At 37.3% G+C, this 257,887-nt stretch overlaps 4 protein-coding genes, 1 non-coding gene and 1 pseudogene across 10 annotated transcripts; 4 read left to right on the top strand and 2 right to left on the bottom strand.

The window, feature by feature from the left end:
• Positions 1–15,716: 15,716 nt before the first annotated feature.
• Positions 15,717–16,115, bottom strand: LOC143645757 (ADP-ribosylation factor-like protein 5A pseudogene; annotated as a pseudogene).
• Positions 16,116–38,525: 22,410 nt separating this feature from the next.
• Positions 38,526–90,761, top strand: PAIP1 (poly(A) binding protein interacting protein 1). Of its 5 annotated transcripts, none has more exons than XM_077117106.1 (12): positions 38,526–38,668; positions 40,004–40,173; positions 55,203–55,388; positions 59,227–59,339; positions 63,132–63,243; positions 65,027–65,152; positions 74,397–74,503; positions 75,058–75,175; positions 75,906–75,960; positions 84,057–84,150; positions 84,543–84,653; positions 90,479–90,761. In XM_077117106.1, exons 2-12 carry the CDS (start codon positions 40,075–40,077, stop codon positions 90,570–90,572), a joined length of 1,215 nt encoding a protein of 404 aa, XP_076973221.1. In that variant the 5' UTR covers positions 38,526–38,668; positions 40,004–40,074; the 3' UTR covers positions 90,573–90,761. The 5 variants fall into 5 exon arrangements, with proteins under 5 accessions (XP_076973221.1, XP_076973219.1, XP_076973220.1 ...); XM_077117105.1 differs by lacking the exon at positions 38,526–38,668 and adding an exon at positions 38,916–39,174; XM_077117108.1 differs by lacking the exon at positions 38,526–38,668 and adding an exon at positions 39,620–39,802.
• Positions 90,762–93,766: 3,005 nt separating this feature from the next.
• C9H5orf34 (chromosome 9 C5orf34 homolog) lies at positions 93,767–130,313 on the top strand. Its single transcript, XM_077117101.1, has 14 exons — positions 93,767–93,925; positions 101,104–101,277; positions 103,624–103,854; positions 104,024–104,113; positions 105,032–105,678; positions 108,702–108,803; positions 109,972–110,095; positions 119,658–119,749; positions 120,666–120,735; positions 121,732–121,899; positions 124,010–124,104; positions 125,371–125,469; positions 129,271–129,311; positions 130,123–130,313. The coding sequence occupies exons 2-14, from the start codon at positions 101,152–101,154 to the stop codon at positions 130,311–130,313; spliced, it is 2,076 nt and encodes a 691-aa protein (XP_076973216.1). The 5' UTR covers positions 93,767–93,925; positions 101,104–101,151.
• Positions 130,314–142,570: 12,257 nt separating this feature from the next.
• Positions 142,571–162,632, top strand: TMEM267 (transmembrane protein 267). The gene is made up of 2 exons (XM_077117102.1): positions 142,571–142,882; positions 161,394–162,632. The coding sequence occupies exons 1-2, from the start codon at positions 142,571–142,573 to the stop codon at positions 161,727–161,729; spliced, it is 648 nt and encodes a 215-aa protein (XP_076973217.1). The 3' UTR covers positions 161,730–162,632.
• A 15,179-nt stretch (positions 162,633–177,811) lies between these two features.
• Positions 177,812–227,510, top strand: CCL28 (C-C motif chemokine ligand 28). Of its 2 annotated transcripts, none has more exons than XM_077115157.1 (3): positions 177,812–178,048; positions 216,619–216,745; positions 225,545–227,510. In XM_077115157.1, the coding sequence occupies exons 1-3, from the start codon at positions 177,985–177,987 to the stop codon at positions 225,735–225,737; spliced, it is 384 nt and encodes a 127-aa protein (XP_076971272.1). In that variant the 5' UTR covers positions 177,812–177,984; the 3' UTR covers positions 225,738–227,510. The 2 variants fall into 2 exon arrangements, with proteins under 2 accessions (XP_076971272.1, XP_076971273.1); XM_077115158.1 differs by lacking the exon at positions 177,812–178,048 and adding an exon at positions 191,151–191,271.
• LOC143647492 (U2 spliceosomal RNA) lies at positions 205,362–205,552 on the bottom strand. The gene has a single exon (XR_013158115.1). It is a non-coding gene; the product is annotated as a U2 spliceosomal RNA (small nuclear RNA).
• Positions 227,511–257,887: the final 30,377 nt, after the last annotated feature.

Below are 257,887 nucleotides of genomic sequence, written 5' to 3'. Positions count from 1 at the left end.
ATATGGTTATCGCTGTGATTGGATGACTTGCTTATAAGACCCTGTTCTAGTTTGCTAGCTGCCAGAATGCAATATACCAGAAACAGAATGGCTTTTTAAAGGAGGAATTTAAAAGTTACTAGTTTAAGGTTCTAAGGCCAAGAAAATGTCCCAATTAAAACAAGTCTGTAGAAATGTCCAATCTAAGGTATCCAGGGAAAGATACCTTGGTTCAAGAAGGCCAATGAAGTCCAGGGTTTCTCTCTCAAGTGGAAGGGCACATGGTGAACATGGTGTCATCTGCTAGTTTCTTCTCCTGGCTTCCTGTTTCATGAAGTTTCCTGGAAGACATTTTCCTTCTTCATCTCTAAAGGTCGCTGGTGGACTCTGCTTCTCATGGCTATGTCATTCTGCTCTGCTCTCTCTGAATCTCTCATTCTCCAAAATGTTTCCTCTTTTATAGGACTCCAGAAGCTTATCAGGACCCACCAAAATGGGTGTAGACATGTCATCACCTAATCCAGCTTAACAACCACTCTTGATTAAATCACATCTCCAGAGAGATGATCTAACTACAGATTCAAACATATAGTATTGAATACGAATTATTCTGCATTTACGAAATGATATTAGATTAAAATATGGCTTTTCTAGGGGACATATACCCCTTCAAACCAGCACAGATCCTTAATCACAAGTAAAATTTTTTACATTATTTAACTTCTGAGATATTGCATTTGATAAAATAAAATCCTAGTTCAAATATTCCTTCTAAATAAGCTAATGAAACATCATCTCTGTGTAGATTATTTTTTTTTCTGGTCTACATATATATTCAGTAATTCTCAATATCATCACATAGTTGCATATTCATCATTTCTTAGAACATTTGCATCAACTCAGAAAAAGAAATAAAAAGACAACAGAAAAATAAATAAAACAATAACAGAAAAAAAAGACCATACATACCATACCCCTTACCCCTCACTTTCATTTATCACTAGCATTTCAAACTAAATTTATTTTAGCACTTGTTCCCCCTATTATTTATTTTTATTCTATATGTTCTACTCCTTTGTTGACAAGGTAGATAAAAGGAGCATCAGACACAAGATTTTCACAATCACACAGTCACATTGTGAAAGCTATATCATTATTCAATCATCCTCAAGACACATGGCTACTGGAACACAGCTCTACATTTTCAGGCAGTTCCCTCCAGGCTCTCCATTACATTTTGAATCAAGATGATATCTACTTAATGCATAAGAATAACCACTTGACTCTGTTTGGAATCTCTCAGCCATTGACACTTTGTCTCATTTCACTCTTCCCCCTTTGGTCGAGAAGGTTTTCTCAATACCTTAATCCTGAGTCTCAGCTCATTCTAGGATTTCTGTCCCACGTTGCCAGGAAGGTCCACTCCCCTGGGAGTCATGTCCCACGTAGACAGGGGGAGGGTGGTGAGATTGCTTGTTGTGTTGGCTGGAGAGAGAGGCCACATCTGAGCAACAAAAGAGGCTCTCTTGGGGGTGACTCTTAGGCCTAAATTTTAAGTAGACCTGACCTATCCTTTGTGGGGTTAAGTTTCATATGAACAAACCCCAAGACTGGGGGCTCAGCCTATAGCTTTGGTTGTCCACACTGCCTGTGAGAATATCAAGGATTTGACTTGGAGAAGTTGCATTTCTCCCCGTTCTCACCATTTCCGGAAGGGGGCCTTGCAAATACTTTTCCACTCACTGATTAAATCACTCTGGGAATCATCGGGACATCACTGTGGACAAACCAACAAAATCTCATGTCCTACCCAAGGTTCCAAGTACTTATGGTGTTCAATCAAACTGTCTACATAAGTTATATTAGGAAATACACTAGTCAGAATATAAATTTTGTAACAAATAAATATTTTTTGCTTTAGTCTCACACATAAGGTGACATTTCAAGATATTAATTACCATCTATTTTCAGCACCCTGCAATAATGACATTTCTTTGTTCTTCCTCATGCAAAAACATTTTTAAAAACTGTACATTTAGTCACTATTATTATACACTGTAGGCATTCCTAGATTGTACCATCTCAATCTTTAACATCTATCTTTCTTTCTGATTTCATTTTCCCCAGCCCTCCTCCCTCTATCATTCTCACATGCAGCTTCATTCAGTGTTTTAACATAATTGTATTACAGTTAGGTAGTATTGTGCTGTCCATTTCTGAGTTTTTGAATTCAGTCCTGTTGCATAGTCTGTATCCTTTCAGCTCCAATTACCCAATATCTTACCCTATTTCTATCTCCTGATAATCTCTGTTACCATCGAAATATTCCAAGTTTATTCACTAATGTCAGTTCATATCAGTGAGACCATACAGTATTTGTCCTTTAGTTTTTGGCTAGTCTCACTCAGCATAATGTTCTCAAGGTCCATCCATGTTGTTACATACTTCATAAGTTTATTCTGTCTTACAGCTGCATAATATTCCATTGTATATATATACCACAGTTTGTTTAGCCACTAGTCTGTTGATGGACATTTTGGCTGTTTCCATCTCCTTGCAATTGTAAATAATGCTGCTATAAACATTGGTGTGCAAATGTCCATTTGTGTCTTTGCCCTTATGTCCTCTGAGTAGATACCTAGCAATGGTATTGCTGGGTCATATGGCAATTCTATATTCAGCTTTTTGAGGAACCACCAAACCGCCTTCCACAGTGGTTGCATCATTTGACATTCCCACCAACGGTGAATAAGTGTACCTCTTTCTCCACATCCTCTCTAGCACTTGTCATTTTCTGTTTTGTTGATAATGGCCATTCTGGTGGGTGTGAGATGATATCTCATTATGGTTTTGATTTGCATTTCTCTAATGGCCAGGGATGTTGAGCATCTCTTCATGTGCCTTTTGGCCATTTGTATTTCCTCTTCTGAGAGATGTCTGTTCAAGTCTTTTTCCCATTTTGTAATTGGATTGGTTGTCTTTTTGTTGTTGAGTTGAACAATCTCTTTATAAATTCTGGATACTAGATCTTTATCTGATATGTCATTTCCAAATATTGTCTCCCATTGTGTAGGCTGTCTTTCTACTTTCTTGACGAAGTTCTTTGATGCACAAAAGTATTTAATTTTGAGGCATTCCCATTTCTTTCTCTCTTTCTTCAGTGCTCTTGCTTTAGGTGTAAGGTCTATAAAACTGCCTCCAATTATAAGATTTATAAGATATTTCCCTACATTTTCCTCTAACTGTTTTATGGTCTTAGACCTAATGTTTAGAGCTCTGATCCATTTTGAGTTAACTTTTGTATAGGGTGTGAGATACAGGTCCTCTTTCATTCTTTTGCATATGGATAGCCAGTTCTCTAGGCACCATTTATTGAAGAGACTGTTCTGTCCCAGGTGAGTTGGCTTGACTGCCTTGTCAAAGATCAAATGTCCATAGATGAGAGGGTCACTGGGCACTCTATTCGATTCCATTGGCCAATATATCTATCTTTATGCCAGTACCATACTGTTTTGATCACTGTGGCTTCATAATATGCCTTAAAGTCAGGCAGCATGAGACCTCAGCTTCGTTTTTTTTTCCTCAAGATACTTTTAGCAATTTGGCGCACCCTGCCCTTCCAGATAAATTTGCTTATTGGTTTTTCTATTTCTGAAAAGTAAGTTGTTGAGATTTTGATTGGTATTGCATTGAATCTGTAAATCAATTTAGGTAGAATTGACATCTTAACTATATTTAGTCTTCTAATCCATGAACATGGTATGCCCTTCCATCTATTTAGGTCTTCTGTGATTTCTTTTAACAGTTTCTTGTAGTTTTCTTTGTATAGGTCTTTTGTCTCTTTAGTTAAATTTATTCCTAAGTATTTTATTCTTTTAGTTGCAATTGTAAATGGAATTTTTTTCTTGATTTCCCCCTCAGATTGTTCATTACTAGTGTATAGAAACACTACAGATTTTTGAATGTTGATCTTGTAACCTGCCACTTTGCTGTACTCATTTATTCGCTCTAGTAGTTTTGCTGTGCATTTTTCAGGGTTTTCGACATATGGTATCACATCATCTGCAAACAGTGAGAGTTTTACTTCTTCCTTTCCAATTTTGATGCCTTGTATTTCTTTTTCTTGTCTAATTGCTCTGACTAGAACTTCCATGTGTAGATCATTTTTATGCTAGATGTTATCCATGACAGAAAACAAAACCCAGAATTTCACACCTTAATTGATTTTTTGCCATACCACTAGCCTGTCTCCTCCTACTTATTTGACTATTCATTCTCTGTTCTTCTACCACCAGCTTCTTAAATGTTGAAATGTTCCAAATATTCCTTTGGCCTTCTTTCCTCCTAGCCCTAATACTTTCTCCTTGGCAGTCCAATGTCACCTTTGCTATGACAACTCCCAAAGCTCATATGCAGCCAGACCCTTCTCCTGATCTCCAGGCTTAGACAGCCAACTACCTGCTGGACAGTTCTATTGAGATGTCCAGACTTACCTCAAACCCAACATATGAAAACTCTTTAACTGTTACCCACCTGTTAGAAATGCCAAAATAATTACTGTTTTCTGAATGTATGTTGCTGTTTCAGACCTCCCAGCTTTTTTGCATGCTTTTTCTTTGGTCTGGAATGCTTTCTCTGTTCTCCCCATTCTTTACTGATTTGTGTTCATCCTTCAAGTTCTGACTTTTGTCTCTTCCTTTATGAGGCATTTCAGGAAGTTTTGTTCACATTTCATTTCCCTGAACTTAACACAGTGTTTGACCTGTAACAAGTGCAAAATAAATGTTGGGAAGATAAGAAGTAGCTGTTACAGAAGAAAGACAGAAAGATAGGACTGAATCCTAACTCTGGCTGAGTGCCAGAGTTATTCAGTGGAGACCATAATAACTGTTGTCAGTCACTATGAAGAAGATGAAAAAAAATTGTGTAAAGAATGGAGCTCAAAGTCTGTCACATAGCAGATTATCAAAAGTGTTAATTGTTTTGATTGTACTATGAAGAGTAAAATCAAAACTACAATACCATTTAAATTGCTTTTGTGGAAAATAAAGAAAGAAAAGAAATACTTAGGTGTAAGTCTAACAAAACATGTACAGGACACCCATGTTAAAACTGCAAAATACTTGTTCTAGTTTGCTAGCTACTGTAATGCAACACACCAGAAATGGATTGGCTTTCAATAAAACGGGGTTTATTTAGTTATAGTTCTTCAGAAGAAAGGCATCTAACTTTCAACTGAGGTTCTTTCTTACATGGGAAGGCACAGGGCGATCTCTGCTGGCCTTTTCTCCAGACCTCTGGGTTCCAACACCTTTCCCCAGGGTGATTCCTTTCTGCATCTCCAAAGGCCTGGGCTGAGCTGTGAGTGCTGAGATGTGCTATGTTGAGCTCTCTCATTTAAGCACCAGCCAAGCAAGTCAAACATCATTCATGACAGCAGGCACACCTCCTAGCCGACTGCAGATGTAATCAGCAACAGATGAGGTTCACATGCCATTGGCTCATGTCCACAGCAATAGAACTAGGCATCTTCACCTAGCCAAATTGACACCTGAACCTAACTACCACAAAATTGATGAAAGAAATCTAAGTTCTAAAACATGGAGAGGCATATTATGTTTATGGATTGGAAGACTCAACATAGTAAATTGTCAATTCTCCCTAAAATTATATTCAAGCTTTAAAAAATTCCTGTCAAAATCCTAGCAAGATTTTTTGTTGGTGTAGACAAGATTATTCTAATATTTATCTGGAAAGGCAAAGGAACTAGTATAGCAAAACAGTTTTGGAAAAGAAGAATAAAGGGTGAAGAATCAGTCTACCTGATTCAAGGCTTATTATGTAGCTACAGTAATCAAGACTGAGTGGTATTAGTGGAAAAACAGATACATGGGTCAATGAAAAAGAATAGAAAATCCAGAACTAGACACACACAAATAGACCCAACTGATGTTTTTCTCTTTTTTTATTAAAAAAGTTGTAGGTTTACTGCAAAATCATGCAGAAAGTACAAAGTTCCCATATACCCCCATGCACACCCAATTTTCCCTCCTATTAACATTTTGTATTACTGCAGTAACTTTGTTACAATTGGTGAAATGATATTATTATAATTTATACTATTTACTATAGTCCATAGGTTTCATTAGGTTCCACTTTTTGTATTTTACATTTTTATGGGTTTTTAAATTTTTTATTCTGGTTACATGTATATAACCTAAAATTTCCCATTTTTGCCAGTTTCAAATACACAATTCAGTGATATTAATTATTTTCACAATGCTGGGCCACCATCACCACCATCCATTACAAAACTTTTCCATCACCCCAAACAGAGTCTCTTTACCAATTAACCATTAACTCTGCATTCCTCACCCTACCCCTGCCCCTGGTAACTTGTATTCTAGTTTCTGACTCCAGTAATTTTCATATTCTAATTATTTCACATAAATGAGATCATACAATATTTGCCCTTTTATGGCAAGCTTATTTCACTCAACATGATTTCTGCAAGGCTCATCCATATTGTTGCATGTATCAGAGCTTCATTCCTTTTTACGGTTTTTATGGTTGAATAATAGACCACCATATATATATTCCATGTTTTGCTTATCTATTCATCTTTTGATGGACACTTGGGTTGCTTCCATCTTCTGGGAATTGTGAATAATGCTGTTATGAACATGAATGTGCAAATATCTGTTCGCATCCCTGCCCTTAATTTTTTCAACCTACCTGATTTTTGAGAAAGGTGCCAATGCATGGAAGGAAGATGGCACCATTTTCAAAAAAACTGCTTCTAGAAAGTCCCATTAGGGGAATGGGGAGAAAGGGGAAAAAATTCAACTTCCCCATTTGGAGAATTCCTGATATTCTCACAAGCAGTGGGACAACCAAATCTATAGGCCAAGCCCTCAATCTTAGGGTTTGCCCCTATGAAACTTATCCCTGCAAAGGATAGGCTAAGCCTACTTAAAATTAGGCCAAAGAGTCACTCCCAGAGAACCTCTTTTGTTGCTCAGATATGGCCTCTCTCTCTGTCAACCAACTCGGCAAGCAAACTCACTGCCCTCCTCCCTGTACGTGGGATATAAACCTCCTTGGCAATTTGGGATGCAAACCTCCCTGGCAACATGGGACACAAATCCTAGAATGAGCTGAGAATCAGCATCAAGGAATTGAGAAAACCCTGCTCTACCAAAAGGAGGAAGAGAGAAATGAAACAAAGTAAAGTGTCAGTGGCTGAGAGATTTCAAACAGAGTTGAGAGGGTATCCTGGAGGTTATTCTTACCTATTATATAGATATCTCTTTTTAGTTTATGGTGTATTAGAGTGGATAGAGGGAGTACCCGAAACTGTAGAGCTGTGTTCCAGTAGTCATGTTTCTTGAAGATGATTGTATAATGATATAGGTTTTGCAATGTGACTGTGTGATTGTGAAAACCTTGTGTCTGATGCTCCTTTATCTATGGTATGGACAGTTAAGTAAAAAATATGGATAAGAAATAAACAAATAAGAGGGGGAACAAAGGTTAAAATCTATTGAGTAGATGGAAATACTAGTGGTCAATAAGAGGCAGGGTTAAGGGGTATGGCATGTATGAGTTTTTTCTTTTTTACTTTTTGATTTCTTTTGCTATAGAGATGTAAATGTTTCAAAAAATAATCATGGTGATGAATACACAACTATGTGATGATACTGTGAGCTACTGATTGCAACCATGTCAAGAATGTTTGTATGTCATGAATGTTTGTATGTTGTTTACAATAAAAATATTGTTTTAAATGCTGCTAGAAAAATTAGATGCCAAAAGGGGGAAATAAATGGACCTAGGTCTGAGTTTCACAGTGTATATGGTACATGGACTTAAATGTAAAACTATAAAACTTTTAGGAAAACAAAAAGGGACAAAAAACTTCTTGACACACTGCTAGACAAAGAGTTTTTAGTTAGACCAGATGCCCAAATCATGATTTATAAAAGGAAAAATTGATATATTGGAGTTCATCAAAATTTAAAACTTTAGCACTATGAAAGACTTGATTGAGAGGATGAAAAGACAAGTTACAAACTGGAAGAAAGCATTTGCCATCCATATATCTGACAAAAGTTTCATAGCAAGAATATACAAAGAACTTTCAAAACTCAACCATTGGGGTGAGAGTGGGGAGAAATTCAACTTCCCCAAGTTGAATTCTTGATATTCTCACAAGCAGTGTGGACAACCAAAGCTATAGGCTGAGCCCCCAGTCTTGGGGTTTGTTCACATGAAACTTAACCCCACAAAGGATAGGTCAAGTCTACTTAAAATTTAGGCCTAAGAGTCACCCCCAAGAGAGCCTCTTTTGTTGCTCAGATGTGGCCTTTCTCTCCAGCCAATATGATGAGCAGTCTCACCACCCTCCCCTCTCTGCGTGGGACATGACTCCCAGGGGTGTGAACCTTCCTGGCAACGTGGGACAAAGATCCTGGAATGAGCTGAGACTCAGCATCTAAGGACTGAGAAAAACCCTAGAATGAGCTGAGAATTAACATCGAGGGATTGAGAGAACCTTCTCGACCAAAAGGGGGAAGAGTAAAATGAGACAAAGTGTCAATGGCTGAGAGATTCCAAACAGAGTCGAGAGGTTATCCGGAAGGTTATTCTTACGCATTAAGTAGATATCACCTCGTTGTTCAAGATGTGGTGGAGAGGATGGAGGGAATTGCCTGAAAATATGGTGCTGTGTTCCAGTGGCCATGTTTCTTGATGATGATTGAACAATGATACAGCTTTCACAATGAGACTCTGTGAATGTGAAAACCTTATGTCTGATGCTCCTTTTAGCTACCATATCAACAGAAGAGTAGAACATATGGAATAAAAATAAATAATAGAGGGAACAAATGTTAAAATAAATTCAGTTTGAAATAGTGGTAAATGAAAGTGAGGGGTAAAGGGTATGGTACGTATAGTTTTTTTTTCTCTATTATCATTTTATTTCTTTTTCTAAATCGATGCAAATGTACTAAGAAATGATGAATATGCAACTATGTGATGATATTAAGAATTACTGATTGTATATGTAGAATGGAATGATATCTAAATATTTTGTTTGTTAATTTTTTTTTAATTAATAAAAAAAGTTAAAAAAAAAAAAAAAAAAAAAAAAAACTCAACCATTGGGCAGGCAATGGTAGCTCAGTGGCAGAGTTCTTGCCTACCATGCCGGAGACCCAGGTTTGATACCTGATGCCTGCCCATGTAAAAAAAAAAAAAAAAAAGAGCTCAACCATTTAAAAAAAATCTAAATAGAAAATGGGCAAAAGCATGATGTGACATTTCACCAAACAGGAAAATAAGCACATGAAAAAATGTTCAACATCATTAGCCATTAGGGAAATAAAAATTAAAACTACCCTGAGGTTTCACTAAGCACTTATTAGAATCTCTCAAATAAAAAATAGTTGCTAGTGATCAATGAAAGGGAGGGACAAGGGGTATGGTATGTATAAAATTTTTTTCTGTTTTCGTTTTACTTCTTTTTCTGAATAGATGCACATGTCCCAAGAAGTGATCATTGATGATGAATATGCAACTATGTGATGATATTGTGAATTGCTGCTTACATATGTAGAACAGAATGATCAAAATAGGAATGTTTGTGTTTGTTATGTGTTTTTTGGTATTTAAAAAAATAAAATAAAATAAATTGAAAAAAAAAATAATGACAGCACAGAATGCCTTCAAGGATGCAAAGAAACTGTACCATTCATACATTGCTGGTGGGAATGTAGAGCAGTACTCTGGAAAACAGTTCAGATTCTTAAAATTCTAAACATGCTACTACCCCACAGTTACACTACTGATGACTTATCCAGAAAAGATGAAAACTTATGTTTATACAAAACCTGTACACAAGTGTTCATAGCAGCTTTATTTATAATAACCAAAAAAACTGAAAACAACCCAGATGTGCTTCAACAAGGAATAGCTTAACAGATTGTTGTACATCGTAACCATGAAGCACTACTTGACCATAAAAAGAAACAAATTATTGACACAAACAACACCTTGGATGCATCTCCAGAGAATTACACTGAGAGAAAAAAAGGCACTCTTATTAGATAACCTACTATGATTTCATTTATATAATGCTTGTAAAATAATAAAAATTATAGAATGGAGAAAGATTAGTGGTTTCCAGGGTTTAAAGAGGGAGTGGGAAAGGGAAAAATAAGTATGACTTTAAAAAGGCAATAGGAGGGATCCTTGTGATGATGGAAATGTCCTGTATCTTGAAGGTATCAATATCAATCCTTGTCTGATACTGTACTCTAGTTTTGCAAGACATTACCTTCGGAGACAGCCCACTATAGGGTACGGGGGATCTCTTTCGTATTATTTCTTACAACTGCATGTGAATCTACAGTTATCTCAAAATAAAATGTTTAGTTAAAAAAATAAGTCTGGCAGGCATAGTAAAATATTAATGTAGAATCTAGTTGATGGATATATAGAGTAGTATATAAAATTATTTCAAGTTAGCTGCATTTTTACATTTTTTCTTAATAAAATTAGAAAAAAATTTAATTATTGTAATTATACTGAGACAAAGTCTCCAGACTCCCACAATCTAAAGGATAAAGTAACAAAGATTCAACTCATTAGTATTCCTTAGAGCCTCTCTGTCTATGTCATATGTCTGTCAAATGGGCTTGCCCATTGAACAAGAAAGTAATTCCATAAAATGATTTCTCATCAGTGGGGCTTTTCTGCAATAGAGGAAACAAATGTTTATGGTTCAAGTCTGAGAGCTTTTTCATCTCCTCCCTCCCAATGTCACTTTTATTCGATGTTTCAAATAATTATTTGGCCTTCTTATTTGCAAAGCTCCTTTTTAGCTGATCTTTTTATCTAAAGAATGGCAATGCCATATCCCCTTTTAGTGGCTTTTGAGTAGAGGACGGATTATATCAATTTATGGCATTAACTCAATGTTAAGTCACTTCAGGGAACAATTAATTTTACTGCTTAAACTTGGCAGTCCTGAAAAGTATCTATAAATCCTTACCAATGATTAGGAATTCTTTGTTTCTTGATCTCTGTTATGGGCTCAAGAGTACAAAGCATGAAGTATGTAAGATTAGATAATAGCCATATAACATTTTACAATTAATACTGCACTTTTATGTGTTATTATCTTGTTTGACCAGTTCATTAACTCTGAAGTAGGTGTTGTTATTCCAGCTAGATATACCAACAGAAACAATTCAGATAGAGAGACAGGCCTCTATGAATCTCAAGACCCCCTCCCCTTCACCTTACCTCTCTCTGCCCATCATTTACCTGGAAAATACCTACTAATCTTTCATTTCTGCTAAGAGGGGACTTCTGGCAGAAGCCTTCCTTGACTACCCATGAGTTAGATCCCTCACATAGCACCCAAAGCTTAACATAATTATAATATTTATCACTCATTGTTATTATTATAGCCTACCTGTATGATTCCTACATTTAAGTGTAAGTATCTTGAGGACAGGTATTTTGTCATTGATATGTCACCAACACCTGACCAGATGCCTGGCTTTATTAGCCAGTCAAAAATACTTGTTAAAAGGAGTAAAAACATTATGAGTGTCCTGAAGGAGTTGAAATGGAAAGAAAGATGCTGGCTTTTGGCCAAGTGGCAACAAAAAAGGTGGTGAACAAACTGAGCCAGTAAGATAGGGAAGCAAAATGGCTGTGCAAAAGACCTCATACTTCACATTTATACATTAAACATTGACACTGCTGTCTTCTGTATCCCAAATTTGGACTCTGTACATAGTCTGATTAATGAAAATTTCCAGCTGTCACATTGCCTCACGGCTGGTCAACAAGCACTTCAGTTCAATCAGCCAAATTATACAATTAGTAGAACTTTGCATGTTGTAATTATTCACCCAGAGCAATCTCTAAAATCACCAACTCCCATATCTCATGCTTTGACCACCATTTTCTATCCTTCCAACTCACTCCCTTACTTCTCTCTCTTAACCCCCTTTTTCATTCCAATCTATCACCCATCTTTTGTCTTGAACCTTTTCTCTTTTTTTTCACATCTTTTATTATAAAATATAAACATATATGCAAAAAAGCAATAAATTTCAAAGTACATTGTAACAAGTAGTTACAGAACAGATATCAGAGTTTGATATGGGTTACAGTTTCACAGTTTAAGGTTTTTCTTTCTAGCTGCTTCCGAGACACTGGAGACTTATAGAAATATCAATATAATGATTTAGCAATCATACTCATTTGTTAAATCCTGTCTTTTCTTTTATAACTCTTCCTCCTCCTTTGATCCTTTTCCCAAAGAGCTATGCCCTCCCTAAGTTTTTCATGTTGGAAAGGGCTGTTGATAATATGGGATAGGGGGTGGAACTAGTTGATGTTCTTGGAGACGCTGGCCCCTCTGGTACAACCCCTTCTTTATCTAGCCTGGATGAGATTCTCAGTCACTTCTGTATCCTTCTGCCTTAACTCCATGATGAAAAGACACTCCAACTAATGGGCTGCTCAATTAATACACAGGTTGTCAAGAGTTTGTTAGCGAAAAATCACAGAATTACCCAAAATGTTGCCCCTACAAATAAATCCCTGGTCTCCGGCCTCAGCGGGATCTTCTATACCACCCAGCAGTTTTCTATGAACGAATTGACTCCCAATCAATTTTCTATTTCAGAGTAGCTTTTGCAACCTTTGCCACTTTCCTCAAGCTTCCTCTTTTACATCCCCCACCCTCATTCTCAGTAAAAACATTTCCTCCTTTTTTTCATAGAGAACATGGACACAGTGTTAAGTTCCGAGGCCTCTCCCCCTTGTGTGACTTATTTGTCCACTTCTAGTTCTTAGTAAAATAGCTCTTCTTTCACCAGTTATTCCCTCCACCTATACTTAGAATCTAGGAACTTCTACCTCCTTTGACCCTTGACTTCATCAATTTTTCTTTTCTCTGATAGTCATTCCTTGGCCACATAGTCTTTAGCTATTGTACTCGTGTTTCTCCCTTCTTTAAAAGAAAAAATACCAGCCAAACCTTCTTTAATATGCTTGTCTTGCAAACTAGTCCCATATCTTTCTCATCACTTCACACTCAAGCTTAGACAGAGCTATCCATAACTCACTGACTATACCTCCTAAACATCCAGTATTCCTCAAGCAATCATAAGCTATCCTAATGTATCACCACTCCAATACTGACAAATGTTTGCATCAAATTCACCGGCAAATCTAGGTTCTTCTAATCACTAATATAATTGGCATGCCCACTTATTAATTTGTAGTAAGAAATGTAATTCAAGGAGTGTTGGCATCAGCATGACCCGCTTATTCTTAAAACTAAGTGCAGCACGTTAGTTAAACTTGTGGACTCTGGACTTAACTGGGTTTGCCCATGAACTAATTATGTGATCTTAGGAAAGCTAGACTCTCGGAACCTCAGTATTTTTATCTATAAAATGGGGTAAATAATAGCTCCTACTTCGTAGGGTTGTTTTGAGGATTAAATAAGATAAGTAAATGAGATTAACCGTGTATTTATTTGGAATATAGTAAGTGTTAAATATTAGCTATTTTTTGTTATTCCTTTCAACATGAAAATTTAGATAGATTATAAGTAAGATTATTTGGTGAACCTGGTCTTGGTTTCAAGAGGCAGTTTTTCTCAGTTGTTTAATGATCACAGGAAGGACTTATGTGCAGCAGTAACTGTAGAGCTCAGAGGCAAGGCACCCACAACCTCAAACCTTAAACACCCTGTCCACTGCCACCTCGTGGCGGCTGTTTCTCTCTTGAAACGCTGCCCAGGCAGCTTTTTTTCTCCCTGAAATAAAGCCTTTGCCTGAACTCCTCGGCCCGCCTCATTCCTGGTGAGTTTACTTTTCAGTCTCTATACATTTTTCCCAAGTAATATTTCCTCCTGTGGCCTCAGCTATTCAATCTCTGTCTCCAGCCATCATTCTGAGCTTCAATCCCATAAACTTAAGTGTCCACTGAAAAACTCCACTTGCATGCTTCATGGGCCACTGAAATATCCAAAATGAAATAGGTGAGCGTTCCCTCTTTTCCTAAATCTGCTCTTGTTGTTATATCTACTCTTAAAGGCTCAGGTGTCTAGCCAGAATCCTGAGAGTCATCCTCATCTCCAGCCTCTCATTAATTCCTCACATACAATCTGTCAACAACTTCTTCCTAAACATCTCTTGAATTTGGCTCTTCTCTTCATCCTCATTACACCACCTTAATAGCATCATCTTTTCTCACTGGAATTTCTGCAACAACCACAAAATAGGTCTTCCTGCTTCTAGTCTCATATATCGCACACCTATTAATCTCAGACTCACACATATCCTAAGCATCTAGAAGAGTATCTAGCATATAGTAATAGTAATCAAGAAATATTTGCTGAATGAATGAATGAATGAATGAACGAACAATCTCTACCCTCTTAGTTCACAGTCCATCTAACAGAACATTAAACAATTAGGTGCACTAGATGTTGGGTAGGACACAGAAGATTCCAAGCAGCATCCCTGGCTATCCCTGACTCTAAAATGAGTTGGAGCCCTGATCAAGATGGAAAGCTCAAGTGCTGACTGTTTTGGAGCCTCATTTCATAGTGCCCAAGAGTCGAGAGAAAGATAGTCTACACAGATGAGACCCATGAGAACAAATGCATAAGCTAATTTCCCCTCTCTCAATGATTCCCCGCTAATTTATAATGATATGTAAAAGTTCATAATAATTTGGGCAGGAAGCAGTGAACCGAACTAGCTAGGGAAAAGTTGGGAGGATGGAATAGATTTATTTCTATATTTTCGTTGTTTTTTTTTCAGCAGGTCAATAATTTATTCAGTAATATAGATGGCATACAGGCCTGTACAGAGAATGATCTGATCATTATTTGCTGTCTAATTCTGCACATTACTATTACTTAAGCTAAGAATTTGATATATATTTGATTCAGTTGCAATATATGTTTCTGTATGATTTGATCGACAACAAAAAATACATGCATAATGTCAACCTTTTTCCTCTTTCTTTTCTTTTTTTTTTTTTTTTAAGAACAGTTCGATAATTTGGAAGTTGGTTAGTACAATACAGAGAACCTAAGGGGAAAAGTACAAATGACACTTAACACCAATGCCAGTATTCATCTTATATGATTACAACTAAGGATGTTATTAATATTTGTGTTACTTTTTTTAGAACATAAATCAAAGCCATTAACGAACCTGGCTTTATACACAATACGTACACAACCTTATGCAAAATGCTTTTCAGAAGTAATGTTACATTTTAAAATATTGGAAACAATATCTGTGCTGATTTATATTTTGACTTAATAGAACAAGAAGAGAACATTTAAGTAAGGAGGTTTATACTGATGATAAAGCTCTTGAAGTTAGCAACGACTTCCTCTCCCTTTATACTTATCACAGGCTACACAATGTCCTAACAGAGGTCATTATGAGAAAAACGTCAATCACATTTTTAAGACCTTACTTCGGAAGAAACCAAGGAGAAAGCAAATTGGAAGGTGCAACTTCATCTTTGTTTTCAAGTAAATAGTCTTAATTTTTCTTCTTATATAAAAAGTTTATATCAGTTTATTATAAATATATCTAAATCATTAATTTTTGCAGTTTTCAGGTAAAGTCCAGCACTTTGTTTATACAAAGTCTATGAGAAGAGGTCAGAAAAGACATCTTCTATTCAAATTCTTGGCACAATCCCTTGCTTCTAAGAGCACAGCATGTCTGGACATGCCACCAGTATCTGTAATGGAAGTTAGTTTCAAAAATCGGGAGATTTTGCCTGCAGTCATATATTCTTTAAATCTTGTTTATTAGTAAAAATCGGCAATCCAGTTTTTCTTAGTTCCTTAAGCACTAGCATTTTATCCAGTTCTTCTCTAGTTACAGGAATCCTTCCTCTGTCTGTACTGTCCACAACAACTACTACAAATTCAATGTTAGTCTAATAAGTATTCCAGGAAGAAAGAAGAGATTGCTGGCCACCAATATCCCACATTAGGAAATGTATATATTAACAGGTATATCTTTTACCTTACTTCCTATTGCAGGGGATGTTTGTACAATTTCATTCATAGAAAATTAGTAAGGATGGTCATTTTCCTTGCATTATCCAGCCCAATAATGATTACTTTGTGCTCCTGTTGATTAAACAATCTCCATATCCTGGTGAATATGCAGCCGACCTCCCGGCCTGGCTGCTCCAGGCTCAGGCTGAGGGGCAGGAGACAGATCAGACAAAGCCCCTGCCTCTGCTTCTACTGCTTGCCTGCTTGCAGGGCCGCTTCCCCCAAACGGGAGAGAGATCAAAGACCGGGCTGCCTGCCACCACGAGGCCCTGCGGCCGCCTACGCGGCACTAGCCTGGCTTGCAGACAGCGCGGCCAGTTGTCTACTATATTTTTGGGTTTTTTTAAAAAACTTATTTAGCGGTAATTATAGTCTCACATGCGTTTCTGAAAAATAATGCAGAGAGACATTGTACAGCCTTCACCTAGTTTCCCCCAATGGTAGTATCTTGCATAACTAGAATACCATATCACAACCAGGAAATTAAAATGCGTACAACCCACCAGCCTTAGTTTGTAATGCACTCGGTTGTGTGGGTGCATGTGTGTACTAGTTTTATGCAGCTTTATTTTATTCATGAGACCACCACTACAGTCACAGTATAGAAGACTTGTATCACAATCCTCATGCCACACTTCCATAGCCATACCTACTTCCCTCTTATGGTGGCCCAGGGCCCAGGCCCCCTCCTAACCAGCAAGTAACAAACCTGCTTTAGCCAAGAACAAAGGTGAAGAAAGTAAACAATCTTCCCGGAGAGGGAGGAATGTAACCATGGATGTGAAAATGGCATTTATTGTATCTTAGTCTTAAACACTCATCGTAGTCAACATCAGGTTTTAGGCCCTTTAGTGGTTATACTGGAGACCCGATATCCTCATACTATATGGACTGTCCTTGTTCTAAAATCACATATTATCCTCCCAGGTCTCCTATTCCTCATGGAATGCTAATCCTCTCCTGTTCATAAGCCTTAATAAATCTATATCTCCTTCTGTGCCTGGTGTGTTTTTGGTCTAGCAACACATCTGTCTATGCTCTGTACAAACTTGTTCTGGACCCCAAACAACTCTTAATCCCACCCTCTCCTTAACCTTTGGCAACCATTAATTTGTCTGCCATTTTTAAAATTTTTTCATTTCAAGAATGTTACATCAATAGAATAAGTATATATTTTTGAGATTTTTTTTTTTTCACTTAGCATTCCTTTGAGATACATCCAAGCTTTAGTATCAGTAATGTTCCTTTTTACTGCTAGATAGTATTCCGTGGTATGGATCTACCACAGTTCAACCATTTACATGTTGAAAGATATCTGGATTGTTTCCAGTTTGGGGCTATAACACACAAAGCTACTATAAACATTCATGTACAGTTTTTGTGTGAACAGAAGTTTTCATTTTTCTGGATAAGTGCCAGAAGTGCAGTTGTTGGGTCATATGGCAGTTACATGCTGAGTTTTTTCCCTTAACTTTTTTTTTTTTTAACATTTTTTATTGTGAACTATAACACATATACAAAAAAAGCAATAAATTTCAAAGTACATTGTGACAGGAGTTATAGAACAGATTTCAGAGTTTGGTATATGTCACAGTTCCACAATTTTAGGTTTTTTCCTTCTAGCTTCTCCAAGACACTGGAGACTGAAAGAAATATCAATATAATGATACAGCAGTCATACTTACTTGTTAAATCCTTTCTTCTCCTTTATAACTCCTTCTTCTCCTTTGATCCTTTTTCCAATCTTTAGGGGTATTTGGGCTATGCCCATTATAATTTTGTCATGTTGGAAAGGTATAGATAATATGGGATAGGGGGCTGGAATTAGTTGATGTTCTTGGAGAGGCTGGCACCTCTGGATTTCAGGATTTATCTGGCCTAGAAACTTATCTGGAGGTTGTAGGTTTCTGGAAAATAATCTCAATGTGTGAAAGCTTTGTAGAATCTCAGATAAGGCCCTACATATTCTTTAGGGTTAAGAGGAATGGTTTTGATTGGGGTTTGGAAAAACATGGTAATTAGCAATATCTAGCTGCAGCTAGCATAAAGTAGCCTCCTTAAATCTATTTGAACTCTCTTAGCCACTGTTATCTTATTTTGTTACATTTTCCCCCTTTTTGGTCAGGAAGACATTGTTTACCCCACATGCCAGAGTATTACCAGACAAAAACTGTAGATTATTTTGCCCGACGTGCTCAATAACCAATTCCTGAGACACTGGGGTTTCAAAAAGAGAAAGAATTTATTACTACGCATGCAGTAGGAGAGCAGATGGCCCAGAGGCCCAAAATCTGCCTCCCCAAACTGCAGTAATTCAGATGGTTTTATTAGAGAAAAGATGGGCAGTGTTTAGGATAATGAGCACAGTGGCCCTAGCTGAAAGAATTAGAAGTAATCTGATTATTGAGCATGTGCAGATTGACTACATGCTTAGTCACAGAATGTATGAAAGAAAATGGCAGAATGAGGTATAGGTGACTTTGTTAAGGTCTAATCTACTATATATGTCCAGTGGGCCCACTTTGGTTAGATCCAGTCTTGGTCATCAAGATAACTTTCGATTTGGGGTGGGTTAGTTATGGGTTGACCCAAGACCATTCATTAACAAACATTAGGGTCTATCTTCAGTGATTACAAGACTCTAAAGTTGAAAAACTGGATAACTGGGTACGAATGAAGATTAGTCACAAGGTTTTTACAATCACAGGGGCAGAAGATAAGGGCTATACAATCATTATCAGAGATCAAGACAGCTGGATTACAATTTAGAGACTTCAGGAATTTCCCTCTGTCTACTCCAATATACCAGAAAGCAAAAAGGAATATCTACATAATGATTCAGTAATCAAAATCATCCCTGATTTCTCAGTTACAAGAGCCATGCTCATCCCTGGGACTTAGTCCCAGGTTGCCAGGGAGACTTTTGTCCCTGGATGTCATGTCCCACATGGCGGGGGGGGGGGGGGGTAAGGTAAGAGTTGGACATAGAGAGAGAGAGATCACATCTGAGCTACAGAAGAGGTTTTCTGGAAGTAACTCTTAGGCATACCTATAGGTAGGCTTAGCTTCTCTGCTATAGAAACAGGCTTCATAAGAGCAAGCCTCAAGATCAAGGGCTTGGCCTATTGACTTGGGAGTCCCTAATGTTTGAGAACAGTATCAGGGTTTTCCCCAGTGATAAAGCTTAATAGTTCTGTATTTATTCTCCCTTCCCTCAAGGGACATTGCCACTTTTTAATTATCTGCTCAACATACTCTGGGTATATCCAGGTATTACATTAAGCTATACAGAATTACAAGCCCTCATTCCCATTCTGGGCTCCATGTGTCTGGGTTGTTTAAACGAACTATTCGGACAGGCTGAGTTAGATTATGTGCTACAGAAAATTTGGGTTTTGGACAACCTAAACATCTTTTCCTTTGGTCTCATAACAGTAGGTGAAATTCTAAAATACTGACAGTGTCATCTTTACCCCTGTGTTCTCATTTACCTTAGTCCCAATCCGATCAGCTTCGTTCTTCTCTCTAATTGAAGCTTGACCTCTTTTTTTTTTTTAGTTTCTTTAACTGTTGTTGTATGTCAGAAATGCTGACTTTCAAAGCCGCAGAACTCCAACTCTGAGTCTTAGGTGTCACACAGGTAGCCAAAGTTCTAGGGAGATACTAGGTTATACTAATAATATGTAGCACAGCATCTTAAAATCTAGAAATAACATTAACAGCTCTGGACTAAATGTGACTGCTATAAGAGCTTACAATCTAGACCCCAATTTTCTTATACGTGTTTTTAAAAAAAAGATCATACAACATTTGTTCTTTTGTTTCTGGCTTATTTTGTACCACATAATATCCCCAGGGTTCATCCACCTTGATGCATGCCTGACAACTTTACTCCCTTCTATAGCCATGCAAAATTCCATCATAGGTGTGCTGGTTTGAAAGGAAGTATGCCCCCTAAGAAAAGTCATGTTTTAATATAAATCCCATTTCATAATGGTAGAATAATCCCTATTCAATACCGTATATTTGAAACTGTAATGAGATCATCTCCCTGGTTGATGTGATTTAGTTAAGAATGGTTGTTAAACCGGATTAGGGGATGACATGTCTCCACCCATTTGAGTAGGTCTTGATTAGTTTCTGAAGTCCTATAAAAGAGGAAATATTTTGGAGAATGAGATTCAGAGAGAGCAACACTACAAAGCAGAGAGTCCACCAGCCAGCGACCTTTGGAGATGAAGAAGGAAGATGCCTCCCGGGGAGCTTCATGAAACAGGAAGCCAAGAGGGAAAGCTAGCAGATGACACCGTGTTCGCCATGTGCCCTTCCAGCTGAGAGAAGCCCTGACTGTGTTCGTCATGTGCCTTCTCACTTGAGAGAGAAACCCTGAACTTCATCGGTCTTCTTGAACCAAGGTATCTTTCCCTAGATGCCTTTGATAGGACATTTCTATAGACTTGTTTAAATAGGGACATTTTCTCAGCCTTAGAACTGTAAACTAGCAACTCATTAAATTCTCCCTTTTAAAAGCCATTCCATTTCTGGTATATTGCATTCCAGCAGCTAGCAAACCAGAACAGATTTACATGTGTTAGTTAGAGTCAGTTGTCAACTTGGCCAGGTGAGCATATCTAGTCTCGTTGCTGCGGACACAAGCCAATGGCACGTGAACCTCATCTGTTGCTAATTAATCTGCAGTCGGCTAGGAGGCGTGTTTGCTGCAATGAGTGACGTTTGACTTAATTGGCTGGTGCTTAAATAAGAGAACGCAATGTAGCACAGTCTAGCAGCTCGGCATTACTCATCTCAGCACTCGCAGCCCAGCCCAGGCCTTTGGAGATGCAGAAAGAAGTCACCCTGGGGAAAGTTATTGGAACCCAGGGTCCTAGAGAGAAGACCAGCAGAGACCATCCTGTGCCTTCCACGTAAGAAAGAACCTCAGTGGAAAGTTAGCTGCCTTTCCTCTGAAGAACCAACAAAATAAATCCGCTTTTATTAAAAGCCAATCCGTCTCTGGTGTGTTGCATTCCGGCAGCTAGCAAACTGGAACAATAGGTATATACCACAGTTCTCCATTCTACTTCTTAATCAATGTATCCTTTAGCCACCTCTTTCCATTGGGCATTATGTATAATGTCCACAGTCAACAATTGATGTCTCACATCCTCACTTAGTTATACAATCTTCAACACTGTCAATTTTAGATGATTTTCATTGTTCCCAAGAGAAATATAAATGGTAAACACACCCTCACCAAATAAAAAATCCAAACATGCCCTTAACTCTTGTCCTTTCCCCCTAATTATTTTCCCCTGGCATTGCCATGGTACTGTTGATGTCTTCCTGGTAAATATAGACCATAGCAGAAGGGCCATGGTGGCTCAGCAGGCAGAGTTCTCACATGCCATGCCAGAGAGTGGGGTTCAATTCCTGGTGCCTGTCCATGTAAAAAAAAGATTATATATATATATCATAGCCTGCAATAGTACTTTCCCCCCATATCCTGATATTATCTACACTTTGTACAAGATTCATACCTTTGATGTAATCCGTGCAAGAATTTATTTATATTTGTCATGTTAATTGGTAGAACACGTGAGTCTATACAACTCCTTTCAATCATGTTCACCTTCAATATGGCAATATTAATTATGGACCCACTAATGAATCGCCTTCACTTCTGTCCATTTCCTTACATTTAATTTCAATCTCATTAGCTAACCATTCACCCATCTAGCTTCTATATATTTCTAAGTTCCCTATATTCGATATTAGAAGCCACTGAGTTTAACTTAACCAAGGTCATAAAAGCAAAATCATACAGTATCTACCCATTTGTGCCTGACTTATTTCATTCAGCATTATTTCCTCAAGGTTCATCCATTTGTCATATGCTTCAGGACCTCATTTTGCCTTACTGCTGCATAATATTTCATCATATGTACGTACCACATTTTGTTTACCCACTCTCTCTTGATGGGCGCTTGGATTGTTTCCACCTTTTGGTAATTGTGAATAATGCTGCTATGAACATCAGTGTGCAAATGTCTGTTTGTGTCAGTGCTGTCAGATGTTCTGGGTATATACCAAGTAGTGGTATTGCTGGGTCATAGGGCAACTCAATATTGCCCTATTAGACAGTTTTCTAAGGAACTGTCAAAATGTCTTCCACAGTGGTTATACCATTATACATTCCCACCAGCAAGGCATAAGTGTTCCAATTTCTCCACATCCTCTCCAATATTTGTAAGTTCCTGTTTGTTTGATAACAGCCGTTCATATAGTTATGAGGTAATTCTCATTGAGGTCTTGATCTGCATTTCCCTTATAGCTAATGAAGATAAGCATCTCTTCATGTGCCTTTTTAGCCATTTGAATGTGCTCTTTGGACAAATGCCCATTCACATATTTAGCCCATTTTGTAATTGAGTTGTTTGTTCTCTTATTGTTAAGTTGTATGCTTTATGTATCAGGATGTCAAATCTTTACCTGATATGTGATTTCCAAATATTTTCTCCCATTGAGTTGGCTGTGTCTGCACCTTTTTGACAAAGTCTTTTGAGGCACAGAAACATTTGATTTTGAGAAGTTCCCATTTATCTATTGTTCTGGTTTGCTAGCTGCCGGAATGCAACATACCAGAGATGGATTGGCTTTTAATAAAAGGGGATTTATTTTGTTGGTTCTTCAGAGGAAAGGCAGCTAACTTTCCACCGAGGTTCTTTCTTACATGGAAGGCACAAGATGGTCTCTGCTGGTCTTCTCTCCAGGCCCCTGGGTTCCAACAACTTTCCTCAGGGTGACTTCTTTCTGCATCTTCAAAGGCCTGGGCTGAGCTGCAAGTGCTGAGATGAGGAATGCCCGAGCTGCTTTGGCTGTGCTACATTGCATTCTCTCATTTAAGCACCAGCCAATTAAGTCAAACGTCACTCATTGCAGCAGACACGCCTCCTAGCTGACTGCAGATGTAATTGGCAACAGATGAGGTTCACGTACAGTTGGCTTGTGTCCGCAGCAACGAGACTAGATATGCTCACCTGGCCAAGTTGACAACTGAGTCTAACTAACACATCTATTTTTCTTTCATTGCTTGCCCTTTGGGTGTAAACCTTAGGAAGCTATCTTCTATTACTGTCTTGAAGTTTATCTTTACTTCTTGGAGTTTTATGATACTGGTTCTTATATTTAGGGCTTTGATCCACTTTGTGTTAATTTTTGTATAGGATGTAAGGTAAGGGTTTTCTTTCATTTTTTTGGCTATCGGTATCCAGTTTGTTCTCCCATGCCCATATATTGAACAGACTATTCTGTCCCAGTTCAGCAGATTTGGGGGCTGTTCTAGTTTGCTAGCTACCAGAATGCAATATACCAGAAATGGAATGGCTTTTAAAAGGGGAATTTTTTTTAAACTTTTTTTATTAATTAAAAAAAATTAACAAACAAAACGCTTAGATATCATTCCATTCTACATATACAATCAGTAATTCTTAATATCATCACATAGTTGCATATTCATCATTTCTTAGTACATTTGCATCGATTTAGAAAAAGAAATAAAAAGACAACAGAAAAAGAAATAAAATGATAATAGAGAAAAAAAAGACTATACATACCGTACCCCTTACCCCTCGCTTTCATTTACCACTATTTCAAACTGAATTTATTTTAACATTTGTTCCCCCTATTATTTATTTTTATTCCATATGTTCTACTCTTCTGTTGATATGGTAGCTAAAGGGAGCATCAGACATAAGGTTTTCACATTCACAGAGTCTCATTGTGAAAGCTATATCATTGTTCAATCATCATCAAGAAACATGGCCACTGGAACACAGCACTACATTTTCAGGCAATTCCCTAGAGCCTCTCCACTACATCTTGAACAACGAGGTGATATCTACTTAATGCATAAGAATAACCTCCAGGATAACCTCTCGACTCTGTTTGGAATCTCTCAGCCATTGATACTTTGTCTCATTTTACTCTTCCCCCTAAAAGGGGAATTTAATCAGTTGCTAGTTTATAGTTCCAAGGCCAAGAAAATGTCCCAATTAAAACAAGTCTACAGAAATGTCCAATCTAAGGCATCCAGGGAAAGATACTTTGGTTCAAGAAGGCTGATGAAGTTCAGGGTTTCTCTCTCAAGTGAGAAGGCACATGGCAAACACAGTCAGAGTTTCTGTCTCATTTGGAAAGGCACATGGTGAACATGGTTAGGGTTCCTCTCTCAATCTGGCACATGGCAAACATGGTGTCATCTGCTACCTTCTTCTTCTGGCTTCCTATTTCATGAAGTTTCCCAGGAGACATTTTCCTTCTTCATCTCCAAAGGTCGCTGGCTGGTGGACTCTGCTTCTCATGGTTATGTCGTTCTGCTCTGCTCTCTCTGAATCACTCATTCTCCAAAATGTTTCCTCCTTCATAGGACTTCAGAAACTAATCAAGACCCACCTAAATGGGTGGAGACATGCCTCTACCTAATCCAGTTTAACCACCACTCTTGATTAAATCACATCTCTAGGGAGATGATCTAATTACAGTTTCAAACATATGATACTGAATAGGGATTAGGATTAAAACATGGCTTTTCTAGGGTGTGTACACCACTTCAAACCAGCACAGGGGCTTTGTTGAAGGTCAGTTAAACATGAATTTGGTGGTCTATCTCTGCACTCTCGATTTGATTTCATTCGTCAATACTTCTATCTTTATGCCAGTACCATGCTGTTTTTTTTTTGTACCAAATAAACACTTTTTGCTTTAGTCTCACATATAAGTTAAAATTTTTAAATATTAGTTAACATCTATTTTCAATACCCTTCAGTAATGACATTTCTTTGATCTTTCTTCCTCATGCAAAAGCATTTTTTAATTTGTACTTTAGTCACTGTCATTATACACTCTAGGCATACCTAGATTATACCATCTCAGTCTTTATCATCTATCTTTCTTTCTGATTTCATTTGTGCCACCAGCCCACCTCCCTCTATCATTCTCACATTAAGCCTCATTCAGTGTTCTAACATAAATTAGGTAGTATTGTGTTATCCATTTCTAAGTTTTTACAGTCAGTCCTGTTGCACAATCTGTATCTCTTCAGCTCCAATTACCCAATATCTTACCCTATTTCTACCTCCTGATGGTCTCTGTTACCACTGAAATTCTCCAAGTTTATTCACTAATGTCAGTTTAGATCAGTGAGACCACACAGGATTTTTTCTTTTCTTTCTGACTAATCTCACTCAGCATAATGTCCTGAAGGTCCATCCATGTTGTTATATACTTCATAACTTTATTCTGTCTTACAGCTGCATAATATTCCATTGTATGTATACGCCACAGCTTGTTTAGCCACTCATCTCTTGATGGACATTTTGGCTGTTTCTATCTCTTCACAAATGTAAATAATGCTGCTATAAACATTGGTGTGCAAATGTCCATCTGTGTCCTTACCCTCATGTCCTCTGAGTAGATACATAGCAATGGTATTGCCGGGCCATGTGGCAATTCTATATTTAGCTTTTTGAGGAACCGCCAAACTGCCTACCACAGCAGTTGTACCATTTCACATTCCCACCAACAGTGGATAAATGTGCCTCTTTCTCCACATCCTCTCCAGCACTTGTTGTTTTCTGTCTTATTGATAATGACAATTCTAGTGGGTGTGAGATGATATCTCATTGTGGTTTTGATTTGCATTTCCCTAACAGCCAGGGAAGTTGAGCATCTTTTCATATGCCTTTTGGCCATTTGTATTTCCTCTTCTGAGGTGTCTGTTCAAGTCTTTGCCTATTTTTTAATTGGGTTGTCTGTCTTTTTGTTGCTGAGTTGAACAATCTCTTTATATATTCTGGATACTAGACCTTTATCTAATATATCATTTCCAAATATTGTCTCTCATTGTGTAGGCTGCCTTTTTACTTTCTTGACGAAGTTCTTTGATGCACAAAAGTGTTTAATTTTGAGGAGTTCCCATTTCTTTCTTTCTTTCTTCAATGCTTGTGCTTTTAGTGTAAAGTCTAGGAAACCACCTCCTATTATAAGATTTACAAGATATTTCCCTACATTTTCTTCTAAAAGTTTTATGGTCTTAGATCTAATATTTAGGTTTTTGATCCATTTTGAGTTAATTTTTTGTATAGGGAGTGAGATATGGATCCTCTTTCATTCTTTTGTATATGGATATCCAGTTCTCTAGGCACCATTTACTGAAGAGACTGTTCTGTCCCAGGTGAGTTGGTTTGACTGCTTTATCAAGGATCAATTGTCCATAGATGAGAGGGTCTATATCTGAACACTCCATTTTATTCCATTGGTCAGTATATTTATCTTTATGCCAGCACCATGCTGTTTTGAACACTGTAGCTTTGTAATACGCCTTAAAGTCAGGTAGCATGAGACCTCTGACTTCATTTTTTGTTCTCAGGATACTTTAGGTATGCGGGGCATCCTGCTCTTCCAGATAAATTTGGTTATTGGTTTTTCTATTTCCAAAAAGTAAGATTTTGGGATTTTAATTGGTATTGCATTGAATCTGTAAATCAATTTAGGTAGAATTGACATCTTAACTGTATTTAGTCTTCCAGTCCATGAACATGGTATGCCCTTCCATTTATTTAGGCCTTCTGTGATTTTTTTTTTAACAATTTCTTGTAGTTTTCTTTGTATAGGTCTTCTGTTTCTTTAGTTAAATTTATTCCTAGATATTTTATTCTTTTGGTTGCAAATGTAAATGGAATTTTTTTTCATGATTTCCCCCTCAGATTGTTCATTACTGGTGTGTAGAAACACTACAGATTTTTGAGTGTTGATCTTGTAACCTGCCAATTTGCTGTACTCGTTTATTAGCTCTAGTAGTTTTGCTTGGGAATTTTTGGGGTTTTCGACATATAGTGTCATATCATCTGCAAACAGTGAGAGTTTTATTTCTTCCTTTCCAATTCTGATGCCTTGTATTTCTTTTTCTTGTCTAATTGCTCTGGCTAGAACTTCCAACACAATGTTGAATAACAGTGGTGATAGTGGACATCTATGTCTTGATCCTGATCTTAGGGGGAAAGTTTTCAGTTTTTCCCCATTGAGGATGTTGTTAGCTGTGGATTTTTCATATATTCCCTTTATCATGTTGAGGACATCCCCTTCTATTCCAATCCTTTGAAGTGTTTTCAATAGGAAAAGATGTTGAATTTTGTCAAATGCTTTTTCTTCTTCAATCGAGATGATCATGTGGTTTCTCTGTTTTGATTTGTTGATATGATGTATTACATTAATTGATTTTCTTATGTTGAACCATCCTTGCATACCTGGGATGAATTTTACTTGGTCATGGTATAATTATTTTAATATGCTGCTGTATTTGATTTGCTAGAATTTTGTTGAGGATTTTTGCATCTATATTCATCAGAGAGATTGGTCTGTAGTTTTCTTTCTTTGTGATTTCTTTGTCTGGCTTTGGTATGAAGGTGACATTGGCTTCATAGAATGAGTTAGTTAGCTTTCCCTCCTCTTCAATTTTTTTGAAGAGTTTGAGCAGGATTAGTTCTAATTCTTTTTGGAATGTTTGGTAGAATTCATATGTGGCGACATCTGGTCCTGGACTTTTCTTTTTGGGGAGCTTCTTAATGACTGATTCAATTTCTTTACTTGTGATTGGTTTATCGAGATCTTCTATTTCTTCTTGAGTCAATGTTGGTTGTTCATGCTTTTCTAGAAAGTTGTCCATTTCATCTACATTGTCAAGTTTATTAGCATAAAGTTGTTCATAGTATCTGCTCATTACTTCCTTTATTTCTGTGGGGTCAGTGGTTATGTCTCCTCTTCCATTTCTGATTTTATTTATTTGCATCCTCTCTTCTTCTTTTTGTCAAGCTCACTAAGGATCCATCAATCTTATTGATTTTTTTCATAGAGCCAACTTCTGGTTTTGTTGATTTTCTCAATTGTTTTCATGTTCTCAATTTCATTTATTTCTGCTCTAATCTTTGTTATTTCTTTCCTTTTGCTTGCTTTGGGGTTAGTTTGCTGTTCTTTCTCCAGTTTTTCCAAGTGGACAGTTAATTCCTGTATTTTTGCTCTTTCTTCTTTTTTGATATAGGCATTTAGGGCAATAAATTTCCCTCAGCACTGCCTTTGCTGCATCCCATAAGTTTTTATATGTTGTATTTTCATCTTCATTTGCTTCAAGATATTTACTGATTTCTCTTGTAATATCTTCCTTGACCCACTGGTTGCTTAAGAGTGTGTTGTTGAGCCCCCATATATTTGTGAGTTTTCTGGCCCTCTGCCTATTATTGATTTCCAACTTCATTCCTTTATGATCTGAGAAAGTGTTCTGGATGATTTCAATCTTTTTAAATTTATTGAGACTTGCTTTGTGACCCAGCATATGGTCTATCCTTGAGAATGATCCATGCGCACTTGAGGAAAAGGTATATTCTGCGGTTGTGGGGTATAACACATGTTCTATAAATGTCTGTTAAGTCTAGCTCATTTATTGTATTATTCAAATTCTCTGTTTTTTTATTGATCCTCTGTCTAGATGTTCTGTCCATTGATGATAGTGGGGAATTGAAATCTCCAACTATTATGGTAGATGTGTCTATTTCTTTTTTCAGTGTTTGCCTCATGTATTTTGGAGCACTGGCTCATTGCATGAATATTTATGATTGTTATGTCTTCTTGTTGAGTTATTCCTTTTATTAATACATAATGTCCTTCTTTGTCTCTTTTAACTGTTTTACATTTGAAGTCTAATTTGATGGATATTAGTATAGCTACTCCTGCTCTTTTCTGATTGTTATTTGCATGAAATATCTTTTCTCAACCTTTCACTTTTAACCTATGTTTATCCTTGGGTTAAGATATGTTTCCTGTAGACAGCATATAGATGGGTCCTGTTTTTTAATCCATTCTGCCAGTCTATGCCTTTTGATTGGGGAGTTTAATCCATTAACATTTAGTGTTATTACTGTACTGGTAGTACTTTCTTCTACCATTTTGCCTTTTGGATTTTATATGTCATATCTAATTTTTCCTCTTTTTACCGTTACTGATAGTCTTCATTTCTACACACCTCTCTCTCTTGCCTTTTTGTATCTGCCTCTAATGCTCCCCTTAGTATTTCTTGCAGAGCCAGTCTCTTGGTCACAAATTCTCTCAGTGATTTTTTTGTCTGAAAATGTTTTAATTTCTCCCTCATTTTTGAGGGACAATATTGCCGGATATAGAATTCTTGGTTGGCAATTTTTCTCTTTTAGTAGTTTAAATATATCATCCCACTGTTTTCTCACCTCCATGGTTTCTGCTGAGAAATCTACACATAGTCTTACTGGGTTTCCTTTGTATGTGATTGATTGCTTTTCTCTTGCTGCTTTCAAGATTCTCTCTTTCTCTTTGACATCTGACATTCTGATTAGTAAGTGTCTTGGAGTACGTCTATTTGGATCTATTCTGTTTGTGCAGGTACACTGCACTTCTTGGATCTTTAATTTTAAGTCTTTAGGAGTTGGGAAATTTTCAGTGATAATTTCCTCCATTAGTTTTTCCCCTCCTTTTCCCTTCTCTTCTCCCACAACATGTATATTCATACACTTCATATTGTCATTCAATTCCCTGAGTCCCTGCTCATATTTTTCCATTCTTTTCCTTATATTTTCTTTTGCTTGTTGGATTTCAGATGTTCTGTCCTCCAGTTCACTAATCCTATCTTCTGCCTCTTGAAATCTGACATTGTAGGTTTCCATTGCTTTTTTTCATCTCTTCTATGTGCTTTTCATTTCCATAAATTCTGTGATCTGTTTTTTCAGACTTTCAATTTCTTCTTTTTGTTCATTCCTTGCCTTCTTTATATCCTTCCTCAATTCATTGATTTGATTTTTGATGAGGTTTTCCATGTCTGTTCAAACATTCTGAATAATTGTCTCAACTCCTGTATCTCATTTGAATTATTGGTTTGTTCCTTTGACTGGGCCATATCTTCAATTTCTGTAGTGTGACTGTTATTTTTTGCAGGCACCTAGGCATTTAATTACCTTAATTAGTTTATTCTGGAGACTGTTTTCACCTCTTTTACCTAGGATTTTCTTGCTGGATGACTTTGTTGTCTAGCTGTTCTTTGACATTCAGTTCAGCTTGTTCTGGACCACTAGCTGAGGTTTTATTTAACAGAGCAGAATTTTTCGGTTCTTGTTTTCTTGTTTCTTCCCCTGCCTGCATGGTGCCTTTTTCCCTCCACCCTTAGGAGGGTCCACTTTGGTATTATAGACCCCAGCCAGATTTTCCCAGACCAAACTGGCCTCCTGTTAGGAGGGAAGAGTCACCTGCATCAGTTTTACCTGAGGGTGAGACCCAGCAGGTTGAAAGATTTTCCTATGAAGTCTCTGGACTCTGTGTTTTTCCTATCCTGCCCAGTATGTGGCACTTTTCTGCCTGTGGGTCCCTCCAGCATAAGGTGATGTGGTATGTGGTACCTTTAACTTCAGCAGACTTGCCCTGCTGGGTGTGTGGTGGAGACAGAGGAGAGGTTGTAGGCTGGCTTTAATCACTTCAATTTTCCAAACCCTGGGGTCTGAATTCCTTGATGGAGGAAATCCATCTGAGCTGAGCCCTACCCCTCTCCTGGGGAAGGCACAGGCTCCAGACAAACTCTCAAACAAACTTGTTTCTGCCTGTGCCTGGGGCAGTTGCAGCCTGAGAAGCCCTGCAGCTGTATCCAAAGACATCCCACCTTTGTGAAAACAGCCACAAAAAAGAAAGAGAAAAATCCTTCTCAGAGCAGGACCCCCATTCCTCGGGTTTGCCAATCAAGAGCATAAGTTGGTATGTTGCTTTGTGTACCTTCAGATCCTATATGCCCCCTCTTTTTCTTCAGGGCCCAGGCCCTTTCAAGTATTATGTGCTATCCAATCCAAGAAACCTGTTTCTTTTTTTCTTTTTTCTTTTTCTGTCAGTGCTGCCCCCTTGACACTGGGGCAAAAATCAGCAACCTCCGCTTTGACAAGGTTCAGCTTAGCTGGGGACCTATTTTTAGTAGTCAGAATTTGTGAATTAATTCCACAATTGGAGCTTAGTTGAGCTCAGCCCCTGCTGCTAGTAAAGTCCTTTTTCTTTCCCCTCTGGGAAGCAGCCCGTGGGGGAGGGGCACCGACCGCCACAGCTTGGGGCACTCATGGTTCTGGGAGGGTTCACAGCCAGTCCAGCTGGTCCAGACTGGTGTACATTGTGTGTCTGGCCACTGACATGGCCCCCGCAGTTGTTCTATACTGTTCCTGGCTATTTAGTAACTGCTCTGGAGGATGAACTAAATCCCACACCTCGCTAAGCTGCCATCTTTTACCATGCTGTTTTGACCACTGTGGTTTTGTAATAAGGTTTAAAACCAGGATGTTTTAATCCTCCCACTTTGCTCTTCTTTTGTAGGATATTTTTAGCTATTCAAGGTCTATTTCCCTTCCAAATGAATTTGATAACTAGCTTTTCCAAGTCTTTAAAGTAGTTGCTGGAGTTTTTATTGGAATTGCACTGAATCTGCAGATCAATCTGTAGAACTGGCATCCTAACTACATTTAACTTTTCTATCCATGAGAAAGGGAATGTCTTTCCACCTTTTAAATCTTCTTTGATTTCTTTTGGCAATGTTATGTAGTTTTCTCTGTACAGGTCTGTGATGGTTTGAAACTATTATGCACCCTTGAAAGACCATGTTTTAATATTAATCTAACTGATGGAGGCAGCCATTTCTTTCAATCTCTATTCAGTACTATAGGTTGGAAACTTGATTAAATTATCTCCACGGAGCTGTGATGCTCCCAGTTGTGGGTATTAACCTTTGATTAGAGGGAGATGTGACTGCACCCATTCCAGGTGGGTCTTGATTAGTTTACTGGAATCCTTTAAACAGGCAGTATTTTTGAAGAGCCATGACAGAGCCACAAGAACCACAGAGCCCACGCAGACAGAAACTGTTAGAGATGAAGAAGGTATATGCCTCTGGGGGAGCTTCATGAAACAAAAAGCCCGGAGAAAAAGCTAGCAGATGTCATCATATTTGCCATGTACCTTTCCAGTTGTGAGCGATACCCTGAATTTCATCAGCCTTTCTCAACTGAAGGTAACCTCTTGTTGGTGCCTAATTTAGACATTTTTATAGATTTGCTTTAATTGGGACATTTTCATGGCCTTAGAACTGTAAAGTTGCAACTTAATAAATTCACGCTTTTTAAAAGCCATTCTGTTTCTGATACATTACATTCTGACAGCTAGCAAATTAGAACAAGTTTCTTTACATTCTGGTTAAGTTTATTCCTAGATACTTGATTCTTTTAGTTGCTATTTTGAATGAACTTTTTTCTTTAATTGTCTCCTCAGTTAGGTCATTGCTTGTGTATAGAAACATTATTGATTTTTTGACATTAATCTTGTATCCTTCCACTTTGCTGAATATGTTTATTAGATCAAGAAGCTTTGTCATATACTCAGGAGGTGTAACTATTATTACTGAATTCTGAGATACTGAGCTGTTTGAATATAACATGGTCATTTCCAAAAACTTTGGGAATCTATGTGACACATGAGACTCAGAGTTAAAGCTCTGAAGCTGTGAAAGTCAGCAGTACTCCATACAGGAACTGTTTAAAAAGTTCAAAAAATGATCAGACTTCAACTAGAGATATGAATGAAACTGATTTGGATAGGACTAAGGTATATCAGAATACAGGATAAAGGATGATATCATCTATGTTTTGAAACTTTAACTTCTGTGTGAGACTAAAGGGACAGATGTTCATTGGATGCAAAATTCATATTTTGGGTAGTGCATTTCCTAGTTTAACTTGTATGGTCAGTTTAGTTGAACATGATAAGTACATGGAATCTTGAATAGGGCATGAGATTTTGTTGGTTTGTACACGTTCGTGTGATGCCCTCATATAAGCCAGAATAATTTGGGCAGTGAATAAAAAAGTATTTGCAAAGTCCCCTTGGGGGACTGGGAAGAAAGGAGGAAATATTCAGCCTCACCATTTGGAGAATTTCTGATATTCTCACAAGCAGTAGGGAAACCAAATCAATAGGCTAAGCCCTTGATCTTGGGGTTCACCCCTATGAAGCTTATTCCCACAAAGGATAGGCTAAGCCTACTTAAAATTAAGCCTAAGAGTCACCCACAGAAAACCTCTTTTGTTATTCAGATGTGGTCTCTCTCTCTCTCTCTCTCTCTCTCTCTCTCTCTCTCCCTCCTTCCCTCCCTGCCTCCCTCCCTCCCTCTCTCTCTCTCTCTCTCTCTCTCTCTCTCTCTCTCTCTCTCTCTTTCTCTCTCTCTCTCTCCCAACTCAGCAGGTGAACTTACTGCCCTCCCCTCCACATGACTTCTAGGGATGTAAATCTTCCTGCAAGTGGGACAGACAACTCAGGATGAGCCAGGACCTGGCATCAGGGGATTGAGAAAGGCTTCTTGACCAAAAGGAGGAACAGAGAAATGAGATAAAATAAACTTTCAATGGCTGAGAGGTTTCAAATAGAGTTGAGAGATTATTCTGGAGGTTATTCTTATGCATTATATAGATATCCCTCTTTAGTTTATGGTGTAATGGAATGGCTGGAGGGAATTATTTCAAACTATTGAGCTGTATTCCAGTAGTCTTGATTGTTGAAGACAACTGTATAAAGATATGTTTACAATGTGACTGTGTGATTGTGAAAACCTTGTGTCTGATGCTGCTTATATCCAGGGTATGGACAGATGAGTAAAAAAATATGGATAAAAAATAAATAAAATGGGGACAAAGGGTAAAATAAATTGGATAGATGGAAATACTAGTGTCAATGAGAGGGAGGGGTAAGGTGTATGGTATGTACGAGCTATCTCTTTTTTCTTTTTTTTTTTGGGAGTGATGCAAATGTTCTAAAACATTATCATGGTGACGAACATGCAACTACGTGATGATATTGTGAGCCATTGATTGTATACCATGTATGGAATGTATGTGTATGAAAATTTCTCAAGAAAAATATTCTTTTAAATGCTAAATAAAAAAGCTTTGTCATAGACTTCTCAGAATTCTCCAAGTATAGTATCATGTCATCTGTGAATAATGAAAGTTTTACTTTGTCCTTTCTGATTTGAACCTCTTTCATTTTTTATTATTGTTATTATTTTGTGTGTGTGTGTGTCTGATTGCTCTAGTTAGAACTCCTAGTACAATGTTGAATAATAGTGTTGATTGAGGGATTCATCTCTCACTCCTGATCTTAGGGGGAATGTTTTCATTCATGCTGACTTGTTAAAAAAATTGCCAAACTGTTTTCCAGTGTGACAAGGTACCAGTGTGGCAAGGTACCAGTGTGACAAGGTATTGGTAATCTAGTTTTTCTGCATCCTTTACAGAATGTATCAGTAAACAATTTTTTCCTGCATCCTTTATAGAATTTCACTTTTTTTTTTTTAATTTTAGACATTCTAATAGGTGTATAGTGAAACCTCATCATGATTTTAATTTTCATTTCCCTAGTGGCTAACAATATTGAATATTTTATCATGGACCTAAATACCATCTGTCTGTCCTGTTCAATAAAATGTCTGTCCATGTGTTTTTCCTATTTTCTAATTGGATTGTTTGAAATTTTTTGTTGAATTTTGAGATTTCTTTATATATTCTAAATACAATCCCCTCGTCAAATATGTGGTTTTCAAATATTTTCTCTTCCATATTTATTTTATGAAAACTTTCTCCTATTAGTTGAACTTTCAAAGCTGCACTGTCTATCCCCATAAGTCTTCTTTTTACTTCCACTATACTAATGACCCAAGGAAAGTTAGAACTATTGCAGGTGAGTACTATTAATGTTAAGAGCCTATCATGTACCAAGTATTGGGCTAAGATCTAAAGATAGAGAGATTAAAAGGTATCTTCTGCCTTCAGGTGAGTTCAGTGGAGTTGTTTGCTTAATAAACCAATTATTAACAACCCAGCATGTTAGGAGCTAAGACAGAGTTTGCCCAAGATGCTAATATCACAAAGGAGGAAATCTAAGATTGGATAGATTGGGGAAAGTTCCAGGAGGATACTTAAGCAGACCCTCATAGGTTAAGAGGCATTAACAGACAGGTAAAGGAATGCAGAGATGCTTTAGTAAAATCATGAAGGTACGAAGTAGCTTGGGATATTAGGGTAAATTAGTATTGCTAAAAGGGTGCAGGGAAGTGGGGTGGGGGTAGAACATGTGGGGGAATAACACAAGATGAAGTTGGGGAGTGTGATGGTTGGAAAGGATGTCTGTACCCTAGAAAAGCCATGTTTTAATCCTAATCCCATTTTGTAAAGGCAGCCATTTCTTCTAATCCCTATTCAGTACTGTATGTTTGAAACTTTAATTAGATCATCTCCCTGGAGATGTGACTCAATCAAGAGTGGTTGTTAAACTGGATTAGTTGGAGATATGTCTTCACCCATTCTAGGTGGGTCTTGACTACTTTACTGGAATTCTATGAAAAAGAGATTCTGAACAAGCAGAGAATGAAAGAAGCAGAGAGTCCACCAGCCAGCGACCTTTGGAGATGAAGAAGGAAAAAGCCTCCCGGGGAGTTTTATGAAACAGGAAACCAGGAGAGAAAGCTAGCAGATGACACCATGTTCACCACGTGCCTTTCCAGATGAGAGAGAAACCCTGACTATATATGCCATGTGCCTTCTCATTTAAGAAAGAAACCCTGAACTTCATCAGCCTTCTTGAACCAAGGTATCTTTCCCTGGATACCTTAGATTGGACATTTCTATAGACTTGTTTTAATTGGGACATTTTCTCAGCCTTAGAACTTTAAACTTACAATTTATTAAATTCCCCCTTTTAAAAAGCCATTCCATTTCTGGTATATTGCATGCTGGCAGCTAGCAAATTAAAACAGAGAGGAAAGCAAAAAGGTCTTGTTCTGAGCTGAGGGGTTTGACTTCATTACAAAAGCTACAGGGAAGATTTCTAGCAGTGGACTAACATGATCAGACATGGTTTTAGAAGGATTACCTGGCAGCTAAATGGAGGATAGGCTGGAGGCAAGGAGACTAGTAAAGATAATTACTACTTTCAGTTCTCCTCTTAAAGCCAAGGCCTCCAGGGTGGTCATGGTAGAGATAAGTCTAGGAATCTTGAATTTTATAGACCTCCTCACAGGAATAGGCAGAACAATTTTTAATCTAGCTTAAAGAAACAAATCTTCCCCATAGTTCACAGCAGGTTCTTTTCTCATATTTTACAACCTCTAAAAATTTGTTCTTCTACTCTCCTTTCACCATAAATAAGAAAGGAATGAAGTTGGGGCAGGAGATCTTTTGGTGATTCTCTTCACTTCCCCTTTATGGTGCTCATGTTTTTTTTGTGTGTGTGTATGTGTGTGGTCTCTTGGCATTATGCAATTCCTAGCATCTACCAGTTGCCCTTTAAGCCTCTAGATGAATCTGAGCCTTGTGATATCTTAACATCAAGTTACTTTTCTGTAAAATGAAGATAATGTAAATGTCTACTTGACAGAGTGTGAAGATGAAATGAAATACAAGATTTTGGAACAGCTGTTGATCTTCCAACAACTTGGAACAGTTGACATATAATAAATGTATAAAAATATTAGCTATCGTTATCGTAAATCCACTCATGTTATCCCCTAGTCCAACATTCATACATCACAAGATGACTAGGACTAAAGTTACATAATAGGGAATGGAGGGAAGAAGAAGGATAACATCTCAATTGTCTAACTTGACCCTAATCACAAATGGAGGCTGTATAAGGATGCCCTGATGCCACCATGGACACAGAACGGCCTAATCTTCAAGAAAGTGACAGATGCTAGAAAAGGTGCTAAACATCATAAAATTTTAAGAGGAAAAAAAGGGTGAAAAATGCAAATGAAGGTCTGGGATAAGATTAGGGCATCTAATAAATACCCCTTCCCTGGGACATCCAGCATAACTCATCTTCATTCTTTGCTTAGGCACGAAGTGACTGACTACATAAAAAAAAGATTTTAAAGAGCTTTGCACATCACCTCATGTAATTTTTAAATCGTAATTTGGTCTCTCAAGCATTTATTTGTAATATTTGTCCAGCGCCTCAAGATAGTCTCTTTTTTTTTGTATGCTGTGTGGTGAAGATCACATTTCATTCTTTTTCCATGTATCCCATTATTGCAGCACCAGTTAATTTTTTTTTTGGAAGTGCATGGGCTGGGAATTGAACCTTGGTCTCCCGCATGGCAGATAAGAATTCTACCACTTAACTACTCTTGCACCCACAGTCATTTTGTAAATGAGGAAAATGAGAGGTAAATCCCTTGCCCATGATCAGTCAGTAATGTTCAAGGGTGGAATTCAACCAGACTTCGAATCCTGCATTCTTTCCCTACACCAAGGAACTATACTTCGTGCTGGCTTCCTTCTCTGACTTCAATAGTTTTGCCTAATATAAGCAGCATAAATAATGTATTCATGGTTGTTCTCATTAAAGCCATTTTCTCATTTAGATGAAGACTTTAATGTTTTCATTATTAGCAAAAAAAGTAAGTTTCATTATTAGCAAAAAGAGTAAGTAAATGGTTTTCTTAATTGAAATGACTCTCAAGATGAAAAATCACTGAAAGACAGTATTTCAAGTCCTTCTATTTCTCTTCATAAGTCTCTCCCTTCTGTAAAGAGTGTTAGCTGATGATTAAAATAAAAGATTTTGTGAAGTTGGTTCACTCCAACAGTAAAGAAAAGGTATATGTTTGCCCTTTGTTTTCATTACCTATATTAATCCATTCGGCTTCAGCACCATCAGGCTGACTGAAACATTTTACACATAAATGTCCAGAACTACCTTGTCCAGTGTAGTAGCCACTAGTCACGTGCAGCTATTGAGTTCTTCAAACATGGCTAGCCTGAATTAAGCCTGCTGCAAGTGTAAAATACACATTGAATTTCAACCAATACAACAAAAATTGTGAAGTATCCCACTAATATTTTTATATAAATTAAAGGTTGAAATATTTTGGATATATTGGTTTAAATAAAATCTATTATTAAAATTAATTTCATCTGTGTGTGTTTACTTGTTCAATGTGGCTTCTACAAAATTTAAAACTAGTTAAGTGGCTCATGTTACAATTGGGCAGCACTGGTAGAAGATGAAAAAGGGGAAAGTATCATAGAAAACGTAATAAAATTCTCTCAACATTTTAGAAGCGGAAGAAAAAAAAGGAAGAGATTCAAGTTTAGTGATAGGTTTGGTCTACAGTGATAAAGACCCGGTTGTGAATTAAAGAGGGGGGCGTATTTTGGAACTATTTCTACTCCTCTCCTCCACTGCTAGCCGAGCCGGAGGAAGAATCCCTCCCAAAGGCCCCTTCGCGTCGCGGCCTCGCGTCGCGGCGGGAGCCGGGTCAGTGCACACACCTGCGCGCCCTCTGAGGTGCGCGTCCGCGAACCCTGGCGCCGGGTCCACGCCCCCTCCCCCCGTATTTTTATTTTCCTGGCATCAACCGTCAGTCTCGCACTTCTCTCCAGAGAACCATCGAGCAGCTTGGGCCTCGCAGGGGTAAGTGGCCCCTCAACTCCCATCCCGGCTTCAGGAGCCGAGATGTTCTCGTTCAGCACCCGCTGCCCACAGGGTCGTCCAGCGGCCGAGACGCCGCTCGCCTGCCGGCCTAGTGGGCAGCCGCCGCCGCCCCGCCGCCCCGCCGTCCCGCCGCCGACGAGAGGAGTCGCGGCTGGCGCGCCGGGAGCCTCCGGGCCGCGGGGGGCCGCTGTGACCCGCCTTCGCCCCCGCCGCGCTGAAGGGAAGGGTGCCGGGTTTTGGGGGAGAATCGGAAAGAGCTGGGTAGCCGTGAGGGGCGGGCGCTCTGGAGCGGCGGGTGTTCAGGCTGCCGTCCGCCCCTCCTGAAGCGCGGAGGAGCCTAAGCCGGGGCCCGCCGCCCTCCTCCTCCATGAGGCCCGAGTGAGGCACAGCGACGAGAGCCGGTCTCCCCACCGCGCCCTCTCCCGAGCTCAGCGGCGGCGGCTCCCGGAGGAGGAGCATGTCGGACGGTTTCGATCGGGCCCCAGGTGCTGGTCGGGGCCGGAGCCGGGGCCTGGGCCGCGGAGGGGGCGGGCCTGAGGGCGGCGGTTTCCCGAACGGAGCGGGGCCTGCTGAGCGGTCGCGGCATCAGCCGCCGCCTCAGCCCAAAGCCCCGGGCTACCTGCAGCCGCCGCCGCTGCGCCAGCCCAGAACGGCCCCGCCGCCCGGGGCCCAGTGCGAGGTCCCCGCCGGCCCCCAGCGGCCTCCCCGGCCCGGGGCTCTCCCAGGTACTGAGCAGCGCTTGGGGACCCCCTCGGGCCAACGCCTCCCCACGGCCTTTGGCGCGCGCCGGAATGCGGGCGCGCTCTCTTCTCTCTCTCCACGGTTCCCCGAAAGCATTCCGCTAGGGGCCGGGTGGCTCCGGGGTGGGGAGCCGCGCGGAACCGGGTTTGGAAGGTGGCTGTTGGAATCCTTTGTGCTCCCCGGCGGGGGGAGGGGCCGTCTGCGCGGTCTCCGAGTTCTGCCGAGGGGGGAGTAAAAAGCTCCCCTTCCCCAGCGCTCTTAACGGATACACTAGTCCAAGCAACCACCTTTTTTTTTTTTTTTTAACTGACTCCTTAAAAAAAGGGAAGGGGGGAAAAACAAAAGCCCTCACAGTCACCCATTTGAAGGCAGGTATGTTTATAAATGAGCTAAAGCAAATCTATTGTTCCTTTTTACAGGCTCTTTGTACAGTTCCTGACGATGACCTTAAATTTCGTTATGGTTCTTGTTTAGCTCCTAAAACCAAGCCTTACTCGGATAGCTTTTCAATATATAGTAAATTATTATACAAGGGAATGAAGGAACCTAACACCCCTATTTTTTTTTCTTCAGAACAAACGAGGTCCTTGAGAGCTCCGCCTAGTTCACAGGATAAAATCCCGCAGCAGAACTCGAATTCTGCAATGGCTAAACCCCAGGTGGTTGTAGCTCCTGTATTAATATCTAAGCTGTCTGTGAACGCTCCTGAATTTTACCCATCAGGTTATTCTTCTAATTATACAGTAAGTACTCCGTTTTACTACAGCTCTTGGTTGGTGTTACTGGGATAATGTGACTATAACTTATTAACCATAGTATGCTGGTGCTTTTTGTCCTACTCACAAAAGCATTTTATTATGAACTCATTGAACTCCTGAGGAAATACAATTGATTCAAGAATATATTTGGTAGATATTGTCAAGGTATGAGAATGCCAACTGAAAGTAGGAATTTTTGTATTTAGTTGTCTTCTGTATTCCCAGCACTTATTATAGTTATCAATAAGCAAATAAACTTTATGTTGTTAAGGACATCTTCAATGTATAAAACTAAAATCTTTTTTCAGATTTTATGGGCAACCTGTGGAATAGTAGCCTGGCAAAATTGAGTTTTAATTTGATTTTAGCAAGATAACTGAATATTCACTAATGGCTTAAGGATAAATAAATAGTAGTTTTGCTGTAAACAAATTATGAGGTAGTTGAGAAGTACAGATCTGCACTTTTGTTTGTAGTGATCATTGTTCCGGATTATAGATTATAGAAAATAGAAGTTTTTCTAGATCTAGATACCTACTGTATGTAGATATGTCAAAGGGGATTTTGATAAAGTATTTTGGTGTAAAGAATTTTTAAACTTTCAGAGTCATCTTTGTCAGTAATATAAGAACTTTAAAAGTTGGTCAAACAAATTACAGGAGAAAGCACAAAACGCAGTAGGGTTGCATAGAAAAGAATGTATCATGCTAGGTAAAACAAGATGAGTAAAATGCACAGGAATTGAAGAGAGGTAGAACAGGAACCATGCTACTAAATTAAAGAAATGATTAATAAAACATATCATGAAGTCTGACTTTCACATTTTCCTAATTTTATTGAGATTTAACATATAAAAGGGTGTACAGAAAAATATAACTCAATTTCACAAAGTGAGTACTCAGGTAACCAGCATCTAAATCAAGAAAAAGAACATTATCAATCCCTAAAACCCACCTCTGTCCCCTTCTAATCACTACCAATCACAAGGGTGACCACTATTTTGATTTAACAGATTAGAATAGTTTTGTTTCTCACTTTCATTCTGCAATATTAATCCATGTTGTGTAGCCTGTAATTGGAGGTGGGTTTATCGTCATAGTATAGTATTCCATAGTGATATAGTATAAATAGTATAGTTTTGTTTTTTTTTTTGTGGGCAAATGTACCATGATCTGTTTATCCGTTGATATGTTGATGAACACGTTGATGATATTTGGGTAGTTTCCACTCTGGGGCTCTTTTGAAAACTGCTCGGCCAGTCCATTTCTGGTGGATATATGCCCTTTATCAGTTTGAGGTATACCTAGGAGTGTAATTGCAAGGGTATAGAGTAGTCGTATGTTTAGTTTTGGTAGAGACTGCCATGTAGTTTTCTAAAGAGATTGTTCCAATGTGTTCTCTAAGCAGTATGTGGTTTCTAGTTGTTCTGCTTCCTTATCAGTGGGCTTTTTTTTTTTTTAAGTTTAGCCATTTTGGTGGGTATCTTGTATCTGTTTCCGGTTTTAATTTATATTTTCCTGTTGGTTAATGTTGGCACACCATTTTGTCAAATTCATTGGCTCTTCCATATTTGATAGAAAAAGTCATGTTAACTTTGTATTCTACATTTTAAATATTGCATGCGTTTTAGGCTGCATAGGAAAAAGCTCTGGGGTTGGAAAAGTATAGACATAGCAGGAAGAGCAGTTGATTTGGGGTGGAAGGAGTCATCTATCATGTAAAATAGAAATGCTAATACCTTGGGCTCTTTCCAGAAACTTATCTGGCTCAGAGAGGAAAAGAAACCACTGGAGAGCTATGAGTAGTTGAATATAACTCTTAAGGGTACTTGACATTCTAACAGCCACAATCAGCTCCCAGTTTGTTTCTCTTCCTATTGACGGGCTTTTTTTGATGGAGAGCATGCAATTTTTTTTCACAGTCCTATACCAATTATTTTTCAAGTGACTTCTGGGCTGTAGAACAGTGTACTGAATATGTTAGTCCATTTATTTTAAGACGTGGTCATCTTCCAGACATTCTCTGCTGTCCTCTAATAGATCAACTCCTGTGCTTAATTTGCTATAACATTGCAAAATTGAAGCCCATGGCTCACATATGGCCTGGAGGTGTATTAGTCCTCAACGTTATTGTTGTTGTTTTTTTAAGTTTTTAAAATTTATCAATGTTTAAATTAGATACTACAAATCTGAATTGTCCTGTTTCTCTTGAAATCAGAAAATTTGGTCCCACTGGTCTGACAATTTGTAGATCAAAAATTGGTTAGAGTTGAACAGAAGCTTTGGATGGAGCATGTGAGCTCTAAATTTGTTCACTGGTTTGTTTCATTCTTTTGTAACCCACCTGGATTCTACAGGCATTTAGACTTTCTACCCCTGTTCGACTGCATTTTGTAACCTTACTAAAGTACCCTAATTTACCTTGGTCAAGACTAAATTTTTCTCAGTCACTTAGTCACAGAACAGAATTCTTGTTTTATCCCTGGTTCTTTTTTTTTTTTTAATAATTAATAGCAGTTTTAATGAACAGTGATATATATACTTTAAAACTTTGCTAAAATAAGAAAGCATAAGGTAAGTGTTCTTTGGAAAAAATGAAAAAGTCAATTATACCCTATGATTAGAACAATTTTAAAACATGGATACTATTTCTAGAATTTAAGATTTTTAAAAAGAAATTAGGGCAGCGCAGTGGTGACTGAGTGGTGCAACAGTGGCTTAGTGGCAGAATTCTCCTCTGCCATGCCAGAGACCTGGGTTCTATTTGCCCATGCCAAAAAAATAAAGAAATTAAAGTTTTGCCTTTCCCTCATTTTTCAAATGGAACACGTCTTTCAGTGTATGCTGCTTCAATATAACATCTGCTCATTCCATGAAAATCATTAATATCAACATACCATTCTTGCCTGTGTACCTAGGTTTTATCCCACAGGACACTGCCCATTACTGGAAACTGCTTTTGCCCCTAATCACTCCTGTACCATCTCTTCCTCCTCAGATTAGACAGAAAACATTTTCTACTTAAATTCTACCACATCTATATTCTTAGCTCCAACTTTCAACTCAATATTCCCATCATGCCTTCCCTTATGAAAATGTATTTTATGGAAATTACTTATGACCACATTCTGTCTTCCCTCTTAAGCTGTCAATTTCTGAATAGCTTGTTCATGTCCTTTTAGTCCCTCAAACCAAGAATAACAATACTATCACAGAACCTGTGGTGCTTATTTGGCACTGTTCAAAAACAGTCTACATATATGAATTAATTAAATCCTTTTCAGGTAAGTATTACTTTAATCACAGTTTTGCAGACGAGGAAAATTAATACAAGTTGCCGAAGGTAAGTTAGCAAGTGGTGCAGTTGCAGTTCAAACACCAGCAGTCTGGTCCTTATACTCTATACTCTATTGCTTCTCATGCAGGATGTTGGAGGATACTGGGCACTGTCTTCCTGTCACATCCTTTGCAACCATCCAGGGCTCCTTCCCCTGCTCCAATAAAGAGATCACGTCTGGCTTAGAAATGGAACATCCCAGGTTGCTGTAGTTCTGTAACATCTTTCTATACAAATCCTTCTGAGTAGAGTCCAGGCATTCCCAAGTCAATGGCCACATTCTATAGCCACATCCTTGAATGTCACCAACCCAGAGGCCATGGCTTTTTGAGTTCCATCATCTAATAAGCAGCCCTCATCTGGATTCTTCTCTTAGAGAAGCAGAGTCCTGAGAAGGTAGACATGCTCTTAAATGTCCTTTGGGCTGAAGACACATCATTAAAACGTGGGGACTTTTTACTTCGGGCTATTCTTATAGCTTACAGCTCACCACGATTTTTTTTACTCGTCCTCTCGGCACCTTTCCCCAACTTGCCACGAGTCTGTGGCCAAACCTGCCAGTCCCAAACTGCTGCAGGGGAGTTCTCACGGCTGCTGGGATAAACACGCCTGGGCAAAAAACTTGAACTGAGAGGATCCTCTGGTGCAGAGACCTCTGAAAAATGTAGCCCGAAGCCAAGAAAGCCTGGACAGCTCCAAGCTGGGTCGTGGATTCAGGCATCAGATGCTTAACCAATCTTCAGGCCAGTCATTCATGGCACCAGAAATTTAACCACAGCACGAATTTGAACATGTAGTCTGGAGGTGGGAGTGTCCTCTCCCTGACTATGAAGATAAAGTCTTCTGAGGGAAACTTTTCCTTATAGTAGACATAATCCAGGGTCAAGCTACACTCACTACATTGGTTGAATACCAAGTACTGGGGATACAGCAGCAAACAAAATACAAATTCCTTCCTTCAAGGAGCCTATATTGTGGTCTCATGGGTTCAGTTTTCAGCAATTCTTTGAATCTACTTTTGTTCTACACATTAGAATCCATTGCTTGGGGAGCTGTGTCTGCCCTCAGGAATGCTTTCTTTTTCTAACAGCCTTTATGATTGTCTTTTGTTTTGCTTCCTAAACTCTTTCAAAGCTCCCAAGCCCCTTTATCTTCAGTCCTTCCTCTAACCCTACTACTAGACTTTTCTTACTTTTCCATGCGTTTTTGCCAGTGAGTTGCTGTATCCATTTATTTCTGGCCAATGCTTCTTCTCAGGCAAACCATTATATCTTGAATATTTAACCACAGTTAAATTACCAGAACAAAAAATTCCCATAGTTCATAAAGCATTTATTAAGAAACAAAATTTCCCCAGCTCCCCCCCTCCCGAAAAAAAAAAAGCTGGCTTTTTTCTAAGAGCATTCCCTTTCAAGTTACTGCCCAGATTTTCTTTTTTCTTCTCCAAAATATAGAATTATTCTCTCTTGGTGCTACTTTACCTCCCATTGACTGACTATTCAGCCTTTGCAACCTGATTCCCCTGGTAGTGTTGATACTGTTTTTTCCACACTACTGATATCTTCTGATTTTTAAATCTGTTATTTGTTGAACTCTCATCTTAGACTTTGTTGACATCAGTGTGACTTGTTCAGTTTAACAAGTATGAGTGAAAATACCAGTATGTAAGGTGTTGTACTATGTGCCAGGGGTAACATCTTGATCTTTCAAAAGCTTCTCTTATTTTTATATGGATTAAATATTCAAGATACCAATTGTTTTCTGATTTTTTCCTCTTCATAGTCTCCTTCACTTTTAAAACTTGGCAACCATCATTCTCTTTCAAATTTTAACCTAATGAATTTTTTCTAGAGCATGCGGTATTATCAGTAACTTTTCTTATTTATGCTTTCCTTAGCTAGTACTCTTTCTTTATCCTTCCAACTTGCTAGTCATTTTCTCTCCCCTCATGACACAGTCCCTGAGATTTTACCTTCTTTCCATTTTATTACTTCCCCTGGCAACCTCACCTCTCCCCTAGAATCCTCTATGCCTAATTCTTCCTCTAAATTTCAGGCTTGAGTTTACATTTGTTTGATCTCTTCATGAGGATCTCACATTTAAATTCAATTCTGAAACGTTTTAACTTCCGTAAATCTCTTATGTTCTTTGTAACTAGCTACACATGCTAAACTCTTGGTGGTATGTTGACAAACTTCTCTGCTATATACCCTGGCCCCAATTCTATCCATTAACTAAAAAATAGTCTTGACTGTTTACTGCCATGGATTAGGTTCTCATCTCTTAACAATGTATACAGAGTAACTAACATAAAAAGTACATTATTTAATCCATGTCCCTCCTAATCTCTCTGTCACAGAATTCTAAGAAAAATAAATAAAACTTGAAAATATTCCTCAGCCTGGAAGCTGTTTGACTCCACATTGAAGACTGAAGAAATTTGTACTTCATAAAACCTAGTTACTAGAAAATCAACTATCACAGGCTTTGATTCAAACACATTGGAGTGCTTATCTCTTCAGAATTGCTTTTTTTTTTGCTAAAATGGCAGGCTTTTAGATCTCCTATTCTGTTAAATTCAGAGCATCTCTACTTTCCTTTTTTACTTATCAAACTTCATATTTTTTTAAATAGAGTTCTAATGTTTTTGAAACATTATTATTGTGAAATACAATATATATATATATACATACACAAAGAAGCAATAGTAACAAGTACATTGTAACACGTAGTTATAGAACAGATTTCAGTGTCCTATGGGTTACAGTTCCACTGTTACAGGTTTTTCCTTCTAGCTGCTTCAAGACACTGGCCATTGAAAGAAATATTAATATAATGATTCAGCAGTCATACTCATTTATCTTATCTTTTCTGTTATAACTTCTCCTTCTCCTTTGATCCTTCTCCCAATCTTTGGGGGTATTTGGGCTATGTCCATTCTAACTTTTTCATGTTGGAAAAAAGGGGTGTTGAGAGTATGGGATAGGGAAATGTAATTAGTTGATGTTCTTAGGCTGAGCATTTTTTTTTTTAGCTATATATGTTTATATATATATATATATAATATATTCACTTATCATGTAATCATCCAAAGTGTACAGTGGTTCATGATATCATATAGCTGTGCATTTATTATCACAATAGACTTTTGTGTGTGTGTTTGTGAGAAATAACATATATGTAAATAAATTTCAAAGCACAACTGAGCAATTAGTTATAGAACAGATTTCAGAGTTTGGTGTGGATTACAATTCCAAAATTTGAGGTTTTTATTTCTAGCTGCTCTAAGATACTGGAGACTAAAAGAAAAATCAATAAAATAATTCAGTAATCATACTCATTGGTTAAACCCTGACTTCTCCGTGTAACTCCACCATGACCTTTGATCTTTCTCCCACTCTTTAGGGAGTATTTGGGCCATGCCCATCCTAACTGTTTCATGTTGGAAGGGGCTGGCAATAATTGTGGATAGGGGATGAAACTAGTTTATGTTCTTGGAGAGGCTGGCACCTCTGGATTTCAGAACTTTTCTGGCCTAGGAACCCTTCTGGAGGTTGTAGGTTTCTGGAAAGTAATCTTGGTGTGTGAAAGTGTTGAAGAATCTCAGATAAAGCCCTAGGTCTATAGGACTAGTTTTGGTTAGGGTTTGGAAAACCATGGTAATTAATGATATCTCGCTGAAGGTAGCTTAAGAGTGACCTCCAGAGTAGCCTCTCCACTCTATTTGAACTCTCTCAGCCACTGGTACCTTATTTGTTAGACTTCTTTTCCCCCTTTTGGTTAGGATGGCATTGTTGATCCCGGGGTGCTAGGACCAGGCTCATCCCTGGGAGTCATGCCTGAGGTTGCCAGGGAGACTTTCGCCTCTAGATGTCATGCTCCACATAGCGGGGAGGGCAATATTTCACTTGCAGTGTTGGACTTAGAGAGAGAGAGAGAGGCCATATCTGAGCAAACAAAAGAGGTTCTCTGGAAGTAACTTGTAGGCATACCTATAAGTAGGCTAAGCTTCTCCACCACACAGTAAGCCTCACAAGAGCAAGCCTCAATATCAAAGGCTTGGCCTATTGATTTGGGTGTCCTTAATGTTTGACACAGCATCAGGGGTTTCCCCAGTGATAAAGTGTAATAGTTCCATAATTTTTTCCCATCTCTTATTGACTTTGCCAATACTTTTTGATTATCTGCTTAATATACTCTGGGGTGTTTCCAGGTATTACATTAAACTATACAGGATTAAACACCCTCATTCTTATTCTGGGCTCCCTGTGTTTCAGTTGTTCAAATGAGCTTTCCAGACAGCTGGAGTTATGTGCTACAGAAAATTTAGGTTCTGGACAAATAAACCTTTCTTCCTTTGTTCTCGATAAGTAGATGAGGATCAAGAGTACAGATGTCTTCCTTGCCCCTGTATTCTAAATTACCTTAATCTAGACCTGATTGGCTTAGATCTTATCTCTAAATATCAGGTTATACACATATAAAACAGCCTCTCGGAGTCCAGAAATGACAAATACTGCTCCAGACCAAATGTGACTGCTTTAAGAGCTTACAGTCTCGGCCCCTTTTTTTCTTATAAGTATTTTCTAAATGAAACTTTACAGTATTTGCTTGTTTCTGGCTTATTTTGCCTCACCAAATGTCCCACAGGTTCATTCACAATGTTGCATGCTTCACAACTTCATTCTTTTTTTGTAGCAGCACGATACTCAATCATATGTATATACCATCGTTTGCCAATCTGCTTCTCAGTCAGTGGGCATCATGTATAATGTCCAAAGTCAACAGTCCATCAACATTTTCAATATTAGATAATTTTATTGTTCCCAAGAGAAAACCAATAAACACCCTCACCAAGTGGAAAATTTAGACCTCTGCTTAGCTCTTGTCTCTACCCCCATTATTTACCTCTGATGTTGCTATGGTACTGCTGATGTTTTCCTCTAAACATAGCCCATAGCATGCAAAAGCAATTTCCCCCCTATACCCTGATCTTATACACTCTTTGTACAAGATTCATACTTTTGCAGTAGTTCATGAAAGAACTTATTTATATTTGTAGTGTTAATCAATGGGAAACATGGGTCTATACAACCCCTTTCAATCCTGCTCACCTTCAATATACTAATATTACTTATAGACCCACTAGTGAACGACCTTCACATCTATCTGTTCCCTTACATTTAAGTACAACCTCATTAGCTAACTGTTCACCCATCCCTAGCTTTGTATCTCTCTAGGTCCCCTATATTTTGTATTATAAGCCTCTGATTTTATCTTTACCATGGTCATAAAAGTGGAATCATACAGTATCTATCCTTTTGTGTCTGACTTATTTCACTCAGCGTTATGTCCTCAAGGCTTATCCATTTTTTCGTGTGCTTCAGGATATCAATTCATCTTACTGCTGCATAATATTCCATTGTATTTATATACCACATTTTGTTAATCTGCACGTCTGTTAATGGGAACTTGGGTTGTTTCCATCTTTTGGTGATTGTGAATAATGCTACTATGAACATCAGTGTGCATTTACTGAGTTTCGAAAGAAAGAAAAGACTGGAAATCAGTGTCTGAAACTCTATTTTTGCCACAATGAATATGAATACTTGATAGAAGTAGGAAATTCATACCTTTAGTTGGGACCTGTAGACTTCCATTTTCCATTATCATTAATAGTGATGGGATGTTACAATCTATAAAACTCTGAACTGTATTTTAAAATTTAAGATTAGTGTTTAATTGTAAAATCTCATGTATATGTGGTTAACATTTATTGTGCTTAACTACTTTTACAATTTCCAGTAGAAAGTCAATATTTGTAATATGAACATTTCTTCATTCTCCCAAGGATAACCACTATTGTCTCTCTTTTTTTTTAATTTATTTTTTATTGTCAAACCAAAACAACATACAAATGTGGACATTCTTAACATACAAATGTTCCGTGCATGGTGTACAATCAGTGGCTCACAATATCATCACATAGTATATTCATCACCATGGTCATTTTTTTAGAGCATTTGCATCACTCCAGAAAAAAGAGATAAAAAGAAAAAAGAAAATACTCATATATACCATACCCCTTATCACTCCCTCTCATTGACCACTAATATTTCCATCTATTCAATATATTTTAACCTTTGTTCCCCCTATTTTTTTCCATACCCCTTACCACTCCCTTTCATTGTTCACTAGTACTTCAGTCTACTCAATTTATTATAATATTTGTTCCCCCTATTATTTATTTTTAATCCATATTTTTTAGTTATCTGTCAGTATCGTAAATAAAAGGAGCATCAGACAGAAGGTTTTTACACTCATATAGCCACATTGCAAAGCTGTATCATCATACATTCATCTTCAAGAAACGTGACCACTGGAACGCAGCTCTTCAATTTCAGGTACTTCCCTCTAGCCTCTCTAATACACCTTAAACTAAAAAGGGAATATGTATAAAATGCAGAAGAATAACCTCCAGGAAAACCTCTCAACTCTTTGAAATCTCTCAGCTGCTGACACTTTATTTTGTCTCATTTCTCTCTTCCCCCTTTTGGTTGAGAAGGTTTTCTCAATCCCTTGATGCTGAGTCAAAGCTCATTGTAGGATTTCTGCCCCACATTGCCAGGAAGGTTTACAACCCTGGGAGTCATGTCTCATGTAGAGAGAGGGAGGGCTGTGAGTTAGCTTGCTGTGTTGGCTCAGAGAGTGGCCACATCGGAGCAACAAAAGAGGTTCCCTGGGGGGTGACTCTTAGGCCTAATTTTTTTTTATTGTAATACAGTATAACATATATACAAAGCAAAGAAATAAGAAAGCAGTAGTTTTCAAAACACTCTTCAAAAAGTGGTTATAGCAGTGAATAAAAAAGTATTTGCATTCCCTTGGGGGAATGGTGAGAAAGGGGAAAATTCAACTTCCCTAAGTGGAGAATTCTTGATATTCTCACAAGCAGTGGGGACAACCAAAGCAGTAGGTTGAGCCCCCATCTTGTGGTTTGTTCATATGAAACTTAACCCCGAAAAGGATAGATTAGGCCTACTTAAAATTAGGCCTAAGAGTCACCCCCAAGAGAACCTCTTGTTGCTCAGATGTGGTCTTTCTCCAGCCAACACAACAAACAAACTCACTGCCCTCCACTTGTACGTGGGACATGACTCCCAGGGGTGTGGACCTTCCTGGCAACGTGAGACAAAAATCCTAGAATGAGCTGGGGCTCGGCACCAAGAGATTGAGAAAACCTTCTCGACCAAAAGGGGGAAGAGAGAAATGAGACAAAATAAAATGTCAATGGCTGAGAGATTCCAGAGTCGAGAGGTTATCTTGGAGGTTATTCTTATGCATTAAATAGATATCACCTTTTTAGTTAAGGTATATTGGAGAGGCTGGAGGGAAGTGCCTGAAAATGTAGAGCTGTGTTCCAGTAGCCATGTTTCTTGAAGATGATTATATGTAAGGCTTTTGCAATGTGACTGTGTGATTGTGACAACCTTGTGTCTGATGCTTCTTTTATCTACCTTATGGACAGATGAGTAAAACATATGCATTAAAAATAAATAAATAATAGGGATAACAAATGTTAAAATAAATTTAGTAGATTGAAATGCTAATGATCAGTGAAAGCGAGGGGTAAGGGGTATGGTATGTATAAGTTTTTTTTCTGTTTTCTTTTTATTTTTCTGAATTGATGCAAATTTGTGAGAAATGATCATGATGACGGATATACAATTATATGATGATATTGTGAATTACTGATTATATATGTAGAATGGAATGATCATATGGTAAGAATGTTTGTGTTTGTATGTGGGTACATTTAATAAATAAAATAAATTTAAAAAAAAAAAGGAAAAGTGGTTACAGGATAGATCCAGGAGTTTGTCATGGACTATGATACGATCCTATCATATTTTTCCTTCTAGCTGCTCCAGAATATAGGAGGCTGGTGGGCTTAAATACTTTTTTATCATCACAAACAACTTTTTTTTTCCTTGTGAACAATATCATATGTGCAAAACAGCTATAAATTTCCAAGCACAGCACCATAATTAGTTGTAGAACATATTTCAGACTTTGACATGGGTTACAATTTCACAATTTTAGGTTTTTACTTCTAGCTGCTCTAAAATACTGCAGACTAAAAGAGATAATCAATTTAGTAATTCAGCATTAATATTAATTTGTTAATTGTATCTTCTATGTATAATTCCACCATCACCTTTGATCTTTCCATACCTCTCATTGGGGTTGTTTGGGCTATGGCAATTCTAAATTTTTGATATTGGAAGGGTCTGTCACTAATATAGGGTAGGGAGATGAAACTCTCTGATGTTCTGGAGAGGCTGGGCTAGGTATCAGGACTTATCTGAACCAGGTACCCATCTGGAGGTTGTAGGTTTCTTGCAAGTTACTCTAGTGCCAGGAACCCTTGTGGAATCTTATAAATTACCTTAGGTGTTCTTTAGGGTTGGCTGGAATGGTCCTGATTGGGTGTTGGCAGGTTATGATAAGTAGCAAGGTCTACCTGAAGCTTGCATAAGAGCAACCTCCAGAGTACCTCTGGACTCATTTGAGCTCTCTCTGCCACTGATACTTTATTTGGTTAGGCCTGGTTTTAAGCAGGCTTAGTCTGTCCTTTGCAGACATAAATTTCATCTGAACAAACCCCAAGATTAAGGGCTTGACCTATTGATTTGGTTATCCCCACTGCTTGTGAGAATATCAGGAATTCTTCATGTGGTGAAGTTGAATTTTCCCTCTTTCTTGCAGCTTAGAAGGAAAATGTCCCTCCCAAGGGGACTTTACAAATACTTCTTAATTCACTGTTCAAATCAGTCGCCCATCTTTCCTGCTGGTTTCATTTGTTCTCCCAGCCCTCCTGCCTCTAACATTCTCACATTCAGCTTCATTGAACCACTATTGTCTCTTGTCTAACTTTCCAGAAACTTTATTTGCCTTACAAGTAAATCTTTTTTTTTAAATCAGATTGTACTAAAATATGGTTCTGTACTCTTTATTCCAACTAACACTCTCTTTTGGAGATTATATATATTTATATATAACCTTTTTTTCTTAAATGACTGAACGGTATTCCAGTATATGGATATATTTAGTATATTTAAGCAATTTCTTGTTAATGGATTGTTAGGTTGATTTTTTTGTATGAACATCCACATGTCTAAGTTGGATTTTAATCTTTTTTCAGTTTTAGGAATATAGAATAGAGGTTAAAAGCACAGGCTTTTTCCTGTGCTGAATTCTTGTATTCTAACTAGCTCTGTGACCACATGCAAGTTACTTAAGTTGTTACGTGATCCTTCTTTGTCAGCTGTACCCCACCACCACCCCACACCCCACTTGACTTTTCTACTCCCTTAAAGCCTTTTTCCTCCCAGAGGCCATACAGGATCTGCTCCATCTGCCTTATTGTCATTCTTAGCTATTGTCCCATCCTCAGTTTCTGTGTTCTGTCCATACCAGGTCTTCTCTTTCTCCTTGAGGCGTGTTAGCTTCTTGTGCACACTGCATGGAATATTCTTTCTTCAGGTATTTTTTATGGCTGGCTCTTTTTTTCCCCTCTGTTTCAGTTTAGATATTAACTCTTCGGGATCCTTCCCTGCTTTTTTTTTTGGTGGTGGTAGTATATTTCAGCATCTCAGTATGTCTTCCTAAACTCCATGAGAGGAGGACTTTGTCCAGTTTATTCCTGTAGCAAGTGTACCTCCAGTGCCTAGACTGGAGGCCCTCAGTACTCAAATAGTTTTGAATGCATAACTGAAGCAGCTTAACCACAAACTACTGTTTCTTCATCTGTGCAAGGTGGATAATAATAATACTTAGGATTAAATGTGATAAAGTATGTTAAGCCCTCCCAGTGTCTGTCACATATTATACATGCAGTTGGTGGCTATTGGCTTATCAATTAATTAGAGTGCCATCTTAGGTGCTCAGAAGCATAGTTTTATCATTTTACTTTTTGTTTGCATTTAATATGTATACGGCTGTTTCATTTGGAATACATTTCAGTATTCTAGAAATTTAAAGATGAAATTTGTTAAAATTTGTTAGTGCTTTACTATCTACCAGTCACAGTTCCAGGGGCTTAAAAACATTAACTCATTTAATCCTTAGAACAGTCCTCTGTGGTAGGTCCTATTATCTCCATTTTACAAGTAAGGAAGAGAAACATTAATTCATTTATGTAATCCTTGGACCAATCCTCTGAGCAAGGTACTATTATCCCCATTTTACAAGTAAGGAAAAGGAACCACAGTAGTTACTCATTCAGTCACACAGCTGGTAACATTTATGACTAATGAATGTGACTTTTGTCAATATCACTATTTAATGACTTGTTTATTTTACAGTAGAGTCATTTAACTTAGATTCAACTGTTTTATCAGACAAAAATTTAATGTGCAGAAATTTACTTGCTATTCTGCTTTAAGCACACCATATGAGCATGATATGAACCCATGAATCTGCTATTCCTGCACCTGGTCTTATTTCCCCAGTGTCTCTCATAATACATGCAACTTGTCATGTTAAATTTCACTTTGTATCTAAAAATATATAAAAACTGTGCAACATGGCCTCTAAATGATAGTGGTCAGTTGAAGAAATAGCATTCAGTACCAACACTGGAGCAGTACCTGTCCGTGTTAGTCTTTCTATTAAAATTGCATGTCTGTTTCCCACATGGAGTTTTTCTGAGGGTATTTTTGACTATGTATGATTTTTTTTTTTCCTTTGTGCACTCACTGACTTTAGAACTCAACCCCTTTATAAGATCCTTCTATACATATGGTTTCCCATTTGACTCTTTGAAGAAGGATAAGTTTCATCAGGCATTAAAGTTATTGTTAAATCATAACTGTTAAGTAAACTTTAAAATGCTTTGGATGGTATTTCAAGCATTGAGAATATAAGAAATTGCTATTCTAGTTTTATACCTTTGCACAGCTCACCCTGCTTATCCTTCTGTCAGTAATTAAAGGGGTGGGAATTACTAAAGGTGACAATAGGGAGAACATTAGCTTGCAATTACTGTTACTATCAAGATTGGTTAGAAACCTGGATATAGCAGCCAAAAAGTTTCCTACCACTGTATCCGTGAAAATTTGAGCAGCTGCATGCTTTACCCTGTCTTTGAGGATTAACAGATAGATAATAGACCTTACTAGGTTTTCTTTTCTGACCTTCTTGATCAAACATTTGTAAGAGGATAGAGAATGGTATAGTGAATCCTTATGGCCTTAAGTTAGCCACATGTAACGATTCTTGTTTCTATATTCTTGGTCCTGCTTTTCCCCTCCCATTTTGAAGCAAATCCTAGATCTCATTTCATCCATAAATATATGAGACACTGATTTTTGATATGGTATTGTAGTGAAATTTTGTTTAAACTTCATTTATCAGCCATCTTATACATCTAAAGGGATGAGAAGATACTTCCCTACCCAACTAAATACAGTCTTAAAACTTTGGCTCTTAGGCAAGGAAGAAGGATATCTCAGTAGACTTTTTAAAATTGGTTATTTTCTTTAATACAGTTATGTGAATTATCCTTTAAAAAATATTTGCACTGGAAACTTTCCAACCTAGAGTCACCTCATGTTAGTTTTAGCCAGTTGCATGTACTATAATCTTTTTTTTTAATTTTAATTTTTAATCTACAGGAATCTTATGAGGATGGTTGTGAGGATTATCCCACTCTATCAGAATATGTTCAGGACTTTTTGAATCATCTTACAGAGCAACCTGGCAGTTTTGAAACTGATATCGAACAGTTTGCAGAGACCCTGAATGGCTGGGTTACAACAGATGATGCTTTGCAAGAACTTGTGGAACTCATATATCAACAGGTTGGTTGGCTGATAGTACTTGATTCTTTGCATAACTTCCTTGAATCCCAAGGATGGTGACTACTTCTCTTTGGGGGAGGGCAGGTTTACATTCTCCTGCCTCCACAACTATTAACTCACTTGTGTCAAATTCTTGACTTAGAAAGCTAGGCTGGTCTGCACATTCACTGTGTAGTTTAGGCACTGTGTAGGCTTTTGGAAGGAGCTTTGCGCATTCATGAGGAAGACTACATAAGCATTACAGTTTTTTGGGGGGGGCTCTGTTCTATAGTTTCTGAAATTAACAATGTATTAAAAAGTCTTGTGATTCTTTTCTCCTAGTTATTAGTCTGTAGTGTTTTTGGGATAGAGGAGAAAAGCATCATGGGAAAATGTTAGTCTGTTTTAAAAAGACTAACAGGGGTTTAAAAACACCCTGTCTTGAGTCTTAACATTTGTACTTCTCTTACTTTCCTTTTAAAAATTTCAAGGATTTATACATCTTAATTTTTAAATAGCCTGAATGCCTTGTCAGTCCAGACATGTTTCTGCACAGTTAAAAGTTGTGTTTTGATCCATCATTAATAATGTCATTTTAAGGGAAAAGTGCAGTAGATACACTAGATTTAGAAAGGAAAATGTTCTAATGGTAAATTATGTGCAAGACTGGCCAAAAATAGAGCAAGAAGTAAGTAGAAATATAAACTGTATGTTCTTTGTCATTGCTAAAATAGTACCTCAAATTTAGAATATGAAAGGGTGATTGTGATAACAAGTTGATGATTTTATCCTACTCAGTGTTTCATTTGGCTACTTTTCCAAGTTGTTTTGAATTGTTGCTAGACTCCAAGATTACCTAACCAACTCTCAGGTTTCAGGAAATACCTTACATTTTAGGACCATATGACTGCTCTGTCCTGATTCCTGCTTTCAATTTCCCAGTGAATTGAAATGGAATAATAGATAGGAAAATGGAAGAATTGTACTTATTTTTTATTATTTTTCTGGTTTCTCCTTTATTTGGTCTTGACTTTTCAATATGCTGCATGATTATAACTCTTCAGGGCTAGGTGGAGAGGTATGACCTGACAAAACTGCAACTATTTCTGTAATTGTTTGAAAGCCAGTTCTGTATTATGTAGTCAGTATTATTTAAAGTTTTAACATTCTGTGGTCATATTTAACAATAGCCTTTAAATTTCATTGAGGGAATTTATGGAAACCTACTTTTAACCACTAACAAAAGATGGTACAAGATGGTAGATTAAACATATATATTCAGTTTTGATCCCTATCCCTACCCCCTCCAAATACCACTGAAATGACAGTATGGGGATTTTTAAAAGGCAGAGATTGACAAGGACAAGAGGAAAGGAAATATATGCACCAAGTTTGGAGACTAGAAAGCATGTGAGTGAGTGGCAACTGACTAGGCAGATTAAGAAAAAAAAACTTGAATTCCAGTCTAGTAGTAGGGAAAGCAGAGAATCGCCCTACTTTACAATGCAAAATCTTCAAAAGCCTCTAGAATAAGGATGGTATAAGGCTAAAAAAGATTGCTTGAAGTTTTAAAAAATTACACCCCCTTGATCCTTTGTTCTGAGTAGCCAGTTGGAAGTTTTATTTAGAGTGTGGAATCCGTCTGGATTAGGCCCAGTTGAGCTTAGGAGTCATAATAGTGAAAAGAGAATTTAAGTGAAATTTTACATATATTAAATGTGTAGATCTTTAGCCTTTTTATACCATGTGACTTTAATTCTGATAGCTAGAAGATCAGAGAACATTTCTCTGGGATCTTACAGAGAGGACAATGTTATCGACATCAGGGGCTTCTCAAGGAAATGAAGTTTATTATAGATTACACTATAATAAAGTCTCATAGTTAACATTCCATACATCCATGGATCCACATCTCTAAAAGGCTTTTTAGTGTCCTACTCTTACGTATGAATGAAGAACCTTTGGACATTTGAAGAAAGTGTAAAATATGGAAGACAAAACTGAAATAGAGCAACTTGAAGACACATATTACTATAATATTACTATGTATGGAGCAGGGGAATTATTAATAACCCATGAAATTAGAATTGGATACTTTTTTTTTTTAAGTACCACAACAAAACATTCTTGGGACCTAGAAATGATAAAACTGAAACAACCAAGAGAGATTTTTTGAGGTATTCTTTCAGAAAGTAGAAATGGCAAGACACAGAAATGTAGAATAAGAAAAAGGAAAGTTAGAGGACTAGCTCAATATTTAAATAGCTTTAATGGAAGCACAAACTAATAAGTAAAATTTGGAGGGTGTGAGAAATATGTAGAATAGGATGGATGAAAGCAGGGTGAAAACTAAATGTTCATCGTCTGTGGTGGGGAAAGAATAAGAAAATCCTGTAGCATGGAGAGGTTAAAAACCTTTTTAGCTGAAAGAATTGAATGCGGGTTGCCTAGGAGAGTAAAATGAGGGTGGGATGGATGGGTAGGTAGGGTAGTAAGAAACTGTTTAATAAGCCTCATAGAACTTCTTAATTCCTTAAACCATATGTGTGATAATTTTTAAAGTAAACTAAAGGAAAGCAGGCAATGCCAGTAATGGGAAAAAGTATAATTTTTAGATTTCAGGATTTGTAGTATCAGCTAATTGTTGATGTCAGGCGAAATTGGTGGTTTCTCCCTTGATGAGAAACAAGATCCCATTTGAGTAAGGAAATAATTAGAAATTAAAAGTTTTTACAAACGTATTGTTTGAGAAAACCCCTGGATTAATTTGGGGGGGGACTTTATGTGATTTTGAGCAAAATGATATGCCAGTCTTTCAGTGAAATACCAAATGGAAATAAGAAGATATTGGTCATGAGTGTGAGTACTTTTCTATGTAGGCTGGATTACATCATGGAAAATAAAGGTACATTCAGTTGGAAAAAAGAAAAAAGTTCTTACAGTATGTTAGGCACTGCTAGACATTTGACATGTAGTTAACTCATTTAATTCTCAGTGATTATGGAATATTACTGTTATCTCCATTTTTATTCAAAAGGAAATTGGTACAGAGTGGTGGGTTAAGTAACTTGTATACGGTTACCACAGCTAGTAAGTACAGCCAAGTGGAGATAGGAGGGCACTAGGCCATTTGTTAAATCTCAATTCTTTGTAACGTTGGGCAAGTGCGTTAACCTCCTAATGTGTGTTTTTTTTACATACCATTCATTAGGTGATAAGTCATATTCCTATTATTTTTCTTTGAAAATTCAATGAAAGCTAAACTTTCTGAGTACTACTTTGAGTATATCAAACAGTTTTTGATATATGTTTTTTCTCTGTCCTATTTTTTAAAATAGCTTATTGATTTTGATTTACTTTCTTCTAAAAGTTTAAGTTAGTTTCTCATGCCCGGGTATCAAGTATCAAGAAAATGAGGATCAGTGAGGATTAGTGATCCCTGAGTCACGAAGTATGGGGCCTGGGAATCTTATTCTAGACTGCTAGTGCCAGATTATTTGCTGCCTTGTCCCTAAGAAGCACCAATAGTAATTTGGCAAAATATTCTTCTCATTCATAATAGTCATTATGCAGACAGCTGTGGGTACATATTTGATATAAAAATAGCTTAGCCTAGACAGGCATCATTTGCATTCTGATAATCTCAGGTGAATGAGGAAAGAATTTGCCTTAAACATTTTTCTTTGTACTTATCATGGTTCTCGGTGTAAGATTGGGAGGGATATATTGTACTTTTTCCGTACAATATCATCAGTAGTGTGGGTAGCATAAATGTTTTCCTTTTAGAGAATGTTGTTGTTAAGTGTTTGCATTAGTGACTTGGTATCTGTGTCATATAAAACTTCTTTCTTTTTAAAAGGCCACATCTATCCCAAATTTCTCTTACATGGGAGCTCGCCTGTGTAATTACCTGTCTCATCATCTGACAATTAGCCCACAGAGTGGCAACTTTCGCCAATTGCTACTTCAGAGGTCAGTGTGAATATATTAAATATAAGAAAATTACTTCTAAACATGCTAGAATTTGACTGTTCCTCTTTTCTGAAGATAGTACATTATAGAAAGTGGTGGGGATAGATAAGATGGATCATTCTTACTTGTATAGTATTAAAAATATATGGTTAAATTACATCATTTTTTTTTTAGTAACGGTCTTTGCACCTTTGGCTTTGGGCTTTCTTTTTCCAAGATTTAAAAAATGGTTCCTTTTATGTCCTAGTGCTTTTATAGTTTTGGTTTGAGTTAGTATCTAATTTTATTTCTTGCCACACATTTAACTAGTTTTTCTTCATTCTACTTTTAAAAAAAATCCATTCTTTTCCTGTTGATTTGAACTGCTAACTTTATCACACAGTATCCTTGTATTTGGGTTTGATTCAGCATTTTCATTATATTCTATTGATTGTTTGTTTCATTATTTTACTTTAGCTCGAATTTTTTTTATATCTAGTCTGGTTAGTTACCCATTCATTTCTTTTGTAGAACCTTCTTTTTGCTATTCTTCCTTGCTTGTTTTATTTAGTAACAAGATTGTCTTCAAGTTTATTGATTTCATTCATTAGTTCTTTGAAGTTATTTTTAGTGGTTGCAAAGTGTTACATCCTATGGTTAAACTGCAGTGAAGCAGAATAGAATCCAAAAGTAGACCCCAGATAATCCTTGAAAATTAAGCTTTTAATGATTATAGTACTTCAAATGCATATGTGAAAAATAAATTGTGTTCGTGGCACAACTGGCTATCCATTTGAGAAAAAACAAATATGGATTCCTGCTTCAGTACTTAAAACAGTGAATACTAGGGAGAAATTTGGGAAGCAAAAGTCTTGGATTGGTAAAGCCTTTTTAAAGCAAGGTATGATCCAGAGGCTCTAAACTAAAACAAGAAATAAATTTAATTGCATAGACCAAAGAATAGTATTTTTGAGGGGCGAGCTTAAGTTTATATGAAGTAAAGTAAAATTAGGGATATTTATAATGCATGATAATGAGCTTATTTACTATGAAGAAAGGGGGCCTCCTGAAAATGAGTAAGAAAAAGACCAATATTTCAAGAGAAATATTTGGTATGGCTCTGAATAGGTACAGTTCAGAAAAGTATAAATGAAAAATTTATAAAAAGATATATTTACTCAAATGTTAATAAAGAAATGCAAATTATAACTTCTGGAAAGATGTGGTAGGATGGCAGAAAGTCTTGCTTATATTCCCCAGCACTTCTCACCCCTGGCTTAGAATCACTTAAAGACTTAAAATAGAGCTGAGACTGCACCTCCACTCTTGGAAATTCAGGTGTAACTGGACTGAGATGGAGCCTGGGTATGTTTTTTTAAAGCTCCCCAAACTGATTTTGCTGTGCAGCCATGGGTTGGGAACCACCCTTCTGATTCTATTTGACTCTTTACCCCTGCATGTGTTTCTATAATACTATAATGCTGTTCAAGATACTGATGTAGAGAAATGTTAATAATATTACAAGTGACAAGAAGCACATAATTCTCCTACCTCATTTAGAAATATATATATATACTTTGAAAAAGACAGAAAGGAAGTTAACTTCACAGCAGTTATCTCTGGGTTACGGTGGTCTTATAAGTGACTTTTTTCTTTCATTTTTTTGTATTTTAATCTTTCTGAAATAAATATATATTGTTTTTATGACTAAAAATTTTTTAACTTAAGCTTAGGGTTTTTTCTCTAAATAATCAACCATGTATGGGGGTAGAGATTTACTTTTGCATGTACATTGATATCTTAGTGTAAAATCTAATAGCCATAGCATTTATAAAACAAAATGAGGTCATTTCATCAAGCGCTTACTCTGCAATGCGTAAGAGAAAGGAGAACAATCAACTTGGGTAACTACTGAGTTAGCATTAATTAACTGATAGTTTCCATTATTAACTAGAGTATGCTATTAATAGATAGCTCAAATTTTTTTTGCTGATGAAGAATTAATTTAATGTTTGTGAAAAGTTACAAAATCGTACCATATCTGACTTGAAAAGAAGAGTTTACTAATTTAACATAGCTCTGTAAATATTGGAATTGGCCACATGGGTATAATAAGCTATGTCAGTTTATGGTTGGTTCACAGATTGCTGCAAAATAAATTCTTGGGCAAGAGATGTTTTGTTTTTCTCTTCTCTTCCTCTTCTTCCTCTCTTTATTTTTTTACAAAGCTAACTTAAACTGGGACCCTGATATAAGGAAGCCATTAGTCTCCATAAGTTTCTTTTCTTAAAAAAAAAACCATCAAAATTGGTTCTATAAGACAAATGATTTTCCCAGAGTTGTCTCACCAATTTATCAATAAAAAAAAGAAAATGCTTCATACTGTAATGATACATTTAAAAAAAATTTTATTAGAGAAGTTGTAGATTTATAGAACAATTATGCATAAAATACAGGTTTCCCATATATCACCCCACCATCCTCTTGCATTGGTGTGGAACATTAGTTAAAATTGATAAAACATTTTTATAATTGTACTATTAATTGAAGTCCATAGTTTAACTTAGGGTTAATTGTTTGTGTAGTACAGTCCCATGGATTTTAAAAAAATTTTAGATCTTTTACCAAAAGTACAATCTAGCATTTCCCCTTTTAATCATGTACAGATATATTTTAATGTTCTTAATTGCATTCACAATTTTGTGCTACTATCGCTACCATCCATCCATTAGTAAAACATTTCCATCATCCACATAGGAACTTTCTATATTTTAAGACTTAACTTCTCGATCCCCACCCTGTCCCTTAATAACCTATATTCTATATTCTGACTCTGAAGAAGTTTTAAAAATATCTGTTTTTCTATGATAAACTTTTTTTTGCATAAATAAGCAGGCTGTAGGAATCAAACCCAGGTCTCCGGTATGGCAGGCGAGAACTCTGCCACTGAGCCACCATTGCCTGCCCTCTATGATAAACTTTTCAAGTTCATTTTAAAAATCCATTTCAGTACTGATAGCTGACACCATAATTCATTGATGCAGGCAATGCCAAGTTTATTGATTTTTTTTTTTTTTAAGATACTTGTAGGAACTATGTCTGTAAACTTTGAGAAGAGGATTTCTTTTTATCATCTATGTGGGGCACATAGGCCTAGTCACTGAAAACAGAGCAAGGGAAAATTAAGTTATTTGAAACCTTCCATCTCCATTGGAAATAGAAGCCAAATTAATTGCTTTCAATATTATTTCAGTTCATGTATTTTTCTTTACTATAATACTTTCTGCTTTGTATAGTAGAAATTGATAATGAACTTGACTTAAAAAGAATCACTTTATTTTAAGCTTAGTTGGAGATCATCTATATATTTATTCTTTTAGAGATCTTTTTGAAATTTCTTATATTCCGAAAGAGTAGAAAATTTCACAGTTGACAATTTTAGTAAAAACAGTACATTCTTAACGAAAAGTCTATAAAAAATAAATAATATGAGGTGATGCTTTTTTTTTAATATTTTGTTTTGGTGCCAGTGTGCTGTGACCATATTATAGACTTGATCTATAGTTTTACTTTCAACTAACTATTTCTATCATTTTCCTAAAACTGTTAGTCTTAGTAATAAAAGATAATATATAGTCTGGTCTCTACAACAGATAGGAACATGTTTTTCTTTATTATAGAAAGTCAGGGTATTGGGACTGTTGTGCTTGCCTCTGAATTGCTTGCACACAACCAAACTGAGAAGTGGTCACCTTGTTTGATTATTTGAAAAACAAATTGGTATGAGTTTATAAAAGTTATGTCTTTTATTAGATGTCGGACTGAATATGAAGTTAAAGACCAAGCTGCAAAAGGGGATGAAATGACTCGAAAACGATTTCATGCGTTTGTCCTCTTTCTAGGAGAACTTTATCTTAACCTGGAGGTGAGTAGAAATTTTTCTTTTAAGTCCTGATAAAGCCTGAGAACATAAATTGATTTCAATAAGGAGTTTGTGTTCACATTATACTTCTGTCACATTAAGAGTGGAATGGAAGAGGAGAAATGGGAGAGAAACTAAGGCTTCAGTACCTATTGGTGGTAATGTCTGTACTCAAAGGGAACATGAGGAACATTTGCTTATCCTATTAATGGTCAAAATGTTAGGAAGTAGTTACTGAGCTTTTTAAAGTCTTTACTTTTGGGAAATTGGACTGCCTGCAAGTTTAAGCTTTTGAAGTTTAGCCAATTATAACTTTTTGAGTCTTTGCATCATAAATATTTAGTATATTTAGAAATATTGACTTTCAAATGGTGCCTGAAGCAACTAACCTTTTGAACACAAGTTTTGAGTGAGTGAAGAAGAAAGAGACTAGAATTTCTGGCTTTTCACCCTAATTTACCAGAAGATTACTTCTTTATCTTATTTTATAAATCATCCACATAAAATGCAGTTGTACACATGATTCTCAATGTAGAAAATGATTGTAACTTGAATGATTTTATTGGACCATATCCGCAGCTTCTTTTTGCCCACAGTAATGTCTGTACATGTGTGCATGAGGTTGCACATGAGGGGAAGGAGGTGGAAAATCTCCCTGTCATAGGGTATCCCAGTTGGAAGGACTCTTCTTGTTCTCCTAGTCCAGCCCTCCAGTTGTTAAGTGTTTAGCAGAGTCTGTTAACAATTTGCATGGTGTTCTGAGTGTTGATTTTCTTTTTTGTAATTATTGTTTGGTTTGATTTATGTACATGCTGCTTGACTAATCCAGATTTTTGAAAATTAAAAAAAATTTTGAAGTGTATAAAATTTTGGTTTATATTTTATGTCTGTTTTATTAAAATAACTTGAGCATTAAAAAAAATGCAGTTGTACAAAATCTTCACCTAAATGTGTTTGTGAAATGTGAATATTTGAGTATGTTTGTTAGTAGGCAGCATAAGAGGCTGACCATTACTGTGTAATGTTCTTTTTGTTGGCTAGTGAATTCTGGGTATAGGTTTATACCTTCTTAAGCTCTGATTTGAAGATTTAATATCATAAACACCACTACAAAGACACATGGATACCCCATCAATTGTGATCTCAGTCAGTACATGTAAAAGGTCTTTATCTAAACCACAGGTAACCCTTTTACCACAAGTAAACTGAATTAAAAAAAAAATCTCGTGGCTTATCATTTTTCAGTCTAATTTTATGAAAACCAAAATAAGACCAATAAATTAAAATGTTGTGTTAAATGAGTTCTTTTCAGAATGCTGTTGAGCATTTCCTGTGGGGAAGTAACAATACTAAGTCTCTGGGGAGTGTAAAGATAATGACTCCCAAACCTAAAATTCCTTTCGCAGGAGAGCTAAGATAGGAACAATACTCTAATACAAGATCGAATATTTTAAAATACTATAAGAAGTATAAATAAAATGCTCTGAGTTCAAAGGTAGTAACTTTTAATTATGAAATAACTTATGAAGCAATAAGTTTAAACTGGACTTAAATCATCCTGACTATATTTTATACGATGAATGAAATAAATTTTATCTCTTGTTTAGTAGTTTTATTAGAAGTCTTAGTTACATATAAACTAATTCTAAGTTCTGTCATACCAGAGTATGTTCCTGATTTTTCTACTTTTTTAACTAAAACTTATTTTGCCTATACCTTATTAGACCATTTTATATCTGTTTTATATTTTGGCATACTTGTTTTTAATTTTCTTTTGTCCTGAAAGATCAAGGGAACAAATGGACAGGTTACAAGAGCAGATATTCTTCAGGTTGGTCTTCGGGAGTTGCTAAATGCCCTCTTTTCTAATCCTGTGGATGATAACTTAATTTGTGCGGTAAAATTATTGAAGGTAGGTTTTACTTACTTTTTTTTTTAAATTTAACTGTTTTGCCCCTTCCATGTATAATTTAGAAGAAGAAAAGTATATATAATGAACAAATGAATTCAAGATTGTGTTACTTTAAGTTAAATATTAACATTTTACCTTGCCCTTATTTAGATATTGGAAAACCAGTTATATATTTGTTGTTTAATATAAATCACAAAATTCAGAAGTTAAAAAAAAGGCCTTCACCCTACCACCATTTGTATATTCCTGTTTTCTTCCCTTCCTTTGTTGGTATGTGTACTCTGGTAAATGGGATCTTATTCTGTTGTGGCTTTTTTTTCTACCAACGGAAAGATTTTGGATCTTTCCATAGCAACACACACACAACTCTACCTCTCTCTTTCATAGTTTCTTAGTATTCCATTGTGTGCATGTGCATTATTTATCCACTCTTTTCAGTCAGCATTTGGGTTATTTTCACTTTAGCCACTGTGCTGTGCTTAGTAATTTTTTATCATGTCTTCATATGTACATATATTTCTGTAGGCCAAATTCATATACACAGATTTGGTCGGTCAACAAGCATGTGTACTTTAAATTGGTAAATAATGTCAGATTTCTTTTCCAAAGACTGAACCATAGTATATTCCCAGCAATAGTGAACGAATATACCTCTTTCCCCATTTCTTTCTCAGTGATGGTTGTAATCAGTCTTGGGTTTTGCGATAGGTAATGAATAAAATCAAAACCTCACTTTGATTTTTGTTTTCTTGAATACTAATGAATTCAAGAATTTTTCAGGTTTATTAGTTTTTTGTTTTTTAATTTTTTTTTTTAATATGGGCAGGCACCGGGATTCGAACCCAGGTCCTCTGGCATCACAGGCAAGCATTCCTGCCTGCTGAGCCACCATGGCCCCAGTTTATTAGTTTTTAATGAATTAACTTTATATCCTTAATTCATTTCTCCCCCCAGTGGAGGTAGTGGTTGTGTTTTAATTCAGAGCTTCTGTATTTGCTGCCTGTTGCATAATCCTTTTTGTGGTCAGTTGTTTAACCCTTTAACTTTAGCCAAAATACCTTTTACCCTAGAGCTTCCTTACATTTTTATGTAGTCAGATCCCCCTGCCCCTTTTTTTTATTTTAGGGCTGATACCTATGATTTTGCTAAGGATAGAGTCTCTTAAACTTGGATCCCTTTACTGTCACCAACGAGCTTTGTTTTTTACCATCTTAAATAAGGACCCCAGTGATCTTTTGTTTTTGCAAGTTTTATCTATCAATAAATGTTTACTGTATTTGACATTAAAATTGAGACATTAAAATTCACTGACTGATTTTAATATAATCTCATATTATGAAACATAACTTTTACAAAATAGTGGGAAAAGGAACATTGTTTTACAAATCTCTAATTTCTGACTTAATAGACAGCTTCAGGTCTAATATGCTTCTGCACTATTGCAATATGTTATTTTGGTTGAATGATGTAAAGAAAATCTGGCCTCATGCAGATTTTGTAGTTGGAAAAGAGAGGAGTATTTTAATATCCTCTTCAGATACTTATGGATAGTCTTTATTGATATCACACCAAAACTCAGATAGCTATTTCCTAAAGGTTAGCTGTGTTTGGAATCTTAAATATCATAGAGCTTTTCATACTCTGTTACATTAAAATCCATTGGCCTGTCTTGTACTTAAAATGGATCTTTTACTTACGCATGACCAGTCTTGCATTGGTTATTTGGAAAATACTGGGCCATTAATTTAGGTAGATCTTCCAAATGTTGGCGCATTATACAATATCCACAAAATGATGTTCACTAGTATCACCAATCTCAAAAAAACTAAGTATTAAGATAGATGTCAAGCTCACAGTAGTAGATAGAAATTTTCCAAAATTTTAATTTGTGCTTAAAGGCTTGAATTTTATCACTGCCAGCAAGCACATACTTTCATTTGCTTTTCCTAAAGTGACAGATTCACTTCTTTTTGTTTGAGAAATGTCTGGCATTTACCCAAGTCTGAGTAAGCATAGTTTACATTTGAGTCATTTTTTTTCCAAGTAAAAATAGTGTTCCATGACAAAACATCCAGATCAATTTGTAACTCTTAAAGTAGCACAAATGCTTTTTCTTGAAATAACTTTGCAGCAGAAGTGCTTTATGCATGCTTCCATTTCTCACAAAGAAGGACATGTACTAAAGGGTTAAAGATTAATAAAACTAATCATTTTTACTTCAAGTGTATGGTTATGAGGAATACAATGACTACTAGTGTACTGTGGTGCTAATGCCTTGCTTTATTCTAAGGCATTAGCAATTATACCCACTATTGCTTTTGTACCATCAGTGCAAATGTAAGTACTGTGAAAAAAGGCAATTAATATCTTAATATCATGAAGATAATTTTGACCTCCCCGAAAAGGACGCAGGACCCCTGACGTCCACAAACTATACTTTGATACCTACCCATCAAAGGTCTTCCCTCCTTCCAAATTACAAAATTAACAGGAAATATAAAAGAATAATTTTAGAATTTGAGTTTTTTAAAGATTTAATTAAACTAAAACAACATACAAACATGAACATTCTTAACATACAAACATTCTGTGTATGGTGTACAATCATTGGCTCACAATATCATCACATAGTAGTATATTCATTACCATGATCATTTTTTAGAACGTTTCCATCACTCCAGAAAAAGAAATAAAAAGCAAAAAGAAAAAACACACATCCATACCTCTTACTCTTCCATCTCATTGACCATTAGTATTTCTTCTACTCAATAGATTTTAGCCTTTGTTCCCCCTATTTTTTTCCTATACCTGTTACCACTCCCTTTCATTGTTCACTAGTATTTCAGTCTACTCAATTTATTTTAACATTTCTTCTCCCTATTATTTATTTACTTATAATCCATATTTTTTAGTCATCTGTCCATACCGTAGATAAAAGCATCAGACACAAGGTTTTCGCAATCACACAGTCACATTGCAAAAGCTATATCATTATACATTTGTCTTCAAGAAACATGGCAACTGGAACACAGCTTTATACTTTCAGACACTTCACTCTAGCCTCTCTAATACACCTTAAACTAAAAAGAGGATATCTATAAAATGCATAAGAATAACCTCTATGATAACCTTTCAACTCTTATTTGAAATCTCTCAGCCACTGACACTTTATTTTATCTCATTTCTCTCTTCCCCCTCTCAGTCATGAAGGTTTTCTTAATCCCTTCATGCTGAGTCCCAGCTCATTCTAGGATTTCTGTCCCACATTGCCAGGAAGGTTTACACCCCTGAGAGTCATGTCCCATGTAGAGAGAGGGAGGGCAGTGAGTTAGCTTGCCATGTTGGCTGAGAGAGAGAGAGGTTACACCTGAGCAACAAGAGGTTCCTTGGAGGTGACTCTTAGGCCTAATTTTTTTTTTTTTTTTAACTTTTTTTATTGTATAGTATAACATATATACAAAACAAAGAAATAAAAAAGTGATAGTTTTCAAAGCACTCTTCAAAAAGTGGTTACAGGATAGATCTCAGAGTTTGTCATGGGCTGCCATATGATCCTCTCATATTTTTCCTTCTAGCTGCTCCAGAATATAGGAGGCTGGCAGGCTTAAATACTTATCATCACAGTTGACTTTTTTTTCCTTCTTTTTTTGTGAACAATAACATATATACAAAACAGCTATAAATTTCCAAGCACAGCACCACAATTAGTTGTAGAACATATTTCAGACTTTGACATGGGTTACAATTTCACAATTTTAGGTTTTTACTTCTAGCTGCTCTAAAATACTGCAGACTAAAAGAGATAATCAATTTAATAATTCAGCATTCATATTCATTTGTTAATTGTATCTTCTGTGTATAATTCTACCATCACCTTTGATCTTTCCATACCTCTCATTGGGGTTGTTTGGTATGGCAATTCTAAATTTTTGATATTGGAAGGGTCTGTCGCTAATAGGGGATAGGAAGATGGAACTCTCTGATGTTCTGGAGAGGCTCGGCTAGGTTTCAGGACTTATCTGAAGCAGGTGCCCATCCAGAGGTTGTAGGTTTCTGGTAAGTTGCTCTAGTGCCAGGAACCCTTGTGGAATCATAAATTGCCCTGGGTCTTCCTTTGGATTGGCTGGAAATGGTCCTGATTAGGTGTTGGCAGGTTATGATAGGTAGCAAGGTCTACCTGAAGCTTGCATAAGAGCAACCTCCAGAGTAGCCTCTCAACTCTATTTGAACTCTCTCTGCCACTGATGCTTTATTAATTACACTTCTTTCCCCCCATTTGGTTTAGGCCTAATTTTCAGTAGACTTAATCTGTCCTTTGCAGAAATAAGTTTCATCTGAACAAACCCCAAGATTGAGGACTCGTCTTATTGATTTGGTTGTCCCCACTGCTTGTGAGAATATCAGGGATTCTCCAAATGGGGAGGTTGAATTTTTACCCCTTTTCACTATTCCCCCAAGGGGACTTTGCAAATGTTTTTTTATTCACTGTTCAAATCATTCTGGGATTTATTGGGGCATCACTCTGGATAAACCTACAAAATCTCATGCCCTATTCAAGGTTCCATGCATTTATGGTGTTCAGTTAAACTGTCCATATAAATTATATTAGGAAATGCACTAGTCAAAATGTAAATTTTGTACCAAATAAACATTTCTTGCTTTAGTCTCACACATAAGCTTAAGTTTTAAAGTATGAATTACCATCTATTTTCAACACTCTACAATATTGACATTCCTTTGTTCTTCCTCATGCAAAAACATTTTTTAATTTGTACATTTAGTGACTATCATTGTACACTCTAGGTGTAATTCCTAGATTATACCATTTCAGTCTTTGTCGTCTAGCTTTCCTTCAGGTTTCTTTTTGTACCCCCAGCCCGCCCCCCTCTATCATAGAATTTGAGTTTTGACATTCAGTTCTTAGTCATCTGGAAGTAATTTTTCTGACATAAGCAATATAATGTCATCTGCCTTGTCCTCCCCCCAATATTTAACTAGTTGTTCCAACAGCATTTGTTATGTAGTCTGTTTCTTAATTTATTTGAAGTCCTTTGGCAGTTTGGTACTGTATTGAAGAATATGGACTCCAGAAACAAAACTACTTGGGTTTGAATACTGTTTCTGCTATTTACTGAAGATACACAGCAAATAAATTATTTAACTTTTCTCTGTTTCTATATCCTAATCTGAAAATGGAGCAGAATTGTTGGGAGAATTAAATGAGTTAATATATCCTTAGAACAATCCCTATTTTAAGTGTTTTTATTTAAAGTCTCATTGGCAAATGAAAACCTGTGTTGCCACTTTTTCCTTAAACTTAAGCATCAGATTCTTTGGGTATTTTGAAAGTTAGATACATTTCACTTTTCCATGCCTACATATTAAGGAAGTTTGTCTGAAAGCATTGAGTAACCTGGAATAGTTTAAAAGTGGTTTAGTTTAACATTCTTTTCATCATAATTTAAAAACTTATGTTTATTTTAATCTTTCATGAATATAAAAATATAAAATTATTTAATTCCACATATAGGAAACAGAGGAGCATAATTTATGTTTGTCAAGAATCTACAGGTATATCTATGTAAAGAAAAATACCTTTAGCCTAAAGATAAAATGAGGTTTTGTTAAATGTTGAAATTTATGCACATATATAGACATTCTTACCATGAAATTCTCACCTCACGCACATTCCACAAACTCAGTTACTTCCCTGCTGGCTCTTAAGGACTACCAAACAACCACCAAACCTTTCCAGCAACCAGTGTGTGGTAAACCTGTCACTCTTTACCATCATCTTTCCATCATTTCCCTTCCTTTAATCAAGGATCACTGATACATATGTAAACCCTACTTCTTTCTTCAGAGCCCTACGTGTCTGTCTTATCATCAATCCATTTTCTGAACATTTTGAGTGTAGATGTGTACATCATGCTCCTTGAACTTTTATACTGTATTGTACATTTCCTAAGAACAAAGATACTCACTTAGGTAGCTTCCTAAGTGCAGTTATCAACTTTAAGAAATTTCACATTGATATAGTTTATAGACTGTTCCAATTTTTGTTCATAACCTAATAATGCTCTTTTGAACCTTTTTTCCTCCCTTTTTAGATCCCATCCAGGATCACATATTGCATTTAATTGTCATTGTCTCTTTAGCTGTTCTTTGTGTTTTCTTTTTTTTTTTCCTTTAATTTGTGGAAACATATATGCAATATTAACTTTCCCATCTCATCCTCTCCCAAGCATACCATTGAGTGGGGTTAATCACTTTGACAATGTTACATTGCTAAGACTTATAATTTCCCCTTACATTGCTGAAACTTTCCCATTATCCCAAACAGAAACCCTACACCCATTACACATTAATTTTCCATTCCCTTGACCCCTGGCAACCTGTACTCTACTTTCTGTTTCTGTGAGCTTGCATATTCTTTGACATTTTCATTGTAGTTACCATAGGGCTTAAATTTAATATCTTAAATCTATACAATCCCATTTGCTTTGAAACCAACTTAACTTTAATAGTAAATACAAACTATGCTCCTGTACTCCTCCATCCCCCCACCTTTATGAAGTTCTGGTCACAGATTTCATGTTTATACATTATGAATCCCAAACCACTGATGTATCATTACATTTTATGCATTAGCCTTTTAGATTCCCTAGGAATTAAAGAGTGTAGTTAACAAAGCAAAAATACAGTCACAGTGGGCTTTATATTTATTTACATTGTTATCTTCATTGGAGATCTTTATTTCTTTATGCAGCATCCATCTATTATCTGTCATCCTTTCTTTTAACTTGTGGAATTTCCTTTAGCATCTCTTGTAGGGCTGATATAGTGTGATGAACTCCTTTAGCTTGTATTTATCTAGAAATGTCTTAATGCCTCTCTTATTTTTGAAAGACAGTTTTGCCAGATGTAGTACTCTTGGCTAGCAATTTTTTTGCTTTCAGCACTTTAAATATGTCATCCAACTGTCTTCTTGCTCCATGGTTTTTGATGAGGAATCAGCACTTACATTATTGAGATTCCCTTGTACGTGACATGTTGCTTCTCTTTTGTGGCCTTCAGAATTCTCTCTTGATTTTGGCATTTGATGGTTTCATTATAATGTGCCACAGAATGAGTCTGTTTGGGTTTGTCCTTATGGAGTTTGTTGAGCATCTTGGATGTATATATTCATGTTTTTACTTAAATTTTCATCCACTATTTCTTTTGAGTATTCCTCTGCCCCTTTCTTTCTTCTTCTTCTGGGACTCCCATAATGCATATATTGAAACACTTGATGGTGTCCCACAGATGGTCTCTTAGGCTCAGTTCACATTTCTATATCCTTTCTACTTTATGCTCCTCAGAATAGATTATTTCAATTGTCTTATTTTCAAGTTCATTGTTTCTTTCTTCTGACATCTCCAGTCTGCTATTGCATCCCTCTAAAGAATTTTAAATTTTTATTACTATCATCTCCAGTTCTGTTTGGTTACTTTTCCTAATTTTCATCTCTCTATTGATAGTCTCTTTGTGTTCATCTATCATTTTCCTGATTTCCTTTATTTTTTTGTCCATGTTTTCCTTTAGCTTTTTGAACATATTTAGGACCTTCTTTTTTTTTTAGTCTTTTTCTACTGTGTGCCAGGCCTGGTCCTCCTTGCTGATGGTTTCTAACACTTTAATCTTCTCATTTGCATGGGCTGTCACTTTTGTATGTTTTGTAATTTTCACTGAAACTGGGCATTTTGATATTTTAATGTGTTATTGCTGGTATTTAGACTCTGAGGCATCTGTTCCTTAAACTTGTATCCAGCTAGTGTTATGACAGTTTTCCTGGAATGCCAGGAGCTAATCAAAAAAACGAAAGAAAATAAAACACCTTTCCTATCTTTGCAGATTGACCTTTATGAGTCAATACAATGAGATAGAGTAATTAGTTGTAAAAGGATAGGGGCCTTCCTCATCTTTTCTGCTCGTGTGTGGCTCTACAAATTCCCCCTTTACACAGATCCTAATGCCCCTTCTTCCCTGAGAAATGTTTCCTCATGACCTCAGACATTGTACTGCATGTCCTACAATCAGCAAACCTTTGCCCCAGGAGCTGTGATTTGACTATTTTTCAGTAGTATCCTATGTGTTCTATAAGAGAGCTCTGTGAGCTGCTTTCTACACTCGGGCAAGTTTTGGGACAGTGAGCCTGCAGTGAATATCTTGGTTCAGTCCTTCATATTTGCTTCCAGAGAGGTTGGGCCAGACTCTCATGTTCCCAGTAAGTGGCCGAGGATTTCTCTGCTCCCTCTGGAAGTGGGCCAGCCAGGGTACTTCAGGATCCTACTGATTTTTAAGTTACGCATTTCTTATTTTCACCACTCGCTTACAGAGACATTTTGCAGAGACTTTTGGAATATAATTTTAAGTAGACTCCATTTTATAAACTTATAATCTTTCTGAAGTGTTTTGGTCTTGACAGTAAACTGCATTCTCTAAATATTTAATAGTTAGTTTATGATAATTGCATTTGACTATATAAAGATGCTTAAAAGAAAGAATAAATATGCTTCCTTGGTATACAAAGTCATGTTTCTGTTTCCACAAATGATAGTAGATGATAGGAAGAATTAATAATCTGTGATTTTCACCTTCTTACCAAAGAAAACATTTTTCACCTATATTTAAAAGTTTTTTATTCAAAATGCTTCATTCCTGAAGCATTTGGTTACTTATGTTAACATAGGATATTTGAAAGTTACTTGATTTTTTTTTATGAATGTTTTAAGTTGAATGAAATTTGTTCCATGTAGAATAAAAATCCCAAAAGAAACAAATACAAGTGAAATCTATGTAATTCATTTGTTTCCTGAATCCAGTTCTGATTAAAGGTTTTTAGCCATTGTTGACCATTTTCAGATTCACAGGGCGTTGAATTTTGGCAAGAAGTTGCTGGGGGGAATAGGGAGCAGGTTTAGAAAGTGTTATATTGATTAAAAAACTATAGCCTATTTTGGTCATACAGTAAATATAACGATTCATTGACAAGTTATGAAATTCATACTTAATGTTATATTTCATTCCTTTAGGTAGTATAGAGATCCTTAAATATTAGATAGTAGAAAATAACTGGAAATATCTCTTTTGACGTGTTAAATTCATCTTGTTCAAAGAATCCTTCAAGTGCTACTAATATCTTACTTTTTAGAATTCCTCTACTCTGTTGAGTTCCTTATTCTACTAACAACTGCTGTCTTAGTTGACAGGGTCAGTTTTGGAAGATGCCTGGAAGGAAAAAGGAAAGACTGATATGGAAGAAATTATTCAGAGAATTGAAAATGTTGTCCTAGATGCAAATTGCAGCAGGTGGGAAAAGAAGTAACATAAATAGCTACTAGATCTAAGTGTTTTGGTTTGGGAGTAATTTTTAATTCTTCTGTATTCATCAAAATAATCAAAATCATAATAGATTTATTTAATGGAATATTTTCTTAAAGATATATTTTACCTTGGCTTCTGCTCACTGGTCATTTCTGTTCAATTCTTTTTATATATAGATACAGTTAAGACTTTTCTGTACTAAGATATAACATCAATCTCTGGACAAATGAAATGCTCCAGACTTTAACTTGTTCAGTATATATTTTGGGTCAAATGTTAGCTGAAATACAGTGAAAGATATAAAAATGTTTGAAGGATAGCCACTGCCTTTAAAGACCACATGGTCTACAATTATGTGAAACAAATTTCAAGTCTGAAAAAAAATAATAAATTTATGTCATCACAAAATTTCTGGAAAATCAGAACATTGAAAGTGTATGTTAGAGCCAGGAATAAAATTTTAGGTCTATTTTGTATTTTATGGTCTAACAACATTTATGAGGGATGCATTATAACTCTTTTTTGACTTTTGCCTGCAGAGATGTAAAACAGATGCTCTTGAAACTTGTAGAACTGCGATCAAGTAACTGGGGTAGAGTCCATGCAACCTCAACATACAGAGAAGCGACCCCTGAAAATGATCCAAACTATTTTATGGTATGCCATTGTTCACATTATAAGTTTTGGTTTGTTGCTTGAATTTAATTTGGAAATGCATAGATGAGTTATATAAAGCTATTCTCAGAATTTAATGCTTAATAACTCTTCACTGGCTTAGGGTTATATGGCAACCAGCAGACAAGGTAAATTACGAGGAGAAAAGACTTATAACCCTCCAGTGAAAGGGTGAGCTAGAGAAAGATCAGTCCTATGGCAAGGGAGATAAGGCTTGGACCTAGGTGAGCATAAGGGTACCAGAAAGCGGAATTTCCAGAGATTTCATAATCAATGGCCTGCATCTCAAAATTACTTTGCATGTTGTAGTGAAGTAAATTTAATAAAATAAAAATGCCTACCTGGCCAATGATGCCCTGAAGCACCTGTTATGACCAAACACAAAGCAACTACTGGGGAATGCTCCTACACCCTGAATCATAGGAATTCTTCCTAGAAAGTGGGTGTGGAGAGCGCATATAAAAATGAACTGATATTAAATCACAACGTACAACAGAATAGTTCACTGTGAGTGTAACAGACAGTAGACAGGAGAGTTAAAACCACAAGAACTTGAGAGAATAGAATGAAATAAAAATGGCTGCTTGAAACAGTTTGTTCATGCATTATCTCCTGCAGACAAGTTACATCAGCCATGCTTCATTAGGTAATGTGCTTTCAAAAAATCAGTTCTGGAATGATTATATATTTTGATCACTTTGATTCATCCTAGAATGAACCAACATTTTATACGTCTGATGGTGTTCCTTTCACTGCAGCTGATCCAGGTATGTTGTATCAGTCCCCATCCCCTGTTTTTCTGTAAGGGAGCAAGTTACAGAAAAAAAATGTCTCCACCAGCAGAAACCTGTTCCCCACATTCTGAAATGTTAGGGTAAAGGTTTGTCTCATGTAGAATATTGTTTACAGTGACCATTTAAACCATACCATATGGAAGGTCTATTATATATATATATAATCTTGTCACTTAACAATTATGGATTGGAAAATTCCCTCAAATCCCTCAAATCCCTCAATCACTTTTAAATTTCCTATAATCCTTTGTTTTTATACTTTTAAACTTCCAGATAGTTAGAGTGGAGGGGGAAAGATGGTTATAATTCACTATATAGACAGCAACTTCCATTAATAAGTGTTTACTTATAAATACTTGTAGGTACTAAAAATTATGGATTTCATTAATAGTCAAAGTTAATTTAAAACTTAAATTTCTACGCAGTTCTCTTTACGGAAAAGGACAATATATAGAAAGATCACGTTTAATTGTTATAGGTGAGACTGCATAATGAGTAAGAGAATTTTTTCCCATTAATAGTAAAATGGTATAGGATTTATTTTTCATTATTTTAAATGCTCTTGGAACAAAATAAAACCATCTTATCATTGTAAGTTTCTTACTTGCTTCCTCAGGGCAGTGGGCACTAACTATCCTATCCCCCTAATACAAAGGAGGTAGCAGGACTGCATAACTTTCCATTTTAAATTATGAAACATTAAAAACACTAAATAACTGACCTGTATATATACTATAAAGATCAAACCAAGACATTTTGCCCTGTTAATATATATTTCAGATCTTTTTTTAGAGAAATAAAACTCATATAGATTCTGCTAACTCATTCTGTTCTCTAATTGTGTCCTCTCCTCATTTTCCTCTCAAAGATTATTAGTACTCTTGGTTTGCATCATTGTGATGTGTTTTTTTACATTATATATGTATCTATAAATAATTATGATCACAAAGTGGTATTCATGATACTAAATGGTATCATATTGTGCATATTTTTGAATGTGTGTGCATATTCTTTTGCAGGTTTTTATTCACTATTGGCTTTGGTATTTATCCATATTGAGATATATAAAAATGAATTCATTTTTAAATTCCAAATAATACTCTAATCTGATTAAGCCAGAGTTTATATATCCCCCTGTTTATGGATAGTTGTGTGGTTTAGACTTATTTGTTTTTATGTACAGTGCTGTAGTGTGCATCCTCTGCACACGTGGGAGTTCCATAGGGTAAAGAAGTAAAATTGTTGAGTTATAATCTATTTACACTTTCAACTTTGCTAAACATTGCTAAATTGCTTTCCAGCATGGTTGCATTTCTTAATATTTCCATCAGGAGCAAATGAGGATTCCTACTCCACACTTTTCACAAACATTTATTATTATCCACCTAATTTCTGTCAGACTGATTATAGGAAAATTTTTTTTATTTTAGTTATTTATTTTTAATTGACAAACCAAAACAACATACAAATATGAACATTCTTAACAAACATTGCATGCATGGTATACAATCAGTAGCTCACAATATTATCACATAATCGTATATTCATCACCATGATCATTGTTTAGAACATTTGCATTACTCCAGAAAAAGAAATAAAAAGAAAAAAGAAAAAACTCATATATACCATACCCCTTATCCCTCCCTCTCATTGACCACTGGTATTTCCATCTACCCAATATATTTTAACCTTTGTTCCCCCTATTTTTTTTCTGTACCCCTTATTACTCCCTTTCATTATTCACTAGTGTTTCAGTCTGTGCAATTTGTTTTAACATTTGTTTCCCCATTATTTATTTATTTTTGATCCATATTTTTTACTTATCTGCCCATACCATAGCTAAAAGGAGCATCAAAAAGAGCATCAGACACAAGGTTTTCACAATCACATAGTCACATTGCGAAAATATCATTGTACATTCATCTTCAAGAAACAAGGCTACTAGATCACAGCTCTTACAGTTTCAGGCACTTCCCTCTAGCCTCTTAATACATCTTAAACTAAAAAGGGGATATCTATGTAATGTGTAAGAATAACCTCCAGGATAACCTCTCAACTCGGTTTGAAATAGCTCAGCTGCTGACACTTTATTTTGTCTCATTTCTCTCTTCCCTGTTTCAGTCAAGAAGTTTTCTCAATCCCTTGATGCTGAGTTCCAGCTCATTCTAGGATTTCTGTTCCACATTGCCAGCGAGGTTTAAACCCCTGGGAGTCATGTCCCACATAGAGAGGGGAAGGGCAGTGAATTTGCTTGCAGTGTTGGTTGAGAGAGAGATAGGCCACATCTGAGCAACAAAAGTGGTTCCTGACTCTTGGGCCTAATTTTAAGTAGGCTTAGCCTGTCCTTTGCAGGGATAAGTTTCATATGAACAAACCCCAAAACTGAGGGCTTGGCCTATTGATTTGGTTGTCCCCACTGCTTGCAAGAATATCAGGAATTCACCAAATGGGAAAGTTGAATTTTTCCCCTTTCTTGCCATTCCCCCAAGGGGATTTTGCAAATTCTTCTTTATTCACTGTTCATTATTATAGGAAATTTTATCTTCTGTTATTTTAAATTTTATTTCCTTGACTGCTGGTGATAATGGAATTTTTCATGTTTCTGTTGGCCTTTTGATTTCTTTTTTTGAAAATTTTTAGTTCACTTTTCCCGTTTTTCTACTGGGTTTTTTTTTTTTTGGTCTCTTATTGATTTGTAATTCCTTATGCATTCTAGACATTATCCCCTAATCAGCTGAGTGTTTCACTTATCTTCTCCCAGTATGTAGCTATCTTTCCATTTTGCTTATAGTTTCTTGTCATACAGAAACTTTGAGTTTTTTTGTTTTTTTTATTCAGATTTTATTAATAGGGTAAACCCAGCTCTAGGGCGATTTAGTGACCTGCCTAAGGGTACAACTAGTCAGGAATGATACCAGAATTTGTCTTCTGATCTCTCTGATTCCAAAGACTAACTTTAGATGGAATATAATTTGAGGGCTTCTGGGAAGCTCTCTCCAAAGTATCTCTTGCTGTTGCCTTAAGTCCTACCAGTGGTATATCATTATTTTGAGTTGTTGTTAGAGGAAGGGTTTGTTGTGATTTAGTTCATCAAGACTTTTCTTTGTCAATCCCAGGTTGGCCTAAGAGCACAAGCTGTGTAGGCTTGAAGTTTGGAGGATGCTCTCTGACTGAGGGTGTAAAAAGAATTGCTAAGTCCGAGGACAGTCTGCCAACTTCTTGGGGTTCTGTCAGTTTCTCGCAATGGAGCTGCAGATGTGGGAGAGAAGGTGTGACACCTTCAAATCCTTATTGCCTTGGAGTCCAGACATCACTCACCACAAAGGTTATACTGAGAACAGCTGTGGTACAGGGAAAAACTGCAGTGATTTTGAGCCAAGAAGGTCACATTCTCAGTTCAGTTTCTGGTACTTAGAAAGTTTCATCGTAGTGTGGGCTACTTTCTTCCCAAGTTCTGTTTTCTTTGGTTTGGAGGATGGAGTCCTTCAATCCTTCATTGCTAAACGTTGAGATTTTTCCAGATTGTTGTATATATTCTTCTCTTACCTTTTGTATATATTCTTCTCTTACCTTTTCCAAGTCTCTTGTCAGTTTTTGTCCTCCTGCAGATTCATGAGTTAGTTTGAGGCCGCGAGAATGTCCAAATCAAGGCATCATCAAGATAATGCTTTCCTCATGAAGCCTACTCTTGATTCTTGGTTCCTCAGCCCCATGGGAATGCACATGGCAGCATCTTCTGGTCTCTCCCTTCTCTTAATGGATTTCTTTGCTTTCAGCTTCTTGCTTCCATGGCTTTTCTCAGCTTTGAGTTATTTTTTTTAACATGGGCAGGTTCTGGGAATTGAATCTGGGTCTCCAGCGCAGCAGGCAAGAATTCTCCCACTGAGCCACCAGTGTACCTCCCTCTCAGCTTTGTTTTGTTTTTTTAAGTATATCTTTATTTATTAATTTAATTATTATTAATTTTTTAAATTTTTTAAAAATATAACAAACACAAACATTCTTAACTTATGATCATTCCGTTCTACATATATAATTAGTAATTCACAATATCATCACATAGTTGCACGTTCATCATGATCATTTCTTAGAACATTTGCATCAATTCAAAAGAAGAAATAAAAAGAAAACAGAAAAAAATTCATACATACCATACCCTTTACCCCTCCCTTTCATTGATCACTAGCATTTCAATCTACTAAGTTGATTTTAACATTTGTTCCCCCTATTATTTATTTTTATTCCATATGTTTTATTCATGTGTTGATAAGGTAGATAAAAGGAGCATCAGACACAATCACAATCACACAGTCACATTGTGAAAGCTATATATATCAATATACAATCATCTTCAAGAAACATGGCTTCTGAAACACAGCTCTATATTTTCGGGTAGTTCCCTCCAGCCTCTTTACATCTTGACTAACAAGGTGTTATCTATTTAATGCATAAGAATAACCTCCAGGGTAACCTCTCGACTCTGTTTATATCAGCTTTGAGTGTTAATATAAGCAAATGTATCAGTCTTATTTGTGCTTTTGTGATTTAAAAAATCTTCCTTACCAATTTAAGAGTCCCTTTTCTTCGAAAAATCTTACTTTGTTGCTTTTCATATTTAGAATAGCCTTTAATCCATCTGGCTGATTTTGTTTAAAGGATATAGAAAAGATTAAATATTTTTTCCTTAGCCTATTCTTTTAGTAACAGGTAAGAGTCATTTTCCTCTTTTAGTTATAATGTCCCTCCTTTGTGTACCAAAATAATATAAGCTTTATGTGTTATTAGCTGTCTTTGTGATTATGGATCTTTCTTCCTTTAGTCTGTCTCTACATCAACACCACACTTTTAAATATTCTTACCTTAGTGTAAATCTTGGTTTATCTGATAAGGCAAATCTTCCCTTATTCTTCAAAGTTAGTTTGATTCATTCTGGTTCTTTGTTCTTCATCTGTGTCTAACCTGTCTGACTTTTTATCTCTAGTGACTCTTGTTGGTAGAAAATCAGCTTGATATTTAAAGTCTGTCTTTTGTTCAAATCTGTTTTTTACTCAGTTTCAAATCCTTTTGTCTTACCATTCCAAATGGTTATTTTTTTCATATTTTAATTCTAATCCTGCTGTTATTTCTTATAATTATACATAGAAACATGGAAAATTGTTTGTGTGTTCTACAACCATAACCTCTATCTTCACCCCTCAAACTCCATAGCCATTAATCAGTTACTCCCATTCCCCTCTCCCTTCTGACTTCCAATCTGCTTTCTGTCTTAATGGATTTACCTATTCTGAGTATTTCATATAAACAGAATCATAATACGTGACTTGGCTTCTTTCACTTAGCATAATGTTTTTGAAGTTCATATGTTGTAGCCTATGTCAGTACTTCATTCTTTTTTATGACGAACATTCCATTGTATGGATATACCACATTTTTGTTTATCCAGTCCTCCATTGATGGATGTTTGGATTGTTTCCACCTTTTTGCTATTGTGAATAATGCTCCTTTGAACATTTGTGTACAAGTACTTGTTTGAGTCTCTGTTCTCAACTCTTGGGTATACACCTGGGAGTAAAATTACTGGGTCACTGGGTCATATGGTAATTCTATGTTTACCTTTTTGGAAAACCACCAAACTGTTTTCTACAGCACCTGCACTATTTGTTCCCATTAGCAATGTGCAAGCATTCCAATTTCTCCACATCCTTGCCAACCTTCCCCCCACTTTTTATTATAGCCATTCTAGTGAGTGTGACATAGTACTCATTGTGATTTTGAGTTGCATTTCCATACTTGATGTGTTTTTTTTTTAAAAAGCTTTTATTTGGAAATGATTTCAAACTTACAGAAAAGTTAAAAATAATAAAAATAATACCATTTATGGACAGATGAGTTAAAAAAATTAAGTATAAAAAATAAATAATGGGGGAGATAAAAGGTAAAAATTGGATAGATTGAAAAGCTGTTGGTCAATGAGAGGGAGGAATAAGGAGTATGGGATGTATGAGTTCTTTTTTTTTGTTGTTTCTTTTTATTTCTTTTTCTGGAATGATGCAAATGTTCTAAAAATGATCATGGGGAAGAATATGTGATGAAATTGTACATTACTGGTTGTATAATATGGTTGGACTATACGTGTGTGGATATTTTTCAATACAAATATTTAAAAAAATAAAAAGTAAAAAATAGTCCCGTAAACATTCTTATACCCTTTACCTCGATGTGCCTTTTGTTAATAGTTTACTCCATTTGCCTTGTCGTTGTGCTATTTCCACACAGTTGTTGCATTTTCTTTTCCCTAAACCATTTGAGGGTAAGTTTCATTATTATAACCCCTGTTTTAACTCCTTTTTTTTTCATGGAAACCCCCTTATAGCTTGGATTATAGGAACATCTGTCCAACATGGATTTTATATTTTCTCTTGCCAGGAGTTACTGCTTGGAACAAATTTTTATTTTCTTGTCATATGGGATTTTTATGTGGGTAGTAGATAATTGAATTGGAGGACAGTCATTAGGAGTTATCTAGGAACACTATTTCTCCAGAGTACTTCTGTCTCCACTCCAAACCCGGGCAAAGACAGTCATGCTCCCTTGCTGTCTACCTTTGTCATTGAGTCATCTCCCCCTGTCTTCTCCACACCTCTCAGTGCCCACCCTTTGCTTTAGATAGCAGCTCTTTGAGGGTCCCAGGTTAATGTAGGGTGAAATGTGAGTAGGGTCCAAATTCCATCTCCCTAATGTATGTGGGCCCAAAGACTTGTTTTATGACCTACCATCTGTTTTTCATTATTCTTATTTCTATTTTTTTTAATTAGATAGTGTGCTATCAAAAATATATATTGTGGGGTGGGCCACAGTGGCTCAGCAGGTAAGAATGCTTGCCTGCCATGCCCTCTGAATTAAGAACTATGTCAATTTCACAGGGTTTCCTAATGCAGGTTAATTATCAGTATGCTCTCGATTTTGATTCTCCAAGTTTGTATATTATAGTTTGTCCATATGAGTGAGACATAATAATATTTGCCTTTTTGTTTCTGTCATCTGGTGTCTTTATTTTCTTTTTTTGTGAGCTCAGTTCTATATTTAAAAGAAGTTTTTCTTATCTAGTATTTCTTAAGTATTTTTAGGTGAAAGTTTATTTGTTTAAATAGTTCTCCAGATTGTCAAAATTGGAAGTTAAAAATATCACCAACTCTTTAAATTGGAGTTCTATTTTTATAGAGACTGACATGATCTTTGCCTAGCTAAGGTAAACTATATTATCCTTTCAAAATATGAGATGGCTTCTGTTCATAAGAAGCTAATTGTAAGGTACTAGTTTTAGTATGCATTAATCCATTTTGTTATTCAGAAGCAATGACTCCACACAGACATACTAATCTTAAAAGCAATCCAATAAATAACACCCTTCTTCTCTGCCTAAGATAATTGGGGAACTATAATACTATCTGTATTACCTCAGAAGAGCCTGACACAGGGAAAGTTTGGGTCTGTCAGAGATGAAACATTTACCAGGTGACTCCCAGTCAGTGGTCTCTAATGAAACTGAAAGGGAAAAAAAAAATTGTCTGCTCAGAACTTTTGATAAGATTAACCTCCTCTAACTGACAAACATGAATCTCAGTGGCCATTATTTGCTAGCCAAATAGCTTACTTTACCTCTTTAACAAAGAGTGATGGAAACCAGAGATATTAATTAAAATCCTTACTTGTGGAATATAGAAAGAATGTATGCTTCCCCCGTAAGTCGTATAGCTAATTTTTTGTCTGATGGAAAGAAGCAGTAGAAATGTAATCAGCATACACATTGGCTGTGAAGTGTACTGTGGTATATTCACAGCAGCTTTTTCTCTCCAACTTACATTTAGAGGAATATTATGTATAATTTTAAGGCTTATGAGCATACGGGGGGAGGAGCAAGCCAACTAGAATTTTAATTTTGTGACATGTAAACATTAAATCTGCTTAAATGAAATGTCTTAAGATTAAAAATGAGAATTTTTAGGGGTAACTGGTCATTTCACATAATTGTTTTCAGAAGTATAATTTTTTTCTGTCTTGTCCTATAGATTACCAAGAGAAATATCAAGAGTTACTTGAAAGAGAAGACTTTTTTCCAGATTATGAAGAAAATGGAACAGATTTATCAGGGGCTGGTGATCCGTAAGTTATCTTTAGCTACAAACTTTCTTTGTGAAATTTCTATGGCCACAGTTCATAGATGGAGTTTAGAGTAGGAAAAAAGTAGATGATGAAAGAATGTTTTTTTTTAAATTGAGAACTCTTCACACACACACACAGTCCATAACATGGTATATAATCAGTGGCTCACAGTATCATCAAATAGTTGTGTATTCATCCCCATGATCATTTTTTAGAACATGTGCATTGCTCCAGAAAAAAAATAAATTCTTAACATCCCATACCCTTTACCTCTCCTTATTCATCATTAGTATTTTAAATCTACCCAATTTTTTACCCTTTATCCCCCCCCATTATTTGTTTATTTTTTTATCCTTATTTTTTTTACTCTTTGTCCATACCCTGGATAAAAGGAGCATCAGACGTATGGTTTTCACAATCACATGGTCGTATTGTAAATGCTATATAGTTATACGGTCGTCTTCAAGAATCAAGACTATTGGAATACAGTTCAACAGTTTCAGGTACTTCCCTCTAACCATTCTAATACAACATAAACTAAAAAGGAATATCTGTATAATGCGTAAGAATAACCTCTTGGATAACCTCTCACTTCTGAAATCTCTCAGCCACTGAAACTTTGTTTTATCTCATTTCTCTCTTCCCCCTTTTGGTCAAGAAGACTTTCTCATTCCCATGATGCTGGGTCCCAGCTTATTTTGGGTTCTGTCCCATGTTGCCAGGGAGATTTACACCCCTGGGAGTCATATCCCACATAGTGGGAGGGCAGTGAGTTTACCTGCTGAGTTTGCTTAGAGAGAGCAGCCACATTTTTTTAAAAAATTATTTATTTATTTAAAAAAATAAAGAAACAAAGTAAAACAACATACATAATCAGTAATTCACAATATCATCACTTAGTTGCATACTTATCATTTCTTAGAACATTTGCATTAATTGAGAAAAAGAAATAAAAAGACAATAGAAAAAGAAAACAACACAGGAAAGAAAAAAAAGATTATACCTACCATACCCCTTATCCCTTGCTTTCATTGATCACTAGCCTTTAAACTAAATTTATTTTAGTATTTGTTCCCCCTGTTATTTATTTTTATTCCGAATGTTCTACTCCTTTGTTGACAAGGTAGATAAAAGGAGCATCAGACACAAGGTTTTCACAATCACACAGTCACATTGTGACAGCTGTATCATTATTCAATCATCCTCAAGAAACATGGCTACTGGAACACAGCTCTACATTTTCGGGCAGTTCCCTCCAGCCTCTCCATTACATTTTGAATAACAAGATGATATCTACTTGATGCATAAGAATAACCTCTCGACTCTGTTTGGAATCTTTCAGCCATTGACACTTTGTCTCATTTCCCTCTTCCCCCTTTTGGTCGAGAAGGTTTTCTCAATCCCATGATGCTAAGTCTCAGCTCATTCTAGGGTTTTTCTCAATCCCTTGATGCTGAGTCTCCGTTCATTCCAAGATCTCTGTCCCACATTGCCAGGAAGGTCCACACCCCTGGGAGTTGTGTCCCACGTAGAGAGGGGTAGGGTGGTGAGACTGCTCGTTGTGTTGGCTGGAGAGAGGGGCGACATCTGAGTAACAAAAGAGGCTCTCTTGGGGGTGACTCTTAGACCGAAATTTTAAGTAGACTTGACCTATCCTTCTCGGGGTTAAGTTTCATATGAACAAACCCCAAGACTGGGGGCTCTGCCTATAGCTTTGGTTGTTTACACTGCTTGTGAGAATATCAAGAATTCAACTTGGGGAAGTTGAATTTCTCCCCATTCTCACCACTCCCTGAAGGGGGCTTTGCAGATACTTTTCCACTCACTGATCAAATCACTCTGGGATTCATTGGGGCATCACTCTGGACAAACCAGCAAAATCTCATGTCCTACCTGAGATTCCAGGTACTTATAGCATTCAACCAAACTATCTACATAAGTTATATTAGGAAATGCACTAGTCAAAATATAAATTTTGTAACTAATAAACATTTTTTGCTTTAGTCTCACACAGAAGGTGACATTTTAAAATATTAATTACCATCTATTTTTAGCACCCTGAAATAATGACATTCCTTTGTTCTTCCTTATGTAAAAACATTTTAAAAATTGTACCTTGTACATTTCGCTATTATTATGTACTCTAGGCATTCCTAGATTATACCATCTCAGTCTTTAACATCTGTCTTTCTTTCTGATTTCATTTATGTCCCCAGCCCTCCTCCCTCTATCATTCTCACATGCAGCTTCATTCAGTGTTTTAACATAATTATATTAACAGTTAGGTAGTATTGTGCTGTCCATTTCTGAGTTTTTGTATCCAGTCCTGTTGTACAGTCTATATCCCTTCAGCTCCAATTAACCAATATCTTACCCTATTTCTATCTCCTGATGGTCTCTGTTATGAACAAAATATTCCAAGTTTATTCACGAATGTCAGTTCATATCAATGAGACCATACAGTATTTGTCCTTTAGTTTTTGGCTAGTCTCACTCAGCATAATGTTCTCAAGGTCCATCCATGTTGTTACATACTTCATAAGTTTATTCTGTCTTAAAGTTGCATAGTATTCCATCGTAAGTATATACCACAGTTTGTTTAGCCACTCGTCTGTTGATGGACATTTTGGCTGTTTCCATCTCCTTGCAATTGTAAATAATGCTGCTATAAACATTGGTGTGCAAATGTCCATTTGTGTCTTTGCCCTTATGTCCTCTGAGTAGATACCTAGCAATGGTATTGCTGGGTCATATGGCAATTCTATATTCAGCTTTTTGAGGAACCCCAAACTGCCTTCCACAGTGGTTGCACCATTTGACATTCCCACCAACAGTGAATAAGTGGAGCAGCCACATTTGAGTAATAAAAGAGACTCTCTGGGGGTGATTCTTAGGCATAAGTATAAGTAAGCTTAGCTTCTCCTTTGCAGGAATAAGTTTCATAGAGGCAAACCCCAAAATCGAGGGCTCAGCCTGTTAATTTGGTTGTCTCCACTGCTTGCGAGAATATCAGGAATTCTCCAAATGGGGAAATTGAGTATTTCTTCCTTTCTACCCAGTCCCCCAAGGGGACTTTGCAAATACTTCTTTATTCACTGCCCAAATTACTCCGGGACATATCAAGGCATCACACTAACCTGGACAAACCATCAAGATCTCACACCCTATTTAAGATTCCATGTACTTATGGTGTTCAACTACATTGACCATACAAGTTAAATTAGGTGATGCATTACCCAAAATGTAAATTTTGCCCCAAATAAACATCTCTTCCTTTGGTCTCAGGCAGAAGTTAGTTTTAAAGTATGGACGACATCCCTTACCCTCTTTTCTGATCTACCTTAGTTCCATCCAGATCAGCTTCATTTATATCTCTAGTTGAAGTCTGAGCCCATTTTCAACTTTTTAAACAGTTCCTGTATGGGGTAATACTAACTTTCATAGCTTCATAGCTCTAACTCTGAGCCTAAGGTGTCAGATAAAAATACCCGAAGTTTCTGGGAACTACCAGGTTATATACAAACAGCTCGGTATCTCAGAATTCATAAATAACAGTTATAAGTCCTGAACATATGTGAGTGCTGTAAGAGCTTACAATCTAGACCCTTTAAGTAGGCCCCAGCCTGATAACCCATGCTCCCAACTTCAATTCTGAGTTTGTACACTGTAATTAGTCCATATGAGTGAGGCATGATAATATTTGTCTTTTTGTTTCTGCCATTTCACTCAACATACTGTCCTTACGGTTCATTCACCTGGTTGCATGCCTCACAATTTCATTCCTTCTTGCAGCTGTTCTTCTCTCAGTCTTTGTACCCTTAGGCTACCTTCTTCCATTGTGAATCAGGAACATTGCCACCATAGATACCAGTGTGCAAATGTTCATTCATGTCCCCACTCTCAGTTCCTCCACGTATATACCTAGTAACAAGGTTGCAGGATCATACGGCAATCCCACCCCTGGCCTCCTGTGGAATCAAAGAATGTTCAATTTGATGTGATGGTTTTATAGTGGTGGTTTAGTTTTTTAAATGCTATATACTAGATCTGGAATGGCTTTTAAAAAGGGGAATTTAATAAGTTAAAGTTTACAGTTCAAAGGAAGTGAAAGTGTCCAAATTAAGGCACTAACAAGATGTTACCTTCTCTCAAGAAAGGCCAGTGGGTCAGGAACACTTCTGTCAGCTTACGTGGCTGGCAACTGTTGGTCCCTTGCCCCTAGGCTTTATTGCCTTCAGCCTCTGTTCCTGTGGGGATTCCTCATTTTGCTTCTCTGGGGCTGGCTTTCTCCCTTGGCTCTCTCCAGGTTCATGGCAATGTCTACTGGACTCCAAGCATCTCCAAACTTCCGTGTCTCTATTCTCCACATGTCAGCATCTGTATCAGCTCTGCTGTGAAGTTTTTGTTGGCTCTGAGGCTTCTGTTGTTTCTGTCAACTCTGCTCTGAAGTTTCTGTGGGCTATGTCAGTTCTGTCATTCTCCAAAATGTTTCCTCTTTTAAAGGATTCCAGTAAACTGATAATCAAGACCCACCTGGAATGTGTGGAGTCATATCTCCATCTACTCAAAGTCACACTCACAGTTGGGTGCATCACGTCCTCCTGGAGATAATCTAATCAAGTTTCCAACCTACATTGCTGAATAGGGATTAAAAGAAATGGCTGCCTCCACAGATTGAATCAGGATTAAAACATGGCTTTTACTATTTTCAAACCAGCTCAAGTGGTATACGTATTACTACTTACCAAAAATTTTCAAAAACTCAGTTAAAAAACTCACAGGGACTATGATTCTGAAATTGCAAATTTAGTTGGAGGGGGAAAAATGATGTTAAAATGCAGTATACTTTAGCATAATTTTTTAAAAAACTGATCCTATTGTTATAGCTAAGATTTAACAATAAGTATTTCTAATACTTTCTGTAAGATCTTGGGTAAGTTCTGTGCCTGTTTCTCATCTCAGATTTTTATGAAAATAAAAAATACTTAGAACAGCTTCTGGCACATAGTAAAATGCTCAAATCTTACTGTTAAGGTCTAAATTAAAATTAAAGAAAACACAAATGAACGTTTAGAAATATTTGGACTGATAGAAAAAATTGAGTTGTTGTCTATTAATATATCAATTCTTTACCTGCCATTCTTGGTAGTAAAAGAAATTTAATATGATACTTATTTAGCATCATATTGCACTATGATTTGCTATAGAAGTACCAGCAACTAGTGAGGTATAGTCCCAATTCTGTTAACAAACTGCATGAATTTGGACAGGCTGTGTAGTTTCTTTTCCTGTGTAGAGGAAGCAGAATAAATTAAGTCTGTGGCTTCAATTTTTCTTATATCCCTTCTCTCCTGTGTGTTGTAGGTTTCAAAAAAATAATAAGGCTCACCTTTATTTCCTCTCCTATCTAGTGATATTTTAATTAGGCGTCATTTAAGGATCTAGTAAGATAATATTGCTATACTCTTTTATATGCTATTTCCGTAGAAAAAAATACAGGGAAATAACTATGCAGGCCGAGTGAGAAGGGATCAACCCTGCTGGATATACCACTGAAGTTAAAATTGTGCTTGATGTGAACTTCAGTTCATTTCAATACATGGCCTCATACTGGAAATGGGGGAGGAACAAAAGAAAAAGACCCATCAACAATTTGTAGGATTGGCAAGATAGTTTTCTCACTCTTATATGTAGAAGTGAATATTGGAGGGAATTAAGAACGGCATCATGTTGTGAGAAAAGTGTAAAAAAGGTGGCATCATGTTATGAGAAAGTGTGAAAAAGGTGAAAGATTTGGAGTCTAATTCTTGAGTCTGCCACATTCTTTTCCCAAAATTTTACATTGCACATTTAACCTCCACAAATCTCATTTTCTTCAGCTCTAAAATGTAAATGGTAGTTGAACCTATCTTTTTAAGATGTTTGTGGCCTTCAGGAAGAATGTGTATATATGAAATCCTTAACTGGCATTTTAAATGTACCTTTTCCTCCACCTGGAAAGCCTGGCTTTCCACCATTTTAAACTGCCTAGTAGTGGGAAAATATCTGAATGGATGATCTTGAATGTATCTTCCTGTTACGAATGTTTGAGTCTAGATAAACAGGAATGTGACATAATTGTCATTGCAGGAATAAACTTGTTTGATTTCTGATGTTAAATAGATAAAAAGTAACACTTACGCAATTCTAAACAGTTAGTGCTTAGGTTTCGTTTTAACTCAGTCTAGGAAAGTTACATCATATACATTAGTTTTTTGTGATTTATCATCATAAATATTTTATGAATTGAAAATATTAAGCTTATGACTCATCTTTGTTTCTTTTGTAGATACTTGGATGATATTGATGATGAGATGGACCCAGAGATAGAAGAAGCTTATGAAAAGTTTTGTCTAGAATCAGAGCATAAGCGAAAGCAGTAAAGTTAAATTTCAGCACATCAGTTTTATAAAGCAGTCTAGGTATGGTGGTTTAGCAGAACATGGGAAAGGAAGAAAATGTTTCACACTTATACCAAATTAAGGATCTTGACTTAATGTTACTAATGTATGCAACTTTAATTTTGTTTAACACTATCTGCCAAAATAAACTTTATTCCCTATAACTTAAAATGTGTATATATATATAATAGTTTATTATGTACAGTTAATTCCAATGTTTTGACTGCAATAAAATCGATTTTGAAATAAATGAAATGTTGAAAGTAAATTTTGCTAGGTGGTTAGAAGCTTATCCTTTAAATTCTACTTTTCTTGGGGGAAAGTCTTAGTCTGGAAATATATATTACTGCAAAATGTAGCATCCTTTTTCAGATACAAGTACTTTAGATTTCATTTTAGTTTACTTAGTGTCTTGGTGAATTAGGTTTCAAATATGAATCACAATCATAAAAGTCTTGGAATATATCATTAACAACTGACATTACATATGCAGATGCTATTTAATACCAAGGGCTTTTAAAATATCATTAAAAGAAAGAAAGACTTAAAGAACTCCCAGTTAAACAACCAAGACTATTCTAATTCTAAAATTGTTTTGGCTACATTAATGCCTTTCAACTTTTTTTTTCATCCTGACTAACTTCATTACCCTAAGGCCTAGAACATTATTCTGCTTTATATGGCTTCCTAATTTTTGTTTTGTAGCATGACTTGCCATTGACTTTTTTACTAGAGAATTTTACTAGATCTTTGTCACTCAAGTTTTCATCTGCTTTATGATTTATACACCTTGAAATCACTTTTCTAATACTTTTACTATAATATGGCACCACCTTGGCCCTATTTAATATTTTTACTTATTGTCAAAAGTCTTTTTCCAACTAACTAAAAGTAAAACTTATGTAAAAAAGGATTGCTTGTAAATATGCATGTAAATAGTTCTGTTAATAATCCACTGTTTTACATTTGGTACATTTGTCTGCTAATACAGTTAGCTTTCTCACTTTTCTGCTTGTTTGTTCAGTCTGAATTAAAATTAGACTTTGAAAATAAAACTTAGTTTTGTTTCCTCTGTTTTTGGAATAGTCTCGTGGTACTTTAAAGAATTTGCTGTTGAACTTTTCTACGTGACACGTAATAAAATTAAGATTTGAAACAGAGAAACCATAGTAGGATAGAAGACATTCCAATCAGTGTCTGTTGACTAATAATTCAATAACAAATAAGTCTGTTTGGAAAAAACTAGCAAATATAAAACATTAAAACTTCTAAATTCCTTATTGTAGTAGAGAAGTATATTTGTAATAGGAGTTTTGGAAATCACATTTATCAGAATTTTCTTCAAAACGGTCCTGTCACATGGTGGCTGTTACCATAATCTGTAGTTCTCTAAAGATAGTGATCACTATAAATCTTGGAGGAGTGAGGGTTGGTGTAGGAAAGGGGCAATACATCATTAGACCAGGGAGCAAGGAATGCTAACTGCGCATTTTTAAAAGTTCTGGCAGTTGCTCTGTGAATAACCATCCATTTTGCATCCACTAGCTCATTGTCATCAACCACTTCTATACTCACAAATAGGATCAGTATATGTTACAATTACTAGTGCTGCTTAAAAAACAAAACACCCAAACTTACTGTCTTAAAACAATAACCATTTTATTATGCTTATGGGTTCTATAGTCAGGAATTTGGATAGGGACACGGGAGAGGATGGCTTGTCTCTACTCCACACTGTCACAACTCAGCTGAGAAAACTAACACTTGGGTGGGAGCTATAATCATCTGGAATTTTCTTCACTCATGTCTGGTGATTGGGTTGTGACTTGAAGCCAGTACTGAACTGGAGCTGTTGAGCAGAACCACCTACAACATGGCCTCTCCACCTGGCATGGCCTCACAGTGTGGCACTAGGTTCTGAGAAAGGCCATTTCTAAAAGAACCAGGAGGAAGTCCCATTTGTAAGTCATGCAACATTACTTCACTCTGATGGTTCTAAGCAAGTCACTGAAGTCATACGAAATTCAAGGTGCAGGACATATACTCTCACCGCTTTATGGGAAACCATTTAGGAATACAAATATTTTAAAACTGCCACAGTCCTTGAAAGGAAGGGTTGGTCCTGTGCCACAATTGCTGACCTTTAGGATTACCATATCTTCAACAGAAACATGGATGAATAAGCCTTTTGTCAAAAATAGTAAAAATCTCCAATAAGCAAGGACATAAACCTGCCAAAATATGCTGGTCTTGTGTTTTGGCAATAAACTGCAAATGGTGATCTGAATTTGGCTATCCTGTCATCAGCTTTCCTTTATGTGGTCTACATCCTCCAGCCAGAGACTACCAGGAACATACCTGTAACTGAATACTCTGGGTTTATTGTTGTTGGTAGCAAAGGAAACACCTTCCATAGGGAACCATGGGATGTACCAGTAAGAGGGTGTTATCAACTATTTTAAATGGATTTGGGCCTTTGGTTAGATAATTTGGGGGAGGGTCTAAAACTGGATGTTGACAGAAAGCAGAGGCGATTCTATGGTTATCTTAAATCCTAGCTACAGGAAGGACAGATGGGAAAGCTGTAATAGAATACAGGAAATGCTCTCAAAGCCCTCTACATTTTATCTTAAAGGGCACTTACTACAAATGTGATCAAGTGATTGTTTAGTCCTTTCTTTGCAGTTAGTCTCCAGTCTCCAAGGAAATGGGCTTTGTTCCCTGCTTTAGGCCCTCTGCTTTAGGCCCTAGCACATAGTAGGCTCTCAAGGAATACATGTTAAATGGCAATAAACGTAAATAGCAATAAATATAGTGGACATATCTACTTCCTAGAAAAAAAGTGCAAAATACAGTCGGAAAACATTTTCTTTTGGCTAAAGATTTAAAAAAGTTTTACTGCGGTATCGTAATTTTGATTTTTTAACTAATCAAGCACCACTGCACTAAAATCCACCCTTGTGTGTAGTTCTTGTTCGGATAGCTGGAGAGTCAGGAGGCTGGTCTTCACTGGCTCTATCAACCAGGTAGAACCGCTTCCGACCGGGAAACAGTGAGCAGACGGCAAAAAGCTGAAAACGCAACACCAGACTCGGCGCTTCTTCCCGGATAGCAAACTCTGGCCGCGCCCTGCCCACTTCCGGCCACGCCCCGTCTAGGGTGTCAGCTGGGCGAACTCTGGGCGCGGGCAGGGCGGAGCTTCCGGGTTTTCTTCTTCCGGAGAAATGAAGGCGCTTCCTGAGGGCGCGGGAAGGTTTGAACCGCCGATTTGCGGTTAATGGCCTGAAAGAGAAAAGGAGGAAAAAAGAGCCAAGTTCAAGAGAGAGATTTATCAGGTGAAATCAACAGGACTTGTTACACGGGTGTGGAGGGGAAGCAGAGTGAGAAATCAAATATCACTAACTTCTGCTCCTGACAGTACTCTGCCTGTTTTCTACGCCTGGGTGGTAACAGGCGCTGTCCCGACTCTCCCGCGGTTCGGATTGGCCGACGCCTCGGCAAAAGTCTTCCTGTGCCTTAATTTTTCTGCGGTTGTGATTGTTTTCTCATTGTTGGTGGTTTGTCAAATTCTTCAGGAAACATCACTAGAGAAAGTCTTGGGCAGGTGCAGACGCTGCGACCGCGGACATTCTGGCAAGTTAAAGCACAAGTGCGGTGAATTGGCCTCATTTCCACAACTTGTCAGACCAGAACTGCTGTGTGACGTTTGGTGATTGTTTTGTTGAGGCTTTTTTCCGTAACTAGATGTCACGTTTTGAAAAAGAGATTCTCATTGATGTCGAGAACAAACTTGTGACTTTTCGATCGTTATTCATTCTCTTACGTAGTGTACTGGGTGTGAGGATGAAAAATACTAGGAAGGAGGCTGGGAATGTAGGTGGGAGCTGGATTAAGTTTTTTTAAAAAATTTTTTATTAATTAAAAAAAATTACAAGGAACACAAACATTCCCAACACATACACTTAGCAATTCACAATATCATCACATAGTTGCATATTCATCATCATGATCATTTCCCAGAACATTAGCATCAATTCAGAAAAAGAAAAAGACAACAGAAAAAAAATTTTTTTACATGCCATACCCCTTACTGATCCTTTTCATTGATCACTAGCATTTCAAACTAAATTCATTTTAACATTTGTTCCCCCTATTATTTATTTTTATTCCATATGTTCCTCTCATCTGTTGACAAGGTAGATAAAAGGAGCATCAGAGACACAAGGTTTTCACAATCACACAGTCACATTGTGAAAGCTATATCATTATACAATCATCATCAAGAAACATGACTACTGGAACACAGCTCTACATTTTCAGGCAGTTCCCTCCAGCCTCTGCATTACATCTTGGATAACAAGGTGATATCTACTTAATGCATAAGAATAACCTCCAGGATAACCTCTTGACTCTGGAATCTCTCAGCCATTGACACTTTGTCTCATTTCACTCTTCCCCCTTTTGGTCGAGAAGGTTTTCTCAATCCCTTGATGCTGGGTCTCAGCTCATTCTGGGATTTCTGTCCCACGCTGTCAGGAAGGTCCACACTCCTGGTAGTCATGTCCCACATAGACAGAGGGAGGGTGGTGAGTCTGCTTGCTGTGTTGGCTGGAGAGAGAGGCCACATCTGAGCAACAAAAGAGGTTCTCTTGGGGGTGACTCTTAGGCTTAATTTTAAGTAGGCTTGACCTATCCCCTGTGGGTTAAGTTTCATATGAACAAACCCCAAGACTGGGGGCTCTGCCTATAGCTTTGGTTGTCCACACTGCTTGTGAGAATATCAAGAATTCAACTTGGGGAAGTTGAGTTTTCCCCCGTTCTCACCATTCCCTGAAGGGGACTTTGCAAATGCTTTTCCACTCACTGATCAAATCACTCTGGGATTCATCAGGGCATCACCTGGACAAACCAACAAAATCTCATGTCCTATACAAAGTTCCATGTACTTAAGGTGTTCAATCAACTATCTACATAAGTTATATTAGGAGATGCACTAGCTAAAGTGTAGATTTGTACCATATAAACATTGTTTGCTTTAGTCTCACACCTTAGTTGAAATTTTAAAATATTAAGTACCACAGTACTTTCTTCTACTATTTTGCTTTCTGGATTGTGTTTGTCATATCTAATTTTTCTTCTTTTTAACTTCACTAATAGTCTTCCTTTCTACACTCTTCTCCACACCTCTCTCTTCTGTCTTCGTATCTGTCTCTAGTGCTCCCTTTAGTATTTCTTGCAGAGCTTGTCTCTTGGTCACAAATTCAGGAATTTTTTGTCTGAAAATGTTTGAATTTCTCCCTCATTTTTGAAGGACAATTTTGCTGGATATAGAATTCTTGGTTGGCAGTTTTTCTCTTTTAGTAGTTTAAATATATTATCCCACTGTCTTCTCGCCTCCATGGTTTCTGCTGAGAGATCTGAGCATAGTCTTATTGGGCTTCCCTTGTATGTGATGGATTGCTTTTCTCTTGCTGCTTTGAGGATCCTCTATTTCTCTTTGACCTCTGACATTCTGATTAGTAAATGTCTTGGAGTATGTCTATTTGGATCTATTCTCTTTGGGGTACGCTGTACTTCTTGGATCTGTAATTTTAAGTCTTTCATAAGAGTTGGGAAATTTTCAGTGATAATTTCCTCCATTAGTTTTTCTCCTTTTCCCTTCTCTTCTTCTGGGACACCCACAACACGTATATTTGTGCGCTTCATATTGTCTTTCAATTCCCTGAGTCCCTGCTCATATTTTTCCATTTTTTCCCTATATTTTCTTTTTCTTGCTGGATTTCAGATGTTCCATCCTCCAGTTCAGAAATCCTATGTTCTGTCTCTCGAAATCTACCATTGTAGGTTTCCATTGTTTTTTTCATCTCTTCTACCGTGCCTTCCATTCCCATAAGTTCTGTGATTTGTTTTTTCAGGCTTTCAATTTCTTGTTTTTGTTCATTCCTTGCCTTCTTTATATCCTTCCTCAATTCATTGATTTTGTTTTTGATGAGGTTTTCCATGTCTGTTCGTACATTCTGAATTAATTGTTTCAGCTCCTGTATGTCATTTGAATTGTTGGTTTGTTCCTTTGACTGGGCCATATCTTCAATTTTCCTAGTGTGATTTGTTATTTTTTGCTGGTGTCTAGGCATTTAATTACCTTAATTAGTTTATTCTGGAGATTGCTTTCATTTCTTTTATCTAGGATTTTCTTGCTGGATGAATTTGTTGTCTATCTGTTCTTTGACATTCTGTTCAGCTTTATCTGGACTTTTAGCTTAAGTTTTGTTTAACAAAGGAGAATTTTTCAGTTCTTGTTTTCTTGTTTCTTGCCCTGCTTGTGTGGTGCCTTCCCCCCCACACACACAATTAGGAGGGTCTACTTAGATATTATAGACTCGAGCTAGATTTTCCCAGACGAAACTGGCCTCCTATCAGGAGGAAAGAGTCACCTGCATCGGTTTTCCCTAAGGGTGAGACCCAGCAGGTTGAAAAACTTTCCTGTGAAGTCTCTGGACTCTGTTTTTCTTATCCTGCCCAGTATGTGGCGCTTGTCTGCCTGCACGTCCCACCGGCATGAGATGATGCGGTACCTTTAACTTTGGCAGACTTTTCCTGCTGGGGGCGTGGTGGAGACAGAGGAGAGGTTGTAGGCTGGTTTTAATGGCTTCAAATTACCAAGCCTTGGTGTCTGAATTCCTTGATGGAGGAATTCCACCTGGGTAGGGCTTCACCCCTCCCCTGGGGAAGGCTCAAGCTCCAGATAAGCCCCCAAAAGAGCTCACTTCTGCCTATGCCTGGGGCAGTTGCAGCCTGAAAAGTCCTGCCGCTGTATCCAGAGGCAGTCAAGCCTTTGTAGATACACAACCACAAAAACCTCTGTTTCCTTCTTTTTTTTTCCCCCCCTTTTCTGTCAGCCCTGCCCCCTTGGTGCTGGGGCAAAAATGAGCAATCTCCACTTTGATCAGGTTCACCTGAGCTGGGGGCCTATTTTTAGTAGTCAGAATTTGTTAATTAGTCCCACAATTGGCATTTGATTGTGCCCAGTCCCTGCTGCTCGTAAAGTCCTTTCCTTTCCCCTCTGGGAAGCGGCCTGTGGGGGAGGGTTGCTGGCTGCCGCAGCTTTGGGAACTCACGGTTCTGGGGGGTGCTCACAGCTGGTCCAGCTGGTCCAGACTGGGGTACGCTGTGTGTCTGGTCACTACCCTGGCTCGGGGAGCTGTTCTGTACTGTTTCTGGTTATTTAGTAGTTGTTCTGGAATACGAGCTAAAATGTACACGTTGTTAAGCCGCCATCTTTACCCAGAAGTCGATTAAGGTTTTTTAATGTCTGGAACTTTAGACCATCAACTGTATGCAGTGATATAAAGCCTTTGGTTTGGGGTTTGGAAAGTTAACTATGATAGCTATACTAGAGAGGAATTGGAAAGGGAAGACACTGAAAAAATGTCCAAGACAGTTGCAGGAATTGAGAAGAGAATTAATGGCCTGAAAGAGAAAAGGAGGAAAAGAGAGCCAGGTTCAAGAGAGAGACTTTTCAGGTAAAATCAACAGGACTTGTGACAGAGCTGTGGAGGGAGGCAGAGTGATAAATCAAATATTACTAACTTTGGCTACTAACAGTACTCTGCCATTAAGTGAAATTGCAACTGCAGAAGGAGTAGGAATTTATAATTTCACTTATTATTTCATCACTCAATGAGTATTTATTGTACCCTTATTATTTTTTAAGTTTTAGGTGCCAGGGATAACTGAATAAAACAGATTAAGGTCCTTGAGTTGAGATTATGGCCTAGTGAGAGAGAACAGACAGTAAGCAAGTAAATAAAACAGAATCAGGTCTTTTCTTTAATTACATGGGCAGGCACCGGGAACTGAACCCAGGTCTCCAGCATGGCAGATGAGAACTCTGCCACTGAGCCACTGTACCCACCCCCGAATCAGTTTTGACAGCAGTAGATGATCTGAAGAAAAAAAGAGGAAATGGGATAAAAGGTGATTGGGAGAGGATTGGGGGACAACTTTAACTGAGTTGGTCAAGTCAGGCCTTTGAGGAAATTAGTACTGAGACCTATAGGATGACAAAGACAAGGAAAAGACATGCTATGTAGAAAGAATAGTGCAAAGTTCCTGAGGTGGGAAAGAGCTTCTTTAAAGAAGCATAAAAAGGTTGGTTTGACTGAAGCGTCCTGAAGGGAAAGAATTAGGTGATCACATTTGGAGAGCTAGATGGGGCCAGATTGTGTGGGCTTTGTAGGTCGTGTTTAAGAGTTTGAATTTTATTGTAAGTGCAAATGGAGTGTTTTAAGACAGGGAGTGATAGATTTGCTTTTGTTTTAAAAGATTCCTCTGGCTTTTGTATGGAAACTGGACTTGAAGGAAGTAAGAGTGAAATATATTTAGGTTATATTACCAAAGTCTGTTCTGGGCGGGAGTGGTTAAATTCCATTTTATTCCTGTCAGACTTAATGTATCTATGGGATAGGCACATGAAATAAGGTCTAAGAGAGGAAGCTCTGGAGAGAAGTCAGGTAGATTTAGAAGTTCTCTATAGAAAATAAAGTTTGAATAGATGAAACCTCCTCAGGAGTGACCATATGGTTTACTAGTTATGTCCTGACATATTCCACAAAAGATTATAGGCTTTATCAAATGCAGCTAGATTACATACATCAAAAGGGGGTAAGATAGGAAAAAACAAGGGTGGGGTATAGAAGTGGCATGAGATATAGTAAGAAGAGAAAAAATGGGACCAAAGTTAAAGATGAACTAAGTTAAATCCTTGCTTTAAGAGAATGAAGAGGAGAAACGATTAAAATAAAAACAGGTAGAAATATGGAGGGGGAAAAAGAGAAAGGAAGAGAGAGTTTGGTACAGAGAAAGGTAAAACAAACAATGTTACAGACTGACCAGATTTGGTAGGATGAAGACTAAAGTCCTTGGGTTTCAGAAGACATTGGTGACTGTTGTAAAACAATTTCAAGAGAAAGGTGGAGGAAGAAACCAGACTGCAGTGTATTGAAGATTATTGAAGAAAAAGTAGGCAATGAGAGGATAATACACTTGAGAAGTTTATTGGTAGGAAATAGAGATAAACTGGGGAAAGTGGTATTGTGGAAAGTTATTTTTTCTGAGATGAAACTTGATCATGTTAGCAGTAGAAGGGAAATAATATCCTGGAAGGGGGTAGATTTAGCCTTATAAAGGAGTAGAGACATTTCATAAGATTTGTTGAGCACCTCCAATTAAAGACAATTACATGTCTCATTTTATTCTCCCAACAATCTTATTATTATCTCCATTTTACAACTGAGGAAATGGTAAAGAGCAAATGGAACTTGACAGTAATTCCTCTTCATTCACACCTCTGGAAAACATAGGTAAAGCTATGGAGTGATTTTAGAGATAGAGAAGTGGAAATTGAATGTGGTGAAATGAGGAAATCCAAGACACTAAGAGATTAATTACCTTGCTCAGTAGTGGCAAGGAACTACTTCCCTAATGCCAGACTAGGAACTAGTATTTGGACATTGTTTTGTGTTTTTTTCATTGGGCCCAACGTTTACTTTTGGCCTGCCGTTTACATGTATTACAAATGATGTGCTGCAAATTTGTTACAAAGGTAGAATTTGCTTATCTAACGTGAGATACTGAACATGCAATTTACAGAAATTAAATTTAAGAAAAATGAAAATACTAAAATTATAATGGCATTTACAACATGGTGAGCTATCTTCTCCCAGTATGTGATATTTCCACATTGGAGTAAAGTCCATTAGGGTTTAATTAACGTATTCTGATAAGGATGTTAATTTCAGATCATTTAAGTGTAGTAAAATATCACTTTTTGACTTCCGGGTCAAGATGGCGGCTTAGCAATGTGCGCATTTTAGTTCGTCCTCCATAACAACTACTAAATAACCAGAAACAGTACAGAACAGCTCCTGGGGCCATGTCAGTGACCGGACACAGAGCATACCCCAGTCTGGACCAGTTGGACTGGCTGTGAGCCCCCACAGAACCGTGAGTTCCCCAAGCTGTGGCGGCCGGCGCCCCTCCCCCACAGGAGCTGCTTCCCAGAGGGAAAAGGAAAGGAAATGTACCAGTAGCATGGACTGAGCACAATTAAACTCCAATTGTGAAATTAATTAACAAATTCTGACTACTAAAAATAGGCCCCCAACTTAGGTGAACCTGGTCAAAGTGGAGGTTGCTCATTTTTGTCCCAGCGCCAAGGGGGCAGGGCTGATGGAAAAAGGGGGAAAAAAAGAAGGAAACAGGTTTTTGTGGCTGTGTTTCTACAAAGGCTTGACTGCCTTTGGATATGGCAGCAGGACTTCTCAGGCTGCAACTGCCCCAGGCATAAGCAGAAGTGAGCTCTTTTGGGGGCTTGTCTGGAGCCTGTACCTTCCCCAAAGGAGGGATGAAGCCCAACTCAGGTGGAATCCCTCTCTCAAGGAATTCAGACACCAGGGCTTGGTAATTTGAAGCCATTAAAACCAGCCTACAACCTCTCCTCTGTCTCCACCAGGCCCCCAGCAGGAAGAGTCCGCCAGAGTTAAAGGTACCGCATCATCTTATGCTGGTGGGACGTGCAGGCAGACAAGCGCCACATACTGGGCAGGATAAGAAAAACAGAGCCGAGAGACTTCACAGGAAAGTCTTTCAACCTGCTGGGTCTCACTCTCAGGGAAAACCAATGCAGGTGATTCTTTCCTCCTGATAGGAGGCCGGTTTGGTCTGGGAAAATCTAGCTCGAGTCTATAATATCTAAGTAGACCCTCCTAAGGGTGGGGGTTGGGGGCAGGGGGAAGGCACCATACAAGCAGGGCAAGAAACAAGAAAACAAGAACTGAAAAATTCTCTGTTAAACAAAACTTAAGCTAAAAGTCTAGATAAAGCTGAACGGAATGTCAAAGAACAGATAGACAACAAATTCATCCAGCAAGAAAATCCTAGATAAAAAAAAGTGAAAGTAATCTCCAGAATAAACTAATTAAGGTAATTAAATGCCTAGATGCCAGCAAAAAATAACAAATCACACTAGGAAAATTGAAGATATGGCCCAGTCAAAGGAACAAACCAACAATTCAAATGACATACAGGAGCTGAAACAATTAATTCAGAATGTACGAACAGACATGGAAAACCTCATCAAAAACAAAATCAATGAATTGAGGGAGAATATAAAGAAGGCAAGGAATGAGCAAAAAGAAGAAATTGAAAGTCTGAAAAAACAAATCACAGAACTTATGGGAATGAAAGGCACGGTAGAAGAGATGGAAAAAACAATGGAAACCTACAATGGTAAATTTCAAGAGACAGAATATAGGATTTCTGAACTGGAGGATGGAACATCTGAAATCCAGCAAGAAAAAGAAAATATAGGGAAAAAAATGGAAAAATATGAGCAGGGACTCAGGGAGTTGAAGGACAATATGAAGCACATGAATATACGTGTTGTGGGTGTCCCAGAAGGAGAAGAGAAGGGAAAAGGAGGAGAAAAACTAATGGAGGAAATTATCACTGAAAATTTCCCACCTCTTATGAAGGACTTAAAATTACAGATCCAAGAAGTGCAGCATACCCCAAAGAGAATACATCCAAATAGACATACTCCAAGACATTTACTAATCAGAATGTCAGAGGTCAAAGAGAAATAGAGGATCCTCAAAGCAGCAAGAGAAAAGCAATCCATCACATACAAGGGAAGCCCAATAAGACTATGTGCAGATCTCTTAGCAGAAACCATGGAGGCAAGAAGACAGTAGGATGATTTATTTAAACTATTAAAAGAGAAAAACTGCCAACCAAGAATTCTATATCCAGCAAAAAATGAGGGAGAAATTCAAACATTTTCAGACAAAAAATCCCTGAGAGAATTTGTGACCAAGAGACCAGCTCTGCAAGAAATACTAAAGGGAGCACTGGAGACAGATACGAAGACATAAGAGAGAGGTGTGGAGAAGAGTGTAGAACAGAAGACTATGAGTAAAGTTAAAAAGAAGGAAAATTAGATATGACAAATAAAATCCAGAAGGCAAAATAGTAGAAGAAAGTACTACCCATGCAGTAATAACACTGAATGTTAATGGATTAAACTCTCCAATCAAAAGATATAGTCTGGCAGAATGGATTATAAAAGAGGACCCATCTATACTGTCTCTACTCAAAGGACATGAGGGCAAGGACAAAAATGGACATTTACACACCAATGTTTATAGCAGCATTATTTACAATTACCAAGAGATGGAAGCAGCCAAAATGCCCGTCAACAGACGGTTGGCTAAACAAACTGGCATTTACATAAGATGGAATATTATGCAGCTGTAAGACAGAATAAAGTTATGAAGTATGTAACAACATGAATGGACCTTAAGGACATTATGCTGAGTGTGATTAGCCAGAAACAAATGGACAAATACTGTATGGTCTCACTGATATGAACTGACATTGGTGAATAAACTTGGAATATTTCGTTGGTAACAGAGACTATCAGGAGATAGAAATAGGGTAAGATATTGGGTAATTGGAGCTGAAGGGATACAGATTGTGCAACAGGACTGAATGTAAAAACTCAGAAATAGACAGCACAATATTGCTAACTGTAATACAATTATGCTAAAACACTGAATGAAGCTGCATATGAGAATGATAGAGGGAGGAGGGCTGGGGCATAAATGAAATCACAAAGAAAGACGATAAAGATTGAGATGGTATAATCTAGGAATGCCTAGAGTGTATAATGATAGTGACTAAATGTACAAATTTAAAAAATGTTTTTGCATGAGGAAGAACAAAAGAATGTCATTTCTGCACTGTGCTGAAAATAGATGGTAATTAATATCTTGAAATGTCACCTTATGTGTGAGGCTAAAGCAAAAAATGTTTATTTGCTACAAATTTTTTTAAAAAATCCCTTTTTCTTAAACAAAAGTAAATGTAATCCCATTGTGTTTTGGGTATGTTATTAGAAAATGCATTTTATTTTGAAAGAACCTTTGTACATTAAGAGAACTATTTGTGCTATTGTTTTTCCTATTTCATTCAGTCTTTACCTTGGAAGGACATCTTATCCATAGTCATAATGGCAGCTGAAGTTCAAATGGTTCTTTATGAAGATGATTCAGTGCAAGTACAATATCTTGATGGTTCCAAATTGCAACTTTCTCCCTGTGGCTCTGAATTTTTATTTGAAAAGGCACCTCCTATTACAGCACATCCTTTAGAACAACCAGAAAGAATTCGTCAAAGGACACAGTTTGTGATTAGCACTTACCGAGTAAGTAAAGATGCCATAAAAACTACTTTTTTTAAAAATAAAACAAAAGTGTTGTTGAGGTAGTTCAGAATATGAAAAGTAATTAGTATTCTGGATTACTGTCATTTGTAAAGTGATTTTCAAATGATTTCCCATTTTATAAGATTGCATTTTATAATTCTTTTTGGAGGAGCAACTACAGCGAGCCCTAGATTTTCGAAACTTTTCTGCTACATGCCCTTTTTTATCTGAAAGCATCATCCCTTCTGAAAGAAAAAAGGTAAGTTTTTTGTGAACCTCTCTTTCATAAGTAATATTTGAAGACAAGTAATTAGAAACAGGTTATTTGAGGACAAAGTAATTAAAAACAAGTTATGCAATGGTTAAGCCACACCCACTATTTTTATCTTATATGAAAAGATTCAGTAGACACTGGCAATATCTGTTATGAGTCTATTTGAAATTATCAGAATCAGCTTACCTCTGAGTATTTCAGTTTTTCAAAGTGTTAATCTTTAAGGCATGTGGAATTTATTTTGATGTATAGTATGCCAGGTACTATCTAGGATAAGTACTTTATATGCATTGTCTTATTTAGTTCCATCTGATAACCTTCTGAGATAGCATATCCCAAATTCTATTCAACAATTCCAGAACCCCTCATTGAAATCTAACTTAGCACATATAACATTTTAAGATGTGATTGAGTCTGTTTCTGTATTCTCTGATTTGTTTTATTGATGATTTTTATTCTAGTTACATAACATCTAAGTTGTGCTTGTTTTGAATATAGTACATTGTAGTGCTAGTCCTCTCTTTTTTTTTTCCCTGAATAGACTTCTTAGTGGGAGGGCTTGATCAAATCTCACTTATCTCTGATTCATTGTACATTTAAAAATGAAATATATTTAATCCAGTAATAAGTATAATCAAAGTGATTTTTATTCTTCATTTCTCTGATTTTTTTGTTAGTGTGTATGTGTTTTACTTCTCTAATAGAGCTAATCTTAACAGCAAATATTTTGTGGAAAGACCATATGTATTCTGACACCTGAGTGTGTCCATTTTTTATTCTCCATGGGAAGTAAAACATAATAGAACTTTAAAACTTTCTTATACAATAGTTAATTTTCAAGTATATGGAAAAATTGGGCTGTTAATAGAAAATACTTACCATCTTTTTCCCCCCTCAATTCAGAGTATCTTCATTGACATCTCAGAAGTTAGATGGCCCAGTCTTGACACTGGTGATACCATGATATATATGGAAAATGGCACCGTGAAAATATCATCTTTAGATGGTCATGCATACCTTTGCCTGCCTAAATCTCAGCATGAATTTACAGTACATTTTTTGTGTAAAGTTAGCAAGAAATCGGACTCATCTTTAGTATTGTTAGGGAAAAAAAATCAAACTAAAAGGGACAAACAAGTTGAAAAAGCAGGTAAAAACTATACTTTTGGAAGTTTATCAGGACAGAAATTGAAGAATAATGAAAAGGAACTTTATTGTCATATCATGAACTGCAAAGGACCTTCAGAGCAGAAGAGTTGTATACATGAAGCTGAAAGTGGGGAGGAGCTACCTTTGCCTAGTACAAAGCACACATGTGTTTACACATGGGTAAAGCAGTGCTGGTCTGTGGCCTCCTGTCCGGAGAAATGGAAGTACCCTTTGTCTTTAGCGTGTAATTTTTACAGTAAAATTAGAAGTATGTCTACAACTGATACAGATATCACCAAGAACAGAGTTTTAATTTCTGCTGTTTCAGAGGAAAGTGAAAAAGAAGTTTCTCTTCTTCCCAGGGCCTTGCCACTCAGCTGTCCTGTCCCACACCTGCACAGGTATGGAAGAATGACTATTTTCCTAAACTTTTGTTAGATCTAGTCTTTACTTGAAGATCATTTTTTTTTTCTAAATTGTCTGATGCCATTCATAAGAAAAGTTCTTTCAGCTGATTCAAAACTTTGCTGATAACTAATAGTGAATGATTTCCCTAGCAAATATGTTTCTTATTTTATGTCCATGTAGGAATGTTTACAGAAGGCTGACTGTACACTGTATACAGTCAGTCCTCATTATTTGCAGATTCTATATTTGCAAAATTGCTTACTTGCTAAAATTTATTCATAAACCCCAAATCAATATTTGTGGTGCTTTAGTGGTCAGTCATGAATATGCAGAGTGGCAAAAAATTTGACTTTTCTGACATCCATGTTTCCAGCTGAAGTCAAACAATGATATTTGGCCTTTTTTTACAGCTCTAATACTAAAAACAAGTGTCCTCTTTTTGGCGTGTATTTAATGCCATGTTTTTCACATTTTTGTGCTCTTTACTGGTGATTTTGCTAGTTAGAATGTCCACAGGCATGAGACTGATGGGTTGTGTGGTACTAGTGCAAGAACTCTGTAATGTCCATTACAGAGGAAATATGTTAGAATAAGCTTTGTTCAGACCTGAATTATAGTCCTATTGGTGTTGAATTTAGTGTTAAAGAGCTCCAGTTACCAGTCCTCTATTGTGATTTATGATTAGATTGGCTTAAATTTATGTTCAGAAGCTTTGTTCTCAAGGCAGTGATACTCTTCCAGATGGCATTAAATGGGGGCAGTCTCTTAAAAGACTGGTCATACAAAGGATTGCTTAGGGAATCATCTGCAAATTAAAGGAAGAAACAAAAGATAGGTGGTGTCTTTAACTAGAAATACAGCATACATAAAACAAAGTTATGTGTTGATTGGTTGATGACATGTTGTGACCAGAGGTTTGCAGGAACCAAACCACGTATTTCCATTGGGACAAATGTTTGGGCAACTTTATAGCACATAAACTACCATAGAGAGCATAAATACCATGAATAATGAGACTCTTTTATAGAATATAAACTACCATTTAGTATATAATTATCGTGAATGATAGACATCAACTATACTTTGTTAGGCATAGAGACTGCAGAAATAATTAAGACATAATCCCTGCTTTCTAGGAGCTTAGACTCTAGTGATCTACAGATCAATGAAGTGTGGTAAGTGAAGGCACAGGCATGCACACAGGACTGTGAGAGTGAGCACAAAGGAGCACCTGCTGCAGCTCATTGGAGACTGTTTCCTTGTTTGCTAGAGCTTGGGTCCAACAAGTTTATGATCATGGATTATTTTTCCATACCTAACTAGCCTCAGAGGCTACTTCTGTCTTTGGTTAACACTGTAATTATGTTCATTTGCAAAAGGGATAAACATAGAGAGACTTCTGGATGGCTGGATATTAACCTTTTACCACCACTTAGATTAGTAACCTAATAGTTATAGATTAGTAGCAATAATTTTGGATGAGCCGTGCAGTAATAATAATAATAGCTAACACTTTCAAAACACTTATCATGTTCCAAGCACTATTGTGAGTACTTTACCTCATAGGAACCCCATGAGGTAAATACTATTAACATCCCAATTTTGTAGAGGAACTCAAGACACAGATGTTAAATAAATTAAATAAGACCACAAAGCTAGGACATGCAGAACCGGAATATGATCCTAGGTTGTCTCTGGGTACACATAATATGGGAGTGATTTCAAAATTCAGTTTGATTTCAAACTAGTTAAGTTTGACATTCTAGTATTATGAATATGTATCAAAAGATATTTATGACTAACATATTTTCAAATAACTTACTACTGGCCTTAGATTAAAATCCATTAACTTGAATATGGTTTAACAGGCCTTCTATGATCTGTCCCTTCCTATATCTATAGTTCTCTACTCAGTGACTGCTCTTGCCTTGGCTTTCTTGATACTTGTTAAACTGGACTTTTGACAATTCCATGAATGTTCAACCTCCCTTTCACCATAGCACCTGCTTTTTCCTTGCCAGGAACATTCTCCCTTTTTCTCTCTCAACTGGCTAACTTATGTACATTTTCAGATCTCAGCTTAAGCCTCACTTCCTTTGGCTGGTTTTCCTGGAGTCCCTAGACAGGGTTATGTCCTGTACTGTCCCCTAGCATTAAATACATCTCCTTTCTTTACAGTCATTATTTAATGTATAATATCCCTGCCAAATAGAAATCCTCTTTGAGGGCAGGGACTTGTCTGCTTTGATGGTATTCTATCCGTAGTTTGTATAGCACAATGTCTGGGCCACCATAGATATTTCAGTAAATATTTGTTGTTTGAACCTAGGCTGAATTTTAATGGTCAGTGTATTAGTTAGGGTTCTCTAGAGAAACAGAATCAACAGGGAACACTTGGCGAATATAATATTTATAAAAGTGTCTCATGTGACCGTGGAATTGCAGAGTCCAAAATCCACAGGGCAGGCTGTGAAGCCAACAATTCCGATGGAGGGTCTTGATGAACTCCACAGGAGAGGCGCCCATGCCAAGACAGGAAGAGCCTGTCTCTTCTGAATCTTCCTTAAAAGGCTTCCAGTGATCAGATTAAGCATTACTCATTGCAGAAGACACTCCCCTTTGGCTGATTACAAATGGAGAATCAGCTGTGGATGTAGCTGCCATGATCATGATTTAATTCTATGAAATGTCCTCATTGCAACAGACAGGCCAGCACTTGCCCAACCAGACAAACAGGTACCACCACTTGGCCAAGTTGACACATGAACCTGACCATGACAGTCAGTAAAACTGTTAATTCATATAATTGTATTTAGATTCAATAATGAGATTATTGACAATACTGAGAAAAATACATGGAAAAATAAAGCTCATTTTAAAATTTCATTGATAAAATTTGATATTTTTCTTTCTTTGATCTAACTAGTTAAGCAAGAACTATATCTTGTTACAGCAGCATTATTTTGTTGATTTAAAGGTCAATCAGAATTAATAGCTTATGTTTTATTCTTCACAGGTGGAATTTTTGTGATTCACCTTTACAGAGACAGCCTGATGAAGAAGAGTATTCGTATCCTGAACTAATAAAAGTGGTTTGGTACAAGGGTGTTACATATAGGTAAGACCACTGTGTTGGAGTTGGAGCTATTTAGCAGTGTCATAAAGGGAATGAGGCAGACTTACAGACAGACTGACAAAAGACACAGTTTTGTTGGGGCCACCAAGCTCCCATGTTTCATTCTGAGTTTCACAGGTCTTAAAAATTAATTTTATCAGTGCCCGTAGGGCTCTTGTAAGTAACTCATATTAACCATATTCACAAGACTTATGTGAAAATTAGAAAGCTAGTGAAGTATCAGTTTTGCTAGTGAATAAAATATTTATATTAGCTACTGAGGATATCCTTTCCAAGCATCATGGGATTTAGTTGTTTAAATTAGTCATCAGAGGGTTGCCTGGTAAATATGAAGTTAGAGAAGTTTGATAGGCTAAAGGGAGATTTCAGCCTTCATACATGTAGCAAATATTCACTGATTGGCTTCTACATTCCAGGTACTATTCTACTGAATTATCCCCACTCTACGACAGAGTACACTTCTCTAGTGACTGGAATCCTAGTGTTGGTCACATTCAGAGTTTCTCTTCTGTAAATAATGCTAGAAGAATACTGCTAAATTTTTGTTCTTTGGTTTGTCCTTTCACTGAATGAAGAATCATCCTCTTCTGATAACATATTTTTCATATAGAGTCCAACAAAATTGATTGGGTCTTAACTTTTATTATACAGTATATACTTGATACTTTGATTATACTTGGTTGTTGAGGTACAGTCTTTCACCTAGTCTTATGGATGGTTCCGTCTACAGACGGCCAGTATCATCCATCAGATATTCTGTTAGTTTCATTTTCAAAGCATAATCTTAAATTCAGGTTCTGGAAGTGTCAAACCCCTATGCAATAGACATTACGTTGGTGATTATTATATGCCAGTCATTATGATCGGCAGTGGAGATACCAGAATGATAAGACAAAATACCTGACTTCCAGAAGCTCAGAGCTTATTTGTTGAAACTGAAACATAACTGAATTCTGTGTGTTCTGTATATCTTTGCCAAATAGGTTAACTTAGATGTTTGGGGTGCAAAATATGAGATTATCTACTGCCCCCGATAAGCAGAAGACCATACTTCTTTCCTTGCTTTTTTTTTTTTTAATTTGATGATTCCTTCATGTATGTTTTAATATCAAGTAGAAAAAAATTTTTAATGATTATTTCTCTTACTTAGACTTACACATAAAAATGTGAACTCAATAGAGATTTATCCTGGAGATGGCTCTGTCTTCACATCAGAAGGAGCTTATTTTGGGAACTATTTTCAATATTATTCCATTCAAGAAGAATCAGAAGAGGTAAGCCTATAGTGAAGTCTCAACTCAAGAAGATTTTTGATATATAGCTGTTTCAAACTGATTCTGAATATATATGGGGAAACTTAATCTTTGTATAACATTGCTTTCTACTCTCTAGTTTGGAGAATTAATATTATCCTACTGCTAGCATTGTCACAGTAATTATAAACAGCCATTTAAAAAAAACTTATTTTCTCATCCTATTGTCATCCATTTGCATGAGCAATTTGTGTTTAAATCAGGAACTAAATTTCTTTGATCATGGAATTTATCAGTAGGAACTGCTGAAACCGACAGCATTACTTTGAGTCAGTATACTATTTTGAAAGAGTATATTTCTCATGTTTCCCCAAGAAAAAGCACATTATTTTTCCCCACCATCCACTATGTAATTGTTTGTATATTTTAAACACCTCTTAACTCTTAACATCTTTACATACAATCAGAAGGTTGAACAAGACTTTTCTGTTAAAAATAGTGAAGCATAAAAAGTCTTAAAGGAAAAAAAACAGGGACATAGAACATGATGAATTTATCAGACCATTATGTAATAATTGGATAATTTGTTAATGAATCTTAATTTGCTTGTTCCAGTCTGACATTTGACATCCACCTTTTTATAGGGGTCACCATAATATCCCACTACTTTGCAAGATGAAGCATGATAAAAATGTTTTCTCCCTCTCAATAGAGAATGGAGTACATGAGTGATAAGCTTATTAAAGGTGTTAGGAAGAAGAGTTAAAAATGGAGCAGATTTTATTTTATTTTATTTTATTTTATTTTAAATTTTATTAATAAAAACAATCAACATATAATATGAACCTTCTTTTTTTTTATCACATGGTTGTATATTCATCATCATGATCATTTCTTAGAATATTTGTATCAATTCAGAAAAAGAAATAAAAAGAAAACAGAAAAAAAGTTCATACATACCATACCCCTTACCCCTCCCTTTCATTGAGCCCTAGCATTTCTATCTACTAAATTTATTTTAACATTTTTTCTCTCTATTATCTATTTATTTATTTTTAATCCATATGTTTTACTTATCTGTCCATGAATAGATAAAAAAGCAGCAGACACAATGCTTTCACAATCACACAGTCACATTGAAAAAGCTGTATCATTATACCATCATCTTCAAGAAACGTGGCTACTGGAACACAGCTCTACATTTTCAGGCACTTCCCTCCAGCCTCTCTGTTACGCCTTAACTAAAAAGGTGGTATCTATTTAATGCATAAGAATAACCTCCAAGATAACCTCTCAACTTGACATCTCAAGTTGACATCTTAACTATATTTAGTCTTCCAATTCATGAACATGGTATGCTCTTCCATTTATTTAGGTCTTCTGTGATTACTTTTAACAATTTTTTGTAGTTTTCTTTGTTAGGTCTTTGGTATTCTTACTTAAACTTATTCCTAAATATTTTATTCTTTTGGTTGAAATTGTAAATGGAATTTTTTTTCAAGATTTCCCCCTCAGATTGTTCATTACTAGTGTATAGAAACACTACAGATTTTTTACAGTGTTGGTCTTGTAACCTGCCACTTTGCTGTACTCGTTTATTAGCTCTAGTAGTTTTGCTGTGGATTTTTCGGGGTTTTTGACATAGTATATCATCTGCAAACAGTGAGAGTTTTATTTCTTCCTTTCCAATTCTGATGCCTTGTATTTCTTTTTCTTGTCTAATTGCTCTGGCTAGAACTTCCAACACAATGTTGAGTAACAGTGGTGATAGTGGACATCCTTGTCTTGTTCCTGATCTTAGGAGGAAAGTTTTCAGTTTTTCCCCATTGAGGATGTTGTTAGCTGTAGGTTTTTCATATATTCCCTTTATCATGTTGAGGACGTTTCCTTCTATTCCAATTCTTTGAAGTGTTTTCAACAGGAAAGGATGTTGAATTTGGTCAAATGCCTTTTCTGTATCAATCGAGATGATCATGTGGTTTTTCTGCTTTGATTTGTTGATATGGTGTATTACATTAATTGATTTTCTTATGTTGAACCATCTTTGCATACCTGGGATGAATCCTACTTGCTCATGTTATATAATTCCTTTAATATGCTACTGGATTCAATTTGCAAGAATTTTGTTGAGGATTTTTGCATCTATATTCATGAGAGAGATTGGCCTGTAGTTTTATTTTTTTGTAATATCTTTTTCTGGCTTTGGTATAAGGGTGATGTTGGCTTTGTAGTATGAGTTAGGTAGCTTTCCCTCCTTTTCAATTTTTTTGAAGAGTTTGTGCAGGATTGGTTCCAATTCTTTCTGGAATGTTTGGTAGAATTCATATGTGAAGCTCTCTGGTCCTGGACTTTTCTTTTTGGGAAGCTTTTTAATGACTGATTCAATTTCTTTACTTGTGATTGGTTTGTTGAGGTCGTCTATTTCTTCTTGAGTCAATGTTGGTTGTTCATGCCTTTCTAGGAAGTTGTCCATTTCATCTACATTGCCAAGTTTATTAGCATAAAGTTGTTCACAGTATCCCCTCATTACTTCCTTTATTTCTTTGGGGTCAGTGGTTCCGTCTCCTCTTCTATTTCAGATTTTATTTGCATCCTCTCTCTCCTTCTTTTTGTCAACCTCATGAAAGGTCCATCAGTCTTATTGATTTTTTCATAGAACCAACTTCTGGTTTTGTTGATTTTCTCAATTGTTTTCATGTTCTCAATTTCATTTATTTCTGCTCTAATTTTCATTATTTCTTTCCTTTTGCTTGCTTTGGGGTTAGTTTGCTGTTCTTTCTCTAGTTCTTCCAAGTGAACAGTTAATTCCTCAATTTTTTTTTTTTTTTTTTTTTTAACATGGGCAGGCACCTAGAATCAAACCTGGGTCCTCTGGCATGGCAGGCGAGCATTCTTGCCTGCTGAGCCACCGTGGCCCACCCAATTCCTCAATTTTTACTCCTTCTTTTTTGATATAGGCATTTAGGGCAATAAATTTCTGTCTTAGCACTGCCTTTGTTGCATCCCATAAGTTTTGATATGTCGTGTTTTCATTTTTATTTGCCTCGAAATATTTACTGATTTCTCTTGTAATTTCTTCCTTGACACACACTGGTTGTTTGACAGTGTGTTGTTGAGCCTCCATATATTTGTGAATTTTCTGGCACTCTGTCTATTATTGATTTCCAACTTCATTCCATTATGATCTGAGAAAGTGTTCTGGATGATTTCAATCTTTTTAAATTTATTGAGACTTGCTTTGTGACCCAGCATATAGTCTATCCTTTAGAATGATCCATGAGCACTTGAGAAAAAGATATATCCTGCACTTGTAGTGTGTAATGTTCTTTAAATGTCTGTTAATTCCAGCTCATTTATTGTACTATTCAAATTCTCTGTTTCTTTATTGATCCTCTGTCTAGATGTTTTCTCCATTGATGAGAATGTGGAATTGAAGTCTCCAACTATTATGGTAGATGTTGTCTATTGCTGTTTTGAGTGTTTTCAGTGTTTGCCTCATGTATTTTGGACCATTCTGGTTCAGTGCATAAATATTTATGATTGTTATGTCTTCTTGTTGAATTGTTGCTTTTATTAATATATAGTGTCCTTCTTTGTCTCTTTTAACTGTTTTACATTTAAAGTCTAATTTGTTGGATATTAGTATAGCTATTCCTGCTCTTTTCTGATTGTTATTTGCATGAAATGTCTTTTCCCAACCTTTCACTTTCAACCTATGTTTATGCTTGGGTCTAAAGTGCGTTTCCTGTAGACAGCATATAGATGGGACCTTTTTTTTAATCCATTCTGCCTGTCTATGTCTTTTGATTGGGGTATTTAATCCATTAACATTTAGTGCTATTACTGTACAGGCAATACTTTCTTCTACCATTTTGCCTTTTGGATTTTATATATCATATGTAATTTTCCTTCTTTTTACCTTACTGATAGTCTTCATTTCTACACTGTTCTCCACACCTCTCTCCTGTCTTTTCGTGTCTGTCTCTAGTGCTTCCTTTAGTATTTCTTGCAGAGCTGGACTCTTGGTCACAAATTCCCTCAGTGATTTTTTTGTCTGAAAATGTTTTAATTTTTCCCTTGTTTTTGAAGGACAATTTTGTGGGATATAGAATTCTTGGTTGGCAGTTTTTCTGTTTTAATAATTTAAATATGTCATACCACTGTCTTCTTGCCTCCATGGTTTCTGCTGAGAAATCTGCATATAGTCTTATTAGGCTTCCCTTTATGTTATGGATTGCTTTTCTCTTGCTGCTTTCAGTATTCTCTTTTTCTTTGACATCTGATATTCTGATTAATAAGTGTCTTGGAGTACATCTGTTTGGATCAATTCTGTTTGGGGTACGCTGTACTTCTTGGATCTGTAATTTTAAGTCTTTTGTAAGAGTTAGGTAATTTTCAGTGATAATTTCCTCCATTAGTTTTTCTCCTCTTTTTCCCTTCTCTTTTCCTTCTGGGATACCCAGAACATGTATATTTGTGCACTTCATGTTGTCATTCAGTTCTCTGAGTACCTGCTCATATTTTTCCATTCTTTTCTCTGTATTTTATTTTGCTTGTCGGATTTCAGATGTCCTGTCCACCAGTTCACTAATCCTATCTTCTGCCTCTTGAAATCTGACATTGTAGGTTTCTTTCTCTTCTACTGTGCCTTTCATTCCCATAAGTTTTGTGATTTGTTTTTTCAGACTTTCGATTTGTTCTTTTTGGTCATTTCTTGCCTTTTTTCTGCCCTCCTTCAGTTGACTGATTTGATTTTTGATGAGGTTTTCCATGTCTGTTTGAACATTCTGAATTAATTGTTTTAACTCCTATATCTCATTTGAACTGTTTGTTTGTTCCTTTGACTGGGCAAAATCTTCAGTTTTCCTAGTATGAGCCGTTATTTTTTGCTGGCATCTAAGCATTTAATTACCTTAATTAGTTTATTCTGGAGATTGTTTTCACTTCTTTTACCTAGGATTTTCTTGCTGTCTGACCCTATCTGTTCTTTGACATTCAGTTCAACTTATTCTGGACCTCTAGCTTAGATTTTGTTTAACAGATCAGAATTTTTCAGTTCTTCTTTTCTTGTTTCTTGCTGTGCCTGTATTGTGCCTTTCCCCCCCACCCCCCACCCCCCACCCCTTAGGAGGGTCTACTTAGGTATTACAGACCCCAACCAGATTTTCCCAGACCAAACTGGCCTCCTGTCAGGAGGAAAGAGTCATTTTTCCTGAGGATGATACCTAGCAGATTGAAAGACTTTCCTATGAAGCCTCTGGGCTCTCCGATTTTCCTTTCCTGCCCAGTATGTTGTACTTGTCTGCCTGCAGGTCGCACCAACCTAAGGTGATGTGGTACCTTTAACTTCAGTAAACTGTCCCTGCTGGGGGCATGGTTTAGACATAGGAGAGGTTGTTGTCTAGTTTTAATTGCTTCCCTTTTACAGACCCTGGGGGCTAAACTCCTTGAGGGAGGGATTCCACCTGAGCTGGGCCACATCCCTCTCCTGGGGAAGGCACAGGCTCCAAACAAACACTCAAACAAGCTTAATTCTGTCTGTGCCTGGGGCATTGTAGCCTGTGGAGCTTTGCAACTGTATCCAAAGAGCAGTCAAGCTGTAGAAACACAGCCACCAAAATGAAAGAAAAAAGTCCTTTTCAGAGCAGGACCCCCATTCCTTAGGTTTGCCAATCAGGAGCTTATGTTGGTACATTGCTCTCTGTATCTCCAGATTCTATTTGCCGTCTCCTTTCCTTCAGGGTCCAGACCTTTTCAAATCCAAAAAAACCCTGTGTTTTCTTTTTTTTCTTTTTCCGTCAGCCCTGCCCCCTCTGTGCCAGGGCAAAAACCAGTGACCTCTGCTTTTACTCAAGGTTCAGCTGAACTGGGGATCTATTTTTAGTAGTTAATTAATTTGTTAATTAATTCCACAATTGGAGTTTTTTTGTCCTCAGCCCCTGCTGCTGGTAAACTCTCTTTTCTTTCCCTTTTGGGAAGCAGTCTGTTGGGCTTGGGGAACCCAGGATTCTGGGTGGGCTCGCAGCTGGTCCAGACTTTAGTATGCTGTGTGTCTGGTCACTGACATGGCCCCAGCAGTTCTTCTGTACTGTTCTTGGCTATTTATTAGCTGCTCTGGAGGACGAACTAAATCCCATACCTTGCTAAGCCATCATCTTGGCCCCTCTTTTTTATTTTTATTTTTATTTTTTTGCATGGGCAATCAACGGGAATTGAACCCAAGTCTCCAGCATAGCAGGCGAGAAATCTGCCTGCTAAGCCACCGTGACCCACCCCAGATTTTATTTTAACTATGGGAAATTTCAAATAAATTTCAAAACAAAACGTAGAGCCTAGTATAATGGACTGCTATGTTCTTATCACCCACCTTATTCCATTTATACTTCCCACTATCCCCTCTACCCTCAATTTATTGTTACATAAATCTCAAATATCATACCACATATACCATGACACAATCAAGTAAAACAGTCAAATAGAATAGGTATGCATATTCACATTGCTGTATGTCAGAGGTTTGACAAAACTACAAGATACGTGTAACACGTCTTCCTGTTACGTAAGTTTTACGCACGTCTTCCTGTTACATAAGTTTTACTCAAAAGGTGTCGGGCACTAGTGCTAATTATTATTCTGACCCAACTTTGAAGGTTCCAGAAAAGCCTTCTGGAGATGACTAGGCTAGGATGTATAATGCAAGAGGAGTACTTAAGTAAAAGAAGGATGGACGTAGGAAGAACAAATGGCAAATGATACAACATACTTGCTCAACTCTGTTTGGCTGGCTTCTTGTCATTCAGATTTCTATTTAAATGTTGCTTCCTCAGGGAGACTCCCTGACTATCCAAATAAAAGAAGCTAACCAGGACACTCCCTATCATGATACCTACCCTCTTCCTTTTTCTTCAAAGCACTTTGTATTGGTCAGGGTTCTCTAGAGAAGCAGAATCATTCATTGCAGAAGACACTCACCTTTGGCTTAATTACAAATGGAATCAGGTGTGGATGCAGCTGACATGATCATGATTTAATTCTATGAAATGTCTTCATAGCAAACCAGACAGGCCAGCACTTGCCCAACCAGACAAACAGGTATCACCTCCTGGCCAAGTTGACACATGAACCTAACCATGGCACACTTAATACTACATGACAGTTTCTTATTGATCTGTTTGTTTACTAATTGTCATCCCTCCTAGAGGTAAGCTCTGTTTTTGTTCAACACACTGTTATTGCTAGTGCTAAGAAAAGTGAATGAATGGCACCTAATGACTCTGGAGTCACAAGCCTTATGTAAGTGTGGAGTGTTGAAAGAACTGAAAATGCTGAAGTTCAGTAAGCTAGTGCATAGATAGAATGTTGGTGGAGAGAATGTCCAGAGATGAGACTAGATCACTAAGTTGGGTCAGTTCATAAATGGGACATGAGAAACTTTTATTTGGAGAGTCATTGAAGAATTTTAAGTAGGAAAGTGACATAATCAGAATTTTCTTAGATCATTTCATAGGAAGATGCGCTGGATGAGGATAAAAATTCAAACTGTAGAACCAGCTAGAAGACCTTTATGTAGTTTAGGGGAAAGTTCTTGAGGCCAGGTAGTGGTAATGAGAATGGAAAGATGGGAATGGATGCAAGAAATAAAAAGGAGGCAGCATGGATGACTGTTTGGATATTGGGGATGAGGAAGAAAGTGTTGAAGATAATGCCAAATTGTTGAATAAACTAATGAATGATGGTGCAAGGCACTGTATCACACCAAAATTTTACTGAATTTAATAAGGCTGCTTTTTGCTCTCATTAGGAGGTGTCATCAGAAGATTTAAATTCAGCTGTGTCTCAATTCCACCTACCCGAGTATTTGTAAGACACTCTTAATTGTAAGATTCAATCAGATTCCAGAGAGGTTAAATTGTGAAACAGTCATTTTAGAATTGATGAAACAGAGCAGTGAAGAAGACAAGAATCTTCAGGGAACTCAATATTTACTAGAGAAAGACACTAAATAAGTAAAATGCATTATTTAGTAAATCCTTCGAGTGCCTACTGTGTGCTTAAGCACTGTGCTAATGAATATTGGGGACACAAAGTAAGCAAAACAGAAAGTAGACCCCCTACTTTCATGAAGCTGTATTCCAGCAGGGAAGAAACACATTCAGTAGAACAGTATTTGAAATTGTGATGAAAACCACAAGGCCGTAGCAGAGGGTAGTGTGCTTGTGGATATAACTAGGAGACTTCACCTAGTCTATGGGACTCAGTGGCGGCTTTCCTGAGAGTAAAGGAAGAATAGGAATTGGCCAGGAAAAGGGAGGTGTTGGAGGGGGTCCTAAGTGGCTGATAGTGAGAAGAGATTGGTGACCAATGTCATACAAGAGGTGGGGAAATAGGAAAGGGAAAAGTACGGATTCTGAAGTGAAAATGGTTCCATTTTTGATATGTTAAAGTTGAAATCTCTTTGGAATATCCAGGGGAGAAGTCCAATTAGGGATTTAAATATTGATGTCTACAGCCCAAGGTAGAAAAGGAGAGACCATTTATTGAACACCTATTATATACTAATTTTTGTTCCAAGTGTTTTATATATAAATTATATCATTTAGTCCTCAGACTTACAAAAGGTTATATAAGATGGCCAGCATTATAATTAGTAAGGGCAAACTTGTGATTTGAATCCATATTTGTCCGATTTTGAAATCCATCTTCTTTCACTGATGGTAAAGTGTATAGGCTGGGGTATCACTCTTGCGATGCAAATCAGATCTTTGCTATTTAGCACTCAGCCTCAGTTTCCTCATCTAAAAAATAAATGTTAATAGCTCTTATTTCTCAGAATTATTTGAGGAGATAACCCATGTAAAGTGCATAGCAGAATGCCTAACACATAGTATCCATTCAATAAATGTTAGCTGTTGCTATTATGGTATTTATTATAAACATAGCTTGCTGCACCCCGTTGGAACTCCCTCTGAAGGAATTAGGAAGTCAGAAAAGAAGAAGGCCATAGTCAGAGCCCTGGGAAACACAAGCATTAAAGAGTGAGAAAGAGGAAAGTCAGAAGGAATAACCAAATAATGACAATTAAGAAAAAAAACTCAAGAATATGAGCCTGTAAATAATAGTCTTCCACAAACTGTAGCAATAGTTCTTCCATTAATAAAAAGTAACAAAAGGATGTATTCATTCCAATAAAATAGCTTTAAAAAAATTTTTATAGCCAGTTCTTTTGTCTGAACAGAAAAGGGGACTTATGTGATTAAGATACTTGCTAATATGCAGGAAAATTAGTTTGGTTATTATGTTAATTTAAGTATTTCCAAGATTCAAATTGAGCAGTAAGTTATGGGCTATTACAATGTAACATTGAATGAATAAGAGGACTCCTACACTTGAAAAAAATTGGAAAATGGAAAAACATCATAAAATACCTTTAAACATATACACAGGTTTTATGGGCTTTAGATTAAGTTAAATTAACAGCTTGCCTTGTCACTATACAAATGTATATTTCAGGAAAAAAATAGCTAAGTAGTAATGGCCAAAATTAATTACTAATGAGATTTTTTCATTTTAAACTAATTTTCAGAGAGAAGAGAAAACTTACTCAGTAAATAACCTTCCTCCAGATAGACCAGGAAGTCCATTCTCTGTATGTTCTCTAATTAAACAGGCAACCAGGTAAATTCTTTGCATTCAACTGAGTCAAGCATTAACATGTCTGAAAACCTTGATACATATTCTCATGATTAGGAATAAGATTAAGAATTGGTTAGTATAAATGGAAATATTACCAGATAATGTTTGGTAAAATCAGTCAACAATTTTGGGTCTCAATTTCCATTATTTATGAAATGAGAATCTCTGTATCAGCTATAGGAGTATTTCTGGCTTTGAAATTTAAAGATAAATATGAAGAAACACTTATAAATGGAGAGCAAATGCTGATAGTAAATAAGTGCCTTTTCTCTGCATTAGTGTGGCATTGTTACTGGTCTTTGGAATCAAGTTGGAGCTTTAATGATACATTTGAAATTTTCATACTACTATCCTCAGAGTAATGTAGATTTCTGAAAGTATACAGAAATGTAGTTTTGTACTTTGGTTCATATGTTTTTATTCCTCTTAATTATTCTGTGACACCCAAAGGAATGAAAATGGATTGCAGAACTAAATTATTCGTTTTAATAATTTATTTACAAGTAACTTGCAGCATAGATTTGAAGGAGCAGAATTATAACTTAATTTCCTAGGGAGAGTTCATTCCTATCCCTACCACTTTCAGGCCATGATAAACTTTTCAGGCTCTGAATTTATCACTTCTTGAAAGGAAACACCAGAAAATTCTCTCCATTTGAAGTCATTTCTTTGCTAAAATTTAGGAGAATAATCTTAACTAGATAAGATTAACACAAAGGTAAGCAACAATAGTTCCCTTAGGGGTTTAGGAATTTTTGAGAGAAAAGAGGTCAGGATACATTCCAGTAGAAATGTGTTACTTTCCATCTAAAATGTTGTATGGTATTGAGAATGGGTTTCTAGAACTGGAAAATATCATTATTTGCAAATGTTTAAGTAGTATTTTTCATGTTCACAGAATTCTTCAACATTGTGCCAAGATAAAGCTTTCATTAAGCCATAACTATCATATATGCTGCTGGAAAATGGTATGTTAAAATTATTTCAAAAACAAGATAATTTTTAAAATTGTATACATATTTCTAAGTTCAATCTGTCTTTATCTAGATTATGTAGGAAACTCTTTGTGACACTAATATTTTATTATTCAGAAAAATGCTCACCTAGTAGATGAACACTAAAAAATCAGACTTCAATTATCTTTTTTTTTTTTCAGGAAATGTTCTTTATACAAAAAATTCAAAAATAAACTTCATTATTCTTTATAGACTTTTCTTAAAAATATGTTATTATGGCAAAGTTTCAAAGAAAATTATGGGAATAATGAAAAGCATAGTAGGCATAGTGAGGTAATGTTTAATTCATCTCAAGGTAAATTAGACCATTCTGAGATATAATCATCATTTGTAATTGCTAAAAGCAAAGAGAAAACAGTAGTCATTATATTATTCAATAAGAAGAGTTTTTATTTCCTAAAATTCTAAATATTTTTCCTAAAGGGTTTTTCTTCTTATCTCCTGAATATTTGAGTTGAGGAGAGCCATGCTTTGTGAACAACAAACTGTTTTTGTTTCATGTTTTTTAATGGGAAGGAAAGGGCAGGGGAGTTGACTGGGTTTGTAGCATATAAAATATATAGTCATTATAAATCATTACAGTATTCTACAATTTTATAATTGTAAAAGTAAATTCTTTAATTAATGTTGCTCTTGAGGAAGTGATTCTCTGACTTTGATATTTTTACATCTATACTAATTACAAACCTATATGTAGTTATAATTACTAATTTTTATCATGTTATATATAAAGTTCAAAGCAAGAATAGTGATTTTGCAAACATGAGAAGTTACTCTGCTTCTAAATAAACAGTTTTGGGTATCTACTTATGGAAAAGTTAAAACATAGCTAAGGATTCTACAGTATTAAACTTCAGAATAAGAATCTAATCAGCGCTCACTAATATTCATTTAAATCTTGTTAGTGGATAACTGTATTTCCTGCTATTTTTATTTACTTGGATTTAGGTACCTGGGATAAATAACCATATATTGCCTTTGCTTTTGAGAGAATCTTTCATTCCCAGTGTGGGAAGATTTCTTGCATACTCTGATGATAAAGTTCATGCTATCTTTTTAGATGGCATTACTCTAACTCTAAATTGGAATTTCAGTTCTTTCACTGAAAAGAGACAGGTGAGTATACTTCACACTGAAATCTATTTTTTATTGTTTATCTGTAGAAAGCAGAACAGAGAAAATAAAGTACCACACTATTTCAATTTATTTTTTGAAGTGTAAAGTCTGTCAAGAGGCTTTACTAGTCTCATTACATTTCCTTAGCAAAAATCAGTATTGTGTGACAATAGTCATTCTTATAAATATATCTCATTATAAAGAAGTCTAATATTTTTTCCTAGTCATTCTTTTTTAAATATTTTTTATTGTGAAATATAACATTTATGCAGAAAAGTAATAAATTTCAAAGTACAGTTTAATAAGTAGTTATAGTATGGGTTACAGTTCTACTACAGTTTCAGGTATTTCCTTCTAGCTGTTCTAATACACTAGAGACTAACAAGAAATTTCAATGTATTGATTCAGTAGCCACGATCATTTGTTAAATCCTATCTTCTCTGTTGCAACTCCTGCTCTCATTTGATCCCTCTCCCAGCCTTCCAGGATATTTGGACGATGACCATTCTAACTTCTTGATATTGAAAAAGGGTGTCAAACTTATAGGGTAGAGGGATGCAAATAATTGATATTCTTAGAGAAACTGGTGCCTCTGTGTTTCAGGGTTTATTTGGTATAGGAATAATCTGGATGTTTTAAGTTTCTGAAAAACAAACATTGGAAGTGAAACTTTTACAGAACCTCAGATAAAGCCCTGGTATTCTTTAAAGTTTCAGGAATACTGTTGGGGCTTGGCATACCATGGCGATTAGCTATATCTAGCTGAAGCTTGTATAAGAGTAACCCCCAGAATAGCTTCGGAACTTGGCATCATGGGATTGAGAAAGCCTTATTAACCAAAAGGGGGAAGAAAGAAATGAGACAAAGATTCAGTGGCTGAGAGATTTCAAACAGAGTCAAGAGGTTATCCTAGAGGTTATTCTTATGCATTATATATATCCTTTTTTAGTTTACTGTGTATTGGAATGGTTGGAGGGAGATACGTTAAACTGTTGAATTGTGTTCCAGTAACCTTGATTCTTGAAGACGATTGTATAAAGATACATAACTTTTCAAAGTGACTGTGTGATTTTGAAAACCTTGTGTCTGATGCTCCTTTTATCCAGGATATATATGGACAGATGAATTAAAAAATATGCACAAAAAATAAATAAGAGTGATAAGGGGTCAGATAAATTGGGTAGATGGAAATAGTAGTGGTGAATGAGAGGGAGGGGGTATAGAATGTCTGAGTTTTTTCTTTTTTATTTCTTTTTCTGGAATGCTACAAATGTTCTAAAAAATGATCATGGTGATGAATACACAATTCTGAAATGATATTGTGAGCCATGATATACAGACTGTATGTGTGAAGATTTGTCAATAAAAATATTTTTTAAAAAATCAAGGGCTTGGCCTATTAACTTGGGAGTCCCTAATGTTAGAGAAAGCATCAGGGATTTCCCAGGTGGGGTTTAGTTTAATAGTTCCATATTTTTCTTCCTGTCCCTCAAGGGACTTTGCTAATACATTTTAATTATCTGGAGGACTACTAATTTTATCCTCTTTTATAATTATATGAGTGGTGGTTATAAATATAATTCTATATCCTGTGTAAAATATAACTTTTAAATTAACAAGCAGTAGTGTGCATTTCTTTAATTTTTTATTAGAGCAGTTGTAGATTTATAGAAAAATTATGCTAAAAGTACAATTGCCATATATTCACCCTCATAGTTTTCCTTAATATTTTGCATTAGTATGGTTACCTTTGTTACGACTGATGAAACAGTATTATTATAATTATACATTAATTATAGTCCATAGTTTACATTAGGGTTCACTCTTGGTGTTGTACAGTTCTATGGTTTTTAAAAAACATTTATTCTGCTAACACAGATATAACCTAAAATTTCCCATTTTAACCACTTTCAAACATACAGTTCAGTGGTGTTAATTATATTCACAGTTTTGTACTACCATCACCACCATGCATTATCAAAACTTTTCCATCACCCAAAATAAATTTTTAATGAATCATTTACATCTTATCTTTTAAAATTGATAATTAAGTTAGAAGATTTTCTTTCACTTGTAGAATATAACTTACCTTTCCTCCTTGCTCCTTAAGGTAAATCAAGGTCTCAACTTAGGTTGGTGTAAAGTAACTTTTCCTGATGGACAAGATAAATTAATTCTAATTGAACACCCTGAACCATATAAAAGGTACTGAAAAGATATTTTATTTTATTTATTTATTTATTTTATTATTATTATTTTTTTACATGGGCAGGCACCGGGAATCGAACCCAGGTCCTTGGGCATGGCAGGCAAGCACTCTTACCTGCTGAGCCACTGTGGCCCGCCCTGAAAAGATATTTTTAAAATTATTTTCATGTTAGTAAATAACTTTTACTTTTAATAGAGAGGAAGCATATTATCCGTACTGTTTAAATGCTATATACTTTTTTTGTTTGTTTGTTTGTTTGTTTGTTTGTTTGTTTGTTTGTTTGATATGGAAATGGTATATATGAGATAGGGCCAGGCTATATACTTTTAGTTTTTCCATGTGGATAATGTGAATGAAATCATTTCAGCAGATTTCAGAGTTTACAGCTGTATAGGCATCTTACATAACCAAATAGATCACGTCTGCTTTAATCATTTCATTTGTATTCAAGTGATTTTTCAAAATGAAATGAGTTATAAACATAACTGGCTTGCCATGGAGGTTGAATTGTGGTCCACCGTGTTAACAAATTAACTAATCCCCTAACGCATTTGAAGTAAGATTTGCTACCACAAATAACTAAATTTGTATATTTCTATCAAATGGGAAAAGAAAAGTAGCTGATGATTATTTTTTAGATGGAGATTATTAACATGCTTTTTCTGTTTTGGCCTGTGTAATTTGTTATTAATTATAGTAATTCTACTTGTGATATTCTAGAAATTTTAGCAATTTTACTTGAGAGTATTCACATGAGAATTGTTTTACCTCTGAATTGTTTTGATGGATTTTATCACTTTATCTTCATGCTTCAACATTTGTTGCTATTTTGAATAATTTGTCTCAGAAATACTGTCTTTAGTAAAAATTACTATTTGTTTCAGCCAGTCACTTCAGATCATTCATTTTATTGAACTTGATATTTGTTTGGTATATTCACACACACCTAATTATGCAATAATGAGTTCTGGTTTAAATTTTCATAAATAAATGCTTACTTAGTCTGACCTTTGTTTTGATTCTTAAATGTCATATTTATTAATCATGTATATGGGTAAATCATTTTAATTTTGATAAGTAATGGGGAAAAACATGTCTTTTCTATGTTAAGTGAAAAAGATTTGGAAGATTCCCTATCAAATGCATCATGTTAAAAATTTTTCCTTTATCTTTTTTCCCAAAATTGTCTTATGTTTCCATTTTTGAATATTTTTATAAATGACCTCACTTTTCAAATATTTATTTGAATGTATTCAATCTAGATATGTGACAACATTAATATCATGGTGCAGAACACTGACCCAGACTATTCTGAGAGAGATGCCCACACTTCCTTCATCTTCTATTATTGAAGAAAACTGGTATTTATATTTCTTTTAACCTTAATCTTGGTAGCAGAGACAATGATTGCTTAAAAATTAAAGTGTCAATTGGTCAACCCTGGGATTCTTTTCCCAAGAAAACTTTCTTTTCATTTTAATTAAATATATGTAACTCTTTGTTCTAGTTTGCTAGCTGCTGGAATGTAATATACCAGAAACAGAATGGCTTTTAAAAAGGGGAATTTAATAAGTTGCTAGTTTACAGTTCTAAGACTGAGATAATGTCCCAGTTAAAGTAAGTCTATAGAAATGTCCAATCAGAGGCATCCATGGAAAGATACCTTGGTTCAAGAAGGTTGATGAAGTTCAGGGTTTCTCTCTCAAGTGAGAAGGCACATGGCAAACATAGTTGGGGCTTCTCTCTCTCTCAGGTGGAAAAGCACATGCTGAACACAGCATCATCTGCTAGCTTTCTCTCCTGGCTTCCTGTTTCGTGAAGCTCCCCAGGAGGCATTTTCCTTCTTCATCTCCAAAGGTCGCTGTTTAATGGACTCTCTGCTTCTCGTGGCTATGTCATTCTTCTCTGCTCTCTCTGAATCTCTTGCATTCTCCAAAATGTTTCTTCTTTTATAGGATTCCATTAACTAATCAAGCCCTACCCGAATGAGTGGAGACATGTCGTCACCTAATCCAGCTTAACAACCACTCTTGATTAAATCACATCTCCGGGGAGATGATCTAATTACAGTTTCAAGCATAAGTATTGAATAGGGATTAGAAGAAATGGCTGCCTTTACAAAATGGGATTAGGGTTAAAACACGGCTTTTCTAGGGTACATACATCATTTCAAACCAGCACACTCCTATAATGTTTTTGATAGCTTAAGCTTGAAAATAATTTATTTTTAATCAGACATTTAATTATTATGTATTCCTCTTGAAAGTCAGAAAACTTTACTTGAAAACGTCACATCAAAATGGTTGTGACTTTTTAGTGATGAATTCAAATGAAAATTTTATGGAAAAATATAAAGGAATTTTTTAATTTTTAGTAATACTGCAAGAATAAATGATTACTAACATTATGTTGTCTTATGTTTTCATAAAAAGTCAGTTTTTAAAAATTTCCATCATTCTACATCCTCCCAAATTACTTTCTGTAGTGGTTTGCTAAAGCTTCCAGAATGCAATATACTAGACATGGGATGGCTCTTATAAAGGGAATTTATTTAGCTACAAGTCTGAAGTTCCAAGACCATAAAAATGTCCAAACTAAGGCATCCAGGGAAAGATACCTTGACTCAACAAAGGCCAATGGGTCCAGAACACCTCTGTCAGCTGGGAAGGCACATGGCTGACATCTACTAGTCCTCTGGCTTTTGGTTTCAGATAGCTTGGGGCAGGGGGGCATTTCCTTTCTGAATCTCCAACATCTGGGTTTCGTGTTGACTCTGAACTGTCTCCAAAATGTTTCCCCTAAAAGTTTTTTTAGTCCCTCCTATGTGCCTTTCTGTGTGCAAAGGACTAGTTCTGGGCTTTAAAGGAATATTTAGCGCAAATAAATTTTAGGCAGGAAGCAATGGCAGAAGTAAAAAGTATATTTTGGCCCATGAAGATAATGAGGAGATAGGCCTTATGGAGCAAACACTGTCTGTTAGGGTGTAGTGTGTCTTGATGGACAGAAATGGGTATTGTAATCATTTATTAGAATTAATGGAATTAAAAGTTCCTAAGTGAAAAAAAGGAATGGGAACAAAGGTCATTAGGAAGGTTAGTATCATTGACGTTATAATCTGAATATATTGGAAAAGAATATCAGGAACAATTTAGGCTTTAATTAAGTTGTGAGGTGACCTAGCATAGCATGGTGCAAAAAATTATAAACATTAAGGTGATTCTTACCCTTTTCCTTAGCTACTAAGAGAAAGACATGCAAATCAAATTAGTAGGTGTTCATTGATTATCTCAGGTATCTAAAGATCCCATTTTCCAGATTCCTTATTCTTCAGCTACAGCTTGTTTGGGAGCACAAAAGTTGCCCGAGCACCTAGCAACATAGTTGTGAAGAAAGGGCAGTTGTACATGGCTATAAAATTGGTTATTTCACCATTACTTAGCAATGTTTGTAAAATGCCTTTTCATCAGAAAGCTAAGCAGAGGATAACTGTTTAGACATACTAAAAATGTGTGAGTGCAGATTGTTGATAGCAGCTATGGGTTGCAGCAGAGAGATAAGCTAAAGGAACTGAAAATGGAAACAGAGGAGATTTGGCACTTGTAATAGCTCCAAAAGTATAATATCTCCAACATGACTTTTTTTTTTTTGTCAAAGAAGGAAAGATTATACAATAACAGCTACTTAAACCATACTTCAGTATTTTTTTCCACCTCATCCTCCATTATTATCTTACTGATTCAACTTTTTAATAGGGGTATTAGTTTTAAAAAATAATAATATAGAATAAATTTCATGATAAGTTGATCCATCATGTAAGCAATAGCATCAAAGTTACTACCATGTGTAACAATAGAAAAAATGTGTCTTGAGTAAAAAAAGGTGTTTTGCAGTAATGAAGAATCAGCAGCCTTTGGATAAATCATATCCAGGTTCTTTACCACCGATGCTTAAAATGGTAAAATATCTCTTTCCTTCTCCATCCGTAAGTACAATACAAGAAAGAAGAGTGCAAGCTGAGGTGCATATCATCCCTTATAGTAAAGCAGACAAGTCCACATACCTTTCATGAACAGTCACAAGTTTTCTTGTGTCTTAAATAGAGATTTTGCAGAGAGCTAGTCAAGCTACACTATTTGTACTTGTATGCCACTACTCATATTTCATTCTAGCTCAATGAAGAAAAGGATAAAACACACAGTAAAGGTTCTACTGTCATTTTATACATTGTACCCTGTATTTAATAGCAGTTACCCCAATATCTGTTTCTGTGGGACATAAGAGCTTAATGTTCATAATGTTAAACCTGAGTCAAGGTGAGAATGTTTCTGATCCTGTGCTTAAGAAAACAGTGAAATGAGTAGATTATTCCAGAAGGAATTTAATAAAAAATAGTTGTTCTGACACCTAACTCAACTATGTAAAAACTTGGCTTTCCAAAATCATTCACTCCCTAAGAGTTCCATATAAATGAGGTCTTATTCCATGTGTAGAGTGCAGACTAAGAAAAGATCCTTTCTTCTGAGAAAGACAATCTAGATAGAAATATCAGAAAGTTAAATCATTGTTCAAGAGAAAACATTTCTGGTGGTAGCACAACATTGTGAATGTAATTAGCACCACTGAATTATGTACTTGCACTGGTTAAAATGGGAAATGTTATGTTTCTAGATGTTACCATAATACATTTTTTAAAAGCAACAGAGAAAAAATTTCAAGTAAGTGTATGACTAATTAATATATGAATCATGCCATAGGAATTTAAGGAAGGAGAGATTCCTTTCATAAAAGTGAGGGGATTTTTTTCTCACCAAAGTTTGTAAACTTTGGGGAGGAACCTAGAGGCTATGCCAGGTTAGTACTAAGAAGTTGTAGCGGGACCGGGCCCACTTTGAAACATCAGTACTTGATTACAAAGTCCTTGAGGATGGGGACTTTTATAAACCTGCTTTACTCATTAAAAGAACTTAATAATTAACAACTGCAGCAAACTGATTTGCTGCTAAATAAAGCTAATACAAAGAGAGCTCTTAACATTTAAGCTTTTGTTTAAAATTCTGTCTTTTATGAAAAAGAATCAAATATGCTTACTTGAAATTTTATGGATACCAAAGAATCAAACAACTTGCAGGAACTTAAATTTATCTTATTTTTTTCTTGCACAGGTTTGTTGCTTCGGAGCTTGAAAAGATACAGAAGTTTAACTGTATCCTTTAAACAGAATTTATTGTCCTGTATAACAATTCCCTTTTCATTCTAGGCTAATTCATGATACTGTACCTTATGAACATGAACCCATACTTATATCTTGCTGAGCATTACTGAATAAGCACAGATATTTTAAAATGTACTTTGTCTACAGAAGGTACATCATGTTAACACATCTTCCTTTGGGTTTAAATTGGACAAAGAACAGTAAACTAGGGTTAAGGTCTTTGGAAACTTTCTTACTTATATAAAAATTACAGTTTGAATTAGAACTATTTAGACCTACCTCTGACTTCTTTTTCTTATGAAAACACTTTGTTCCATAGGTTCCCATTCCCTTCATCTGAATTTATTTTATCCTCTGATTTTTCTATAATCTTAATCCAATGACAAAAATGCTTTCCCATAGAGAACAGGTTTTTTTTTTTTTGCATTAAAAAATAATATACAAGTTGTTTACAATGTCATCATCCCTACTTTTTTCCCCTTTTATTCCCATATCACATATTCACTTAAAGAAATGTTACTGAGATTTTAATTCTTCTATTTCCTCCCCACAAGCAAGCCTTCATCCCAACAAACACATACCCCATACACACTCGTCCTTCTTCTACTCTTATATTCTAACCAGTTTCCTCTTCTATAAGGGATGAACTTGAGCTCTTAAGTTCCAACTCTAAAATATTATGACTCCAAGAGGATTCCTCTCCCAGTTGAGAAATGTTTTAATAAAAGAACAGACTTTCTGAAAATAAAAATACTTGCATAGCACAAAATGTGAGTTAAAGCTCCTTAACCAAGTAATTTAGCGTTATTGGAGAATAGTGGTATCCTGCCCCAGATTTCTAAAAAGAAAAATGAACAGTCTTCTGATCATTGCAAACCAAGATTTTCAGAAATCTGGGCAGAAATTGATAAAAAGACAGTATCAGTAGCATTGGAAAAAACCTCGGAAATCCTTCAGGATATTGACAGTCTTCTTTCAAACTCGAAAAAGTAAAACATGGAATTATATTATTAAGGCTTAAGGATTCTGCTTCAAGTAGCTGGTATTAAAAGAACTACTGGTAAGCTAAGACTTGTATATTTTGCTTCTATATAATTGTATGAAAACTGACATTTAACTTTGGAAGTATTTTACCCAATTTGTAAACTTTAAAATATATATTTCTAATGCATTTTATTAATAAATAACTATTTTGAAAGTATGGAATGATTTCATTTAATTCTTTCAGATTTAGAACAAAATTAGAATTATATTTTTGTTTTCATCATGTGAACATTCATCAGTATCATTCATGTTTTCATCTTGTGGAACATTGGCTATTAATCTGCAAGTTTTTGTTTTTATCTTAAAAAATATGAATAATTGTGCATATGATTATTTGCTATTTAGACTTGAAGCATTGTTTGATATTTTTTAAAAGGAGAAAAAACCTCATCTAGGCAATATTGCCTCAAACTTAGAATTGAGCACTCAGCAAAGACTTAATTTTGTCTGAACTGACTCAAGGATCAGGTATTTTCATTTCACTTGAATATAAGAAAACATTTTTGCTTCAAAGTATGTGAAACTAAAAGACAAATGGACTTGCCAAAGCATTATATATTACAGTCTTGTCTATTAGAGAACAGCAGAGCCACACAGCTATAAGGACTTAAAATTATACTATATACAATTAATGTTCAAATTAATTTCTGATTTCTATAAAAGACCAGCCTCTTCAAATACAAGGGGAAAAGCAACAAGGGAAATAGGAGAAAAGTAGAAAAGCAAGTGGAATATAGGTTTGGAGTAATGGTGGCAGCACTTTAAAGGGGCACAATGTTCCCCCTTCAGGTTTCAGCATAAATACCAACTCAGAGGGGCCTCCCTGACTGCCTTACCTAAAGTTGACCTTTCCCAGTTATTCTCTATCAGGTCACCCTATTTATTTCTTTTATAGCACTTAAAACATAGCTTGTTTGCTTCTTTATGGCCACATCCCCCACTATAACTTGAGTGCCATAAAGTCACTTTGTACCAAAGCCTCTTTACCAAGTTACATAATGCCCGATATACTGAGAGCACTCTGTATATGTTGTATAAACGAAATAAGCGCCTTTAGGCAGCAGACCAGCTCAACAGAAGTGCAGAGGAAAGAATTCATAACAATTTTGTTCTTCTGTTTTAGTTGCACACTAAACAACAATCTTTTTTTGTTCCTCAGTAGCTCTAGAAGACTTAGGCTAAAAGACATACCACACTGCCATAAAGGCAATACCAAATTGTTACTGCATTCACAAAATTTGTTCTCTTCCTATATATCCCCAAGACTAAAAGCACTTCATACTGGTTAATACATTTGGTGAAATCCCAGGATATTTTAAATTATTTTTTAAGTTGTTTGGTTTTAAAGGTGAATAACCCTACCCTGGCCCCCAGTAGACTCCTGTCCATTGGCTAAATATCAGAAATGGACAGATCATGAAAATGTCGATGACTAAGAAACTGAGCCACATTTTGAGATCCTGCGAGTGGCTTTGAAGTTGGCTTGGTACTGAAGATTGCAATTTTCTGTGGTCTCTGTCAATTATAAAATTAATATAATCCGCTTCTGCCCATGCTTTCCGTCTAACTTATTCTGAGATAACGGTAGGTAGGAAGGAGAAGGAATGTCCCTTCTTTAGGCCTCTTCTCGTGGGTCAGTATTTTACAGCCAAATGTCAAGTTACATGTCTGCACCCACCACTCCAAGGCAGAGAGAATGGGAAAGGGCCCTGGCCTGAATCCCAATTAATTGGTGCATGTGGACCAGTATTTTACAACCAAATGTCAAGTTACATGTCTGCACCCACCACTCCAAGGCAGAGAGAATGGGAAAGGGCCCTGGCCTGAATCCCAATTGGTGCATCTTGTTAATCAGGATCAAACTACTCTATGCAGCGACTCCTGAGCAATTAGCAGTCATTGTTAAACGTTCTAGCCTTATCGCTGCTGTACACAAAGAATAGCCCTCAACATCCGCCGCATGGTGGCAAAAAACAATTGTCAAGAAATCCCCAAGACGCTGGAGCCCTACAGAAGTGCGTCAGGCTCGCACAGTCGCGTGGGCCAAAGTCGGGTGTAAACTCCCTCTGACGCCCACTCTGAAGAGCTATTGAAGGAAGTCGGAAATATCTTCAAATCTTCGATCTCCTAGCTTAAGCATCTGGGAATAAGGGCTGTGCGTCCCAACTTCCCAGCCGCCACTTGGGAGTTTCGTGGGGATGGCGGCGGCTACGTCTATGGCATCACGCCAATTAAGCCGAGAAAAGAATCCTCAGGTTTGACAGAAAGAAGCCAAGATACTTTTCACTTTCCACCCGTCGTTCCAAAGTCTCCTTTTGGTGGAGGAGGGCAAGGGAAAAACTCAAAGTATCCACTCACTCCACCAGAGTGTTCAAGTATCGGCACCTCAGGGCTCGGAGTAAAGCTAGTATCCCGGCGTCCTCCAGCGGACGTAGCGGGCTGGAGCCGTTCTGGCCGGTGGCCGGTGTCTCTATGGTGCCGGCCGTAGTAGAGTGGGAGAGGGGCGGGGCTGCGGTCCGAACAGTTGGTTTCGGTTTAGCGAACAGTAGATGGGAGACGCTGAGCTGCTGCCGGGGTCCTGCACGGGAAGGGGCCGGAACGGACGCCGCGAAGCTGCGTCATGAGGTAGAAGGCCGGAGGCGGGGATACCGGAGTCTGAAGGCTGAATGGTCCGAGTTCGTGTGGGGAGGGCGTGCAGGGATGGCAGGCGCGCGAGATACCAGCAGAGCTAGCGAAGTGTGCATGACCCGCGGGGCGTCACTGTCCGGTGGCCCCGGGATCTGAAGAGAACCAGGCGCTCCCCCGGCTTGGCCTCACCTTCTAGATCCCATAGGTATCCGGCCCTTGCCTAGGCTCCGCGCCTGTTGCTTTAACCTGGCCCAGGATGGGGGAGGCGGGGTTGGGGCCGGGGTGAGGGGTTTGTGCCTGTGCGCTTGCTGGTAGAGAGCCTGGTGCCATCCTTAACAGGCATACGCGACTTTCTCCGCACCGTTTGCCCGCAGGTTTGAGTATTATAAGTTTAAATGTGACATGGTCTCGTCTCTGCAGACGCCGGGGTTTCTTGTCCCATTTTTCCTAAATATAAAAAATCGTTGTATCTCACTATTTTAACCAAAAATGATTGGGAATTTGCTGCTACTTAAAGCATGCTGAAATTCAGATTATATGTCATGCATATTGGTCATAGAAACTAAGCATTTTGTGTGCAGGGATCAGGTAGCTATAAAGTTTCAGTTTAAGTGAGCAAGATTTGTATTTCCTTTCTTTGCAAGTTAGTTGCATCAGATTTGGCATCTGCTTTTGGTATTTATAGCCTTAAGGACATTGTATATGTTAAGTTCACACAGGTTTACTGCTTGATGAAGAGCACTATTTATAAAGCATAAGAGCAGTTTTCGGATTTCAGAGGTGCTTTCACCTTGGGTTTTCATTGATCACTAGCATTTCAATATAAATTTATTTTAACATTTGTTCCCCCTATTATTTATTTTTATTCCATATGTTTTACTTGTCTGTGGATAAGGTAGATAATGGAAGCATCAGACACAAGGTTTTCACAATCACACAGTCACATTGTGAAAACTATATCATTATGCAATCATCCTCAAGAAACATGGCCACTGGAACACAGCTCTACATTTTCAGTCACTTCCCTCTAGCCTCTCTAATACAACTTCCATGAAAAAGAGTTATCTATATAATGTGTAAGAATAACCTCCAGGATAACCTCTCGACTCTGTAATCTCTCAGCCAGTGACACTTTACTTTGTCTCATTTCACCCTTCCCCCTTTTGATCGAGAAGGCTTTCTCAATCCCTTGATGCTGAGTCTCAGCTCATTCTAGGATTTCTGTCCCATGTTGCCAGGAAGGTCCATACCCCTGGGAGTCATGTCCCACGTAGACAAGGGGAGGGTGGTGAGTTTGCTTATTGTATTGGCTGAGAGAGAGAGAGAGGCCACATCTGAGCAACAAAAGAGGTTCTCTTGGGGGTGACTCTTAGGCCTAATTTTAAGTAGGCTTGACCTATCCTTTGTAGGGTTAAGTTTCATATGAACAAACCCCAAGATTGGAAACTCAGCCTATTGCTTTGGTTGTCCCCACTGCTTGTGAGAATATCAAGAATTCTCCACTTGGAGAAGTTGAATTTTCCCCCTTTCTCACCATCTCCCAAGGGGACTTCGCAAATACTTTTTTACTCACTGTTCAAATCACTCTGGGATTTATTGGGGGCATCACTCTGGACAAACCTACAAAATCTTATGCCCTAGGTCCATGTACTTATGGTGTTCAATTAAGCTGTCCACATAAGTTATATTAGGAACTGCACTAGTCAAATCTATATAGTATATATATTATATTTTGCATGTTTGTTTTTTTTTTATTAAACCTTTAAAAGTCTGCCTATAATATCATGGTCCGGTTATTTAACTGTGCTTTTATATCGCCACTTTTTAATATTATTGACAACCAAGCTCTTTTTGCCCCTTAATGAGAAATTGCTGGCTTTAACTTTTCAAAATAGCCTTACTGATTTTATAGATATAATAGTAAGACACTGAAATTTTTTTTAAATCAAAGGAAAAAAAAATAAAGATCACATGTAAGCTCATTAATGACAGACAAACCAAGTGAATAGCCTTCCAGACTTTAAAGAATATGTACAAATTTTGACAAAAATGTAAAATTTCAGGCTGCTTTTTAAAGTTTAATATCTATTGAACATCTTCCCCTGTCACTAAATATGGGAATAAGTATTTTTAATAACTGCATAATATTTTGTGAACTTTTATTTCACTAGTCCTATACTTTGGACATATATATTTTTTCTGTTTTTTCCTTAGTGTAAACAAGGCTGTGCTGAACATCAATTTAAGCTTCTTAAGCTTTTCTCAGCTATTTAATTGAGATAAATTCCTCCAACTGGAAGTTCTGAGTCAATAATGTTTGTGCATTTTTATGGGTTTTGTTTGTATAATTATGGGTTATTTCCATATTGTCCCCTAGAAAGGTCATAACAATTTATATTCCTGCTAACAGTGTACTGGAATGATCATTTCTCCACTGCTACTAAGAGAGAGAATTAGTAATCTTTTGTCAATCTTATGTTGAAATCTCTTGTTTGAGATTGGTTACTAATTTAGCTGAATATTTTCATAAATTTTTTGACCCGTTTGTATTTTTTTCCTTATCCAAATTGCCTTTTTGTATCCATTATCCACTTAATTATTGAGATATTGATTTTTTTCTTCTCATTAATTTTAACAGCCCTTAATAAAGTAGGGCTACTAACCTTTCTTTGTCAGAGTGTTCCAAATTTCCTTCCTGTGCCAGTTTGAAACTATTATGTAGCCCAGAAAAACCGTGTTTTAATCCTGATCCAATCTTGTGGGACCAGACCTATTGTTTAGGGTGGGAAACTTGCACTGGATTGTTTCCATGTTTCCCAGTTACGGGTGTGGTCTTTTGATTAAACGGAGTTGTGACACCACCCTATTCAAGGTAGGTCTTGGTTAGTTTACTGGAATCCTTTAAAAGGGGAAACACTTTGGAGAAACTTCAGATGTGGATGCTTGGAAATCAGAGGTGACAGAGCCAACACAAAGACCCAGATGTTTGGAGATTGCAGGGCCCAGCAGAAGTCATCTAGTGCTTCTCGTGTGAGATGTTAAGCAAGCCACACCTGAAAAAAGCCAAGGGAGGCCAACAGATGAAACCCAGTCCTGGAGAAGGCAAATGAGGAACCCCCACAGGAAACAGTCTGAAAGCAGCAGCCCCCAAGAACAAGGAATCAGCAGATGCCACCATGTGCATTCCCAGCTGATAGAGGTGTTCCAGACTGCATCAACCTTTCTTGAGTGAAGGTGCCTTAATTTGGACATTTTCACAGCCTTAGAACTATAAACTTGTAACTTAATAAATTCCCTTTTTAAAAGCCATTCCATTTCTGGTATATTGCATTCTGGTAGCTTTAGCAAACTAAAACACTTCCATTTATTTATCTTTAACTTTCGCATGCAAAATTTTTATATTTTTATAAAGTCCTGTGTATCAGTTTTTTAAAAAAATAGAGTCCCTTCTCTTAAAGTGTATCTAGCTTGATTGTATAGAAGTATGTTTACAAATTCATTTAAATATCCCAAGCTTGTTAGCCAAGTTGATTACATATGGTATCTAACTATGGAAATTTCCTAAGTAGCTAGTCAGCCAAATTAATTCTCCTTTCTTAATTTAACCAGTGAAATGGCCTATATTGCAAATCTCTAATCCATGTGAATATAATATTTTAAAATTTTAAGTTGTTTATATAAAACTATTGCACAGGCTGAAAGCAGATGCTCTGACTCTGGTTTCATCTGATTATTGACTCTTTCCAGTACTACTTTAGCAACAGAGACTTTTCTAACAGGCTGATTACCAGTGTGGACTGGTCTTTTCCTGTTCAGTATACTATATTGGGGGAATTCCTGTTCTAATGAGTCTTGAGGGAAGATAGAACCCACTTTTTAATATATATACTGAAAAAGCCAAATGCTGTCATTTCCAACCTCCCTTGCAGATAGGTTATGGGCATGTGACATAGACTTAGCCAATCAGACACTATCCTCCTCCAGTATGAATTTTGTGTTTAGAACTAGTCTTATAAACAAGCAGACAGTGCCAGAATATTTTTATGGTGCCAGAAGACAAGGCAGCAATGCCAGTGGTAATCTCTTGGTTGAAGGCGTTTGGGCAGTACAGACCGGGGCTCAGTGTCTGCTTTGGGCTGATATTCTTGATACATATCTTGGACGCCCAATATCTTTTCAATAAGTTTGGGATTTTTTTTGCATATATTTGCTGGAGTATTTTCCATTCCACGCAGTTAAGAACCTGAACTGATAGCAGGATCTAGGTTCAATAATATATCATTCTTCTACCAATTTGGAATTATTAACACATTATTCCACCTCTAACCCCTATATACATACTTGATCTATTTCTGGACTTTATAGTCATCTTTCAATATTCATATTACTCTGCTTTTTCAAAGGTTTATCAGCATTTACTCTTGCAAATGAAATTTAGAATTATTTTCCCTAAAAGATAATCCCTTTATGATTCTGATTAGGATTGCATTAAAATTTATGCATTGATTTGAGGAAATAGCACCATCAGTATTGTTTTCTTATGTGATAGAACAGTCTGGCATAGTTCAATTCAATCAATGAAAGCAGAATACTTTGTGTGATAAAGAATAAGGAATTTATTTTAGGGGTTAGACCTTATAAAACAGTAGGAATTATATAAGAGCTGGAAGAACCATATGTTCAGGCTGTTGCCTCTGAATCTGTCATTGGCCCATAGTTGCTACAGATTGGCTAGAATGGCGGTTAGAAGGGAAACTGGATGTGGAAGAGGGCAAGGACAAATGGAAGCCCTTGAGGATAAGATAGAATCTGTGTCGGCCTCATTGTCTTCAATTCTGATGCTGTGAGTCACCTGCAGGGGAGGCTGGCTCTCAACCATGGAGCTGCACGCGTGCACCCAAGATTCAGAGAAACTGTAGGAAGATCTGATGATTGCTGAATGAGCTGTAGGTCCAGCCATGGTCCTATGCCAACAAGGTGAATTAGCAGATCAGCAGCACGTGCAAGCCACCAAAGTGGCTGGTACTTTACACTGCCCTTTAGAGTGTAAAAAATATGGCTGCTGCCTCACTTCTGCCTTCCAGATCTCTTGCAAAATGTCTGCTGTAGCCAACACTACTCAGAACTACACAGGAATGGAAGGCTTGGAAAGGTAGTTCCAATTTAGCCAAATGGCATAGTATACAGTCACCAGAGGTCTAATTCATTTAACAAATTTTTGTGTATTCATATCCTGTTTAGTTTATCCCTTGGTATTTTGAGTTTTTGTTACTGTTATGAATGCTTATTTTCCCATCTTTTTTCTTATGATCATTGCTTGTATGCTGGAAAGATTATTGTAGTATTTGTCTTGAATTAGCCACCTTTTAGAACCTAAATTTTAATAATTTTAATTTAATTGTCTTGCATAGGCAGTCATTTCACCTGCAAAAAAATGTAATTATCTTTTTCTTCCTGATAAGGTAATTATATACTTGATTTCTAAAATTTTTGGCCTTATTACTTTGATTAGAACTACCAGAACAATGTTATAAATGTTTAAGATTGTCTTTGTGTTTTCATCCTGTTGGTGTGTGGTAAACTATTACTCTAAATGTTTGCGCTCATTCTCTACTAAGAATTACCTAGGTACAGACTTGCTTAAAATGCAGATTCCCAGGAATGATGTTACATCCTATTAAATTCTTTATTAAATTCCTTCTTCACATTTAGTGTACAATATCTTATAATAACGAAGTAACAAATGATAATTTTTCATTTGTTCATTCAACAAATATTTATTGAGCACCTACTATGTGCTGAAGAAATAATAGTGAAAAGACAGAGTCCCTGTTCTGAGTTTTTGTTTTTGTTCCTGAAAGGTTTACAGAATAGACCACTTGAAAAAAGGCAAGTGTTTAGACTCTTTTTAAAAATATTTTTATTGAAAAATCTTCACACACATACAGTCTATACATGGTGTACAATCATTGGCTCACAATATCATCACATAGTTGTGTATCATCAGCACCATGATCGTTGTTTAGAACATTTGCATCACTCCAGGAAAAAAAAAAGAAAAAATGAAAAAACTCATATATCCATATCCCTTACCCCTCCCTCTTATTGACCACTAGTATTTCCATCTCCCCAATTTATTTTATCCCTTATCCCCCCAATATTTATTTTTTATCCATATATTTTTACTCATCTGTCCATACCCTGTATAAAAGGGGCATCAGACACAGGGTTTTCACCATCACACATGGTCACATTATAGAAGTTTTATCTTTATACAGTCGTCTTCAAGAAATTAGACTCTTTAAAAAGTATTACATACCCCACCATAAATCATGTTTAGCATCCTGGAGCTAAATATACAGTTGTGAACTTTTTTTTCACTTGTTAGATTGTGAGGAATTATATTACATTGTGGTCAGAGAATTTGTTCCAAAAATTTTCATTTTTAAGATTTTATCGAAGTTTTTCTCAGCTAAGTAAATATGTGGTTAATTTTTATAAAAGACCCATGGACATTAGAAAAAACATGCATTTTTTTGAAGTGTACAAAGTTCTAGGCCTGTGTATAAAATCAAATTTATAATTATTCTACTCAAATTATCTGTACCTTTTTTTTACTACTTAATTTAAATTATATATTTTACTTCTATGTTGTTTGGCATTTGAGGATCTCATACCTTTTATAACTTTACTATTGAGTATTTTATTCCTTTAGTCCCATTTAATCTTTTTTGCTTTGAATTCTATTGCACTTGACATTAATATTGCACTGCTGCTTTGTTTCATTGGTATTTTCAGATGGATATTTTCCCATCTTTTAATTTTCTATCATACTGAGACTTTTTGTTTTAGGTGTTTTCTTATAAATGGTAACTTGGTGGTGTTCCTTATGTATCAATCTGATTGTGTTTGCCTCTATTTTATAGAAATATTTAACACGTTCACATTTGTTGTAGCATTTAATGTGCTTTGTCCCTATTGCTTTTTTTATTTAAGTTTTCTTCTTTTTTTCCTTTCCTCCCTTGCTTTATTAATCAAATTTTCTTTATTCTTTCCTCCCCTCCCCCCAGAGATTTAGAAGTTCTGCTTCTTGATTTTTTCCCCCTAGGAATTGTAAATTTTGCTATAATCTCTAAAGCAAGACTCTTTAAAATTCAGTCTTCATGTATGTGCCATAGTTTAGTTGTGTTTAGAATACTACAGTCATAATCCTTTTTCTCTCAGAGCTCTGTAAATGTGGCCCCACAGTAATCTGACATTTAGGATTAATTTCAATTGCGTTCTCTTAAAATATATAACCTTTTTTTGTGTGTGGTGGTGGTAGTGGGGTGGGTCTGGAAACTCTAAAGATATTTCCTTTGTGTTTTTTTTTTTTTCACATGGCCAGGTATCAGGAGTCGACCCGGGTCTCTGGCATGGCAGGCAAGAATTCTACCACTGAGCCACCAACACACTGACCTTTTCTCTGTTTTTGTAAAGTATTTTTTCTTTCAATGCCCAATTTTGTCCTTTCTCTTACCCCCTAAGCTTTGGGAAAATTCTTTGAAAGTGTTCTTATTTACCAGTTTTATTTTATAAAGCATTCATTCTACTATACATTGCTTTTATTGACTTTTTAATTGGACAGTCAGGTTTTTCTCCATAATCTCCTTCTTGTTTTCAGATTGCTCCTTTTTCATGAAAGCCTGCTATATAGAGAATATTTTCTTAACTTTTTTGCATCTTTTTTGAGGTATAATTAGCATGTAATAAGCTGTTCATGTTTAAAATATACAATTTGATGAATTTTGACCTATATATACACATGAAACACTCCCTACAACCCAGATAATTAACATATATGTCCTCAAAAGTTCCCTTATGCTCTGCTATAGTTCTTTCTGCCCCCCCCACCCCATCCCTAGGCAAACCTGATCTTCTTCCTATCATTATAGATTAGTTTGCATTTTCTATAAATTTTTATCAATGGAATCATACACTATGTACTCTTTTTTGTCATCTTTCCTTTAGTATAATTATTTTGAGATTTATCCTTGTATGTATCGCTTATTTATTTTTATTTACTTTATCCTACCTTTTACTAACTTGCTAATGAACATCTGGGCTGTTTTCATTTTGGAGCTAATGCAAATAAAGATGCTGTGAAATTCATGTACAAGTCTTTATGTAGATATATGCTTTCATTTCTCTTAAATAAAGCCAGGGTGGGATGACTAGGTTATATGTAGCACTATGTTCAACTTATTGAGAAACTGCAGTGCTGTTTTTCCAAAGTGATTGTACCATTTTAAATTCCTGCCAGCTTGAATGAGAGTCTCAGTAGCTCCACATCCTCACTTACACTTTGTATGATCAGTCTTTAATTTTAACCATTTAGTAAGTATGTTTTGTTATTTTGTGGTTTTAATTTGCATTTCCCTAATAATTAATGATATTGAATATCTTATGTGCTTATATTTGGTGAAGGGTCTGTTCAAATCATTTGCCTATGTTTGATTGGATTGTTAGTTTTTCCATCATTGCATTTTGAGAATTCTATATATATTCTGGATGCAAGTCCTTTTTCATGTATCAGATTTGCAAATATTTTCTTTCAGTCTCTGTAGTTTGTCTTTTTGTTCTGTTAATGTTTTTTGTTTGTTTGTTTTTGCATGAGCAGGTACCAGAAATCGAACCCAGGTCTCTGGCAGGGCAGGTGAAAAGTCTGCCTGCTGAGCCACCATGGCCCACCCTATTATCATTGTTTTTTAAAGAGCAGAAGTTTTAAAATGTGATGATATCTAGTTTTGTACAATGATTGTCCACTGCCCTGCAGTATGTGTTACTGAAAGATAAACTTTTTGAGGATCTCAAAGTAATGGACTATAATTGGCAGACTTTCTGAAATCTTCTCGGTACATAATAAACTATTCTTTCTCCATAGCTAACCTATTATCTTTGGGCTTCATGGCATATGTAACATATAAGAAATATAAATTTTTACAACTTGGTTTTTATGGTTAAAGTGTATCCCCAAAAAGACATGTTCAAGTCTTAACACGTGGTCCTGTGGATATGACCTTATTTGGAAGTAGAGTCTTTGAAGATCTTATTTGTTAAGATGATGCCAAATTGTGTTAGAGTGGGCCCTAACCCAGTATGACTGATATCCTTGTAAGAAGGGGAGAATTGAACACAGGAGGTTGGAATATAGTGGGAGAAGACCACATGATGACTGAAGCAGAGATTGAAGCCCAAGGATCGGCAACGCTTCAGAACCTAAGAAGAGGCAAGGAACAATTCTCCACTTCAGATTTTGGATGTCTAGCTCAGAACTGTGAGACAATAAATTTCTGTTGCTGTAAGCCTCCCAATTTGTGGTAGTTTGTTACAACGGCCCTAGATAACTAAGACATTGCTTTTATGATTTTTATATTTGTGAAAATTTACCTACCATTGTTCTGTTTATTATTAAATGGCAGCCCATAATCTTCATTAATATTTTTCTGTGCTTTCTCTTATAGGGTGACTGGGAATGGAAACAAGACTAGGCTGCTATTTCCTGATGGCTTTTAGTATACACTGACATATTCTTTGTGATGGCATCTGAGACTGAGAAGGCCCATGTTTTACTCCAGTCTTGTAACACTGAGTCTCTTATTTCCAGCCTTGGTCTCGGGATATTTTGCCTAATAGCTGACAGACTTCTTCAGTTTTCCACAATTCAGCAGAGTGATTGGCTTCGTTCTCTCTCAGATAATGCAGTACATTTTGTAATTGGCATGTGGTCATGGGCAATAGTTACTGGAGTTAAGAAGAAAACTGACTTTGGAGAAATCATTTTAGCTGGAATTTTAGCCTCTGTTATAGATGTAGACCACTTTTTTCTAGCAGGATCCTTGTCTTTAAAGGTAAGCATATATTTAATTTTTCTGGTCTTTGCTTTCATATTTAGCATCACTATATTGATCATAACTGCATCATTTTAGAGCTAATTGGAGAGGAGTAACCTTATTATTACAATAAGAAAGTCCATTCATTCAAGTTTTTTTAAAAAATTTTAACTTTTTTTTCGTGTGTGAAATATATATATACCAAAAAAGCAATAAATCTCCAAGTATATATACCATAAAGCAATAAATCTCCAAATAGCTATAGAACAGATTTTAAAGTTTGGTGTGGGTTATAGTTCCACCATTTTTCATTTTTTCTTCTAGCTGAGCCACCATGGCCCACCCTATTATCATTGTTTTTTAAAGAGCAGAAGTTTTAAAATGTGATGATATCTAGTTTTGCACAATGCTAGCTGCTCCATGACACTGGAGCTAACAGAAATATCAATATAGTGATTCAATAGTCATACTTTTTGTTAAATCCTATCTTCTCTGTTATACTCCATCTTATCTTTAAATAACATATATACTATAAAAGCAATAAATTTCAAAGTATATCAGAACAGTTAGTTGTAGAACAGATTTCAGAGTTTGGTATGGATTACAATTCCACAATTTTAGCTTTTTATTTCTAGCTTCTCTAAGGTACTAGAGACCAAAAGAAGTATCAGGGTAATGATTCAGCACTCATAGTCATTTGTTAAACCTTACAGTCTCTGTATAACTCCACCATCACTTTTGATCTTTCTTACACTTTTTAGGGGTATTTGGGCTATGCCCATTCTAACTTTTTCATGTTGGAAGGGGCTGTCAATAATATGGGTTAGGGGGATGGGACTAGTTGATGTTCTGGAAAGGCTGGCCCCCTCTGCATTTCAGGACGTATCTGGAGCAGGGACCCATCTGGAGGTTGTAGGTCTCTGGAAAGTTACCCTAGTGCATGGAACCTTTGTAGAATCTTATATAATGCCCTAGGTGTTCTTTAGGACTGGCAGAAATGGTTTGGTTGAGGTTTGGCAAGTTATGATAGATAACAGTGTCTAACTGAAGTATGCATAAGAGTGACCTCCAGTGTAGCCTCTCTACTCAATTTGAACTCTCTCTGCCACTGATACTTTATTAGTTACACTTATTTTTCCACCTTTTGGTCAGGATAGTATTGTTGATCCCATGTTACCAGGGCTAGGCTTATCCCCGGTAGTTATCTCCCCCAGCACCAGGGAGACTTTCACTCCTGGATGTCATGTCCCAAGTAGAGGGGAGGAACAATGACTTCACCTGCAGAATTGGCTTAGAGAGAGTGAAGTCGCATCTGAGCAACAAAAGAGGTTCTCTGGAGGTGACCCTTAGACATACCTATGGGTAGGCTAAGCTTCTCTGCTACATACATAAGCTTCACAAGAGTAAGCCTCAAAATCAAGTGCTTTGCATATTGATTTCGGTATCCCTGATGTTTGGTTCAGTATCCGGTGTTTCCCCAATGGTAGAGTTTAATAGTTCCATAATTTTTCTCCCATCTGTTAAGCTCAATTTTGCAAATACTTTTTGGTTATCTGCTTAATATGTTCTGGGATGTATCCAGTCATTGCATTAAGCTATACAGGATTAAAGGCTCTCATTCTTTTTCTGGGCTCTCTGTGTTTGGATTGTTTATATGATCTATCCAGACAGGTTGAGTTAGATTATGTACTACAGAAAATTTAGGTTTTGGACATAATAAAGCTTTCTTTCTTTGGTCTCAAAGAGTAGGTGAAGTTCTAAAATATAGGCAATGTCTTCCTTACCCCTGTATTCTGAATTACCTTAATCCCTACCTGTTTGGCTTCATTCTTATCGATAAGTACCAGTTTATACATATATAAAACAACTGCTCAAAATCCAGAAATAACAGTTATCACTCCAGACTAAATGCGACTGATATAAGAGCTTACATTCTAAGTCCCAGTTCCCAGTTTTCTTATAAGTATTTTCTAAATGAGATCATACAATATTTGTTTTTTTGTTTCTAACTTATTTTGCCCCACCAAATGCCCCACAGGTTCATTCACATTATTGCATGTCTTGCAATTTCATTCCTTTTTGTAGCAGCACCATGTACGATCATATGTTTACACCATCGTCTGCCAGTCGATTTCTCAATCAGTGTATCTTTCAACCACCTCCATCTACTGAGCTTCATGCATAATGTCCAAAGTTAACAGTCCATCAACACTCAATTTTAGACAATTTCTTCATTTCCAAGAGAATAATGACAGCCAATAAACACACCCTCACCAACTAGAAAATCCAAATCTCCCCTCAACTCTTGTCCCTCCCCCCCTCCATTATGTACCCCTGGTTTTGCTGCAATACTGTTAATGTTTTCCTGTTAAACATAGCCCATAGGATGCGATAACACTTTCCTCCCTATATCCCGAAATGATACACTCTGTACAAGAGTCATACCTTTGCAGTAGTTCATACAAGAACTTATTTATATTTGTAGTATCAAGTGCTGGGACACATGAGTTTATACAACTCCTTTCAATCATATTCACCTTCAATACAGTAATATTACCTGTAGACCCACTAGTGAACCGCCTTTCACTTCTATCTATTCCCTTACAATTAAGTTCAACTCATTACCTAAGTGTTCACCCTTTTCAAGCTTCTGTGTATCTCTAGGTCGCCAATATTCTGTATTACAAGCCTCTGATTTTACCTTTACCATGGTCATAAAAGTGGAGTCATACAGTATCTATCCTTTTGTGTCTGGCTTGTTTCACTCACCATCATGTCCTCAAGGCTCATCCATCTTGTGTTCAGGATGTCATTTCATCTTACTGCTGCATAATATTCCATTGTATATATATGTATACCACATTTTGTTAATCCACTCGTCTGTTGGTAGGCACTTGGATTGTTTCCATTTTTCACGATTGTGAATAATGCTGCTGTGAACATTGGTGTGCAAATGTCTGTTTGTGTCACTACTTTCAGCTCTTCTGAATATATACCTAGTAGTGGTATTGCTGGGTCATAGGGCAACTCAATATTTAGTATTCTAAGGAACTATCAGAGTATCTTCCATAGTGGCTGTACCATTATACATTCCCACCAGCAGTGCGTAAGTGTCCCAATTTCTCCACAACCTCTCCAACACTTGTAGTTTCATGTTTATTTTAATAGCAACAATTCTTAGAGGTGTGAGGTGGTATCTCATTGTATTCTTTTTTTTTTTATCTTGCAAGCTAAATAGTCTTTTTTCTAATTTTTTTAAATTAATTAAAGAATAAAAAGAAATTAACACAACATTTAGAAATCATTCCATTCTACATATGCAATCAGTAATTCTTAACATCATCACATAGATGCATGATCATCATTTTCATTGTATTCTTGATCTGCATTTCCCTTTTAGCTAATGAGAATGAGCATTTATCTCTTCATGTGCTTTTTAGCCATCTGTATTTGCTCTTCAGAGATAATGTCTATTTATATCTTTAGCGCACTTTATAATTGGGTTGCTTGTTCTTTTGTTGTTAATTTGTATGATTTCTTTATGTATATAGGATATCAAACCTTTATGTGATGTATGTTTTCCAAATATTTTCTCCCACTGAATTGGCTACCTCTTCACCTTTTGACAAAATCTTTTTGAGGTACAAAATTTTATTTTGAGAAGTTCCCATTTATCTATTTTTTTCTTTTGTTGTTTGTGCCTTGGATGTAAAGTTTAGGAAGCTACCTCCTATATACTAGGTCTTAAAGATGTTTCCCACGTTTTCTTTTAGGAGCTTTATCGTACTGGTTCTTATATTTAGGTGTTTGATCCAATTAGAGGCAACTTTTGTGTAAGTTGTAAGGTTAGGGTCCTCTTTCATTCTTCTGGCTATTGATATCCAGTTCTTCCATGCCCATTTATTGAAAAGACTATTTTGTCCCAGTTCAGTGGATTTGGGGACTTTGTCAGAGATCAGTTTACCGTAGAATTGGTGGTCTATTTCTGCACTCTTGATTTGATTCCATTGGTCAGTACTTCTATTAATCCTCCCATTTCATTCTTCCTTAAGATAGTTTTAGCTATTCGGGGTCTCTTTCCTTTCCAGATGAATTTGATAACTAGCTTTTCCAAGTCTTCATAGTAGGTTCTTGGAATTTTTGTTGTTGTTGTTGTTCTCAGAATTTTGATTGGTATTACGTTGAATCTGTAGATCAATTTGGGTAGAATTGACATTTTAACTACGTTTAACCTTCTTATCTATGAGCATAGAATGTCTTTCCAAACTATTTTGATCTTCTTTGATTTCTTTTAGCAGTTTATGTAGTTCTCTGTGTATAATCCTTTATATCCCTAGTTAAGTTCATTCCTAGATACTTGATTCATTTAGTTGTTATTTTGAATGGAATTTTTCCTTGGTTCATCGGCTACATCATTGCTTGTATATAGAAACAATTTTACTGATTTGTTTAAAATTACTGATTTTTGCACTTGTCATGTTGCTGAATTTGTTAGCTCAAGTAACTTTGTTGTAGATTTCTTACAATTTTCCTAGTATCTTGTCATCTGCAAATAATGAAAATTCTACTTCTTTCTTTCTAATATGGATGCCTTTCATTTCTTTTTCCTGCCTAGTTGTTCTTGCTAGAACTTCTAGTATAATGTTAAAAAACAGTGGTGAATGAGGGCATCCTTGTCTCTTTTCCTATCTTAGAAGGAAAGCTTTAAACATCTCACCATTGAGTACGATGCTGGCTGTGGGTTTTTCACATATGCCTTTTATATTATCAAGGGCATTACCTTTGATTCCTACCTTTTGAAGTGTTTTATCAGAAAAGATTGTTGAATTTTTTTGAATGCTTTTTCAGCATCAATCAATATGATCATATTATTTTTCCCTTTTGATTTGTTAATGTGCTGTATTACATTTGACTGAATTTCTTGTGTTGACCATTCTTGCATTCCTGGTATAAACCCTACTTGGTTGTGGTGTATAATTTTTTAATGAGCTGTTGGATTTGACTTGCTAGTATTTTGTTGAAAATTCTTGCATCTGTGTACATTAGAGAGATTGTTCTTTTCTTTTTTTTTTTTTTTTTTTTTACTACATGGGCAGGCATCGGAAATCGAACCCGGGTCCTCGGGCATGGCAGGCAAGCATTCTTGCCTGCTGAGCCACCGTGGCCCACCCTATTGTTCTTTTTTTATAGTATCTTTACCTAGTTTTGATATTAAAGTGATGTTAGCTTCATAAAATTAGTTAGATATTATTCCTTTTTAAAAATATTTTGGAAAAGTTTGAGCAGAATTGGTGTTAGTTCTTTTTGAAATGTTTGATAAAATTCCCCTGTAAAGCCATCTGGCCCAGGGCTTTTCTTTGTAGAAAGATTTTTGACGACTGATTGAATCTCTTTACTTCTGATTGGCTTGTTGAGACCTTCTGTTTCTTCTTGAATCAGTGTAGGTTGTTTGTTTCCAGGAATTTGTCCATTTCATCTAAGTTGTCTTGTTAGTTGGCATATACTAACAAGCTTTAGTTGTTCATAGTGTCCTGTTACCATTTTTTTTTTTTTAATTTCTTCAGGGTCTGTGATAATGACCCCTCTCTCCTTTCTGATTTTGTTTATTTGTATTCTCTCTCTTTTTCTGTCAGCCTTGCTAGTGGCCCATCAATTTTATTGATTTTCTCGAAGAACCAACTTTTGGTTTTATTGGTTCTTTCTATTATTCTTTTGTTCTCCCATTCATTTAACTCTGCTTTAATCTTCATTATTTCTCTATTTGTATTTGCTTGGGGGTTAGTTTGCCGTTCTTAAGTTCCCCCAGGTGTGCAGTTAAGTCCTTGATTTTTGCTCTTTCTTCTTCTTAATATAGGCATTTAGGGCAATAAATTACCCTCTCAGCACTGCCTTTGCCACATCCCATAAGTTCTGATAAATTATATTCTCATTTTCATTCATCTCTAGCTATTGATTTCTCTAGCAATTTCTTTTTTGACCCACTCATTGTTTAAGAGTGTTATTTAATCTCTCTGTATTTGTGAAAGTGCTTGTTTTTTGGTGGTTACTGATTTCCAACTTCATTCCATTGTGATCAAAGAAAGTGCTTTAAATAATTTCAAATTTTTAAATTTATAAAGACCTGTTTTGTGCCCCAGCATATGATGTATCCTGGAGAATATTCCACGAGCACTAGAGAAGAATGTACATCCTGGTGTTTTGGGGTGTAACAACCTGTATTTGTCTGTTAGGACTAATTCATTTATCACATTGTTTAAGTTCTCTATTTCCTTGCTGTTCCTCTACCTGGTTGTTCTATCTATAGAGGAAAATGGTGTATTGAAGTCTATTGTTGTTGAAACATCTGTCGCTCCATTCAGTTTTGCCAATGTCTGTCTCCTGTCATCTTGGTTAATTGTCCCTTTTACTAATATAGAGTTGTCTTTTTTGTCTCTTTTGATATCTTTACATTTAAAGTCTATTTTGTCTGGTATTAGTATAGCTACTCCTGCTAACATAATATACAGTCACAGTGTTGTACTACCATCACTACCAGCCATTACCAAAACTTTTCCAACATCCCAAAGAGAAACTATGTCCATTTTAAACTTTACTCTCTGTTCCTTATCCCCACCCTTGGTATTTCTAGATTCTATCTCTGTGCTTATTCTAATTATTTCATATCAGTGAAATTATACAATATTTGTCCTTTGTCTTTGGCTTATTTCACTCAACATGATATCTTCAGGGTTCATCCATGTTATCTCATTTATCAGAATTTCTTTCCTCTTTATGGCTAAATAATTTTCCATTTCATTATTTGTGTATATAATATCACATTTTGTTAATATCACATTCATCTGTTGTTTCCATCTTTTGGCAACTGTGAATAATGCTGTTATGAACATTGGTGTGCAAATAACTGCTCAAGTACCTGCTTTCAGTTTTGTGGGGTGTATGTCAGTAATGGGATTGTGGAATCATATGGTAATTCTATACTTACCTTTCAGAGCAACTGCCAAACTGTCTTACACAGCAGTTGTATTATTTCACATGACCCCCCCAGTAATGAATGAATGTTCCTGCTTTTTCACATCTCCCCAACATTTGTTCTTTTCTATTTTTTAAATAATGGCCATTCTAATGGGTGTGAAATAGTGTCTCATTGTGGTTTTGGTTTGCATTTCCCTAATGACTAATAATGTTGAACATCTTTTCATGTGCTTATTGGCCATATGCATTTCATTTTTGGAAAAGCATCTATTTAAAGAATTGCCCATTTTTAAATTGGGTTGTTTGTCTTTTTGTTGTTGAATGATAGGATTCCTTTATATGTTCTTGATATTGATCCCTTTTCAGATATGTGGTTTCCAAATATTATCTCCCATTCTGTAGGTTGCCTTTTTACTTTCATGATGAAGTCCTTTTGTATTTATTTTCGTCCATATCTATATTTATTTATCACAAAAGTTTTACATTTTAATATAGTTCCATTTATCTATTTTTTCTTTTGTTGCTTGTGCTTTGTGTATAAAATCTAAGAAACCATCACCTAAAACAAAAGGACTTGAAGATGTTTCCCTATATTTTCTTCCAAGATTTTGATAGTTTTGGTTCTTATATTTAGGTCTTTGATCCATTTTGAATTAGTTTTTAATACAATGTGAGGTAAGAGTCTATTTTCATCTTTTGCATATTGGGATCCAGTTTTCCTAGCACTATTTATTGAAGAAACTGTTCTTTCCCTGTTGGGTGGAATTGGCATCCTTTTAAAAATCATTTGGCCATTACTGAGAGAGGTGGGTATTATTTCTGAACACTCAGTTTGATTCCATTGGTTTATGTGTCTGTCCTTGAGCCACTACTATGGTGTTTTGATTATTAGAGTTTGTAATAAGTTTTAAAATCTGGAAGTATGAGTCCTCCCATTTTGTTTTTTTTCAAGATGCTTTTTTTTTTTTTTTTTTTTTTGCTGTTTGGGACCCTTTGCCCTTCCATGTAAATTTGATAATTGACTTTTCTATGTCTTCAAAGAAGGCTGTTGAAATGTTAATTGGGCTTGCATTGAATTTGTAAATTGCTTTGCATAGAATTGACAGCAATGTTTTGTCTTCCAGTCTATGAACACTAAATGCCCTTCCTTTTATTTAGGTCTTCTTTGATTTCCTTTATCAATGTTATGTAATTTTCTGTGTTTAAGTCCTTTAAATCCTTGCTTAGACTTATTCCTAATGTTTAATTGTTTTAGGTGCTATTGTAAATTGAACTTTTTCTCTTGATTTCCTGTTCGGATTGTTTATTACTAGTGTATATAGAAACACTACTGATTTTTTTTTTTTTTTTTTTTTTTTAACATGGGCAGGCACCGGGAATCGAACCTGGGTCCTCTGGTAAGGCAGGCAAGCATTCTTGCCACTGAGCCATTGTGACCTGCCCGAAACACTACTGATTTTGACCCCACCACTTTGCTGAACATGTTTATTATTTAGAGCTTTCTTACGAATTTTTCAGAATTTTTTATATGTAGAATCATGTCATCTACAAATAGGAAAGTTTTACTTCTTTTCCAATTTGGATGCCTTTTATTTTTCCTTCTTGCCTCCTAGTTCTGGCTAGAACGCCCAATAAAATGCTGAATAGCAGTGCATGTTCTTGTCTTGTTCCTGATCTTAGAGGAAAGTTTTCATTTTTTTACCACTGAATATTATGCTAGTGATATTTATGTCCTTATAATTTTAAATTTTATTTTCCATAAGTAATGCATGTATAGTACATGGTAAAAAAAAAAATTATTCTGCCTCTTTGGCTCCCTCCTCAGAAATAACTGCACTTACAAATTTAAGATGTATTCTGTGTATCATATGAGTTGCTTTATGTCTCTCTCACCTTTTTTCTTTTAAATTAGAGCAGTTGTACATTTACAGAAGAAAATATGCATAAAATACAGAATTCCTACATATCACCCTATTATTAACACCTTTCATTAATGTGGTATATTTGCTACAATTGATGAGAGAACATTTTTATAATTTAACTATTAACTGTAGTCTGTGGTTTACTTTAGGGTTCCCTGTTTATGTTGTACAAGCCCTGAGTTTTTTTTTTTTTTTTTTATTCTAATATCACATATACAGCTTAAAATTTCCCCCTTTAAACCACATTCAAATATATAAATCAGTTCTGCTAATTACATTTACAGTGTTATGCTACCACCACCATCCAATATCAAAAACATTTCCATCTTTCCAAATAAGAACCCTATACATTTTAAACATTAACTCCCCATTCCCTACCCCCACCCCAGCCCCTGGTAACCTATATTACATTTCCTGAATCTATAAATTTGCTTGTAATTATTTCATATCAGTGAAATCACACAGTATTTAGCCATTCATGTCTGGCTAATTTCATTCAATATGACATCTTCAGGTTTCTTCCATGTTGTTGCATGTATTAGAATGTCATTCTTTTTTACAGCGGAATAATATTTCATTTTTTTAATGCTCTGCTATCAAGAAGATCACCATGAGGAGAAAGTACAGTGCATGGTCTTCTCCATCTTTTCTGTGCCTGCATCTTGACCTGAGCATGTGCTTGCTGTGGTCTTAGGAATTCCCCCATTGTCTATAATTCAAATGCCCCCTCCACTCCCCGTGAAATAGTCTTTCTTCCCCTCCCAGTGCTCTGTGTATGTCTTACAGCAGACAATCATTTGCCCAGGCTGCTTTGACTTAACTGTTTTATTTTCTTTTTTTTTAATTGTGAAATATAACATATATACAAAAAAGCAACAGATTTCAAGTACATTGTTATGAGTAGTTATAAACAGATTTCAGAGTTTGAATTGGGTCATGGTTCCACAATTTTAGGTTTTTCCTTCTAGCTGCTGCAAGACACTGGAGATTAAAAGAAATATCAATATAATGATTTAGCAGTCATATTCATTTGTTAAATCCTATCTTCTCTGTTATAACTCCTCCTTCTTCTTTGATCCTTTTGCCAATTTTTAGGGGTATTTGGGCTATGTCCATTCTAACTTTTTCATATTGGAAAGGGGTGTCAATAATTTAGGATAGGGGGGTGGAACTAGTTGATGTTCTTGGAGAGACTGGCCCTTCTAGGTTTCAGTACTTATCTGGCCCACGAACCCTTCTGGAGGTTGTAGGTTTCTGTAAAGTAATCATTGTGAATGAAACTTTTGTAGAGTCTCAGATAGAGCCCTAGGTGTTCTTTAGGGTTGACAGGAATGGTTTTGGTTGGGGCTTGGCAAACCATGATATTCTAGTTTGCTAGCTGCAGGAATGCAATATATCAGAAACAGAGCGGCTTTTAAAAAATGGGAATTTAATAAGTTGCAAGTTTACAGTTCTAAGGCTGAGAAAATGTCCCAATTAAAGCAAGTCTATAGAAATGTCCAATCTAAGGCATCCAGGAAAAGATACTTTGATTCAAGAAGGCCAATGAAGTTCAGGGTTTCTCTCTCAAGTGAGAAGGCGCGTGGCGAACACACTCAGGACTTCTCTCTCAGCTGGAAGGGCACATGGCAAACATGGTGTCATCTGCTAGCTTTCTTTCCAGGCTTCTGGTTTCATGAAGCTCCCCGGGAGGCATTTTCCTTCTTCATTTCCAAAGATCGCTGGCTTGTGGACTCTCTGCTTCATGGTGCTGCAGCATTCTCTGCTCTCTCCAAATCTCTTATTCTCCAAAGTGTTTCCTCTTTTATAGGACTCCAGAAATTTATCAAGATCCGCTCAAATGGGTGGAGACATGTCGTCATCTAATTGGCTTAACAACTACTCTCGATTAATTCACATCTCCAGGGAGATAGCTGATTACAGTTTCAAACATACAGTATTGAACAGGGATTATTCTGCCTTTATGAAATGGGATTTAGATTAAAACATGGCTTTTCTAGGGGACATACATCCTTTCAAACCATCACACCTTGATAAATACCAATATCTAGCTAAAGCTTATATAAAAGTATCATAGCCTTTCAACTCCATTCAAACTCTCTCTCAACCACTGATGTCGTATTTTGTTACATTTCTTTTGCCCCTTTAGTCAGTATGGCATTGTTGATCCCATGGTGCAAAGGCCAGGCTCATCCCTGAGGTCCATGTCCCAAGTTGCCAGAGAGTCTTTCACCCTTGGATGTCATGTCCCATGTAGGGGTAGAGTAATGATTTTACTTGCAGAGTTGGACTTAGAGAGAGAGAGGCCACATCTGAGAAACAAATGAGGTGCTCTGGAAGCAACTCCTAGGCAAAACTATAGGTAGACTTAGATTCTCCACTATGTAAATAAGCTTCACAAGAGCAAGCTTCAAGATCAAAGAATTGGGCTACTGACTTGGGAGTCCCTAGTGTTTGAGACAGTATCAGGGATTTCCTTGGTGGTGAAGCTTAATAGTTCCATATTTTTTTAATTATCTTGGATGTATCTGGGTATTACGTTAAGCTTTACAAAATTATAAGCACTCATTCCCATTATGGGCTCCTTTTATTTGGGTTGTTTAAATGAACTACCCAGACAGATTGAGTTAGATTATTTGCTATAGAAAAAATTAGGTTTTGGACAAAATAAATATTACTTTCTTTGGTCTCATACAGTAGGTGAAATTATAAAATTCTGTGTCCTCCTTACCCCTGTATTCTGATTTACCTTAGTCCTGACCTGATTGGCTTCATTCTTATTTCTAAAACCTGATCTCTTTTTTGGTTTCTTTAATAGTTGTTGTATGTGGCAACGCTCACTTTCAGAGCTGCATAACTCCTACTCTGAGTCTTAGGTGTTACATAGGTACCCAGAGTTCCAGAGAAATACCAGGTATATTAGTTTGCTAAAGCTGCCAGAATGCAAGATACCAGAAATGGAATGGCTTTTGAAAAGATAATTTATTGCATTACAAGTTTACAGTTCTAAAGCCAATAAAATGTCCAAACTAAGGCATCCAAAGAAAGATACCGTGACTCAAGAAAGGCCGATGGGTCCAGAACACCTCTTACAGTTGGGAAGTCATGTGGCTGTTGTCTGTTGGGGTCTTTTGCTTCTGGTTTCAGTTTCCCTAGGTTGGGGTGGGAGTGGTTTCTGCATCTCCAAACATCTGGGTCTCGTGTTGGCTCTGTTGCTTCTTTCGCTTCTGAGGTTTCTCCAAAATGTTTCAGCTGTTAAAGACTCCAGTAAACTAATCAAGACTCACCTTAAATGGGCAGGGTCACATCTCCATCTAATCAAAAGGTCATGCCTGCAGTTGAGTGTGTCACATCTCAGTGGAAACAATCCAATCAAAAGGTCACATCCACAATTGAGTGGGTCCCATTCCGTGGAAACAAACTATTCAAAGGTTTCCGCCCTAAACAATAGGTCTGACTTCACAAGATTGGATGAAGATTAAGATATCTTTTCTGGGGTACATAATAGTTTCAAACCTGCATAATAACTCAGCCCAAGAGGTGGATCTGCCTCAGACAGCCAATGAGGGACAGAGGTGGCACATTGGCTTATACATATATACATATATAGCACAGCATCTCAAAAATCTAGAAATAAAATTATAGCTAGACTATTGCTGCATAATGTACCATCATATTTATATACCACATTTTGTTTATCCACTTGTCTATTAATGGGCACTTGAGTTGTTTCCATCTTTTGGCAGGTGTGAATAATGCTGCTGTGAACATTGGTGTGCAAATGTCTGTTTGTGTCATTGCTGTCAGCGCTTCTGGGTATATACCTTGTAGTAGTATTGCCAGATTGTAGGGCAACTGGATGTTTAGTTTACTAAGGAAGTGCCAAACTGTCTTCCATAGTGGCTGTATCATTATACATCCTCACCAGCAGTACCTAAGTGTCCCAGTTCCTCCACATCCTCTCAAACATTTGTAGTTTCCTGTTTAATTGCCATTCTTATAGGTGTGAGATGGTATCTCATTGTAGTCTTGATCTGCATTTCCCTTATAGCTGATGAGAATGAGCATCTCTTCATGTACTTTTTAGCCATCTGTATTTGCTCTTCAGAAAAATATCTATTCATTGCTTTGGCCCATTTTATAATTGGGTTGTTTGTTCTTTTTTATTGTTGATTTGTATGATTTCTTTATGTATACAGGATATCAAACCTTTATTCAATGTGTGATTTCCAAATATTGTCTCCCATTGAGTTAGCTTCCTCTTTACCTTTTTGACAAAGTCTTTTGAGGCACAAGCATTTGATTTTGAAGAATTCCCATTTATCTATTCTTTTTCATTGCTTATACTTTGGGTATAACATTTAGGAAGCTACATCCTATTACAAAGTCTTGAAGATGTTTCCCTATCTTTTCTTCTAGGAGTTTTATGGGGCTGGCTCTTAATATTTAGGTGTTTGATCTCCTTTGAGTTAATTTTTGCATAGGGTGTCAGGGAAGGGTCCGCTTTCATTCTTTTGGCTATGATATCCAGTTCTCCGATGCCCATTTACTGTAAAGATTATTTTGTCCCAGTTCAGCGGATTCAGGAACCTTGTCAAAGATCAGTTCACCATAGATTTGGTGATCTATCTCTGCACTCTCGATTTGATTCCAATGGTCAATACTTCTATCTTTGTGCCATGCTGTTTTGAGCACTGTGGCTTTGTAATAAGCTTTAAAATCTGGAAATGGTAATTCTCCTATTTTGATCTTTTTTTAAAAAAAAGAATATTTTTAGCTATTCAAGGTCATTTACCCTTCGAAATGAATTTGATAACTAGCTTTTCCATGTCTTCAAAGTTGATTGTTAGAATTTTGATTGGTATTGCATTGAATCTGTAGATCAATTTGGGGTAGAATTGACATCTTAACTTTCCTATCCATGAGCAGGGAATGTTTTTCCATCTCTTTAAATCTTTGATTTTTTTCAGCAATGTTATGAAATTTTCTGTGTACAGGTCCTTTATATTCCTGGTTAAGTAAAGTTTATTCCTTGATACTTGATTCTTCTTTTTTTTTTTTAACATGGGCAGGCACCGGGGATCGAACCCAGGTCCTCTGGCATGGCAGGCAAGCGTTCTTGCCTGCTGAGCCACCGTGGCCCGCCTGATACTTGATTCTTTTAGTTGCTATTTTCAATGGAATTTTTTTTCTCAGTTAGGTCATTGCTTGGGTATAGAAACATTACTGATTTTTTGCACTTTAATCTTCTATCCTGTCACTTTGCTGAATTTGTTTATTATCTCAAGAAGCTTTGTTGTAGATTAATTTAATTTTGCTTTAATCTTTGTTATTTCTCTTCCTGTATTTGCTTTGGGGTTAGTTTGCTTTTCTCTCTGTAGTTCCTCCAGGTGAGTAGTTAAGTCCTCGATTTTTGCTCTTTATTCGTTTTTAATATAGGCATTTAAGGCAATAAATTTCCCTCTCAGTACTGCCTTTGCTAGATCCCATAAGTTCTATTATGTTGTGTTCTCATTTTCATTCGTCTCTGGATAGTTCCTAGTTTCTCTAGCAATTTCTTCTTTGACCCACTTGTTGTTTGAGTGCATTATTTAATCTCCATATATTTGTGAAAGTTCTGGTCCTTTGGTGGTTATTAGTTTCCAGCTTTATCCCATTGGTATCAGAGGAAGTGCTTTGAATAATTTCAGTCTTTTCAAATTTATAAAGTCCTGTTTTGTGCTCCAGCATTTGATATGACCTGAAGAATGTTCCTTTAGTACTAGAGAAGAGTGTCTATCGTAGTGTTTTGGGGTACTATGATCTATATATGTCTATTAGGTCTAATTGTTTATCAAGTTGTTTAAGTTCTCTATTTCCTTGTTGATCCTCTGCCTGGTTGTTCTATCTATAGAGGAGAGTGGTGTTTTATCCTCTACCTTTCCTTCTAGTGACATACGAGACCCTAGATGCCTCCTTTCAACCATACTCAGACTCAACACTATTAATTACATGTACAATACTAGGCTACCATCACCTCTATCCATTTCCAAACATTAACAATCAACCTTATGAAAAATTTTATATATCGTAAGCATCATCTCCCCACTCTCTACCCTCTTTCTATTGCCTGGTAACCTATACTTTGGATTTTAACACCCAGAGTTTGCTCATCCTAACTAGTTCATATTAATGGGACCATATAGCATCTGTCCTTTTGTGCAAATGTCTGTTCACATCTCTCCTCTTAGGTCTTCTGAGAAGATAACTTGTGCCAGGATTGCTGAATCATATGGCAGTTGTATACTTAGTTTCCTGAGGAACTGCCAAACTGCCTTGCAAGTGGCTGCATTTACATTCCCACAAGCAGTGAATATGTTTCCTCTTTCTCCAAGTTCTTTCCAACATTTGTACTTTTCTGGATTTTTTGTTTGTTTGTTTACAGTGACTTTTCTGGTAGGTGTGAAATGATATCTCTCTTATAGCTTTTGATTTGTATTTCCCTAATAGCTAGTGATGTTGAGTTTTCATTGTTTTCTTTTTGGAAATATATCTATTCAAGTCTTTTGTCCATTTTTAAATTGAGTTGTTTGTCTTTTTATTGTTGAGTTGTAAAATTTCTTTTTATTCTGGATATTAAACCCTTATTAGATATGTGGTTTCCAAATATTTTCTCTCTTTGAGTAGGCTGCCTTTTCACTTTCTTAACAAAGTCCTTTGAAGCACAAAAGTATTCGATTTGAAGAGATTTGATTTATCTGTTTCTTCTTTCATTGCTTGTGCTTTGGGTGTAAGGTCTAAGAAACCACCTCCTACCACAAGATATTGAAGATGCTTCCCTAGATTTTCTTCTACGAGTTTTATGGTCCTAGTTCTTCTGTTTGTAATTTTTTATTTTTTAAATGTTAAAAATATATATTTTTATTGATAAATCTTAACAAACAGTCCATGCATGGTGTACAATCAGTGGCCCACAATATCACCACATAGCTGTGCATTCATCACCATGATTATTTTTAGAACATTTGCATCACTCCAGAAAAAGAAATAAGAAAAAAGAAAAACCCACACATACCATTTCCCTTACCCCTCCTTCTCATTGGCCACTAGTATTTCCATCTACCCAATTTATTTTAACCTTTGTCCCCCCCATTATTTGTTTATTATCCATATTTTTTACCCATCTTTCCATACCCTAAATAAAAGGAGCATCAGACACAAGGTTTTTACAATCACACAGTCACTGTAAAAGCTATATTGTTTCATAATCAAGAATCAAGGCTACTGGAACACAGCTCAACACCTTCAGGTACTTCCCTCTAGTCACTCCAATACACTATAAACTAAAAAGGGATATTCATATAATGCATAAGAATAACCTCTCAACTCTGAAATCTCTCAGCAACTGAAATTTTATTTTGTCTCATTTCTCTCTTCTCCCTTTTGGTCAAGAAGGCTTTCTCAATCCCTTGATACCAGGTCCTGGCTCATCTCGGGATTTCTTTCCCTCATTGCCAGGGAGGTTCACACCCCTGGGGGTCATGTCCCACATAGGCTGGGGGAAGGTAGTGAGTTCCCCTGCCACATTGGCTTGGAGAGGGAGGCCACATGTGAGCAACAAAAGACATTCACTGGGATAATGTCGAAATAGCAGCTGCCAGCTACTTTCTACTCTGGGTTGGTCAAAACTGTTGCTGTTCTCATGGACATAGAATCCAGCACTCCAAATTTACTTTATGAGAAGACCGAGTCAGTGCATAGCTCTGCCCCCACCCCTTTACCTGGGAAGAGCTGACCCCTCTGCAAATTTCCCCTCATCTCTCAAGAACACTGCATCTCCGCTTCAGCCCTGCTTCATTCCCCCTTAGGGTCAGGTCTGAAACAGAAGCCACCAGCTGCTTTCCATATTGGCCCATTTAAAAATGTAGCTGTTCTCAGAGCTAGAGAGTCCATCAATTCTAATTCACCAATCAAAAGCTGGAGTATGTGCCCAGCTTTCTCTCCCCTTTTCGTGAAGGAGAGCCGTATGCTGCCTTGAGAGGCCAGTATAAATCTCAGTCCACCCTGCTTCCTCCTGGGCTGCCTGCTTTCTGTCCTGGGCGAGTTATAAATTTAGCTGTGCTGGGAGCTGCAGTTGGTGCCCAGCCATGCCCCTGCTCCCTGGTCCTGGAGACAAGGCTTGTATTTCCAGCAGGGATGTGGCTCCTGAGGCAGCCTATCACATCAGTGTGGGAGGGCACCACCTTCCACAGCTTGTAGAGAGCTGCTCATAGTTGTTACTACAATTTGTTACTTTCTTCCTTCCACTCACCCCTAGATGGTTTTTCTGGTTTCTGGAGCCTCCCAAATAGTTGTTTCAGATAGTTCTTGGCTATTTACTAGCTTCTCTGGAGGGTAAACTGAATCCTAGAACTTCTTACTCGGGCATCTGCTCCAGGCACCCCTGCCCCTGGAGGCGCCGTTTGCACCGGCCCCTGCAGCTCTCAACCAGGCATGAGCAGGTAGCAGCCGTGACCACCACAAAGGATGAGCCAAGGCTGTCAGGCTCAGCACCACACGCTGGGGGCTGGGGGCTTTTGTTTTGATTTGGTTTTGTTATTGTTCTCTTTTGTTTATATGAGCCTACATTTTTTCCTTTTAATACTTCTTTTCTTTTTCACCATCCAATCTCAAATGGTGTGTCTCCCTTCCTTTTAATCATCTTTCTCCAGAAACAGTGCTTTCCAAATCATGCATACTTTTAAGTCCTTTCCCTATAGACAGTGCTCTGATTAACAGAACTCTTCAGTATTTTCACAATTAGCTTGGGCTTTCTCTTCCAAGTGGTAATTTTAAATCAATATTAGGCTTTCTCTCTTCCCTCTTCAATGCATTTTTTCCCAGCTAGTGGTAGGAGTGTGAGCAAGAATTCATTCATTTGGTGTTTATATAATACTTTCAGGAAACTCGAATTTGGGCATTCCCTAACTTCTAGTTATGCTAAGAGTGTAGGTTTTTGTATAGTTTTATTTCCCTTGCTGTTCCTCAGTGTTTTGGGACGACATGTGGGAAGATTCTGATGTACACAAACTTCACTATTCTCAGCTTTCTGTTTATTCAAAATTGTCTGCCGGCAGTCAAACCTTTAAATTGAATAGGAACAAAACTTCACTCACGGATTCACTCGGGAGTATAGCCTAGAATTTTATTTTGTTCATATATTGATTATATTTTTTTGCAGTGGGTTACAAATGTTATTCCCTCTTTCATGCCTTTATTAATTAAGGAACATTTTGTTTGGTTGTGAGACTTTTTTCAATATTCTATAAGCCCCAGACAATTCTTTAAAAATCCATATAACTCAAACCATACATTTAGTATGTAAATTATGTTCATATTGTGACTTTTCAAGGCAAATAATGGGAAACTTTAAAAAATTAATCTCTGTGCTTCTGAAATTTTGATTTTAGTTTTAATGTAAAAGATATCCTACTCACAATTTGTCATTTTTGCTATATACATAATAGATTTGATTCATGTATCTTGAGGTGGCATAGAAAATGTTTCCCTTGCATTTCCAATAGACTCCTGGAAAATATTTTAAAATATTAGGAAACGTCTATATAATATCATTTGCCAAGAAGTAAATGAAACCAAATACTACTTTCCCCCCTTAGGCTGCTTTGACTCTTCCTCGAAGACCTTTCCTTCACTGCTCTACTGTGATACCCATCGTGGCTCTAACCCTGAAGTTGACTATGCATCTTTTCAAACTCAAAGACTCATGGTGCTTTCTTCCCTGGATGTTATCTATATCTTGGACCTCACACCATATCCGAGATGGAATTCGTCATGGCCTCTGGATATGCCCATTTGGAAAAACTTCTCCTTTGCCATTCTGGCTTTACATAGTAATGACATCATCTTTGCCTCACATCTGTTCAGTTATTATGTGTTTAACAGGGACCAGACAAATGATGTCTTCAAAACATGGAATTCGTATTGATGTCTGAGGTAACCACACAGACGTTTTAGAGAAGCAAATGGTTCACACGATGATAATTAAATAGCCAACAAACAATAAAGGGAATTTTTAACATTGTTAGTCACCTGTATTGTTGAACTATTATAATTCCTGAATCCTCTTCCTCAGAATGACACTTATTGCATATGTAATAATTCTGTTTCTTTCATCTATAACATCCTAGTACAACATTAGAGTTTCATTTATTCTACTATATATATATATATGTATAGATATAGATAGATATATACACACACATATTTTTGTCTCCTGCGTGAAAGTTAGGCATTCACCCATGCACCCTCCATGATATATATTTTATAGCCTCTTTTGTTTATCTTGCTTTACTAGCAGTTCTGCTAGATTAACATACAGGTAAGTTTTCTAGAAGTATTCCTTAAGTTAATCTGTTGGAAAATGGCTCAAATATTAGGGTGACTAATTTGTGGAAAGTTAACCTTACATTTGGAACAATGATGTGAGATCATGAATAAGGTGTTATAGTGAATGCTAACATTTATTTCATGTTTGATAATCCTGGCTAAAATTTAATTTGCAAAGTGGTTTAATGAGTTATAATTTTTGGTAGAATCTGCTTCAGAGCACTTGTGATAAATCATTGAAAGATATATAAAAGAATCTATAATTAAATTTAGACTATAATTAAATGAAGACTATCTTATTATAGTCTTAATTTTTTTACTTTACCCAAAAATCTCATGTTAGAGTTTTGTTTTGAAAAAAATGTAACTAAAATTAACAAAATGTTTCTTAATAAAAATAAAGTTAACAAAATACTGATAATTGAATCATAGCCATAGAATTTGAATTTATACAGTGTATTGTAGTTTCAAATGAAAACTGAATGTGCTATTAAAATTGTTTTTTGTTGTTGTTGTTGTTGTTAATTTGTTTGCATACTATTCAAATACATTGTTCCAGTTAAATCACTTTTTTAAAGCTTGGCTATCTAGAGACAAAACATTTTTTTTCAAAATGAAGTAGGTGAGTTGCTGTAAATTTTACATTGCACAGTTTCATATTACCTCAGTATAAAAGGCAATGCCCCCTAGGTACCTGCTTTTCTTTAAGCTATATGTAGCACCTACTGTCTTCAGATTTTTGTACAGGTTTATTTGCAATGCTAGTGATTGTGTGCCTTATTCTCTGAGAAATGGTGAATGACTCATAAAGTAATGCCTTATCTAAAGCAGACTTTCTTATATGCTATTAAGTTAAATGGAATTCAGTAAATTGTTATGAAAGTTCAAGCTCTTTAGAGAAGTACATTTTTTTCTTGTTAACAAATTGGTTGCAGTCTAGAATGTTTTACAATGTATAAGATTTTACAATCTTATCTTTCAAGAGCAATTATTGTATCAGTTTGGTTGGCATAATAGTAAATATTATATAGTGGAGATAAATTTGATTAAGGTCAAGATTTTTAAAATACATTTAATTTCAGAAATCCATGAAAGTATATCTCTTGTGCAACTCTGACTAAATTATAAAACCTTTTCTATTTTCTTTTTCTGTATGTTAAATGCAGGACCTTCTTTTATAATGTCACATTGGCTTTTGGGGGATTGTCCTAACTTTTCTTTGTTAGAATGGGAATTTGATTTAATTTTGACTCCTTGCTTAAACAATCACTCTGAATTTTAAGTTTATATCAGTGTCTACCTCTACCATCAGAAATGTTCCCTATCCTCTAAATGAGCACTGAAAACTGTGGTTATAACCTTTAGAAAATCAGTAACCCACTTCCCATACCTTCGTTTTGTTTCTGCTCCTAGTGAAAGAGTTTGTGTCAGTACATTATATTTGAAAGTTAGATTGCATCCTGTCTAGATATATGTCTTTTCTCTATCCTCTAGATGTCCTCAATTAACTTAGTATTTCTCTCTTGGTCATTTCATTGACCCTACATCACAGTCCCTTGTTACCTTAAGCCATGCTATTCTTGCCAGCTACCCAGGAAAACTTCCATCCCTGAACTATTTTTTTTTCTTTTGTTAGTAGTGTGCTAAAACCTCTATTATGTATGGGTAAAAACTCCCATTTATCTCTCTTCCTTACTTTGTCTTATAACTTTCTCCTTCTAAGCAACCATTCCTCCCCTCCCCACCTCAGACAGATACAATCTGGCTCTATTTTCTTTTAGCTGATGGAACACTCACTCAGTTTTTCCCATCTTCCCAATTCTAGGGGAGAGTTACAGGGGTTATCCTTGCTTCCCACTTTCTCAGCTAAACTTTTTATCCATCATAGTGCTCAACATTATGTCATTTGAAATCTCATTATATTATTTGCCCCAAATCCTTCTCAACCTCATGCTGTACTCCTTTAAGACTCACTTTCACCTTCTTTGATAATACGAGCACATGGATGCCTTTTTTCCATTTATTCCAAACTCTTGCTTTATCCTCAGTCACTAGATAACTCATCTGAAACCTGGACGTAAATATTCTTGTCTTTCTGTATACCATTGACTCAGTGCCATATCCCATCAGCCACCCATGAGTATAAAGGACCTCCGTACCTCCTTGTTTGGTGGCACTGTTCATCTCCGTGATCTCACATTTTATTTCCTTTCTCTAGGCTAATAGTTCTCAAACTCTAGCATTCACTGGAATAACTTGGATGACGTGCTAGAACATGAATTGCTTGGACCCTATCTATCCCCAGACTCCTGATTCTGTAGGTCTGGGATGGGACCTGAGAATATACATTGCTAACAAGTTCCCAGTGATACTGATGCAGCTGTTCACTGCTCTAGACCCATCCTGCTTTTTTAACTTCCTTTTCCTCCCCTCCCCTCTCTTCATTGAGCCTACACTTTGCCTTATCCATAGCCATAACCTCCCCTCATTGCCAGACCCATCAGCCCTCTGCCGTGCGCCTTGCACCCCGTCCTTGCTCTACCTGTACAACACTGTAAGCTACTATATGCTGTTTCAGCACCCCTTTCATTACTATCCCAAATTTCCTTAGGTACCATCCACTTAGCCAATCCAGAGTAATCTAAATAGTCTTCTTTGCCCAGTTCTGTGTTAGGCCATGTAGTTTTGAAGTAGCTATCCAAATGGGTACTTAATAATGTTCTGCTCATTCTTGAAAAATTTTTCCAAATATTATTCTGGACAAGTCAAGCCTCAGAATGTCCACCATGCAGCAGTTATTTGATAAGGGAAACAGATTTGGGTGGGCCCTATATGCATTGATGCTTCATGAGCCTGCTCTATGACTCCTGCTAACAGACCAGAGGAGTAGGCCAAATTTTGCCAAATTGCAGCAGGTTATAGACTTGGGAGATGGCCAGGTACAGGAGCTTTGGCTGACAGGATTGGTCTTTAAGGCGGACACTAGAGATGAGAAGGCAGACAACAGAGGCTCAGTGTATGCAGAACTGTTAAAGGGTTATATTTTCAACTTATACAAAGTCCCAGGGCACTTTCACTCAGGCCCGTGGAAATTCAGTAGAGGATAAACTTTTTACTAGGAATTTCAATGTGTGGGCTTTGCGTTTCCCAGACTTACAAAATGATAAAACTGAAAAAGATGGCGTGAGATATTTTATCCTATGTTCTATTTTCAAATTAGACAAACCATTGATTGTCAAGCCTACTTTTACAGATTTCAAGAGAATTTCAAATTCTTCATACTTTGTATAGCCTGCTCCAAAAAGGATAACACAAATATTTTATTAGACAAACCATTGATTGTCAAGCCTACTTTTATAAATTTCAAATTCTTTATAACTTGTATAGCCTGTTCCAAAAAGGATAACACAAATATTTTATTTCTTTCACATTTTCTGAATGTATAAAGTCTGCGTATAAAAAAGTCTAGCATGATATTACAGAGCTCTAAAAAGCTTGTTGACCCCTTGCACCATTTTATGGCAGCTAGTCAAACTCCAGGATGATAGAGCAGGTGACATACTCACACCTCTGGGTGTGGAATTCTGTAAAAAACCTTCAGATAAAAGTCATCCATGTTTTAAGTGCTATGGTCTCCTAAACATGGAAAATTAATATACATTGCCCTGTATTTTAAATTCTCCCTTAAAGGCAAACTTGGCACATAGCAATCTGTTTCATGTAATTTCACCAGATTAATGAGGCAATAAAATGTAAAAATATAATGAGTCTAGATATTTAATTAGGAATCAGCAAAGTCTTCTGATCTATGTGTGTAGACAAGACTGTCCTTCTTCAGTGGCTGGTTTGGGTGCAATGCTGAATTGTTCAGTTACAGTGAGTAAGCATTTTTGAGAATCATGCTAGTTTCTTCCCTGACGCCTTTGGCTGGATCTTCTTGGAAATGTACAGGATGAAAGCAGCTGTATTTATTTTCCTGCTGCATCATTTGGCATGCAGTGTCCATTGCTTTGTATGCTTTGCGCTGTCTTCTAGATGTCATTACACATTCATGCCGAGCGGAAAAAGAGGAATTTAATGGGATTTTTCCAGCATGTCAGAGAATCCAGCAAAACTACATCTGTCATTTTATGTGATCATTGATGTGCCAACTGAAAAGTACAATATATATATTGGTCAAATAATAATATTTCTGCCAGATGTACAGATAGATTTCATTGTGTTTGCCTGTTGTTTCTCTTCTGCATCCAAATCATGATCTTACAAAAAAGAAACTGTTGGACTGAATTTCACTGATAAAGTTCTAGAGTGAGAGCTCTTACGGAATTTCTTTTCTTAATTGCTAATTTCCTCATCTCATTAAGTGACTCACCAAAACAAAATTGTATGATCACCAGACTTCAGAGAAATCTAATTATTCTTTTGCCTTGAGCCAGGATGGCTTATAAACTATTCCACATCGACAAGTATACTTAGCTCTGATCTCCTGAGAGAAGCTGTATTCTGTTTCTCATCATGAACTCTTATGGTGTTTTTAATATCTCTGCTTCATTTAATGAAAGACATACTGAATTTAATTCTCATGGAATCTATAAAAGTGATAAGAGAGAGATTTTGATCTAGTTTCATTATGAATTTATAGATAAGCCCTGTTATTGGGGTACTCTTTAATTCTCGGTTACATTAAAGTGCTTCTTATTGTGAATTATTGCAAGTATTGTAATAGTTATGTTATAGAAACAGTCTTCTACTTAAATGTAAATCCCAAGAAATTCAATCTGATTAAAATGTAACATAAAACAGTAATGAGATCTTTTTTCTCAGTTTAGCAAATATTTAAAAGATTGATAATATCCTGTGTGGCAGGAAGATACACAGAAATGGGCATTCTTGGTGGAACAAAAAGTTAACATGGTCTTGCCAAAGGGAATTTCATAATATATTTTAAAAGTACAAACCAGTTTACCCAGAAATTCCAATTCTAGCAACTTATTCTAAGAAACTAAACAGGTAAGTACGCACAGGAAAAGGATTTTCGTTGTTTGCTCATAATGGCAAAAAAAAAAAAACCTGTCTATGCAGAAAAGTCTTTCAGTAGATCAGGACCCCTGACTGTTGTACAAACAATGGAATACTAATGGTTGGAGTGATTTAAAATGGATAAAGTAGATCTGTGTAATAATATGCAAAGGTGTCTGTGGGGAATATTTAAAAAATAAAAACCAGTGATAGAGCAGTATGATTGATTCCGTGTATAAACTTGTCACATGTGTTCCTGTACGTATAGACAACCATTTTGAAACACATCTACCAAGTAGCATGGCCATCTCTGGCATATGGGATGGTAGGGAACCTCTGCTTTTACTCCATATTTACATAGTACATAATTTTTTACAATAAGCATGTATTCTGCTACATAAAGGTATTTCCATTTTCTACTAAAACCTCAGTTCTCAGGATGTGGGGCAGGCCAGGCCTGACATCAGCACCTGAAACTGAAAGCTCCTCAGAGGATTGAACAGGGGCCTCTACTGCCAATTGTCCTAGTGGGACAGTGAGCTGTTGACCTGCTACTATTTTCCTCCATTGGATTCAGCACCTCAGACTCACTTAACTGCCACTCTTTTTTAATTTACTATTTGTGCTGGTTTGAAAGGAAGTATGCCCCCTAGAAAAGCTATGTTTTAATCAAAATATCATTTCATAAAGGTAGAATAATCTCTATTCAATACTGTATGTTTGAAACTGTAATCAGATCATCTTCCTGGATGATGTGATTTAGTCAAGAGTGGTTGTTAAACTGGATTAAGGGACAACATGTCTCCATCCATTTGGGTGGGTCTTGATTGTTTATTGGAGTCCTATAAAAGAGGAAATATTTCGGAGAATGAGAGATTCAGAGAGAGTAGAACAACATAGCCATGAGAAGCAGAGTCCACCAGCCAGCGACCTTTGGAGATGAAGAAGGAAAATACCTCCCAGGGAGCTTCGTGAAACAGGAAGCCAGGAGATGAAGCTAGCAGATGACGCCTTGTTCACCATGTGCCCTTCCAAATGTGAGAGGAACCCTGACTGTGTTCACCATGTGCCTTCTGAATAGAGAGAGAAACTCTGAACTTCATTGACCTTCTTGAACCAAGGTATCTTTCCCTGGATGGATGTCTTAGATTGGACATTTCTATAGACTTGTTTTAATTGGGACATTTTCTCGGCCTTAGAACTATAAACTAGCAACTCATTAAATTCTCCCTTTTAAAGGCCTTACCATTTCTGGTGTATTGCATTCTGGCAGCTAGCAAACTAGAACACTATTTCATCAGATTCCAGCAATACCCCAGGACCTACATTTAATCTAGGTCCATGCCAGCAGGTTTGCAGCCAACCCACTGATCTGGGAAACTCATGTTAATAATCAGTCTCCACAGTTGCTGTGCGCTTTCTATAAATTGCAAAGTATCCCTCTCTACCCCCAGCCATATACATTCCCTTGGTGTTTCTTCACTTTCCGGGAATAATGGCAATATAAGTAAAGGGCTTATGAAGCATTTAGCCCTTTCAGCTGATCTTGCAAGGAGTTATCTGACTCACCCAGGAGCATTTCTCTCCTGTGCAGGGAGTTATTGGGCTGATGGATTTGGAATGCTGCCTATACCAGGAAGCAACATTTAATTGGGCACACACCACTGCCTGAGAACTCTGTGTGAGCTTGCTGCAAGAACACCCACCTGGAATCACACTCCCCCTACATTCAATGTTTATTTTACATAATGCTTATTGAGTACCTCCCAGTTTCCTGGGTCAGAGGTTTTACTACTAAGCATGTAAAGCCGAGAGAAAATGTCCCTAAATATCTGGGTGCTGATGAAGTATAAAACATTGCGATCAAGGCTGCATAACAGAGGCCACATTCAAGTGTAACATTTTAAATGGCAGAGATCATACCTCACTGACCCCACCATTTCATACAATGAGGTAGAGAGATTGGAGCATTGTATTCATGAAAGACTCTACAATAAGGACCCATTGTATTCTATAGAAGCCCTGCTTTCCTTCGAAAACCATGTATAAATACCACATTTCCTTCTTCCTGGACTTTTACAGCTGATTGCTCAAGTCCATAACAATAGTCTGTCAGTGTTAAACCCTGTTTCCTGGTCAAGCGAGAGTCATCTTCCTCTAGATTCTAAACTGTTTGGCAGAGGACTGCTGTTATCCAGTCCAGCCTCTGCGTAGGGTGGCATGGGCCCCAGGTCAGTGCTTCCGGAAGGGACTCTGCCATTTCTAGGGTAAGAGACCCAGAACAAATAACTCTGCAAGGCCCTGCTTCCATCTCATGAGATTAAATTAAAATAAACCTCAGGTGATCTTTGCAAAAGTAAAAATATCACCAAAGGATGAGAAGAAGGTATGGAAGGAAGACAGTAGGTCTTTCTGCTTGGCTTGCTTAGAGGTTGTAGGACACATTCTTGTGTGCACACATGCTTGCATATACACGTACTAGATTTATTTTGCTGCAATAAATTACCACAAATTGCACAGCTTAAGATAAATGTATTATCTTACCGTTCTGTAGATCAGAAATCTGACATGAGTCCCACTGGCATTGTGTCTACGTTTGGATTTATGCATCAGTATCCCACCACTAGGTAGATTTACAAAATATATTAAGTCCAGAAAGACAAGTCACCACTGGGTATTCTTCCTTTTCAGATTTTCCTGAGGGCTTTCTTACTGTTTATTCGCCAACCACTGGAGTTATCAACCTGCTTTCATGATTCCCAGTTTCTTGAAGAGGAAGGCAAGTCACCTAACTTCTGTGCCTCGGCATCATAATATAATTGACAATTGTGACATTGTAATGAATTTGGATTATTCATATATTTGGGAAACATGACTACTTAAAAAAAGAAAGTTATAAATTTAAATTTAGAAAGTCTGGAAGGGAGCTATAGTGTTAACCAGGAATAAGAAATTCAGCGCAAGGGAAATTCCCTACTTTGACTGTGGTTCAAACTCTATTCAACTGATTGGCCTTGCTTTCTTTCCTCCTGTTTACTTTGGCATACCTGGTGGCCTAAACCTATCACACACTCAATTACAGAGTGTCAATCATGAAACCACAGTTCTGGGAGGGCCCTAGTATGGCTCTCCTAACAGCCACCTCAGCTGGAAAAGATTCTATCTTGTTCTTAAATAGGAATTTCTGAAATACTACACACAGACACACGTACACTGTCCTTGGCCTATGTTTCAAGTCTTGATATATATTATATATCATCTGTGCTTCAGAGAACTCAGTGTATACGTTTTGTTTTCAGTACAGCATAGAAGCAATCCTTCCTGAGAAATGCAAATTTAAAATATTATAATCAATTAGGCTATAGACGAAAGAGGCCAAGCGTATCAAATGTAGGCTTCGGTGACCTTACAGCAAGATTTTGCTCATGTAACTAAGGTCTGCTTACTTGAGCCATCCAATTCATTATTCATTCCACAAACACTAAATATCTACTATGTGTGGATCACTGAAGTAGGCATTGCTGAATGAGATACAGAGCATGCTCTCATGGAGCCCTTACTCTATTGGAAGAGAGATGCATGCAGATAGGTATTTACACTATGGTGAGGTAATTTGACAGTGGAATTAAAAAGTTATTTAGGGCGGTATGACAGTGGCTCAGTAGCAGAGAAGCTGGAGACCTAGGTTCAATTCCCGATGCCTGCCCATGTTAAAAAAAAAAAGTTATTTAAATGGGCATACCCTTTGGGAAGTTTCATTTGCAAGGATTTACTTAACGAAATATTGAGAATGAATTGTACAGGACTGATTATCATAGCATTTCCATAATAGTAATAACACCAGAAAAGGAATACAACCAGAATACCTAAATATACAGTCTTCGGGGGAATCAAAACCATCCAATTGAATAACATGAAACTATCAAAAAGAAAAATGATACAGATCTATAGGTATGGCCATGGAGAACTATTCCTCATCTATTCACTGGAAAAAAAAAACAAAACTCCCAAAACAGAAAGGTTTCTATGACTCTGTTGTAAAAATAAAATATATTTACAAATGAATGGAAAAAATCTGAAAGGATATACATCCAAATGTTAGAGGAGTTAACAGTTGAATGAGTAGTTTGGTTTTGAATGATTTTAACAACTTCACGAAATATGTAATTATATATATATCAATATGTATTGCATTTTCATATAAATCTTTCACAAAGAAATGTGTTTTTTATTTTTTTTTTAGTCAGACCAAAAGTTTATAAAAACATAAAGTGGTGAGTACAACAAAAGCGTTCTTGTGGTGCCTGTTCTGCACCACAAGAGGCAAAGCTAGTGGGAAGCGGGTTGTGCCCTCAAGGCCTCGCATGAAAGGCTGTGTAAGAGCAGGTGACCTCGTGGAGGGTGCAAAAGCAGGAAGGCCAAGCAGAGAGGCTGCTGAGTGACGTTGTGGCTGTGCCTTAGAGAATGAGTAGTTTTCCAGGTGGGATTAGAGAGGTTGGGAAGTTGGCCCAGACAAGGGCCATAGTCATGAGAAGAAACAGTGAGATCAGGCCCGCTGTGGGGGGTTGTACCGTTTGTGCACCTCAAAGGCTGCCTGCTGAAGACGCGGGGGCAGAACCGTAGGCCACACTTCGTTTGCCAAATCATATACCTGGTATTTGCATCTGCCTAGAGAAAGAAGCACACCTCCTTTTTCTTTTTTTCTCTCTTTAATAGAGGAAAGGGGTCTTTTGATTCTGCACAGACACCTTCTGCATGCCAAGATGTGGGTCCCAAGGCAGCATCCACCCCGAGAGAGACCCCTTCTGTTTACACGTGGAACACTGAGGACTTCTAAGGTCCTGGAAAAGAAAGTCCTCCAGTCATGACGTGAGGGCAGAAGGGCCCGGCCATGTGCTCTCCAGAGTCATTTTAAAAGCGTGTGATGTGGTGGTGGTTGTTTTTCGTTAGAGCCACCATTACAGAATGCTGGAAAAACATGGGTGGTATTGGAGAAAAAAATGTAGGTACATTTTTAAACTTAGCCTGAATACATGTCAGAGGACTTTCAAATGACCATGCTTTTTATTTTGCAATTCTGTGTTTCAGGATTGCATAAAGTTTCGGATAACATAAGTGATTCATTGCAGAATTATTTGCAATAGCAGGAAAAAAACCCCCCCACAATTTAAATGTCCACTATTAAGGGTTGGTACAGTACAGTACAACACCTCTGTATCAAGGAACACTAAACTAAGCTCTTGTTAAAAATCATGTTTTTTAAAAAAAATAAAATAAATAAAAATATATAAAAAATAAAATAAAATAAAAAACAAACAAACAAACAAACAAGCAAATCATGTTTTAGAGCCGATTCATTCCCAGACCGAGTGAAACGTGCCTGCCACCAGCGCCTTAAGCACTGTACATGCCCTCTGCTGGCACTTAGAGCCTCTATCGTGTGACTTGCTTCACTGTCTCTCTGTAGACTGTGTTGCGTTCCCTTTGCTCACCGTTTTGTCCTGTGTCTACCACAGTGCCTTGTATGTGGTAGGCCCTTTATAGAGGTTTATTCAATGAATGAATAACTGGAAAGATGACTGAACTCAAAGGTTAAGAAAGCTTATTTCTGAATTTTTTTTTTTTAATTTTTTTATTAATCAAAAAAAAGAAAAGAAATTAACACAACATTTAGAAATCATTCCATTCTACACATGCACTCAGTAATTCTTAGTATCATCACATAGATGTATGATCATCATTTCTTAGTACATTTGCATCGATTTAGGAAAAGAACTAGCAAAACAGCAGAAAAAGATATAGAATGTTAATATAGAGAAGAGAATTAAAATAATAATACTAATATATATATATATATAAAAAGGAAAAAGAAAAAAACAAAAACAAAAGATACAAACACACAAACAAACAAACAAAAAACCATATTTCAGGTGCAGCTTCATTCAGTGTTCTAACCTAGTTACATTACACTTAGGTATTATTGTGCTGTCCATTTTTGAGTTTTTGTATCTAGTCCTGTTGCACAGTCTGTATCCCTTCAGCTCCAATTACCCATTATCTTACCCTGTTTCTAACTCCTGCTGGTCTCTGTTACCAATGATATATTCCAAGCTGATTCTCGAATGTCGGTTCACATCAGTGGGACCTTACAGTATTTGTCCTTTAGTTTTTGGCTAGACTCACTCAGCATAATGTTCTCTAGGTCCATCTATGTTATTACATGCTTCATAAGTTTAGTCTGTCTTAAAGCTGCATAATATTCCATCGTAGGTATACACCACAGTTTGTTTAGCCACTTGTCTGTTGATGGGCATTTTGGCTGTTTCCATCTCTTTGAAATTGTAGATAATGCTGCTATAAACACTGGTGTGCAAATGTCCGTCTCTGTCTTTGCCCTTAAGTCCTTTGAGTAGATACCTAGCAGTGGTATTGCTGGGTCGTAATCCATTCTGCCATTCTATGTCTTTTGATTGGGAAATTCAGTCCATTAACTTTTAGTGTTATTACTGTTTGGATAATATTTTCCTCTACCATTTTGGCTTTTGTATTATATATATCATATCTGATTTTCCTTCTTTCTACACTTTACTCCATACCTCTCTCTTCTGTCTTTTCGTATCTGACTCTAGTGCTCCCTTTAGTATTTCTTGCAGAGCTGGTCTCTTGGTCACAAATTCTCTCAGTGACTTTTTGTCTATAAATGTTTTAATTTCTCCTTCATTTTTGAAGGACAATTTTGCTGGATATAGGAGTCTTGGTTGGCAGTTTTTCTCTTTTAGTGATTTAAATATATCATCCCACTGTCTTCTAGCTTCCATGGTTTCTGCTGAGAAATCTACACATAGTCTTATTGGGTTTCCCTTGTATGTGACAGATTGTTTTTCTCTTGCTGCTTTCAAGATCCTCTCTTTCTCTTTGACCTCTGACATTCTAACTAGTAAATGTCTTGGAGAACGCCTATTTGGGTCTATTCTCTTTGGGGTGCGCTGCACTTCTTGGATCTGTATATTTAGGTCTTTCATAAGAGTTGGGAAATTTTCAGTGATAATTTCTTCCATTAGTTTTTCTCCTCCTTTTCCCTTCTCTTCTCCTTCTGGGACACCCACAACACGTATATTTGTGCGCTTCATATTGTCATTCAGTTCCCTGATTCCCTGCTCAAGTTTTTCCATTCTTTTCCCTATAGTTTCTGTTTCTTTTTGGAATTCAGTTGTTCCATCCTCCAGTTCACTAATTGTAGCTTCTGTCTCTTTAGATCTACCATTGTAGGTATCCATTGTTTTTTCCATTTTTTCTTCTTTGTCCTTCACTCCCACAAGTTCTGTGATTTGTTTTTTCAGATTTTCTATTTCTTCTTTTTGTTCAGCCCATATCTTCTTCATGTCCTCCCTCAATTTATTGATTTGGTTTTTGAAGAGTTTTTCCATTTCTGTTCGTATATTCAGCATTAGTTGTCTCAGCTCCTGTATCTCATTTGAACTATTGGTTTGTTCCTTTGATTGGGCCATATCTTCAATTTTCCGAGCGTCATCCATTATTTTCTGCTGGTGTCTGGGCATTTGATCAGATCTCCCTGGGTGTGGGACCCAGCTGGTTGAAAGGTTTTTCTGTGGAATCTCTGGGCTCTGTTTTTCTTTTCCTGCCCAGTAGGTGGCGCTCGTGGCGGTCGTCTGTCTGCGGGGCAGTCGGCCCGGGAAACCGCGCGTGGAGGCGGGGGTCGCTGGCTGTGGCTTGGGGGAGTGCCGGTCCAAATTGCCCAGCTGGCCCGAGACGCCAAGCGTGACGGGAGGGCCCCGCTATCCAATGTTCCCAGTCAGACCGGGGAGCCACGTGCGTGGAGGGGACCCCAGACGCCAGCCACCCCAGCCGGGAAAACGTGCACCCCTCGGGTATCTCACAGCAGCGGATTCTCCCTACCCGTTCAGCCGTTCCAGAATGGGGTACGCTGTCTTTTTTGGTCTCTGTCGTGACTCCGGGAGCTGTTTCGTATTGTTTCTGTTTCTTTAGTTGCTTTTCTGGAGGAGGAACTAAGACCCACGCGTCTTACTAAGCCGCCATCTTCTCCGGAGCCCTGAATATTTTTAAGAATTACTTTTTTATACTTCTTGTTATGTTCCAAATTTTCCACAAAGACCCATGTAATTTTGTAATCAGAAGAGAACAAGATAGAATTTTTAAAAAATGTAACTCAAAATACCTGGAACTCAGCTTTTATATGGGACCCCTGTCTGACCCTGCCCTGCTTTAACAAAGGCATTATCTATAAATCAGAACTCACGTATCATACAGATTATAGGAGATTATCATCAGTACCAATTTTTGGAAGGGGTCCATTACATTGTAAATTCTTCTAGTATATTAAATGTTGACATGATTTTCATATGATGCATGAAGTAATTTTCAAGACAATTCTTCAAGGGAGTTCAGTGGCTTTAGTTTGTAAAGGCTACTGTGTAGAAATCTTCCTCATTCTTCTAATCCAGACTGGTTATTTTAACTAAAACTTGAATGGCACCAGGTATTTTTATGATAGTCCGAGGTTTATACTTTACTTCTCTTTAAAGTGAAACATGTTGGCTTTTCCTGATAGGCTTTCCTAAAAGATTGTGTCCAAGTATTCTTAGCCAGGGACATTTCACAAATGAAAAACTCAAAACTGCACCTAAATTTAGATTGTCCTCAAACTGTGTTATTCTGTGTGTCTGCTCTCCAACTATCACCTAGGCCCAATCTCCTCATTAGACCTTGTGGAGGTCAATCCCAGATGAAAATATTTAAATAATCAAAGTTGCTTTTCTGAACTCACTCTTTTAGGGATCCTTCCTAGTTAATTCTGGCCCCTGTCTGCCTGGTGGGCACATCCATCTCACATATACCCTCCTCCCCACCGCCAATTAGGGTTTCTACCATGTTCTCTCCAGACAAAAACCCCATGATTCAGTCTTCCATTTCCCTAGTTAAAACCCACCTGTCTGGTGTTCCTCTCTTTCCATGCCTTCACACATAACCATGTGGAGTAGGGTGTTTTTTAATGGTTTTTACATCCCTGCTGGTGTATGTCAGGTTTGTTTTTTTAACACAGTGTGATATAATGCCCCTGCCCCAAGGCTGTGATTCTAATTGTGATCATTTCATGACGAGGGGTGTAATATTTTTGGTTCCAGAGGTCATACCAACCGCCTTCCAGAAACTACTACCCAACCTACCATCTGATTACAGAACCCCCAGAAGGAGTGTCAAGGAAAATTCCAAGTCTTTGGATTCTCTCCCTACGCTTTCTTCCTGGTAGGATCACTGTGACATTTTCATGAAGAAAAACGCACACAATGAAAGGGAAGCTGTCCTGTCAAATACAAAAGCAAAGGAAGAGGGACATGACTGAGTACACAGGGTCTATTTAATCCCAGGCTCATTGAAGTCTTTGCTAGCGCACTAAGACTTTTGCATAAATCCTGGCCTGATAGTTTAAAAAACATTCTATTTGAAAAACACTTCTATTTTCCAATAGTCATGCTTCATTTCATATGAGCAGAGGCTTTTTTCTGCTCTGCAGGATAGTCCCCCACAGCAGGGTCCGTTAGGGTGAATTTCAGGTTCCATGGCAGTCGGGTGAATGTTAAGGCATAAATATTGTTTTTGCAAATTCTCTTGGCTATTTTCAGGCTATAATCATTTGGGTCCAGCTTGCCCAACTTTCACTTCAGGGCAAACTTCTTTGGCCCAGGAGCGCTGCTGTGGCTGTGGCCTGTGGAGGTGCTTTCACAGGTTCTCCGTGCTCCCCCCCCCCGCCCAAGCCTATGGTACAATCCCTTGCTTAGTCTGGTACAGCTGTTCTGGATGCCTGGGGCTTCTCATTCAGGAGGTCCTCATTTTTGTCAAGCCTTCTAAACTTCTCATTTCCTATTTTATTATAATTCTAGTTCTTGATAGGGAAGTTGGAGCTTGATTAAGTACATACCTTGACAGTCAGGGAACAATTCTGGCCACAGGCTCGTGACTTTATAAAGCTTTGTCCTATGCAAATAGAATAGGATATGAGCAATCTATGTAATCTAAAATTTTCTGCATAGTTACATTAAAAAAGTACAAATAGGAAAAACTAATTTTAATATTATGTTTTATTTAACCCGATCTATCAAGTATATTATCATTTCAGCATGTTCTGGAGCTCTCTGTTCTGCAAGACACGGACTGGAAGGAAGATGCCTCTCTACTTGTCTTATCTTTTCCCCAAATAAGCCAAAACGTGGAATGCAAACAACTTGGTCACAAACCAGCACAAGAGTGAGTAGAGTCTTTCCATATCTTTCCATTGGAGATAAGATTTTTTATGACTTGTTACCCTTGTCCCCAGAAACTTGAAGTTCCAACAAGCTACTTAAAAACTCTGATTCCTTTATGCAGTGGTTCTCAGTAGAGGGTGTTTATCAGAAACACCCATGGAACTTTTTAAAAATTCAAATTACTGGTCCCTATCTCAGAGTCCTAGTTTATAGGTCTAGGGAGGGAGTCATATCTACAGCTCTTTTTTTTTTTTTAATGTTTCCCAAGTGATTCCAATGTTCACCTCCAATTCACAGTAACCCCACCAGCTGTCAGATCCAAGGCTGCCTCTGGGCTTCACCTGAAGCCTAAGTGATTCCAGCATAAATAGAGAATCTGACAGAGGACTAGCCTTAGGGAAGGAAACATGAGAAACAGATACTCTGAGCACCTCCCAGGGCGGGGTTTCCTGACTTACTTTTCCCTCCATGCTCTTTCTGTGCACCCAAAGAAACCTTTAGCCTCATTTCCTGATCTTAAGCCTCACCTACGGTGCGATCAGCCAGTGTGGCAGCAGGCATGCAGCACTGTGGCCTCACTCTCATGGCCCTGGCTACGTGTGTGGCCCTTCCAGCCTCGGAAGGTGAGTCGGGTGCTGGCCAGCTAGGCCTCCGGGGGGGGGGGAGGGAGTGTCTAGCAAGCCAGTGCTGGAAGGAATGAGGTGCTGCTGGAAATACGTGGGCAGGAATCTCTATCTTCTCAGTAGTTTCCAATTTTTTTCTGACTATAGATTAGAGAATGGAATATATTTAGATTTGGATCTCCAAGAAGAAATTTCGGTAATATTAGCGATTTGCCAGCTGGACGATGAGGTCTTTGCTCACAGGTGCAACTTTGAGATGCATTTCCTTTTCTGATTATAGTATCTAAAAAGTCCCCAGCAAGAGGTTGGAGGCAATCCCTTATTATTCACCCACCCCTCCATCCCTTTCCCCAGTCTGCTAAACTGTCTGAACTCAAGTGTACATATTCCTAAGAAAAGACAAACTTGACCTACAGGATTAGGGTTAGGGTAAATTGCAAGTTTCTGAACAAAGTCAGCCTTGTGAACATTTTAAAATTGAAAATTTTCTATTTGGCTTTAAAAATGGGAAGCAGGAAGAAAGGGATTTAGCCATGCAAAGTAGATCAAAGAGAACTTAAATTATAAGTTGTTTGCGTATTTAAAGAGATTTTAACAGCATTTAGAATGGAGGGAATCTACTTTACAATAGCTCTAGTTACTGTATGTAGGAAATCCAAAATACAGGTACTTAATTCTTGTCTGATTTCATGCTTTTCCATTATCATTTTTCTTGAGCTTTAACATGAATAGATTCTCTAAGTCTAGAAAAGAAGTAAAAAATAGTTTTGTCCATATTCTTTTAAATTGAGCCAGCATTTTAAAACTGGATTCTATGTGCATGCTCTCTCTCTCTCCTCCTCCCTACCTACTTCTCTCTGTCTCTCTCTCTCTCTGTCTCTCTGTCTCTGTCTCTCTCTGTCTCTCTGTCTCTGTCTCTCTCTTGCTCTCTCTTTCTCTCTCTCTCTTTCTCTCTCTCTCTCTCTCTCTCTCTCTCTCTCTCTCTCTCTCGCTCTCGCTCTCGCTCTCGCTCTCGCTCTCGCTCTCGCTCTCGCTCTCTCACTCTCTCACTCTCTCGCTGTCTCTCTCGCTCTGTCTCACAAACTCACACACACACAGGAAGGATTTTAATGGTCCCATATACCCTGGCAAGAACTGGCTAGAACTGAAGCTATGAAGGTCGGCATTACCCCATACAGCAATTGTTAAAAAAGTTGGAAAAGTGATTAGACTTCAACTAAGATATGATTGAAGCTGATCTGTATAGGATTAAGTTAAATCAGTGTACTGGGTAAATAATGATATGGTCTGTATTTTAAAACTTCAACTTCTGTGTGAAACCAAAGGGAGAGATGTTTATTTGGCACAAAATTTATATTTAACTTGGATGGTCAATTAAGTTAAACACCAGAAGTTCATGGAATTTTTAAAAAATATTTTTATTGATAAAACTTAACACACAGACATACAAACATTCTTAACATACAAACATTCCATACCTGGTGTACAATCAGTGTCTCACAATATCATCACATAGTTGCGTATTCATCACCATGATCATTTTTTTGAACATTTGCATCACTCCAGAAAAAGAAACAAAGAAGAAAAAACTCATGTATACCATAGCCCTTACTCCTCCCTCTCATTGACTACTAGTATTTCCATCTAGCTAATTTCTTTTAACCTTTGTTCCCTTATTATTTGTTTATTTTTAATCCATATTTTTACTCATCTGTCCATACCCTAGATAAAAGGAGCCTCAGACACAAGGTTTTCACAATCACACATTCACATTGCAGAATCTCTATTATTATACAATCATTTTCAAGAAACGTGGCTACAGGAACACAACTCCAGAGTTTCAGGCACTTCCCTCTAGCCTAATGCACCTTAATCTAAAAAGGGGGTATCTATGTAATGCATAAGAAGAACCTCCACAATAACCTCTTGACTCTATTTGAAATCTCTCAGCCACTGAAACTTTATTTTGTCTCATTTCTCTCTTCCTCTTTTGTAAAGAAGGCTTTCTCAGTCCCATGATGCCATATCCTGGCTAATCCCAGGGGTTCTGTCCCACGTTGCCAGGGAGATTTACACCCCCTGGGAGATAAGTACATTCAGTCGTGAATAGGGCATGAGATCTTATTGGTTTGTTCAGGTTAGTGTGATGTCCTGGTATGACCCAGAGTAATTTTAGCAGAGAATAGAAAAATATTTACAAAGTCCCCTTGGGGGGTGGGGAGAAAGGAGGAAATATTCGACTTCCTCATCTGGGGAATTCCTGATATTCTCGCAAGCAGTGGGGACAACCAATTCAATAGGCTGAGCCCTCAATCTTGAGGCACAACCCTATGAAATTTATTCCCACAAAGGATAAGTGAAGCCTACTTATAATTAAGAATCACCCCAGAGAATCTCTTTGGCTGCTCAGATGTCCTTTCTCTATAAGTCAACTTGACAGATGAACTCACTGCCCTTCCTCTGCATGGGACATAACTCCCAGGGGTGTAAATCTCCCTGACAACATGGGACAGAACTCCTGAGATGAGCCAGGACCCAGCTTTATGGGATTGAGAAAGCCTTTTTGATCACAAGAGGGAAGAGAGAAATGAGACAAAATAAATTTTCAGTGGCTGAGAGATTTCAAACATAGTTGAGAAGTTATCCTGGAGATTATTCTTATGCATTATATAGATATCCCTTTTTAGTTTGTAGTGTATTGGAGTAGCTAGAGGTAAGTACCCAAAACTGTTGCAGACAATAGTATAACTATTGAGCTCTTACAATGTGACTGTGTGACTATGAAAACCTTGTATCTGATGCTCCTTTTATCTAGTGTATGGATAGATGAGTTAAAAAATATAAGGGTAAGGGTGGTGCAATGGTGGCTCAGTGGCAGAATTCTCTCCTGCCATGCTAGAGACCCAGGTTCATTTCCCCGTGCCTGCCCATGCAAAATAATAATAATAGGAATAAGGAAAATAAATAACAGAGGGGATGAGGGGTAGAAAAATGTGTACATTGAAATACTAGTTGTGTTAATCAGGGTTCTCTAGAGAAACAGAACCAACAGGAGAGATCTGTAAATATGATATTTATAAAGGTGTCTCACACAACCGTGGAAATGGAGGAGTCCAAAATCCATACGGCAGGCTGTGAAGCTGGTGCCTCCAATGAAGTGTCTGGATGAACTCCACAGGAGAGACTGACTGAAGAAGGAGTGAAAGAGTCTCCTTCCTTAAAAGCCTTGAACTGATGATATCATTGCAGGAGACATGCCTTATTGGATCTCAGATGTAATCAGCCACAGATGCAATCAATTGACTGATGACTTAATACACCAGCCTTTTGGCTTATCAACCAACCACAAACTAACCTTGTAGCAATGGTCAGGCCAGTGCTTGCTTGACCAGACTGGGCATAATCATGTGGCCAAGTTGACACCAGAACCTAACCATCACAGTCCACCCCTTGTTAACTTGGCAGCTATACACATCACCTTGAAACATGTCTAATTTCCAAAGAGAACACAATAACAGACATATGTTTCATCTAACAATACTCATCTGTCCTGTGTACAACCAGAAATGCACTACATCTCTCCAGAATAGGGTGCAAGTCCTTGGGTAACATTCAATCTTAAACTTCATATCCTATGACTTAAGTACTATAACATAAACAATACAACTTATGTCATATGGTAAGAGGAAAACAAGATATTTGCTTATGTACAAATGCAAACATACTCATAATAAAACAAGGAGGAAATATTCATACAACTACAGTCCTTGTTTCTGTAACTGGTCACAGTTCATATTTATCACTACCTTCTTCTATTACCCATTCCATGTTCTATTTACCCTCAGCAAGCACTTCAGATGGACGTGGTTCTTTGCTGGGTGGGGTGACCCACACCTATATTCATAACATTTCTAGACCATCAGTACTCCTGCCTGGATTGGACTGTTGTAGTTTTCCATTGAATTTAATCACAGGGCATGGTAGTACTAAGAAATGCCCTAGGGGATCTCCTGTATTCCAGAAAAACTCTTTTTTACCTCTATTGTCTAGTTGCAGTCCTATTTCCCCTTGATAGTCAGGATCAATCACCCCAGACAGAACAGTAATTCTCTTTCATGGCTATTAATTCAATGGCATGAGAAGCCCAAAGTGGCCAGGTAGCAGTCTTAATTTCTGGTTCAATGGAATCATTGTTGTGTCTTCTGGAAGGAGTACTCCTCCTTTTGGAACTAAGACCTGTAGACCAGCAGAGCTTAAGGTTTTAGGGACAGGGAGCAAAAATTTTCCTAGTGGATTTTTAGGGGTGATAGTGACTCACATTTCCACCCTTTGATTGCTGAACCCATGAATCCTGGCTATGGGAGAAACAGCACCATAGAGTGGACAGTGATTCAGACATGCACAACCTCCTGCAGTGCACTGTCCCAGCCCTGCAAAGTGTTGCCACCTGGTTGTAACTGGGTCATCAAAAGGCCATTCAACCGCTCTATCAACCCAACTGTCTCTGGATGATGGGGGGCATGGTAAGACCAGAGAATTCCCTGAGCATGTGCACATTCTCACCCTTCATTTGCTGTGAAGTGGGTTCTTTGATCAGAAGCAGTGCTGTGTGGAATACAATTATGGTGGATAAGGCATTCCGTAAGTCCATATATGGTAGTTTTTGAAGAAGCATTGCATGCAGGGAATGCAAACCCAAATCCGGAGTATGTGTCTATTCCAGTTAGAACAAATCACTGCCCCTTCCATGATGGAAGTGGACCAATATAATTAACCTGCCACCACGTAGCAGGCTGATCACCTCGGGGAATGGCATCATATCGGGGACTGAGTATGAGTTGTGCATGCCCAACCTTATAGTTTGGTGGGTCAGGCAACACCCAGCTCATGATAGGCAACTCAGGTCTCATAGTAACTTGGTGGTTCATGGTTAAGTGCTCAGTCTCTACTTTAGCCTGTAGCAGACTAAAAGTTGTTTCTCAAAAGAAGAGTAGTTATCTGCAGTGGATGGTAAGGCTTTACTCCAAAATCTGAAGGGTTTGCATTGTGATTCTCTATAGGGGCCTGCCAAAGGGTCCATATAGCATCCCTATTTGCCACTGACATTTCCAGCACCATTGGATCTTCTGGATCAAATGGCCCAAGTGGCAGAGCAGCTTGCATAGCAGCCTGGACCTGTCGCAGAGCCTCCTCTTAATCCAGCCCCCACTAAAAATGAGCAGCATTTTGGGTCACTCGGTAAATTGGCCAATGTAGCACACCCAAATGAGGAATACATTGTCTCCAAAATCCAAAGAGACCAACTAGGCATTGTGCCTCTTTTTTAGTCATAGGAGGGGCTAGATGCAACAGCTTAGCCTTCATCTTAGCAGGGATATCTCCACATGCACCATCCACTGGTCACTTAGAAATTTCATGAGGTGGAAGGCCTCTGTATTTTTGTTGTATTTATCTCCCACCCTCTGACCCACAAATGCCTTACCACTAGGTCTAGAGTAGTTGCTTCTTCTTGCTCACTAGGTTCAATCAGCATGATATCATCAATATAATGGACCAGTGTGATGTCTTGTGGGAGAGACTATCAAGGTCCCTGCAGATAAGATTGTGACATAGGCTAGAGAGTTAATATACCCATGAAGCAGGACAGTGAAGGTATACTGCTGGCTTTGCCAGCTGAATGTAAACTATTTCTGGTGGCCCTTACTAACAGATATTGAGAAAAAAGCATTTTCCAGATCAGTAGCTGCATACCAGAGACAAGGTGACGTGCTGATTTGCTCAAGCAATGATACCACATCTGGAACAGCAGCTGCAATTGGAATCACCATCTGGTTAAGTTTATGATAATCCACTGTCATCCTCTAAGACCCACCTATTTTCTGCACAGGTCAAAGAGGAGAGTTTGAATGGGGATGTGGTGAGAATCACCACCTCTACATTCTTCAAGTCCTTAAGAGTAGCACTAATCTCTGCAATCCCTCCAGTAGTATGGTATTGCTTCTGATTCACTATTTTGCTATGTAAGGGCAGTTCTAGTGGCTTCCACTTGGCCTTTCCTACCATAATAGCCCTCACTTAATGATTCAGAGAACCAGTGTGGGAATTCTGCCAGTTACTGAATATGTCAATTCCAATTAAGCTTTCTGGAACTGGGGAAATGACCACAGAATGGGTCCAGGACACCACTGGACCCACTGTGAGATGGACCTGAGTTAAAACTCCATCGATCACCTGACCTCCATAAGCCCCTACTGTGAGTGGTAGACCAGAGTGACATTTTGGGTCTTCTGGAATTAGTGTCACTTCTGAGCCAGCGTCTGATGATCTCTGAAATATCTGATCATTTCCTTTGCCCCAATGCATAGTCACCCTGGTAAAAGGCTGTAAGTCTCCTTGGGGAAGGCTGAGAGGAAGGTTAACTGTAAATTTTAGGCAGTGTGAAGGAGTCCTTCCTCAAGGATACCAGTCCTTCCCTTATTTGAAGGTCTCTGGGCCTGTAAACTCACTCATGTCTGGGAATTGATTAAGGGGCCATGATTCTCTGTTTTTGTAATTCAAGTTACACTTTTGATCACTTGGCCTAGAATTCTGCTCAAACAAGAATTTAGTAGCCTGGCCATCTATTTTACTTCTAGGTAGTCCATGATCTACTAGCCAACGTCACAAGTCTCTGCGAGTTAGCTTATTTTGATTGCTGTCCATTATGGTGGCCACCTTGTCTGTGGTGATTAACTGTTGCCACATAGTTTCTGCCAGCTCAGGATCCAGTCATCCACATTGTGATTAAGGATTCCAGTTCAGTGACAGCAGTTCCTACAGTAATATCTGACCTACAGAGAAGGGCAACCTCAGAGCTTTTCAGGGATGATGGAGCTAGTCTCATGAATTTATTTCTAAAGGTTTTGGGGAAAGATGTGTCCTCTGGACATTCCTGTGGTATGTGAGCAGGTCTTCTGTGATAAATCCACTCTAACATTCCCATCTCTCTAAGTCTCTGGATCCTCTCATCTATATTATATCAGGGCAGTTCTGGTATTTCAGCCTCTGATAATCTTGGCCACCTTTTGATCCATGTTTCAACCAATCATCCAAACAAACAGTCAATGCCCTTTCTAACCCCTCAGCTATAACATTGCATGCAAAATCTCTGCTTAATGGGCCTATTTCAATAAATTCAGGTTGATCCAACTTTATATTCCATCCACCATCATCCCACACCTTTGATATCCATTCCCACACATATTCCCCTGATTTCTTCTATATAGATTAGAAATTTCATGAAGTTCTTATGGAGTACAACGTACCTCCCCATGGGTCATACATTGTATCTCACCTTTTGAGGCCTGTTGGAACTTTAGTTATAGGTCTTGAAGAAAAGTGGGGTGGTGGGGGTGGGTCATGAAAATTAGAGGTGTCTTTCAAGGCAATTATTTCAGGGCATTCCTTTGCAGTTCTTCAGGTGAAACTGGATTTGTCACTCCAGAGAGAGGAGTGAGGGCTGTTTCCCCAGGGAAGGTGGTTATAGGGTTAGCAGGCAGTGAAGGGTTAAATGTTGGGTGGAGGTTGGATGGCAGACTCCTGATGATACTGGAGGTGGGAAGCTGTTTCCTCAGGGCAGTCCACTACAGATCTATCTAGTAAAGACTCAGCAGAATCCAGGTATCCTGTCTCCCCATCGCCATCATTATCAAACCATATATCCCCATCCCACGTTTCAGGATCCCATTCTTTTCCAATCAAAGGCTTTAATTTAACAGCAAACACACTACAAGGTTAAGATTTTAGTTTATTTTGTAAATCTGTTACTTGCACAATGAGGTTTTGGGTCTGGTTTTCAGAGATCTCAAGTCTGCGACCACAGGAAATCAGATTTTCTTTCAGGGCACACATGGAAATTTTTACATTGTTTATATGGCACTGAAGTTTCAAATTTGAAGCCTTCGGCTCATTCGTTTCCCTCAAAACTGTATCCAGCATATCTAACAACAACCAGCCAACATCATTATACCTCTTAATTCCACAAAATTCCATAAAGGTGTCAAAAGCATTATCCTCCAGAGCCTTGCCCCATATAAGCATGCAATTAGCAGATTCTAATGGTGATATTTTGAGTGTCTCTTTTGCCATTCACCAATGGACTGTCAGTGTCATCTTGATGATCGGAAACAGAGTCATTAGTGCCTCTGAGTCTAGTCAGGGTAAGAAATCAATTGTAAAAATCCATTTTAAGATTCTGTTTCTCAAGAAGCTTGGTACCCCACTCCTGCTACCAAGCTGTGTTTGTCAGGGTCCTCTAGAAAAGCAAAACCAACAGGAGAGATTTGTAAATATGAGATTTATAAAAGTGTCTCATGCAACCATGGGAATGGAAGAGTCCAAATCCATCGGGCAGGCTGTGAAGCTGGCAGCTCCAGCTCCAATGAAGGGTCTGGATGGACTCCATAGGACAGGCTCACTGGCTAAAGAAGCGGTGAAAAAACCTCTCTTTTTCCTTAAAAGCCTTCAACTGATTGGATTATCTCATTGTGGGAGACATGCATTAGTTGATCACAGATGTAATCAGCCACAGATGCAATCAACTAACTGATGACTTAATACACCAGCCTTCCAGTTTATCAACCAGCCACAAAATATCTTTGCCAATAGTCAGGCTAGTGCTTGCCTGACCAGACAACTGGGCATAAAATCATGTGGCCAAGTTGACACCAGAAACTAACCATCACACTAGTGGTGGTATGAGTTTTTCTGTTTCTGGAGTGATGCAAACATTCTAAAAATGATTGTGGTAATGAATACACAACTATGTGATGCTGTTGTGAGCCACTGATTGTATACTGTGGACGGACTGCATTTGTGTAAAGATTTCTCAATAAAATAATAAAAATTAAAAAAAAAAAAAAGAAAAGAACTGGATAGAGCAGACTGACCTCTGTCCTTCTCAGATAGGCCATGGGCTCTGCAGTTTGTCTCAGTTTCCACTGATCTTGCAATAATCATTATTTTAACTGCCAGGTCCCTGAACCCCAAATTTGTGTACCAATTTACTGGCCTATATTCTTGAGCAGAGGAAAATCTGGATACTGTCTTCTTAATTTATATCAAGACAGTTGGTCATTTTATATGTTTCCATAAAATTGAGAAAAATTCATCATTGAAATTTTAGGACTCAACTTTTACTGTTTCACTGCTTCTCAGATGTCTATTTGCTATGGCTTTGCTCTCAGTCTTGGCAACTACACCAATTTAATTTTTTTCACATAGAGCTTTTAAGTAAAGCTTTAAAGTTTCAGCTTCCTGAGCTATTTCCAGCTGTCCACACAGCAGCAGCAGCAGCCCTCCTACCAGAGAGGAGGGAGGGAAGGCCAGGCAGGCCAGGCGGAGGGTGAGGGAAACTCTGCTCTACCCATGATGAAGCTTGGCGTGAGGTTTTGTCCTGACAGAGAAGGTGGGACAGCAAAACGCAATGTATCTAAAAAGCTATAGTTGGTGACAATAATGAAGAAAGGGAATAGAAGAGACTAAACTGTAGCCTTTTGGTTTTCTCTTGGGGCTTTTTTTTTTTTTTTTAACTTTTTTATTGTATAGTATAACATATATATAAAGCAAAGAAATAAAAAAACAATAGTTTTCTAAGTATTCCTCAACAAGTAGTTACAGGACATATCCCAGAGTTTGTCATGGGCTACTATATGATCCTCTCATTTTTTTCCTTCTATCTGCTCCAGAATACAGGAGGCAAGAAGTCTTAAAGTTTTTTATCATCACAGTTGACGTTTTTTCCTTCTTTTTCTTGTGAAAAGTGACATATATACAAAAAAGCTATACATTTCAAAGCATAACACCACAATTAGTTGTAGAACATATCTCAAAGCCTGGCATGGGTTACAACGCCACAATTTTAGGTCTTCACATCTAGCTGCTCTAAAACACTGGAGACCAAAAGAGATATCAATTTAATGATTCAGATTTCATATTTATTTGTTAAATCCTATCTTCTTGTATAACTCCACCATCATCTTTGATCTTTCCATCCCTCTCTTTAGGGGTGTTTGGGCTATGGCCATTCTAAATTTTTCATATTGGAAGAGTCTGTTATCAATATGGGGTAGGGAGATGGAATGATCTGATGTTCTGGAGAGGCTGGGCTAGGTTTCAGGGCTTATCTGGACCAGGGACCCATCTGGAGGTTGTAGGTTCCTAGTGCATGGAACCCATGTGTAATCTTATAAATTGCCCTAGGTTTTCTTTAGGATTGGCTGGAATGGTCCTGATCGGGGATTGGCAGGTTATAATAGGTAGCAATGTCTAACTGAAGCTTGCGTAAGAGCAACCTCCAGAGTAGCCTCTCGACTCTATTTGAACTCTCTGTGCCACTTATACTTTATTAGTTACATTCTTTTCCCCCTTTTGGTCAAGATGGAATTGTTGATCCCACGGTGCCAGGTCTGGATTCATCCCTGGGAGTCCTCTCCCACGTTACCAGGAAGATTTTCACCTGTCTTGGGGCTTTTCTTAAAGCAGTTTGGGCACAGGCCCAAATTGTCTGAGAAGCCCCAACCTGCAGCCATTTGAAAAATAAATGATGTTGCATTAAAATAAACAGGCCAGGCCTGAGGACAGTTTTAGGAAAGGAGGTAAAGGTAACTATATCCATTGTTCAGGCGCAGGAAGCAGAGCGGGAAGTAGTCTGGATGATGGAAATGTGGGCATAACCATGCCAGTTTGGAACTTTGGGAAATACATTTTGTCCTTTCAGGCAATAAACTGTTCCATTTTCTTAATGGTGTCTTAAATGGCCACCCTGATATGATGGCTTGGTAACTGCAATCCCAAAATGTTCTGTCTAAATTAGGAAGCAGTTTACTGATCCATAATTAAATACCTTGGATTCTATCCAAATTTAGGGCATACTCCACAATTGCGATGTGGCTGCTGGCTCCCAGGACTCAATACTGAGCCTACCATCACCCAATATCAGTGGCCCTGAACCAGATTTTTTAAATTTACATTCTAGGGCTTCTTAGTGAGCCTAACTGTTTTTATGGAACATCGAGACTAAAGCTCCAGTAATGCTTTGTCAAGGGGATTATGCTTCATCGAGCACCAAATTAGCTACTCCAGGACAATTTACTTTGATTTCAGAGTGGGGTAGCTCCTGTATCCCACAGGTACTTGCTCAGGAATTGCTGCTGGCATCCACAAAGACAACAGTCTTTTGTTTGCCTTAATCATAGGAGGTTTGCTAGGAAGGGTTACGAAGACATGGGCATTTGCACAATTGGGACTCACCATTTCACGAGGATTGATCCTGAACAAATGTGACATGACCTACCCAGTAATCTTTCAGTTTTTCTCCAGGTGTGCCCTCTAGTTAAAGCAACGCCGCATTCCGGATTCCCTGTATTCAGTCCCATTGTTAAATTATGCCTCTAGGTTTTCGTTCCAAAAACCAGTCATCAGATTTTTAGTGTAGTTCAGGATTTTTTTTTAATGTCCTTTTCTATATATCTGGAGAGGTAATTTGATATAATACGAAGCATCTCATATTTGAGTAATCTTAGGGGTCTCTTTAAAGGAAAAAATGCTCTTGACTTTCAATGTTGACTTAAAAAAATTGATCTGAAATATTTTCAAACTTACAGGACAGTTACAAAAAGAATACAAACCCTATACAGAGAACTCCAACATACCCCTACCCACCCCCCAATTCCCAGATCCGCCAATTTTAACATTTTTCCACATTTGCCTTATCACTCTGTCTCTCCATCTATCTATCCAGTACTCCAATTTCTGAACACCTGGGTGTAGATTGTATATATCATGTTCACTGAACACCTAATACTGCCATATACATTTCCTAAGAACAAGGACATTCATTTATGTAACCTGAAGTGCTGTTAATAAGTTTAAGAAATTTAACATTGATATAAAGCTTGCAGTCTATATTCTGGGTTTTTTTCATATGTCCAATAATGTCCCTTTGAGCCTTTCTCCTCCCTTGCCAGATCCTACTGAGAATGATGTATTGCATTTAATTGTCATGTGTCTCTTTAGGTGCTCTTCCTCCCTCCTCCCCTTCTTTCTTCCCTCCCTCTCTCCTTTTTATCCTTCAATTGTGGGAACATATATACAACATAAACTTTCCCATCTCAACCGTTCCCAATCACACCATTCAATGGGATTTATCACATTCACAACAGCACCTTATGATCTTCATTACTAAAATTTTCCAACCTCCCCCAACAGAAACCCTACACCCATTTTACATTAATTCCTCCACTCTCCCTGCCACCTGCCCCAACAATATGTCATCCAATTTCTGACTGTATTCCCTGATATTTTCTTTGCAGTTACCTTGGGGCTTAAGTTTAATCTTTTTTTTTCGCATGGCCCAGCACCGGGAATCGAACCCGGATCTCTAACATAGCAGGCAAGAACCCTGCCACTGTGCTACCATTACCCACCCTTAAATTTAATGTCCTAAATCTTTAACAATCTTATTTGCCTTGATACCAACTTAACATTAGTAGAAGACACATGTTCCTATACCTCTCCATCCTCCTACCTTTATGTAGTTCTTGCCATAAATTATATGTTTACATATTATGAGTTCAAAATCACTGATTTATCATTAGATTTTATGCATTTGTCTTTAGACCCTGTAGGAATTAAAAAGTAGAGCAACAAAATAAAAATACAAAATAGTAGTGGCATTATATTTATACATGTCATTACCCTCACTGGAGCTCTTTATTTCTTCAAGTAGCTTTGATCCTTTAGTCACTGTCCTTTCCATTCAACCTGCAGAACTCTCTTTACCATCTCTTGAGAGCTGGCCTAGTGGTAATAAAGTCCCTTAACTTATCTGGAATGTCTTACTATCTCCCTCATTTTTGAAACACATTTTAGCTAGATATAGTATTCGTGGTTGGCTTTTTTTTTTATTTTTTTGCCTTCATCACTTTAAATATGTCATCCCTCTGCCTTCTTGTCTCCTTGGTTTCTGCTGAGAAATCAGCACCTAATTTTATTTAGGCTCAATTGTGACACGTTGCTTCTTTGTGGCTTTCAGAATGCTCTCTTTATCTTTGGCAATCATATTTTTATTGCTAAAGCCATGTGTGAGTCCATGTGTGATGCCATCATGTGAGTCTATTTAGGTTTATCTTATTTGGAGTTCATTGAACATACTGGATGTGTATATTCATGTCTCATTAACTTAGGTAAGTTTTCTAGCATTATTTCTTTGATAATTCTCTCTGCCCTTCCTCTTTGTCTTCTTGTTCTGGACTCCAACAAAACATATATTGTTTTACTTGATGGTGTCCCCGGAGTTCCTTAGGCTCTGTTCTTTCTTCTTCATTCTCTCTTCTTTCTGTCTCTCAGACTGAATTATTTTAACTGTTTTATCTTCAAGTTCTCTGGTTCTTTCTTCTGCCAGCTCCAGTCAGCTGCTGAACCCCTCTAGGGAATTTTTTATTTGTTACTTGGGTCTTCTGCTTGGTTCCTTTTCATAATTTCCATCTCTCTATTGATATTCTCTTGTGTTCACCTATCATTTTCCTGATTTCCTTTAGTTCTTTGTCCATGTTTTCCTTTAGGTCTTCGAGTATATTTAAGACCTTTTTTTTCTTTTTTCTTTTTTAAGTCTTTTTCTGGTGTGTGCCAGGTCTGGTCCTCCTCATTGATGTTTTTTGATGCTTTAATTTCCTTTGCCTGGGCTATTGCTTCCTGTTTCTTTGTATGTTTCTTTCATTTGTAACCTTTTATTGAAACCTGGAATTTTGATATTTTAATGTTATCACTGGACTTTAAGCTCTGAGGTACTTGTTCCTTAAAACTTGTATACAGCTGGTGTCATGGCAGAGCATTCCTTGAATGCTAGGAGCTAACCAAAAGAAAAGGGGAAAGAGAAATCACCTTCTCCAGTCTTTGCAGATTGACCTGCGCAGGTGTTCTCCTTCGGGGTTTAGTCACAAGAGTTTAGAGAATAGCTTCAGGCCAAAGCATAGGGGCCTCCCTGATTCCTTCTGCTTGTATGTCCTGCTTAGGCAGGCAAACGTAGCCTTGGCAATTCCTATATTTACATGGTTTCAAATGTCACTTCTTGCTTGGGAAACAGTTTCCTCATGGTCCTGGGCACTATACTGTAGGTCCTACAGCCAGCAGTCCCCTGACCCAGGCCACGTGACTGCTCTCCCAGCACTCCTCTATAGGAGAGCTTGGTGAACTACCTTCTCCATGAAGTTCTGGGACAGTGAGTCCGTCTGGCCCCAGCAGATTGGGTCATACTTACATGCTCCAATGTGATTGTGGGCCAGCTCCATTCCTAGCTGGTGAGGGATGAGGATGGAGCCAGCCAGAGTGCCACAAGATCCTACTACTCTTAAGTAGTCTTTTTCTTGATTTGGCATGTGTCCTGTTACTGCAGACCTTTAACTATTTTCTGGAGTTCTGAGAAAGATGCTTCTGCCAGTTCCTGCTGATTGTTTAAAGCTTCTGTGGTGGGAACAGAGCCCTGAAAAGTCTCACATCACCATCTCGATCAGAGTGGGCTCAATGTTGACTTCTAAATTACTTTACTATGTCACTTGATGTATAAACATAAAACCAGGTATAAAGCTCTTAAACATATCTCTTCTGTAATTATAAAACTAAAATAAATTTTTAAAAATGTAAATAAAAACAAAACTACAAATCTAATAAAATTCAAGTTAACATTAATTTGATGTAATGGCTAATGCTTAGCTGAAATTAAAATCACTTTTCCAAACATGAATATAGAGGTGATTGTCAAGGTATAGGTTCTTCTGAGTTTTATGTGCATTTACCACCATGTACAGAATGGGAAATGTTCCCCCCACACACAACCTTTTCCTGTTTGAATCACAAAGATAAAATTTGACCACTTCCTCATCCAGTGTAAGTGCATTATGAACTTCCATTCTGTTCTTTTCTGGTTAGCCTGAGACAATTAATGAAGCATAGGATTTGGCAAAAACACTAGCATAAACATGAAGGAAAAAATGAGATGTCCTGTAAGTGCTCTTTTACAATGGTCATCTAGAAGATCTAGAACACCTTAATTTTGAGATTATAAGTAAAATAACATACAAAATTTAAGAGTTTTCTGGAGAGTTCATGGACCCTGACAAAATATCCATGAGTACCCTCACAAAGGTCTATAAAATCCTGCTTGAGAAGTGCTGGCATATTGAGAAAAGTGTGAGCTTTGGACTCCAAAAAGCGAAGTCAGAATTCTAACTGCATGACCTTGGGACATTGTTTATTCTCTCTGAGACCCAGTTTTCTTCTGCGTAAACTATTCTCATGTTCAAATGAGATACTACACATAAAGGGTCAGGGATATAGTGGGTACTCAATTACTGTTCCCTTCCCCTTCCTGTCACAAGGTTCTATCTCCTGCTACTAATTTTTTAAATTGACTACAAAAAAAAATCCTAAAACTGAAAAAATTATAAAGTAACAAATGTTCAGTGTAATTTTTTTTTTAATTTGGAAAGATAAAGAATAATAAAAAAAGAAAGTCTCCCTTTTCCAACCCTTTTATATCATTCTCCCTTCCTCAGAGATAAAAACCTGGGTTTCTGTATATCCATCCAGGACTTTCTCTATGCATTTATAAATAAAAACCCATACACATCAATCGATTTTTAACATAAATGGGACCATAATGTACATATTGTTCTATTTTTTCACTTAATTTATCATAGATAGTATATCTGTTCAACACACAGAGTCACTTCCTAAAAGTTTACATTATTCGTCTTCTAAATACAAATCTCCCCAAACAACTTCGAATGTTAAGTTCTTTTATTCATTTTTTAACAGTCAGAGTCCAATCAGGAAACAGATATCAGACAGCAATTTAACAGGGAAGGTTTAACTCGTGCCCCTTACCAATTTATTGCCCTTCGGCTTCAAACTCATCCTTAACTCTCTGCTCTGTGAAATAGAGACGGGCCCTATAAATATTTTTCCTTTGTCAACTGATAAGCTTTGTCAGTAGAGGACACTGAAGAGACATTTCAGGAAGAATGGGTTTTCCTAGCTGGTCCCAGGGTGCTCCTAGTACTGGGCGCCTGTAATATACGGCAGCCAGCGTTACCACCAGTGGTCAGTGTTCCCAGCACTCCCCGAGGTGGTTTTGCAGCAGGGTGCCTCCAATGGGCCACCTTCCTGTGAAGAACTTTTCGCACATTCCAGAAGACGGATACCCTGTATGTTCTGCTAGCGTGGACCATGGTGACTTTTCTGCCAGTCATTAAGCCACGGCTGTTCCCTCTCTAACAAGATCTGGATCGGGCTTCTTCCTTGAGGACTTGATTTCAGCCCTAGGAATAAATACTGGATATTCTCTTGACTTTTTACCTGCCAATCTCTTGTTGTAGTTAATTCATTAGATTAAGTTTAACAAAAGCTGTCAAAATGACAAGAAAAAAAATCCAGACAGCGCCAATATAGTGGAAGATTTAACACGCATCAGAAACGGATTGATCAAATCATTTAAAAAGTAATAGCGATAGGGAAGACGTGTACAACACAACTAACATTTTCTTACAGATCTACAAAGGGCAACAAAAAGCAACCAGGTGGGCCAGGCCTGGTTCTGGGCGACCCCGGCCGCCCCCTCCAGGAGAGGAAGCGCGTCCGGCCCGCCCTGGGAGGGAGAGACGTGCGGGCTCCGCGGCTGGCCCAGGTCGCGACGGACAGGGCTGCGCTTGCGGGCGCGGGTGAGCCTCTGGGCAGTGCGGCCGCCACACGCGGGTCTCGGGACTCCACCCCGCCCTCCGCACCGCCCTCGTAAGAGCTGAGCCGCGTCTTCGTGGCGTCCCCCTCCCGGCCCGCACCAGTCGTCCGCGGGCTTGAAGACTCCCAGTCCTCGCTGGGGGCGCCAAGCAGTTGGCGCACGGGAAGCGACGGGCAGCGCGGGGTGTGTGGCCCGGGTATGAGATGCAGAGTACCAGGCTCTTGCAGATGCTCCGCACTACTCCTCCTTCGCTTTGGGCTCCGTCTTTGGCTCTAGCTCCGCCAGGGTGTCCGGTGGCTGCGGCTACTCCCCCGCCGCGATGACTACGGGTGTCTGTCGCGCGCCAGCCCTACAGCGCCTCGACTTCCACATCGTCTACTTTTTGTTGGTTTCGTCTAGTTTTTCTTTCTTTAGGTTCTTGAGTTGAACATTTAACTATTTTTTTTTAATGTGCGTGTGTGTGTACGTTAAATAAATGTACGTAAGGCTCTATTTAGCTGTATCCCACCCATTGTAATAAGTAGGACTTCTACTGTTTTTTTTTTCCAAAATGTTTTGTGATTCCCATGAGTCAATCACTCATGGGATTGCATTTTGTAATTTCTGAATAAATACGTTTTATTATTTAGATCCAAACTTTGAAACAGTAAATTTGCCCAGGACACGGTCTTCAAACACAGCTATGTAAGAGTAAAAACAGTCAATTATAGATACGATAAGAGAATGCTATGCGACTTTGTGACAATAAAGTAGAAGTTGTAGATGGAATGGACAATTTCTTAGAAACTAAGTTGTCAGAAGTGGCTCAGGAAGATATAGAAAGCCAAATAAGCCGATAACCATTGAATAAATCATTAAACATCCTTTCCTCAGACACCAAGCCCGGATGGTTTAGAGGTTTTACCAAACATTGGAGAAACAGTTAATCCTTACTTCATACAAACTCTTTGAAAGAATAGAAAAACAGAAAGCTACCCAATGCACTGTTGAGATTAACAATGTAGTATACATATCCTTATGCAAGGATAACAGGGGAAAAGCATAAACTAAACTCATTTGTGAAGAGAGATGGAAAACTCGAAAAAAGCAAAGAAAAAAAAGCATATAAAATTCAGCAGCCTATAAAAATATATTATGACCAAACATGGATTATCCAAGAAAACCAAGGAATAAAACAGATTAATCTAACACATTAAAGATCATTTATTCCTATTTCTAGTAATAGATTAAAGGAGAAAAGTCTTATTGCTCTCAATTTTTACAAGAATTTTAAAAACAAATTCAACTCTGAGTTTTAAAAGTTTATAACAAATGAAAAATACAATAAGGCAAGAATACCAGCCATTACCCCTACTATTTAGCATTGTATTGGAACTCCTAACCAATATGCTAAGATTAGGAAGAGAAGTCTGGGAATTAAGAAGGAACAGCTAAATAAAAATGAATATTTGCCTAGAAAACTAAAGAATAATTACTGCAAATTATTAAAACTAAAATAGTTCATCAAGGTTGGTAAATACAGAATCAGCATAAAACTAATTGCATTCATATACATCAAAAACAACTAATTAGAAAATGCAATTTTAAAATATATATACTATTCACAATAACACAAAACCTATAAGGTGTCAAGGAGTAGATTCAAGCTAAAATATACAACATTTTTTTTTTTTTACCAGTAACATTTTTTTTATTAAAAATGAAAATCTTAGGAGTAGGGCTGTGCCTTCAGGGTATGGCTGGATCACAAAGATGAGGGAGAAATGAAGATGGAGGAGGCCATGGGATCTGGCTTAATTAAGTGTCAGGACTGTGAGGAGATCTGCTTGCCAGCCTCCTATAGTCCCAGCTTGTCACCAGAGAGTGGCACCCAAGTGCCAGTCCTTATCCTCCCGCAATCCAGGAGTGTTTAAAAGTTGAGGAAGGAAAAAAAAGTCCTAGGCAACAGATATTCCCGAGGCTTGAAAGTCATATCTTAGCTGTGCAGTTGCATGGGTCAGGCTCTTTCTAACTCTTTGACCCGTCACCCTACAGAGCCGGTCCGCTCTGGCCTGCGAGTAAAGTTTCTTCTTCCTCCAGGAGGATGTGGCCCCTTTTGGGAACACAGTTTGTGAGTGGAGCATGGGTTCCACTTCAGTCCTCAGTCAGGAACCCTCCTCCGGGTGCCTTGTGAAGTGTACAAACTGAACAGCTGTATGTGTCAGCCCTGCTTCCTCTCTCTCTCTCTCTCTTTTTTTTTTTTAGAATAATCAATTGTTTAATGCATCAATGTTAAGCATTCCAGCTTTAATGGAAGTGTAAATATGTTAGCATGAAATAAATACCCAGGGGAAAGAAACTTGGTGGACACCTAGTGCTGTCACATATGAAAACAATGTCTCATTGTTGATAAAGACTGTTTCCATCTCAACCAAAATACCAGCCTCACTCCTTCATGCCCCCTTTCACACTGACTCCCTCCTCCTCACCACCTTCAAACCAGGGAGAGCAGAGATAAAATATACAACATTTTATAATTTTCTTCATAAGGGTATTTGAAGGACATAAGAGAAGGTTCAAATTGTTAGAGAGGTATTCCATATCTATGGATGGGAAAATTTTAAATTTTTCTGATGTCAGGTCTCCCCAAATTTAGTTATAAATTTAGTGTAGTTCTTGCCAAAATTTCAAACATTTTTTTTCCTCAGGACTTAACAAGCTGATTGTAAAATTCATAGGAAGAGTAAATAGTCAAGAACAGCTAAGACAATTTTGAAGAAGAGTAAGTTGGGCAAGGGTAGCTGTGGCAGCAGGTATCAAGATTTATTAAAATGTGATCTTAATTGCTACAGAGAGAGATAAACAGAGCATTGGAACAGAAAAAAAAAAGCCTAGAAGAGACTTATGTGTATGTGGAAACTTGGAGAGTTAAGGGGTGTGTCTGCACATCAGGGAGGCAGAGTGGTTCTGGTGGTGAAACAAAACAACCCTGCCAACAAAAGACCCTTTTGTAAAAATATAGAAGAGGGAACACAATATGCTGCTAAGTAAGCATCCATAGATTTATGACATGTAAGGCAGTATGACTATGATGTTAGAATAAAATCACACTTTTTAAAAAATGTTTGTTACTGTTAAATATAACAGATATATAAAGAAAAGAAAAAAAAAAGCAATGATTTTCAAAGTACACTTCAATAAGTAGATACAGAACAGTTTCAGAGTTTGTTGTGGGTTACCATTCCAGTATTTCAAAAATCTCACACATTTTTATAGCAAAGCAGAAGATAGAACAATAACTCTTTTATCTGCTCACGGGACAAAAGGGCTGCCCCACATGGCAGTCCCTGGGCACCGCCCAAGAGATGCAGAACTAATTCTGGAACTACTTTTCTTTTTCTTTTTTACATATCTAGTGATCATGTTGGCCATGATCTTGGATGTAACCTATATTATAAAAACTGGAGCCTGAGCTTAATCTCTAGAGAGTTATCTCTATTCCAAGGGTTAGAGTAATTACTTGGATTCCCTATGTCTCCAAGGAAACTCTTTAAGAAAGAGGGGTAAATGTCTATTTTGTTTAATAAATCATTTTCATTTACTGTTACAGTTCTGAGACAATAGTTATCCCTATGAGGAAAAATAAAATTTTGCACTCACACCATACATAAAATAAAATTCAGTATTTTATGCCCTCTGGTTAGGTATGGATCTGCTAAAGAAGACATAAAAAGCAAACTAGAAAGAAGAAATTTAGACAAAGTCAACAGACCAATTTGTGAGTTGACAGAACAACCATGCCTAAAATACAAGATTCCCTTACACAACGCAGCCACCAACACCTTGCATTGGTGTGGAACAATTGTTACAATTTATGATAAGCATTTTTTAATAATTGTACTTTTTTTTTTTTACTGTAGTAGACAGCATTGAGAGATTGTATGTTCTAGGCACTGTATGAAGCAATTTACATGGATTATCTCAATTAAAACATTCAATACTCAAGCTAGTAAACCATGTCTTATTCAAAACAAAATTTTAATTAGACATGTTGTGGGTTTACAGAAAAATCATGTAAAATATACTGTGTTCCGTATACCCTACTATTGTTGACGCTTTGCATTAGGGTGCAGTCTTTGTTACAACTGATGAAAGAATATTAAAATATTACTTACAATAGTCCATAGTTTACATTGGGTATATTTTCCCTTATTCTACCCTATTATTAACACCTTGTGATAATGTTGTGCATTTGTTATTCACGAAAGAACATTCTTTTATTTGTACTATTCACCACAGCCTATCATCCACAACACAGTTCACCGTGTTATACAGTCCCATGTTTTATGCTCTAACTTCCTTCTAGTAATACACATGACTCAAAACTTCCCCTATCAACCACATTCACAAATATAATTCAGTGCTGTTCATTATACTCACAACAATGTACCACCATCACCTCTATCCATTTCCAAACATTTACAATCAACCTAGATAGAAATTCTGCACAAATTAAGCATCATATCCCCATTTCCTACCCATTCTATTCCCTGGTAACATATATTCTAGATTCTAACTCCATGACTTTGCTTATTCTGAGTTCTTTCATATCAGTGAGATCATACAATATCTGTTCTTTGTGGCTGGATTATTTCACCCAACATAATGTCCTCTTAGTTCATCCATCTTGTCACATGCATCTGGATTTCATTTCTTCTTACAGCTGAATAATATTCCACTGTATGTATATGCCTCATTTTATTTATCCATTCATCAATTAATGGACACTTTGGTTGCTCCATGTTTTGGCAATTGTGAATAATGCCACTATGAACATTGGCATGCAAATGTCTGAGTCCCTGCTTTTCAGTTCTTCTGGATAGTGGGATTGCAGGATCATAAGGCAATTCTAGCCTTAGCTTCCTGACGAACTACCAAACTATCTTCCACAGCAGCTGCACCATTTTACATTCCCACCAGCAGTGAATGAATGTTGCTATTTCTTCACATCCTCTCTGACACTTGTAGTTGTCTGGTTTTTTTTTTTTTAACGGTGGCCATTCTAGGAGGTGTGAAATGACGTCTCATTGTGGCTTTTGATCTGCATTTCCCTAACAGCTAATGATGTTGAGAATCTTTTCATGTGCTTTTTACCCATTTGTATTTCCTCCTTGGAAAAATGTCTATTCAAGTTTTTGCCCCTTTTTTTAATTGGGTTGCCTGTCTTCTTATTGTTGAATTTTAGGAATTATTTGTATATTCTGGATATTAAACCCTTATTGGATATGTGGTTCCCAAATATTTTCTTCCATTGAGTAGGTTGCCTTGTCACTTTCTTGACAAAATCCTTTGAAACACAAAAGTTTTTCATTTGGGGAGGACCCATTTGTCTATTTTGTTGTTGTTGCTTGTGCTTTGGGGGTAAAGTCTAAGAAACCATTGCCTACCTCAAGATCTTAAAGATGCTTCCCTACATTTTCTTCTAGGAGTTTTATGGTCATGTCTCTTAAACTAGGTCTTTGATCCATTTTCAGTTGACTTTTGTATAAGATGTGAGTTATAGATCCTCTTTCATTCTTTTGCATATGGATATCCAGTTTTCCTAACACCATTTGTGAAGTGACTATGCTATTCCAGTTGAGTGCACTTGGCTGCATTGTCAGATGTCAATTGGTAAAAAATGCGAGGGTCTATTTCTTCACTCTCAATTGGATTCCATTGGTCAATATTCTTATGCCAGTACCATGCTGCTTTAACCATTATAGCTTTGTAATATACTTTGAAGTCAGGGAGTGTAAGTCCTCCAACTTCATTCTTCTTTTTCAAGATGTTTCTAGCTATTCTGGGCTCTTCATCATTCCAAATAAATTTGATAATTGGCTTTTCCATTTCTGAAAAGTAGGTTTGGAATTAGGGCTGAATTGAATCTGTAAATCATTTGGGGTAGAAATAACATCTTAATGATATCTAGTCTTCCAATACATGAACATGAATGTCCTTCCATTTAAGTAGGTCTTCTTTTAATTTCTTTTAGCAATATTTTGTAGTTTTCTGGTGTTCAAGTCCTTTACATCTTTGGTTAAATTTATTCCTAGATATTTGACTCTTTTAGTTGCTATTGTGAATGGATTTTTTTCTTGATTCCTCATCAGATTGCTCATTACTTGTGTGTAGAAACCCTGCAGATTTTTGCTTGTTGCTCTTGTACCCTGCCACTTTGCTGAATCTGTTTACTAGCTTTACTGTTGAATTTTTGGGACTTTCTATATTTAGGATCATGTCACCTTCAAATAGTGAAAGTTTTACTTCTTCCTTTCCAATTTGACTGGTTTTTATTTCTTTTTCTTGCCTAACTGCTCTAGCTAGAATTTCTAGCACAATATTGAATATCAGTGATGACAGTGGGCATCCTTGTCTTGTTCCTGATCTTAGAGGGAAGGCTTTCTATCTTTCACCATAGACTATGATGTTATCTGTGGGTTTTTCATATATGCCTTTTGTCATATGGAGGAAGTTTTCTTCTATTTCTATTTTTCTAAGTGTTTTTGTCAAGAAAGGATGCTGGATTTTAGCAAATGCCTTTTCTGCATCAATTGAGATAATCGTGTCTTCTTCCCCTTTGTTTTGTTAATGTGGTATATTACATTAACTGATTTTGTTGTGTTGAACCATCTTTGCATACCTGGGATAAAATCCACTTTATCATGTTGTATAGTTCTTTTAATGTGCTGTGGATTTGATTTGCAAATATTTTGTTCAGGATTTTTGCATCTATATTGATAAGAGAAAGTGGTTGTAATTTTATTTTGTCTGGCTTTGCTGTTAGGGACATGTTGGCATCATAGAATGGGTTAGGTAGTGTTCCCTCCTATTCAATTTTTTAGAACTGTTTGAGCAGGATTGGTATTATTTTCTTCTTGGAACGATTGGTGGAATTGACCTGTGAAGCCACATGGTCCTGGGGTTTTCTTTTAGCAGAGGATTTTTTTTTTTAATTGATATATATTATATAGTCACATACTATGTAATTACCCAAAATGTATAGTCAATAGTTCACAATATCAACATATAGCTGTGCATTTATCATCACAATAGACTTTTTGTGAAAAATAATGTATATACAAAAAAGCAATACATTTCAAAACATATTGCAACCATTAGTTGTAGAACAGATTTCAGAGTTCAGTATAGGTTACAATTCCACAATTTTAGGTTTTTACTTCTAGCTGCTCTAAGATACTGGAGACTAAAAGAAATATCAGTATAATGCTTGAGCAATCATACTTGTTTGTTAAACCCAACCTTCTCTATATAATTCCACCATTACCTTTGATCTTTCTCCCACTCTTTGGGGCATTTGAGCTAAGCCCATTTTAACTTTTTCATGTTGAAAGGGCTGTTGATAATATGGGGTAGGGGGATGGAACTAGATGATGTTCTGGAGAAGCTGGTCCATCTGCATTTCAGGACTTATATGATCCAGGGACCCATCTTGAGTTTTCTGGAAAGTTTCCCTAGTGCATGGAACCTTTGTAGAATCTTATAATGCCCTAGGTATTCTTTAGGATTGGCCAGAATGGTTTTGGTTGAAGTTTAGTAAGTTATGGTAGGTAGCAATGCCTATCTGAAGCTTGCCTAAGAGTGACTTCCTGAGTAGCCTCTAGAGTCTATTTGAAATTTCTCAGCCCCTGATACCTTAGTTGTTACACTTCTTTTCCCTTTTTTGGTCAGGATGGCATTGTCGATCCCACAGTACCAGTTCAGGGTAATCCCTGGGAGTCATTTCCCATGCCACCAGGGAGACTTTCACCCCTAATGTCATGTCCCACGTAGGGAGGAGGGCAATGATGGCACTTGTAGAATTGAGTTTAGAGAGAGAGAGGCCGCATCTGAGCAACAAAAGAGTCCATCCAGAAGTAACTCTTAGGTGGGCTAAGCTTCTCTGCTACATACATAAGAGTCACAAGAGCAAGCCTCAAGATCAAGGGCTTAGCATATTGATCTGGGTGTCTTTTGGGAGGTTTTTGATGACTGATTCAATCTATTTACTTGAATTGTTTTACTGCGAACTTCTCTTTCTTCTACAGTCAGTATAGGTCGTTCAGGTGTTTATCTATGTTGTATAATTTGTTAGTATACAGTTTTTATAGTATCTTCTTATGATCCTTTTGCTATCTGTGGGGTCAGTAGTTATGTACCCCATCTCATTTGTGATTTTATTTATTTGTGTCTTCTCTCTTTTTTCTTTATCAGCCTAGCTAAGGGTTTGTCAATTTTGTTGCTCTTTTCGAAGAAGCAACTTTTGGTTTCCTTAATTCTCTCTATTATTTTTTTTAGTCTCGCTTGCATTTATTTCTGCTCTATTCTTTATTTCTTTCCTTTTGCTTTGTTTGTGTTAGCTTATTGCTTTTTTTCTAATTCCTCCAATGTGCAGTCAGGTCTTTGATTTTAGCTCTTTCTTTTAAGTATATAGGACTATAAATTTTCCTTTCAGTACTGCTTTCATTGCATCCCATAAGTTTTTATGTGTTCTCATTTTCATTCATCTCAAGATATTTGCTGGTTTCCCTTGTAATTTCTTCTTTGACCCACTGATTGTTTAAGAGCATGTTATTTAATTTCTGTATTTTTGTAGATTTTTCAGTTCTCCACCTATTGTTGATTTCCAGCTTCATTTTATTATGATCAGAGAAGATATTTGTGCTATTTCAGTCTTTTTAAATTTATTGAGACTTGTTTTGTGACTCAACATTTGGTTTATCCTGGAGAATAATCCATGTGCACTTGAGAAGAACGTGTATCTTGCTGTTTGGGGTGCCATGTTCTGTATATGTCTGTTAGATCTAGTTCATTTATCATATTTTTCCAGTTCTCTGTTTCCTTACTTATCTTCTGTCTAGAAGTTCTATCTATTGATTAGAGTGGTGTATTGAAGTTTCCCATTATTATTGTAAAGGTGTCTTTTTCTCCCTTCAGTTTTGCCAGTATTTGCCTCATACATTTTGGGACACAGTGGTTAGGTGCCTGAGTATTTATGACTGTTTATTTCTTTTTGGTGGTTTGCCCATTTTATTAATAGGCACTTATCTATCCTTCTTTATCTCTTATAAACAGCTTTTCACTTAAAGTCTATTTTGCCCCGTGTTAGTATAGCTACCCCAGCTCTTTTTTGGTTATTATTTGCATCGAATCTTTTTCCAACCTTTCACTTTTAACCATTTGTGTCTTTGGGTCTAAGGTGAGTCTTTTGAAAATAACATATAGTTGGATCAGGCTTTTTTATTTATTCTACTAATCTGTGTCTTTTGATTGGGGAGTTTAATCTATTAACATTCAGGGTTATTACTGTAAGGACAATACTTTCTTCAGCCACTTTGTCATTTGGTTTTTATATGTCATATCCTTTTTTGTCTCTCTTTTATTGCAATCTCCTTGTCTGTATAGTTGATTTTTTGTGATATGTCTGACAGCCCTTTCTCATCTCCGTTTCTAGTCTATATTATAATTACTTTTTTGTCATTACCCTGGGATTTATATTCCCCAACCTACATCTCTAACCTACTAATTTGGAACGAGACCAACTTAGCTTCAACAGCATGCATGTTCTTTGCTCCCATATCCCTTTGTTTTCCCTCTTATATTGTTTTTGTCCCTCATTATCTTTTTATATTTTATAACTGTATTATCAGAAATATGCCCCTTTTTTGCTCAATTTTTTTTTTTTACTTTATAGGATCTAAAGAGTAGAGTTGTATGTTGAATACACAGTACTATTGGGTTTTCCATTTATCATTTTAGTTACCTTTACTAATGCTTTTCACTTCACACTATTCCAAGCCACTTTCTCCTGCCTTTTCCTTTCAGTGTGCAGAACTCCTTCAGTAATTCTTGTAGGACAGGTTTTTTTTGTTGACGAACTCTCTCAGTCTCTTTTTATCTGTGAATATTTTAAAGTATCCCTCATTTTTGAAGGACAGTTTTTCCAGATAAAGGTTTTTACCTGGCAGTTTTTCTCTTTTGGTAAATATTTCACACCACTGCCTTTTTACCTCCATGGTTTCTGATGAAAAATTGGCATGTAGTTTATTAATAATCCCTGTACGTGACGAATCACTTGTCTCTTCTTTTTTGCAATTCTCTCTTTATCTCTGGCATTTGATATTCTGATTAGCATGTGTCTCAGAGTAGGTCTATTTGGATTTATTCCGTTTGGACTATATTGTGCTTCTTGAACATGTGTATTTATGTCTTTCATAAGAGTTGGGAAATTTTCAGCCATCATTCCCTCAAATATTGAGGAAGTTTCTTTCTAACCCTTTTCCCTTCTCTTCTCCCTCTGGAACACTCATGATATGTATATTTGTCTGCTTCATACCGTCACTCAAATCTCTGAGGCATTGTTCAATTTTTCCTATTCTTTTCTCTATCTATTCTTCTGACCATATGGTTTCAACTGCACTCTTTTCTAGTTTGATGATTCTTTCTTCTGCCTATTCAAATCTACTGTTGTATGACTCTAGTGTATTTTTTTTCTAACTTTTTATACATTTATTGTTCCCCCGAGGGGGGTGCATTGTTCCTGGAAGTACTGCAATACCAGGTCGATGCGTGGAGTGGACGGAGCAAGCTCCAATTCCATCTCCTAATTCCAAAAATCCATTTAATATATTGTCCTCGGATAGAGGACATATCAGATATTAAACTGATAAGAACAGATGCTACACTTGATCTTAGCCAAAAGGCCGAGAAGAGATTCTAGTGTATTTTTAATTTCTATTATTATGCCTTTCCACCCATAATATATTTTATGTTTTTTTAATACTTTCAAATTCTTCTTTATGGTCACCCATTATCTCCTTAATATCCTTTAGCTTCGTATGCATATTTTCCTTCATCTCCTTGAATTGATTTAGATTTGTTTGAACATCTTTTGATTAGTTGTTCCAACTTCTTTTTTTTTTTGTTTAATTTTTTTATTAATCAAAGAAAAGAAAAGAAATTAACACAACATTTAGAAATCATTCCATTCTACAAATGCACTCAGTAATTCTTAGTATCATCACATAGATGTATGATCATCATTTCTTAGTACATTTGCATCGATTTAGGAAAAGAACTAGCAAAACAGCAGAAAAAAATATAGAATGTTAATATAGAGAAGAGAATTAAAATAATAATACTAATAATATATATATATATATATATATATATATATAAAGGAAAAAGAAAAAAAACAAAAACAAAAGATACAAACACACAAACAAACAAACAAAAAACCATATTTCAGGTGCAGCTTCATTCAGTGTTCCAACATAGTTACATTACACTTAGGTATTATTGTGCTGTCCATTTTTGAGTTTTTGTATCTAGTCCTGTTGCACAGTCTGTATCCCTTCAGCTCCAATTACCCATTATCTTACCCTGTTTCTAACTCCTGCTGGTCTCTGTTACCAATGATATATTCCAAGCTGATTCTCAAATGTCGGTTCACATCAGTGGGACCTTACAGTATTTGTCCTTTAGTTTTGGGCTAGACTCACTCAGCATAATGTTCTCTAGGTCCATCCATGTTATTACATGCTTCATAAGTTTAGTCTGTCTTAAAGCTGCATAATATTCCATCGTAGGTATACGCCACAGTTTGTTTAGCCACTCGTCTGTTGATGGACATTTTGGCTGTTTCCATCTCTTTGCAATTGTAGATAATGCTGCTATAAACACTGGTGTGCAAATGTCCATCTGTGTCTTTGCCCTTAAGTCCCTTGAGTAGATACTTAGCAGTGGTATTGCTGGGTCATAATCCATTCTGCCATTCTATGTCTTTTGATTGGGAAATTCAGTCCATTAACTTTTAGTGTTATTACTGTTTGGATAATATTTTCCTCTACCATTTTGGCTTTTGTATTATATATATCATATCTGATTTTCCTTCTTTCTACACTTTACTCCATACCTCTCTCTTCTGTCTTTTCGTATCTGACTCTAGTGCTCCCTTTAGTATTTCTTGCAGAGCTGGTCTCTTGGTCACAAATTCTCTCAGTGACTTTTTGTCTATAAATGTTTTAATTTCTCCTTCATTTTTGAAGGACAATTTTGCTGGATATAGGAGTCTTGGTTGGCAGTTTTTCTCTTTTAGTAATTTAAATATATCATCCCACTGTCTTCTAGCTTCCATGGTTTCTGCTGAGAAATCTATACATAGTCTTATTGGGTTTCCCTTGTATGTGACAGATTGTTTTTCTCTTGCTGCTTTCAAGATCCTCTCTTTCTCTTTGACCTCTGACATTCTAACTAGTAAGTGTCTTGGAGAACGCCTATTTGGGTCTATTTTCTTTGGGGTGCGCTGCACTTCTTGGATCTGTAAATTTAGGTCTTTCATAAAAGTTGGGAAATTTTCAGTGATAATTTCTTCCATTAGTTTTTCTCCTCCTTTTCCCTTCTCTTCTCCTTCTGGGACACCCACAACACGTATATTTGTGCGCTTCATATTGTCATTCAGTTCCCTGATCCCCTGCTCAAGTTTTTCCATTCTTTTCCCTATAGTTTCTGTTTCTTTTTGGAATTCAGATGTTCCATCCTCCAGTTCACTAATTGTAGCTTCTGTCTCTTTAGATCTACCATTGTAGGTATCCATTGTTTTTTCCATTTTTTCTTCTTTGTCCTTCACTCCCATAAGTTCTGTGATTTGTTTTTTCAGATTTTCTATTTCTTCTTTTTGTTCAGCCCATGTCTTCTTCATGTCCTCCCTCAATTTATTGATTTGGTTTTTGAAGAGTTTTTCCATTTCTGTTCGTATATTCAGCATTAGTTGTCTCAGCTCCTGTATCTCATTTGAACTATTGGTTTGTTCCTTTGACTGGGCCATATCTTCAATTTTCCGAGCGTCATCCATTATTTTCTGCTGGTGTCTGGGCATTTGATCAGATTTCCCTGGGTGTGGGACCCAGCTGGTTGAAAGGTTTTTCTGTGGAATCTCTGGGCTCTGTTTTTCTTTTCCTGCCCAGTAGGTGGCGCTCGTGGCGGTCGTCTGTCTGCGGGGCAGTCGGCCGGGAAAACCGCGCGTGGAGGCGGGGGTCGCTGGCCGCCGCGGCTTGGGAGAGTGCCGGTCCTAATTGCCCAGCTGGCCCGAAACACCAAGCGTGACGGGAGGGCCCCGCTATCCAACGTTCCCAGTCAGGCCGGTGAGCCACGTGCGTGGAGGGGACCCCAGTCGCCAGCCGCCCCGGCCAGGAAAACGCGCGCCCCTCGGGTAGCTCACCGCAGCAGATTCTCCCTGCCCGTTCAGCTGTTCCAGAATGGGGTACGCTGTCTTTTTGGTCTCTGTCGTGACTCCGGGAGCTGTTTTGTATTGTTTCTGTTTCTTTAGTTGCTTTTCTGGAGGAGGAACTAAGACCCGCGCGTCTTACTAAGCCGCCATCTTCTCCAGTTGTTCCAACTTCTGAGTCTCCTCTGAAGTTTTAATTTGGTCCTTGCCTGAGCCGTGTCTTCCTATTTCTTAGTAAGGCTTGTAATTTTTTTTTTGCTGACGTGTACATATTTGGTTATCTTGATGAGTAAACTCTGAAGGTCAATTTCTTCCTCCTGTCTAAGGTTCTACTGTTGATTGACTTTGTGTTAAGGCTTTTTGATGCTTGGTTCAACTTATTCTGTACACTTAAGAATAGCCTGTGTTTAACTGTAAGATTTCCTCAGCTTTTCTTCATCTGATTCTTTCTCTGGATATGCGATACAACTTTTAAGATAGCAGTTTTCGTGCAATTGCTTACCCTACAAGAGAAATCTTCCTTTCCTTTGTTCCTTCTCTAGGAATCTGGATTAGTTGTGTTTGTTTTTGTGCAGAATTTTCTCCTCATCTCCTATGATCTTTTTAAATTCTCTCAGTCATTCAGTGTCCCTTTGTCCTCACACTTCTCTGTTGTGGGACCCTCCTGTGTTACAGCAGTTCAGTTCAACCCTTCCCTTTTTTTCCCCTCTGTGACACTTTTCTGTCTCCAGTTTTTTCCCTGTCACAGTGACCCACTCGAAACAGCCAAGTGTTCACTCCAGGATAGTCCATTTTGCATTTAGGTTGTCCAGCCAACAGAAACTGGATTAAGAAAGTACACTACTTGCCTACAATTCTGCAAGGGTTGCTCTCTTCCCCCACCCCTGGGGGGCAGGCCTTTGTATGCAGCACTGGGTCTCTGTGAACTTGGGTCCCTGTACCGTGGGTTCTAACTCACTGATGTAAGAGACTCTATAGTCCACAGTGTAAGGGCCCTGGGCTGCTGCCCCTAAGCAACTTTGAAGTACCAGACTGAGTGATGGGGAGGGAAATGAACGGCAGGTCTGGGCTGGAAATTCCCTACCTAATATTTTTCTTTTTCCCTGATTCAGCCATAGTGGAGTTCTTCTCCAGTCTCTACAGTTCTCCAGACTTCTAGGCAAGTCCTTTTGTCCTTTTGTTCACTGAATTTCTGGGGAAGTTTTTCCAGGGGATGTCTTAGGCCCCCCTGCTGATAATGTTACAGTGTCTCCTCAGTTTCTCATAAAGCTGTAGTAATCCAGTCTGAGTTGTATTGCACAGGGACAAACACACTACATGAATAATATTGTATCAAATCTTTGCTTAAATCACCACGGCTTCAAGAATCCTTCATCATCTCCCAGCAGGCTTGTGGTCAAGGAGATCCGGCTCTCCCTCTCGAGGGCGTGTTCTTTCCTGGGCTCAGGTCCACACGGGGCAGATGCCAGCGCGCTGCCGCCTCTCCTCTGCCTACGAAAGGAAGAGCTGCAGCTCAGAAGCCAGGGGTTAGGACCGTGGCGTGGAGCAGACGTCGGGACCTCCCTAAATCTTCCCCTCTGTGGAAATTCCGCAGACAGCATGGAAACCAGAGGATGTAGCTGATCATTCTTTAAAAAGATAATGTTCTGACAGGAGGTTGCACCATAAAACCTCTAGAGGGCGATGCTATCCAGCAGAATCTTAGCGTTGCCCTAGTCCAAAAGACCTGTTCGCATGTTTTTCACTGCTTTGTACACTCTTTCTTCCAAGGGGTCACTCTTCTCTTGATTTTATATTCCGTCCTGTTTCAGGAGGGCACTAGTTGCATCCGCCAACATGCGATGAATGCTGGCATACCTTTTACCTTTTGATAAGTAATCTCACTTAGATCACACTGTCTCCAGCTAAGCCCATTTGACCTTTCTGAGATACGTGAGCCAGTTTACTAAGTACATAAAGGTCCTCAACAATTGATTTATATTTCTCTAGTAATTGTTGCGTATTTTCTGTTTTTAAAATACTGAGTTGATCTCAGCAGACTCAGGTAACTCAAATTCCTTCACATTGTTTTGACTATGATTCTTAGTTTCCCAGATGCTTCTTAAAGTCCATTTCATTTGTGTAGTTGTTTGGGTCACAACTAATGCCAGTGGTCTGTGTAATAGCTCCTGGAAGCTAATAATCCTTCATCTTTCTACTCCCAGGGTCTAGCATAGTGATTTACATATGGTAAGATGAACGAATGAATGGATGGATAGGTAAATGAACCCAAAACTTAAATTGGAATATTAAAAGTTTGACTTGTTTTAATAGAGAATAGGCAGCACATCTTAGTTAAAGACACAATTAGTTTTAGGAATTCAATGCACTGATAAACATAAAGACAAACAGTTTTCTGCCTCACTGTAACACTTAAAAATTGAGATTAATTCTCATACCATAAAGTTCACCATTTTAAAGTGTACAATTCAGTGTTTGTTTGTTTAGTATATTAACAGAATTAGAACCATTGCCATTATCTAATTCCAGCAGATCTTTTACACCCTCAGTAGAGACCCCATATCCATTGATAGTCACTCCCTATTCCACTCTTCCCCAGTGCCTGGCAAACACTAATCTGCTTTCTATGGATTTTCCTATTCTGAACATTTAAAAAAAAGATATATTTATTAGTTAAACTTGAATTATTAGGAATTAATAATATACTTATTGATTAGTATTATTGAGTTAATAATATATGCCCTATGATTACAAAATCAAAAAGTGTCAAGGATATATAATGAAAAGTAAGTCTTTGTCCTACTCCATGCCCAGCCCCACACTCCACTCCAGTGATAACTGTAATTAGTTTCTTATGTATAAGTAGATATAACTTTTTTCTCAATATAATAATGATTATTATTGGCATACATGCTTCTAGAGCTCTTTTTCTCTATGCATGGGATATATGCATGGGATTTTACTGTAAATGGAATCATACAATATGTGGTCTTTTGTGTCTGTCTTCTTTTACCTATCCCATAGCACTTTGAACATATTTCTGCTAACACATATTTCATTGTTTTGTAATTATTTGTTTACCTGCCCTGCTTCTTACTGGGCTATTAAGATTCCCAAGGGCAGAGGCTATGTCTTGTTTCTCTCAACACTTATCACACAGAGTGGGTGCTCAATAAATGTTTGCTTGGATGAATGATGCTTCTCCTCTTCAAGCGAAGCTGTTGATTGGTGTGCGTCTCTCCACACCCTCCTTATGTATGAAACAATGAGATAAATAGGAAAAAGGGAGATCTTTGTGACCTGAAGTAACCTGCACTGAGAAACGTAAATATTTTCCTCATTTGGGCTGTTGCACACTTACGTGACAGCTAAATTAAAAAATGAAGTGAAGCTGGGCAGATCTATTCATACTTTATGTCATTTGCATGTGTCTATTTCAACTACAGCTGCTCATTAAATTGTGTACAAGTGACTGAAGACAAATTTTTGTAAATGAATTTATGCAAATATATAATTAATATATATTTGGGGATTGTCGTATATTTATTCTCATTTTCTGAGAATTCGATAACACTGTTGTGTGGTTGAAGGCCAGGTTGTTATTGATCTGTACCTCCATGTGAGGCTCTTATTTCAAAAGGCAGCAGCATTGGCTTATTCAGGGCAGGTGACAGCAGAAGAGGAAGGTGAAAGATTTTCTTTTTGGAAGGTAATGGCTCCAATTAATTTTACAAAGATCCTCCTCGGGGCTCTCAGACGAGGGTTCCGGAATAAACTGAGGAAGTGGACCCCCAGAGTCAATGCATTTTCCCCGGACCATGGGACCAGAAACGGCCCGTGGCAGCCCAGGATTTCTGTACGTTGTTAACAGGAATGTTGCCAGGTTAGACTTGCCCAAGTCTAACATACCAGGCTCCACAAACTGACCTCAGACTGTGCAAGACACAAAACTCACACAAGTATTCTGTTTTCTTCTGCCCCGTGCTCTAAGTGTGTCATTCCTTCTGCTTAGAATGTGCCACTCCCCTTCTTAATCAAGTGAATTCTGACTCCTCTCTTAAAGTTGAATCCAAACTTCCTGTCCTCTGATGCCCACCTTGGTGCCTCCACATGGAGTTAATGTCTCTATCTTCTGTGCTCCTACAGGACTTGGTTCAGATCGTCATAGTACTGAATCCTTCCAAGAAGTTTTGGCAGTTTAAGAACATTTAAAAAGTAAAAGACGTTAGCTGGAATTTTGACCTCTCTCTAGAAGTAATTATTGCTTATAAACTTGTGTATACATATTTCCATACCTTTTCTGTGTGTATCTAATCTTCTTTTTTATGGAAATGGGATTATTTATAGATCTTGTACTGCAACATGCTTCTCTCACTTCACAGTAAATTCAGATATTTCATATATGCTAGCAGATAAAGATCTACCCCATCCTTTATTCTATTTGGATGTGCCATTATTTATTTAACTATTGGTAGACAGTTAGATGGTGTTTTAGTTTGCTAAATGCTGCCAGAATATATGCCAGAAATTAAATGACTTTTCAAAAGGAAGTTTTTTAAGTTACAAGCTTACAGTTTTAAGGCCATAAAAATGTCCAAACTAAGGTATACAGAGAAGGATACCTTGACTCAAGAAAAGCCGATATCTGACACATGGGAGGCACATGGCTGGTATCTGCTGGTCCTTGTCACAGGTTTGTTGCTTCCAACTTTTGATGCCAGTGGTTTCCTCTCTAAGTGCCTGAGGACCTCCCAGAACTTTGGGTTCTGATTTGCTTAGCATCTCATGGGAAGGTACATGACGATGTCTGCTAGACTCTGCATCTCCAGACATCTGTGTCTAAGTATCAGCTCTCTCTGTTGGCACTCTAAACATCTTCAAATATCTGTGTCTCTGTTGGCTCTGAGGCAACTGTTCTCTGAGCATACACATCTCAGTTTCTCCAAAATGTCTCCCTTTTTAAAGGATTCTAGTAAACCAATCAAGACCCACCTTGAATGGATGAAATCACATCTCCATCTAATAAAAGGTTTAAAAGGTTGCATCCACAACTAGGTGTGTCACAGCTCCATGGAAGTAATCTAGTCAAAAGGTGAAACCCATATTTGAATGTGTCAATCGCTATGGAAACAATCTAATCGAAGGTTGTACACAACAATATTGAATCAGGATTAATAGAATGGCTTTTCTGGGGTACATAATAGTTTCAAACTGGTACAGATAGTATCTAATATTTTCGCTAGCATGAACAGCTGTGAATATGTCCTAATCATTTGTGTGATAAATCCCAGAAATACAATTATAGTGGGCCAACAGGATTGTGTCCTAAGCATTTAGTTCCATATCTGTCTCCTTTGCTAAAGCCACTTGAGGACAGAGATGTATTGTTGTATTTATTTTTGTAGTATCCAGTGACTAGCATTGGGCCTAGAATATTGTAACTGCTCAATAAATAAATGAATAAATGAAAGTTTTGATGCCCAGATGTGAGTCACATAGACATCCTTAATTTCATGATCAGCTCCTTTTCTGCTCCAAAGCTGTAACTGGGTCTGATATTTCCATATGGGCAAGGTTGTGGATAAAGACAACTTCTTCTATTCCAAGGGCAAGTACCTCTAAGGCTTAGAGCTGACACTATAGACAAGTCATTTTCTTTTGACTCCTAATTCAGGGGCTAGGTTGTGCCTGTTATCATAAAGCTGCCATCTGCAGTCACTGTTGCACTGTAATTTCTAAAATTTTATTTTATTCACTGGTCACTTAGCAGATGGGAAGTATAGAAGAGTACTGTGTGCACATGACGTGGGATTTTACAAATAATCACTTTAGCATAGGAATTAGAGTTCCTTTCTTATTTATGTTTCCCTCATCTTACATCTGGACAATCTAAGCTCCTTCTAGCTTGACTTCTTGCCACAGTCACATACCACTTTAATACATCTTGCTTATCACTGCAAATTAACCTTCTTGAAACCCTTTGCCTTTCCCAAATCTTTAGTACTCCCCATTTTATAAAATCCGAACCTCTTTAGACTGGCATTTCAAGGCCTCAGTGTTGTGACTTCAGTTTATCTTTTTTAAGAATATTTTTATTGACTAATCTTCACACACCGTCCACACATGAAATACAATCAGTGGCTCACAATATCATCATATACTTGTGCATTCATCACCATATCTTTTTGAACATTTGCATCACTCCAGAAAAAGAAATAAAAAGAAAAAGCTCATGCATCCCAGACCCCTTACCCCTCCCTCTCATTGACTACTAGTATTTCAATCTACCCAATTTATTTTGCACCCATCCCCCCATTACTATTTTATTTATTTATTTATTTTTTACTTATCTGGCCATACCCCGGATAAAAGGAGCATCAGATACAAGGTTTTCATAATCATGCAGTCACATCATAAAAACCACTTCATTATACAATCGTCTTCAAGAACCAAGGCTACTGGAACACAGCTCAACAATTTCAGGTACTTCCCTCTAGCCACTCCGATACATCAGAAACTAAAAAAGGATATCTACATAATGCTTGAGAATAACTTCCAGGATAACTCCTTGACTCTGAAATCTCTTAGCCACTGAAACTTTGTCTCATTTTTCTCTACCCCCTTCCAGTCAAGAAGGCTTTCTCAATCCTATGACGCTGAGTTTCAGCTCACCCCAGGAGTTCTGTCCCACATTGCCAGGGAGATTTACACTCCCAGGAGTCATGTCTCACATAGGGGGGAGGGCAATGAGTTTATCTGCTGAGTTGGCCTAGAGAGAGAGAGGTCACATCTGAGCAACAAAAGAGGTTCTCTGGGGGTGACTCTTAGGCATAATTGTATGTAGGCTTAGCTTCTCTGCAGAAATAAGTTTCATAGGAACTGTGCCGGTTTGAGTCTGTTGCAGACCTTAGAAAAGCCACGCCTTTTAATCCTCAATCGATATTGCTGGGTGGGAGTTTTTGATTGTTCCTATGGTGATGTGACTCACCCAATTGTGGTTGGTAGCTTTTGATTAGATGGTTTCCATGGAGATATGTCTCCACCCGTTCAAGGTGGAGTTGTTTAGTGGAGCCCTTTAACACGGAAATATTTTGGAAACAGCTTTAGAGCCCATACAGGGAGAGACCTTTGGAGATGAAGAAGGAAAATACCCTGAGGGATCCCCGTGAAACAAGAAGCTGGGAGAGAAAGCTAGCAGATTTTGTCATGTGCTCTTCCAGTTGAGTGAGAAATTCTGAACTTCATCGGCCTTTCCTGAGTGAAGGCAATCTCTTGTTGGTGCTTTAATTTGGACATTTTCATAGCCTTGCCTTAATTTGGACATTTTCACAGCCTTAGAACTATAAACTTACAACTTAACAAATTTCTCTTTTTTAAAAGCCATTTTATTTCTGGTATATTGTATTCTGGAAGCTTGCAAAGTAGAACAGGGGTGAACCCCAAGATGGAGGGCTCAGCCTATTGATTTCGTTGTCTCCATGGATTGTGAGAATATCAGGAATTCTCCAAATTGGGAAGTTGAATATTTCCTCCTTCTTCCATAGTCCCCCAAAGGGGCTTTGCAAATACTTTTTTTTTATCCACTGTCTAAATTACTCTGGGATATATCAGGGCATCACACTAACCTGTACAAAGCAACAAAATCTCATGCCCTATTCAAAATTCCACGTACTTATGGTGTTCAATAAACTGACCATTTAAGCTAAATTAGGTAATGTGCTACCCCAAATAAACATCTATCTCTTCCTTTGGTCTCACACAGAAGTTAAAGTTTTAAAATATGGAGAGTATCATTCTTTCCCTCTGTTCTGTTCTACCCCAGTCCTGTCCAGATCAGTTTCATTCATATCTTTAGTTGAAGTCTGATTCTTTTTTCAACTTTTTAAACAGTTCCTATATGGGGTAGTGCTGACTTTCATAACTTCAGAGATCTAACTCTGAGTCTCAGGTGTCACATAAGTACCTGAAGGTCCTGGCGACCTTCAGTTTATTTTACTAACTGTATCTCCCAAGGCTCACCTTCCTAAATCCTCAATTCAATGTGATTGGGCTACTTTTCTCCAGGCCTGAAATGTGCCATGGGCTTTCCTGTCTCAAAACTCTTGACCAGGCATTTCCCTTAGTCTGGACGAGTCTTCATTTCTCTCTATCCATTCAAACACTTCAGGATTCAACCTGGTTCTTTTCCATTGGAAGCTTTCAAACCTGCTCTAGAGCCCATATGATCACACTCCTCAAAACTGTGAGGACGCAGTCTTTTGACTTCACTCCTTTCACCTTTGATAAAATCAGCCTTGCAACCCATTAGCATTGCTGTCTAGATCTTCTTTTAATCTCTTTGCTTGAGATTACATTTCACCTCCCCCAAATACAGTATAAATTCCTCGAGGAAGAAGTGTGCCTTCGCCAGGTCAATATTCACAAAGCCGTCAGTAAGAGTTTGCAGATTGCTTGTGTCAATGAACAACTCTGCTTCTCTGGAATCTTGAAGGTGAAAGCTAGGCCAGTGCTCTATAAACTGTAAGGTTTAATGATTTCTTTCTTTTCTTCTTTTAGCCATACTTCCCATGGCCTCCAGCTGTTGCACGCAGTTATCACATCATATTTCCAGAAGGCTTCTGGAAAGAGTGAATATATGTCGCATTCAGAGAGCTGATGGGGATTGTGACTTGGCTGCTATAATGTGAGTGGTCTTTAGCAGGGACATCTAAGCCTGCTTGGTGATCATTGCTGCAGCCAATGAGCAATAGGCTGGGAAACTTGTCTGAGCACACTCCGCACAATCAAAGAGAAGAGGGAGGGCAGTGCCCTCAGGCCCGACCATCCCTGTGATAAATCCACATTAATTGCAATCTCAGCATGCAGGGATGTCTAGAACCCCACCTATTAGCCCCCTGGTTCTTCTACTGCAGAGTGGCAGCTGGGTTAAATGTTCTCAGTCCCCCCAAAATGTTAATGACTTTTCTAAGCAGATAAGGCACACTCGAAGTGAAAACAAACAGAAAGTGTCTGGTCTATTTCATGGCTTTAACTTTAATAACTGTTTTCAGGTAAGTATTTGAGTTGTTGAACTTTTTTTCTCTGAATTCATCAGGAGTGTATTATAAGGTTCAAAGAGAGTGTAGAAATCACCTGTATGTGCCACAAGTGCTACTCCAGTCCAAGTACATATGTCTTTCTTTGCTTTTGATTCTGAGGTGTTGGCTTATGATGAACCCTTCTATACCTTCTAACTCCTCCTGGCTCACTTCTTAAAAGCTCTAGGTGTAAATGTACTTCCTATCTCCATAGAGGTTTAAAAATTTGAAGTGAATTGGTATTCAGCAAATCACTGAATTCTGACAACAATGCTGTGAAGTAGGCATTATCATCATGTTACAAAGGAAAAGGATGTAACTGGAGAGATCACATAGCTCACCTGGTGTCACATAGCTAGTGAATGCCAGAAATGGAATGCGGATTCAGGTATCTCCGTTTAGTAAATTATAGTTTTCTAAGGTCTCTCATAAGTGATGGTGAGACTATCCATAAAATTCTCTGCCAAAATTCCATGGCATTTGACATCTCAAATGCAAACTTGTTGCATTTGACAGCAAATTAGGCATCTTCCTAGCATGCTAGTCTTTAACATAGCTTATGGCTCCAGGTGATATAAATGGGCCATTTGTTGTCTTCTTCTTTGGGCTATAAAAAAGCCTGTTGCTTATGCCTGAGCTCCATGAAGTCATTGGGGAACCTCATTTATTCATTCAATGAATTAAACAAATATTTATTGATCAATGATTGTATGCCAAGCACCATTCCATGCGCTGGGGATGCAGTACTGACAAAATAGACTCCAACCTTCCTGAGTCTTTGGGATGCTCTTAATCCAGCTGGGTTCTGCAGACAATTCTTGCAAATTTGAGATAGTTTTTTCCCTTTAAGGAGGAATCCGAGACAAAGTTTCCTAAAGCTCAGTCGAAGAGTTTTTAAGAGGCCCATAGATACACTTGTTTCATTTTAGGGGCCTGTGAATCCCTGGGATCTTTCCATCTAAATGTTTAGACATTTTTCTAGAGGAAGGCCCACAAGTGTTTTAAGCTTTTCAAAAGGATATGAGGTCTAACAAAGTTTACAAACCGTACTCTCCATGGGGATGTGTAGGAGATGATTACTGGCCCAGTCTTTGAATAAGCATAAGTGTCTAGAAGGGAGAGGATTGAGATCTTTCTCAGGATTTCCTGAGTTCATGCAATCAAGGTCGACCCAGAGAGATGCCAGAATTTGGTCACTGGGAATCAGGGTAAGCTGCAGCAATTCAGAGAGGGGCCTTCTATGGTATACCTCAAACTCCCAGATTCTTTGAAAAAGATATATAGTACCTTAGTATATTTCTGGTTCAGTTCCTACCAGTCTTTTACATAACCTTAATAAATAGTGCTAATAATAGTTGGAGAGTGAAAAATTCATAGGCAGTTCATGAAGAGACAATGCTCTAGGTAATTGGAAACATCTGGATGTTTGTGTCAGGTTAACAGAGCTGAACTAAGTCTGCGCAGGTCTGCTCTGTCTGCTCTCAGAAATACCAAATTCTCAACTCTTAGTTCCTTCCACTTCACTGGCATGTGTCCCCTTGCACAAAAGGAGGCTTCAGAGCTTGTAGAGATTCCCATGGGACTCCCAGGGGAAAAAGCTAATGAAACTTCTCTGTGTATACAAGAGTAAGAGACAGATTCAGGGGATTATCAGGGGACATTACTGAAAGCAGTATTGTAAGCAAAATTTGGCGGGGGTGCTAAGCAGGTGTGAGATAGAGATCTAAAGGGTATAGGAACCGAAATGTACAGAAATTGATCTGTATGCTGATAAGAAAGCTGCAAAGTACAGATATTTTTTACCCTGATCTCAAATAAAATTAAATTAACTATATAGTATTTTTATCATAAGTTACAGATCTTCTCTGTTGTGTTTTCTGACATTCAACACAAATAAAGTTTCTCTTGTATCTTAGTTTCCCAAACTGCTAAGACAAATATCACACAATGGGTTGGTTTAACAACAGGTATATATTGGCTCACAGTTCAGAGGCTGGAAGGCTTGCTTTCTCCCAGGGTCAGTAGCATTCTGGCTGGCCAGCAATCCGTGGGTTCCTTGACTTTCCTGACACAATGAGATACACTCTTTTTTCTCTTCACAATTCCTGTTGACTTCCAGTTTCTGGCTTCTCTCCATAGCTTTCTCTCTATAAAAATTCCAGTAATAGGATTAAAACCCATCCTCATTCATTTGAGCCACACCTTAACTAAAAAGAACATCTTCAGAAGGTCCTATTTACATTGGATCAACATGCACTGGAATGGGATTAAGATTTAGAAGAATTTTTTTCTGGGGTACACAAAACACAACCTACCATGTGTTGTTTTCAGATTGTTTTACCACAGAGCATGATTTGACTTATCCAAAATGTAGTTTTTTAATCTTGACTGTGGTTAAAGACTTTAAGATTTAAGACAAGTCTTTTAGATTCAGAAAGCATGGTTCATTTTGGAAATACCATCCCCAAATAATACCTATGATTAATCATATTAATCATAAATCACTTATAGTGAACCCACTAGTTTTTTTTCCACTTCCACTTCTGCTTAGAAATAGGTTCTTTGTTCCACACACTGTAAATGATCATTGTAAAATCTTCAATAGCAGTAGGCTTATTTGAACTCCTCTACAGTGACTTCATTTAAGAACTTCTGATTGTTGCTAATCCTAAACACAAGGCAAAATTGGTCATCTTGGGTAGAGGTCTGATATTCTTGAATCATATAGGCATTATCTGTTGGGCTTATTAAAGTCATCTGGGAGGCCTGAATTTTTTTTCAGAAATGTTTATTAAGGCTGTTGTGTTTAGAGGGACAGGTAAAGAAACATTTCAGAGAACAATCATAGGTATAATCTCTAGGCAGGGCCACACCCCTTTAGGTCTACAAGGTGGTCTCTATCTACTCTTTCATGTGAAAAAGTCAGCCTTATAGTTTCTTAGAAGTCAAAACTCCTCTCCACCTAGAAGTTCACAGTGGGGTAGACTAGTGCCCATCAGAGGACCTCAGAATGGGGGGTAGGGGAGGGAGTGTGGAATAGGCTATCTCCATTCCAACATTACCTCTTCTCTTTTTTATCCTGATGGAATACACATGGAATGTAAAGAGGTGTGTTAGTTTGCAAGTTGTTTGAAGAGTCTAAGAGACCTGTGGGACACCATCAAGCATACCACTAAATGCAGTGTATTAATTAGTAAGCTCCCAGAATGCAATACACCAGAATTGGAATGGCCTTTAAAAAGGGGAATTTAATAAGTTACAAGTTTACAGTTCTAAACCTATAAAAATTACAGTTCTAAGACAAACTAAGGCATCAACAACAGGTCATCTTCACTAAAGTAAGGCCGATGGTTCAGAAACATCTCTGTTAGCTGGGTAGTTACATGTCTGGCATCTGCTGGTCCCTTGCTCCTGGGCTCCATTGCCTTCAACCTCAGTTCCTGTGGGGGTTCCTCACTTTGCTTTTCCAGGGCTGGCTTTCATCTCTTGGCTTCCCTTGGCTCTCTTCAGGTTCTGGCTTGTTTTACATCTGATGGCAACATCTGCTGTGCTCCAAGCATCTCCAAACATCCGTGCCTTTGTTCTCTGAAGCACCTGTATTAGAAGTACCTGGTCCCTCTGTCCGCTCCAAGGCTTCTATTGTTTCTCATTCTCTCCAAAATGTTCCCTCTTTTAAAGGATTCCAATAAGCTAATCAAGACCCACCTGGAATGGGTGTAGTCACATCTCCATCTAATCAAAGGGTCATGCCCACAATTGGATGTGCCACCTTACCATGAAGACAAATTAATCAAAGGTTTCCATCCTTCACTACTGAATAAGGATTAAAAGAAATAGCTTCCTCCACAAGATTGAATCAGGAATAAAACATGGCTTTTCTGGGGCACATAAAATTTTCAAATTGGCACATTCTACCCTCTGGACCCCCCAAAAGACATGTTTTTTCCATATACAAAATACATTCACTTCAATCCAATATCACAGTAGTCTTAAAACATTTCAGTAACAATACAAAGTTAAAACCAGTACAAAATCTCATCAAAGTCATCTACAGGCATGGTCTGTTCTAAGGCAAAATTCCCTTCTGGCTCTGGACCTGTAAAATTCAGGACAAATTATCTGTTCCCAATATACGAAGAAGGGAAAGTCATAGGATACATGTTTCCATTTCCATAGGGAGAAATTGGAAGAAGCACAGGGGTCACTGAACCCAAACAGTTCTGAAAACCTGCAGGGCAAACTCCATTGGATTTCAAAGTCTGAGAGTCATTTATCTTCAAGGCTTTAGAAGGCAGCAGTCCAACCCTTTTGTCATGGTTAGGGACAGGTGTCAACTTGGCCAAGTTGTGGTACCTGTTTATCTGATTGGGCAAGCGCTGGCCTGTCTGTTGCAATGAGGACATTTCATAGGATTAGGTCATGATCAGGTCAGCTACATCCACAGCTGATTCCATTTGTAATCAGCCAAAGGGGAGTGTCTTCTGCAATTAGTGATGCTAAATGTAATCATGGGAAGCCTTTTAAGGAGGACTCAGAGGAGATAGGTTCCATTCCTGCTTTGGCTGGTGAGCCTCTCCTGTGGAGTTCATCCAGGTCATCCATCAGAGTCATCGGCTTCGCAGCCTGCCCTGTGGATTTTGGACTCTGTGTTCCTATGGTCACGTGAGACACTTTCATAAATTTTATATTTGCAAGTGTTCCCTGTTGATTCTGTTTCTCTAGAGAACCCTAACTAATACACCTTTCCAAGGGCTCTGGAAGTGGCCCAACTGTTTCTAAATGCAACTTTGGGGGACATTGGAGAGACCACCTTTTTCTCAGCTCTACCCTCTCCAAACATTGGGATTCTCTGGGCTCTCTGCCACCTCAGCAGCACACTCTCAATCCCTCACTCAGAATAATGTGGTGACAGCTAGGCTCTCAATCCTCAGTTTATGCATTTCACCCTCTTTGAGGCCTGAGGTGATACAACCCTTTCTGAACATCAAGGTAGAAGGCCCACCCTCTGCTTCTGGGGCAAACTCACCCTCTCCATGCATGTGGGTTGGTCCACTCTCCTGGCCTGAGGTTTCCTGGCTCCAGACCTTAGCCCTCATGCTTCTGCCTCTGAAGACATCTTTCCTTCACTTTGTCCCTTTCTGTTCATTTTAGTGTAAACTGGGAGTGGTTCCGTTTATACAGATCCCACAAACTCTTGTTGGTTTTCTATGCAATGTGCTGGGATCATAGCCATCAGACAAAAGGCCTTTCCGCATATCCTTTCTGAATAACTTGATCTCCAATCCTGGCTTTTCCTGAAATGGCTGACTGCTTCCATGTTTGTTTAAATACTCATGTGAGGCCCAATTCACTGAGGTCTCATTTTCTGCAAGCTCAGAATTTTCCAGAGCACCAATTTCTGCTTTTTTTTTGGTATCCAAAAGTTCAGTATCTTTTCCCTCTCACATTTTAGTATAAGCTTCAAGGAACAGCAAGATTGCATTTTCCACATTTAGTTTGGAAATTTCTTCTGCTAAATATCCAAGTTCATCACTCTCAAATGCTGCTTTCCATCTAAAAAGAATGCCTTCCTTCCAGTTTCCAATGACATGTTCATCATTTCTATCTAAAGCCCTATCAGAAGTATCCTTAGAGTCCACATTTCTACCAACAGTTTCTTCAAAGCAATTCTGGCCTTTCCTATTAAACTCCTCACCGTTCTTCCAGAGTCCTCCCCTTACCCATTTAAAAAGCCGTACCAATTTGGTATTTGCAATCCACAGCAGCACCCCACTTCCCCGGTACCAAAATCTGTGTTAGTTTGAAAGCTGCCAGAATGCAGTATACCAGAAATGGAATGACTTTCATAAGGGAATTTAATAAGTTATAAGTTTACAGTTCTAAAGAAGTGAAGGTATCCAAATTAAGGCACCAACAAAAGTTTGCCTTCATTCAAGAAAGGCCGATATAAAAAAAAAAAAAAAATCAATGGCCGATAGGTCCAGAACACCTCTGTCAGCTGGGAAGTCATGAGGCTGGCATCAACTGTTCCCTTGCTCCATTGCTTTCAGCCTCTGTTTCTGTGGGGTTTCCTCACTTTTCTTCTCTGGGGCTGGCTTTCATCTCTTGACTTCCCTTGGCTCTCTTCAGGTTCTGGCTTGCTTAACATCTCATGGCAGCATCTGCTGGGCTCCAAGCATCTGTGTCAGCTCTCCCTATCTGTAGGCTCTGTCATTTCTGTTGGCTCTTTGTCAGCTCTGAGGTTGCTGTCATTTCTGGCTCTCTGCAAAATGTTTACTTTTAAAAAAGATTCCAATAAATAATCAAGACCCACCTGGAATGAGTGAAGTCACACTTCCATTTAATCAAAGGTCACACCCATGATTGGGTGTGTCATATCTCCGTGGAGATAATCTAATCAAAAGATTCCATCCTACAGTGCTGAATCAGGATTAAAAGAAATGGCTGCCCCCCACAAGATTGAATCAGGATTAAAATGTGGCCCTTGTGGAGTACATAATATTTTCAAACCAGCACAAGAGGTTTAAACAGTTTTTAAACTTTATGATCCTTAAATATCACAGCATCTCCTATTTGGGAGCTGTGCTCTTGTAAACAATTCCTTAACTTGAGAGGCTAAGGTCTCCCAGAGTAGGCTTTCCAAAGGGGTCCATGTGGTGTTTGTTGCCTATTTCTTATGGCTCTGTCTCTGCATGTCTGTCTATACTCCCCCCATCCAATCCACTCCTTTAGCATCAATGCCAATATTCCTCCTTCAAGACATTTCATCACTTCCCATGGAATACTGGAGTTGGGTCTTGGTTCTTTCCTGTGTAACGGGCTTGTCTGGATGCAGTGGACTCTTCATGTGCTCAGTGGAGTCAGGTTCCTGCTGATATCACAGGGAAAGGAGAGAGCTCTAATCTTTCTCTGCAAAGGGTAGGAGTTTCAACTCTAGTTTTTTGGGCTTCCTTTTGTTTTGTGTTCTGCTACCAGCAGTGCTGCAGCCAGTTTTTCTCCTATAGTATCTAATACTTAAAGTCAAACTAAGTAGTTCTTAGTTTTTCTTTTGGAGACCTCTCCATCTAATACCTTCGTGAATGTGTTGTTTTCCTACTAAGATGCCCTATCTCTTTCAAATCAATATTCCCCACGTGTTGGCTGTGGTAAAATTCATTCATGCCTTTCCCTAATTTATCACTCATTTCAAGAATCTCCATATTATCTAATAAAGATTCTACTTCGGTCATTTGGAGAAATGGCACCCTAGTTTCTCTCTATTACCCTATCTTTGTTTCCCCAATAATAAGGTTTCAACTTATCTAGGCAAATAAATATTTTATATGGAGATCCACCAGTATTTGCAAAATTTGTGAGTGCTGCTCTAGGTTCCTCCCATCACAATGCGAAAATTTCATATGAGAAAATGAAAATGAAAACAAATTCTGTGATGTGGTATGGGTACTATTAAATGTTATCAAATACCTAGAATGTTTCAATTGATTGTTCTGTGAAAACAAAACCAGGCCATCCTTATTTTGAACACTTTAAACCTTATAGCTACAACTAATTACTGATACTGTGAACAAGGACTTTTCAGTTCACTTCCGGACCATTCCTTTCTCAAGGACCATAACTCTAGTAGGAGTGATGAGACAAGTTCTCAAATAAAAGACAGAGTAAACTAAGTGCCAGAAGAGTAGCAAGCAGGACCATAGGGACTCAAAAGAAAGACAGAGACTGTTCAACTGTGGGGACTAGAAGAACCTCATGAAGAAGGGTGGGTTTGAGTTGGGCCATGAGAAGTGAATTAGTTTTGTTGGGTGGTGCCTGGTGTTAGGGAAGAGAATTTTTTTCATTTGGATTATGTTATTGTTTCCATTCTCTTTCTCCTTTTTTCCCCCTTTCTCCCTTCTTCTCCTTACTCTCCTTCTCTCTCTTTCCCTTCCCCTCCTCCTCTTCCTTCTCTTCCTTTTTATTCCCTTCCTTCTTGTTTTCTTTCTCCTTTTCCTTCTGCTCCTCAAGTTCTTCTTCCTCCTCCTTCTCTTCCTCCATCTCCTCCTTTTAAGATATTCTGTCGATGTCTGAGGAGCCACACCAGCAGTATATATAAAGTCAAGATTTAACCTTATGGTGCTTAGCTTAAGGATTCAGCCTCTGAGAAAACACTGCGTCCAAAAATGGGAACTGCTTATAAAAGGCACTAAGTTCATTGTGGAACTGTAACTCTACCAAACCCTGAAATCTATTCTATAACTAATTGCTATGGTGTGCTTTGAAATTTATTGCTTTTTTGTGTATATGTTATTCTTCACAGTAAAAAAAAAACAACAGATTTACAAAGAGACATACATGCAAAAAAGCCACTAAGTTTTTGTTTATTTGCATTTGCTATCAGCGCTTTTTGTTTTCTTCCTTTTTGGCAGCCTTCACATCAAGCGCAGAAGAATCTGTGCCAGCCCACATAATCATACTATTAAGCAGTGGTTGGAAGAAAAAACAGCCAAGAAAAATGCCAGAGGCAACATTTGCCACGTGAAGAAACATCACCCCAAGAGGAACAGTAAAAGGGTATATCAGGCGAAACATGAAACAAATGGCCATAAAACTACTTATTAGAGAACTTACAATCAATACATAAAGACAGTTCATGAAGGAAACTTGGCAATGGTTGCTTATAAACTTATCATCTGTAATGTTCCTCGCTGGAAGCCAACAGGGCAAAATAAAATCTTGCTTTTTTTAAAAGAACAATTGTATAGTGTGCAAATGAAACCTATACACTCAACTGAACAATTAAATGTGAATATATTACTTATCTTCACATGCTGTTTTAAGAGGAATTTATAGATGTAATTGGCTCAACTTCCTATTTTGAAGTTCTCCAACTTACAGAAAAGTTGAAAGAATGTTACATCGAACACCTGTATACCTTTCACCTAGATTAATCAGTCAACATTTTGCGATATTTGCTTTCCCTTTTCTCTCTCTGCATGTGAGTTTGTAAATATATTAAAAACATTTCAAATACATATGCATGTTTTTGCTGAACAGTTAGAAAATAAATTCCTGGTATCATGGCACTACATCCCTCAATTCTTTTTAGTTTTATAACTTGGTATCCCCAAGAATAGAGATTTCCTACATAATCACATTGCCAGTTTTATACCTAAAAACTGAACAGTTATTCCCTCTAATATATTTAGTCCATGTTTAAAGTTCCCCGACTGTCCCCAGAGCATTTTATATAGTTTTATTTTTTCCAATCAGGAACCAATATAATAAGTTTCACATATTGTACTTAATCGTTATATCGCTTAGTATCTTTTAATCTAAAAATGTCCCTCAGCTTTCTTTTTCTTTCCTTTCTTTCCATGTCGTGGACTTTAAAAAAAAAACAAAGAGTCTAGGGCAGAATCTGTGCCACATTCTGGGTTTATCTGATTGTTTCCTCCTGACTAGATTCCAGTTTAATATTTTTGGCAAGAATGCTTCTCGTGTCAATTGTATACTTCTTATTGTGTCACATTGGTAGGTTAGAGTTCACTTTCTAAATAGAAAATTTTAAGCTGAATATCACTTTAAAACTTTAAGTAGCTATTGTTTCTTCGATTTATAAATTCTGAGGCTGAGAAAAATATCTTATTTGCTCTCTAGAGCATCCACTTAGAACCATCTACTTCCCACAATCGGTTGAGTAGCAGTAACTGGGAGGCCAGAGTTCAGCTCTGTGTGGAGTGATTGTGTACTTTCCCCAGACAAGGAGGCTACAGCTTTAAACTCTTAACCCACTTTTCCCATCTGTGATGAGTTTGTTATCATTATGCTCAAGTTCACAGGAAGTGGCAGAGGCAAGACGTGCCCAGATCTCTCCATTCTTTCCAGCGCCTTTCGAGGTTCTAACAACCCCAGCTGTGCACCCTTAGAACGTGGGTGGAGGACATGAAATGGGTGGAGGGAGAGGTACTCAGATAAAGATCTGTATATCTGACACTTCAAAGTTTTGCTTGGAAGTCTAGGATTTTAAAATGCTGCCATTGGCATCATTGGCGTTGGCGCTGACGACAGATATCAGTCTTCAGGGATTAAAACGGGTCTGAATCTGAGTTTCCCACACTTGGGCAATTGTACTCCATTTATAGCCTTTGAATTGCAAAATCTTCCTCACACAGGTCTTTTCAACTTCAAAACAGATTTTGTAAAAGAAAACAACAACGACAACACAGCATTCTTCTACACAAACTCCTCATGCTTTTTAAACAGGGGATCCTGAAACAAATGGTTTTTAAATGTTGCCATTTACTCTTGTATTACTATCACCCAATGTCATAAAATTTCATGTGCTAAAAGTTGAAAAAAGCAATATTTAACAAAAAATAATAGAATAAAAGAATATGAGTAACAAAAATAAATCTGCGTTTTTTATTAATTGATCATAATAACCAACATTAATGAAAAATTAAGGCAAACATTAACACATTGGCCTAGAATCATTCCAATTTACAAGTTGAATTGTTTTCAATTTTCTCTTTTTCCAGTCTAGATCCACAATCTGACACAAACTTTTCTCATGTAGCTGTAACCCCCGTAGGTTACAATGATACAGGATATATTTTTAAGACTGATTTTTTTGTTGGTGTTTTTGCGTTTTCTCCTTTATATATATATATATATATATATATATATTTTAAAACTCTTTTTATTAATTAAAAAAATTAACAAACAAAACATTTAGATATCATTCCATTCTACATATACAATCAGTAATTCTTAATATCATCACATAGTTGCATATTCATCATTTCTTAGTGCATTTGCATCGATTTAGAAAAAGAAATAAAAAGGCAACAGAAAAAGAAATAAAATGATAATAGAGAAAAAAAACTATACGTACCATACCCCTTACCCCTCACTTTCATTTACCACTATTTCAAACTGAATTTATTTTAACATTTGTTCCCCCTATTATTTATTTTTATTCTATATGTTCTACTCTTCTGTTGATACAGTAGTTAAAAGGAGCATCAGACATAAGGTTTTCACATTCACAGAGTCTCATTGTGAAAGCTATATCATTATACAATCATCATCAAGAAACATGGCCACTGGAACACAGCACTACATTTTCAGGCAATTCCCTCCAGCCTCTCCACTACATCTTGAACAACAAGGTGATATCTACTTAATGCGTAAGAATAACCTCCAGGATAACCTCTCGACTCTGTTTGGAATCTCTCAGCCATTGACACTTTGTCTCATTTTACTCTTCCCCCTTTTGGTCGAGAAGTTTCTCTCAGTCTCTTGATGTTAATTCTCAGCTCATTCTAGGGTTTTTCTCAGTCCTTTGATGCTGAGTCTCAGCTCATTCCAGGATCTTTGTCCCACATTGCCAGGAAGGTCCACACCCCTGGGAGTCATGTCCCATGCAGAGAGGGGGAGGGTGGTGAGACTGCTCGTTTAAGACTGATTTTATTGCAATGTAAATAATTGGAACTTTGTCTGTGAACCTTTTCCCCTGGGAGGCTTTTTAAAGATTAAAAAGTCAGGCAGTTAACTATTCCATTTTTCAGGTTATCACACATTTATGATAACATGGCATTGTATCACCTATAATGTCACTGTACCATGACTATGTCACCTAGGTTAACCTCATAAGCGTTATTTCTTTTAAAATTACACTTTTATTAAAGTAATGCAGGTGTGTACAAAAAATAAGTAAATAGTACAGCAGAATTTATAATGAAAAGCAACATCCTCTAAACATATCCCTGCTATCCCCAGTTCTATTTCCTTAAGGCAACCTCTTTTAGCCCTTCTAAGTTCCACTGTTTCAAAATGAAATGCTTAAGACTTCCGGAGAAGATGGCGGCTTAGTAAGACGCGCGAGTCTTAGTTCCTCCTCCAGAAAAGCAACTAAAGAAACAGAAACAATACAAAACAGCTCCCGGAGTCACGACAGAGACCAAAAAGACAGCGTACCCCATTCTGGAACAGCTGAACGGGCAGGGAGAATCTGCTGCGGTGAGATACCCGAGGGGCACGCGTTTTCCCGGCCGGGGCGGCTGGCGACTGGGGTCCCCTCCACGCACGTGGCTCCCCGGTCTGACTGGGAACATTGGATAGCGGGGCCCTCCCGCCACGCTTGGCATCTCGGGCCAGCTGGGCAATTAGGACCGGCACTCTCCCAAGCCACGGCGGCCAGCGACCCCCACCTCCACGCGCGGTTTCCCGGGCCGACTGCCGTGCAGACAGACGAGCGCCACGAGCGCCACCTACTGGGCAGGAAAAGAAAAACAGAGCCCAGAGATTTCACAGAAAAAGCTTTCAACCAGCTGGGTCCCACACCCAGGGAAATCTGATCAAATGCCCAGACACCAGCAGAAAATAATGGATGACGCTCGGAAAATTGAAGATATGGCCCAGTCAAAGGAACAAACCAATAGTTCAAATGAGATACAGGAGCTGAGACAACTAATGCTGAATATACGAACAGAAATGGAAAAACTCTTCAAAAACCAAATCAATAAATTGAGGGAGGACATGAAGAAGATATGGGCTGAACAAAAAGAAGAAATAGAAAATCTGAAAAAACAAATCACAGAACTTATGGGAGTGAAGGACAAAGAAGAAAAAATGGAAAAAACAATGGATACCTACAATGGTAGATCTAAAGAGACAGAAGCTACAATTAGTGAACTGGAGGATGGAACATCTGAATTCCAAAAAGAAACAGAAACTATAGGGAAAAGAATGGAAAAACTTGAGCAGGGGATCAGGGAACTCAAGGACAATATGAAGCGCACAAATATACGTGTTGTGGGTGTCCCAGAAGGAGAAGAGAAGGGAAAAGGAGGAGAAAAACTAATGGAAGAAATTATCACTGAAAATTTCCCAACTCTTATGAAAGACCTAAATTTGCAGATCCAAGAAGTGCAGCGCACCCCAAAGAGAATAGACCCAAATAGGCATTCTCCAAGACACTTACTAGTTAGAATGTCAGAGTTCAAAGAGAAAGAGAGGATCTTGAAAGCAGCAAAAGAAAAACAATCTGTCACATACAAGGGAAACCCAATAAGACTATGTGTAGATTTCTCAGCAGAAACCATGGAAGCTAGAAGACAGTGGGATGATATATTTAAATTACTAAAAGAGAAAAACTGCCAACCAAGACTCCTATATCCAGCAAAATTGTCCTTCAAAAATGAAGGAGAAATTAAAACATTTATAGACAAAAAGTCACTGAGAGAATTTGTGACCAAGAGACCAGCTCTGCAAGAAATACTAAAGGGAGCACTAGAGTCAGATACAAAAAGACAGAAGAGAGAGGTATGGAGTAAAGTGTAGAAAGAAGGAAAATCAGGTATGATATATATAATACAAAAGCCAAAATGGTAGAGGAAAATATTATCCAAACAGTAATAATACTAAAAGTTAATGGACTGAATTTCCCAATCAAAAGACATAGAATGGCAGAAGGGATTACGACCCAGCAATACCACTGCTAGGTATCTACTCAAAGGACTTAAGGGCAAAGACACAGACGGACATTTGCACACCAGTGTTTATAGCAGCATTATCTACAATTGCAAAGAGATGGAAACAGCCAAAATGTTCATCAACAGACGAGTGGCTAAACAAACTGTGGCGTATACCTACGATGGAATATTATGCAGCTTTAAGACAGACTAAACTTATGAAGCATGTAATAACATGGATGGACCTAGAGAACATTATGCTGAGTGAGTCTAGCCCAAAACTAAAGGACAAATACTGTATGGTCCCACTGATGTGAACCGACATTCGAGAATCAGCTTGGAATATATCATTGGTAACAGAGACCAGCAGGAGTTAGAAACAGGGTAAGATAATGGGTAATTGGAGCTGAAGGGATACAGACTGTGCAACAGGACTAGATACAAAAACTCAAAAATGGACAGCACAATAATACCTAAGTGTAATGTAACTAGGTTGGAACACTGAATGAAGCTGCACCTGAAATATGGTTTTTTGTTTGTTTGTTTGTGTGTTTGTATCTTTTGTTTTTGTTTTTTTCTTTTTCCTTTATATATATATATATATTATTAGTATTATTATTTTAATTCTCTTCTCTATATTAACATTCTATATCTTTTTCTGCTGTTTTGCTAGTTCTTTTCCTAAATCGATGCAAATGTACTAAGAAATGATGATCATACATCTATGTGATGATACTAAGAATTACTGAGTGCATTTGTAGAATGGAATGATTTCTAAATGTTGTGTTAATTTCTTTTCTTTTTTTTGATTAATAAAAAAAATTTAAAAAAATAAAAAATAAAAAAAAAATAAAAGTCAAAAAAAAAAAAATGAAATGCTTAAAGTACTGTTTATTTGTTTATCAATTTTAGGAAACACTTATGTCCCTTTCCTTCTCCCTTCTCATTCTACTACTTAACATTTTTGTCATTTTTAGTTTTTATCTATCTTTATAATTTCAGGCAATATACTCACCTTTCATTCACTATCCATTAACTCTAGTATTCCAAGCCCCTCTTTATGTAAGGTGAATATAAATGCAATCCTCCTTCCTTTTCCTCCTATCATTGCATCTTCCATCTTGTGTACTACCATCAGCTATACTTTTACTTTTATATTGCTGAGGTTGATAACTATAATTCTTTGCTGCTATAAATTGTATTTATAATCCTAATAACAACAGAAAATTCTCCTTTTATATTTGAAGCTGTTTACAGTTCTAAGATTTTTGAATAACTGAGTTCTTATCGACCATATGGTGAGGAAAATTGTGCCTTTCAGTGACTACAGAATGTCTGCTTCCAGATACGTTCAATTTGGCATTGCCTCTTTGGCTCCTGTGTCTATCCCTGAGTGTGGCAGCTCCAATAACTGATGGATGGATACACATTCTATAAAGTCTGCATTCTTTTCTTAATGCCAAGATGCAAGGCAATGGACTTTCTATCAGCATAGGTCTGCATAGGTCTTCTGTCTCTTTCTGATGGTCTCCTCTGTGTACAGATTGATGCCATTTAAAACACTATCAGCTTTGGGGGAAAAAAAACACTATCAGCTTTGATCTATGAAAGTGGAGAGCACACATTACTGCTTAATAAACACAATATTTCATTTGTTCATTCATTCATCATTCCTTCATTCAACAACTATTTGCTTAGCAGTTAGGTCCGGTCATTATAATAGGCATTGAAAATGCAGAAATGAAAGATACGGTTCCTGCCTTCCAGAAGATCAAAAATCTATTTGAAGAAAGTGAAAAAGTGAAGATGGAATGAGACAAACAAATCATTTCATTACACTGTAAAAGTGTTATGATGGTGCTATGTACCTAGAACTATGGAGGCACAAAAGGAGGGGTGGGTCAGATGAAGTTTTGGGGCAGAGATGATGCCTGAATCGAACATTAAGGGAGTATGTTTGTTTAACGGCTCAGTTAACAGTTGGGAATTAATGCGGTGGGGAAAAAAGCCTAATTCACAGGCCTCTGGCTAGTCCATGAACTTTTACATTTGTGTGGCTGTTCAAAAGAATAAGGGTGAAAGCCAGATGACTCGTCGTCATGTATGCCCATTTTGTGGTGGGCATGATCTCATCGCTGTCATATCAAGGAGACAGCACTTACACCCTGACAGTCACCTTCGATAGGTCTGTCGTTGTAAAACATTATTATTTTAAAAATGATTTTGATGCTTGGCATATATTAAATGCTCAAAAAGTGTTTTTTTAATGACTGGATCTCATATTTATCATTATGACCTCCCCCCCATGAGAAAAGATGGGAAAAAGCATCAGGGGTGCTCTTTTTTATTGTGTGCGTGTCTACATATTGTCAAATTTCCTCTTATATCCTTATCTATCCTTGGTTTTTGTTGGAGGTGGCTACGTGTCTTGCTTGGACCTACATGACCCAGGGCCCCTTGAAATAGGAGTAGGCATATGACTAAGCTATGGTCATGAGACATAGGTGAAGGTTGTTAGATGAGCCCTCCCCCCAAAATCATTTTAAAGGGAAACTAATTCAAACCCCCTTTCTCTCTTCCTGAAACAAGTATTTTAGCTGGGGCTGAACAATTATCTTGTTGAAAAATGAGAAAAAGCCATGGAAAACCTAGAAGCCAATGCTTGGACTTTCGTGAGTCACATGACAATACTGCCTCCAGGCTTCTCATTGCATGAGTAAAACAATCCCTACTTGTTTTAGCCACTGTTACTAGGGTTTTCTGTTCTAATCAACTGAAATCAATCTCTGATTGCTATTGTCAGATATAAATTTTCTCTATTTTTAGGTGAGAAAACTGAGATAGAATTTGACTTCCACAAAATATGCAAGATCGTGACAGAACTAATCCTAGAAATGAAGTTTCTACTTTCCAATCTCTTTGCACTGCCATACAACCTTTTTACTAAAGGAAGAAAATCATTTCAATTAAGAATCCTCTAAAAACCTTTAATCCCTTGATACCTGTGTTAGGTTGAATTTTGAACCTCCAATTTATTCTTTTTTTTTTTTAAATTAGAGATATCGTGAGTTTTTATGCATGAAAAATCATACATAAAATACATGATTCCTACAAGCCACCTTATTATTAACACCTTGCATTGGTGTGGTACATTTGTTATGGTTGATAAAAGCACATTTTTAATAATTGTACTGTTAACAATAGTCTGTGATTTAACTTAGGGCTCACTGTTTATATTAAGCAATTCCATGAATTTTTTCTAAGGCCTTAAAAATGTCCAATCTAAGGCATTAAGAGAAAGATACCTGACTACAAAGAAAGACCAAATGGCATGCGAGATTTCTTTGTCAGTTGGGAAGGCAACATGGCTGGCTTCTGAAGTCCTTATTCTTTGTTTCTTCCTTTGTGTTTCTAATTCCAGTTGCCTCCTCTCCCAAGTGTCTGTAAACTCTTACTTAGCTTGTCTATATTGGCTCTCTCCAGGCTCTGATTTGCCTAGCATCTCATGGAGAGACACATGGCAACATCTGCTGGGCTGTGGTTTCTAAAGGCTATCCATGCATCTGTGTTGGCACACCAAGCATCTTTAAATATCAGTATCTGAGATTTCTCCCTCTGTGAGCTCTTTTAAAGAATCCAATAAACTAATTAAGACCTACCTTTGAATGAACAGAGTCATATTTCAAAAGGTCCTACCTACAACTTGATAGGTCACATCTCCATGGAAGCAATCTAATCAAACATCACACCCACAATCAGATGTGTCATATCTCCTTGGAAGCAACGTAATCAAGAGGTCCCTCCTACAATATAGGGTCAGGATTAAAAGAAGATGGCTGCCCCAAAAGATTGGATTAGAATTAAAGTAACATGGCTTTACCACAATTACATGGAATCTTGAATAGGGCATGAGATTCTGTTGACTTGTACAGATTAGTGTGCCATGATATATCCCAGAGCAATTTGGGGGTTGGGGAGAAAGGAGGGAATATTCAATTCCCCTATCTGGGGAATTCCTGATATTCTCCCAAGCAGCAGGGACAACCAATTCTGTAGGCTGAGCTCTCGTTCTTGGGATTTGCCCCTATGAAACTATTTCTGCAAAGGATAAGCTAAGCCTACTTATAGTTATGCCTAAGAGTCATCCCCAGAGAACCTCTTTTGTTACTCAGATGTGGCCTCTCTCAGCCAACTTGGCAGATGACCTCACTGCCCTCCCCCTATGTGGGACATGATGTGTGAATCTCTCTGGTCACATGGCTCAGGACTTCCAGGATGTCAGGACCTGGCATCATGGGATTGAGAAATCCTTCTTGACCAAAAGGGGAAGAGAGAAATGAGACAAAATAAAGTTTCAGTGACTGAGAGATTTCAGACAGAGTCAAGAGGTTATTCTGGAGGTTATTATTATGTATTATATAGATATCCCCTTTTAGTATTGGAGTGGCTGGAGGGAAGTCCCTGAACCTATTGAGCTGTGTTCTAGTAGCCCTGATTCTTGAAGATGATTGAATAAAGATATAATGTTTACAATGTGACTGTGTGATTGTGAAAACCTTGTGTCTGATGCTCCTTTTATTCAGGGTATGGACAGATGAGTAAAAAAATAAGGACGAAAATAAATAAATAATAGGATAAAGGGTAAAAAATTGAAAGTCTTTTTGAAAGTCTCATTGGATACTTTTTAAAAAATATTTTTATTGAGAAATCTTCACACATATACATTCCATACATGGTGTACAATCAGTGGCTCACAATATCATCACATAATTGTGTATTCATCATTTTTTAGAGCATTTACATCACCTCAGAAAAAGAAATAAAAAGAAAAAAGAAAAACTCATATATACCATACACTTTATCTCTGCCTCTCATTGACCACTAGTATTTCCATCTACCCAATTTATTTTACCTTTTGTACCCCTGTATTAATTAGAGTTCTCTAGGGAAACAGAATCAACAGACAACAGGAGATATCTGTAAATATAAGATTTATAAAAGTGTCTGTGGTAGTTAGGTTCAGCTGTCAACTTGGCCAGGTGAAGGTACTTAGTTCTATTGCTGTGGACATGAGCCAATGGCATGTGAACCTCATCTGTTGCTAATTACATCTGCAGTTGGCTAGGAGGCATGCCTGCTGCAATGAATGATGCTTGATTTAATTGGCTGGAAGCTTAAATGAGAGAGGTCAATATAGCACAGCCCAAGCAGCTCACCATACCTCATCTCAGCACTCACAGCTCAGCCCAGGCCTTTGGAGACACAGAAAAGAATCACCCCGGGGAAAGTTGTTGGAACCCAGAGACCTGGAGAGAAATCCAGCAGAGAGCAACCTGTGCCTTCCTGCATAAGAAAGAACCTCAGTTGAAAGTTAGCTGCCTTTCCTCTGAAATAAATCTCCATTTATTAAAAATAAAATCTCCTTTTATTAAAATAAATCTCCTTTTATTAAAAGCCATCTCTGGTGTGTTGCATTCCAGCAACTAGTAAACTAGAACAGTGTTTCATGCGACCGTGGGGATGTAAGAGTCCAAGATCTGTAGGGTAGGCTATGAGCTAGCAGCTCCAATGAAGATCCTCAATGAAAACTTAGGAGAGACTGGTTGGCTGAAGCAGAAAGACAGATTATCTCTTCTGAATGCTCCTTAAAAATCTTCCAGAAATTAGATTAAGCATAACTCACTGCAAAAGACACTCCCTTTAGCTGACTGCAAATGTTATCAGCCATGGATGCGGCCAACACACTCATGATTTAAGTCCATGAAGTGTCCCCACAGCAACAGATAGGCCAGTGCTTACTTGACCAGACAACTGGGCACCATCACCTAGCCAAGTTGATACATGAACCTCACCATCACACCCCCACTATTATTTATTTATTTTTTTATCCATATTTTTTTACTCATCTGTCCATACCCTGAATAAAAGGAGCATCAGACACAAGGTTTTCACAATCACACAGTCACATTGTAAACATTATATCTTTATTCAATCATCTTCAAGAGTTAAGGCTGCTGGAACACAGCTCAACAGGTTCAGGCACTTCCCTCCAGCCACTCCAATACTAAAAAGGGATATTTATACAATGTACAATAATAACTTCCAGGATAACTGCTCAACTCTGTTTGAAATCTCTCAGTCACTGAAACTTTATTTTGTCTCATTTCTCTCATCCTCCCTTTGGTCAAGAAAACTTTCTCAATTCCTTGATGCTGGGTCCTGGTTCATCCCAGGGGTTTCTCCTTGTCATTGGATATTAACAGCAGTCATTCTAATGTATGTGAAATGGTATCTCATTGTGGTTTTGATTTGCATTTCCCTGATGGCTAAAATAAAGCTAAGCATCTTTTCATGTGTTCTCTGGCCATTGTGTATATCTTCTTTGGAAAGATGTCTACTAAAATCCTTTGACTATTTTTTAAATTGTTTGCATTGTTAAGTTGAAGAATTTCTTTATAGATTCTGGATATTAAACCTTTTGACAATAAGTGGTTTCCAAATATTTTCCTCCATTGTATAGGTTGTAGTTTTACTTTCATGATAAATCTTTTGATCCATGAAAGTTTTTATTTTTGAGGAGTCCCCATTTATCTATTTTTTCTTGTGCTTTGGATATAAAAATCTAAGAAATCATTAGCTAACAAAAATTCCCCCAAATGCTTCCCTATGGTTTTTTCCTAGGTGTTTGAAAATTCTGGCTCTTATAATTAGGTCTTTGATCCATTTTGAGTTGATTTTTGTATATGGTGTGAGGTCAGGGTCCATCTTCATTCTTTCGCAAATAGAGGTCCAGTTTTCCCTGCACCATTTGTTGAAGACATTATTCTTTCTCAATTGGGTGGTTGTGCTGGGTTAAAACTATTTTGTATCCCATAAAAGCCATATTCTTTAACATTGATTCAATATTGTTGGGTGGGATCTTTTGAATTACATCATTTATTTACATGGAGATGTGGCCCACCCAATTGTGAGTGGGACCTTTTGATTAAGTGATTTCCATGGAAATGGGTCTGCTCCCATTCAAGGTGGGTTGGTTGCTTGAAGTCCTTTAAGAGGGAACCACTTTTGTATGTGAATATATATCAATTAAAAATAAATAATTTTAAAAAGAGAGAACCATTTTGGAAAAAGCTTCAGAGCTGACACAGACAGAGAAATTTGGAGATGCAGAAAGAAAATGTCCCTGGGGTAGACATTTGACATGAGCAGATGGGAGAGAAAGTTAGCAGACATAACCATGTGCCTTCCCAGCCAACAGAGAAACTCAGAACATCATCAGCCCTTTCTTGAGTTGAGGTATCTTTATCTGGATGCCTTAGTTTGGACACTTATGGCCTTAGAACTGTAAACTTGTAATTTAATAAATTTCTTTTGTAAAATCCAACCCATTTCTGGCATATCGCATTTCCAGCAACATTAACAATTTAAAACAGTGGTCTTTGCCCCGCTGTCAAAAATCAGTTGGCCATACATATGAAGGTTGATTTCTGAGCTCTCAATTTGATTCCATTGGATTATATATCTGTCCCTGCTTGAATTCCTTTTTCTGTTCTTGGCTCACTTGCCTTGATAAAGCAATCTGCAGGTTGGAGAGTTACATTGGTGAGGAACTGAATGTAACCTCTGGCCAAAAGCCCGTGAGGAAGTGAAACCCTCAGGCTGGTGACCTTTGAAGAACTGAAGCCAGCCAACAAATAAGTAAATGAGCTTGAAAGTGGCTTCTCCCCTGCCTTGAGATGAGCACAGCCTTGGACATACCTTGATCACAGCCTTGTGAGAGACGTTGAAGTGGAGGACACAGCTAAGCCATCCTGTAACTCCTGACCCACCAAAGCTGTAGTATAATAAATGTGTGGTCTCTGATCTTATAACATGGAATATCATACAAGTAAAACATTTCATTTTAAGCAAACAAAAAAAGTGTCATTTTAAGCCACAAAAATTTGAGGTAATTTGTCATGCTGCAATAGATGACTGATACTAAGAGATAGTGTCATGAAGTTTTCTGTCTTCTGGAAGGCAAAAATACCAACATAAATGACAATTAAAGAGCACACACACTGAGGCTTGGGAATCAGATGAGGCAGCTTTTAATGAATAAATTAATAGAAAATATTGCTAGCAGTGAGATTTGCAAATATAAAGGGCAAAGGGAAGCTGAGGAAAAAGAAAGAACTTAAATCCAAACACGGATATTCAAAGTGACAGGAACTGTTGTGAAGCCAAGTGGAGTAAGGACGAGAGTAATGTTTGGGTTTGAAAGACTGATGTTATCAGGAGACACCAGAGAAGATACTGAGAAATAAGAGAAATTGTTTCTTATTTCACAATTTTGAGAAGATCCCATTTCTGGCTATACTTATGGAAATTAAATACTTGCATCAAATACTTTTTATTGTTAGTGGCATGATGCCACACATGTGAATATTGATAAACATCTAGATAATTACCAGCTTTTTTTTCCCATCAGGTAGACTCAGCTCATACACTGGCTGTGGTAGAAGCTTCATTTATTGCAGCTCTGCAAGAAGCTTAAATACCAAACAAAAGAATGAAATTTTAAAACCACCATCTGAGGAACTAAATGTTCTAATTAAGAAGAAGTTAATAATTAGTAGGTGTAATAATAATAATAATAATAATAATAATTACTATAGAAACTAATCTGACTGGTAAGCAAACCAGTTATTAGAAGAAAACTTCTGGAGGAGGTCATTTTATTAAACCAGAATCCATATAATGCCCTTGAGAACAGTCCACTGAATTTCAGCTTTGTGCCTTTGAAAGGCTGCATTTGGTCATGAGAGTGACTGTGCCAATACCAGTAATAAATGTGCCCCCTTTGTCCCTATCACCAACCCCGAATATAAATATCTCTCATCTAAAATAGAACATTCCACTCAACCAAGAGTTACATTGAAAGCTGCTTCAGACAGCCTCCCATACTAAATCAGGCAGTTTGTCAATACTGTTTGTGTTAGTTAGGATACTGAGCTTGAGTCTGAAAGAAAAGACAGTTCAAACAAGTCAGGAACTTATTTCTCTTTCAAAAAGCACTCCCAGTGTAAGCCATTCAGGACTGAAATGGCAGCTACATCATGTCCTTCTACCATGTTCTTCTCCTGTTCCCTTGTCCTTTCTTGTGGTCAAATATAGCTTATTACTGTGTGGACTAGATTCACATTACAGTGAGTAATATGATTGCAAAACAGACAGGGAGCATGGGGGTGGGGGTGAGGATACAAGATGCTGTTTTCTTTTAAGTACCTGCAACCCAGAGGTTGCATATAACACATTCCTGCATGTACCATTGGCCAATAGTTAGCTACATGACCATCCTAGCTTCAAGAGAAAAGGAAATACACTCTTTTAGTTTATGGCTCTTTAACCAGATGAGGTTGTTGTTTTTATTAGGGGAAGAAAGGAAGGATGGATATTGGGGACAACTAGATACATTACAGTTTACAAAAATCTTATGAGACATAGAACTAACTTTTCCCTAAAAACTGTAATAATAAATGCTTTTTCGTTTTGAACACCATCAACCATAGTAAAAACATTATTTATTCAATACTCACAATAACCCTGAAAAGTAGCTATTTCTTCCTCGCATATACAAAAAGGGAAACAGAGGCTCAGAGAGATTAAGCAAACTTGCCAAAAGTTGAACCTATTAAGCGGCACAGCCTGGATCCCCAGTGAGGCACTAAATAAAGCCTGACCCATTTTACTGCACCAAATCACTTATACTACATGGCAGTCTCTAGAAGGCCTACTTTATTTGTACTGCTCAACTTCAGTTCTCTTTGTCATCGGTCGTGGTTAGTGATTTGAAGACTTGCATGGGAGATTTCAGAAATGCTCGTTTCTAAATTTTATGGGCTGCAAAATGTTAGCCACATATAAAATACACAATGGTATAAATATGTAAAAGATTTAATATTTATATATAACCCATAGAGTTTGAGATATACATTATATATTTCTTTTTCTTGCTGTTTAAGGAAACTGTTATTTATTCAAGAGCATCACTTCACTCTGTTTTACTAGTTAAAAAATAACCACAACTTTCTGTTAGAAAGTAAGTTCTATGAATCAGGTTTCTCTAGAAAATGCCATCCTTTCTCTGCACCCTAAAATAATGACAGGTAAAAGTGTTGTTATTGCTTGAATGATCTCAGCCTCTTTTTTTTTTTTCCTATTCAGAGACAGGAAGTCACCTTGGGATGGTGATTCTCTAGTCTCAATTATTCTGTGAAGAGTTTCCTGAGTGACCCCATTAGCTATGTAACTCTAACATCGATGAACAAAGGAAATAATCTCAATAATGCCTCTTCTCCCCCTTTATGGTTTAACACCAGTTGATTTTTACGTAAAGTTCTGGGAGAAGAGGTGTACAATTTGCACAAGGAGGCCAGTGCTCTCTGGGAAAGAAGAGTGCAAGAGACGAACCTGAGCTATGGAAATTGGAGTTATAGAAAGCAACATGTCAGGGTAACCTTCAAGGGCACCAGCTGCCATAAAGGAAACTCACTTCAAGGGCAGGAGTATCATCAACTGATGAATGAGGCTTGACATAAGTGACTCAGCGTTTGGGCAAAGAAGTGGACTGAGAGTGGGTGAGAGTCAAAGCCCTCAATGCCCTGCCACGTAGCGAATAGTGTCAGAGCCCGTGTGTGACTGTGGAGCTACAATGGTGGAATCCAAGCCTGGAGCATCTTCCTAAGCTGGTCTGTGTGTTTGGTCCAGGAAGGTCATCATCTACTGGACTATGGAATTAGAGAAGCCCAATGAGCACAGAAGCCATGTCTAGTGTATTCCCAGCGATATCCCTGGTGCCTAACCTAGTATCTGCTCCATAGAAGGTGCTCAATGACTATTTGAGCATAAAAATCACTAAATGAAGGATCCAGGATGAGTATTCATAACAAGATCTTATGGTAGCAACCACCACAGCCATATTGGTAGACAGAGAATCCTTAAGAAGATATACTCTGGTTCTGATGAATAAGACTAAATTGATTGGAAAAATAAAAGAAATGTGGGAGAAAGATCAAAGGTGATGGCATAGTTATACAGAGAAAGTAGGGTTTAACAAATGAGTATGAGTGCTGAATCATTATATCAATATTTCTTTTAGTCTCCAGTACCTTAGAGCAGCTAGAAGTAAAAATCTAAAATGGTGGCATTATAACCCAAAGAAAACCCTGAAATATGTTCTATAGTTGTGGCGTGCTTTGAAATTTATTACTTTTTTTGTATATATGTTATTTTTCACAAAAAAGAAAAAAGGAGAAGGAGGTATATAACAGAGAAGATAAGATTTAACAAATGAATATGAGTGCTGAATCATTCTATTGATATTTCTTTTGGTCTCCAGTGTCTTGGAGCAGCTAGAAGGAAAAATGAAAAACCGTGGAACTGTAACCCATACCAAACTTTAAAATCTGTTCTATAATTACTTGTTAAAATGTACTTGGAAATTTATTGCTTTTTTGTACATATGTTATATTTCACATTAAAAAATAAATAAAAGAAATATGACCATATATATATCCTAAACAGGTCATACAAGTCTTACAAGTTGAAAAATATATTCTAGAAATCTGAATCACGCAGTTATACATGACAACTGTAAGGCTCTGACTTCCCCAAAGGACATGCCCGAACAAGATTTATTTCAATTGGGTGTGCCCTTAATACATGCACATCAATCTTTTACATAAGAAATAGTTTCTCATACCAAAATCAACTCGAGTAACTTTCCAGTATAAGCGAGAAAACTCAGCATTTCCAGTTTGGCAGGGTGACAAATCAGAGGTAGTGAAGACACAGCAGACATTATATAATATCTGGAGCTCACAAGGACTGCTATGTAAATAATTCTAAGTGAAAATATTAGTTGTAAACTGCTACAATAAATTTGCTTGGAGTTAACAACTATTTTAAAATCACTCTCACAGCTTATAAACTATATAGGAATCTGTTCTGTTTTTTAAACAAATAAACATTTCTGAAAAGTAAGGGATAAATAGCATTTATAAATTGAATTTCATTTTAAATAAAGTAGAAGAGTTTCTCATTTAAAGAAATTGCTCAAAAAATCAGTTGATAAAATGAATATTCTTTTTTAAAGCTAATATTGATATTTGATTTTTTGTTTTTGCACATTTTGTGGTAGAACAATCATGGGATGTTTTGATGAGACGGACCTTGATTGGAATCCTTGTGATGAACCTTGGTTTGTTTATTCGTAAACGGGGATAATAAAACCTGGATCAAAAGATTGTTGTTGTGAGCATTAAATGTGGAGCACAGTGCTTGATACAGAAGAGCTGCTTAGTAACAATTAGTTGTCTTTTGGGATAACCAAGACTGCTTTTTACACGCAAAGCTGCAGGGTATGCTCGACTCCAACTGCTGCCTCCTCTATCACGACTACCTTGAAGCTAATCTTTCAGCTGTCTGACTACAGAAAATGAGAGTTTGGACTTCAGGGAAAAAAAATGGCAATAAACTTCAAGCTCTAGCTATTTCAACTTAAAAACCAGTTCCCAATCTTCCCCTCACCTTCTGCACCAGAGAGCCCACTCATAGTATTCCACTGCCCTTTCCCTGTTTCATTAAGCTCAACCAATCCCTTGTCTTCCTTGGAATCGAAGAAGCCCCCGAATAAAGTAAATCCTTGCCTGTTTAACACTATTCAGTACAGTTTTTCCTTTGACAAAGAAGACTGCATTCTGGTCTGTTTTAAAGTAAGGAAAATCTTTAAGCATGAATGTGATCCGTTTGGATTCTGACAGTTATTCTCTCCAGACCCTTACCCCTCCAAACCCTGAGCACTTGAGCACCTGTTAAATACTACAACCTGACTTCAGTCTCCACACTGTGGAGAGTGGGGCAAGTGCCTGTCTTGTGCTTCAGAATGAGTCCCTCAGGGGAGAACACGATCTACTCCCTAAAACTTTTGAGTAGTAGCATTGGAGACTGTCACCAAGAAAACAGTCTGGAAAGCAGCAACTTCACGCAGGTCACTAGTAGCCGAGGCAGCAACACAACCAAAAGCAAAGCCCACAAATTGCCTGTCCCTAAGCAATATCCTTAAATAGCCCAATAAAACCCTAGGGCCCTGTAGGTCACTCTGAAGAAAGGTGTCTGGCAATTAGGTTGATAGGGGTACAAGTGAACTTAATTTGAGCATCAAAAATAATGTGTCCCTATCTTTTCACCACATGCATTATTTGCCTCACAACATGAAATAGCTTCTGTTCCATTGATTTGATTGGGGAGAAGTTTGAGAAAATGTCAACGCTGCCCTCCCCATACTTTCTTTAACAGGAACATCTGAGAGCGAGAGTGGGAAGGAGAGAGAGAACCCACGAGCTAAGGATAAAGACCAGCTACCCCTCCTCCGGGTAAGGAGAACAATTTAGGAGCTTCATGGCGTTGGGTTTTCTCACCCTCTTCTTTTGCTTTCCACCGAGTCTCCTTCCCGATGTCATGGCTGAAGACTGATGACAATAATTCTTACTTGATTTCCTGGCATCCATGCCAGTAGTGGTGTCAAATAAGTGGTTCCTCCCTGCTCTGAAATGGGAGTATAGTATAATCATTGGGGGCATATTGAATTACCAGCCCCAATTCTTTGCCCTTCCCTGCATTCAAACCCTTTGCCATGTGACTTTGAAGTTTCTCTCACAAAAGCAGAGTATACATTTCCTCCTCTTGACTTTGAGCTTGGCCCTATGACTTGCTTTGGGATATCAGCAGATGTGATGCAAACAGGGACTTAAAAAGTACTTGGTCAGTGAGGCCTGCCCTCTTCCACTTCTGTTAGGGCTATAAGAATCCTTCTCTCTGGGTAGCTACTCCCCCATTCTGGGTCTCAGAATGAACACACACAACGCAGAGACCTGAGCTGGCCAGACCACACTTTGCAGAGAGCTGCCCTGCTGGGCCCATCCTCGTGAGCTGACCTCTACCTAATCTGCAGATGTTGTTTTAAACTGCTGAGTTTTGGGGTGGTCTGTTACACAGTAGTAGACGACTAATACACCATATGTCTGTGGAAGGAATGGAGCGAGAAAGGAGTGATTTTCCATAAGGATCCGTCTGTCACAGGTGAAATGCCACTATATTAGGGAAAGGAGGAGAGGAAGAAAGGAGATGATGCCAGAGTGATAATGAGGCTATGGGGAAAACAATACAAGAAGAAATAAAATCAGAGTAGTACCACCCCTCAAATATGGGCTGTGTGTAGTGACTTCCTTCCAAAGAGTAAAATATGGAAATGGAATAAAATAGTAACTTTGCAGTGTAGAAACCTTACCTCAGCTAAGAAAGAAAGACAACATCGAAAGTGATGTCATGTTGACAGTGTGTACTTAACCTCTGTGGTCATCCTTCGAAAACCTTATAACCCCATTCTAACCTGATGGGAAAAAAATTAAACAAATCTCACATGAGACAGTCTATAAAATACCTGACCAGTGTTCCTCAAACTTTTCAAGGTCACAAAGATGAGGAAAGTTGGAGAAACCGTCACAACCAAGAGTTGCCTAAGGAGACAGGATGACTAAAGGCAATGTGGTATCCTAGATGGGATCCTGAACAGAAAAAGGGACACTAAGTAAAAACTAAGGACATCTGAGTAAAGCACAGACTTTAGTCAATGATAACATATCAATATTTGTCCATTAGTTATGAAAAATCTACTATACATGAGATGTTAACAATAAGGGAAACTGGAAATGGAGTATATGGGAAACCTCTATACCATATTCGCAACTTATCTGTAAATCTAAAACTAATGTAAAATTTAAAATTTACCAAAAATCATGAATATATAAAGAAAACATACAACTCAACAACAAAAAGACAAACAACCCAATTAAAAGTTTGGCAATAGACATTTCTCCAAAACAGATATACAATGGACAATAAGTACATGAAAAGATGCTCAATATCATCAGCCATTAGGGAACAGCAAATCAAAATTACAACGAGATACCATTTCAAACCACTAAAATTATTGCTATTTTAAGAAAGGGAACTAACAAGTGTTGGAGAGGATATGGAAAAACAAGAACACTCACTTATTGTTAGTGAGAATGTAAAATGGTGTAGCCACTATGTAAAACAGTCTGGTGGTTCCTCAGAAAGTTAACTATAGAAGTACCATGTGACATGTCAATTCCACTTCTAGGTACGTACTCAAAAGAATTAAAAGTAGGGACTGGAACAAGTATTTGCACATTGATGTTCATAGTGGTATTATTCATAATTGCCAAAAGATGGAAGCAGCATGTGTCTATCAACCAATGAATGGATAAACAAAATGTGGTATAGATACAATGGAATATTATTCAGCTGTTGAAAGGACTAAAGTCCTGATACATGCAACAACATGGATGAACCATGAAGATATCATGTTGAGTGAAATAAGTTAGCACAAAAGGACAAATATTGTATGATTTCACTGATATGAAATAATTAGGATAAGAAAATTCAAAGAGTCAGAAAATAGAATACAGGTTACTAATGGCCGAGTGTTCCAGTTTGCTAAAAGTATCAAAATGCAATATATCCAAAATTGATTGGCTTTTTTTTCTTTTTTTTTTTGCAGGATATTCATTTAATGAATTCTACCCTCCAATGCTCCAATATCCCATTTTTACCCCCAAACAAGTCATTAAACAATAATTTATGTATTCATTTCTTTAGAGAATTAGGTAAACCTCTTATTACAAAACCAAGGCCAAAACCTCTTTGCAGAATTAGGGTGTGTTCAAGAAACCAGTCGCAATTGAACTGGATTGGACTTCAATATGGAGATGATCGTGTTTCACCAAATAACCTTCAATTTAGGAAGATTGTATTCTTACAATATTTGGAAAAAATAATAACACACTTTCTTCCATTCTCAATCATTGAAGAAAAAAATTTCTCTCTTGATGTACCAACATTATTTCCTTTTTGCTTTTTCTTTCCTTGGCTTCCCCTGTCCACGGAGATTCTTTGGTCATATTTGCTTATCTTTAAAATCTTGATGCTCAACTCTGTAGAGGCCATGAAAATAGAGCATCCCCATGACTGCAAAATAAGTGTTATGATTTGGATACCAGTCATAAGTCTCCTTTTTCTTAGCCAAATGCTGTTCACTAAACTATTTCACTACTTTCATAGATTTGGAATCAGTGGGTCTGGCAACTTCACCAAATAGCCAGGCACTCAGAGGAGTCATGCTCAAGGCATATTTTAGGACTTTTCAGGACTCTGGTATGCCTCTCTGTAGAATCTTTCAGTTTTATCTGTCTCTAGGATAAATGACCGTGTCTCCTACATACCGATTTCCTGGAAGGAAGGTCACTCTACACTGGCCTTTACAAAGGGGATTTATTAAGTTACAAATTTACAGACCTAAGGCCATGAAAATGCCCAAACTAAGGCATCAGTAAGAGGATGCCTTCACTGAAGAAAGGCCAATGGCATCGGGTTTCCTCTGTCACACAGGATGGCACATGGTGACATCTGCTGGTCCTTCTCTCATGAGTTGGTTTCAAAATGGGTCTCTCAGCTCCTGTAGGCCTTTCTGGCTTCTCCTGGGGCATTTTCTTTCTTAGCTTCTCCAAACTCTCTCAGCATTCAGCTCTCTCCTAAATGTCTCTCTCTTAAAAGACTCCAGTAAGTGGATTAAGACTCACCTTGAATGGGCAGTGACACATCTCCCTGGAAAAAGCCTAGTCCAAAGGTCCCACCCAACAATAGTTACGCCGCCACAAGATTGAATTAAAAGTACATAGACTTTTCTGGGGTTGACAACAGATTCAAACCAGCACACCTGCATAGGGACAGAGAATGGGGGATTAATGCTTAATTAGTACAGAGCTTCTACTTGGGGTGATAGAAAAGTTTTGGTAATGGATGGTGGTTTGTAGCACAACATTGTGAATGTATACACCACCACTAAATTATATATTTGAAAGTGATTAAAAGGGAAAATTTTAGTGTATATGTCCAGAATGAAAATTTAAAAAACCAAATAACTGTACAATACAGAATGCACCCTAATGTTTAATGACTATAGCAAATAGCATGATTATAATATTGTTTCATTGATTATAGCACAGTTTACCACACAAGTGCAAAATGCTAATAATAGGGAAAATAATGGAGAGAGTCTATGTGGGAAATCTGTACTTTCTGCATGATTTTTCTGTAAACCTATAATTTCTGTAATTAAATAAATGGAAGAAAGAAGTCATGAGTAGATTTTCTTAAATAAATTCTCACTTTCATAAAAAACTTTTTGCTTTGATTTCACTCATTGATGTATATATATATTTTCTCTCTCTCTTCTCAAGGCCTAGAAATTCCCTTTCCACCATCTGGCTTTGAGATACTGCCTTCAGTTGATCTTCTTTTTGTTCATTTGCTCCCATGTGTCTTGCCATCACCCTTGCACAACTAAGAAGATTTCCTGCTTACTCATTGGTGGGTGCCAGTAGACAAGCTATCTCTGACAGGGCAAGACAGGGCAGGACAGGGCAGAACTCCTAACTTACTATTATCTTAGCAACTTTGTCACCATCAAATAACATAGCTTCTTCCTCAGAACCAAGATTATTTCTTTATGGAACCATGACAAGATGACATTCTTATCTTTAGCATTGTAAATTATAGATTTTAAGAATATAACAGGACTTTGAAAAACATCTTTCACAAGCCTCTCATTTTAAAGATGAAGAGATTGAGGGTCAGAGTGGATAAAGTTAACACAGGTAGGCTCAAAACCAGATTTCCTGATAATACAAAATCTTGAGGGAAATGACCCAGGTCAACTACATTCATTTCAGAAAATACTTATTAAGCATCTACTTTGAGCAAAGCCTTGTGCAGGGTGCTAGAGACAGTAGAAACATAAGCAAGAACAGCATGTGCCCCCAAGGAATTTCCAGTGTGTGGAAAAACTGTAACATTAAGGGGAGTAATAAAAGTACCATGAGAAATATAAATGGTGAGGAGGGAGATATGATCTCCAGTTAAGGATATCAAGAAAAGAAGTATCATTTGCAATGGTCTTGAAGGAGGATGAGATTTTGATACATAGAGAGGGAGGAGAAAGACATTCTAGGTGTCTTTCCATGCCTAAGCCAAGGAAGAAATATGGGAAAGCACAGATAGAATTTGAGGAAAAGCAAATCATTAGGTTTGGTCAGAAAATTCTACAAGAATAGGGCAGAATAATACCATGGAGGGCTTTGCATGACTGTGGCCTTGGTATTAAATTTTGTAAGTGTAGCAGGCTCTCTGGTTTGTGCCACTGGGAGTGAAGACATGGGACTTTACCAGCTTTGGTGATTTCCAGTGCAGAGCGTTAAGGTCTAAACCACTGTTTATGTCCAATGTGGAGGCAGAGCATAAGAAGGTCTGGAGGAAGGCATTTCTGGATCCCTTGAATGAGGCAAGAACAGACTGGGAAACAAGAGTGGGCTGTTAAGAGTGTGGTGTTTACCTGGAACAACACAAGCATAGCCAAGAGAATTGCTAAATGTGTGAACCAAGAGGATTGGAACATGCATGAAGATGAAGCCACACCTGCATAGATTGCAGCCAGTTTAGGAATCAAGGAGGTTATGGTAGTTTGAAGCTATTGTATATTCTAGAAAAGGCCATGTTCTTTAAATCCATTGATAGGTATAGACCTATTATGGATGGGGCCTTTTGATTGAATTATTTCAATCGAGATGTGACCCACCCCATTCAAAGTAGGTCTTAAACCTCTGACTGAAGTCCTTTTGAAAAAGTTAAAACACATACAGAAGCTAAGAAATGAAATTCAGAAAAACACCCAAAGATATTTAAAAAGAGAGCCACAAACAGAGAAACCAGAAGCTGAAGTAACAAAACCTGGGAGAGAAGGGCCAGCAGACATTTGTCCTGTGCCTTGCTATTTGACAGAGGAGCCCAAGCTCAGGGCAACTGGTCTTCAGAGAAGGTATCACCTTGTTGATACCTTAATTAGTCATTTTCATGACCTTAGAACTGTAAATTTATAAATTAATTAATCCCCATTGTAAAAGCCAACCCATTTCTGGTATAATGCATTTCAGCAGCTATAGCAAACCAAAACAGAGGTCAAAAGATGCCCCAAGCAGTGAGTTATGGAACAAGAGGAGGGTAAGACAGGGAGGTTCAGGAATTTCTACCAACAAGAGGCTTCTTAGTCTGGACTATCATCTTATATGCTGAGCATCAAATAGTACATGAGGAAATTAAATTGATACAAAAGATATAAAATTCCAAAATAAGGAACTAGAATAAGATGCAGATTGTCAAGGGAAAACTACAGGCCAATCTCCCTAATGAACATAGATGTAAAAATTCTCAACAAAATACTAGCAAATCAAATCCAACAATACATTAAAATAATTTATACACCACGACCAAGTGGGGTTATCAGGAATGCAGGATGGTTCAACACAAGAAAATCAAGTAATATAATACAGCACATTAACAAATTGAAAGGGAAAATTCACATGATCATCTCAATTGATGGTGAAAAAGAATTCGACAAAATTCAGCATCCTTTTCTGATAAAAATACTTCAAAAGATAGGAATCAAAGGTAACTTCCTCAGTATGATAAAGGGCATATATGCAAAACTGATAGCCAGCATTGTACTCAATGGAGAGAGACTGAAAACTTTCATTCTAAGATCAGGAATGAGACAAGGATGCCCTCTGTCACCATTATTATTCAACAGTGTACTAGACATTCTAGCTAAACAATCAGGCAGGATGAAGAAATTAAAGGCATCCAAATTGGAGAGGAAGAAATAAAACTTTCATTATTTCATTATTTGCAGATGACATGATAGTATACTTGGAAAATCCTAAGAAATCTACAACAAAGTTACTTGAACTAATAAACAAATTCAGCAAGGTGGTGGGATATAAAATTAATGTGTAAAAATCAGTAACGTTTTTACGCACAAACTATGACCTAACTGAGGAGTCACTTAAGGAAAAAAAAATTTGTTCAAAATAGCAACTAAAAGAATCAAGTACTTAGGAATGAATTTAATTAAGAACGTAAAAGACTTATACACAGAAAACTATACAAATTGCTAAACGAAATCGAAGAAGATCCAAATAGGTGGAAAGACATTCCCTGCTTACGGATAGAAAAGCTAAATATAGTTAAGACGTCAATTTTACAGATTCAATGCAGTATCAATCAAAATTCCAACAACCTACTTTGAAGATTTGGAAAAGCTAGTTACCAAATTTATCTAGGAGGGAAAAAGATCCCGAATAGCTAAAAGCATCCTAGAAAAGAATGAATTAGGAGGATTGACACTTCCTGACTTTAAAATTTATTATAAAGCCACAGTGGTCAAAACAGATGGTACTGGTACAAAGACAGAAGTATTGGCCAATGGAATCAAATTGAGAGTGTAGAAATAGACCACCAAATCTATGGTCAACTGATTTTTGACAAGACCCCCAAATCCACCGAACCTGGACAAAATAGTCTTTTCAACAAATGGGAACTGGATATCAATAGCCAAAATAATGAAATGTTAATGTAATACAAAAATTAATTCAAATGGATCAAACACCTAAATACAACTAGCACCATAAAGCTTAAAGAAGAAAATTTGGGGAAACATCTTTAAGACCTAGGAATAAGGAGGTAGCTCCCTAAACTTTACACCCAAAGCACAAGCAACAAAAGAAAAAATAGATAAATGGGAACGCCTCAAAATCAAATGCTTTGGTCCTTCAAAAGACTTTGTCAAAAAGTTGAAGAGAGAGAGAAGATATTTGGAAACCACATATTGGACAAAGGTTTGATAATCTGTAAACATAAAGAAATCATCCAACTCAACAACAAAAGTACAAGCAACCCAATTATAAAATGGGTTGAAGATATGAATAGGCATTTTTCTGAAGAGCAAATACATGAAGAGATGCTCATTTTCACTACCTAGAAGGGAAATGCAGATCAAGACTATAATAAGATACCACCTCACACCTATAAGAGTGGCTGTTATTAAATAAACAGGAAACTATAAATGTTGGAAAGTTTGTGGAGAAATTGGGACACTTATGCACTGCTGTTGGGAATGTATAATGATACAGGCACTATGGAAGACAGTTTGGTGATTCCTTAAGAAACTAAATATTGAGTTGCCCTATGGCCCAACAATACCACTACTTGGTATATATCCAGAAGAACTGAAAGCAGTGACACAAACAGACATCTGCACACCGATACTCATAGCAGTGTTATTCATGACTGCCAAAAGATGGAAACAATCCAAATGCCCATCAACAGACGAGTGGGTTGACAAAATTGTATATACATATGATGGAATATTATGCAGCAGGAAGATGAAATGATGTCCTGAAGCACATGACGAGATGGATGAACCTTGATGACATAATGCTGCGTGAAATAAGCCAGACCCAAAAGGATAGATACTGTATGACTCCACTTTTATGACCATGGTAAAGGCAAAATCAGAGGCTTATAATACAGAATATAGGAGACTGAGTGATACATAGAAGCTAGAGATGGGTGAACGGTTAGCTAATGAGATTGAACTCTAATGCAAGGGAATAGATAGAAGTGAAGACAGTTCTCTATTGGGTCTATAGATAATATTACAATATTGAAGGTGAACAAGATTGAAAGGGGTTGTATAGACTTATGTGTCCCACAAATTAGCACTAGAAATATAAATAAGTTTTGCAAGAACCACTTCAAATGTATGTGTACAAAGATTGTTTAAGTCTAGGGTAGCTATTGCATGCTATGGGCTATGTTTAACAGGAAAATTTCAGTAGTACCACAGCCATAGCATGGGTAAATAATGGGGGAAGGGACAAGAGTTAAGGGGATGTTTAGATTTCCTATTTGGTGAGGGTGGGTTTATTGGTTATCTTTTTCTTGGGAACAATGAAATTATCTAAAATTGAGAGTGTTGATGGACTGTGGACTTTGGACATTATACATGATGTCTGATGAATGTATGTGGCTGAAGTATGCACCAACTGAGAAGTAGATTGGTGAATGATGGTGTATACATATGATTGAATATTGTGCTGCTATAAAAAGGAACAAAGTCATGAGGCATACAAAGATGTGAATGAACATGTGGGACATTTGGTGAGGCAAAATAAGCCAGAAATGAAAGAACAATTATTGTATGGTCTCCTTTAGAAAACACTTAAAAGAAAACAGAGGCCTAGATTGTAAGCTTTTAGAGCAGACTCATTAAGTCCGGAGTGAGGATTATTATTTCTGGATTTTGATAAGCTGTTTTACATATATGACCTGATATTTAGAGATAAGAACAAAGCTGAACAGGTTGGGTTTAAAGTAATTCAGAACATAGGGGTAAGAAAGACAGTGTCTATATCTTAGAACCACACATACTCTTTGAGATCAATGGAAGATAGGTTTATTTGGTCTAAAACAGGAATTTTTTGTAGGGCATAATCTAATTCAACCTATCTGTATAGCTCATTTGAACAACTGAAACACAGGGAGCCCAGAATAAAAAAGAGGTCCTTTAATCCTGTATAGATATTGTAATGCCTGGATATATCCTAGAGTATATTAAGCAGAAAATTTAAAAGTATCGGCAAAGTCCCCTGAGGGATGGGAGAAAGAATATGTAACTATTAAACTTTACCATCAGGGAATCCCCTAATACTGTGTCAAACTTTAAGGACACCCAAATCAATAGGCCATGCCCTCAATCATGAGGTTTATTCTTGTGAAGCTTATACAGGTAGCATGGAAGCTTAGACTACCTATAGGCATGCTTAAGAGTTATTTCTGGAGAAACTCTTGTTTTTCAGATGTGGCCTCATTCTCTCTAAGCCCAACACTGCAAGTGAAATCATTGCCCTCCCCCGTATGTGGGACATGATATCCAGGGGTAAAAGTCTCCCTGGTGACATGGGAGATGACTTCCAGGGATGAATTTGGACCTGGCACTGAGGGATCAACAATTCCATCTTGATCAAAAGGGAGAAAAGAAGTGTCACTAATAAAGTATCAGTGGCAGAGTGAGTTCAAATAGAGTCAAGAGGCTACTTGGGAGGTTGCTGTTATGCAAACTTCAGTTAGACCTTGCTACCTATCATGACCTGCCAACCCCCAATCAAAACCATCTAGCCAATTGTAAAGAACACAGTCAAGAGGCTACTTGGGAGGTTGCTGTTATGCAAACTTCAGTTAGACCTTGCTACCTATCATGACCTGCCAACCCCCAATCAAAACCATCTAGCCAATTGTAAAGAACACCTAGGGCAATATATAAGATTCCACAAGGGTTCCAGGCACTAGAGTAACTTTCCAGAATCCTACAATCTCCAGATGGGTCCCTGGTCCAGATAAATCCTGAAACCTATCCCAGTCTCTCCAGAACATCGGATAGTTCCATCTCCCTACCCCATATTAGTGACAGACCCTTCCAATACAAAAAATTTAGAATTGCCATGGTCCAAACACCCCTAAAGAGAGGGATGGAAAGGTCAAAGGTGATGGTGGAGTTATACAGAGGAGATAGGATTTAACAAATGAATATGAATGCTGAATCATTAAATTGATATCTCTCTTAGGCTCCAGTATTTTAGAGCAGCTAAAAGTAAAAACCTGAAATTGTGGAATTACAACCCATGTCAAACTCTGAAATATGCTCTACAACTAATTGTGGTTCTGTGCTTTGAAATTTAAAGCTTTTTTGTATGTATATTATTTTTCACAAAAGAAGAAGGACAAAAAGTTTATTGTGATGATAAAAAAAGCATTTAAGCCCTCTAGCCTCCTATATTCTGGAGCAGTTGGAAGGAAAAATATGAGAGGATCATATGGTAGCCCATGACAAACTCTGGAATCTGTCCTGTACTACTTGTTGAAGAGTGCTTTGGAAACTATTGCTTTTTTACTTCTTTTCTTTGTATTTATGTTATACTATAAAATAAAAAAATTTTTTTCTGAAATGACAGGAAGAATAAGGGAGAAAAAATATTTTCAGAAATAAAGCTGGCAAGTTTCCAGAACTAAAAATATTAAATTCCTTACATTGAATAATCCTACAGGTAATGAACATTAATATATTATTTATTATTATTTTAAATTTTGCCATAAACTTATTGGAGTTTTGTTCACTACTGTTCTTTTTTAAATCACATATTTTCTTTGCTTATTTGTCTTTATTTTTCTAGGGGACTGGCCATAAGTAATTGATATTTTATCAGTGGGTAGTAAATATGGAATCCTTGAATATTTGAAAATGTCTTTATTGTCTTCATAGTTGAATGATACTTTGGCTAGGTATAAATTCTTTGATTAAAATTTATGTTCATTTGCTACTTTGAAAAAGAAAAAAGAAACAGGGGCCTAGATTATAAGCTCTTATAGCAGACACATTAGTCTGGATTGATAAATATTTCTGGATTTTGAGAGGATGTTTCATATATCTACAATCTGGTATTTAGAGATAAGAATGAAGTCAATCAAGTCAGGATTAAGGTAATTCAGAATACAGGGATAAGGAAGACATTGTCTATATTTTAAAATCTCACCTACTCTTTGAGACCAAATGAAGAAAGTATGATTTTGTCCAGAACTGAAATTTTCTGTAGCACATAATCTTACTCAACCTGCCTGGATAGCTCATTTGAACAATTGAAAGACAGGGAGCCTAGAATAAAAATGAGGGCCTTTAATCCTGTATAGTTTAATGTAATGCCTGGCTACATCCTAGAATATATTAAGCAGGTAATCAAATAGTATTGGCAAAGTCCCTTGAGGGATGGGAGAAAAAATATGGCACTATTAAATTTTACCATCAGGGAATCCCCTGATACTGTGTCAAACATTAGGGACACCCAAATCAATAGGCCAAGCCCTTGATCTTGTGGCTAACTCTTGTGAAGCTTATATAGGTAATGGACAAGCTTAGGCTACCTTTACGTATGGCTAAGAATTACTTCTGGATCCTCTCTTTTGTTGCTCAGATGTGGCCTCACTCTCTCTAAACCCAACTCTGTAAGTGAAACCATTGGGTAGAAGTCTCCCCGGAGGCGTGGGGGATGTTTCCCAGATATGATTCTGGCCCTGCCACCATGGGATCAACAATGCCATCCTGACTAAATGGGAGAAAATAAATGTAACTAATAAAGTATCAGTGGCTGAGAGAGTTCAAATAGAGTCAAGAGGCTACTCTGGAGTTCACTCTTATGCAAGCTTCAGTTACACACTGTTTCTTGCCAAAACCCATAACTTGCCAAACCCCAAACAAAACCATTCCAGTCAATCCTAAGGAACATTTAAGGTCTTATGTAGGATTCTACAAAGTTTCCATGCAGTAGGGTAACTTTCCAGAAGCCTACAACCTCCAGATGGGTCCCTGGACCCAGATAAGTCCTGAAACCTAGAGGGCGCAGCCTCTCCAGAACATCAGCTAGTTCCAGCTCCCTACCCCATATTATTGGCAGCCCCTTCCAACATGAAAAAATCAGAATGGCCACAGCCCAAATACCCCTAAACAGTGGGAGAAAGGTCAAAAGTGATGTTGGCGTTATACAGAGAAGGTAGTGTTTAACAAATGAATATGATTGCTGAATCATGGAATTTATATTTATTCCAGTCTCTAGTATCTTGGGGCAGCTAGAAATAAAAACCTAAAATTGTGGAATTGTAACCCAAACCAAACTCCGAAATCTGCTCTACAACAGATTGTTGTGCTGTGTTTTGATATTTACTGGTTTTTTTAGTACATGTTATTTTTCACAAAAAAGAAAAAAATAGTCAATTGTGATGATAAAAAAATATTTATTCCTTCTAGCCTCCTGTATTCTGGAGCAGCTAAAAAGAAAAATCTGAGAGGATCATTTGGTAGCCTAGGACAAATTCTGGGATCTGTTCTATAACTACTTGTTGAAGAGCGCTTTGAAGACTATTGCTTTTTTCTTTCTTTGCTTTGTATATAGGTTATATTATATAATTTTAAAAAGTATAAAATAAAAAAGAAAATTGCTGCCTCCACAAGATTGGATCAGGATTTAAAGAACACGCTTTTCTAGGGTACGAAACAGTTTTAAACCAGTACACCTTGACAGTCTCCACAATCACATCACCCAGTTCCTCATAGTAAATCTCTTTAATACAGGGTGCATGGGTAGTTCAGTGGTTGGAATGCCTGCCTTTCATGTGGGAGACCAGGGTTCGATTCCCAGACCATGCACGCCCCCTAAAAAAACACCTCTTTAATACATATCTCCTACTGTGCTTTGTTTCTCTGGTTTAGCCCTGACTGATATTAAGGGTATGAAGAATTGAAAGAGTAGTGATGGTGAGAGGGGTTGGCTAGAGAGGGAAGTTGGCTCTGATTTCCTCCCATCAAATGAGGTGTGTCTTCAGTGGACCATTCAGAGGGTTTGACACATTTCTCCATGAAGTTGGAGCAGCTGGACTGATGAGGATGAGGTTTGGTGGGCTGGTTCCTTTAGCAAAGGAGCCACCTGAAACTTAGGCAGGGACTTGCAAGTAAATATATGAATTGAATATAAATAGGCATTTGTGCCCTTATGAAAACCAATTAAAAAATGCTAAGTGGATTTTCTAAAAAGTCGTAAATACACAGCATGGAATATCAATCAGTTTTCTCCTGAGGGATGGAATCAACAGGGCATGTGTGTGTGTGTGAGTGAGTGTGTGTGTGTAAAGAGATTTATTTTAAGTGTTGGTTTGTGCAATTATGGTGGTTACAAATCGAAGTTAGGTAGGGTGGATGGAAATTCTGGTAAAAGTTATATTGAAATCTTAAGTTTGAGTTCCTGAAGGGAGGCAGGCAGGCTATAAATTCAGGCAAGAGAAGATGTTGAAGTCTTGAGGCAGAAATTCTTCTGCTCTCTAGAACCCTCAGCTCTTCCTGTTAAGACTTCCAACGGATTGGATGAGGTCCACTTATTGCAAAGGGTAATCTTTACTTAACTCAACTGATTGTAGATCCTAACCCCATCTACAGAATATCTCCACAGTAACAATTAGGCTAGTATTTAACTAACTGAACACCATAAACTAGTCAAATTGGCACATAAAATTATCATCACAGGTGAGAATACGAGGAATAAAGACAACCAGAACTAAATTTTATTGGGAAGAAAATAGAGGGTTGATAGAAGACCTAGAAGATCCTATAAGTATCATCAGACTGTATAGCCAGCCATTTGAGAAAAAAGAAAAATTCCTAATGCTCCCTTAAGGGAA

Source organism: Tamandua tetradactyla, chromosome 9 (genome assembly GCF_023851605.1).
Source record: "Tamandua tetradactyla isolate mTamTet1 chromosome 9, mTamTet1.pri, whole genome shotgun sequence".
NCBI classification, from domain to species: Eukaryota; Metazoa; Chordata; class Mammalia; order Pilosa; family Myrmecophagidae; genus Tamandua; species Tamandua tetradactyla.
Note: the sequence above shows the minus strand (reverse complement) of the source record. Positions and strands in the feature narration are given on the sequence as shown.

Coding starts and splice junctions, on each gene's coding strand:
- TMEM267 (XM_077117102.1), top strand. CDS start 142,571: ATGGCATCTGAGACTGAGAAGGCCCATGTTTTACTCCAGTCTTGTAAC. Junction 142,883..161,393: donor CAGGATCCTTGTCTTTAAAG/GTAAGCATATAT, acceptor TTCCCCCCTTAG/GCTGCTTTGACTCTTCCTCG.
- C9H5orf34 (XM_077117101.1), top strand. CDS start 101,152: ATGCTGGTGGGACGTGCAGGCAGACAAGCGCCACATACTGGGCAGGAT. Junction 101,278..103,623: donor CTCAGGGAAAACCAATGCAG/GTGATTCTTTCC, acceptor TATTTCATTCAG/TCTTTACCTTGGAAGGACAT. Junction 125,470..129,270: donor TCTATTATTGAAGAAAACTG/GTATTTATATTT, acceptor TTTCTTGCACAG/GTTTGTTGCTTCGGAGCTTG.
- CCL28 (XM_077115157.1), top strand. CDS start 177,985: ATGCAGCACTGTGGCCTCACTCTCATGGCCCTGGCTACGTGTGTGGCC. Junction 178,049..216,618: donor GGCCCTTCCAGCCTCGGAAG/GTGAGTCGGGTG, acceptor TTCTTCTTTTAG/CCATACTTCCCATGGCCTCC. Junction 216,746..225,544: donor TGTGACTTGGCTGCTATAAT/GTGAGTGGTCTT, acceptor CCTTTTTGGCAG/CCTTCACATCAAGCGCAGAA.
- PAIP1 (XM_077117104.1), top strand. CDS start 39,147: ATGTCGGACGGTTTCGATCGGGCCCCAGGTGCTGGTCGGGGCCGGAGC. Junction 63,244..65,026: donor AACTTTATCTTAACCTGGAG/GTGAGTAGAAAT, acceptor TTGTCCTGAAAG/ATCAAGGGAACAAATGGACA. Junction 75,961..84,056: donor TTTCACTGCAGCTGATCCAG/GTATGTTGTATC, acceptor CTTGTCCTATAG/ATTACCAAGAGAAATATCAA.